The following is a 272,147-nucleotide window of genomic DNA, read 5'->3' as shown; positions in this document are numbered from 1 at the left end:
TGGGTACTGAGCTTATCTACTCCAAAGTCCTTTGGGGGCCTGACAAAATGAATCTATACAAAGCACCTGGCACGTGGTACATTGTTGGCATTGGTTGCTAAGACTAAGAGAAGTGGCTGCTTTTAAGTGATCTGAGAAAAAGAAATGTATGGATGAAGCAGAGAACCCCAGCATTCCTAAGGCTTGTCAAAGTCCTCTAGCCAGATACCATCAGGAACACATCTGGAGCTGAACAGATTGAGTTTACTACTTTTTGAAAGATTGAGACCCACTTCATGATGGTACTGTGAGACATCACGGTAAGAAAGTGTTAGAAAGGTTTGAAAACGTGGGGTGGATTTATTAGAAAGCATTTGGGCTTGAATTAGGTAATCTTGGATCTAAAAGTCAGTATGACTTCACTGTAGGTTGAAAATGGGGTTAATTGTGTGATTAGGTGACTTGATAAATCTTAATTTAGAGAAAGAAAATCTTGGTCATTTTACAATTTGTATAATGTTCCTGTTTTGATTATGTTGAGACATGATGGTGAAGCATTTCTAATATGTATCTCCAGTTCATCACAATCACCCAGATGACCTTGGCCAGGTGGTCTGGGAGATTCTTGTTTAAAAGGAAGCTAAAAACTTGGGTATGGTAGTCTCTGTCTATAATCACAGTTACTCAGGAGGATTGCCAGTCCAGAACTAGCTTGTAGAAAAAGTAGCAGGGAAACCCTATCTGTAGAAGGAAACAAAATATGAAGGCACGCATTGTGACTCAAGTGGTAGAATTCTTGTTTTGTATGTGCAAGGCTCTTGGCATAATCCCTAGCCTAACTGATGGTGCCATGAGGGCTAGTTGTCTGCTATCAGTATAGCTCTTCCTGTTCCTTTTAGGAAGGACTCTGTAGGAGAAGGGGTTACAAATGGAAAGGCCCATCTGACCTTTTTCAAAAAATCATTCTTTAAATGAGCCAGAAAAATAAGAAAAAAAATCATTATTATTTCCTGTTTTGAAGGATAGGTTCTGTTGCGCCTCTATCTCAAAAACAAAACTATCATTGAAGAGAATTTAAACGTTATTTCTTTTTAATTTTCTTCTAAACCATTTAAAAGGACTGGAGGCATTGGGAAATATCTTGAGACCTCCAATCTAATAGCCCAATAAAGTTTATAAAGAAAGAAGGGGGGAGCAATTAAAAAGAACAGTGTACTGTTCTTGAAAAGGCAATCTTAGCTGCACATATTCAATTCCCATGGCACAGGATGCCTCACATCAAAGCAGATCTGGGTTATCACATGGTCTCTGGTGATCAATAGTCACCAAAACACTCCTCCCTGCTGGATATAAACGACATCATTGCTTGTCAGGCTTCTCTTTGAATTAGCATGATTTGGGTTGCAAAAAAGGGACTTTCTCAAGCTAACTCAAGTAAAGGCAGATTATTATTTCCAAGGAAATGCATGGTCCAAAAATAGAAAAGGAATTCCTTAGAATCAGAACAGGAAGTATAATTACAGAGCCTTAGGCAACAAGAACTTAGAGGCCAGTATTGGACTTGAGTGGCACCAGGGATCATCATATGGCCTCTGTTAGTAAATCTTTGTGCAACAATTCTGACACTGTGGGCTTCCAGCCAAATTTCTTCACATTGAATTACAATCTCTGTGAAAAATAGTTTGATTTCTTCCTTTACCTGCCAGTACCAGGTTATTCTTGGATCTAGAACATCCTCCTAGAGGCTTTAGTGTTGAAGGCCTATGCTCAAGCTGGTAATATTATTAAGGACTCTGTCCTCTGTGATGAATTGATCCATTACACCAGGTCATACAGTGATGCATAGTAGATGTTTTCGATGACTGCAGTCCAGCCACTGGCAATCCCTATGCAAAGTGCAGCTTTCTTTGTTGTTGTTGTTGTTTTTCCAACCATCAACATGACATTCTAGACATAGCAGTTTGAACAGGGTAGAATGACAGCTGGCTGGCAGGTTGAACGTAGGTTAACATACACATAGCATACACCACCAGTGCCAAAGACATTCCTGACTAAAGTCATTTACACATCGGTATGTCTTCTAGCTAGAATGATAACCTCTTGGTTGTAATTCTTTGGTGTTTCTTTTTGTTTAGTTTTGCACTAGCGTTGGTGATGAAACTTAGGCCTTGTGAATGTGAGGTAAGTCTGAACAACATCACAACGTCATTTTGGTATTTTTTAAGTGTTTAGGATTGTGAGGAATTTTTTATCATGAAATTCTTATCATTTGATTATGCTTAGACTTTTTTTCCTATGCTCTTTCTAGCACAGTAATCTTGTGTCATTGTTTAGTTGATTCTTTATTAGTTGTTATTTTTGGATAGTTTCTTCTCTTTTGTTTTTGCTATTCCCTCAAATGCTTTATCATTTTCACTTTTGTCATTTTCATCCATGTTCCAAGTAATATTTCTGATATTTATCTGCTAGATGTCCAACTGAGTCTTTAGATTATTTTATTATTAAGGTCCATTAATGATTTTTTGGTCAACTTATTTTGTAACAAGCCTCAGTTATTAACGAATATGTCATTTTTCACAGTAGCTTATTCTGGTTTGATTGGTGATAATATCTTTTAAAAACAGTTTGAATAATATTACTTATCCTCTTGAATCATTTGTCTTTATGTTGTTGTTCAGCTAATTCAATTCCATTCTTGAAACAATTTCCTGACACTTTTACTCCAATCACATTTGAAAATCAGATCTAGACTGACTCCATATGTATGTATGTAAGTGCTCTGAGCTATTGTTTGCCCACTGAATGGGCAGTGATCCTGTATATTTGTCTGGAAAGACTTGTCAGGTTGGTTTCCTTTTGTAGCTTAGTGAAAAGGAGTGGGCAGGAAAGTTAGATAAGGAAAGTTTCTCTGAGCACCAATGCTCACTTAGTACATTTGATTCAGTCCTTAGCGGAGCAGAATTGACATGTCTTTTGCCCTATACACCAGCTCTAGTTGTGAATATCCATATCTAGTCACAATAGTGCTCCCTTTATGTCTGCATCCTCAACTGGGTACCTCAATCCCTACCTCTACCTCTTTCCTGGTACTGGGAATTGATTGAACTCAAAGCCTCATTTATGCAAGACAAGTTGTCTACTACATCATCTGTGCTTTTAAGATGTTTATTTGTACTGAGAGAGGGGAGAGAGAGAGAGAGAGAGAGAGAGAGAGAGAGAGAGAGAGAGAGAGAGAGAGAGAGAGAGAGAGAGAGAGAGAGAGAGAGAATCTCTAGCTTTTCCTGGGCTGGTCTTCAACTATGATCATTCTGTCTTTTCCACCTGATTATCTGAGATTATAGGTGAAGTGTTTGCCAACATATCTAGCTAATCCTTTTCTTCAAAGATCAACTCTCAGGCTTTAATTTGAGGGGAAGTATTGACAACGAACTCTGAATAAGGAAGCAGAAAAGATCTCCAGCCATTTCTATTGTTATCAGTATAATTATTGACAAGACCATGAGCACTGCTGTTCTTAATACTTTCTGGTTATAGCACCCGCTTCTTGGCAACTCTCACAGAAGGAAATGTGCTCACTTCTCTATCTTTGATTCCACTCTGGTGTCTCCACTGGCCCAGAATCAGTGTTCAATCTTGTTGGAATTCCTCTAGATTACATCCTGGCTCCTCAGGATTTCTAGCACTGCTTTAGTTTTCTTGGTATTGAAAATATTCATTTTAGCTCCTAGTTCACAAATTAGAAACAGAATTGTTTTATATTTCTTGGTGGTTCTTTAATATGTGTGTGAAGTAGAAAATGTAACTCCAACTATTTTATATAATATTTTCAGTGGATTAAAAACAACTTTACAAAGTTAGCAATATCTGTAATGATTGTTGTTCTACAAAAAACAAAACCACTAAAGGTTAGTAATGATTATACGTATTCAGACACTTCAAAAACAACCAAGGAAGAGAAAAACTCTAGGTAAAACTCGCTTTTCCAATTCTCTTTCTTCAAGAATTGGCTGTACTTCTTAAGTGACTGTTGGCAAGTTGTCTAATCCCTTTGAGGTTTGGTTTCTCACCTATTCAAAAAAAAAAAAGATAGTACCTTCATGCTTATCGCTATGATTAAAACTAGTTGATATTTTTAAAGCGCTTAGAAAAAATGTTTGGAATGTAGCAGGCACTCAACAAATATTTGCCAAATAAATAAATAAAGATATAAGCAAGGGTTGAATAAACATCACAAAACAAAAATGAGTTATTTCCCATCTGGTACCATCACTGACTATTCTTCTAAGGCCAGCTGCTTGTGAATGATGAGATAAAGAATAAAGTTAGCAAATTTCATGAGTAAAAGCTCAATGCCTTATTCTCTTATGTGAAGGGAGATCATTGAGCAGCAAAAGCCCTGATTCATCTTCCATGTTAAAAAAAAAGGGGGGTAAAAAAGACTAAGCATGCTGATGTTCTTCCCACTCTGAATAATGTGAGACTCATCTCCCAGGAGAACAAAGCAGTTATAATTTTGGCTTTAAAGTCATGTGACTTGATATGAATCACAGCTCCTGATATAGGTTGATTATGCTCCTGTCCATACATGTGTGGAAGTGCTAACCCCCAGTATCTCAGAATGTAGCTGTATTTGAAGATATGTCTTTTCTTCCTCTTTTTTGCTTATATTAATTGTAGTAAATATGGTTGTGACACATTCAGACATGTGGTCTGTGTGTTTTGTCATTGCAAACCTGCATGCTACACATGCCTGCATGCTGTACATGTGGGCTGCATACACTCCAAGCTTTAGTTTCCTCATTTAAAGTGTGAAGGTAGCAGTAAGATTTAATATATTATGTGAGCATTTTGTTGATTTATTTTGTTTATGCTAGTCACTATTGGGGTTTTGAACTCAGAACCTAGCATTCTTCCTTAGCTTTTTGTGCTCAAAACTGACACTTTACCACTTGAGCCATGTCTCCATGTCTGGCTTTTTGCTGGCTAACTGAAGTAAGAAATGCTGAATTTTGTCTGCTTGTACTTGCTTTGAACCATCATCCTCAGATCTCAGCCCACTGAGCAGTTAGAATTACAAACATGAGGCAACAGGGTAAAATTAGGATTTAACAGTGTAAAATTATCATTTAGAATAAACCTTGCTTTATAGTAAGGGCTAAGTATACTATCTATTAGTATTTTTAATGCTAATTTTATCGTAACAACTTATACTTGTGTTTGTAATATGTAATTATACAACAAGTGTGTTACTGTTTTGTTTCCAGAGATAGTCATCTTCAAGCTTCTCCCTATCTGACTGAGATATGACTAACATAGCAACAAACCCAAGATATTTGTGTTTATATTCATAAGCTTACTCCCTCCATAACAAAATAACCTTTTAAATGACTCTTAATCTTTTGGGGTCAGGTTAAAAAAAGGCTGAATCTAAAAGAAAGTATGACTAACACAAAATAACCAGTCTTTATTTTAAAATTCACTTTCAGCATAATTTAAATATGATATTGTGTTTGCATAGGCTGTCATATGTTATTTGATTGGTTGATTGGCCAATTTGATCTAAATTTGTGCTAAAAAGCCTATGATTATAGCAACAGTATAAAGATAACGTGTACCATTAAAACATAAACAGTGCTATCCCACAAAAATAGGATTATCCTGAAGGCATTATATGATTTTGCTTCTTATAAACACTGATTTTCTATTTAATATAGAGGAGATCAACCAGGAACTGTAAGAGCTCAATGAGGTAATAGTCACAGCACCTTATCCTCAGACTCAATATCCTCTATAGCAAAATGGAGGATGTCAACCTTATCCATCTCATGATCATGAAAAGAATCACATGACACAATAGACATGCAATTTCTCTATACATGGAGAGTTGGTTAATATGACCAGGGATAAGTCATATGGATAGATTATGCTCCCACTATATGAGCTGTTACTGGTACTCTGCCTTTTCAAATTCCTCAATATTAGTCTCTCCATAAGAAAAAAAAACAAGAAACAAAAACCATGAGCCAGAAAAGCTCATATTGCAGGACATTTTGCAGCATATCATATCAATATTTTGCAATACTGCCAAGGTGGTGAAGAACCAAAACTGAGAAACCCTTATGAAGCTATGAAAACTGAGGAGGCCTGGTAAGTATGTGTTAATGCAGTACTTAGGGTGGAATCCTAGAACACTGAAAGGTATAAAGACATTTGTAGATATGTAAATGAAAATCAAATATGGGGTGGAGTTGGGTTGGTAAAGTAAAAAATCATAACTAACGTAAGTTCCATATTTGTTACAAATCTAACAGGATGATGCCAAAACATTAGCAAAAGGGAAAAATGCATGAGAATATAGAGAAACAGTATACTGTTTTCACAGGTTTTATGTATATCTAAATCTATTATAAAAGTTAAGAGTTTACCATTTTCCTATAATCTTAGCTACTTGGGAGGCAGATATTGGCAAGATTGAAGTTTAAGGCCAGCATGAACAAAATGTTATCAAAACTCAATGAAACATATGAGGTATAGTGGTTTACTCCTAAAATCCCAGCTACACAGAAGACATACGTAGGAGCATCACAATTTAAGTCCAGACCCAGACAAAACAAAGACCTGCTCTAAAAAGTAACTGAAACAATAATACCTGGGGGGTGTGGCTCGAGTAGTATAGTGACTGCTTAGCAATCACAAATGACCTTAGTTCAAAGCCCTGCCCAACCAGAAAATACTGAGGTATATCTTTAAAATGTAACTAATTTATAAATACAGTTGTCCCTTGGTATCTGCAAGGAATTACTTCTAGGATCAGGATACTAACATTCATGAACGGTCAAGTTCTTTTTAGTAAAATACTGCAATATTTCCATATATGCTATTGTACCTTGTCCAGGACAATTTTAAGTTGGCTATAGATTATGTATAATACAATGACGTTATACTGAATGCTGAGAAGGCAAAATGTTTGCACCTGCTCAGTGCTGATGGATCTATACTATTGTGGGCCAAATACATAGTCCAAAAATATGATGTGAGGCAAGGAATGTCCTAGCATGTGCTGGACGGACTGGAAGGCCCATGAAATAATGAGAGATAACAGCAGGCTGTGCTACTCAGCACTTCATTCCTGAGGATTTAGTGATTAGAAAACACAAGTTTTGCTTATTGGAACTTTCTGGAATTTAAAAAAAAATATTTTTGATCCTAGGTCGTAGAATCCACTAATGAGGAACCACATGAAGTGCTAACTACCTAAGATTTTATTTGGTCATTTTAGTTTATTTGAAAGTAGCTCATAGAACAAAAATTTGACTTAAGAAAGGTCAAGCAAAGCAATTATTATGCACTGTTTCAGAGTGCTTTTGGACTAGCATCATCTTTCTTCTGTTTTCCATGTGCCTAGTCTCTGTTTTATTTATCATCACCATCATCATCATCATCACTTAATCATTTAATCATATCCGAATCATTGTTTTGATGCTGCAGTGTCTACATTGATCTAGCCTTCTTAATTTACAAGCTGAAGTTCAGTGTTCTGAAGTTCTCAATCTATTTGTTTTTTGGAAACTTTAAGAATGTGAAATAAAGATGGTCTGGGGAGAAAAAAAAGTGAAACAAACCAGGCATTGTGGATCACCCCTGCAATCCTAGCTATTTGGAAGGCTGGAGGATCAAGTTTCAAGGTCAGCTCAGGAATACATGTAAGACCCCTTTCAACCAATATCTAAGCAAGGTTGTGTATATCTCACATCCCAACTACATGAGGATGCTAAAATTAGGAACATGATGGTTCCCAGAACAAATGATCAGAAAAGTCTGAGGTTTCATCTCAGCAGTTAGATAGGTGCTTGTGGTGGTACATACCTGTTACCTCAGTTATGATAGGACGTCTAAAAGCTGTGGACATCAGCCATGCATACACTTGGACAGGAAGTAAGATCCTATCTCACAAACATCTAGTGCAAAATAGGCTAGAGGCATGGATCACATGCACAGTGCCTGCCCACCAAGGCCTGAGTTCAAGTCCCCACTGCCAAACTAAATTAGGCTGTAGAACAAGAGATTGTTTTATTGAACGAAACATGTTATAAAATATGCATGCATACATGTGTATACATTAGCATGCATATGTTTTAATACAAATAACATGTAAACTCATATTTTCTTTTATGGATTTCTTTGCCTAAATTTGTTGTAGTTTGTTTATTTGTTTTTACGCTCCAGTGTGAAGGCCAAGACCAGAGCCTTGTTGTTTGCTAGGCAAATATCCTACCACTGGGTTTGCACCCAATTTGTGTGGTCTTCCTGTTTTGTTGTTTATATTGTTGGTTAATATTTGTGTTCATGAAATATGCCTAGATTCAGTAATGAAAGAAAGTTTGACAACACATCAAATAGGTAAAACTATCTCTTTTATATGACAGACCTGCTCTAGGCATTGTGGATTATAGGTGAGTAAGCTTTGGGCATTTACCTGGAAGATCTCAAAACCCACATCAAATCAGCTCTATATCATAATATCAGGCATGTGTGCTGAGAAAGCTCTAAGGAGAATTGCCCAAATCCGCTAAGGGATGGCCCTTAAAGATCCCTTCTTGAAAGAGCAACCACTTAAGATATCTTAAAAGATGAATGAGGGGTTAGGCAAATGGTGCAAAAAGGAGAAGAGATTCTGGGCAGAAGGGACATCTTGTTCACCGACTCACCCGGAAGGAAGGGTGTAAGTTTAGATAAGACAAGAACTGAAGGACACAGGAAATTGGCATGAGTCAGACCTGTTGACCTGAGTCATCACAGCAGAGTAGATAGGAGGCCATTTGCTGATAGTGAGGGTGGAGGTTGGGTGGGAAATTTGAGAAGAGTGGTAAGGATTTTATCTCTGAGCGGAGAGAGAATAGAAGCTACACAACGGGTTAATCAGCAGTTCTGAGCACGAACATACAAGAACATGTCATTTCCACCATCTGCCTTCAGAAGTCCAAATGTATAGAAAGTACGGAGAAAGCATAGTAAAGCATTTCTCTAGGATTCCATCTTCTCAGCCAGGGGTGGCAGAGAGCTCAGGGATCCATAGAGGCTGATATCAGTTCTTCTCCTCTTTGTTGTCAATTCCAGTGCTGGTAGGGCAAAAGAGGAAGTAGAGAAATCCAACACATGGAAAGAAAATGGTGACTCCAGGAATTCTGGTGCCTCCCCATAAGGTTCAAGAAACTTAAAATCTCTTGAAATTAAATGTGGTAGGAAAGGATATAAATCCTGAGCAAAGTGTTAGCATAACTGAAAGGAGAATCTTGAGTGATAAGAGAGGCAGAGGACATTAAAACCAGATGCCATTGCCTTCCAAAGTGGATGTCACTTAGAAAAGGACTGAGTCTCAATTTGGATGCCAGAATACATCCTTGCATATTAGAGGTGTTTCAAAATTGCAAAGTCAAAAAGATTAAAAACAGGCCAAGGAGAGTGAAGTTGGATAAGGATACCATTTGTTTGGTGACCATGGATTGCAAAGTGAGAAAAATGATTGAATGAGATTGCCTCTAAGATGGCTGTTTACAGCAACAGCCAGAAAGGTCCTCCTATTTTAGGTCCTAAGCCTCCCTTCCAAATATTTTAGAGTATTTCTCTAACAGATTACCATACACTAAAGAAAGTAAAATCTCTGCATAGAGTGGTAGGTTTACAAGCGCATACACTGGGCAGAAGTTTAATGGTACCTTTGTGCCCAGTGAGCAAGGCATCAATGGGGGTTTGGTACAGTGAAGGGTTTCCATGAAATCTGAGGTATCAGAAAATCTAATATATCCAGGCCTACACTGGAAACGCTAAATGATGAAGATCAACACTTGAAATCACAAGCTGTTATCCCTACAAATATATGTTCTAAAAACAACTCCCTTTTGGCTTTAATGGTTCCTTAAAGAGCCAATCTATTGCCTGTGGGCAATACATGAGGCAAATACGTGATAGAAAATAAGGAGAGAAGAAAGAAATTGGAATGAGTAAGGGACAGAGGAGGAGAGGTGAAGGGAATCAGGATAAAGGCAAAAATATATCAAGTGAATTCCATGGCCCATGGCTTGTAGTGAGTTTATGAAGGACCATTTGTGTCTTTAGCTCTCATTATGTCTAACATGTTGGTTATATTTATAAAATAGTATCATAACTACATCTGGATTTTTTACACCAAAATGAATGTTGACTTCCATGCCAGATTGATTTATATTCCTTGATAAGATGGTAAAGATTTATTTTGATTTGCACTCTTACAGCTTAGATTATTATTCAGACTTTATTTGGCAAATTGGTGCTAACCCAAAGGCAGTCAAATCAAGAGTTCACATGCCAAGTTTTGGTCTGAACAAATTTTGCATCCAATATAAAGTTGGCCACAAAAATGAAGAGATAGAATAATAGAAGAGAAAATAAAGTGTTTTATGCATTTTGAGGGCAAAAACTGATATGAGTACAGTCCTTGTGAAGTGTGGCTAGTTAATATCTGATAATCCCTGATGTATTTCCCTATCCATTTGTAAGTTTCCTCTCCTGTTTAATATCAACAGCTATTCAGCAACACTGTGAGTTGCACGAAGAATAAAATTTATAGATTTCAAAGACAAAGCCAGAAAATTACTCTGTTCTTGGCATCCATCCTTCCTGGGCAAGAACTACATATTTTCTTTCAGTTGATACTATGTTTAATACAGCTCTGTGATTGGTTAGATTTCGATTGAGCTGAATGTGTTTTGGTTTGTTTCTTTTTTATGACTCAGTGACAAAAGGAAACATGAAACCTTCTGCTTAACTTTAATCTGAGAACTTTAGTTTCTTCTGTGTGATTTGAACAAAACTTGTGAAAGTATCTTCAGAAGACTACAGCTCAAAGTGGTGGAAGAAAGGTGAGAAAAGGGTATATGGAAGGTAGTTCATTCAGCCCACTTTCGTCTCTGGTCTTATTATATGATTTTTTCATTCCCTTTTAAACCTTTATTGTGAAGGCAACTCTCATGGTCTAGAGTCCTTGGAAATTGGCAGAGCAGAAAAGAAATGACCACAAAGATTTCAAATTCTGAGGGGCAGGGTGGAAATAATGCGGAGAAACTTAGGATTCCTATTGTTTATAGAAAACAATTTGATTACCCCTATGTTCCCCACCCCACATCCACATCTACATAGTATTATATAAATTAATAGTAATCTAGACATCACTTTGAAATGATAGGGTGGTGTACAAAAATGATCTGTTAGTAAGTAATTTAGAGATGAAATCATTGTATCCATTTGTGTTGACTCAGGTCTACTGGGATTGGTTACAGGAATACCCAAAGTCCTTTACTTATCAGTGCCACCTTGTCTCCCTTGTGGATTTCAAGGTTCATCAGGGAAGTGGGAAAGTAAAGCAGCTGACTGGGTAGTCTAAGTTGCCATTCCAGATTTAACCCAAGGACTATGTCTTCAAGTCTGTTCCTTAAGGTGTGGAGACTTTTAATACCAGATAAACCTGTAGTAGCAAATGTCTGTACACATCATATATTAATAGTACTAAATTCAATCACATAATGACAGCTTGTACTTTTTTTTTTTTGCAGTCTTGGGGCTTGAACTTAGGACCTGGGCACTATCCTTGAGCTTCTTTTGCTCAAGGCTAGTGCTCTCCCACTCGATCCACAGCACCACTTCCACTTTTTTCTGTTTATGTGGCACTAAGGAATCAAACCCAGGGCTTTGTGCATGCTAGGCAAGCACTCTAACACTAAGCCACATTCCCAGCCCAACAGCTTGTACTTTTAAAGGAACATTTATATGTAATATTATCAGACACTAAAGTGACTGAGGGATTAAAAAGAGATGCATTTTTATTCCTATTTTATAAATGAGGAACTGGATTTCGGAACAGATAATGATTTACCAGAGGTTATATAGCTGAAACCTTAGAGAATTCAGGAACCATTTTATAGTCATTTAAATATGTTGTAATCACTCAAGCGTGTGACTCACACGAGGAGTCAGAAAACTGTAGAAAATATCACTGAGATTTTTCTAATTCCTAAATTTTGCAACAAGAAAATATTAACATGACTAAAGAGGAAACATTTACAATGCACATGATTAAGTGACAAGTGGGAGATAACCAGCCTTTGAAAAACATGTCTGAAATTAGTCAGAATTCTCCAGAGCAATAGTTAGAATCAACACGATTCTGCAAAAATCCACAGTCTGAATCTCTTTGAATATGAAGGCTGGGCGGCCAGGAAGAACTTCTATGCCTCAGTTCAAAGACAATCAGACGAAAAGAGCCTAAGTTAGTGTTAAGACTGCCAGCCTGGAGAAATCTTTATTTGGAGCAAAGTCAGCCTCTTGTTCTATTTAGGTTTTCAGTTTACTGGATTAAGCCTACCTTCCTTATGAAGGACACATTGTTTTTTTCATTCTAATAGTCTCATGTTGATCTCAAAGTGAAACATTCTCAAAGAAACATCTAGAATGATGTTTGACCACACATCTAGGTACTACATTGCTTAGTCAGATAAAATTAAATAAAATCGACATGAATTAATAATAATAATAATATTTAACAATAAATTAATAATAATTCCATCCTTGTCAATGTGGCAGTTTCCATAAAAAATGTCTAATCTCCATTTTAAAAATCATTGTATCCAATAACAAAAACTATCCTGTGTACAAGTAAAATCTACTCTTTCCTGAGAAGAGGATCAAAGTCATTAAATGCTATTTAGTTTTTTCCTTGATACCTCATGACTCAAATACTATGAGGACAGAATGTTATAAGGTGTCCTCTGCCCCAAATTTACATGTTGAACCTCTGCCCTTTAATGTGACTGTATTGGGTAATGGAGCTTCTAAGGAAGTAATGGCAGTCTGAAGAAGTCATAGCATGAAGCCCTAGGGCTTTCCAATAAGGAGAGAAACCTTTACAAACTAGAGAGAGGTGCCTCCTCAGAAATCAATCTTGTTGTATTTTTGATCTTTTGAAATCCAGCCAACAGAACTGTGGGAATATGGATGTTGGTTAAGCCTCCAAGTCTGTGGCATATTTTCATGGCAGCTAAGTGACTACTACAGTGGTAAAGTCCCACCTCAGGGGTTTCTCATTATTACAGAATAGGAACATTAGTCCAAGGATTGCATGTTCTCCTCTTTCCTGTTAAATGATTTGACTGGACAGAGACCTCAAATAGGCTCCTTTCAAAACACCAGGAAAGCTAGATCATAAATTCATCAAAGTATTAGTGGAATTTTTTTTGTCATGCTGCTTCTAACTAGCATGGTCATACAGGTTCTGCTGGTCACATCTGTAATCCTTACTACTCAGAAGGCTGGGATCCAGAGCAAGCCAGCCCTGGAAGAGTAGTCCAGAAAACTCCATCTCCAAAAATAACCAGCAAAATATTGGGCTAGAGGGATGGTTCAAGTGGGAGAGCACCAGCAGAATAAACAGGCTGAGCATGTATAAGGCCCTGAGTTCAAGTACCAGTGTGATAGCAGATGGGGGAAAAATCATAGCAAGTTACCAAAAGTAGTAGAATGGCCAATAAAGAGAACAAGCAACTAATGTCTTCTATACTTAGCCCTAGAGACTCAATGGGGAAAATGCATGTTTCGTAGTTATCCTAAGGCCTACTTGCTTCCAAAGTTACCACTTACCTCCTTCTAGTGAAGGATCTAGGTTCCAGGCTGGGGGTAGAAAGGATAGACTAAGTCTTTCAGGTTGCTGTAGAAGGAAATTGATTTTTAAAGAGCTTACCTGAAGATTCTAGCAGAAAACACAAATTTACCTTTTATCCTTAACTAGGAGATAGTACTCTCTCAAGAAAATATACCCCTGTGCCTAGCCTTTGGTTACCATAATGTGGGGTTATCAGATAGTGTGGCCTGGCTATTCACCCATCATGGTTTAGTGTCAACTGGGTGGTAAAAGACTTTGTTTTTATCTGAAAGGTTTGCAATCAATGCATGATGAAAAGTTAAATCACACTAGCAGTGTCATTAGTGGATGTGTGGATGTGTATCTGTGCATAAGTGTTTTCTATCATGCTATGTAATCAACTTTTAGAATTTGTTTCTTGCACATAAGTGACTTATTTTTTAAATAACACTATTTTTTAAAAAGTTAAAGAAAGCTTTTGAAATATTTTTATTGTTAATAAAACACCTTCATGCCCTGATTCTATAAAAAAAGAAGCAAAGGGTAGTTTGTAGCAACACTAAGGTGTTTCAATTTTTCACTGTACAGCCTTCATAGATTTGGGAGATGACCTATGAAACTGTAAATAAAAGCAATGCAATTGTTCTGTGAAACAATTTCTAAACTCTCCAAAGGTGCAATGTTAGATTCATTTAATAGATTGCTACAGACTTTCCTTGGGGATACGAAGGGTGTGTTTCTCTCTCTTTCTGAATCAAAAGTTGATAATGCAGAAATATTGCACACACATCATGACCACAGAATCTTTGCTTTTTATTGACCAGTAGCTGTAGTTTGAAGAGTAACTTTCTTCAGAAAATTGTGGAACTTCACAGCAATGATCGAAGCTCTTTAGACTCTCCAAATTACCTAATGGAACAGGTAAGCTTTATGCTTTTCAAATGAACTATATATGTTTTTTCCTTTTATATTATTTCATTTGAAGCCTCTGGTATAGAACTTTCCAGCTTGTAATATTTTGTATTGAGCATGAAATTGACTGCAGTTCTTACAACTTCATACTTTCATAACTTCCAATGTAGGAGAAAAATTGGATTTTTCAACAAGCCCCAAATCCAAGAATTACACCAATGTTACCTTTGTTTCCCACAGAGCATTAGAAATAAATCACATGCCAACATGGCCTCTGCTCTATTACTAACTTCTGACAAACCAATGCCCTTCTAACAACAGCAGCAACCAACTCCCAAAGTAGTGGAGTCAAAATAAATTGTGATTGGTGAATGAAAACAGTAGGGAGTGGATTAATAAACAGTGAGTGGTAGTTTTAATAACAGACTTAAGAAGCTTACCAAGTCATTCTTCATGAATCAATCCAATCCCATTCTGAGGCAGGGATACTGATGACAAATTTCTATCATTCTGTAAGTCGACCAAGTAGTGAATGTTTAGGCACAGAGTTATACTAAATGGAATTAATTCAAACTTTGTTATAACCACTGGAAGTCTTGGTATGGCTACTCATATAAGCCTACTAGGAATATCATGTTCAAAATTGAGGCTTACACATGCTACATGGAAAGCAGATGACAATTTTCTTCAAGCTTTCAACTCTTCACACAGACTCACTCCAGTCTTATCCTTTACTGAGTTACTTATACTTCTGCCTTCAGAGAAAAATAGGCTGATTTTTGTTCCTTCAGACCTCCTTTCTGCACATTCCATAAGATACTGTCGGCTTCTTAAACCTCAAGGAGACTGAATCCCACCACAGAAGGATCAGAGACAACTGAAAATGGGAGAGGGTGAGGTTTAAATGGGAGACAGAGGGACAGACTGTGACACACATCACCATGGCACCAGTCTGAGGGCACTTCGGGATAGTCATCTGGGAATCTACAGTCCAGGCACTTCAGGACTCTGGAAATCAATTCCCAGAAGCCATCTTCTAGGAACTGGCAGGCCAGGTATTTCTAGACATGATCATTTCAAAATCTGGAATCCAAATACTTCTGGATGTGTCTACCTAGGAATCCATCACCCCGTTGGCAGTCCATAGTCTCCTGAAAATGATCATCCATGGGAAAGTCAGTGAATGTTAACCAGGGCATAGGCAGTCACTGTAAGCCACCATACTTATGTATTTATTAGATATGGTTGAACAAACACAATGGAAAGAGAGTGAACACAAGAAATTCCAAAAGGATAGCATATCGACATGGAGATGTAGAGAAACTCTCTCAGTCCCACATTATCATCCAGTGTGTTTAAATCATCACTTGACATGTTGAGTCATGTCTAAAATGCTTGACTTATCTAAATTACAAATGTAATTTAAGCCCTGGACTGCAAACTTGATGAACACTTCGTGGGCAATTTTTCTGTTTTCGTTTATTTGTATGATATGCTTCATTGTTAATCAAAAAAAGCAAAGTGGACTTCTTTAATTTTTAATCTCACATTTTTTTGTAGCAATAGAGAGACCTCTTTTTTAACTCATTATATGCTGTCTCAATGAATTATTTTTTTGTGCCTGAGGTGAGTCTCCACAGAAATACTTGAATTTGTGGAATATAATATTAGAAGAAAAAGCAGACTGTTGAGGGCCTAGTCACGTGGGAGGTGCATAGTTAGACAATAGGAGAGACCCTAGAAGAACAAGAGCTTAATGTCACTTGGCTCATGTTAAGATCAACCATTCCAAGAGTCTATATGAGCCAATCAAAAAAAATGATTCTTATGTTTACTTTAAATATAAAGTTTACATATATATGTATATGTCTGCATGTATCACACATAAACATATATATATACTCATATATATAAATATATGTGAATGAGAAATCTCTCTCTACTTTCTTTCTCAATGTCTCCTCTCAAACATGTCCATCCTATGATCTAAAATAATCTTCATCACATCTTACTGAAAGAAAGCATAGTCTGAAGAAAAGATTCAATGTTAATCTGTTTCCTTATAGCTGCAGAATACAACCTAATGAGTACGTACCATAAGTTTTCTGCTCCAGTTGGGCCTTAAATTGTGATTTTCCTTATCTCAGTGTCTAGTAGCTAGGATTACAAACATAAATCATTGGCATTTGGCTATTTAAATCTTCTTAAGTTTACCCCTCCATAAGTTATTACAGTCTTAGTTCAATAATATATTTATTGAGCTCCTGTCATCTGCCAAACAATATAGAACTTCTAAGGACAAATCAGAACCAGTCTTCCTTAGGAACCTGACATCACTAATAAATTGCAAAATTTAGAAATTTTATGGCCACTCGTTATTTCCAGGCCTCTCACAAAACTTTTTAATTCTACGCATTTTCCTAACCCAACCTTAACATTTTGCATAATAAATGGGAAGAAGTCTCTACTTTTGAAAAAGCTTTAAGATTAAAAATGAACATAGGGTGGAAGACAGAATATTTTAACAGAACAGGTTTAATTGGGAAAAAAGCCAGAGTGGAGATCAGTGTGATGTTCAGGCCTCTGAATGGTAGCAGGCAATTTTTAATCAGTATGGTTTTCCTAGTTTTAGTCTAATCATCATTAAAGTATAATTATTTTCTTTTCAGTGAATCAAAAAGAAAAGATATATTAGAATACTTCAAGATTATTATTAAGCTATTAATATCACAATGAGTAGGCCAACAAAAATACTTTGAAAAACAATAGCAAATAACTCATAAATGACAGAGATGTGACTGCTAATATTTAAACTACATTGCAGAGTTCACCAAAGTTGCATTTTCTTTTACTAACACATTCCTTCCAGTAGCAAATCCTACTTTCAAATCCTAAGAATTTAAAACATTCTATTGTTACCTCTCCAATCTATGTGTTATCTAGACTATAGTCACAACCCACTAACTGGTGCTTCTGCTTATGAACTAATCCCTGCTCCAGAATTCAGAAATCAACTTCTTGTCTACGATCTATACAATAATGATATGAATGATTAAAAAATGTAACACAACTTTTGAGATTCTGATACTTCAGCTCTCTTTTGGCTCACCATCACACTTGACTTGACCATTATCAAGAATTTTACATGAATGACTAGTCTCCTACCTGCTCTCCAGTTTGCCTTCTACTCAGTTTCCTCATGGTGTATTCTGCCTGACTAGATGACGTCTCCACTTCATAGTTCAATCCTGCATCAGAACCCAAGACTTCTTCCTCCTCTTCCTGGAAAACATGGCTCACGACAACCTGCCATTTTCATCAAGACTCTGCTCAAACATCTCTTTAATAAGAACTACTGACTAATGTAGCAGCTCTGAAGAAAGGGGAGAGATTGATCAAGAGGCATTGTACTCACAACCTGACATGTTGAATTGAACCTCCTTATGCAACTACTTAAGGATGATAAAAAATAAATAAAATAAAACAGCATCTCTGTCGCTCCGCAATTACTTCTCTGATTTATTTTTTCTTCATAATACAACTTCTTGTATTTAGCATATTTTGTACCTATTTGTTTTTCTCCTCCTATAAGAATAGAAAACTCCATTAGAGTAGAGACTTTGTTTTGTTCACTGTTAGCTCTGAAAGGCTTAGAATTGTGAACAGTTATCACAGTGGCTTCATCCCAAGAGACTGGTAGGAAATAAAGTGGGATATTTTCTTATTGGCAGATGTTTGTATTGTGAAAATGGCTTGCAATCACCATGTTAAAAAGTCTCTTCCTCATTACCATGGGAAAATAGGTTGGAGAGATGGGCAGGGAAAAGAAAGGAATAGAGTTAGGGCATTCCTAACATGGACTAAGGGCACTTTGGGTGGCACTGTAATAGATAGTGTTTGGTAATGGTTTAAATGTGTGGAATGAGAAGAAAAGGAAAGAATAATTGTTTTTTTTTTTGCGTGAGCATGTGATTGCATAGTGATGTCTTTAGTAAAAAAAAATGAGGAATGAGTGGGATGTGTGTGTTTATTGGGGGGATAGGTTATCCCCCCCCCCACTCCACCCCCATGATATCAACAGGAGGCAGGAAAAACATAGGAGATTTTCTCCTTTTTACCCCCTGACTTCTGCTAGTTAAAGCATTCTGGAATTACTCCTGAAGTCTGATGAATTCTGTATTGCCAGGAATTTCGTTGGCTCCAATCGCTGGTTGCTTCAGGAATAAAGGGGGGTAGGAGATTTCCAATGTTGTAAGCAGGAACTCACTATTGGATGCTTTGATTCTTTGCACTCCTGAGTAGATTGTTCTTCATTGAACTTTCAGGTAACTGCTTTGAGTGTACCAGCTGCTACTTGGTGAGATCCTGACTATGACAAGGGGTGAATCCACCCTGATTTGCCTCTCAGATATACAAGGGAAGATAATACAGGTAAAACAGAAATGAGTCTAGAGAGCCCCTATGGAGGGGAAAATCAATAATAACAATGGAGATTTTCATACAGATTCTCAATTGCCAGAAAGTAAGCAGTTTTACTCTGCCAGGTCTTTCTGCCACAAAGTTTTCCCTTCCCACAGAGAAAAAAAAGAAAGAAAGCAGATGTCAAAAGTTTTGACACTATGAGTCATATTATCTCTCCACTCCTTTAGTTGTTTATCTGATCATAGGGAAGAAAAGTTTAGCAAACACTTTCTCCTGGGTTCTCAAAGCTTGCCTTACATTCATCTGTGTCATAGGAACGTTTACATTCTTGGCCATATATTATTTAGTCATATATCATTTAGTCTATATTATACGCTTCACAAAAGAGTTAACATTTGTCCACGAAGAGCATAAACATTAATTTATTTAAGCCATTTGTTCCTAATTACAATAGCTGTAATGCACTACATCACAGAACAAATTCAATGATCAACATTTGTCTAGAGGGACAATGAACCAAATTATACTGCTCAGGTTTTTTTTTAAACTATTTTGGAGTTGGCCTACATGACATAGATGGCCATAAATAGACCATTGGATCTATAAATACTTCCAGTTAAGTTTAATTAGTTCTTTGTGCAGAATCTCAAGTGGCAATAACTTTAATGATAACTCTGGATAAAAACAAAAATAAAATTCCACAAGCAGTTTATTTTTTAATGACCTAAAATGTTCCCTGAAAAGAAACAAAGGGAAAAAAAGAAATTGGATAAAAGAGTAAGAAATCAGAATATAAAAAGATTAGTTGCTTTGTAAAAAGCCAATATGACTGTGGAAATATTTTAAAATATCCCTGTAGGAGATTTGCATAGAAGTTTGCCCTGGATTAGAACTTGATATCAAATAACTTAACTGAAGTCATGCAATTTCTGTGCCATTTGTAGTTGAGTTAATAGCATATGCTCCTGGAGGATTACAGCCAATGATTAAGGAAATTAGGTTTTGTTTGAATTTAATTTAGTTATATAGAGCTGCTACTATAATTTACAGCTTTGATATTTAATATTTAATAACCCAGATCTTAGAAGAATACTAGATATAGCAGTGTCATTATGCCTTGAAATATTATTCCCATAAGTCATTTATATTTGCTAGCTGATAAGAATGTTCATCAACTAGATGGACTCAGCACGAGCCCACTGATAAAGCCAAAGCCTTTATACAGTTTCCTGAGTCCCTTGTACGTTTCCACTCCATTTCCCACACCTGTAACTTACTGAATCATAATTTATCTGCTGGTCAATTGTCATAATAAAGACACATGGCAGTCTTTCCTTTAGCAGTCAGCTGTTAGGAATAACTCAACTTCTATTTTGCTTTTGTTTTTTATATCTTTGGCTTCTAATCACTGAAAATGATAGGAATATTTTTGCAAGTATTGCCCCATTGATATTTTTTGTCTTCTTTTTATTCTTTCCTATCCATATTCTTGACTTTCTTTATTCCCTGGTTCATTTTTCTGAGACACTCTAGTAATGATACCAGGTTTTTTTCTAAATATATCTCTCTAGATGTTTACATTATTTTTCATGGATTCACAGAAATTGATTCAAATGATCTGATCTGTTGGATTGGCTTTTCCCTCCGTTCTGGTACTCTATCCCAGGACCTGGTACATGCTGGGCAGGTGTTCCATTACTGAGCTGCATCCCCAGCACTTTTTTGCTTTCTGAACAAATGTATTAATAGATCACCAGGAAAAGTTCCCTTGGCATTTTTCTTGCTCATTCTCTAAAATTCAACTGGGAAAATATTTTAATAATAAAGACAATAATAATAATAATAATAATAATAATAATAATAATTAGAGTATAGCGATAAACTATGTGCCTGTGTGTAAATACTGACTTCCTAACTTTGGCTATATGACTTTGTCTGATTTACTTCTCTGTGACTCAATTGCAATTTTGTAAGATAGGTATAACACAATATTCTTTAAAATGGTGTGAATAGATATAAAATGACCTGAATCATGCTTGAAATATGGAGAGCATAGTGACAATGAGATGTTACTATTATCCACATCGTGAACTTTGTTACAAATGCTACATCAGTTAGAAGGAAATAACAGGTCAAAGTAAACACTAAAGAAACACAAAAGCATAATGTAGTAATCATAATCATTCATATAAACTGCATGTTCAGACATCTTTTTATGTACTTTTGAAGTTGAAACTTCTTTAGAATTCTTTAGTGCAGTCCCACATAATACACATTGAAACCGTTAATGCAGTATTAAAAAATCACCCTTCCTAGCTCAAAAATAACCCATCTGAGGAGTCAGAGGAAACATTGCATCAAGCATATTTGATGTGCAAAATCCTTCTGTGTGTCTGAAGATAATGAGCTTCCCTATTCATGCAATGCTTATACCTCTGGTGGCTGCTAAAAATTCCATCTCCAGAACTAGAGAAATTGTGTACGTTTGTACCACCAGAAAGCATGTCTAGAATTAGATGAAGGTATTCCCCATCTCAATTAGTTCCCTATTTGGCTTGAAGAGAAATCCAATGAGTGCTAACTACATAAAAGTCATAGACTTCCATCCTGTAAGAATGTTAAGCACAGAAAAGAAGATGACTGGAACAGCAATCTTTATCTTCATGAATGAAGGAAGTGGTTTATTATGACCTGATGAATCATGAAACAAACTTGAACAAACCATGAAATAGAAAAAAGGAATTCAAACTGAATGTTCTTCCTTTATTTATAAACTGTGTAGCATCAAATACCAGAAAGAGGTGGAAAGTGACTGACACCAAACAAAACCCTTTCCACTAGAAGGAAATGCATGCAGAATCAGCAGGATATAAAAATATCGCAGCAGGGATAATAAGAAATGTAGGGTTGCTTTTGGAGGGAGCACAGTAGTGTGTGCTTGCAGTCCAAGATACTAAGGCAGGAGAATCATTGAAGCCCAGGAGTTCAGGTCCAACATGATAAAACTGTCTCAGAAATGAATAAGAAGTGGGAGGAAAAGAAAGAGGAGGAGAAGAAACAGGAGGAGAAAGAAGGGAAAGGGAGGAAGAGGAAGAGGAAGAAGAAGAGGGAGGAAGATGGAAATGTTGTTTGGTAGTAATCAAGAGGAGAAAGGAATTAAAGTGGTCCAACCTTGTTATTCCTGGGAATGAGATTGCTAGTATTATTAGTTTTCTTATGAAATAAAGCAATACAACAATAATCAAATCCTGGTATATTACAAAATTATTTTCAATTATATGAAACATTTTAAATATCCATAGTTTTAAAGGCTTAGAGATTATCAGTATTTAGGGATCAAAAATCTGAGCGAGTACTGCATTTATGCCATTTATTAGCTCTATGCTGGTGAGTTACATTAAGCTTGCTTATTTCCCTAAGGAAAATGGTGATAATAGCATCTGTATCCTGTATCTTATGGGGGTTTTAAGGATGGTAAAATGAAATAATGCTTTCAAACATAAAACAGTATTAGAATGTAAATTGTGATATAATTCAGCTTTTACTTGATTTTCCATTCATGAAGATTGTACTATTTTATCATACTATTTATGAGCTGCTGTATTTATTAAAGAAAAATTTCTGTCCAATACATACTTCAGTGTGTGTGTGTGTGTGTGTGTGTGTGTGTGTGTGTGTGTGTGTGTAGCTTTCACACTAGTCCTAGTTAAAGCTCTAGTAAATTATAAATTAAATTTAATCTACTGTGCAATTGTATTTCTCACATATGTAATAATCACATCACAATGCTCTTTGCATTTCTTCTTCTGTATAGTAGGAAAGAAAATCCAATGGTGCATTATTTCTGCTCCTTAAAGCAAGAGGTAGGACCACAGCTGGGTCTTGAAGATGGACAATATCTTTATGGAGGGGCAGAGGGAAAACCACATTACTAACAGAAAAGAGACATAAAAATACAAATCACAATGACAAACCACAGACCAACATTCCAGGCAAGTTAGAGAATGTGCAGAGCTTTCGCTTCCATATGAGCAATCTGGAATTTGATTCTTCTGTGAGCCATCCAAGTTTGAGCTTGAGTGTGGATGACCATCCCAGTGTTGTTAGTACGTAACTGGTTTGATCAAAGAATGATTAGAATTGTAAATTTACAGTATTAACCTGAAATCCTCACAGGTAATTGTAACAGATTGTGACCACTGACTGAAATTAGGCTATGGGAGAGAAAGGTTGGAGATGATCCAAAAATAACTATGTTTTGACATAGAGAGGGATAAGAAAATTGAGAGGAAAGAGATAGCCAGAAGATATTGAGACCTGAAAAAACTGGTACATTTAGTCTTCTATATCAGAAGATGTAAAAGAATTTTTGCTTTTTTTTTTTTGTAGTCTTGGGATTAAATCCAGGGTCTTAAGCATCCTAGAGGAGAGTTCTACCACTAAGCTATAGCCCAACTCAGTGAAAGAATTTGTTACCAGGCAATGGATGAGGGTTTTCCTGTTTCCTCATAAAGCCACAAACCTTTGAGAACCATATGCTAGTAAATAAATAAATAAATAAATAAATAAATAAATAAATTCAGGGTGTCTTCTATAAAAGGAGAATCTCACAAGGGAAAAATGTAGCAAAGATTTATTTTAGCATAATAAAAAGTAGGAAGAAATAGAGGTAAGAGAAAAACATTTCCTGTTCCTATGCAGAAAATTGAAGTTAAAGACTTCAAATGATTCTCATCTACAGTTGAGCTGGGAAAATACAAATGGTCATATGTGACATCTAGCAGCCCCCAAGATGAGTGTCGATTAGTACTCTAAGTTATGAAGATGAATCTAGGCCTACATAAGCACAAAGTGGGTTTTAGTGCAACCTTTCCCATAGATGCTCATTTTTTCTGTCTTTATCCATTATAAAGCGTTGGCAGCTTTTTACCATTTCAAAGGAGAGGGAAGATTAAGAAAGCCCTTGTATGCCACTCATTCTTATAACCTAACATCCAGAAGCAGTTATAGTGGAAGGAAATCTTAACTGCCTTTCCTCAGTTTACTTCCTGGTTGTAACTTCTCAGCCTGACTCTGGCATTTGTTAATTTGTCTCCTCACCATTGTATCTTGCTGCAGGCGGGTTAACAAGAAGAAAAGGGGATCTTAAAGTTTACTTGTATCTCAAGAAGAAAGAAGGGGTTTCGAAAATGTTAAATGATATAAAGGACTAAATTTAAAACTTTTCTATAGACAGTATTATGCTTTCAGGTAATACTGAGCAAAAGATTGTCATTTCTTCTTATCAAATTCTGCTGTTGATTTGGGTTTCATGACAGTTCTACACCTTCAGTGCTGCTATCCCAGTGCATTCTCAGATGAACTTCCTACATGCAAAATTCTATCTCAGAGTCTGTTTACCTAAGCAGCACAACCTGAAAGAGTCTACAAATCAAAATCAAAATGGGCATTTTTTTTTAGCATAACTGAACCATTTTGTCATCAGTAAAACATCACAATTCCTTTTCCATTTGAAAAAGATTAATGGAGATGACTTTTTAAAAGTTCTATTAATTTAATCAGCTTGGCACTGGTGCAATAATAAAGAGACAAATGAATAGATTAGACTAGATGTCTCTGAAACAGAGCCTACTATATACAAGAATTTATTATATTATCAATGCTATTGAAATCACAAAATATGATAAAGATTAATGGCATAACAAATCAAAGAGGAAGGGAAAGATTATTCAACAAATGGTGCTAGGACAATAGGATGGAAAAATAAATTTAATCTGTATATCGTGTGCTGAAATAAATCCCAGATAGCTTAGAAATGTTAGTGCGATTTCACTAACAATCAAGGCAACAAATGTAGACATCACTGAGGGATTTTCACTTGTCATCTTGGTGCAATGATTTCCTGTATTGGTAAAAGAAATCGAAGTTGTTACAGCTTTTGAAAGACAATCTCATTGTTAAATTGATTGTTAAAACATGAAATTCATATATCTTTATTTGAAGAACATTTTATGTGTGCATATAGAAAGAGGTATGCATATAGATTCTACACTTTAAATCTTATTAGTGATTTTGTAGAAATGTGTGCATGTGTACATGTAAAAATTTAGATGTACATTTGTATACATGTAAAATGTAGTGAGGGGGCTGGGAAAGTGGCTCAGTGGTAGAGCGCTTGCCTTGCATGCCTGAGGCCCTGGGTTCAATTCCTCAGTACCACATAAGCAAAAAGAAAAAGGTCGGAAGTGGCGCTGTGGCTCAAGTGGTAGAGTGCTAGCCTCGAGCTGAAGAGCTGAGGGACAGTGCCCAGGCCCAGAGTTCAGGCCCCATGACCGGACAGTAGTGAGAAGGGGCATCTACATGGTCAACCATTGTGAATATGACAGCAGTACAGTCTTGTACATAGATCATTCCATGCTCATATCTTTTGACTTTGACTTTAACCTAAAGAAATCTATTCTGAAGTAACAAACAAATGTAATCAAATATTTATCCCTTTTTCTAATTGTATAGAACTATAAAGTCCCTATGAAGGAAGTGGGGCTTCAAGTAATTGCCTAATACATGGTATACAACTAACAAATGAAAAGTCCAATAAAAATAATTCCATTATTTGATGCCTAGAACAGTTTCAATTTCTCACTTTTCTAGGGATATTTAATTATTTCAAGTTAAGATATGGAACAAATGGGAACCAAATATTGGGACTAATAATAAGTTATTAGTTCAAATATGTTTTACTTCTCATTATTAAAAACAAGCTTGTAGCTTTAGTATAGTCTGGTTTGTGATCATTTGGGTAAATGTCCATAAGTGGGATTGCTGGGTCATAGGGGAGCGCTATGTGGAGTTTTTTTTGTGTGTGAAAATACTGTACAGAGGGATTACAATTATATGGACAAGATAACTAGTGCATTTCTTATCAAGCATTGTTGCCTCCTCTTTTGTTTCCGTTTCCCATCCCTTCCCAGCCCACCCCCCTCCACCCCCTACCCAATCTCCCCCCCCACCAAATTTGTAAAGTTCATTTTTTGATATAACAACTTGTACATTTCATTGTTGCAATGGATTCACCTGTATCCCTATTTAAATGATTTTTTCCCTTCCCCTCCACAAATTATACCAACATCAAATACAGTGAAAGCAGGGGTTATACCGGGGGGGGGGGAACATACAAAGCAACAACAAAATAATCTTATAAATATGTTAGAAACAATCGCATGAAAGAAAAAAACATTTCAATACTTATCTTGGGGTTCATTTCCCTAATATCAACTCATCTGACCTTTCTGCTTGACTCAGGCATATACTAATTATTGCAAATAAGGGAAACCATGGAACCTATGTTTCTTTGGGCCTTAATATAATTTTTTCCAAGTCTTTCCATTTCCTAACAAATGGGGCAATGTCATTCTTTCTGATGGAGGCATAGAATTCCATTGTGTATATATACCAATTTTCTTTATATATATACCAATATTCTTGATCCATTCATCTACTGAAGGGCATCTGTGTTGGTTCCATATCTTAGCTACGGTAAATAATGCTGCAATAAATATAGTTGGACTGGTAGCTTTAATGTGATCTTCTTTGTGAGCATTTTGGCAAATGCCTAAAAGTGGGATTTCTGGGTCATAGGGGAGCTCTACGTGGAGTCTTTTGAGGAACCTCCATACTGCTTTCCAAAGTGTTGAACAAGTTTACACTCCCACCAATAATACAGTAGGGTTCCCTTCTGTCCACATCCCCTCCAGCATCTGTTGTTATTAGAGTTCTTGATTATAACCATTCTAACTGGGGTGAGGTGGAATCTCAATGTTTTGATTTCCATATCTTTTATGGCTAGAGAAGTTGAGCATTTCTTCATGTGTCTATTGGCCATTCTTATTTCCTCTTCAGAGAAGTTTCTCTTTAAGTCTTTAGCCCACTTATTTATCAGGAAGTTGTTTCTTTGAGGATTTATTGTTGGGGGATTTAATTTTTTGAGTTCCAAAGCTACCAGCACAACTATGTTTATTGCAGCATTATTTACCACAGCTAAGATATGGAATCCAGATGCCCCTCAGTAGATGAATGAATAAAGAAAATGTGATATATATATATATATATATATATACACACATATATATATATATATATATATACACATACACACACACACACACACACACACACACACACACACACACACACACAATGGAATTTTATACCTGCATCAGAAAGAATGACACCGCCCCATTTGTTAGGAAATGGAAAGACTTGGAGAACATTATATTAAGTGAAGTAAGCCAGGCCAAAGAAACATAGGTCCCATGGTTTCCCTTATTTGCAATAACTAGTATATGTCTGGTACAAACAGAAAAGGTCAGAAAAGATGATGTTAAGCAAAATGAACTAGGGACACAAGTGGTTTTTCCTTCCTTTCTATTGTTTCTAATGTATTTATAAGGTACCTTGTGATTTTTTTGTTGCTTTGTATGTCCCTCCCCCATTGCATAACCCCTGTTTTTACTGTATTTATTGTTGGTATAATTTGGGGAGCAGAACGGAAAAAACAAAATGTTTAAATAGGAATACAGATTGACCCATTGTAACAATGAGATGTACAAGACGCTATGTCAAAAAACGAACTTTACAATTTAGGGGGGAGTGGTGTCGGGGAGGGTGTAGTTGAGGAGGTGGGAGGGATGGGATGATAGGGGAAAAACAAAGGAGGAGGCAACAATCCTGGATAAGAAATGTACTCATTACCTTGCTCATGTAACTGTAACCCCTCTGTACAGTATTTTCACAATAAAAAACTTATTTTAAAAAAAAAGCCGGTGGCTCGCACCTGAAATCCTAGCTACTCAGGAGGCTGAGATCTGAGGATCCTGGTTCAAAGACAGCCTGGGCAGAAAAGTCTGTGAGACTCTTATCTACAACAAACCACCAGAAAACCGGAAGTGGCGCTGAGCTCAAAAGGTAGAGTGCTTGCCTTGAGCTGAAGAGCACAGGGACAGTGCCCAAGCCCAGAGTTCAAGCCCCATTACCGACAAAAACAAAAACAAAACAAAACAAAAAAATCCATGGAATCTAACAATGTCACTAGAATAGCTTCTGTTTTGATTTTGACCTTTTATTTTACCCAAAGTAAATAAAACTGGAAAGTTATTTTTTAAAAAAACACCTCGTTGTATTCTGTGTTGGAAATGACCTAACACAGTGACTGAAAGTAGAAGTTGTTTTTCAAGTTCACCTGGATTTTTAAAATTGTTCTAATGAATCTTGAACTTAATATAAACTGTAGGTGAAATATAACTTCATCATAACTTGTGATGACGGATGGCATCTCTAAATAGCATCATTTGATGACCATTACAAAGCTTTATAAAAGTCCTGTTCATGATCAACTTACTTCTTGCATTTTGAAACTTCACATATATGTAGGATGTGGCCATTTTGGAATTGAGTTTTAGCATCCACAAAATATGCTAATTGATTATTTTGTGTTGCTGAGAATCACTTTTGAACTGTCACTTCAACTTATCTTTCCTATTACAACTAAGACATTACTATTGTCTGATACTGCAGTACTTCACTCTTCCTCCAGCTCACATTCTAGAAAGTTTCACTTTCCTGTAAAAGAGACCACCCTCCTTCATGAGTCTCAATTATTCTATTCTTCTCTGAAGTACTTCAATATTTCAGTACTTGTACATTTTGTGCAATATTTGTACAACATTTTAATATTTGTACATTCATATTTTGCATTAATTGGCAAAGTATATCTATGTTCAACAAAAGGATACTACTGCTGGTCTTGAAACCCTAACATTGTGTAGTATTTTACAGGTACTAAATATTTGTACTATGGATTTCATTTGAGCAGAAAGATGAGAAAGTAAACTATCAGGACAGAATACAGTGAACAAGAACTTTTTGACTTTATAAATATTTTCTAGCATTTGCTTTCTGAAGCAAAAAGATGAGACAAGAAAGTCATAATTTTCTTTTACTTATTCATTTGACACAGTGCTCTATATTTGGGATATTTCATTTTCTTCTTAGTCTGGCGTCTTGAAGGGATTCATTATATACAATATCTTCAAGCATTTCATATCACCATTTCATGCAAAAATCACAATAACATTGAAGGTAAATATGATTATGTTTACTTTCTAGATTAGAAAACAAAGTCATAGAGAATGTAATCACTTATCTAAATCAAACAGCTAGTAATCACCTTCCTCTAGACAAATTCTGTACCTTTCAGTCAAGTTTGGAAAATAGTTTTACTAGATTCAATAAATCTAAATTCTAACTTGGCTAAGATCAATATAAATTACTTAGGGACATATCTCAAGGGAAAATTTAGTTATTTCATTTATTAAATATATCTAAGGCACTCATTGCATATTGAGTACAATATGGGTGTTGTTATTAAAAGTTCCAGCATTCTGTATAATACAGGAAAAGGAAATTATTTAAGATAAAATGAAATGTATTTAAATTTCGTGTTATAGGACAAGAATTGGAGTATATACACAGCTATAGTGGAAACAGAACAGGGTTTTCAGCTGAATGCAAGCTAAATATCAGTTAGAAATACAATGCTGTTTGAAAATAGCACAAAGGCATAACACAAGTTACGATCAATAATATTCCTTTTGTGTTTAGTGTTGACTAAGCTTTTATAAGAACAAGTTGTTCAAGTGTGACCACATTATAACTATGATGTGAGAAACTTGGAGGGGGTCCAGAGGCCAAGAGGGAAAATAATTTACGAGTAAGAAGAAAAGAAATCCTTGAGGAAATATTTAAGGATTTGGGAGCAAAAATGTGGATAAGAAGAACTGTATTAACTTTTTCAATGAACCAAAATTTCAGAGGATGTGAAATAGTTTGTTCTCTTGTTAAAGGGCAACAAAACAATGCATGTCCTTAGAAAATAATAAACATGGCTTTTAAAAAGGTCATTCTTCTATCTACCATGAGGCACCTTAATTCTGTTCTTTAAGGATTAAGCCCCACATCTATGGTTCTTTAATCCTAGCTACTCAGGAAAATGAGATCTGAGGATCCCAGTTTGAAGCAAGTCCAGGTAGGAAAGTCTATGAGACTCTTATCTCCAATTAACCACCAAAAAGCCAAAAGTGGAGCTGTATCTCAAGAGGTAGAGCACTAGCCTTGAGCTAAAAGCTAAGGGATAGCACCCAGGCTCTGAGTTCAGGACTCTCTCTCTCTCTCTCTCTCTCTCTCTCTCTCTCTCTCTCACACACACACACACACACACACACACACACACACACACACACACACACACACACACACACACACACACTAACAGGATGATCTAAGGGCAAATGTTTCTTCTGCTCAAACTCCCTTGACACACTATCCATCAAAATAACTATTTATTAACTTAATGCACATAATTATGTAACATGTAACATTTATCTTTTTTCTGGAAAATTACACAGCATAGAGGTCTGAGATTCTTTCGGTTGGGCATATATTTTATACAAATGAATTATGTGCCAAAATGAAAATTTTATTTTAGGTTACTTAACCAAAGTTTCTTGTTTTTTTCCATTTTAATTTAAAAAGAAAATATCACAGAATTTGTAGTAACCTGTCCCCATTCTTAGTGGGCTGAAAGCGTATGCTCCATGCCAAATTGAGTAGCGCATGCGCCATCCAGCGAACCTGAGTGGCTAACATTTGCTTCAGTTTGAATCCCTTGGCCTAATTTCATTCATTCATGTCACCTTTTAGTCCCTCTAGTCTTTTGACTTCTGGCGTAAGTCAAAAGGAAAAATGAAAGAAGAACCATTAGGTGACTTTGACAAACGTAATTATCTTACAGAGTTGCCCTTGGAACACTCCTACTCACATTTCATTTAGAGCTTTATAACCAAATTAATGCCAGTATATCATCCTTGCATAATAATGCACAAGCAAGAGACACGGAGAGTAGTTAATCCTTCACAGGCTCTGCAAAGTGTTCTGGGGATCTGACTTCTACACTGTTGGAACAGTGTAGCCTAGCTCCATTTCAAATCACACACAAAAAATTATAGCAACAGCATCTTCTTGGAAGATCATTTTGATTCAAGGATGAGTAATCAAAACAATTTTCACATTAAAATGCAGTGTAATAGCATGAAGAATTCAAGAACATTTATAAGCGAAAGCATAAAATTTCAAAGCTATTTGTCATCTGTCACAGAGAAACCCAGGTCCACATACTTGCACTGCAGGTCAGCACTTTGCTTGCAAAATTGGATGAGCACTACTAAGTTTTCACTAATTCCAGATCATTGCAACTTTAAATCCCTGTGGCCCCAGCTTCTCCTCAAACACTTTTCTGAAGACTTTTAAGAACAAGGGTATACATCCAGGACACAATTGGATGAAACACTCTTCATTTGGAATGTTAGCTTTTAGATGATGTTCAGCTGAAGCACTGCTGGCATAATGTCCTCATTAAGGACACATCTCCTATCAGATTGCCCAGACAACTCCAGTACTCAACAACTAGGTGACCTCGAGGGAGTGTAGCTTAACCTCTGTGGTCTCTAATTTCCTTGTAAGTCCTTCATAATATTATTAAAAGATTGAAAAGTGTCCCCATTTATAAGGTATATGAGATGGTATCTGGAATATAATAACTGAACAGTAAAGTTTTATTTTTAGAAGTTTGTTCTTTAGGTAGAACGAGTATAATTATTCATTTAGGGAGCTTCATAACCTCATCTTGAGATAATAACCCTCTAGTGACTCAACCTTTGGTTTAGCATTGAAAGCAAAGTACCAAAAATAAAATGAGAATCATTATTCAAGTGTGACTTGACATGTCAAAAAGCAATAGAAAAACTAGGACAAATGGAAGCCCTGCCAAATAGCATTTATTTTAGAAATGTGAGAGACTTATCTCTATGTTTTACTTGAAGATCACATTCTAAATGAAAGTACAAATGCTCAATGCCCTATTGAATTCATGACATTTACACCAAACCAATCATATGTATTTACACATGAGTTTTTCTATTTTCTATTTTTGTGAGATTTTTTTGTCTGAATAATTTCTAAGGCATATATTCTGTTCCAGATGCCATAGCAAAAAGATTAACCGTGTGCAATTAGATGTCAGAAGCCTATTTCTAAGAATAAAGAACATGGCGCAGCTGTATTATAATGTAATTCGTCAGTAAGTAAAAGGCAGTAGAAACATAGCAATCTCAGATTTCTCTCATTAGCCTTGCCCAGTGGTTTACAAACTTTTTAAATATTAAATATTTTAATTGGACTTGTTTTGAGATTCTAAAAGTATGTCATTTCTTCAAATTGAGTAAACAGTTCCTCACATAGTTTGGTTTTTGGGTCACATGCAGTTTTCAAAACTATTAAGAACCTCAAAGAGATTTTACTCATCTGGATTGTACAGGTAGATATTTATCAAATTTCAAAAATTCAAAAGTAAATTAAAATGTTTCCACTTCACTAGCATAAGGAGACAAACACATACTAAATGAAAGAATAACTACATTTCCCAAGGTTCAATCATTAATGACAAGAGTGGCATCACCACACATTTTTGATGAGACCCCCAGTGTCTCATTTTAGAGAATCCAGTCAATTTCGCACATCGGTTTTTGTGTTCAATCTGTTGCAATGCATGTGTAGGATGAAGTGTGTGAAGACAATCTGGCCCTCAAAGATATGTATTTTGAAGTGGAAGGAGTACTTTTATATGCTTTTTAGACAATTACAGACAGCCCTTGCTCCTACACTCATATGTGAGTAGTGGAATTTTCTTAATTTAGTTGGGCATGAAATCAGGAACGATATAATGGAGCCTTTTATTCGTGCTATGGTGATATGTATTTATCTGCATTGTACTTCCTGTGGCTCTTTCACTCATAAATGATTCTGTAAATCCGTGCTTTAGTAATTAGGATATTTTGACTCACTAAATTATATAAGCCATTCAAAAAAGAACAAGTGATATTAAAATGGCATCAATGAATGTACCATTGATTTTAGCAGAAAATCCTTTAAGTTGGGTGTGATATTGGTGATATTGGATGCCTACAATCTCAACGGTTGGAAGACTGAGAGAACAGGATTGCAAGTATGAGGCTAGCCCAGGGTACATACTGAGAACTTATCATAAATAAACAATGTGGACAGAACTTTAAGAGCTAAGATTTTAGAAAATGATACATTTTCTAAATTTATAATTTTTGCTGAGAGCCCAAGTGTAGTATCAAGAATAAAAGCTATCATTTGCAGGAGGTTCACTAGTTTCTTTAAGAAAGTGATGAAATAGCTAAGTCAGAAAAACCATAGTCTGCCAGTCATTTTCACAAGGAAAAAAATGTTTGCCATGAGCTGATCATGGTAGCACACACCTGTAATCTCATCTTACCTACGCCTTGTGCATGCTTTCTTTACATCTCAGACACCTAACACCCGACACTCAAAACCAGTTCCTGAGTCTGAAAAGTCATTTCAAAGATCAGTTCCTCTGGGACATCTTCTCTCACACAAGCTTTTACAAACTATAATAAAATATTTAAATATTTGTATGCAAGATTTTAAACCTCAAATTCAGAAATACCTTTCATTGCTATATTCCCAAACTTAACACAGAGTCTGACACTTATGTGCCCTTTAATTGTTTTGTAAGTCAAAGAAAAACCGAGAAATAGCAAAAGGATTTTAGTCATTAACCTTAGCTTTGTCATTTATTTGCCTTGCGACCTGGGTTAAAGCATTCATATTACTGTCATCCTGTATTTCTTCATGTATAAAATTGGAATAAGAACATCTGCTTTGCCAGGGCATGATAATCCATAGAATGATAGGCATAAAAAAATCCTGCCGAAGAAGTGTGTGCTATAATCTCTGCAACATATCAATATGTTATACTACACAGAAAAAGGAGCATGCAGACATTAATGAAGTTTATATAGATCTTGATATGGGAGATTGCTCTGGATTAACTGTACAAACCCAATCTAATCACATGAGCAATTAAAAGAGGTGATTTTTCATAGGTGGGAAGCAGAAGGGAGATGAATCCGACAGCTTGCAAGCTTGAGAAATCCTTAATCCACCATTGCTGGCTTTGTCAATGGAGAAAGGAAGCCATTAGTCAAGGAATACAGGCAGCCTAGAAACTTTGAGAATAACTTTCAGCCTATACCCAGCAGGAAAACCAAGCCCGCAGCTCTACAACCACATGGAATTGAATTCTGCCAGCACTGAAAATGCTCAGAAGTGAGTATGGCCCCAGAAACTCCTGAAAGAAATAAAAGGCTCTGCCCAATCTTGAATTCAGCCCACAGACAGGGAGTCAGCTGAACCAATATGTGCTCACACTTCAGACATACAGAACTATTAATATAAAATGGCTATTATTTTAAACCACTGACCTTCTAGTGATTAGTTATGACAGCATAAGAAAACTAATACATATATCATATAGCATTTTATAAACTAAAAATGTCAGGCAAATATGGGCTCTTATAATTTGATACTGTGATCTATAGAGATTTTGGATTAAAGAATGTACTGAACCAGTGTTGTATCTATTATAAGGAAGATAAGGGTAGAAGAAGAAAGGAAATGATGTTTCACTCATGAATTTAGTTTGCTTTTTAAATGTTTAACTTTGAGGTTGTCTCTTTCCCAGATCCCTGGAGATTTGGCCTCTGCATACAGAGAGGTTTCATTAAAGCTCAAGTCCCTTGTAAAAGCTTTTAATAGCTTTCTTTCTCTTTTTTAAAAAAATCATCCTAGCTCTCTCTTCTGTGCTATTTCCCCTAAATGCAAGAAAGCATAAAGATACTGAAGAAATATAGAAGACAAAATTAAATCAGGAGCCCTCCTAGCTCTTCCATTATTCAAAGCACTTAGTGGACTATAAATGATTTAAGAGTTATACAACCAGACTTCTCAGAGTAAATAGTTTTCATTTTCCTGATTGGTAAGCAGGAGAAGAAAGATTCCATGTTCCCATTAGCAAACATTTTGAATTAATCTTTTGTCAAAAATAAGAGGGCATCGTTCTTCCTGTCTAGCCTCTTTAAAAAAAAGATGGAGACAAATCAAAAGGAGGAAGGGAAGTTACAACTTTATTGCTGCTTTTATTGCACAGTTATGATATGCCAGAAGGGTCTCAGGCACTGCACAGAATATAGAAGTGAGGCCCTGAGTGTACTGTCATGTAAATGAAGCCAATGAGAATCTAATATTACCATAAGGTTCAAACTCAAGCCATGGTGTTTCTCATAACTACACATTGCACATAGAGTAGTTGAGAATCACAACATGCTTCATAAACACTAATTAATTATGTGGGGCCTAAATTTAATTCCTCTAGTGCATAGAATTTGTGTATAGAAGGCAGCAGAGTCAACTGGAACCCATTGCTCATTCTAATTCAGGATTGTAGGATCAGGGAATCATAATCACAATAATAGCTGACATTTGTAATCTTTAAAACACGCTTGCAGTATTTATTAATCAACTACTCTGACACCCTATGGGAAACATAAATATTACCCTTCTTTTAAATTTCCTAAGAAGTTTTGGTTTCAATAGAAAAATTTTGGTCAGGAATCCACCATAAAATTTCAGCTATGTACTCAGCACTGATAGCACATGCCTATAATCCTAGCTATTCAGGAGGCTGAGATCTGAGGATCATGGCTTGAAGCCAGCCCTAGAAGAAAAGTCTGTAAGATTCCTGTGTTTAATTAACTACCACAACCCAGAAATAGAGTTGTGGCTCAAGTGGTAGAGCACTAACCTTGAGTTCAGGGACAACGACTAGACCCTGAGTTCAAGCCCCAGGGTCATCACACACACACACACACACACACACACACACACACACACACACACACACACACACACACACACACACACACACACACACACACACACACACACACACACACACACACACACACACACACACACACACACACACTTCCAAATAGTCCTGTACAGACCAGAAGGTTCCCAACAGCACTACAAAATTTTGTAGTGGGATACCTAGAGAGTCTGATAGAGAAGTACTGATGTTCATCTAGGAAAGAAGACAGCTAATAAGTTGGAAAGAAAAGTAAGATAAAGTTTCGTGCATAAGGAATTTCTAATGATCACAGTGCATATTTTTTGATTGCCTTCAGAATTTTCTGTCCTGGAGCATTCACAAAATGCTTTTAAATTTCAATAAAAGACTACAGGGTGCCTGCCCATAATTTGTCTGGCTCATACAGTGGTTTTATTTTTGATAAATATATTCAAAGTACATCCACACTTGTCAGTACTTCTCTGGATATGTGACCATATATTGGACATGTATTAATTACTTGGAGAATATTTAATTGTTCTATGCACCAGAAAACACCACCTGCTCTAGACATGGGGGCTTTCTCTCTTGACACTGTCCTCAGAAAGGACAATTGCATGAGGATGGGAAACTATTCCCAACTTATGACATCATTACTTTTTTTTTTCTGGCATTCTTTCCACCCTCCATTTTGTTTCCCATCTCGACTTGGTCTTTCTTTCTGACTCTGTATCTGCCATTTTGCTCCTAATTCACAACATTCTTTCTGACTTTCCCTCTGCTGGAAATATGTTCATCCCTATCTCTTAAGAACTTTTGAGCCTCAGAATGGTACAAGGTTCTAATGTGTCAAAGACATATTTAAGAATCATCTCTACCTCAACTCTTTTCATCTCTTTTACATTTCTTTCCAGAAGTTGTCAACTTCTGAAATTGCATTTTATTTGGTTAGTTTTTTTAATCTCCCACTAAAATGTGGGAGATAGGTTTGTTTGATTTCTGATGAGGTCTCTCATGAAAAACTTGGCACGTAATAGATATGCAACAATATTCGTGTGTCAATAACTAAATCAGTTGTGGATAATCCTGCATGCATTACTTACATCTTGGTTATCAATAAACTGTGTAATATTTCACTTGCATCCAAATCTATTTTAAAAATTTGTTGGGAGAATTGAGGTTGCTTCTACTGATGTTATTGTTTTTTATTTTTTGCCGGTCCTGGGGCTTGAACTCATGGCCTGGGCACTGTCCCTTAGCTTCTTGGTGCTCAAGGCTAGCACTCTACCACTTGAGCCACAGGGCCACTTCTGGCTTTTTCTGTTTATGTGGTTTAGAGGCCTCAAACCCATGCCTTTATGCATGGGTGGCAAGCACTCTACCACTAAGCCACATTCCCAGCCCCTACTGATGTTTTGGTTAAGAGCATATAGCATGAAGGTCATGTTGGGGAGAGTTGTGTCGAATGGAAGGTAAATTCAGGGTATATATAATGCACTTGGTATATTAGAAGTCTAGAAATCCCACTCAGATTCCTACAATACTGGCTCTTTTCTATTGACTACATCCCTTTTAAGTCTAGGTTCCACAACTACACTTCCACTATTCGGTTCCCAAGTCAACCTGTGTAGGTTGCAGTTCCTACTTAAAGATGAAATACAGAAGTAAATATGTAAAGTATATTCTCTATAAATGTTAAACCCGTTCCTACCCCTTTCATCTAAGAAAAGTCACTTTGATTGTGCTTTCTTCACCCTTTGATTTTATCCTGTGTTTTATCTATTTGGACACATATCACTAACTTCAGTTAGTTAGACAAAGTTTTTGATGACCAAACAGACCTGTTGAATTTGGAGCCCTAATGGGAGGTTCACTAGCCTTGTGATTTCTCAGACACAACACTGGAGTGATCTGAAGAAGTTCTGAGGACTTCATTATTACCTTCAAAAGAGTCAAGTTTCTGGTAAATACAAACTGCTGAGTTTAAAGAGCAATTGAGTGTGCTGTTCTTCCATTACTTCCTTACTTAAAATACATACACTAGACCATAGGAATATTGCAGTTCTCTTCTAAATTCTCTCCTAAATTTACAGATGATAACTCAGCACAGAAGTAACTGTTAGAAGATTCATGATTAGACTGTGTATAAACTTGTCTAAGAATAAATTTTTGGTATTACATTGCTAAGGGACCTGCCATTCCACAATGCATACTAAAACATAATTCTGACTTTCCTGTAATTATAAAATGCAAGATTGCTAGGTCTATTTCCTAGAGGCAACCAGTATTAATCTGCATGCCTAAAATGCTGTTTCAATCTGTGTTTTGTAAAAGCATTCATAGGTTTTCATAAGCACATACTGTTTAAGGAAACTAAATTAATTACATGCACTTTAATATTGCAAGTACGAAATAGTAAACCTTACCTAGAATGCATATTTTACTGTCTTGCTGAGAGAAAACACAGATGAAAGAGAAATGTATACTTAAGTATTCATTTAATAATGTGATGGTAAGGAGAAAATATGTGTGGATGAAAAATGAATGCTAATTTTTTTAAATTAATGAAGCAAACATTTTTGGCTAAAATACAAGTAAAAAATCTAAGCAACTACTGAAACAAATATCATCAACTAATAAGATATTTCTAGAGGCTGCTGAAAATATAATCAATTTTTCAGTTCATAAAATTTCAAAAAATTGAATTTACATTTGCTAAACCAATTAACAAATTCTAATTTACACAGTGTTGATGCTTCTAATTGGCAGCCTGTGCATTTTTATGAGTCCTCTTGTTAATCTCTTATGGTAATCAAACTCACAAATTTAAAATTCATTGGTGTTCTTGATACATGTAACTAGTTAAAATTCTTAATTAAATTAGGGTGTCTAAAAGAAAAGTCATTTTAAAAGTAAAATCATAAAGTGTTATGACTAATGCTATACAAATTAGCATAAAGTAGGTTCGGGGAGAATCATCCTGAAGACTTTGCAATTAAAAGCACCTGCTATTAGTGCACTTGTTAAACTTTTATCAATTAATCATTACTCTCTCAAATAGCAAGAAAAATTGAATGTTGTGAATATGAAAAGAGTGATTAATTGCAAGTGGCACGTTGCTGACTGGTTCCATTATTACCTGCGCTTTAAGAATTTTTAGAAATAAATGTCTATTATCAGTTTTATGAATACATAATTTATACTAATGGGTTCAGCACTGGTTGGTTTTCCATCTTGCTTATTCTGTAATAATTGTTTTTCCAAGTCATAAAAATGACTTGGAGAACATGGATTCTGTAAAAGATATTGTTATGGCTTCATCTGAAACATTTAACGATTGCATTATTCAATCTTATTCTCTAAATATTCACTATCCATATTTTATATTAAATGGGAAATGGGAAGAGAGAACAGTTATTTTGCTATGGTGTAGAAACCAATTCTTGTTTGAAGTACAATTTAGCATTAAACAATGTAGCACTGTGGCTTTGAAATGTTAATCAATTCTCAATTTGGCCTCCTGTCTCCAATCTAAGCATTTAGATGGTAAAGGGCACTTTGGTTAAGACTCATTTTATTACAACTTAAAATTGCAAAAAAATGATTAGAAATGTGTTTCTTAATCAATGCAGTAATAGCAGAGTACCTAAAATCTTCGGTGGAGTGTACTTTTCATTATTCCAAGATTCACTCAGGGATTTCTAATGGTCCCTGAAAATCCAGAGATTAACAAAACAAAATGTGGCTTAAAGTACCATGAAATTACTGTAACTATTTATCTTGGGTTTTCACAGACAAAGCCATATAACTGTTAGGTGGAAAGTGCTTCAAATTTTGGAAAGATTTCTGCTATATTTTATATTTTAAAACAGTAGAGGATATGGGTCTACATTAACAACTGCTGTTGAGGATGGTTGTGAAGAGCCTACCTCTAAACTACACCTTCTTAGATTTCAAATGCAGCCAGAAAGTAACATAAAGAAGAGACTCTTCTGACTTCTGGAAAACAATATCATCTATGACACTAACTTTGGAGATACTCTGGGATCACAGCCAGCCTACCATGCTTGCCTGATCTTGCATTTGTCTTTTGGGCTATGTATATTTTTAACTGCCTGAGCCATAAGAAGAAGATAAAAACACTAACCAAAAACTGAACACACACACACACACACACACACACACACACACACACACACACACACACACACACACACACACACACACACACACACACACACACACACACACACACACACTAGATCAGGAACTGTCTCTGAATATTTGAAGGAGGATTGCTCAATATTCAGTATTGGAAGGAGCTCTTCATAGTGCAAAATATCAAGCATCATCTCTGGCCTCTGTCCACGAGATTTTGTAGCATCTTTATAGTTACAACACCCACAAGTGTTTTCTAATATGACCTTGCTTTCTTAGATGCCAAAGTCATTCCTCATCAAAAACCTCTAGTCTAAAATGCTCTAAAACTCTAGATAATATTTATTCTGTAAATCACCTAGAATTAATATTCAGCAATGGTAAAGTACCTGCTTTCCAGATATCTGGATCCATCAGCCAGTTCTACCACTCTAAAATATTTTTTATCATCTCCAAACCCTTTACCTTTTGATGTATGAAATGGAAATAAATCCTAGCTAAACGGGATTGTGGCATGTGGATAAGATAACAAATATGAACATTTAACACAATATCTTACACATTGTTAGTCCTCTAGGAAAGTTGCTTCGTTCTGTTTGTATTAGCAATTTTGCTCTGTGTGGATTCTGAATTATTTCTCTTTGTGAGATGATATTCAATATCTAACCATCTCAAGTTACAAAATTGAAGTCTCAACCATAAATAAGAACTTCCATTAGTGGCTAGATATGGCAGTACCTGCTTGTAATCCCAGGTATTCAGGAGGTGGAGGCAGAAGAATGTTGAATTTTGAGATTTGCCTAGGAAAGCATTAATGAGGCTCTGTCTCAAAATCAGACTACAAAACAGACCGACTGGGATGTAGCTCAAGTGATAGAGCACTTATATATATTAGGCCTTTAGTTCAAGGAGGTTCCTCAGAAGACTCCACATAGAGCTCCCCTATGACCCAGAAATCCCACTTTTGGGCATTTACTCAAATGTTTACAAACAAGACCACACTAAAGCTACCAGCACAACTATGTTTATTGCAACATTATTTACTTTAGCTAAGATATGGAACCAACCCAGATGCCCCTCAGTAAATGAATGGATCAAGAAAATGTGGCATAGATACACAGTGGAATTCTATGCCTCCATCAGAAAGAATGACATTGCCCCACATGTTAGGAAATGGAAAGGCTTGGAAAAAGTTATATTAAGTGAAGTAAGCCAAGCCCAAAGAAACATAGGTCCCATGGTTTCCCTTATTTGCAATATCTAGTATATGTCTTAGTCAAGCAGAAAAGGTCAGATAAGGTGATGTTAGGGAAATGAACCCTAAGATATGTATTCAAATGTTTTTTTCTTTCATGCAATTGTTTCTAACGCTTTTATAAGATTATTTCTTTGTTGCTTTGTATGTCCCTCCCCCACAGTATAGCCCCTGCTTTCACTGTATTTGATGTCGGTATAATTTGTGGAGGGGAAGGGGAAAAACAAGTTGTTTAAATAAGGATACAGGTGGACCCATTGCAACAATGAGAAGTACAAGTCATTATGAACTTTACAACTTTGGTGGGGGGGGAGCAGGGAGAATTGGGTGGGGGGGCTGGGGGAGGAGGGGAAGGGATGGGAAGGGGAAACAAAGGAGGAGGCTACAATGCTTGATAAGAAATGTATTCATTATCTTGCCCATGTAATTGTAACCCCTCTGTACAGTATTTCCACAATAAAAAATGAATAAAAATTAAAAAATATGCAGAACAGCACAATATAAGTGAAATAAATGAAATACAAATAAAATTAACAAATCAAGAATAGCTTTTATTTGCATAGTTCTTTAGAGGGTTTAAACCCTATCACCGGATTTTTCTTTTAGTTTTCTATCAAATAGTTATTGTCCTAGGATCAATATGCCTGTTAGTGTTTTTGAACACGAGGAACTTCAAAAGAAATTAAAAGTCTAGTTTGAACCCCCTTGAACTTGGAACCTATTCAGAGAAAATGGTACACAGACCTTTTTATAAATGGATGATACTATTACAGATATTTACAAGATAGCAACCTCACTGAGGATAGTGGTAGTCTGAGATACCTCTTTCATTCTCCTTGTGGTAGTTTACCAGTGAAAAGAATTCCCCAAATGAATGGAGAAATGGAAGAATATCAGATTAAGAAATAGATTCTCTTCCAAACTGTCCCCTTGTTATGACATAGCTTTGTTGAAGTCAGTTCTATTTGTTAGATCCTCAGTAACTAGCGAAGGTTATAATTAATAATGCCCAATATCTGGTATGCATAGCCCCAAATAGTTCACAAAGCCTTTTGATTTACATTATCCTATCTAAGGAAAGTATATCATAAGTTCCATTCTCCTCTGTCAGCTCAGTAATTTAATTCCTGAATCTCTATCACAAGTCTTGGCCCTGTACTGTCCTCAGCCAAGGATATACTTCTGTCATTAAATGAACTTGACCCTAGAAGAATCTGGTTTAATAACCCCATCATTTTTATTATATGTAAGACTGTCACAAATACAAAAAACCCTCAGAGATTATTCATCGGGAGTTACATACTCAAGAGCCCCAAGGCTTTGTTTATTCTAATCCTTAAAGATGAAGATATGCAGTCCAGTGGGTTTTGAAAATTTCCAACAAGTTACCACTTGGTGAGTCACTGGCCATGTCAGAATGAGAAGCTAATTACTCTTTTGTTGTCTGGTGGTATTAATCATCACAAAGGCAGAGGATTCAGATCTAACAGAACTATTCAGACTTCCTTTGCCTCTGTAAAAATATTTCACTTGTAAGAGCATGTATAATTTTAGCCTCTCATTTATTAACCTGATTAACTAATGAGCACATAGCTATTGGCCATTATTGAAAGAAAAAATAAATGTGATGAACCCCTGACGTCTCTCCACCAGTCATTTGGTTATGAAGTCTGAATATAACTTTTTTCTTTAATTTCGATTTCAGCATCTAATATGCATTGAGATGATCCTCATAATCATAAGAAAAATTATCCACCACAAAAGTGCATTGAATATTTTCAAGCACTATATACACTTATCACGAACTTTATTTTTAATATATTTGGAGAAGTACTAAGTTGTATATGCCCAGTGTGTGATGCATCTCTTCATAAATGTACACAGTGACACTCACTTGCCTGTTGATGGACATGCAAAAAATCGCAGCTACATATTGAGAATATTGGTGACAGCTTGCTAAGACTTTAAAGAGCTATGGACTATAATTTATGCACTGGGTCAAGTTATCTATCGTTATATGATTTGAGTGTTTGTAGAGACCTTTATATAGAAATGCTCTAGTAATAAATATTTAAAATGAAAGATGAATAAGTCAACCATCAGTAATGATATTCAAGGTTAGACTTAAGGACCTCAGTACTCATGGGTGAAGTATGAAGCCGAACGTCAACTTTCTTTGAACATTTTTTGAAACTAGGAACATTTCTCAGGGTAAAGTTTGGACAAAAATAGAAAAATTGAAGTCATTGATAAACTTCTAAAGGATAAAAGCTATATTTTATCCATTTCTGTGTGTGTTAGCATGCCGTGGGCACTCAACAACGTTGTGTAAGGCTGAGACAACACTGTTTCTAGAGGAATAAACTACTCCTATTGCTGTAAACTCGAGGGAGGCCAAACACCCAAGAATTATTCTGCTTTCCCTACATGTACAACTTGCTCTAACCACTTAAGTTACTTTCTGTGATTGCTAACTAGTGCTTAAGTTTGACTCTTAAGCTTTCTAGAGGCCATATGAGTGGTTCATTTTCATGCCACTGTTGACCCTCTCCTACTATATTTGTTAAGCGAAGGAGGAAAATTGCTTATTTAAATTAAAATTTCTGGATCTTGAACCAATGTTAACTTGAAGTTTTAAGTTCTGAACCAAGAGACATATGGTCCTCAGACATATTTGGGAGCCAGAACTACTTGCTACAAGTGAGAAGTATCAAGAATTATAGAGAAGATGAGTGGAATAAAACCATCAGAGAATTTTATATGTACGATTGATTGTGATGATCCTTTAAATTTGTCACAGCCTATGATAGGCCACTCAAGGAACCAGGACTGTCACTATTAAGGGAACATTTCAGTACAGTCCATGGGTTTGACCCTTTTAGAAAGGGGATGGTTTGGGCTGACATGCTCCGATCATTTTTCCATATCCCCAATAGAAACTGATTGCCCCAAAGTTAACTTAGGATGCCTCTCTTCTAATAGTACTCATTTAGTCCAGGACACTTCTGTTATGTCTCCTTGTAAGAATCCACAGACACAGAGGCTTGCTGTTTTCTGTGAAAGTCCTGACACATTCTTATATAACCTGTGGGAATTCCCCCAACTTCAGCAATGCACAGCTAGCCTGTTCCAGTGGAAGGGACTAAATACTCTTGCTGCCATGTCTCTCACAATCTGACATGACTGGTACTACCCTGGATCAAAGTCCTTCAACATTATCCAGATGTAGATAATTAGCTATTAGAGACAGAACCATCCCAGAAGCTCTGAAGTTTTTTTCTTGAGATACTTCTTTTTTATTTTTTCTCAAGGTTAGCGCTCTACTACTTGAGCAACAGTACCACACCCAGCTTTTTCCAAGTAGTTTATTGGAGTTAAAGAGACTCATTCCTGCCTCAGCTGGCTTTGTACCAGGATTCTCAGATCTCAGCCTTCCTGAGTGGGTGGGATTACAAGCATGAGCCTGAAAGCTGCTGTTTAGGCATTGTGTATATGAACCAGAGATGAGTGCTGAGGTATTGAGTGAGGTCTAGGCTGAGCTTTCCGCCAGGCAAGGGCAAGTTCTGGGTTGCGTGCTCCCTGCACAGAGCCCCACAGTGCCCAGGGCTTTGCACCTGGTAGTCTCACTGGTACATAGGTTGCAAAGTAAAGGATTCTGTTTTGTAAGTCAGCAGATGGGCTGAACATGATGGTTAATACAAAATTTCTGCATCAGAAGCCCTCATCTTTAGCATATTCATGTTATTTATTTAATAGTATTAATATTATTTAATCCATTGGGGAATGCAGTTCCAGGTCATTGTAGAGACTTCTGGTTTAACAGGACATTCCTGTGGCAACATAAATCACCAGAAAATGTAGGAGGAGTCTTAAAGGGACTTCATTTCAGTTGTCTATGTCAAGTCACCAGCATATTTCCTTTTAAGTTCTGGGGTTTTATCTGGTATGATAGAGGTAGTTTGTTATAGCACATAAATTCCTTCATCATGGAAATCAACACCCATTTATATGGGGTATTTCAACCTTGGCAACACATTAGAATCATTTTGAGAGTTTTAAAAAATATCCATATCCAGGTCCTACTTAAGATATTCTTATGTAAATGCCCTGGGGCACTGTAAACTTATTAGTATTAATATTTTCTAATTCTCTAGATGGTTCTAATAGATGCTCAGAATCATTAACTTAATGTTAGATTTATTATAATCTCTCTCTCTTCCTCCCATAATCTTTAAAATTTATTTAGGCTTATCCCATTTTTACAACGATAATCTTCCCTGAAGGAAAGAAAGGTAAGATTGATGATGAGTTCTATATTTGCTCACCTGAAGCCATTGGGGACTAGCCTGGCCATCACGTCTCCTATTTTAGTTATAGAAAAATTAACTTAAAAGGGATATTTATCATTAAATGTGTTCATGAACCAAACTTGGTGGTGTTAAATGGTGGATATAAATTTAGAGGAAATGTTATACTTGTCCTTAGACCAAATATTCTCACTTACCATTTATCATCTACAGACATATTAAACATTTCTGCTTTAGTGACTCAGGGAAAAGGATTCTTATCCCCCTTCACCTTGTTTAAACAGATTAATGGTGACTTAAGTCTGATTTGTTCTTACTCTTCTAAGGTCTAATTTTGCCATAATCATTGGGGTAATTAAATAATGCTTGATCAGATTAATATGCAACATGTAAAATGAACAATAAAAGCCAATTATGTTTTTCATAGACATTGAAACTTTTCTACAATAAACAATTCTGGTTCTGCCAAGATGAAACAGTTCCATCCTACAGGTCTATCTCTTCACCAAACAACACCAGCATACACCTGGATATTGTATTCCAAGTATAGGGATCTTCAGAAAGCAGTCTACAAATAGACCTCACCAGGATTTATTTGATGGTCAACATCAGTTCCCTGTATCTCCATTTTTGCCACATGTGGAAAGCAGACTAATAATGCAGATGCTTTCACCCCAATAGTGCCAATAGGAACAGCCAAAAAAAAGCTTTAAGAAAATGCTTGCCTGTTCAAACCAAAGGAAACATGTGAGCTAAGATGAATAAGAATTCATGGCCTTATTTGCCTCACTTTAGCAAGCTCCTAGGAGGTGAAAAAATAACACAGCTTGTACTTCTGCACACTGTAGTTTTAACCATGGAGTTAGGGAAGTTGATTTTCCCCTCCAGTCTCCCATAGAGGTGGAAATATTCTTGGCTTATGTAATCTGACTAATAAAGGGTGAACATTATTCAAGTTGATATAAAAGTTACATATTATAAACATATTTAATTTTAATGGAAATACTGATGGTTCTGTGAATATAAAAGTTGCATTCTTAGAATTCATGAACATATGGATAAGGAAATTGGAGAAGACTAAGGTAAAGCATCCTAAACTACATAATAAGGACAATAATCAAACAGTGTGCTATTACAAGACCACAGGGAGGGAAAACAATGAAAGAGAATAAAAAGTGCAAAATTTTTTTTAAAGTTCTAAATTGGATGCATGCTAATAGTGACATCTCCAATGAAAGGAAGAGATGAATTCTTAATATCATGCAACAATTGGATAATAAGGTATATTTAATGTTTAATATCTCACTAGGTAGCCATAAAAATTCTCTACTGGAGAATCAAGAATCAAAAAAAAGAGAATATTACATATCTTAGAAAAAATGTAAATCAGTTTATTTTAGAATGTGAAAGTAGGCAAAAATTTCCAGTTATGTTTCAAATGCCAAAATAAAAAATAGTCAATAAATTCAGTGATAAAGGAAGTATGTAGCAAGATGAAGATGCAGAAGAAATACAAAGTCAAAGTACAACTTTATGTGTCAGTTTGTTCATATGTTTATGACAAATACTCCCTAACCCCCAATGGGGAGCAAGATAATTTTTTCCCATGTGCTTGGCATGAAAATTGGAGGTGACCCTGGTACTGTTTCACATCCCCTTTCCTTCAAGGAGTAGTGAAGATCTACTAATCTTCCCATTTAGAACACCACATTTGTGCTCCCATTCGTTTCTAATTTTAGATTTTTCTGGTAAGTTGCAGTATTTGGTTATTGTGGTTTTTTCATTTATCTACTAACCAATGCTATTGGCCAAATTCTTATGGCTTGTTGATAACTGGCAAATTATTTATCCAGGGTTTTTTTTAAATTTTCATTGGTTGTCTTTGTTTATCAAGTTATTAGATTTTCTTCACATATCCGAGAGCTGTCTTTTATAGTATGTATTTGTTCAACTATCTTTCTCCATTTTTTGCTTGCCTTTGGATTTTCTTTTTGTTTGCTTGTTGTTGGTCATGGGGCTTGAATTCTGGGCCTGTGTTTCAGTGTTTCAGCTCAAGGCTAGTGCTCTACCACTTGAGCCACAGCTCCACTTCCAGCTTTTTCTATTTATGTGGTACTGAAGAATTGAACCCAGGGCCCTCATGCATGCAAGGCAAGTACTCTACCACTGAACTCCCTTCCCAGCCCCCTGTGGATTTTCATGCCAAAGTTGTTTTTTTTTATTTTGATAATTGTGACCCCCTATTTTTTATGAATCATATATTTTATGACCTAGCAAATCAACTTTTGCTTACTAAAAGTCATAAAAATGTTCACATATATGTCATCTAGAGGTCTTGGGATTTTAATCCTTTTGGATTAATTTGGGTTCTAAATCCAAGTGAACTCTGATCCATTTGGAATCAATTGTTTTGGTTTAGAACCAACATTCCTTCTTTTCCTCTAGATATCCAGTTGTGACAACATATCCCACTGAAAAGACAAGAGCCTTTACATAATTATCTGGAAAATTTGACAAGAAATGATCACATGATCATTATTTACATAATTCAGAACCCTCAGTTCTAAATCACCAATCTAAGTGTAAATATTCACACCAATATCATACAATCTTATTTGTTCTAGATAAATAGCAAGTCTTGATGGAATTTTCATTGGCTTGTGTTCAAAGTATAAATATTTGATAAAAAATGTTACCATAACAACACTCAACCTTCTGATTGTAGACATGTAGTCTTACAAATTAATTACATCTGCTTTAATTTTACTCAGATTTTTTTCAAAACTATCAATATATAGTTACTGTAAATATTGTTAAAACAATCTCTAATCACTTTATGATTTTTCCTTGTCGTCAGTTGATACTTACAAGTATTTAGAAATACAGATAACTTTCCTATGCCAGTATTACTTTATGTGATGATGTTATAATAACTTTCCAGTTGGAGTAGCTTTATTTGTAGAATGTGAATATGGAGTAATATCCAAACAAAAAATCTTTTATACATAAAAATGGTTTTCTGAATGGGGGAAGATGTGACACTGTTCAAAAAGAAATGTGCTCAATACCTGACTTTTATAACTGTAACCCCTTTGCACATCACCTTTAAATTAAACATTAAAATGAAAAAATAGTTTCTCTCTTCCTTTTCATACACACGTGTTTTATTTCTTTTATTCCACAAGCTAGGACTTCAAATAATGTAGAAAATACGATTTAGGAGCAATTATTCTTGCTTTTTCTTCTATATTAAAAGAATAATATTCAATTTTTACCTTAAGCATATAATGAATTGAAGAACAATTCATTTTCCAAATTGAATTTATTGTGCTTATTAAGGGATTGTCTGATTTTCCCTCTTAGTTCCCACAAGAGAAACTATAATCATTGAGTTTTCAGTATTAACCTAACCTTGTAATCCTGAGCTCATATGACTTGGTTCTCATGTATTATCTATTTTATAGTGCTTGATTTAATTTTTCAATATTTACAGAGGTATTTTTGCATTTAGTTTATGAAGGACATTGTTTTCTTTTACTATCTTTCTTTAGACATGCCATAAGGCTAATGCTAGACTCAAAGTACTCTGGAATATACTGCCTCCTTGTTTATTTATGAAAAAGTTTATGTAGGACTGTTATTTTTCCTTCCATATTCAATATGATGCCATCTGGAGTTTTCTTTTGGGAGAAATCTTAGGTAATGAATTCAATTTTTTTAATGGATAAAGAACTATTCAGCTGTCTGTTTCTCTGTGAGTCAGTTTTGTAAATTGAACCTTTCAAGTAATTTTTCCAATTCATTTAAGTTTTCACACTTATTAAAATAAAGTTCCACAGAATGTTCCTTTATTATCTTCTCAATGACTACCTATTCAAAAGTGACATCGCTTATTTCATTCCTGATGATGATAATTTGTATCTTCTCTCCTTTTGTTAGCTCCATCTCCTGGAAGGTTTTCAGATTATTTTTAACTGTCTCAAAGATCCAATTCCTATTTTCACTGATTTCTTACTTTTGCCCCCATTTTATTTTTTCTTATATTTGCAATGATTTTGTCATGTACAGTTTTAACTGGCACATTATTATTATTATTATTATTATTATTATTATTATTATTATTATTATTATTATTATTATTATTTTGATGGTTGTGGGACCTGAACTCAGTGCCTAGGAGCTCTCCTTAAGCCTCTCGGGCTCAAGACTAGCACTCTACCACTTAAGCCTCAACGCCACTTCTTACTGGCTTGTATTTTATTAGTTCTACTTTTTAGATTCATATGATGAAAGCTTAGTTCATTGTCTATCCTTCTACACTGTGATAACATTCAAAGTTACTAAGTTTCTCTAAGTACCCTAATGATAGCCCACAAATTTTGAAATATAGTTACTTTCTTTCCATTTAATATCAAATATTTTCTAATTTCCCTGTGATTTCTTCTTTGACTTAAGTGTAATTTAAAAGAAGTCTGGCTATTTTCTAAATATTTGAAAGTTTTTACCAGTTATCTCTGGTTAATTTTCTTGGCTTACTTCTCACACAATGAGGGAAAGTGTTAAATTTGCAGGTAAGTACATCTGCCTCTTCTTTGATGCTTTGAGATAGAATGAAAATATTCCTTCCTCCATGATATCCTTATCTTCATCCTCAGTATCTGTAACCATATCGCCTTATATGGCAAACGGAATTTTTAGCATAGTTAATAATCTTGAAATGGAGATTTTCCAATATTCTTGCTCAAATGATTACATGTACACATTTTCTAGGTATTGTCTATTTCTGTCCATAAAGAATTACACTACTTACATAGTCACAAGCAAATGCCATTATCTCAACCCCTACAGTCTTGCCGATAGAGTTTATTCTCAAACTTGGATTCTTGCCAGCATAAGTCAAAATTCCTATATTGCTACAGTTTTAATTCACATTTCACTTATTGTGTCCAAATAAAGCCTATTTTTATATGTTCAAAGTCATTTGCATTTTTCTCTATAAACTATTTATATCTCAACCATATTTTTGTTCTATTTTAATATATTCTGTTTCTAGTAGCTCTTTTTATGTTTGGGATATTAATCCTTTGCCTGAGATTACAAACTATAAACAGTTTCCCCACTTATCATTTGTTTCCTTGTTTAATGATTTGGATTGTTTCTTGGTAGTTTTTGTTTTTTTGTTGTTGTTAGTGTTGTTGTCACTTATTTGTTTATTTGTGTGGATCAAGTCAATGCTTAAATATATTTTGTCTGTACTCTTTCTGTAAAACATATTGTAGAGAGGAAGAAGTAACTAAAGTAAATTTTTAAGCCTTACTCAAAATTGATATGATCCTATAGCTTAGAATTCAATATTTAAGTTATCAGTTCCTACTAAAGGAAATCAGAAATACTTGAAATAATGGTACAATTCAAATCAAGACCAAAAGAAAAACATAAGGTAAAAGCATAGACTATTAATATTCCATAAAGCAAAGATTTAAAGACCATGAAGGTTGAGAAAGTCACACAAAGGCATTTTAAAGAACTTTCCTCAGTTTTGAGACCTGAGTACTGAGATTGCAGTATGCAAGGCCTTAATGTTTTTAAGTAAATACACAAATGTGAGGGCCAAGTTGAGAAGAGAGGGATGGGAATGTAGTAGAGGGAGGAGCTGTGTTAAGGGACACTGTGTATATGATTGGAAATATACGATGAGACCCTCTTATGTTACAAATATATGTTAACTCAAAAATAACAAAATTAAATTAAAAGTAAAAAATAGCCATCGAAGAACCTAATTATTTGTGCAGCACAGAATAAGTGAATTTAGTCATCCATAGTGATTCTCAAAGTGAAGGGAGGGGGAGCTGGGGTGAGCAAAGCATAAGATGGTTTTAGAATTTACCAATCTGATCATTTTTTGAGTAAATAGAGGCTCAAAAAATGTTAACTCTGGGGAAAAGAGACATAACCAGGCAGTTTTGGACAAGTTAGAAATATAGAGTTATCTTGCTGTTATGCCAAGTCTTTAACAGCTAGTAATTAAAAGGAAGGAACTAAACAAAACTGCAAAAGAAAACCACGTTTTTCCACAAAAGAATATCAGTTAATAAAAATTAAGAAAGCCGGGCGCTGGTGGCCTCACGCCTGTAATCCTAGCTAGCTACTCGGGAGGCTGAGATCTGAGGATCGCGGTTCAAAGCCAGCCCGGGCAGGAGAGACCGTGAGACTCTTATCTCCAATAAACTACCAGAAAGCCGGAAGTGGCGCTGTAGCTCAAGTGGTAGAGTGCTCACCTTGAGCTGAAGAGCTGAGGGACAGCGCCCAGGCCCAGGGTTCAAGCCCCATGACCGACAAAAAAAAAAAAAAAAAATTAAGAAAGACAACTAATGCTCAATAACATTACAAATGCATAGTTTGCTGACATGCTTCCTCAAACATACATGTTGAAATAAGTAATGCAGGCCACGATAATTTAAAGAGATTAAAGCAGTTTGGTGAAAAGGTGATAGTACGTATCAAATTCACACTGCTGTGGGGAAACACACCCTTCAATAGAGAAGTCTGCTAGTCATCTAATCAAGACATCAAACTCACCATCACTGATGCTGGGGTTTCCTTCCATTACACAACTGTGGATATGATGTATAATGGAATGAGAGCAACACTCTTGTTGCTCCATATGATAACTTTGTATCTACTCAAGCATTTAGACCCACCTTCTGTCCCCCAGCTTGCAGAAGTGGGGAATCAAGGGGAAAAAAAAGTGTGTGTGTGGGGGGGGAATATCAATACTCAACAGTCAGATATATTTAGAATGTGGTTAAAAATTGAAATAAAGACTGGGTTATTGGAAAAATAATTCTCATTGGAAGTCAATATACAAGACTGGAGAATGAATTAGTGATTGTTTATCAAAGGGTCAGTAGGGAGCAGAAATATAATAGGAAGTTGATGTGACTATAAGAGGACAATAAAAAGGGTACTAGAACATGGAACTGTTTTGTATTATGACCATGCCAATGTCTGTATCAACATCAAGACCAATCTCAACATGAATGTCTATATCCTATGATGGTATTGTACTGTCACTCTAAACCACTTTATGATAAGGAGGTCTGGGAGCAGAGAGGATCTATATCAATATCAATTACTTTTTTTTTTTTTTGGTTGGTCATGGGGGCTTGGACACTGTCTCTCTGCTCTTCAGCTCAAGGCGAGCACTCAATCACCTGAGCCACAGAGCTACTTCTGGTTTTCTAATGGTTTATTGGAGATAAGATTCTCATGACTTTCGTGCCCAGGCTGGCTTTGAACTGCGATCCTCAGATCTCAGCCTCCTGAGTCAGCTGAGCCACCGATGCCGGCTTTCGATTACCTCTCTTACATCTTCATGTGAATCAACAATATTCTCAAAATAAAAAGTTTAATTTAAAACTTAAAAAAAAAGCCGGCACCAAATGGCTCACACCTGTAATCCTAGCTACACAGGAGGAGGAGATCTAAGGATCATAGTTTGAAACCAGCCTAAGCAGGAAAGTCCATGAAACTCTTAACTACCAAAAAGCCAGGATGGAGCTGTTGTTCAAGTGGTAGCGTGCCAGCCTTGAGCCAAAAAAGCTGACAGTTTTCAGGTCCTGAATTTAAGCCCCAGTACCAACACTGAAAGAGAGAGAGACAGACAGACACAGACAGACAGACAGAGACAGAGAGACAGACAGAGAGAGAAATTGTACATAAATTAAAAGCTTGAGACTATTCTGTGCATTTAAACAATAATGTTTGTGTTTAACATACCAAGGGATGAACAAATCTTCCATCATGAGGTTTCAGATTGCTCACAAATTTTGGCTATTTTAACAAATATTTATGATAGGTATTTCTGCACTTGTTTCATTATGTTTGAAAAATAAATTTCTAGAGAAAAGTAATTTCAGTGTTAAAGGTTATGAAAATGTCATGGATTCTAATAAATGTCAAACTGTCCTAAGAGAGGTTGGTTGATATGTACTTCTTCCAATAGGACAGTGCCAGAATCCCTCATACCACATGCCTACCAGTCAAACTCTTTGGAAAATATTTATATTGTAAAGATACTATACAAAAGGGTTAGACTTACATGAGTAAGGTAAATAGTACATTTTCTATCAAGCATTGTTCCCCCTCCTTTGTTTTTCCCTACATTACCTTCCTGCCCTACTTCTCCAACTTTTCCTCTCCCCCTTCCCCGGAAGTTGCAAAGTTCGTTTTCAACATAGTGTATTATACCTCTCATTGTTACAGTGGGTCAATCTGTATCCTTGTTTCAGCATTTTGTTATTTCCCTTCCCCTCCCCAAATTAGAAAGATGTATATACAAGATTCAGGGCACCAGAATCAATTGCAGTGACAACAGGGGTTATACCATGGGGGAAGAACATACAAAAAGAAACAAAAAATCATATAGTACATTAAAAATAACAGCAACAAAGAAAAAACCTGTTGTGTCCCTATCTTGGGATCATTTCACTTAGCATCATCTTATATGGTCATTCACCATAGCTAAGAGAGGGAACCAACCCAGATGCCCCTCAGTAGATCAATGGATCAAGAAAATGTTGTGTCTATATAGAGAGAGATTTCTATGCCTCCATCAGAAAGAATGACACTGCCCCATTTGTTAGGAAATGGAAAGACTTGGAAAAATTATATTAAGTGACATAAGCCAGACCCAAATAAACATAGGTCCTGTGGTTTCCCTTATTTGCAATAACTAGTATAAATCTGGATAATCTTACCAGCCAACCAGAAAAGCTCAAACTCTTGATCTTTGCTGCTGTGATACATGATAGATTTACTTTAGTACTAGTAAACATACAAGAACTTGTTTCCACATGAGAACTGGTGATGTGTATTTATTGGTGTATCATTTATTGATTTCCTCAGCCTATTTCACTTCTCAAGTTTTTTTTCTCCCATTTATAGACAAATGCCTTTTCTATGTTAGGAATGTTAACCCGTAGTTACATAGATCTTAAGCCATTTGATCACTAAAGGGAAAGAAGAGTGTCTTTGTGATATTTTAGTCAAATTTTGATATGTCCAAAATTTTTCATGTATCTTCAGCTTTGACATCACAAGAGAAAGTCATTCCTCAGTGTTGGTTATTGCTATACCTTGAATGTTCTCACCCAAATTTCAGTTGGTGTTTAAGCTCTAATATGAAGTATTAAGAAAGTCAAAACATAATCTATTTGGAACTAGGACTCTCAGGAGGTAATTATGGTTAATTGAGCACATATGGTTTGGGCTCTAACCCAGTGTGATTGTGTCTTTATGCAAGGAGAAGAGATACAAGTAGGATGCTAAGCTTTTCTCCATGTTGCGCTGCACTACAGCCTTGAGAGGCTCCATAATTCTACTAGCAAGAAAGCCCTCACCAGGTATGCTGGCTCATCTTGAACTTCCCAGCATTCAGAATTGTGAAATAAACCTTTATTTTTCTTGTAAATGACACAGTCTGTGCTATTCAATTACAACATCACAAAATAGTCAGGCAGTCATATAAACAGTTATCAATAATTTATGTTACTTTTATGATTTCATTATATTACCACTTAAATATAAAATCAATATGGAATTAATTTAGATAAGTCTGAAATCAGAATACAATTTATTTTCTCACTTGGTTAGCCAGCTAGAACAATATTCCAATTGATTCTTGGTATACTGAGAGGATTTCCAACTTGGTTATATAGTAAAACTTTCTACTCAAAGGAGTAATATAGGATTAAGCATAAGAGAAAGATACCATAACAAAGAGGTAATAAAGATTTCTAAATATACATGCCTAGTTGCTCTAAAACTTTGAATGTTTGACAATGTATATGTAATTATCAAAAGCCTAGATTAAATATGAAATAAACCATAAAAATTTCAAAGTTATTTCTTATCTCTCAGTTCTAGTTTCTAGTTCTCTGCACTTTCTTGAAATGATTTTTATGAGGCAGAGGAAATTGATTGGGGAAAAAATTTGCCAGCATTAAACTTGAGCAGGTAATTGAGTTTCTGGCTTAAATCATGTTTTATTAACTTCCTGGAAATATTAATCAAGAAAAGTTGAACATCAAAAATCTCTTGATAAAAGAATTCTCATTGTTCCTCTTAGTAGTTACAAATTTAAATAAATGAAAAGGGTTTTTTTGCTTTTTATTACAAAAATGTAAAACAGTAATAGAATAAAAGGATAACCTCAAAACTTGCTGCACCTCCTCATCCAGTTTCAGCTATATTTAAACTACCAGCTAGAATTGTGTGCTTATCACAAAACACAAAACATTGTCACCTAAAAGTATTGTAAAATATTTTTTTAAATCCCTTGAATATTGATCAGTTTTTATGGGTCCCCAGTTGTCTTTTATCTCTTAAAAAATTTGTTTACTTGATTTGTGATTCAATAAAGTGCACACATTGTGTTTCACTGATATATGTTTGTATATTTATATATTTTCCTTCAATAACTTGGGTTTTTATCTCTGCACATGGATTAAGCTATATAGAATTCTCCCACAGTTAGAGTTTGATTGCTTCTCCTGGTGAGAGGCAGTAAAATGATAAGATTTTCGTTATTATTTTTAGCATGAGTGTTTCATAGATGTTTTTTCATATTTCTATCAGGAGATGAATGATATCTATTATCTCTAGCATTGATAATCATTACTGAGTAGCATTAAGTCAGTTCTAGAAATATCTTAATTCTACCTTTTCTTCTCTATTCATTAACTGAAATAAATTCATAAGGAGAAACTTCGCTCCATCAAATACTTGAATATTGTAAAATTCGGGTCACATAGGGAAACCAGAATAAATATATAGATCTTTTCCCTGGTTTATTAGCTTTTAAATAGAAACTTCTGCAGCATCTAGAAATCATCATAAATTCTGAGGTTTTGCATATTTCATATTTTAAAATACTTGCCCAGTGGGAACTAAGTTAAGTATTTATTTAGTCCTTTTGGACAGAGCCTTTTATCAGGTGCAAGGGAATCCAGACTTTTTTTGATGTTTCTTACTCCAGATTCAAATCCAGTCATTTCTCTAAAACTTGGGTTACTTTTCACAAAAATTGTCATTCCAAAACCTCAGCATGTGGTATTGGTGAGGAACAGTAGGGAATTATTGTTTATTTTTTCAAAGAAATGATTAAGAAAAATGCCTGTTTTGGTGGGGAGGGGGGGAGGATTGGGTGGGGAGCAGGGTGAGGATGGAAAAGGATGGTAAGGGGAAACAAAGGAGGAGGCTACAATGCTTGATAAGAAATGTACTCATCATCTTGCCCATGTAATTGCAATCCCTCTGTACAGTATTTTCACAATAAAAATAATAATAACAAAGAAAAATGTCTATTTTATTAAAGATATTTTAACAGATATTGATGGTCCATTTAAAGTTCAGGAGTATATATTTACCTCTGTATAACTTTTCTCTCCTGCTGGAAAGCTTGTTTTTTTCAATAATAGCATAATTACTTTTTTACACATATAACATATAAAATTATCTCAGAATAATTATAGCATCATTGCCACCAACAATGTGATTATTGGAAATAGCTCTAACTTTTTTCACTGCTTTCCTGAGGTTATACTACTGGTGCACATTACTAACTACATCTAATCCAACTTACTAGTTTTTAAAGCAACTTGGGATAATTCTTAATATGAGGTTAGGTCAACTGGACATAGTGTTATGTTCATTTGTTCTATTTTGTTTTAGATGACTACTTGTTAATTTAATTTTCTTTCAAAATAATGCAATCAAAAATTTAATATCTCAGGGCCAAATCTTTGCAATGGTAAATTTAAAATAAAAGAATCTAGCTGTCTCTCCTGTCCCATCTCTCTTGCTTACTATGAGTAAGGTTTCCCCCACCTTTATGATATTATTTCATTATTTTGTTAAATCCATGCTCTACTTTAGATGAACATTAGCATACATTCATCAACTTATTGTTTCCCTTTTCAAGATTGTTCCATAAGAGTATAGAGAGCTATTCTTCCTTGCATTTTACAATATTTAATCATGGGGGTGTACAATGGCATATTCAACATTATCCATTCAACTAATTTCTTACTGATGTACATTGAGATTGTTTCTAGTCTTTTTCTATTACTCCCAATGCTGTAATAGTCTTATGTGTCCTTTGAAATATCTGCCAGTTTCCATAGAAAAGAGTTCCACAGCTATAATGCTTGGGTCCAAGGGCAAATGCATATATAATTTTACTAGATATTGAAAACTCTCCCTCCAAAGAAACTGAACCTTTTTGAAGTGCCTATTTACCCATTGTCTTTTGAACCAAATGTACTATTAGACTGGATTTCTAGCCATCTGATAACAGAAAAACGCTCCTAACAATACTTACAGTTTACATTTTCCTTGTTAGCAATGAGGTTAAGCATCTCTTCAGATGGCTAAGAGCCATTTGAATTTCTATTTTTGTAAACTATCTGTTCATAATGCTAGCATATTTTTCCACAGGTATTTTTTCTCTATTTCAGAAGTCCTTTTTATGATGAAGGGCAAATATTTTCCCATTGTTGAACTTTCCTTTAAATGTGTTTAATTACTCATGCAAATATTTTAGTTTATAGATTTGAATTTGTTATCCTTTTTATTTATTTATTCTGAATCTTGAGGATAATTGAGGGTTATTTTCCAACTTTTCTCATATTTTCTTTTAGTATATGTAGTCTAGGAAATTTCTCTGTCTTCCCTTTTCCACATTTATTTCTTTGTTTCTTTCATTTATAGAGCAATTAAAGTGATTGATATACAGTAGAACATTAGAATAATGACATATATGAAAAATATAAAAGTAAAAATATTTTTGTACTTAATCCATATGTTAAATTTTTTCTTTGCTTTCTTTTCTTTCTACTACAATTTTTCTTTTCTGAGAAAGAAAATAGTAGCCCTTGTTACGATGTAATTTGATTTATAACCTTTAATTTGGTATTAACAACTGACAAAGTTATACTCCATAAAACATGCTCTAGAAAATAGAAATTCATTTCACCTATCTGGTCATTTCAGCATGGATAGTTGCAGAAAAATAGTGTTCAGGACAATAGTGTACAATGTTCCCTAGTAAAAGCAGAGACCTGAATTTTTATCTTTCATGAGTCAAAATTTAAAAAATAAAATAAAACACAAAGGCTTGTTTTCCCTGAGCTATTGACATTGACTATTTTCCTTACACATTTGTGTCTGGCTTTGGCTATACAGACAATTTCAAGGCTGAAACCTAGCCTTGGACCATAAGTAAAACTATGTATATTCCGTTTTTCACACTGATTTCCTCTCATCTCAGATTGCTCACTGAGGCTTATTCTTTCATAATGATATAGCACTGTGGGTCTCTATGACACCTGTGGCTGTGTGGCTTTCTTCCCTGCACCTTAGCATTTTCAGCTATGCCTAACCTTCAGGCAGGCATCCGTATGAATTCTCTATGAGTTTCATGCCGTGTTGAATCATTGTAGGTGGTGATGTCACTACATTCTATAGTGACTTCAACAAGATGAAATTGACAAGAAAATAGAGTGCATTGCTCATCATAACGGTAACTACTTTATATCGTATATCAAATGTATTTTTAAATACCATTTAGTAAGTATCTACCAAATAAATCATGAGGTAAATCGTGTTTCTGTCTGTAGAATTAAGTAAAAAGCACACAGTTTGAGAGCCTCTGTTATCTGCTAGATATCTCAAAATATGACTTTACAGACAGCTAAAGGATACAAGCTCTTCTTTAGAAAGAAAGTAAGTTGAAAACTACTAATCACATGAAGCACTATGAGGGCAGAGAAACTCAATATTCATTATAAATACATCCAAAGAAAGAAGGACACAAGTAGTGTTTCATACCACAAAGGAAAGAAGAACAGCTGAAAGATAGCATGCAAAGGTTCAATAAAGAACATCAAGGCATAAGGAAACTAATGAACTGAACTGTGAGTTTCCACCTTATGTAAGAATTCTCCCAAGGCATCAGGAATGGGAATGGGGGAACATAATATGAATAGGACTTGTGGAGATTAGACATCAAAGCCAACACACAGATAATAAAATGAACATTTTAAAAATTACATAGATGAGGAAATGGTTGGTTAAGAAAGGGAAGATTTCCCAAATGTCAATAAAACTGAAGAGAAGTCTAGATAGAACACAAAACTATAGATAAAACCCTGTCATCTAGATATCTTCAAATTTGGTACCATCAAAAACAAAGAATACTATGAGTGCATTAAAAAAAATAAGATTAGAGAAATGACTTAAATACTATCATGCCATGATGTCTATAAATCATCAACTAAGTGACAATCTACAGAATCTCTAATACAGCATTTGTCAACAACAGCAAATAAATAGAATTAATTGAAAGGAGAGAACATTTACAGAAAGAGAATTTCTAGGCTAAAGAGGAAGTTTTTTAAAGATAAATTTGTGACAGATCGATCCTATTTAGAGTCTAGTTCAAACAAAAATAAATTTGTAAAAATGAAATGTGGCATCTATTTTAAACTCAAGTAAATTTAATGCAATTAAGGAATCATGTTTATTTTTTTAAATATTATTTTATTTTATTTGAGAACATACTGTACAGAGGGGCTACAATTACATGGGCAGGATAATGCATACATTTCTTACCAAGCATTGCAGCCTCCTCCTTTGTTTACCCTTCACCTCCCTTCCCAGCCTCCCCCCTCCCTCCACCCAATTATACCCCCCTCCCCCCCCCCCCCGACATTGTAAAGCTGGTTTTGACATGACATTTTGTACTTCTCATTGTTGCAACAGGTCCACCTGAATCCTTAAACGACTTGTTTGCCCCCATCTCCTCCACATGTTATACTGACATCAAATATAGTGAAAGTGGGGGTTACACTGTGGGGGAGGGACATACAAAGCAACAAAGAAATAATCTTATAAATGCGTTAGAAACACATGCATGAAAGAAACGAAAACATTAAAATACATATTTAAGGGTTCATTTTCCTAACATCACATTATCTGACCTTTTCCGCTTGACTCATACCTATACTATATATTGCAAATAAGGGAAACCATGGGACCTATGCTTCTTTGGGCCTGGCTTACTTCACTTAATATAATTTTTTCCAAGCCTTTCCATTTCCTAACAAATGGGGAAATGTCATTCTTTCTGATGGAGGCATAGAATTCCATTGTGTATATATACCACATTTTCTTGATCCATTCATCTACTGAGGGGCATCTGGGTTGGTTCCATATCTTAGCTATGGTAAATAATGCTGCAATAAACATAGTTGTGCTGGTAGCTTTAGTGTGGTCTTGTTTGTAAACATTTGGGTAAATGCCCAAAAGTGGGATTGCTGGATCATAGGGGAGATCTATGTGAAGTCTTTTCAGGAACCTCCATACTGCTTTCCAAAGTGGTTGAACAAGTTTACATTCCCACCAACAATGAAGTAAGGTTCCTTTCTGTCCACATCCCCTCCAGCATCTGTTGTTGTTAGAGTTTATTTTATTTTATTTTATTTGTCTTTTAGAGATGGTTACTAACAATCCTATGGATAAAGCATTTTAATCTTTAGGAATTTGCTTCAAAACAATGCAAGAAAGAAATGAGTGTGATGGGGGAGAGAGTTGGGTTGAAAACAGGAAACATTAGCTGAGTATTTTAAGGTTGATGGTGGGTTTAAAGTGTTCCATAACTTTTTTTCTCTGTGTTCCTTTGTTGTGTTGTAGTGCTGGTACTAGGACTTGAACTTAGGGTCAGGACACTGTCCCTTAGTTTGAATCACTCAAAACTGGCACTCTACCACTTAAGCCACAACTTCACATCTGGCTTTTTGGTGATTAATTAGAAATAAGAGTCACGGGGCTGGGAAGGTGGCTCAGTGGTAGAGCGCTTGCCTTGCATGCTTGAGACCCTGGGTTTGATTCCTCAGCACCACATAAGTAAAAAGAAAAAAGCCGGAAGTGGCGCTGCAGCTCAAGTGGTAGAGCTCTAGCCTTGAGCTGAAGAGCTGAGGGACAGCGCCCAGGCCCAGAGTTCAGGTCCCACTACTGGACCCCCCCTCCCAAAAAAAAAAAAGAAAAGAAAAGAAATAAGAGTCACTCAGATTTTCCTGCCAAGGATGACTTTGAACCCAATCCTTAGATCTTAGCCCCTGAGTAACTAGGATTACATACATGAGCCACTGGCACCAGGTTCTTCTCTGCTCTTTTTAAGTGTTTAAAACTTTCCATCATTTCAGGTTTTTATTTATGTTACTAATGTATAGCAAAGAACAATTTTTGCTGAGCAAATTTTAAAGTAAATCAATAACATTTGTCCAGTGGTTTAAAAATGCATGTACTCATTAAAGGATAAAGGAAATATTGGAAAAGACAGTAATAGAAGCCAAACTTTTTTAACTTGTAGATTTAGCTTTGGAACCATAAAAATATTTTACATGGTTATAAAATAGAATTCAATCAAAAAGCAATCATTAACATCTAAAAGTGAAACAAATTAAGCTAATTCAAACTCTAGTTGGTGACATAATTACACAGGGAAGATGTATTTCAAATGACTTTAAAACACAGTAACTTGATTTTACATTGTCAGTGGTATCTAATCCAAAAAGTAAACCATTTTTATAATCAGATTTTGGGTGCTAGTAATGGTACTATCATTGTAATACTGATTTATTTGAATCTTTGATTGAATATATTAATAATTTATCACTGAGGACTGAGATTTCCAGCATGCAAAAAATTAGATATTTAATTAAATTTAATGATGTTAAGTAATTTTAGTACTTCTGAAGATGACTTAAAGTAATATTACAAATACATCATATATTTTGTAAAAATATATCCAGTACATATACTTCCATTCTATCTATAAAAATGTCCTAGGAACAATGACTAATATCAAAAGTGTATTGGACTCTTGTTGCTCCTATAACACTTTTGCAGTTGAAACACTCAAAGTAAAAGGAATGAAAAGAAATTAACATTTAAAACTTGAAAAGCTACCCAAAAGAATTATTGACAATAAGTTGTAATAAACACTTACATTGTATAGTGAAATCTTGGTATGTTGGTTAGAAAGGAACAGAATAAAACATACTCAGAAAATGTAGTCTCAAAATTATATAGTGTGACTCCTGACAGAAACTGAAGATTTTTAAACACATTTTTTCACAAATTAATAGGTGAAGCAGATCAAACTGACTAAGGGTACACATATATTTTCATGTTAATTTTATCTATTTTATTGAGTAATATATTGCATAGGGGTAAATTATTAGTTATACAGAAGTATGCATACTCGAGAGGGAATACTGTTCTCCATAACACCAGAGGGAACACTGACATTGCTTCCAGAAAATAAGCCTAATAAATTCTAAAAAAAATCAATATCATAAAAACTATGTTCTACAATCATACTGCAACAAAAATATAAAATATTAAAAATAATTACTAAGTCAAATTTAAAAAAACATTAATTGTAACCCTTTATCATTAAAAAATGATAAATAAAGCTGTAAAAAAGGACATAGTACATGTCAGAATAGACGAGATGATGCCAATACCAGGGGGGAAAAGGTAAATATTTAGAAAGTTAGAGGTAGAGAGAGGTAGAGAAATCTGTTTACCACATAATGTGCATAAATATGTATATATGTGTGTATTTCTATGCATATCTATGCATATCTATTAGAAAACAAAAGTTGAGATAAAATAAGCTGAGTATTTGTTTCAATAATTAAAGGAAGCCAAATAAAACAATAATGATAGTGACAGATTCACTTCTCAAGAATAAAGTGAAAGAAAAAAATGAGAAATAGTTACAAAAACTATACAGTGAGAGTAGGGAAACTTTAGAGTGTTATTTTAAAGTGAATTAAAAAGCTGCATAAAATTGGTAAAATTTTCTGCATACCTTAAAAACTGGTGTACACACTAGGACATGAATAGACAATCATTAAAGAAATGGATTTTCGGTGCTGGGAAGGTGGCTCAGTGGTAGAGTGCTTGCCTTGCATGCATGAGGCCCTGGGTTCGATTCCTCAGCACCACATAAACAGAAAAAGCTGGAAGTGGCGCTGTGGCTCAAGTGGTAGAGTGCTAGCCTTGAACTGAAGAGCTGAGGGACAGCGCCCAGGCCCAGAGTTCAAGCCTCACGACGGACAAAAAAATAAAAATAAAAAATAAATGGAATTTCTACTTGAGAATATCTCTGCCCTACATGCTCCAGATCCACACAGTTATGTGGACAAACTCGATCAAGTTTTCAGCGTGCTTGTAATTCTTGCATAAATTTTTCCAGTAACAGAAAAAGAAAATGTGCTTGCTTGGCTCACCTCTTTTTCTTTTTAAATTCTAATATGATTTTTTTCTTTCTGTTCTTGTTCTTCATAACTGAAGCAGTTTATTTTACCTTAGTTTACATTTTATTTTGCATTTTATTTTTCTTGTAGAGTTGATATAGAGAAGGGTTACAGTTACAAGAATCAAGTAATGACCACGATTCTTTTTGAAACGTTTCTCCCCATCCCTCTCTCCCAGGTTTTCCCTCCCGCCTCCACCCACAAGATGTATAGCTCATTTCCCAAATAGTGGCTGGTGAATACTATTGCTGTATTTGTTCACTCATTGGTCCACCTTTTCTGTGCCCTCTCCTTGCCCTCCCAAATACAAACAAAATAACAAGCAAAACAAAAGGAAAAGTAAACAATGACAGCAACTAAATCATATCATATAAACATACTTATTGAACCTTCATCAACCACTCCTATGCAATCCTCCTTTGGGGCCTCAGTGTGTGAATTTCTCAACTCTATATAATTTATTGTGTCCTGGTGAGTGTGCACATCTATCTATCTATCTATCTATCTATCTATCTATCTATCTATCTATCTATCTATCTATCTATCTATAGAATGGCCATTATGAAGGAAACTAACAAATCAGGTGGGAATACTGCCAAAAGGTAAACACTGTTAGTGAGAATGCAAACTTGTTCAACCACTTTGACCCACCTCCTGAGAGCAGAATAATCGTTTTATAAATGTAACTTAATTTTATTGTAAAGGTGACATACAGAAGGATTACAGTTACTTAAGTAAAGTAATAAGTAGCCGGGCTCTGGTGGCTCACGCCTGTCATCCTAGCTACTCAGGAGGCTGAGATCTGAGGATGGCAGTTCAAAGCCAGCCCAGGCAGGAAAGTCCGTGAAACTCTTACCTCCAAGAAACCACTAGGAAACCGGAAGTGGTGCTGTGGCTCAAGCGATAGAGTGCTCACCTTGAGCTGAAGAGCTGAGGGACAGCGCCCAAGCCCACAGTTCAAGCCCCAGGACTGACCAAATAAATAAAGTAATAACATTTCTTGTCCAACATTGTTAACCACTCCCTCATTTTCCCTCTTGACTCTCCTACCCCCAAATTCTAAAGTTCATTTCCAACATACTGATTATCACTGTGCATTGGTCCACCCTTTATCCTTTGTCTTGCCATTTTGTTATTTCCCTTCCCTCTCCAAGTCAGACAAATGTATATATAAGATCCAGGGTAACAAAATCAAAAGCAGTGACAATGAGATAGACCAAAGGGGAAAAAAATGAAAGAAAAAAAAAGAAGTAACTTCACACAGTACATTAAAATAAAAATAAAAACAGAAAACCCTCTTTGTTTTCATATCTTGGAGTTCATTTCAAATAGTATAATTTTATATGGTCCTATGTACATAGCTTTTGAGCTATTGTGATCCTAGATGTATACTAATTATGACAAATGAGGGAAACCGTGGAGCCTGTGTTTCTTTGGGCCTGGCATACTTCACTTCATATGATTTTTCCCATCTTTCCATTTCCTTATGAATGGCACGGAGCCATTCTTTCGGATGGAGGCATAGAATAATTTTGATTGCAATATTAGAGAAGGGAAGAGGGGGCAGAGAAAAGCAAGGAAAAGGAAAGGAATAGTTACAAATTATGTGCATGTTACATAAAACAGATCCCCTACATATACCGTTAGCTACACATGACACATACTTAACAAAAAGGAAAGGAAGAGTTAAAAAGTTATGTACATGTACATAACAAATCCCCTCCATATAACATATTTAAGGAAAGCAGCATGATCTCCAAGTACTTTTTAATGACAGGTGAGCATCCTAGCCTGTCCCAAACCAAAGACAAGGGCAAGAATTAATACTTTATCCAACACTGTTCTGAGTGCTTTTAGGTTTGCAAGCCACTTTACAGTTACAACATGTCCTTGAGAATGTGAAGTTTTTGTATTCAGGTATGCACATGCACACACACACACACACACACACACACACACACACACACACACACACGTGATCTATTAGGCTCTACTGCCACTGTTGATCATTAACATTGTTCCTCATAAGTGTTATAGAATTGTAATTATAACAATGATTGCTTTTTCAGTTTTCATTTTAAAACAATTCTATCTGCTAACTTTTTACAGCCTCCTGTGGTGAACAACAACAAAAAACAAACAAACAAAAAACCTAGGTAAGATTCCCTAAGCAAAGAACACCACAGGATGCTTTTTCTTTATAATGAGAACTCCCAAAATCCACTGTCTTAGATGAATCCAGGTATCTAAATTACTGATGCATTAAATTTACTTGCATATTACAGTAGTAAATACAATTGCCTTTACCACAAACAACTGGCAGTGTCTAGAAGTTTTTGTGAATTAAAATGCATCCTCATAACTGGATTCCTCTGGTTTGCCTTTATATTGCTTTCACCGCATACGCATTAATTAAGATTTAAGCCTTGTAGGTAATTTAATAAACATTTAATACAGAATGTTTGTCATTAGAAGAAATGTTTGGTATTATGCCATGATCCCTGTATTAATACAGAATGCTAGCCAGAAATATTGTTTTAATTTCTTCAAATGTTTAAAACTGAACAGGGCTGTAAGGATGAGTCTATTTCCATTGAAAGCTAGGAAGAAATGAAGGAAGGTGGTAAATAAAGAGGAAAGAGGAAAGAAATGGAGAAGGAATAAAGGAATTAAGGGAGGGAGAAGATTCCTCATGTTGATTGGACCACAATACTAAATCAGCACTTTACAACATTTTCAAATCCTCCACTGAGGGTTGCATCAGTAAAGGATAATTGCCATATTTAAGCCACTAAATCAATTTAAGTCACACTAATGATCTGTAAACTTTTAAACTGTTGGTTTTAGTGATTCTGTAACATTTCCGATTTCCCATGAACACATTTGTAATCATGAAAACGACTATCTTGGTGTGGAGGCCAAGGGAAATGGAGAACGGCAGTGGTCACACCACATTATTATCCAATTGTGCTTAATGGAGAGCTCAGGGTGGATGGGATGATAAGAACTCTTGTTCTAGCCTCAACCAATACTTCACTGTACTTAAAATGTCGCTGAAATAGCATTCCCCTTTAGTAGCTGACTTGTGAGAAATAATCGTGATCTACTGAAGTCAGCAAAATGAAACTAATCCTAGGCAATTTCATAATTATGTTTTTTGCTCTTTTTATGATTATTAAATAGTTGTACAAAGGAGTTTCAATTCCAGAAGTCAGGTTATGCGTACAATGCACTTGATCAACATCACCTTTCTATTGTTCTCTTCTGTCTTTCCCCATTCCATTTCTTCCCTTAAGTTACATACTCCATTTTTACTATAATGACTGGATTTTTATTTATTTTTATTTATTTATTTATTTATTTATTTTTGTCGGTCGTGGGGCTTGAACTCTGGGCCTGGGCCCTGTCCCTCAGCTCTTCAGCTCAAGGCGAGCGCTCTACCACTTGAGCTACAGCGCCACTTCCGGTTTTCTGGTGGTTTATTGGAGATAGGAGTCTCATGGTCTTTCTTGCCCGGGCTGGCTTTGAACCACGATCCTCAGATCTCAGCCTCCTGAGTAGCTAGGATTATAGGCGTGAGCCACCAGCGCCCGGCTTGGATTTTTATTTTTAACTTGCCTTTATGCCTAAAGATTTGATTTTGTAATAAGAACTGATTAATTGATGAATTATATTGTCATGATTGCCTTAGCCCCTCACAGCTCTTTTTTCTCTTTTTCTCCATCTATCTATAGATCAGATAGTCTCCAGTAATTATGGACAATAACACACTGATAAATGTCTGAATACAATAATATAGTAAGACAAAGGATAAAGGAAGAACCAACGCAACAGCGATACTCACAAGAAAATATGTTGGAAATGATCTGTACAACTGGGGGATGGAGGAAAATGGGAGAGAAAATGAGGTAGGGAGTAACAAGTTCTACAAAAAATATACTCACTACCTTACTTATGTAACAGTAACCCCTCTTGACAAAAAGTTTTAAAAATAAATGGTAGGGGAAAAACAAAGGAGAGGGTAACTGCTCAATAGGAAATGGACTCATTGCCTTGCTCATTTAACTGTAACCCCTCTGTACATATCTTTACAATAAAAATATATATTTAAAAAATTATGAGCAGCAATAATGAACTTTTCATTGATTGACAAACACAGTTCATGTTTTCAGAGTCAGCACATTGATCTATATCTTTCATTGAGAAGTCAGGTTGTGATGGAACCAATCCAGCTCCTGCCACATATAAGCAAGTCACAGGTCTAAGCTCAAAAGTCTCCTGTTGTATAGGGTAAAATGGTAATTCCTCCCATTACAAATGTGATAAGAGGATTAAAAGAAATGACAGGAATAAAGTCCTGAGTAAAGTATCTGACACTAAGGAAGTCCTTACCCTAAGTGAAAGGTTGGAATTATTGGTCATTTTTAAGTACAACTAGGTATGCTCTATCAATAAGCATAATCTGAAATCTGATCCTCATCATCATTCTGATTCTCTACTCAAGCTTCTTTCAGGAGACTATGTTCCTCCTGCCCTGTAAACTTGTCACATGAACTGAACACTGCTACAAGCCTGATTCTTCAGTAAAGATCAGTAATTGCCCCACGAATAAAAGACAGCACCTCCATAGAAAAGCTGAGGGCTTAGAATCCCCACTAAGGACAATTTCCTGTTTCTACTAGTGGTTTCTGTAGAACAAGAGAATAGAAGCTCTTGATTTTTTAAAAAGCTTCTGTATGAAGAAATTACCAAGTCCTTCCAAACTACAAGGTGCATATTTTATGCCCAGAATTCCATGGTAGTGACTACTAAGAGATCTCAAGGAAGAAGGAAACTCTGGCTTCTCAAGCAATTTATAATCTAGCCAATGAGACTGAGGGTAACTTCAAAAAATTTGAGAGATCTAGAAGATAGTATATACCCACATGATCACTCAGGGGTCAATCAGCTCTGAGAGAAGGGGAATGCAAGAGGACCAGAATCTTCAAAAGATTCCATGGCACATATGGACCTCAGCCTGACTTACCATTGGTCATGGCCAGAGAAACCAAAAGACAACATGTGAATTAGGACTCAGATGTCAATGAGAAAGGGCTGGTGTGTCCCATGGCCTCGTGAAGCAATACAGAGACACAGAGATGGGGCTAATTGTTGCTGAGACCAGCAGCCCTGAGTTTGGTTAAAATACTCTATTGCCTACACAAAAGCAAAAGAAATTTAGGTTTCACAAAATAAAATCTTCAGAAAACCCAAATGCATTCCCTTAGGGCAAAACAAAGCATGGAGAATTTCAACTCCAAAAACAGAATTTTTTTTTTGAGTTAAAGATAATAAGGGGGAACAGAATTGGAAGCCAGTCCATAGCCCTAGGTGGAAGCTTGCCACTCCATGCAGCAGCTACATATTTTCTCCTTTTCTTTGTACTAACATTCCATATGCACTAATATTTATTTCCTTGGGGATGAAAACCTGTTTCTCATTAGAGCTCCTACATTATCTTCCTTTTTGGTATCCTTTCTCAATTATTAAATTTGATGCCAATTAATCTTATTAGTAAAATACTTCAAATTCAAGTAACCTTTTTCTGTTGAATTTGAAATAGCGTTTAGGACTAGAATAAAATCAGCTGCTATCGTTCATGTTGTAGAGACCCTAATATTGCAATTTTCAGAGATGTGTTTTTCTTACTTTCCTTGTTCTTCAGTCTCAGTGGCTGATGAATGTGTTTAGCACAGAATTTTTTAGCCATGTATCCAATCACACTGGCCTATTTACAGGGAGCCAGAAACTTGGTTGGAAGGAGAAAAATGATCAGTTCTAAATTGGACACATCCAAATATTCATATGTTTAAATATGTGTAGACAAAAGATCTGGAGTTTGAAGCAACATTTACCCATATTATTTGCTATTTTTCTTGTTTAATTTGGCCAGTTGTAGGAAAATAAAGGTTCTTATTATTTAGCCTGTAATTTATTATTTGAATTTATCCCAATGAATGAAAATGGTGGTTGAGTTTTGAGAATTAGTGTTAGCATTGTTTTGTGATCCAAATTTTAAAAAGCTTTTCTTAAACAAGTTATCTAATTTTGTCTTCTCCTTATTGCATGGTAAAACTATCCCAAATAATTCTCACCTAGATGAATAGTCTGAAAGCTTCCTCAAATATATACATAGGGCCACTGTATGAATGCTTTCAATCCTGATAATCATGACACAGACCTTGACATATGTCTATGACATACATTCCCTTTCCATTAAAAAGAAATGCGCTCTGACCCTGTCAATTTCAAAATAAAAATACAGACTCTCTCAATAAGCTTGTGCAAGTAATACAGTTCCAAGAAAATATATATATGCATGTAATGATTTTAGACTAGATTGAGAATGGGCTTCTAGAGAGATGAAGCAAAGGAAAATAGGTCCATTTATTATTGTTGCCTTTTAGAAAATACCCCAAACTCTTTGCACCACAACATAACAACATATTTGATAAGTGATTTTGTTTCTGTGTCATGATGCTTGGAAGGAGAGTTTCTAGCATACGGAACTCACTCTGAGCAATAGTCTAGGGAATTGGTTTTCCTCTTGAGGAAGCCACAAATCTTACGACTGTTTATCATGACCTAACAGGACCTGTGTCTGTAGAAATGGCAGTCTATTCTGACTCTAATCTCTGACATCTGCCTGGCAAGCTGGAAACATGTGTTAGCAGAGAGCTGTCCAAAAGCTGTGGCATGTGATGGGTGTCATGGCTCTGCTTTCCTTGGGCAGCCTAATTGACTATTGCTACCTGATAAATAAGGAAAATCTGGCTGGATAGGGAAAATACAGAAAGAAGGCATTCTTTAAGGTGAAATATGAAGTTAAAGGCACACAAATGCATTTGAAGAGAGTTTTCAATGCTGACAATCAATAAATTAGTTAAAACTTTAAAATCTTATGGATTCTATTCCAACAGAATCCTTAAACAATAAATATGACAATAGAAGATAGCTATGAGCAAGACTGATATAAAAACTGTACAGGGGATTTAGGCTACAATCAGACCAGAAGATGGTTTGTCTCAGAAGAAGAGCACTCAGGAGGTAGAAACAGAGATAGGACTTGGAGGTAGAGTGAAGCTTCCAGAACCAACTGTAGAAGTGTGTGACAAGGCCTGCCAACAGCAACATTAGACAAAGTGGCTGGAAAATCAATATGAAAAGAGGGAGGGGGAAAGTAAAAAGAAATCTTGAGAAAAATGAAAAAAAAGAGCCTCATTAAAACATTTGGAAGTGATTACAAAACCACCTTGAAATAATCAATGTTAAACATAGCCTCAGAAAAGTGTCATGGGATCAGGCTCAGTTAACTCTTTTGATCCCACAGTCCTGCCAGCTTTCACAGGGACCATTTCCTACTGAAATCATCCTCCTTCCCACTGTTTCCATTTCAATAGGGACCAGCAGTGCAAAGAAGTGACTCAAAGGAAACTGAAACAGATAGGATTGAAATAAACCATGCAAATCACCTCTGTTTGTCTTTTCCTTCAAATTATAGAAACAAAAAACAACTTCAAACAATATCAAGAATCAGCTTAAAATAAACTATTTGTAATCAACCAATGAAGATACTAAATGACTTGGATTGGGCTTTTAAAATTTGTTAAATGATGCCATCTTCTCAGCTTAAAGGAGTTTATGATGGCCAGCCAAAAAGGGATGTGATGGGAACCTCTCGGACTCAGTAGCCTTCCAAGATCAGAGCTTTAATGAGTATAGGAACTGCAAGGACCCCCTGTGAGTTGACATCTCTGTGCATGCATGTGTGTGTGTGTGTGTGTGTGTGTGTGTGTTGTTGTTGTTGTGCATTGTTTTCTAAGATATTTCTATCACAATCACAATGCAAGTTAACACAGAAAGAAACCTTAGGCCAGGAGGTTAAGTCTGAATAGAGAGCGTATGATTATTGTTGCTACATTATTCTTTTCATTTTTCTGTAATTTTTCAAATTAGTCAGGGCAAATAAATTCATGTGTTTGTCAGAAGTGGGAAGCAGATGACTCACTAGGCTATGAGGTTTCACCTTTGTACTGTGGTTTTGAAAATCAGCTTGGCAGTTCCATATTTCTTAGCACCACCTCCCCTCAAATGATTTAAATAAATTAAGGTGTTTGTTCTTTTCAGTGAATAAGAAGTCTAAAGGTAATAAATCCATGGTACTGTGACCGTCTGTCACAATATCACTTAGATCCAGGCTCTCTCTTAGCTCTCTGCACTACCATCCTTCAGCTGTAACATTCCTTGTGAATTCAACATGGCTGCTTGACATCCAGCATAGCATGATCATTCCACAGAACTCAGCTTTTGTCTTAGCCTTAATAACTTTTGTGGAAGCCCAGTCGTGATTTAGATTTATCTCTCTGACCTGGTTTAAGTCACAGGGCTTCTTGCAAAGGAAGCTGGGAAATGTCTTTTATTGAACCATGCGTATTGCCAGATCAAATGAAATCAGAGACCGTTTAGTTGCTCAAAAGTCAAACAAGCAAGCAAAAAGCAACAAAACCAAGAGCAAAAAGATGTTGTAACCACTTACAGCATTGTCATGTCCTAAGGTTTAGTATACTGTTGGCATAACAGAAAGAAAGAAAGAAAGAAAGAAAGAAAGAAAGAAAGAAAGAAAGAAAGAAAGAAAGAAAGAAAGAAAGAAAGAAAGAGAAAGAGAGAGAGAGAGAAAGAGAGAGAGAGAAAGAGAGAGAGAAAGAAAGAAAGAAAGAAAGAAAGAAAGAAAGAAAGAAAGAAAGAAAGAAAGAAAGAAAGAAAGAAAGAAAGAAAGAAAGAAAGAAGGGAGGACGGGAGGGAGGGAAGGAGGGAGGGAGGGAGGAAGGAAGGAAGGAAGGAAGGAAGAAAGAAAGAAGGAAAGAAAGAAATATAGCTAACACACTTCTTTAGATAAAAATCATAGGGATTATTTCCTTTATTATAGCCTTCAATCATTAAACACAAATGCCAAGAACATTTTCTTTTTTTTATTATCTCAATAATCTTTCACTTAGGTGAATCAACTTCAAAAGATTCATTTAAACCATGTCAGAGTTTAAATATCAGAACTCCTTTATATAAGAAAACTAAGTGATTAGGTAAACAAGCTATTGACTGCAATTATTCTCCAGATCATTCATTTGTCACTTAATTAAATGTGCCCTCAATCACATTCTCCTCAGCATAACTGTAGGCTTCTCCAAGGACCGCAAACCAATCCTGTAATTCTTTGAACTCTCCATGCCCTACAGTACATCCATGCTTAAGGATGGCTTGTTGAGGATTCTGGAGAGGAAGGTATGGCCTAAAATTTCTGTTTCAAGTGCTGAGAAAATATCTTGTTAACATATTAAACTGAAAAGCAACTACAATTTTGTAAGAGCTTAGGGCCCAAAGGGAAGCCATATAAATGAGGTTAATCTTAGACAAGAGCAGTTGTGTAATCAGGATTAAAACTTATTAGCTTATATCACTTTATTTATTCTTTACACACTTCAAAGACAACAGAGATGTCTGTTTTAAAGGAATTTGCTAGAACTCAATGGAACTTTGGCAGTAAATGAATCCAAACCATTTCGTTACAGATGAAGAAACAATACTAAGACAAGTCAACAAACAAAATCTTTTTAAAATCTTCAGCAGCCCATGTTTCTTAGCTACTGGGGCTTTTGGCTAGAAAATTAGTATTGGAGCTAGATATTCTCTCTCTGAACAAATGCGAAACTTGTCAGAGCTTCATTTTGTTCTACATTGCTCAGTTGTCTTATAACAAGAAGCTTCATCCACACATGAGAAATACCTTTTATAAATGGTGATAGAGGTAGAAATAGACCCGTCTTTCTCTGATAACTTAGCAACAGGTCCCCAGCTGTGAGGGAAGGTGCTAAGACCAGTCACCAAAATGCATGAGCATCCTGTGTCTGTAGAAGGGCCCTGGGCTGGCAGAACTGTAGAAAGCAGTTGGGCCACTGTTAATTGCACTTGTGGACAAAATTGTTACACCATCGTATGTGTGACATGGCTATGGTCAATTGAGAGGACAGAAATGCTTGCTATATACTAACACCAATGTTTAGTTCAAGGAAAGGAACTCTGGAGCAATAGCAGCCATGTGAGCTAGAAGCACCCCCAAGAGAAGGCAAGAGATGCTATAACATGAAAGGGTTTTCAGTTAGCCTCTCTACCTCGCCAGTACCTGCCTGATCCTTGGCAGAGCACACTGTCTGAGCCTGAGTCCCAATGTTCTTAAAATTAAATCACTCCCTATATATGTCTATAACACCCCTGCCCTGCCCCATCTAGTTTTTTAAAGCCACTTAGGGAGAAGAACTACATTTCGCTGTCAAAGAGTTCACTTTATTAACGTTTCTTTCCTCATGGCTAATTTTATAAAAAAAAAAAAAAAAAGGCTTAATATCAACTTACTTTCCTCTTGATGGGACTTTTTTTTTTTTTTTTTTTTTTTGCTTATGTGGTGCTGGGGAATCAAACCCAGGGCCTCATGCATTGCAAAGCAAGCACTCTGCCACTGAGCCATCTTCCCAGCCCCTTGATGGGACTTTTATACATTGTTGTTGCTCTTGTTTTTTAACTCCTCAAGAAGAATGCTGTCTTTTACCAAATCTTGTGATTCTAATTCCAAACATAAGGCATGATTATGTAGACCTATTTAGTCCATTGAATGATTCCCTGAATTATCATAAAAGTGACTTGGTTCCTATTTTGGTCTGTTCCTTTACACATTATTTTTCTTCTCTCACATTTTATTTGCACAGCCAAGACACAGGCAAGAACTGACCCACAAACCCTTTAATCTGTGAGGCCCTAGTGTTTCTACCCACCATATCAGAAATATAGGATTTGGGGTTATGGTATTGAAAGGAAAACAGGGTAATTTCTCAGGTTTGTTAAAAATACTATGATGATCGACACTACCAAATCCAAGGATCTCAATTTTAAAGTATTGAGTCATTATTATACAAGTGAAACAAATCAATGTTGTTCTTGCCAATTTTGGTTCCTCTTTTTTCCAATCCATTGCTCAGACTATGAATCAGAACTCCCAGAATAACCAGACTGGGGGTAAATTCAACACCTTTTAGTTTTAATTTTCTCCAATTCAAATACAACTTGCACATTGAGGTGAGCTCCTAACAATTCAAAGGAACAAACCATTAAATTAAAATTCCTAACTTGATTGTTTGAATCACACTGGGCTAAATTTACATTCTCCATAACACTGTGGGAATTCACTCTGTGGGGGATTTTTCTAGCTACATTTTTTAAAGCAAACCTTTTCTTCTCCTTTTCTTTCTTTCTTCCTTTTTTAAAAAAAATAGTGAATTGCTTGTCCCTGTACCTTTAACGATAAGAAGAAAGAAATAAAACTAGGCTCCAGGAGAAAACAACGAAGCAATAATTTTGAAATTAAAATACAGCACATGATATATCAATATAATTGTCCTGCGTATGTGAAGATAACTCTGCTTTGATGGTGTTATTTCCCGTGCACGCGAAACCTAATAAAATCTAGAGGGCTGAATTGATGAGAAATTCAGCACTAGAGATTATGAAAAACACACACTAAAATAGCCAAACAAAATTACTGGAAAACAATTTTCGTGGCAAATTATTTATCTAAGTATTGTGGGAAGATTTATAGACATCTCTCAACATTAAAATAAATTAGTTACTTAAAACACTTAACTTCTCTGAGAAAGGAAAATATGATTATAAAACTAGCTCTTTGACCTTCAGAAAGTTAACTGATGTTTCTATGATGCAGATTTCATGTTTTATTGTTCATCTTCACAGGAACTTCAGTTTTAAAACAGCTCTGATTTTTGTGTTAGCACTGACAGTTTATTTTTCCTTGTCTTTTATACACCTTCTTTCTTCAAAGTGAAATTGTTAATTATAATACAGAAAAAAATGTGTTTGGATGAAATCAGCTTACCAATTGCAGTAAAATCGACTACAGAAGTAGCTAGGCAACAATAAAACATCCAAAGGAGGGTGGCATCATCAAATCATCAAGATGCTAACAGATGCCAGACTTCCCTGCACAAACGTAATTTGGCACACATCCATTTGCTTGATATGACCTTGGGTATGTCATTTAACTTTATTTTGCATGTGTACTGATACTGAGGATGGGCATTTACTTTATTTTGTTCAAGGCTGGCATTCTCCCACTTGAGCCATGTCTAGCTCCTGGACAATTTATTGTAGATAAGAGTCTCATGGACTTTCCTGCCCAAGCTGGTTTAAACCCAAATCCTCAGATCTCAGCCTCCTGAGTAGCTAGGATTGAAGGCATGAGCCACCAGTGCCCAACATCATGTAACATCTTGAGTCAAGATTCTGTTCCTCAAATATAGAATAGAGATAACAACAACAACAGAAATAATCCTGCCACATTAGGTTACTGGAAGATTAAAATGAGAACATGCATTTGTCATTTATTAGCCCCCTTTGTACACACACACATACACAGAAAATCAATACATATTTCTATGATTAACATTTTAATAATTATTTCAGACAATCTCTCAATTATGATCAGTATTTAAGGAATAAATTTGAAGAAGATTAACATTCCACTTTCAACATAAGTAGTGTAATTCATCACTATGTAGAAGGAATTCTTCAATTTCCTTACAAATAATAAAGCATTCACTCAAATAAATAAGGACTAATTGTCATATAAGAAAGCATTGCACCTTGATTTCATGGTAATAATGAAGGAATTTGCAGTTTTCTATCTTTTTTTCCTACACCTCTCTCTAGATGTTGAATTATTTTTCCAGCTAATTAATCCTTTCCACTTATAAATTCACAAATGAGACTTTACAAACCTCTGAATTTTTCAGAGCCTTTTCTATTTCTGATAACTGCAACATCTTCGCATCTATCTAACCTCTCTTCCTCATTTATACACATACGGGGTTTTTACCAACATGCTAGGAAATATGTAGTTCTTTCTGTGTCTTTCAAATGTGGCCACATTATCCAAGAATTCCCTTAGCCCCAACCTGTAGTGATAATCCCTGACCCCAAATTATTTGAAGAGGGGGAGCAAATTTGCTAGTTTCACATGAATAATAGAGATAGTTTGTAAGGTATGAGGAGGTACAAAATAAAACAATGAATTTTTAGCAGATAATGTAAAAGACATTGGTCAAAGTAGAGGGGAAAAGACTAATAAGAAACAGGCAATGATGACAGAAGGAAAAATGCCAGTAAGAATTCTTGGGAAATTTTTAGTGGACTTGTTGAATGCTGTTTTTCTGTGCTACACATATTTATCATCAAGGAAAGGCAATATGAACTGCTTCTTATTACATGTACCTGCCACAGTTCTGTATCCAAGCTCAACTTTGGTGCAAATTTTACACTTTTTATTTTTGTATCACTCATCTTTTAAAAAGATATCGTTATTAGAAAGGTACAGACTGATTATAGTTACATATGTCAGAAAAGGAGTACATTTCCTTTTTTTGGACACTATCACCCCTTTCCTTGCTCTTTCCCAGTTTTTCCCTTCCATCTCCACCCACAAATCATATATTTCATTTTGAACATAGTGACTAGTGAATATTACAAAGAGTGTTACTCTTTGTCCCTCCATTTGTGTCTCCTGCTTGCCCTCCCAAAGACAGATAAATGGACAAACAGGACAAGAAGAAAACAAAAACAACAAAACAAAACAAAAAACTCTTGCTTCCATTTCCTGGAGTTCATTTCCATAAATATTTTTATATGATCAGATGCACATAGGCATTGCACCTCTGTGTGCCTCTCCTAAGAGTTTCTTCCTTTGGTCTCACTGTGGGCAAATGTGTAGAGACCTGGCCTAGTACATTTCACATCTAACTGCCACATATGAAAGCATGCATTGTTTGTGTCTCTGAACTTACCTCACTTAACACGACTTGTTCTAGGTTCCATCCATTTCCCTCAAATGATATAATATTATTTTTTCTGATGTCTGTGAAATTCCATTGTGTATATAGGTACCACATGTTTTGGATCCACTCATGTATTGTAGGGTATATGGGCTGTTTCCATTACTTGGCAATTGTGCATAGTACAACATGGATGTGCAAGGGTTTTTATACTATTGTGGTTTGTATCACTGGTCTTTTGAAGGATGAGAGAAGAAAGAATAATCTTAATATCAATGATAAGTTTAGAAATAGACATTTAAAACCAAACTAAACCAACTTAGTTAAAGGAAACAAAGCCAGAGAAACCAAAGTCCCCCATCCCAAGAATTTCTGGAGGAAAAAAAGAGGGAGCTCCTTGAATTTGAGGCCCCCAGGTAAAGTGAGAGGTAGGATGGGTTACATATAAATATCAAAAGATGCAGACACTCTGAAAACATTACAGGATGGAATAGGAGAAACCCTAGGTCTCCTTGGCTCAGGCCGAAATTTTCTGAATAGAGACCCAGAAGCACAACAAATCAAAGAAAGGTTGGACAAATGGGATTGCATAAGATTGCAGAGCTTCTGCAGGGCAAATGACATAGCTGGCAAGATCAATAGAAAGTCCACCGATTGGGAGAAGATCTTTACTAGCCATACAACGGACAAGGGTCTCATATCTAAAATATACTTGGAACTCAAAAAATTAAACCACCCAACAACAAATCCTCAAAGAAACAACTGCCCAATAAATAAGTGGGCGAAAGACTTAAAGAGAAGCTTCTCTGAAGAAGAAAGAAGGATGGCCAATAGACACATGAAGAAATGTTCAACATCCCTAGCCACAAAAGAAATGCAAATCAAAACAACATTGAGATATCACCTCACTCCAGTTAGAACAGCAAAAATCAAGAACTCTAACAACAACAGATGCTGGAGGGGATGTGGACAGAAAGGAACCTTACTTCATTGTTGGTGGGAATGTAAACTTGTTCAACCACTTTGGAAAGCAGTATGGAGGTTCCTCAAAAGACTTCACATAGATCTCCCCTATGATCCAGCAATCCCACTTTTGGGCATTTACCCAAATGTTTACAAACAAGACCACACTAAAGCTACCAGCACAACTATGTTTATTGCAGCATTATTTACCATAGCTAAGATATGGAACCAACCCAGATGCCCCTCAGTAGATGAATGGATCAAGAAAATGTGGTATATACACAATGGAATTCTATGCCTCCATCAGAAAGAATGACATTTCCCCATTTGTTAGGAAATGGAAAGGTTTGGAAAAAATTATATTAAGTGAAGTAAGCCAGGCCCAAAGAAGCATAGGTCCCATGGTTTCCCTTATTTGCAATATATAGTATAGGTATGAGTCAAGCAGAAAAGGTCAGATAATGTGATGTTAGGAAAATGAACCCTTAAATATGTATTTTAATGTTTTCGTTTCTTTCATGCATGTGTTTCTAACGCATTTATAAGATTATTTCTTTGTTGCTTTGTATGTCCCTCCCCCACATTGTAACCCCCGCTTTCACTATATTTGATGTCAGTATAACATGTGGAGGAGATGGGGACAAACAAGTCGTTTAAGGATTCAGGTGGACCTGTTGCAACAATGAGAAGTACAAAATGTCATGTCAAAACCAGCTTTACAATGTCGGTGTGGGGGGGGAGGGGGGTATAATTGGGTGGGGGGAGGGGGGAGGCGGGGAAGGGAGGTGAAGGGTAAACAAAGGAGGAGGCTGCAATGCTTGGTAAGAAATGTATGCATTATCCTGCCCATGTAATTGTAGCCCCTCTGTACAGTATGTTCTCAAATAAAATAAAATAAAATTTAAAAAATAAATAAATAAATAAATAAATATCAAAAGGCAAGATTCTTGGGTACACTGCTAAGTAACTGGGTAATGAATCAGCTATTAGTTATCACATTGTTTTTTGAGTGATATTCTCGCTATTTACTTTAATATTTGCATATGATAATGTCCTCTTTAGAACTTACTGACATTTGTAAGCATCTATTTATTTTTATAGTCCAATTGACTGTCCTTGTTTAATCTAGTTGTGATTTTTCACATACTACAGCTCTTGTATTATTTCTTACATATTAACAAACGGAACTACTCATTTCTCCTTTTTACCAGGCATATAACATATCACTTCCAAAAGGGAACCCTACTGCATTGTTAGTGGGAGTGTAAATTTGTTCAACCACTCCAGAAAGCAGTATGGAGATTACTCAAAAAAACTACACATAGAGCTCACCTATGACCCAGCAATCCCACTTTTGGGGCATTTACCCAAATGATCACAAACAAGGCCACACAAAAGCTACTAGCACAACTATGTTTATTGAAACATTATTCACCATAGCTAAGATATGGAACCAACCCAGATGTCCCTTATTGGATGAATGGATCAAGAAAATGTTTTATATATATATATATATATATATATATATATATATATATATATATGAAAATGTTTTATATATATATATATATATACATACATACACACACAATGGACTTCTATGCCTTCATCAGAAAAAATGACATTGCTCTATTTGTTAGGAAATGGAAATGGAAAGACTTGGAAAAAATTATATTAAATGAAGTAACCCAAGCCCAAAGAAACATAGGTCCCATGGTTTCCCTTATTTGCAATAACGAGTATATGTCTAGGACAAGCAGAAAAGGTCAAAAGCTATAGACATATGACCATATAAGATGATGCTAAGCAAAATGAACTCCAACATAGGGACATAAGGGGTTTTATCTTTCTTGTTGTTGTTTTTAATGTACTTATAATGAACTATGTGAATTTTGTTTCTTTTGCATGTTCTTCCCCCATGGTATAACCCCTGTTTTCACTGTATTTGAATCTGGTGCCCTGCATCTTGTATATACATTTTTCTAAAATTTGGGGAGGGGAAGGGAAATAACAAAATGCTGAAATAAGGATACAGATTGACCCATTGTAGTAATAAGATATACAAGAACTATGTTGAAAACAAACCTTACAACTTGGGAAGGGAGGGAGGAGTTGGGGAGGAGGGGAGAAAAGGGATAGTAGGGAAAAAACAAAGGAGGATGTAACAATGTTTGATAGAAAATGGACTCATTACCTTGCTCATGTAACTGTAACCCCTCTGTATGTATTTAATAAAAAACATACCACATACCTATAAGCAAATCAACTTTTGGTTTTCTTTACCTTATCATTTCTTCCTGATGATATTCTGCTCACCTCAGGTAGATTCACGAAATAACCTAGTCCTAGGGTGGGAAAAAATAACACTCACAGACTTTTACCCAAAACAGAAGCTTATAGAAATGCTGATAAAATGTCATAAGACATCTTAGATGGAGAAAGAAAGATAGGAACAAAGATTCTCGAATAATCTCTTAATTATTAAAAATTCATCATGAGCAGTATTTTTTTTTTGATTAATATTATCTTTCTTTTTTTTGTTTTTGGTCGGTCGTGGGGCTTGAACTCTGGGCTTGGACGCTGTCCCTGCGCTTTTCAGCTCAAGGCGAGCGCTCTACCGCTTGAGTCACAGAGCCACTTGCAGTTTTCTAGTGGTTTATTGGAGATAAGAGTCTCACGGAGTTTCCTGCTGGGGCTGGCTTTGAACCGCAATCCTCAGATCTCAGCCTCCTGAGTAGCTAGGATTACAGGCGTGAGCCACCAGCGCCCGGCTTGATTAATGTTATCTTTCTAACAAACCCATTCCCATTTTAAGGATGGCAAGACTGATACTGAGAAAAGGTAAGGCATTCTTGAGGTCCCACAGCTAGTTCAGTCTGGAATTAGAGTTCTTCTGTACCTACTACATGTTTTCCCCAACATGGTTCTCCATTGTGCCTCTTTAACCAGGTGCTCACAAAAGAGATTATAGTATGCCCAAGCTTTTATATACTTGGTTTTCAGATAGAGCTTCTCGTTATCAAGGTCCAAAAAAAAATCTATGTTCAGAATTTAAATTTTAAAATTTAAGATTTCTGAAGCATGCAATAGTAGGAAGAAGGCATTTTTTTTATTTTCCTACCACAAGGTTGGAAAAAGTAAGTAAAACAGGAATTCATCAATAGAGAAGAAGTAGAGAGTAATCTGTTACTATGTGGGTAGGTGAGTGAAAGGCTGCATCTGATGAGTTCCAAAGGCAAGCAGTCTTTATTGAAAATAATTTGTCCTCCTTTAAGTCTCTTAAATTCAAATCTGGAATCTATCAAGGGTGTTCAAATGTGCTCAGTGAATCAACTCCAATAAAGACAATGAATGGGTTCCAGAACTTTCTATTACTCAACTCATTGTGAAAAATCTTAAGCTTTTGTTTCTGTATTAGATTACTTGTCAACTGAATCAAAAGTTCAAGACTAACCGTAAGGAATAAATCAGTAGAGAATGAATGCCTTTCTCCTCAAAGACTCCAATAATGTAAAATTACTAAAGCTAGCTAAGTTAGAATATACTGAATAACTGAATATATTTATACATTACAGATGGTGTGGAAAGCTGCCAGTGATACCTTAGGGATAACTTAAAGTCTAGCTTTCTGAGGGTAGAGAGAAAATAGCCAAAATAGAATCGTTTCAAACCTGAATCAAAGAAATGGAATGAAAAAGTAAACTCATTTAAAAACTCTAAGGACTTATCTACCTTAATACAAACCAAGGGAATAACCCAATATCTTTGAAAAAATACTGGTTCTTATCATATCATCATAGTAAAAGGTCTTTGGAAATATGAATAGGCTCACAATACTACTCACCATACAGACTAGAATCTGAGACTGTATGTTCAAAGCCAAAGTAGAGTGGAAAAGAGATGAATTAATTTTTTTTAATTCACATAAACTATTCTCCATTTTAAAGAGGCTGGAGGCTCAGACTTAAACAGATTAGCAATATTGATTTAGATTACAGAGCAATTTAGAATTTCATTTTTATTAGAACCAAAAGGACACTTAAAACTCTGGTCCAACTAACTCATTGAATACTTAAGGTAAGCCAGGTTGTGGAGGGATTCATCTGGGTGTCCAAGGTCACAGTAGGAGTTTAACTGTACAGAAAGATGCTGACTTCACACTTAACAATTTTCTGCAACACTCTCAGTTTGATTAGATTCACAAGAAACCACAAAAATCCAATCAAATTTAGTACAGTGTCTAGTATATTTTCTCTGGGCAGCATGTTCATGAAGAAGGATCTAATATAACAAAAAATATAATTTTAGGGAGCTGAATTTACTTGCAAAAGTAAATGAAAAATGAACTGCTTTAAAATTAATTAAGTCATATTTTATCATCATTTCATCAAAATATCCCTGGACCTCTGGGAAGCTCACAGAATAATCTACGTATTTTACTTTGATCCCATTCAGAAAAATTTGTAACTAATGTTTGTCTGATATTAATTTTATATATCTATTTGACAACATCATTGATCCATTAATTTAGTATGGCAAAGATTCTAACACACATGTATACATATACAAATGGTTAAGCACATACATATATATTATATTTTATATGTGCATATATTCCCCTTGATGAGATCATGTTTGTCCTGCATTCTATTTCTGACCTTACTGTTATTACAGGGTTTCTGACATGTTTGGAATATAATCATTATACATGTTCAATTTCACAAAGATTATACTTTAGTAAGAAGTATATTTTATTCTTCCTTTCACTGGTATAAAGCTTAACTATTCTTTTCGTAAGTCTGACTCCCTGTCATCAGATAATCTATTTTAAATGAATTTTCCTTCTCTTGGTTCCAAAATGCAAATTGAGGTAGGAATTCAAGAAAAATTGTTCCGTTGTTTTTAGACTGCTTCTACAAATAATAAGCAGACCTATCTTGCCACCCATAGGGGCTATTAAGATGTGTTATTCACTTGCCCTATCAGTATAAATACAGGCACAAGTGCCTAAGTGCCAACTCGTAAAAGCTTCTCTATGGTTTGGATCAGATCCAGATTTTTGTAATTTCCAATTACTTGTAATTTCCAATTACAAGTTCTTTGAGGATAGTGCTACATATTATGGGACTCTTGACCACTTGTAGAATTGCTTTATCCAGAAGTTGGACCTAGTGTGCACAATGAATACTGACAAAAGGCAAAGAGATTGAGTTCATGTATACATTCAAAGTTCATTTGAAAATCCAGCCATCTTGAGATATTATAGATAGATGCTCTCTATCTTCTATGTTTAAGAGTATTAAGTTTTAAATTGGGGACAGATAAAATTCCCTTCTTCCTAATGAGTGAAGAGACTATTAATAAAAGATTGTATAAATGGCCACAATCTAGAAGGAATTACAAGCTCCAGAGTTTGGCTTAATCAGTGTCATGCTTTTCCCTTTCTCGGCATTTTTTAACAAAACTGATTAGAGTCTGTCATAGACACACATAATACACAGGCAATATTTCCTCTATGTACCACCAATTAAATTCACCACTCACTCTAATACAGGACAAAGTGCATATTCCCCAAAAGCTATGAACTAAATGTTTAGTAGGAAAGGTAGGAAAAAGCAATTCTTTCTTTTTATAGACTACACAAACACAAGTTTTTATGTGTCAAAAAGAAATCTAGGGGCTTTTAAGTGTTATTTTAAAGCCTTAGTATTTCAATGAAAAATAGTACAATTTTTCTCCAGAGACAGAAAAAAGAAAAAGACAACATACATATGGATGGATAACATCAGTGAGTCTCAGACACTGTGTCTGAAAAGACAAGTTATAGCTTCCTGGATTTTTTACTTATATCAATTTCTCCTTAGCCATGACCCTCCTTCCACTTCCATAGATGTAGCTCTGATTTAGACTACAATATATGACCTAGACACACGGGATTCTGGACTATGGATCATCATTCCTAGAGTAGATCAATATCACAATGCTCCAGTTTATGGAGTCTTGGGCCCAATACCTCTCTTCCAAATTTTATAGTATTAGTTCTATTGGTATCTCTGAGGTTTCTAAGTTTCTGGACATGGAAAACTAAGGTTAGACATTTAGGGGACCCGGGATTGACAGATTCTACAGATTCCTCTTACCCAGGAAATATTTCATGACTAGAAATTCCAAAGAAAGAAGAATTTTCTTTAAGCATATCAAATGATCCCATATATGAATCAATTTTACTATCAACAAGGCAAATCAAAGCTAATATATGGCAGCAAACATCTTGCTTAATGTTCAGATGCAAATGAATCTTATTCTTGGTCCAATTAAAGAACTATTGTTTATTTCTTGGATGTGGCAGTATTGGAACATTTTTAAAAATCTTACAATCATTTGCAAATGATATTTGGAGGTTTATAGATAAAATAGCCTCAGATTTACTTAAAATCACCGGGTAAGTCAGGGGCAAACAATGTGGAATCTATGAGATACAACGCGAAGATTTGTATATTTGCACATTTGAGGTGTTTCAAGATTAAAAGTGCTTTAATACAATAATGAAATCATGAGAGAGTGAAAACAACACAGATATCAGGCCAATGGATAAACAATTTTTATGTCTATGCAAAACGATGGATTTGGGCTAGGAAAAGAAATGAAGTGTTCATACTTGATACCACACAGATGAAACTTGAAAATGTGCTGAATGAAAAGAAGCCAGACACAAAGGAACACATAATGTATGTGGCAAATTGAGATGTCCAAAATAAGCAAATCCCTAAAAGTATAGAGAAAATTAGGGATTGAATAATGCTGAAGATACTGTGAGTCTCTGGGGTTGATGGCTAAAGTTGGGAACTGGGCTCCTTTTAAGGCTCATGAAAATATCCTAAAACTCAGCATGGTGATGCGTGTACAACTCTTAGAGTATACTGAATGCCATTGAAATACATACCTGAAAAAGAAGACTATGGAAAACAACTTAGAAAATACGAATGCCAAATATGTGTTAGACACCATTACAGACATATTGTTAATTTTGTTAAAGGGGATTATGTTATGGTGGATTTATAATGATTTTTTGTTTGGATAATATCAAAGTATATGAAGATAAACTTTTCTCTTGAGATTTGTTTTGAAGATATTAAAAAATAGATGAAGTAATATGACAAAATATAAATGGTGGCTATCAGTGGTAGGAACATGGGATTCAATATATTTTTCTTCCTAAGAATGTGTCAGATTTAGACAAAAAATATAAAGCAACAAGAAATCAATGGCATATAGAGAAAGGTTTTACATCAAAATGGTTTTCCAAAGTCAATATTATCACCTTCTGCAGAGTTTTGGTTTCGTGTTAATACTAATAGCATTAGAGTAAAATAGGACTGAGTTAAAAATGATTATAAGACTTCTTAGGAATTTTTTAGGTGAGGATATATAGCATCATATTTCCTCAATGAAATATGGTTCCAATATTCAAGAAATATAATGCTATTATGATTTTTCTATATTTATGCTGTTTATTAGATGGTATAAAGAGCAAGGCAACATTGCCTAGTATAAATATAACTAAATGTGTATGCAAGCAACCTGGCCTCATATTTATATAAATATTTCAATTTAGGGGCAAGAACTCATAACAGACTAGTTCAATTTCTTTCACATTTCTCAGACTGTCATATGCTTGAAAGTACATCTGGACTCTAAATCACATTGGACAGTGAGAATTTTGAACCTTCCCAATTTCTGAAGTGTTGCTTCATATGTTTAATGAGTTTTGGGATCTTAGAAGGGTGCGTGGTTTTGGTTAGCCAAAAAAATTGAACCAAAGATTCATGCTTCACAGCACTCAAAATCACTTAGTCCTTCTGAGCACCTTGCATTCACATGGTACAGATATGTGGATCAAGTTCAACACATACACTGCCTAGAAATTTCTCCATGACCTTCCTCACTATCTTCTGTATCATGAATTGAAAAACCTGAAATACAATTCTCTTAAGCTTCCTAGACAACCTTGGTATTCTGTGATACTTCTGTGAAAAGATTACCGAAGTTGATTTGCAAATGAGTGACCACAGTTAGCTCAGGAGTAATGCAATATGGTACAGCTAAAAGATGTCAAGACTTGGATACTTAAAAATGTGCTTCAAAGCCATATGTGGATGACTCGCTAGCTTTAATCCTAGCTAGTTAGAAGACTGAGATCTGAGGATCATGGTTTAAAGCCAACCTGGACAAGAAGGTATGTGAGACACTTATCTCCAATGAACCACCAGAAAATTGGAAGTGGTGCTGTGACTGAAGTGGTAGAGCTCTAGCCTTGAGCAGAAAGAGGCTCAGGGGCAGTGCCCAGGCCTTCAGTTCAAGCCCCATGATGACAAAATAATAATAATAATAATAATAATAATAATAATAATAATAATAATAATAACATAAAATGACATGTGCTTCAAGGCAGTTCTAACAATGGATATAAATAATTCAACACTAACATTAATACTTAGTATCAACTAAACCTGCTTGTCCTAGGAAATAAGGCCCTCTAGGGATACCATTTGGTTACAGAGTGAAGTGTCAGGTCTGAAAGATCATGCTTCAAGTTCAGCATCATAGCGTGTTAGCTATGGAATAGGGTGCTTAACTTTTCAAATCCTCAATAACTTCCTGAAGAATGCACAACAATACTGCTCTAAGTCATAAAAAATGAGTGAGGATGAAATGAAATTATATAGGTAATTTAAATAGGTATTCCATATATTGTTTGTATGTCACATATCTAAATGGTAGCTCTTATTTTTCATATTTGTATATTTGCACATCTATTTTATTTTTCTCAAAATATAGTGTCATATCAATACATTTGAAAATAAATCAATTTAAACATATATAACTTCTGATCTTCAGGGTCAAGCACTGTACTTCTTATATGGTAGTGATCATTAAAGATGAAGAAATGAATAAATAAATCAAAATTCTAAGCCTACAGATGCATCTCGTCAGGGAATAAAACAGAATAGGAATAGAATAGGAACACATTTCTCCAAATAAAATCTAATATGTTCCTGAAAAGAGCATCGTGACCAAATTCTATGTTACACTGGCATCAGGGTTTCTTTGAATCTGATTATTATATTAAGTCACATTCCAGTGAGCCCAAGTGTCCTGTGGGGAAAAATAATTACTCCATTGCTAGTAGTTGGCAGATCGCCCGTTTTTTTTTTTTTTAAGGATTTTAAGCTCATTTTTACATTCCTCACTTCAACACCAGTTAAATCAAAAGTGGGTTGTGATTAAAATGAAGGCATTTTTATGCACTAGCATTTACAGTATACATTTTCTAAATTATGTTCTTTTTGGTCTTGTATAATAAAAGGTTTATTTCTTCTTTGGTTTTTCCTTTCCATATGAGTTAGATTTTAAACTTGTCTTTTTCTAGTGAGGAGAAATATTGAAGTTTTACATATGCCCCTAAGCCCCTAAGTGACATATGATCTACTGATGACTTCATTGCTCTTCATTTTCAGATGTTATATTTGGAAATGTTGTAAAATGGAGAAGACGTATTGCTTAGAAACTGACCTCTTGTTTAACATGTTTTTCTTTAAGTGCAGAATAAAGACATAAAATTTGTTTCATATTTAGAGGCACAAAAGGAATGATTTGTTTTGAAAGTTATATGCTTGCCAGGCACTGTGACATATGCCTATAATCTTACTTACTCTGGAGGCAAAGATCAAAAGGCCTGAGGTTCAAGGCCACCCCAGGCAACAAGTTATTAGTAATACTTCACCTTAACAAATAATAAGTTGGGTACAATGGTATATCATCCCAATTACACAAGAAACTTATATATAGGACGATCATGGTTCAGGCTGGCTCCAGGATAAGAACAGGATAAGAAAAATAAGTAAAGCAGAAAAGGCTGGTAGCATGGCTTGATTGTGAGAGTACATGTCTACCAATCTAATCCCAGTGAAAAAGCCAAAATGAAACATTTGTAATAGGCTGTCAATCTTAGGGATTCCTAAACATGCTTCAGAGTTGAGTTGAATTTAGTATACAGGAGACAAATGCAAGAATTTTTAAGGTAAACATATTTTAGTGGTCAACCATGTAGTTTTCAAATGGAGCTAAAGGAAACGAGGGCATAGAAATTTTGCAATTTCTACAGTTGTCAAGTATTTCTTATGTTACTAACATTGGTCATAAAGTTTCTTCATCTCTAACAAGAGGATTGAACTAAATAATTACTAAAATCCCTGTTAATCCTATGGTCCTATGTTAAAAACAATAGCAAAAAGAAATATATGGGCATATATAAACTATTACATAAAAAGGCATGTGAAGAGTTACTGTCTAGCATCAGAAACTTGAGATAAGAACAATTTGTAGGAGAAAATACAGAAACTGCCCATTTGAAAAGAATGATTGTTATAAACCTAGGTATATTTAACACAGAGGAAATGAAGAGTTAATAAATGAAGTCAAGGAAACTGACAGAAACAGAAAAGTGAAATATTCCATTAATACAACTGCTTAACTGGCCTACTTGACTCTAAAATGTTCTATCCTAACTACAAGACAGATGTGTGTCTCATGGAAGTCTAAACCATGGGCATTGCTCAGTCAACAATTCTGTTTTAAAATGTTAAATTAGATTTACAGTTTTATTTGTCAGCCTGCTATACATACACTCTTTTCAGTAAAAACATTTTTTGTAGTTATGGCTACTAAATGTTCCCAAGTTGAGAACATTTTCTCTAGTGAAGCCTAAATATTTGTTAAATTTTTCTTTTCTCTAATTTGACAATATTGAAACCTCCCTGAGGCTATTTTTATCTCTAGATCACTTCAAATTCCACAACAGTAAAATCATGTTAGGCTCATAAACAAGTCAAAACCTCAGGGCTATATGAAAACCTAGGAAGTGAGAAAAATAACTACTCCTTCTGTCACTAATTGGAAACCCAATACATATCCCTGCCACATAATAAGATGTATTAGGTGGGTGTTACCTTTTTATTAGAATTTACAAACTAACCTAGAGTTCAAAGATAAATACCCAACCAAAGTCATGCAGCTTAGCAGAGTTAGAAGCCTAGCTTAGATTCAGGACTTTATAGAATCCTTGTTTACTCCACTATGCCTTACTGGGATTGGCAAATGCTAGGCATGACATTTTACATGCACTCAAAACACGAGGGTGCAAGTGCACCCGGGCATCTTGCAAGTCAAGACTTCATTACTTGCATCAGCTTCTCATAGAAGTTTAGAACCCAAAAAAGACTGAAAATTCCATCAGGGAATCCAGCAGATCTGCATGAATACTTTGCTTGAGAAACCAAAAAGTAAAAAAGATAATGTGAGTAGAAAATTTCCCCTAATCACATCCTGTATGTTCCCATCTACATGCTTTGTGGCTATACAGTGCTTCAAATTTTCCTGGGTCTTTAATGGTGTTCATTATAGCTCTGCTAGAACATTCGCTTTTGCACAGGAGGTATTAGAGGTTCAGAGAAAGCCAGATAGGCCTAGAGAGTACACAACATGGATGTTGGTCACAAAATTTCTCCCTACAAGCAAAGATTGAACTTCTTCCTAGCCCACATCTCAAATCTGAAACTCCTTGCCTGACACCCCACATCTCTGAGTGTTGGACTAACTCCCTCTTCCTTATGCTGATCTCTCAAATTCCCTTTAGTTCTAACACTCATTCTAACATGCTGAACTGAATATGGCCACTACTATATTCTTTAGAAAATATTGCAGAGTCAAGGGGGGGGAAAGAAACCAAGCCTTTCTTCTACCCAACAAATAAGAAAAGAACTTGTTTCCAACATAGGGTCTTTTTTGTTTCTTCTTGATTCTGGTTTTAATGAAAGTGAACTCAATCTCATTACTCCCAGTGGGGTGCAGAGTAATTCTGAAGTTAACTGCAAGATGCTGACCCATCCCCCACCCACAAAAATGATCATTTCCTTTCCCAGACTGCTAAAAGGTTCATCAATTCAAAGAATTCTTCTTCTCTCAAGAAGTCACCCAAACTAAATTGCAGGATTAGTAAACAGCCAATTGATGAATCTATTTAACCTTGAATTTTCCTATTTCCAAAGATATGTGTGTATGTGTGTGTAGAGAGAGTTATAAATAAAAATGTGGCATTCTTATTTTCACATTTCCTAATGCAAATGTAAAACCAAAGTTTTTGCATTATTTTACCTTTACAAATTCTTCCTTTGATAGGAAGGGGGAACAAATCTTCCATGTCATGCTTTTGGAGAACTCAAGAATAACCGTGCCATAACTTCACCCAGAGGTGAAGCAGAATAACTGATATAAACATGATATAAAGGTTCTCCTCTTCTCTGTTAGAGTCATTTCTGGATGCATAGACACCATCCTAGAACAAGCAGGAGATCTCATCACTGGAGCTCCAGGCATCATTGGCATGTGGCCTTCTGTGATCAGCCCCAAGCCAGGAGCAGTCCCACAAACATCATCCCAGGAGGAGGAAGCCCCATCATTGGCATAATGGGAAGGCCTACCATATGGCCATCTGGCATTATACTCTGGCAAGGAGGACTCGGGAGACTGGGTTAGGAGGGAGGTAGGACACATACTCCCCTGCCGGAAGAGGACCAGAGAATGGAGAAATGCAGCCTTTGTCTACCAGGCCCTGAAGCTGTTCTGCCATCCATTCTAGTCTTTCATAATCTCTTTTTGTTTCCTCCCCTCACTGCAGTGTATCTTTCTCACAGATGGAGAGTCATGGCTGAAGTATGTATCACAGTCATGTCAATAACACTTGGGCCTGGTGCTCTGCACGCTGTTGGCCACCCTGTGTATCTACATATCTTGTTGCTCGAGTTCCAAAAATAGTTAATATTGTACTGTAAGATTAGACATGCCAAATGTAAAAAAAAAAATCCTATCAGCTGCTAATTCAAAAATAGGGAGTGAGAAAAAGGCAAATGAGAAGAAATGGTTGGGGAAAGGGGATATATAAATGTCTTTTGATGTCTTTAATGCCCAGATAAATTATCTAGAGTGGGCAAGGAGGGGAGGGAATGAGACTGGGGAGGGAGAGGAAAGAGAGAAAAACATATTATTCTAGAGTCTGCAGGAGATCTCAGCTATCAGGGAAGTAAAGCAGTCCCTTTCTGAGACTTTCTCCTTGGAATTTCTATCCACCTTTTCTTCCCATGGTTCTGAGTGATGGGTCTGTGCCTTGCAGCAAATGTTCAGGTTTGTGGTCTGATGCAGCTATGACCATCTGCCTACATTTTCTATTTGTTCTCTGGCCAATTTTAGCAATTAAATCTCTACAGCCTTGCTTAGATGATTTGGAAACCGGCGATCAAAAGATATTGCCTCTTTTCTTATTATGTTCATTCCAATAAATCAAAATCCTCCAAAAGCTGCCATTCCAGATTTCCATCTTGGAAAGAAGAAGACATTGGCTCTTGTGTGGCAAACCCATGCCAGGGGGTTCCCCTTATCTCAGGATGGCAAAAACATGATGTGAAATATCTTTTTTGGCAGAGAACCTACCAATCCCCCCTATATTTTTTTCAATGGGAAGATTTTTAGCTCCTAGATTCATATATTCTTTTTCATTGATTCTGGGCTATGCCATTAACTGGGACTCTTTCAATAAATTAAAAGAGCAAAGCAAACTAATTTAAATCTTAAACGAATTCTGATCATTATCCTTTAAAAGGAAGACTCTTTCTTTAAGGGTCTGTCTCTAATCTTTTTCCTTCCAACCCTCAGTTTTAGCACCCTTTCTGCCATAAAACATTTTCCTGTAGGAACTTCCCTAGATCCAAGCTCATGTTCCTGGACTGTTTATAGAAACAGATAAAGGAAATGACTCCACACTTTGTTCTTTTACACATATGGCATAGATGTGTCTAAGAATGGAAGTCTCCAGTCTCATAGGCAGAGAACAGAGGAGGCAAGCAAGAGATTTTTGATGGTCAAAGTGTGGGTAGGCACAGGAAGATAAGAGAATAAAGCAATCTTTTGCGTGAGTCTTGTTCTTAAGGATGATTAAAAATAAACAGTTAATCTTTCTTTCTACTTAAGTAAAAGACTTGTACTGACATGTGGGTGTTGAGAGCGAGACCACAGCGTTTTGTAAGCACTCTGGATTGAAACTTAAACCTGTCAAAACAAAATTTTATCAAATATTTACTACATTATGAAGCTCTATTAATAATTCACTTTCTATATTTGAACTAGTTCATCTTTGGCTGATTTTTGCTTCTCTTTTCTGGTCCTTCTGGAGGATCAATCCAGAACCTTGCTTAGATCATTTCTACATTCGATTCTAACTTAATAGAGCAGAACATTTAACATCTATTAGTCATAGAAAGTTTTTCCTATGGACTTATCCATTGGATAGTTTGGGGGGCAACTATTTACCAATCTATACACTATTTCCTTTTAAATTCCTTGTACCAACAAGCTGACTTAATGTGTAAGTCAAGAGCTTCATATAAACTCCAAAGGACCTGTGAATGACCTTCCCAAAAGGCTTTTTCTCAAGAATACAGGTATCTTCACAACTTTAAAAGTTGTGAACCTCTTAATGGTAAGACTGGATCTTGAATTTCTCTTCTTTTCTTCAACACATGGATATATGTGCATTAACAGATGTGCATTAAATAGACTTTATCCCTTCTTTTTCTAGATGTTATAAGAGTAATGTCTGGGAGCTTATTCTGTTCCATTTTTAGCTGGAATATGTAAGTCACCTTAATTCAGGCTAGCGCTGCTATTATTAGGTGATTGGTCCAAAGGTATAGCCTAGCTTTACAAAAGAAATAATGAACCCTATTTGGGTTAGTATGTATGTATCAAATGCAATATATCATGTGGACTATTAAACTGACATGCATAATCCTGATCCAACAATTAAAGAAACTGAAAAATAACAATTTGTTATGGAGGAGGGGAAGAAGATGCTGAAGTAGTTGACAGAGGAGCTGCAAACCATGGAATGAAGGAAGCAGTCATGGGGAAAAGAGCCCACACACTAGACATAATTATTCTTTCCTGAGTCTAATATCAAACCTTCACACACACACACACACACACACACACACACACACACACACACACACACACACACACACACACACACACACAGTGTCATGGTAAGAAGTAAGTCAATGTAGGTAAAATATTTGTAATAGCAGGTAGAATACCATTCTTACTATTATTGAGTTTGTATATTCAATATACAAGAATTCTTGGGTTGATAACAATGAATAAGGCAGACAAGGGACCAGCATTCATGCAGCAAATCAAAGGTCAAACAAACACAAATGCAAATGAAAGATTAAACCCTGACATGTTTTATGGTAAAAACAAAAACAAAAAAAATGAGAGACAAAAACGGTATGTATGTGTTTCTTTCCTCAGCCTGGTCTGGGAAGTTCACTGGCTTGGGTACTAAGAAGATACCTTCCACCTTAACTTCTTTCATTCCTCCCTAAAGGCAAAGAACACATGCTCTTTTTCCTTTTTCATTATATTATCCAAGTAACTCATGAGCTGTACCTTCCACCACTTCCAATTACCACTGTAAGGAATTAGAATTTAAAAGTAACATCTGGAAGTGGTGATATGGCTCATGTGGTAGAGCTTTCAGCTCAAGGACAGTGCCCAGACCCAGAGATCAAGCCCCATGACTGGCAAAACAAAAAACAAAAACTCATAAAAAATTAACATCCATAGTTTGCCATATTTGATCACAGTAAGCGTAAGGCCAATTGCTCCTTTTTACAATCCACATTAGTTTACTCCTAAGAAGTTCCAGAGTGTTCCAAATTGTCCGTAATAAATGAACTTTTGAAATATAATAAGAATCCTGCTTCATTGTTATCAGCTTTCCAACCCCACATACACATAGGAAGTGAATATAAAAATTAGAAGACCACTAAATATTTAAACAGCACCCCTCACATGCACTCCTGCAACAGACCCAGTATTTAGCTCTCTGAACTTATCGGGGCTCTCGGGTTTTTCTTACTCAATCTTCTCAGTTCTGTGGAGTATGACAGCTGTTATTGTCCCTATCCACAGATGGAAAAAAATCATAGAGATTTAAAGAATTTCCAAAAAGCTATGATCAATAATATCTGCTTTCAAATTTATTTGCAACTTGTAATTTAATATTATTAGTAGGTCATTTGAAAGCATTTATACTAGAAAGGTCCCTTCATTTTGACACAATAAGTAGCAAATATTTTCAAGCAATATTCAGCTAGAATAAGCATGCAAGAGTGCAAAAAAGCAGATACTGTACAAAGCAGTGTAATCCTCAAAATCACTGGTTTGCATGGATTGGATGCCTCATCTCATTAAAGCATGAAGATAAAGAAGCTTAGTTTGTAAGTGAAATCCTCTCACAGGTGAGTTACATTCTCCAAGTACAAAAACTGGTTTCATTCTAGAAAGTTCCACCCCTTGTGCCCAGTTAACTATTTCATAAATCCATGTTTCTGGTCACAGAAGAAACTAAGTATGGCAATAATAATATCTCAAAGCAAGTTTATCACCTCCACTGGAAGTTTAGTCTTAAGCCCTTTAACCTCTTGGCAGTAACAAGAAGCATCTAACTTTTCAACTGTAACACTAGAGAGTATAAGTTTGTTGTTTAAAGAGATCTTATGTGATTGACAAAAATGAAACTTGTAGTTCTTGTACATCACTCTGAGGAGTGGACATACTTTACATACAAGTATATGCAAACCACAGCCTGTCTTCCCTTATTATGAATAAACTTAATTTCAACAGCCACATCCATTTTGTTTATCTTTTGCTCATAGTTTCCACACAATCATGGTACATACAGTATAATCTGTAAAATTTTAAATATTCACTATCTAGCTAATATTTGACTACTACTACACAAAACTGAGAAGACTGAGAAAACACGCCAAAAACCTTGATAAATTTGAAAAACTGAATACCAAGCCTTGTTGGGAAAGCATTGTTTAAATTCTTTAATTATATTCACTGCGTATCTGTGTGTGAGGGGGTATTTACTGTCTATTTTTAAAAACGGAGAAAACTTGAGCACTCCTGTTACATATGTAGTCCCAACATTTGAGGCAGAAAAACATCCTGGTTTAAACTACACTCCCTAAAGTCAGGATTTTGTATGTAAACCCTGGTTCTGCCACCCAGTAAATGAAACCTTGATCAAATTATTCAATTTCTTGGTCTTGGTCTTGGTGTCCTCATCTGCAAAAACAGGAAGATTAACAGCATCTGTGCTAGAGAAGTGTTGTAAAGACTAATTGAGCTAATACCTACAAAGAGTTCAGAGTCTTTTCTACCACGAAACATCATAATTAGCATCACATTGGCAACAGCTGTATAAACTGAGCTCAAACAGAAAAGCTTTCACTGAACTTCAGAGGGCACTTACCCATACATGTAAGAATTTCCAAGATTCATCTCTGTATTATACAAAGGAGCTTCTGAGCTTATTCCCAGTGACAGGCAATCAGCTGACATAAATGACAGCTTAAGAACACAGTCATTTAATATCCTTCCTTCACTCTAGCCCAAACCATTGCTTTTGATTTCAATAGCTTTTGTCTACATATGTCATACATTAGTCTGTACTCAGACATTCAGACTTCAAATTATTTGATCTTCTAACTTGTCATTCTTCATGTTTTCCTTCCTTATCTCAGCTCCTTAAAAAAACTTGCATTTATTCCTTTATACTGATTTTACAGCACTCACAAATTTTGGAGGGTTATGTAGGGTACCTGAGAACAGAGCCCTCACACATACAAGCCAATCAATGATCTGCTAATATTAATTCACTAAAATTACTGATGAACAAAGTTCAAGTGCAGCCAACCTCTCCTGAATCTGACTGAATCGCGGGACTGGGATAGATCTAGAAAACTGGTAGACGGAAACAATTATAGCTGTTTCTGACACAGCTCATACATGGAAGATCACTTTGAAAATCACTTCTGGTTTATTTCCCTTCCCTATATTAATCAAAACAGTGGCTTTCTGAGGTCAGTACATGCTTCTTTTCTGCATGAAAACAAAAACCTAGCTTATATGCATTAAGGATTGGGGAGTGGGGTTAATATTTTCATGAACTTATATTGGTCCCAAATGTGTTGCATCAATGGACTTAGTAAAAAGCAGACAGATTTTTATGTTAGCATGTAGAAACAGTATAGATTTTCTGAGATGCATAATGATGCATGCCATGTACCAGAGGGTAAAATTAAGTGTGTGAGACTGTTCGCTGCAGTTGATACTTTGGAACATAAGGGTCCTTATAGATCAATGTAAACTATCTGGTTGAACTATCTGCTTTAGTAATTACAGGATTTTTTCCCCCTCTGACTTTGCCCAATTCGATTTGTAACTCCAAGCTTGAGAAAAACCATCTCAAGTTAAAGGCTGGTTTTGAAAATTATTCTGTTCACCACCCCCTTCTCAGCAATATAACAAATTGTTAGTAATAAGCTCAGGGTACACAGCTCTGCCAAGATTTACTTCCTGTTTCTGCTTGGGCTGGTTTAGTATTATTTTCCAATGTTCCAAAATTGCATGTCAGAATTTATTTGAAAACATAATAATTTGGAAATGGATATCGTGCTAATTAGAGCATCTGTCTCTAGCTACAGCTCTTTTCTTCTCTCTATAGCATCCTGATTTATAATGATCATCTCACCTTTGCAGATCTTGCAGTGTTTGTACTGATCCCCTTTCTGTCTCTAGAATAAGATAAAGTCATCTAGGTTTTTGTTACCATTCTGCCACATAAGAATTATCTCTAGCTTGGTTCCCTATTGGTTTGTTTTGTTGCCAATGTGATGATTTATGCTTGCTTACTTCTAGGTTATATTAATGTGATACTTTCATATACAGACTGATTATGTTTTGCACACGAAGAACTGAATACAGTTCATTTAATCATGTGTGTCACACATAATTCTGTGTTTCTTCAGCCTTCTCATGGCTTTCTTTCCCGAAGTGGGATATAGAAGCCTCGCTACCAAATAAAAATTCTGACAAAGTCCCATTGATAACTTTAACATTAGCAAATCCTATGCTTTTTAAAATTAAAAGTAGTCCTAATATCTGGCATAACAAGATGTCTAATAGGATTTTAATTGGAAATTTTAACCAAAAAGATAGATAAGCAAAACTGGCTTTGTTTCTGCTCATGTTATCTCTGGAGATGCCATTTAGGTTTCAAGTCATGTACACAAATGTCTTATTTTTGTGGAGTTGGGCTCTATGGGATAACTATGGCATTTCAAAGATATAATACTGCAAAAGAAGAGGGTTTCTCAATTAGTTTTCTGCTGCTAACCAATTGATGTTATTCTGAGGATATTACTCTACTAGTCTCTAACTTGCATAGAACTGAACCCTCTAACTTGAAAACTCTAGATTCAAGTAAGTGCCCAGAAACTCACTGTAGGGCAAATCTTAACGGGCACTCTAGACAACTACATGAGAAAAATGATGTGTGTATGTGTATGTGTGTGTAACAGTGATTAATGACTCAAATTTCCTACTTATTTCCTTAAAGAATAGGCACATCATATTATTTGAAAGGATAGAACTTAACTGATAAGAGTACTTATTCTGATGGAAAGAGTATTTCACAATTTTTGATTATTTGAAATGTCTAACTTCTTCTAACTTGAGCTAACATTGTTACTGCAATTTTTCTTCTTTTTTTAATGTTTGTTATTGTAAAAATACTGTTAGAGGGGTTACAGTAACATGAGCAAGGTAATGAGTACATTTCCTATTGTTACCTGCTCCTTATTTTCCCCCTTATTTTCCACTCCCCCCCATCCCCACCCCTACCCCTATCCCCACCCCCACCCCGCCTAAACTGTAAAGTTCGTTTTTTCAACACAGTGTCTTGTACATCTCATTGTTACAATGGGTTAGCCTGTATCCCTATTTAAGCATTTTGATTTTCCCTTCCCCTCCCCAGGTTAGAGAAGTGTATATACAAGATGCAGGGCACCAACATAAAATACAGTGGAAACCGGTTATACCATGGGGAAGGAACATACAAAGAAACAACAAAAAAAATCACACGGTACATTATAAATATGTTAGGAACAATAGCAAAAAAAAAAAGAAAGAAAAGAAAAACACTTGTAAGCCAGGCGCCGGTGGCTCGCGCCTATAATCCTAGCTACTCAGGAGGCTGAGATCTGAGGATCGCGGTTCAAAGCCAGCCTCAGGCAAGAAAGTCCGTGAGACTCTGATCTCCAATAAACCACTATAAAACCGGAAGTGGTGCTGTAGCTCAAGCTGTAGAGCGCTTGCCTGAGCTGAAGAGCTCAGGGATAGTGTCTAAGCCCAGAGTTCAAGACCCATGACCCACAAAAACAAAAAAACAAAACAACAACAAAAAAAACACTTGTGTCCCTATCTTGGGGTTCATTTCACTTAACATCATCTTATCTGGTCATATATCTGGTCATATGTACATAGCTTTTGAGCTTTTCTGCTTGTCTATACTAGTTATTACAAATAAGGGAAACCATAAGACCTATGTTTCTTTGGGCCTGGCTTAATTTCTTAAGGCAAGATCCATGAAGATCTTGATTAAATAGTCAATTCATAATTGAAGTATGAAAACTTTTAGGTATTTAGACACTATGCATGAAGAAAGCTTGCAAACAATATTTTAAATCCTGTTTGCCCAAAACAATTATAATCTTATAACTGAGACAGAATTATGAGAATTATCTATCACAGTAATGTATATAGGTAAGGCTTTTGAACAAAAAACAAATCATCCTCTGGACCCTTCAGGAAAAGCACTATATTTTAAATTCTTTTTTAAAAAATTGAAATGTAGAGGTCACATATACTGTGGTGTTAGCCTATGGTAACACACAACAGAAAATGTATTATTTAACTTGGAATACTTAGAAGAATCCTGGAACAAAAATGCCAAAGTAGTTGCTTGAATGGAGACATTTGGAAAATGAAGGCATTATGTATTGACCTAGGATAATTTGCTATGATGCTGGTGATTTTCTATTCATTTTCTCTAGTTCTTTTCAAAAGACTATTGTATTTAAAAACCAAAATGACTGGTCCTATGCAATTTGAAAGAAAAAAAACATCAAGTACACAAATTACTGGAGAAAAATGCTGCTTAGAGTTTCTAACCAAGTTAAATCCACAGAAAATGTCCTATCAAAATCCTACAGGGTCATCCTTTATACATTTGTGGACAAACTTATAACCTTATTATGCTGACTAGCCTCATTACCAAGCAAAAGTTCCCTGTGAAATGGAAGCTTATGTAAACATTGATGTATTGTGGTTAGCTTCCCAATGTCTCCAGATTGTTCTCCTTCGCTCTCTCAGCTTATCTCTTCACCCAGCCACAGACAAGCCAGTTAAAATCCAGTGTGTGTCTGAGTGTGTGTGTGTGTGTGTGTGTGAGAGAGAGAGAGAGAGAGAGAGAGAGAGAGAGAGAGAGAGAGAGAGAGAGAAAGAGAGAGAGAGAGAGAGAGAGAAAGAGAGAGAGAGAGAGAGAGAGAGAGAGAGAGAGAGAGAGAGAGAGAGAGAGAGAGAGAGAGAGAGAGTCCATTTCCATTGACACAATGCACAGGCTATCAATTGGTATTAATTCCAGAAGAATAAGGGCAGGGCAGAGGGCAAGCAAAGAGAAATTTCAACAAAACAGTAAAAAGAATATGCACTGCTGGAACTCTCTTTGTGGAACTGTTCTGTTGTATTTCACTGATCTTTTCAGGTCTGTGTTTGTGCTACCTTCAATTCCTTGCTGAAAGCAGCACCGATTGCCTCGTCCATGTCATTGTTTGCTCGGCTCAGAAACATGAATTAAATCTGTCACTCTTTTGATCTTCATGCCAAGTCAACAGTGTACTCATTGTAAGTACTTATCAAAAAGAAATAAACTGTTCTAACATACAGAAGAGAAGCAACAACTTTTCCCTTTTGCTTAATTTTATCACTCATCTTGCAATAGTCTTTCTTTACATTGGCGTTTATTTGTCAATAGAAAATATCTGGACAGAGGCAGTTTTTAATTATAGATCTGGAAATCTTGGAAGGTGCTTATGTCTTCTCATTCAATACAAAACCAGATGAGCAACCTAGAAATGTAAAAACTAACACATGGAAATATTGTTTTGTACTCATCCTGTGTGAAGTTCCTTTTCTGTGAACAATTTTATTTAAAAAAAAATATTCTGCAAAGACAGAACATGAGCTGCTGTCATTTAGGAAGAAAATGGAAAGAACACTAAAGTCCACTTAAGCTGAAACTCAAAATGTAAAAATCAGCATTTGCTGAGAAAATGAAGTTAGTACTTTGTCATTGTACATTTTATTTAAGCACCAAAAATAAACATCTTTCTCATGTACAATTTTTCAAGAAATAAGAAGTTTTTTGCCAAATCATACCTTAGAGCAGGTCTGAATATATGTGAAGATAAGAACTAAAAATTTTCAGAATTCTTTAAGTCATATTATAGTGCAGTTAATATTTTTTTAAAGATGCAAAAAATGCATCTCAAGGTTTACTAAACTTAGCTGGGCACCGGTGGCTCATGCCTGTAATCCTAGCTACTCAGGAAGCTGAGATTTGAGGATTGCAGTTTAAAGCCAGCCCTGGCAGAAAAGTCTGTGAGACTCATTATGAATAAACCACCAGAAAACTGGAAGTGGCACTGTGGCCCAAGTGGTAGAACACTTTCCTTGAGCTGAAGAGCTGAGGGACAGTACCCAGGTCCAGAGTTCAAGTCCCACAAGTGACCAAAAAAAAAAGAGTTACAAAAATTAGAGATGGATAGCACTGATAGGCAAATAATTCTCAAACCTTCTTTATTAAGAATTTAATGGGTACCTAATAATACAAGATCATTCCAACCCAGCCATTTAATAGAAAAAAATCAGGGTGGGGGAGGGGAGTGGGAAGATTCCAAAGTGAGATAGTGCAATGTAAAGAATCTCAATAAGAGATTTGTAGCATCAAAGGAGAAGGATTGGGATTGGGGGGGGGGGGGAGGGGGGAGGCTGGGAATGGATGTGAAGGGTAAACCAAAGGAGGAGGCTGCAATGCTTGGTAAGAAATGTACGCATTATCCTGCCCATGTAATTGTAACCCCTCTGTACAGTATGTTCACAAATAAAATAAAATTAAATTTAAAAAAAGAGATTTGTAGCATCAAACCCTGATTAAGAGAATAGGCCTTTTAAGGCTGAAAATCATTTTGAATTAATAACTAATCCTGTTCCTACAAAACAAATAGAAGGTAACCCATCAGGTCCGAGCATGAAGGAATTGAATTATCTCTGGAAAATGGGGGTTAACACTTTAGTGGAAGTTACATTTATTTTAGGAGCCAGAGAAATCGCCACCCCAAATATGATTCACAATTAATCCAAACCAATGATGTGCTGTAAATCACTATGACCATAATTGGAAGTCACTACAAGAAATTGCTTCTTTTAGGCTGAGTTGAGAACAAAGATGCTACTGACTGTGTTGTCTTGGGTCTTTTTGTCTGGCTGACCTTCCTGTAGATGAAAAATCAGTGACAGCTGTAGCTGCAAATGACACAAAGCTCGCTCTCAGTATTCTGTATAACACACTCTCCAGCTCACACTGCTTTGTTTCCAGAGGCATTTTATTCTCAAGTTTCAAAGCTGAAAAGAAAGAAAAAGTGCCAACTGGAAGTTAAAAACAAAATAGCCAAGAGAGATATACTTTAATAGACTCATCTGCGTTGCTTTGTTAGAAATCTGTGAATCAGAATTCCATTTTTTCATCAGCCCAATAATGTATATCAGAATCACATAACGGCATATCATCTCTGAATAGTAAATCACCATAAGAGAGGGTGAATAGTTTGGGGTTCCAAGTTCTGGCAAATTAAACTTCACAAGGAACAATGGAAGAGTTGAAGGTTTTGTTTGGACCTGTTCTAGTGCCAGCTTGCAATGTTAGATTGTGTAAATTATCCAAGTATTTCATACCTTCAGAATGGAGTAGAAATCTCTGTTTTGGAGATTTCCAAACATATCTCCAGTACTTTAAGTAGGCAAGAAACACTGCTGAATACCTTCTCTTTTCCCTCCCCTCTTTCCTCCTGTTGCCTTTCTCTTTTCGCAATAAAGAAATGTCAATCTGAAAAAAAGTTTTTTAAGATTTATCATCACTGTGTCCCATTGAATTTACTTGCTTGGTATCCCATGTTGGAACTTCCTCAGGAAAAGATAGAACGCATAAACTAGTCAGTCTGGCTGATATTTTAGACAGAAAAGTTTCATAGCTAATAATGTATTAATAATTATGCTAACAGACAGTTTTTAGTGAATTAGCACCAATAGGTTAAAGGTGTACTTAAAACAGGAAATATAGTGGTCAGCATGAAATCAGTCTAAAAGTGGAGGTTGATGCTCTTTTCCATGGCTAGCTGAGAGGTGAGAAATATAACTAACAGATCCATCCATGCAAATGGAAGAAGTTGTTTTGACTTTGGGCAGCAGCTGCCATAGCTGTGATTTTTTAAGGTCATGATCAACATCACAGCTGGTGATTTAATACCCAGTCATGATTCAGGATTCTCAGGCCGTAGCATCCCATACTCAAAGGCTCAGATGGATAGAGGCCCTATAGCTTCTTAGTTATAAATTGAGAATCTGGAGCCAGAGAGATCTGAGTTGATGCCACAATTTTGTCACTTACTGGCTGTGTGGCCTTGGGCAAATTACTTTACTCTCTGAGCCTGTGTACTCAACCATTAGAAGTAGAAAATAAAAGAGCTTTACAAGTTTGTACAAGAGAGCTTTTGAGTTTGCTGGAAGGATTAAGAGCGAATTCCTATAAAGCCCAACTCAAGTCAGTGGCTGTGTATTTTATTTTTATTGAATTAAAAGCTCTATTGGCTGTCAGCTGTCCCCTGGGGAATTTGGTTTATTGATTTATCACAGAGTCATTAGTCCTTCACACTGAGTGAAACTTCCAGTGATTTTTAAATGTGAAACACAAGCAAAGAGAAGCAGAAAGAACCCAGTAAGAAAAAGGCAGAGGAAGAGGGAAACTCTACTGATCAACGAACATGAGACTGACTTTGAATGAAGTGATAAAATGAAGCTTTGACTATTGGATTCTACACTGAGAGGAAACTATGAAGTGTTCTAAACATTTCCCACCTGCCACTGCTACTGCGAAGATGAGAATTTTCATTGCTTTATGAACAAAACAGCACGAATGAGGAAAGCATAGTTAGAGAACATCCCAGCTCCCTCTCTATGGATTATGCAGAGTGTAGGATGGTACAAGTATAATTAGCAAGGAGACACTGGAGCTCCATATGGAGAATGACTTCTGATCTCTTACCCTAGACTGTCTTTCATGGATGCACAGATCCTGAATTCTAGAACATGCCACACATACATATACATTCATGCTTACACACACACTCACACACACACACACACACACACACACACACACACACACACACACACACAAATGCTGTTCTGATTTCAGAAAACTTTCAGCACAACTTTTAATGACCTAATATAGAACTTAATATTTCGTATTAGTAGTTAGAAACCCCTCGTGATATAATGTTTTATATAGGCTAAATGGATTCTCAATAAAATTATTATAATATGATCAGTCTATATCAAGACTACCAATTGCAAGAATTTTCTTGATCAAGCCAAAAAGCAAAAGAAAATGAAAGAAAAATAATGACACTGTCCCTTGTCACATCTAAATTTTGGCCATCCTGTTTATTCTACTCCATATCTCAAGTCCAGCTACATTTCACCAGTTCTGTTCCTACCGCTTCAGTCCAAACAGCACTATTCCTACTTTGGTCTACCAAGAGCTTCTCTCTCTTCCAGAATCCATATTTTATACAGCAGCTTTTAAAAAAGGTACCATAATAGAAATTAAATTTTGTCATCACTTGCTTAATTTCCTCCATCATCTTTCTTTTGCAGTGGTGAGTTACCTGCTGTTAACTATCCAACATTCACCTCTTATACTCTCTTCGGCCTCTGTCCTCAGAACAGAACCTTGCTCTCAGCTTAAGTCCTTGGCACATTCTGTTGCCCTTTCTGAAACACCTGTCTGTAGATTTTTTCTCTTAGTTGTCTCCTTGACATTTTCTGGGTCTTGTTTGAAATGACACTTCCTTACAGTCTTTCTCAGGCCACTCAGAGAAACAGCCACCATCAGCGATTGTCACTGATGCCACAGCCCTTGCTGCTAGTTAACATTTCTGTGGCTATCTTTGCCTACTTGCTAACTATCTGGCTGCCCTGTCTAGAATAAAAGCCATGCAAAAGCAGAAACTTTATTGCAATTACGTCTGAGAATACTAGCATCTATCTCTGCCAAAGAGGTGTGAGTTTGTTGCTTACTGTGAACATATGTGATGCTGTACTCTTTATATGAATTATCTTAGGCAATACTTCCCAAAATGTTTGATGTTGGTACAGTTAGTGTCCCTTTAAATCTAGAAGAAATATGATAATTGCGATGAGGTAAGAAACTTGCCCAACCAGAGAGCAAGTAGATGATATTGCCTATAGTTTAAAAAACAAATTTAGTTAGGCGTATCAACAGTAAAATGTTCCAATTTTAAGTGTAGAGCTTAGTGGGTTTAACAAATGTATGCACATATGTAACTGCCATAATCATTAAGATAAAAAAGAATTCCATTACATCGAAGATTGTTGTGTATGTGCCCAATGCCCATTAGATGCCCTGGCATCTAATGATCTGCTTTTGTCAGTAGAGATTACATACCATATGACCTTCCTTGGGGAATCTGTACTTTAAACTCATATACGAAACCATACTTTAATACTTTGTTCCTAAAGCCTTTCTGAAGTTACCAATTTCACTGTTATGTAAATACATTTAAAATGTTAGAACAAATCTTATGTAGTTGAAAAGTTTAATAACATGGCCAGTTATACAACAGAAATATAAACAGAAACACACCAGCAACCATTTATTGGGTAAAAATTAAATTCCCAATGATGAGAAAAACGATTCAAATTTGGTTTTCCTTTTCCTTCTTGTTAGGTATTGTGTCTTTGGGTTAGATTTTACCAAGTCTAAGTTTCCTCATCAACATGAAAGAATAGGGATAATTGAGACTATCTACAAAGGCAGTAAAAAAGATCATAAGACGCCATATAACTAACATAAATTACAAGAGCCTACATATGATAGACTCTTGATAACCATTGTATGCCTTAATAATCATTTTTACAGAAGCTCAGTCATACTTCCTTAGAGTCTCAGAAGTGTTGGTTCTTACAAAGTATTACAATTGCCTATGGAGATTCAAGCATCTCTGAGAAGAAGGCAGAGAAATGATCACTCAGTTCATTCAAATGAAGAAACCAGAGCCAAGTGTTGTCAAAGTTACTTTGCCTAGGCTACAAAATGAATGGTTTATAGTGTGAAGTTAAGAACTCAAGATTTTTTCCAAAGACTCTTAAAGTAATTTGTGTGCATCCATCATTGCCACTGTATTCCTATTAAGCTGATAAGCATTGATAAGTAGGAGAGCTCAGATTTAAATAAATTAGGTGACCTACTAGAATTATTAATGTTAAATAATGACAGAACAATGAGCAAACATTTAGCCTCTGGCTTTTTCATATCCTTGATGCTGAGCTTTGCTTATCCCACAAATTTTCAAGATGGAGCTTTATAAAAATAAAATACTGCTCAACATACTCAAAGAAGAGAATAACAAGGCAGAAGGGAAATGCTCTTAAGAAATTTTACAGAATAAAGATAAACACTGAAAATGGTAGATGTTATGAATGTACCCATATGTTCTTCTGGAACCTGAAATTACCAGACAAATAGGTGGGAATCTCTGGCTTCTAGACAGAAAATACACCAAAAATATACATTTGAGGATAGAGTAATCAAAGTGTCATCAAGAAATATGTCTTTGGGATCATGCTATTCCCATGGTGACTCAGAAATATCAAAATTTCAGGTTTGTGGTTGCCTGGAATGAGTTATAAGCTTGAACTAGTAGAGAAGACAGACTTAAGGGGTGGGGGAGCTTTTAATTAATTCCTTGAAAAAAAAATATGCTATGATAGTTGGTGAAAAAGCAATTTCTAAAATAAGAATAACTGTTTTGGGTGCAGAATGGTTCTTAATAATTTCATGTTTTAAAAGCAGCCACTTCCATCACTGTTTAAAAATTAACAGAATATGACATTCCAGAATTCTTGTGACCTTTTCTGAGTAGAGAGGAGGTTTAGCTGTTATTAAGTCATGAGCTATATAAGGCCGGGCTAGAACATTCCCTGCCACTGACTCAATTCTACTTCCTACATGCTAACCTATTTTTTTGCTGTTTAAGAGTGATACCTTTATCTTTTTGATAGCCATCTAGAGCTTCTTTTCATGAGAACAATATTCTACATATTTCGAAGGATAGCTTATTCTCATGAGGCTTCATGAACACCACAGGTGTTCCTGGGTCAAGGGCATTTTAAGGACAGTCCTGACTAGAGGCAGAATGACAAATCTTAGGGGGAGGTGTTAGAATTCTGTTGGAATTCACTGCAGACTTTTACTTCAGTTGCTTCCTATTTCTAACTCTTAAGTAATTAAATAGCAAGACAATATTCTGTGTCTCCATGCTTGAAATCTGTAGATGTAACACCTGTGTGTATGTGTTGTTGTGTTGTAGAGACATTGAAAGGACTCTTTCACGTGTCAAACTCCCAAGTTGAATCTTAGCAATTACTCTAAACCAGAGCTGATCACCAGAAAAAGATAGACATTCAACAAAGGTGAAAAAAATCAACTAATCACCAAAATTGTTATGGGACCATAGCTATCCTGCCTTAGTGTGTGGCTAATATATCCCTTCAACATTCTCATAGGAAACATCAAAACCACACTCCCGTTCCCACCCCTCACAGGATATGATACTCTACCCAAGAGCCAGAATGTTCCTGAACTCATGGCAAATACTAAACCATACCTTCCCCCATCCAAGGCACAATTGCATGTACTTACAAATGTATTTAGTTTGACATGTATAACATCTTGTCAGCTGTGCTCCTATTTGTATTATTAAAAGCAAGAATGCTGAACTTGACACACACACACAAAAAAAAAAACAAAAAAAAAAAACTCAGTACAAATGTGCTAAAGGCTAAGCATGAACATAAAGCCCTGAGTTCAAGCCCCAGTACCAGCACAAAGTAAGGTAAAGAATGCTCACATTATAAGTTAAGTGTTGTACTTTGTGAAAATTAGAGAGTCTGGCAATACTGAGTTTGCCATTCTTCAAAGCATCAATCCATAAGAAGTTACCATTTTTTAATTTTTTTAAATTTTATTGTAAAGGTGAGGTACAGAGGGGTTACAGTCATGTAAGTAAGGTAATGAGGACATTTCTTGTCAAACACTGTTACCCCTCTCTTGTTTTTCTCCTACTTTCCCTCCCCCACACTCCTCCACACCCCAAGTTGTAAAGTTCATTTCCAATATAGTGTCTTATGAGTATTGCTGTTTCATTGGTTCACACTTTATCCTTTGTCTCACCATATTGTTATTCCCTTCCCTTCCCCAAATCTAATATATGTATATGCAAGACACAGGGTACCAAAATAAAAAACAATGACCACAAGGGATAAAACAAAGGGGGGAAAAGAAAGGAAAAAACCAGTAACTGCACACAGTACCTTAAACAACAACCCAACCCCTCTTCTACTTTCCATATCTTAGAGTTCATTTTGGTTAGCATCAAAATATACCTAAAGCTCAAAAAATTATAACCCTCAATAACAAACAAATCCTCAAAGAAATAGCTACCCCATCAATAAGTGGGCTAAAGAATTAAGAAGAGATTTCTCTGGAGAGGAAATAAGACTAGCTAATAGACATATGAAGAATTGTTCAACCGTTTGGCCATAAAAGAAATGCAAATTAAAACTACTTTGAGGTTCCATGTCACCCCAGTTAAAATGGCCATTATCAATAAATCTAATAAGAAAAGATGCTAGCAGGAATGTGGCCAAAAGGGAACACTATTACATTGTTGGTGGTATTGTAAACGGGTTCAACCACACTAGAAAGCCTATGGAGGTTCCTCCAAAGACTATGTATAGAGTTTCCCTAAGATCCAACAATCCCACTCCTGAGCATTTACCCAAATGACCACAAACAAGGCCACACTAAAGGTACCAGCATAACTATGTTCATTGCAGCATTATTTACCATAGCTAAGATATGGAACCAACCCAGATGAATAGATGAATGAATCCATTCAGTAGCTGAATGGATCGAAACACCTAACTTCTCCTCATAAACTGTGAAGTAAAGCATATGGGACAATGAGAAGGAAGTCTCCATCTCCAGAGGCCTGGGTAATATCTTTCTCCTCCTCTCCTTGGCTGCTTTTGTTTATTTTCCTTGCACAGAATCAGTCCATAAGTGGAGTGCAGGTGCTAGTACCTCTTTAGTACCTTCCTCCTAGTGACTTGGGAATAGATGTCCTTAAGTTGCTCTTAAGACCACTGGGACAGTGCTAGCTATGATGGACAGAAATCTAAACCTTCATACCAATTCTCTAGACTCTCAAGTATGTGAAAAAGCAAAAATTTGTGTCCTAGCTGTTCCAACAGACTTCATTTGGGGAATAACCCCAGTTCCTTCTGAGTATTACAACCTGGCTTTAATTTTCTTTTTTCTCTCTCTCTTTTTCTTTTTTTGTTGTTGTTGGTCATGGGCTTGAACTCTGAGCCTGAATGCTGTCCCTCAGCTCTTCAGCTCAAGGCTAGTGCTCTACCAATTGAGCTACTGTGCCACTTCCGATTTTCTGAGTGTTTTATTGGAAATAAGAGTCTTATGGACTTTCCTGCCTGGGCTGGCTTTGAACTGTAATCCTCAGATCTCAGCCTCCTAAATAGCTAGAATTACAGGTGTGAGCCACCAGCACCCAGCTATTAATTTTTTTTCACAGCAGTTGACATACATCTTTTTCCTGTTTAAAAGACAATAAAACCTTAAATAGCCAAGTGTCTTTAGTATTTCTATTTATTCAAGTTAAATTGGGTGGATATCCAATGATAGAAAAATATTTTAAGGAAAAATCATATCCACTGCCACAATTTGTCTCCTAAATATTAGTTATAGAAGAGCAATAGCCCCTTTTATCTGAAATTTCAGCTGTCTTAGTTTTCTCCTTAACACAAGGCCCAAGCCCTGCGTTATTGCATTAAGTTTGCAAAGCTATTGAGATGCCCTTGAGTAAGATTCATCATCTTGTCCTAAATTCTCCACACACTCCATGAAAAGCCTAGTGGCAGACTAAAGGGATTGTCAGAAAGCATAAAAGACAAAATAAAAATTTTATGCTCTTTTAGGCAAGTGAAGATTTGCCCTGTAGCAATTTCTGATATTAGCTCATTAATTCTCACAGCCTATCCAGAGGATGGATTTTAGGAAGGAGCAGCCTTTGTCATGCCATCAAAACTTATCTCAGAGAGTTGGCCCTGCCCCTAGGCTTGGCCTAAGTATCTTCTCAAAGTCTTAGAGAAGTGAAAGACAGGAATAGATGGGATTCAGAAGCATCTCTAAAGGGCAAAAATCACCAGGCCCAGTGTGTGGTAATCTCTGCAGTTGCCATTTTGAAATTGGTGAACAGGGTTGATCAAAGAGTCTTGAAGCTTTATTTTGCCAAGTCTACCTTTCATACACCCCAGCAAGGAAGATGTTTGTTAAATGCATTTGGATAAGATATGTTTCCTTGATTTCCACACTGATACCAGAAATACAATAGTAAAGTCCACATTTTTTATCTACTCCTCAAGACTCTGACTCCACTATACGTATACAAAAATAAACTAGGTTATGTGCTTACAATCTGATTAAAAAAAAACATGAAATTAGGTATCAGTTTCCCTTATTAACTCTGTCACATTTACTTCCTGTTTTCTTGGCATGCTATATTTAATTTACTTTATCATGTGTTTCATTGTTGCCATATAATCCTGTACCTTCTTTAAATGTGGCATCTCAGTGATGTGCAATATCTAATAGTCAGCATGAAATCATAACTTAGAAAAACATTGCTGAGCTAATTACAGGGACTATCAAAATAAATCCAAATCTTTTCTGGGCCACAGTCCATATCTGAATCATAATAAGTGTGAAAATGTTTACAAATCATTGCAAATTTTCCGCATAGTTTTGCTCAGTGTTAGAACCAATCATGTCATTGGAGTTGACACGTTGGATCATTTCCAGTAAGAACTCTGATTTTTAGAAGAACTCAGCTTATTAATGATTATAAAAAAAATCAAAAGAAAGAAGTAAATTGGCCTTTAAAATGCATAATGAATGAAAGGAATAGTCTTTATGAAACTGTTGGAATTCTCTTATAAATAGATCACTTACCCTAAAAACATGCCATGGAAGTTTCAAAGCCAAGAAATGGAAAGAAATTAGCCAGGAGCTTTAGCTCCTTTGCACATTCTAATAATTTGTATCTTGAAAAAATCTCGAGTCAAGACAAAATGGTATATGGTGGTCAAGTAATTTATGATAATATAAAGGAAAATTATTTCATGTATCTCCCTATTATTACTTTTAAAGCATTAGAATCAAACTGCTACCTCTGCATAAGTCTGGTTTTTTTTTAATTACTACAGCTACATTGTGCCTACTATGTGAGTGGCACTGAAAGAACACAATTGCTACTCAATTCTTACTCTTACCAATATTTTCATTTCTATTCTAGTGAACTACTATAAATACATTTTAGAAACTGACTTCACTTATTTCCAGTCCCTAAAGCTATGCTTGTAAGGCAGATATTATATTTTAAAATTCAAGGAAGAAGGGCTTCCTTTTGTATTCTGATAAAAATAAATGATGGTTTATATATACCTCCATAAATGTCTATAAAAAAGCATTAGGAATCCATAATATCCTAAAATTATGTGCGAAATTTTGGCAAGAAAGAACATTGTTCTGATTTGAGCATTTGAATTTCTCATCTGATTTTCAAAGAATCTGTTACTAACAATGACTGAAACAGTGTGTTCTAGCCTATTCAGTTACTATCATGGGACTCTTCTGTGTACTTAAAAGCCAGGATGTCCAAAATCAGTCAATTTTTTCTTGTTCTGCGAGTTCTGTGGGATTCTACCATTACATCATGTTGTTGTGCTTTGGTCTCTTTTGGTCCTGTGATTATTTTTCTTATGAGTAAGGTGAATATTCACAGGGATTTAAGCTACTTTGAACCCATTATTTTTAGCCTGCAGAAGCTTGGATACCTCTCACATCCTCAGACATCATTCGTCACTGTGATTCATATGTGGTTAGAGGTTGTCAAAAATGATGGCAACAGAAAATAATTTCCAACTGGGAGAGTTAGGAGGGAAGAGAAATAAAGATTACATGATGATAACAGTATAATTTTCTAAAAGCAGAAATTATATTTTTGGCCAAAATGGTTTGAGCCTCATTTTTGTCTTGATAAGATTTTTTTCAAAGAAAATTGAATTACAAAATAATACAAAATTGTGTCAATACTTTGTCTCTGGGTTCAAAGTTTCCATTACTACTCTCCAGATTCAGAATTCTGAAATGTGTTACAGTATTCAATATGATTCATTTGGGATCTTCTTTCTAACAATAGAAGCTCTCTTATCAGTTGCTACTTTGGGATAAGTCTGTGAAGAATAATATATGTAACCCTTTATAAATATTTCTATGTTGATGTACTATGTTCATGATGATTATTTTAATCTGCACAAAAGCAAGTAATGCAATAAAATAAAAGCTGTGGTCACATCTAATATTTGATCTCAAAATCGGGACATACCAGTAGCTTTGCAGAGATGTGGTGGATATTTTGGCCTAATCATTATTTCTTGTTTTACTCTGTTAAATGAGCATACTCAAATTTCCTCTTAAGTATCCTCCCACTCCCACCCCACCCCTACCCCACCCCCAACACAGCTCATTTAGCACAGAAGATGACTTTCTTTCATTACCTGTTTCTGATCTTGACTGACCAATCAATACATCTGATCTCTGGTCTAATGACCAGAGCCTAGTGAGAGCCAATGAAACCCGGGATCTTTGCTGACAGCTTCTGAAGAAATTAATTCCACCATGTTGAGAGCTACAAAAAGAGATTCCTTATATTGCTAAATATAAACTAGGAAATATTTACTTCCCCCAAACTGAGCCTTTCCTGGATGAAACAGACAGTTAGGGGACAAAGATGACAGTAGAAAGAAAATAGGATCTTTTGTAAAACAGTTCATTTGAGGTTCAAATTTTACCTGAAATCTGACTACTTCAGGCTGAGCAGTAAGTCAGTAAACGTCTATGTTTTTCTATATAACTTAAATAGTGAGAGGCTATTATAATAGATAGACTTAAGGTAGGTCATGAAGGTCTAGAAATATTTCTAACAAGAATATGTAGGACACATTCATAAAATTGACCTCTAACTGCCAGCCCTGTCAATTTACTACTACCCGTCACTTTACCACCACTATTTTTTTAAATAAGATATCTTTCAATGTAATAGCAAAGCCACAGAAATTCTTCCCACATTCAACTAACCAATGAATGTTTATATATGAACATTATATGAACATGCTATTTTTCAAGGCTTACATTAAACAACATGTCAAATATCACCAAAAAAGTGGGAGTGTCAGAGTTTGGCTCCATATCTATCAGACAGCAAAGTTCATGCTCTGAACATACCATGCATCCTAACCTCACTTGATGAAAAATATCTGATCGATATTGGAAAAGACTGATCAATAGTAGTATGCATTCACACAGAAATACATACCTCACTCACAAGTAAAAGAATTCAAAGAATTATGTGGTACCTAACACCAAAATGGTGAACTATAAACACATAAAGGACCTTCACTGTCCCATACGCTCATGCAAGTGGCTCAGAAAGAGTTATACTTGAGTTGCATTAGATTGAGTATACCAGCTACTTTCTGGGTCTATGTCTCCTTACCTGGAAATTAGCCTCCTTTTTATACAATTTTTAATTTTTCAACTGACACTTAAAAATTATGTTTGCAACAAGATATTTTGAAATATTTTGAAATAGTGAGGAATGGCCCACTTAAATTCACGAACATATATGTATGACCTCACATACTTATTATTGATTTGTGGTGATATCATTTTAAACCTTCTTTGTTAGAAATTTGCAATGTTATTAATAACTTCCAACTTCTTTGTTAGAAATTAACCATACATTGTTATTAGCTGTGGTCACCATCTTACAGACTAGATGCTTGAAATTATGCCTCCTATGTAACTGAAATTTTATATCCTTCAGACATCACCCCAATTCCTTCATTCACCATTCTACTCTGTATTTTTATAAAACTATTCAAAGAAAACTGATTCTCTTATGGAACACTGTTTGGTCTGGCTCTGACTTTTCTGATCACTTGCTTGCTGATTCTATTACATTATGTAGATCTTTAAAATATGTTACTTCTGACACTAGGAGTTTTCTTGCCAATGACTTCATGATTTTTTGAATTTGTAATAGCAAAATCAGGGGAGGAAAAGATGATTATTCACCATTTAATCTTATTATTTTAGTCTTGGCATGCTGTTTTCAAATGGACTCAGCAGTTGTAGGTCAAATTCAGATGTTAAAGCAAAGCTTCGCCCTGACTGATTGCTTTCAAGGATTAAAGTTGAACACACAGTAACCCAAGGTTGCTGACAGACCAGATGAAAAGGCAGAATCAAGTCCCTGAGTTAAGACCTGATTTAATGTTTTCAATCATAATAATATCCCATCTTCCTTAGAACATCCACTGGGTTGAATGCAAATCAGCAAATGCATTCTGCATACATTGTACTCCTAACCCCACCCCTACTCTCCGCTCTAATCACTACCTCTGCCACCCCAAAACATACGAATGGCTATACAAAGCCACATTAGAGAAACATAGACATTCAAAAGGGGAAATGAATCTGAAATATTTTGCCATATTACACAGAATGACCCAATTTGACAAATTGACTCTAGACATCACTAAAATGTTGCTGTGAAGCAATAAAGAAGCATAGTAAGTCTGTGACTGACTGGAACTCCCATTAATAATTTCAGGTCCCCTGAGTCCTTTCCAGTGAACAGAAGAGAAAATCTTATTAAATGGACCTTTGGTCATACAAATTCTTAAAGGTGGCTTTTCAATGGTAAGTTATATTCAGAAAAACTTGGGCTAATTGAGCTCTCTTAATCTTATTGTTATCAACTTAATGAACATTGCAAATTTAAAAATGACTAGCTATCTGTGAGATAACTAGCTATTTGAGTATAATCTAATTCCTCCCTAAATATGCCTTACTGAGTATCATACAACACAGATTTATTGAGATGGTAAATAGCAAAATAAAAAAAATAGGCTGACAAGAATAGCATTCACATATTCATTGAAATAACATTCTGAAAGCCAGCAACATTCAGCATTGTATGAGCATCACACATTTATTATTCATATAGTAAATGACAGGTACCAGATAATTCTTCATGCAGCAAATGATAGCTCCCCTAAAGGCCTGAAAAAGTTAATGTGATTGTCTAATTTACAGTAAAGTAAAACTGGCAACGATGAGAGCCAGGCTATTTAGCATTCATTTTTTGATGGGGCAGCGACTTGTCATTATTTTTGAAAGAGCAAATGTGTCATTATTTTTAAAAGAACTCAATTTCTAGAAATATATTTACTGAATAATGAAGTGCATACCAGCCGAGATTTTGGTGTTAACTTGTCCAATAAAAAAAAATCTTCCTGTTCAAAAAGAAATGTATTCATTACGTGACTTACGTAACTGCAACCCCTCTGTACATCACTTTTACAATAAAAATTAAAAATTAAAAAATTAAGTAGAAAAAATTTCACTTAGAAAAATAATTTACTTCCTAGACAAATAAGATTCTGACTACCAAATTTTGACGTTCTTCTTGGCTATTATGCAGCTATTCTAACCTTGACTTGTTACCTCAAAATCATTACTTTGGATCCAGACTTTAAACTCAACTCTTGATCATGTATTGATCACCAAACCCAAAAGTGTCCACTTTTCTGCCTCAGGAATCAACATCTTCGTATCCTAGTAAGGTCGTTTCAAATGAACTGTGGAGCTGTTTACCTGACTCTGTAACATTCTTCATTACTTGGACAGTCCCCCTTTCATTCTCAATTATTTTTATACATTGCAGAATCTTCTCTACAAGAAGTTCACATGCAACTTGCAGCCAGAAACCACACCTACCTTCTCTTGACAACCTCCACAGCATCTAAAACAATTTCTTAGAATCTACTTTCATGATTTAAGTGCTGGGAGACTGACTTAGACAGAATATTCTCTCTTTTTATTCTCCAATTAACTCTGAATTTGCAACTGATCTCCCTAGTGCTCACATGCCATGATAACTTTATATTCATGCGGCCATATTACTCATTGCTTTCAAAGTGTAGAGGGAGCTGAAACATGGCATCAAGGAGACAGCCCCTTTAAGAAGTTAGTTATGAAAAAAATGAATAAGCTGAAGTCAATTGCTTACAGAGAAGGTTGATCAAGGAGGAGTATTCTGTTTTATGAATAAGTCTTCGAAGGAAACAGGAAAGAATTTATAGGTGATAGAGGAAAGGACAGTGGTGCAGGCAGGGCAAATATGACTTCAGTTAAGATCCTTTTTGGTGGGTAAATCTAAGACACGGTGAAGAAGGGATAGCATAAAACAGAAGAGTTTTATGTATTTGGTGGATGCTCCATATTTATGTTCTGGTGAAAATGGTATAAATCTGTTTTCAAACAAGCCCATTTTAGGTGGTTCCCATTTGACACATAATATATGACGTCTGCATGGTTGGTAACACTGGGTGGCAATCACCATTGATCAGAGCCTATACCTGCGCACCTAGGTATGTTACTGGATTTGATCACCACTCTAGCAACTTTGTATGCTAATGCATGACATTATTAAATACAGCATGAAAGACCAGCAAAACTGAACCGAAAGGGTTATTTTGGTTTTGAACCAAGTAATGGTAGCAGCAGGTCCTGTTACCATCTACAGGAATTGAAGATATGGTGTTTACATAATGACTGCCTCCAGAATCCCTCTCTCCCAGTGAGTTCCCAAGAGGCAGCTACACAGACAAAGTGCTGTTCTGGAGTTGTAATAAAGCAAATGATTCAGTAAGTTCAGTCCTTCTATTGTGTGATTAACAAAGACACAGACCATTACACAGATCACCACACTGCAGAGCACTCAGAGTGAAGCAGCAACCTGAGAGTGGAGGGGCTGGATGTACACTGCTAGGCAGAGATAAAGCCCTGCTTTAGGTTAAAATGTTTAGTTAGACCGGAGTCCAGGAACAGGTGCAACCAAACAGAATAAGTCTGTACTTTAGCATGAAACAAGAGTGGAGAATGACTCATTATGTGCAGCAGCTAAGGACAGCATGGGAATTGTTTCCAAAACAAGGCTGTTCTCAAACAAAGGAAGTGTGGAGATTTGATTCACAGAGCCTGGATCTAGTCACACAGGAAAGTATATTTTACTAGAGGACACACCATTGCGCATGGTAAGTTCAAGGAAGGAAGATGGCAGGCATATTTTTGGCCAGACTCAGGCCAAGGTCATGTAGCCTATGTTCTATAGGTTAAAATGACACATAGAAACATTTTGGGGTGCCTTCTCAGATGGTCAACAAGAATGCCTCTTGGCATGCTCAACTTTCAACCCAAAGCACTAAGTGACAAAAAGAAAAGGACACTGGGAAAATGGGATAATAGTGGTATTTTCCCCCCGCATTGCTTAGAAGCTGTCATAAGGCTGTTTTGCTTTATTTTTTCTTTATTGCTTAGGTAGATACCATTTGAGACATTCTCTCTTTTTTTCCTGAATAAGACATAAACTTCTCAGGTAAGCAGTTGTATATTTCAACAGTATTATCCAGAAATACTTTCCCCAAATGTATGAACTAACTAACTGTTTTTCACGGCTGAGCCTCAGTCAGAAGTATTTACATTTTGAAATCATAAATTGGAACTGTTTTATTAATAGCTGTGATGAATTCATACGTGGAAGTGAAAAAATGGACAAGGCTTTAAAAAAATCTATATATCAGAGTACACAGAGGCAAGCAAAAATAAATTAAAATGTAAGCGACAGCCTTAAACCGAGAAGCCAGATGCATGTTGTCTCATCCAAATTTCTTTCCTCGTCGCTGTCAGTGTCCACACAAACACCTTATATTCTCCCAGTCATAAAAAACAAACCCTAAACTCCAGAGAGCAGTCTCACCTCATGCCTCAGCCTTCACCTCACCAATCTAGGCTCCAGGATCCTTGAAATGTAATCAAAACACAGAGACTGAAAGACAAAAGACAGAGAAGAAAATATTAGTCTCCATAATACCCATAGCATTCCAAAATCCAAAAGAAAATAATTACATTGGGATGGAACTGACAAAAAAACAAAACAATGTGTGTGTGTGTCTGTGTGTGTGCATGATATAGGTGCATGTGTTATTTTGCTTTAACTCATATAGTAGAAAGATTATATTACAGCCAGGTTTTATTAGTTTACTCAGCACACATAGATTATTGAGGCACTATGTCTACCTCATATCAATAAATAACATTAAATGAAGTAGGACTGATTCATGGCTAAAATAAATTTTTTCCTGTATTACTACTTTTCATGAACATTACTGCTTTAGTGTTCTCTCCCTGATATCAACACACAAACGCATGCGTGCATGCACACACACACACACACACACACACACACACACACACACACACACACAGCAATCATAACCGTAAACTAAATGACTACATACTTAGAATAGATGGCTGTTAGAAAATACTCACACTAATTGATAATGACATCATGCTGGTATGCACATTACAATGTAAATGAGGCTTCCAGACTCATTTATGGCTCCTTTATTCAAAGTTTAGTACTTACTACTTTTCTTTCATGGTTTAGAAGGTTCTTCTTAAGGCTGTGGGATTACTTATTCCTGCTGATTTTGCCCCTTGGAATTGGACCAAGAGTACCAATTTTTAACTGTATTTTAAAACAGATGCGTACCAGCAATGAAACAGAATTGAAAAGGATAATGGAAACCACATTACTGAAAGAAAATAAGAAAAGACTGATTAACAGACTTATCCAGTCAGTCATTTGGCTTTATTAAAAACTGAATTATTATTTGCATCAGGATATAATATTACTGTTTTCATGCTTTTGTCTGAGTGTGTATGAAAAGAAAGCACCCAAATGAACACCTTTTATTACTGATATATTTTTGAAAGGTGACTTAACATCCATCTCAAACACATCTGTAAGCTTAAGTAATCTCACAGGGTCATGCAAAAGATCTAGGAATCAAATTCAGAACTCTTAAACTTCCTCTGAAGTGTTTGCAAAACTCAGCCAGATTTAGCAAAACCTGGAAGGAAAATGGTGCTTGATACCATGCCCAATTTTTCTTTGGTTTGTATTTGTGATGATTCACAGCAAGACCTCATGGTTTCCCTATGTCTCAACTCTCTCCTCCCTCTTCTAAGAACACATATTTCTCAAAGACTCCATTATTCCCTTCAACTCTATAAAGTGTAGAGAGAAATTAGAGAATGGCCGAGTTGGGGTTTTGATGGAGGTGTAGAAAATGTTTTTTTCTTGTTCTAAATTTACACATGAAATTGTAGAAGTTTATCCAGTCATACAGAACTTCGTAATAATTTTTATGCTCAGAATTTAGTAGTAAATTTGTAATCTCAATGTGGCTTACTTAGCTAGATACCAGTGACTCATGTCTGTAATCTTAGCTGCTCAGGAGATGGAGATCTGAGGCTCATGGTTCAAAACCAGCCCAGGCAGACAAATCCCTGAGAATCTTTTCTCCAATTAACCAGCAAAAAGTCAGGAGTGGAGGTATGTCTCAAATGATAGAGCACCTGCTTTGAGCAAGAAAGCTAAGCAAGAGTGTGAGGCTTTGGGTTCAAGTCTCAGTATTAACACACACACACACACACACACACACACACACACACACACACACGGGCTTACTTTTGCTGAGTTTAACACATAAGAACACTATATGAATAGAAGAATTGTATGTTCTATGTATAAATCGAGCATGTAACTTTTTGCCTAGAAATTGGTCACTCTGCATATGGAATAAAAGAAACTACTAGTATTCTCATTCTCGAAAAGTTTAAAGAAATATATATTAATATATGTTCTATCAAAGTAAGGGAGGAGAAGACACTTCGTTATCCAAAATAAATTGCTGAGGTATAAAATCCAGATCAGAAATGATGGAATCATTAGGAGAAGTAGACTGTGATGATTTCACCAAGTGATATCACCGTAGCCATTTTTCAAGGCAGCAGTAATTTGGCAGAGGGATATGGTCTGACAGTAGCTGAGCTCTTAGCTGAGAGCTTCCCTCCGAACATAATACATCACAGAACTGAAAGCATTCAGCTCTGTTTTGCAATTCACAATTCAGCCCAGGTGGGCCACTATTACACAATAACCATGCAGCTGTTAGTATCATTGCCTAAATTGCCCTTCCCTTTAAAAATATACAGTATAATCTACTCAACCAATAGATACTAATGTCCAAAAATCTCAGCTCATATTTACCATTTACTCTCTGTAAAGGTCTAAAATAACTAACCAATCATTCTCAAAGGAATTCCAATTATGCTGCTGTTCCCTTAACGAGTATAAAGAAACAAAATGTCAGCATTGTGTGTAAGAAAGAGAGTAGTCACAACACCTGCTAACAATACATACTGTGGAAAGCACTTAGCCCCCAAATGCATTTCTGGAAATCGTTTCAGAAATTTACAAACGTAATTTTTGCCCTATCTTCCCACCATTGTATAGACCTTGCCACATACTACAGTTTCTCTCAGAATTGCCTGAGTCTCTATCCTTGATGTTAACGTGTCAGAGACATAGGTGGTGTCAAACACATAGATTTCTGTCAGCGTCAATGTTCATAAAAATTAATAGCCTCTGCTGAAACTTTCTGATCCTAGGGTAATCATTCACTTATTTAACTGATAGTGTTTGTCTTCATCTAAGAGCTGTGGAGGGCATCCAACAAGCTTTGTTCAGTATGACAAATGATAAGTCGAACATGTGTTTACTTGTGTGTTTTCAAGCCTTTGAAAGCTTTCTTTTCAAGGTTTTAAGGGCTTTCAAAATGAACAGTAAGCTAAATGAGTGAACTGAGAACAGAAAGCCAAGCCCAGGTATAATCTTTGTTTGATCAATAGACAGTAGCTACAATAATACAAAAATCATATTCTGGATAGTTTATGGGTTAGGCTGCTTCCCTGCAACAAAAAGAAGCTCTTAGCTAATATATTCCCACTTGTCTGGAAAAATTTCATGAGATTTTTCACCAGTTTTCATCAAATATCTGCAATATCATGTTCAAAAGTAGTTTAGAAAACAAGTAAATTATTTACCCTCTTCCCTCTCACAGTAGCTTCCCTCATCGTTGACCTCCTCTTCCCTCATCAAGCTTAGCATCTATTTTCTGACTGCAATGATAGTTGCCTCTGATGTGGTTATTTCTACATGACAATACCTGACTAACAAACATATGCATACAATCAGACATAGCTATGACTTTGAAGAATTCCCCAATATATTCTTTAAAAAGTTACCTGGTTCTGATTCTGCTGTTTTCTGCTTCTCTGAAATAGCCTTTGTTCATTATTTATTTATTTCATTTATATGAAATATATTCACTGCCCAATGACTCCTGGGCTTATGCATAAAATTTAAACTAAATCTAGCAGCTAAAATTCCTTTTAAACTATAATGAAATTACCAAGTTAATGGAGCAGTGTAATCAAACCAGAGTTAATAAATATGGTGTGGCCTTAATAGATGCCGTAAGAACAAATGTCAATAGATATTGACAATTTTCCATGTGAAAGCATGGCATTTATTATGTTTACACTCATGTTGTTGTGCATTTATTATTTTTGTGCTCCAGTTATAAAGATTGCCTTGGAACCACAATATCGGAACTTATGGAAATAAAAGAAATAAACAATTTTCCACTTTCCAAAAGTAAGTTATCCAGAATTTTTTAAAAATAGCACACATTAAAATTTGCCAGAGGGTTTAGTCCATCAATATGCACCAAGTCCCACTAATGCAGTGCAAAAAAAAAAAGTGCTTTTAAAGCTTAGTAGAAATATAGGAACCTAGAAGAAAGGATATAAGATATAAATACACAATGCATTGTTGCATCTCTCTGTCTTTTATTCTTCAGTGGAGAAATATTTAAACTCATGGGAGTCTATTTTGCACATAATCCTTTGAAGCACATATAGCGCTTAACTACTTCTAGAAGTTTGTTATAAACAGCTACTTGCATAGCAAGTCTGTCAAATTCAGAATTCAAGAAGAAGTGAAAGAGCTCTTCAAATTGATTGCAGGTTAAGTCCCTTTCACATAAATGTGCTTTGATAGTTCTGCCCAATATCTAAACTAGAGAAAGAGAGGAAATAAGGACCTTGTAAAGCTGAGTACATCACCTTTTGGCTTTAATTATGTGGAGCTTCTTTATGAATTCAGAGAAGTTATGACAAATGACCAGAAAACAGAGAGGTGTTTACTTCCATTTTGAAAGCATGAGAATAATTTTACTGACTTACCATGTTCATGAACAGTACTGAAATGCCTTTAATCTTTCCTTTCAAAATTTTTGATGACTAAGTCGGTATTTTTAAAAATAGTATTTAGGCTATGGAAACAAAATATTGTCCAAGTGGAGATGTAATAATTTGTTATAAAGAATCACAATTAGTAGCTTCCATAAATCTGAACACATTTTTTGGTGTAGAATTGAACTTATTTTAATATTTCTTTTTATAAAATGCAATCCCTGTATCTAATGATACCACTTCTAAGCAATTGCCCAAAAGATTACAAATCAGCATACAATAAAGGCACTTGCACAGCCATATATATTCATTGCTGCACTATTTACCATAGTCAATCTATTGAAACAGACCAGATGTGAAATACATAGATAGATAGATAGATCGATAGATAGATAGATAGATAGATAGATAGATAGATAGATAGATAGATAATGTGAAAGTTAGATATACATTTGATCTTAGCCAAAAGGCTGAGAAGTGATTGAAAGTTAGATCTAAAATATAAACATATATAAAAAATACAGAAAAGTGGCATTGTGGCTCCAGTGGTAGAACACTAGCCTTAAGCTGAAGAGCTCAGGGAACACCCAGGCCCAGAGTTCAAGCCCCACGACTGACAAAAACAAACAATACAGTACCATATGCATAAATACACAGTTGAAATGATTAAAATATGGTGTACATAGGTGCCCATGGTGTAATCTTTGAACATTAACAGAGAGTTTAGCAAAATTAATACTATTAAGATGAAATATGTTTTGTATGAGAAGGGTAGGGCTTATGATCATAAACAAGGAAATCTCTTAGGGATGTTATTTTTTAGAGGGAAACAGGGAGTCTAATAGGAATGAAATCAATTGGGATGCAATCTAAACCTGTTGAGAAGTAACAGTGACATCTACCCTGTATAATTGATGTAAGCAATTAAAAATAAACAAATATCGGTTTAAAAAGCATAAATAGCTAGGCACCAACAACTCACATCTGTACAGCTCACACCTGTAATCCTAGCTTACTCAGGAGGCTGAGATATGAGGATCACAGGTGGAAGCTTTGAAACTAGAGCAGACAAGAAAGTCCATGAAACTCTAATCTCCAACTAATCACAGAAAATTGGAAGTAGCGCTGTGACTCAAGTAGTAAAGCACAAGCCTTGAGCAAAAGGAGCTCAAGGACAGCACGCAGAGTATAAGCCCCAGGACCTGGACAGGGGTGGGGGGGGGTGAAATTAAGTAAATGAACACTTTTATAAATTATTTCTATAAAGATGTTGCCCATACCATTTTAACATGTATTTACTATTATTATATTTATGTAGTGATTACAACATATTTTTTATAACTACTATGAATTTCCAGAATTCATATTATTTAAGCATGTCAGGCTCCATCTCAATCTTATCAGTATTTTGATATGATTTCCAGTATTAAGAAATAAAAAGAGCCGGGCGCTGGTGGCTCACGCCTGTAATCCTAGCTACTCAGGAGGCTGAGATCTGAGGATCGCGGTTCAAAGCCAGCCCGGGCAGGAGAGACCGTGAGACTCCTATCTCCAATAAACCATCAGAAAACCGGAAGTGGCGCTGTAGCTCAAGTGGTAGAGCGCTCGCCTTGAGCTGAAGAGCTGAGGGACAGCGCCCAGGCCCAGAGTTCAAGCCCCACGACCGACCAAAAAAAAAAAAAAAAAAAAAAAAAAAAAGAAATAAAAAGAAGCATAGCCCATGTAAGAAGTTGCAAATGTAGGGTTTTTTTTTCTGTTTCATTTCAGGTATTCTTTGGTTACTCTTCAGTTGTGTAATTCAGAGCCTTACACAAAAATCAATATTTAGTCATTAATTATGTCTTAGCTATTTTCAAATATAAGCTAGGCAAAAAGAAAAAAACAGGAAAGAAAATCTAGCCCACAGTAATGGATGACTCTTAATATGACATTCTATAAACCTAACAGCTAGTACTAAGATGGCTTTTAATGTGACATGGTATAAACATGTTACAGCTTTTCTTGTTAACAAGTTGTCAGTGATTCCACTCTGATGCGAACATGTAACCGGCAGACATACCTGATTCTACTCTGCGCTGTCTTACATTTTTATGAGAACAGACATGCCAAGACCTGAATTTTTTTAATCATATAAAATGCAAGCATTCCTTACCAGTGAGATATTTATACATTGTTAAGAGCATAGGGAATTGGGAAGAAGGGTATAAAATGTACCTAATGCACAGTTAAACAGGTCAAGATCTTACAATAGATTAATATGTGGGTAATAATACATTTGAGTATATGCTTTTACAATGTTAAAATATGGCTAACAATAGACACTTTAAAAAATAATTCAAGTGTCAATGGAACCTCCAAATACTGCTCTGAGACACTGTAGAGGGCTCTTAAGTAGATAATCCTGAGTTTAAATTCTATCCCCTCTGCTAAATATCTCTGTAAAGCTGGGTAAATAATTAACTTCTTCGAACCTCAAGGACACATTTGTTGTAAAGTTTAGGGGTGATAATATACCTAAAACATTTAGCTAGAACAGCTAGTTATGATCATGACAACAATAAGCTCTATTAAATTGTCCTATTTTCTTTTAGGCCTATCCAGACTATCCTCAAACACTGCCCCCCAGTCTATTGTATTTCATTCCACAGTCCTTACCATTCTTTACATAAATAAACCAGCCAGTACAGTATGATTTACAATTTTTTTTAAAATTGCATTGACTATTACATTTTTCTTAGATCTTAACTTCTCTGACTCACTTAGGCAGCAAAGCTTTCCAAAATAACGATTAGTGAGTCCTTAATCTTGAAATCGATCTAGCCTTATGAACTCACAAGAATGGAATTTCTGGGAGAGGGTTTTTTTTTTGTCTCTTTGGTTGTCCAAGTGCTTAGAACAGTATCTGACAGTATATACATCGATCTATAATTGTTGGATGTATGAATCACAAATGAGAAAGTGTCTTCACACACACTGTCAGCAACTTTAGATGATCTTAAATAGTGGATAGAATTTCTTTCACACACACACACCCATTTTGGTCCTCATTCTCTGCATTTTAGTATAGGGACAGATTCCTAGGCCTAGAGGGAAAGTAATGTTTATTTTATCTATCCATGAGTAGCTTGATCATGCTGCTGCTTGAGATCAACAGGTAGAATTATTCAAAACACTTATGTGTCCATAAGAAAAACTGATCCTTTCTGATCCAGTTAAGAAAGGAAGGTAAGAAGAGGTCTACCACCTACAGAGTCATTGAGTTCTACGACTCTTCTTGGGCATAGAAGAGAAGACTGCCATATCAGATATGATCAAACATCAAGAATGAGCTCCCTGGGCAAGAGTAGCCCATACATCAATCAAAATTCTTCATCTCAATTATAGCTCCAACACCTTATTTACTGCTTAATTAGAACCAGTTTGCATGAGTCAGCTTTGCATCTATGGCCATCAATTATTTTAAGAAATTATAGTCAAGGAAAGGGGAAAATGTCTTTTTCTTTAAGAGTTTAGAAGATATAGGTCAAGAGGTATTCATTGTCTTAGGAACCCTACTACTAATTACCAGAATAATTTCAGAGCAAAGTTGAATCTGCTAGAATATCATGACCTAATCTCATGGGTAAAACTTTTTTTATTAATAAGTTTTTCTTATTGTGAAAATACCGTACAGAGGGGTTACAATTACATGAGCAAGGTAATGAGTACCTTTCTTATCAAACATTGTGTCTCCTCCTTTGTTTCTCCTTACCATCCTTGCCTTCCCATCTCCTCCAACTCTCCCCTACCCCCCAGGGAAAACTCTTAATGACAGAAGGGGTTTCTAATGTCATCGTGGTTTTGATCTGGTCCTTCAACTGGACTCTGTTTCTTCTCTCAAAAGCCTGAATACCACTTCTGTTCTATCATCTACCTAGTCTTCATTTCTTTTATTTCCTTCAGTCTTCTACTTTTCAAACATTCTAAGTACATGTAGTTAGTACTTTAGCATTAAGAATTAAAGAGGGGATAAGCAAATGGAGAGAATAAAGGAGGGCAAATATGGTCAAAATGCTTTATGTGTGTGTGTGTGTGTGTGTGTGTGTGTGTGTGTGAGAAAATGGAACAATAAAACTTGTTCAGATTGGCTTGTGAAGGACATGACAAATGTTATGCATAAAAAAGCATGAAAATATGAATCTTCCTGGTACAACTAAGAATTTTTATGGGTTTTCTAAAAATAGCTATGTGTACTAAAAGGAATTAAGGATATTTTTCAATAGAAGAAGCAATCCAAAAATTCATATGGAACAATAAAAGACCCTGAACAGCAAAAATAATCCTTAGCAGAAAGAACACTGCTGGAGGAATAGCAATACCAAACTTCAAACTCTACTACAAAGCCATAGTAATCAAAACAGCTTGGTACTAGCACAAGAGCAGACTTGAGGACCAATAGAATAGAACTGAAGCTCCAGAAATTAATCCACAGACCTATAGCCACCTAATCTTCAGTAAGGGAGCTAAAAAAAAAAATAGAGCGGAAGAAAGACAGCCTCTTCAGTAAATGGTGCTGGCAAAATTAGTTAGCCATCTGTAGAAAACTAAAGCTAGATCCCCATATATCATATCATCCTGCACCAGAATCAACTCCAAATGGATCAAAGACCTTGAAGTCAAAGCAGACACCCCAAAAACATTATAGGAAGGAATAGGCGAAACAAGAACTCCTTGGCACAGGCAGAAACTTTTTAAATAAAGACCCAGAAACACAACAAATCAAAGAAAGATTGGACAAATGGGATTGCATGAAACTGTAGTACTTCTGCATGGCAAAGGACATAGCAAGCAAGATCAATTGAAAGTCCATGGATTGGGAGAAGATCTTCACTAGCCGTACAACAGACAAGGATCTCATATCTGGAATATACTTAGAACTCAAAAAGTTAACTCCCCGAACAACAAATCCTCAAAGAAACAACCGCCCGATTAATAAGCAGGCTAAAGACTTAACGAGAGACTTCTCTGAAGAGGAAATAAGAATGGTCAATAGACACATGAAGAAATGCTCAACTTCTCTAGCCTTAAAAGAAACGCAAATCAAAACAACATTGAGATTTTCTCTCACCCCAGTTAGAATGGCTATAATCAAGAACTCTAATAACAACAGATGCTGGAGGGGATGTGGACAGAAGGGAACCCTACTGCATTGTTGGTGGGAGTGTAAACTTGTTCAACCACTTTGGAAAGCAGTATGGAGGTTCCTCAAAAGACTCCACATAGAGCTCCCCTATGACCCAGCAATCACACTTTTATGCATTTACCCAAATGATCACAAACAAGACCATACTAAAGCTACCAGCACAACTATGCTTATCGTAGCATTATTCACCATAGCTAAGATATGGAACCAGCCCAGCTGCCCCACAATAGATAAATGGATCAAGAAAATGTGGTGTATATACATAATGGAATTCTATGCTTCCATCAGAAAAAATGACACCGCCCCATTTGTTAGGAAACAGAAAGACTTGGAAAAAATTATATTAAGTGAAGTAAGCCAGACTCAAAGAAACATAGGTCCCGTAGTTTCCCTTATCTGCAATAACTAGTATATATCTAGGACAAGCAGAAGAGGTCAAAAGCTATGTACAAAATATGTCATAGGACCATATAACCTATGCTAAGTGAAATGAACCCCAAGAGAGGGACACAAGATTTTATCTTTCTTGTTACTTTTAATGTACTTAGAATGCACTATGTGATTTTTTTTGTTTCTTTGTAAGTTCTTCCCCCAGAGTACAACCCCTGTTGTCACTGTATTTTATTTTGGTGCCCTTCATCTTGTATACACACTTTTCTAATTTGGGGAGGGGAAAGGAAATAACAAAATGCTGAAATAAGGATACAGGATGACCCATTGTAACAATGAGATGTACAAGACACTATGTCGAAAACGAACTTTACAACTTTGAGGGGGGTGGGCATAGGAGAGGGAGGAGTGGCAAGTAGGGAGGTGGAGAGGAAAGAGATGGTAGGGGAAAAATAAAGGAGGGGTAACAATGCTTGATAGCAAATGGACTCATTACTTTGCTCATGTAACTGTAACCCCTCTGTACAGTATCTTTACAATAAAAAATATTTTTAAAACAAAGTTATTTTTCCTAAGGCTAGTTAGCTTGCAAAAGAAAAGAAAAAGAAGAAAAAGAAAACCTCACTGTACTAATACTCAAGCAATGTCTATGTAGATCCCCTGGTGGCCGTGAAATGGTACTATAATGTACACAGTAGGACTTGAATCAAAATAACAAGTTGAAACCCACCATGAATAGGTTTTGATTTTGAGAAATATCATATATAGCAACTTCAGGTCCTTTACAGACCTAGCCTCTCAGAACACAAATCACGCCTTCAAATTAGTGATTGCTATTATCACAAAAATAAAAATGGAATTATAAATCCTAGACTAGATCTGCTCTCCCAAGAGCAGCAGGATGTTCTCATGCTTCTGTTGTGTAGATGTGGTGCCCAGGTTTGAGGAATTTGAAAATGCATTTCACTTGAAAAGGCTATATATTAACCTTTTATATAAAAATATTTAGTCGATCATTTATGATGCTAGCATTTGGAATAACCAGAGCTACAAAAATATTTTCATGATTTATGTTCTTTTCTGTCATTATGTTTTACTTATGTATTGGATGTTTATCAAAGCATCGAGGAATTGTTTCTGACACTAGTGAGAGGAGTAGGGCTGTCTAAAAGGTGAGATCTAAGCAGATACTCGAAAAGCTTTCCTGTTTCCAAGATTGAAACTGCACAAGATGCCACTCCTATATTAAAGTCTCATTCAAGTCAGGTGCAAAAGAATTGCTCATCTTCCAAAGTTTCCTAGTAAAATTCAAATGCCCCCTGATAGGTAACATTTAACTCAACCTTCAGGTATTACTATGCATGTTATTCTTATGTATGTGGGTTGATAATCTGCCAAGAATAAAGTGCTAACTAAGTTAGCAAATAGTGCAAAAGGATCTGGGGAAGTGGGAAGGGAACGAGAGAAGAGTTATGAAAGAAGAGATATAAATTCCCTCTACTTCCACCCAGGCTCTAGAGTGTACCAGATAGCTGAAGTGATGTGATGCAGCAGGCAGAGTTGAGTAAGCCAGAGTCAAAGGAATTCCTTCATACCTGATGTAACCATGGGTCCTTAGATGGAATCCCTCAGTTCTCTGGGACTCAGTCTCCTCATGTGCAAAATAAAACTCCTACTGTCTTCTTATTAATGTGGTGCTGATGAGTGAGTGAGATACACTCACCTCCATGGAATCATAAACATGCATGTACCCCAAAACGTTTAACAACAGCAACCCTGTAGGTTTGCCAAAGGATATGTCTCAGTCCAGCAATGAACGCTTTGGGAAATTATACCGTAATAGAATTTTTAGAGAAGAGGCTTCCTGAGAGATTATGTAAGGGTTTTCAAACTTTTTAAAGCTCAAATCCTTCTAATGAAATTTGTACAAATTATTATGTAAAACAGGGAAAATAGGAAGTTCTCACTATGAAAGTGAGGTTGGAATAAGAGGTAAGACAGATAAGGGGAATATTCTTGCTCAACAAAGCACAGAACCCCTCAGGGGAGAGCTGCTCAAAAATACATTCAAAAAGCAAAAGGGGGTCCTGCCAGGAGTTAGCTGGAACCCAGTCACCTTCAGAAAATTTTAGGAGAAAAATAGATGAAATGTACACGTGTTGATCATTCAAAGCTTACAAAATTAAATTGTAGGGTGAATTTTGATTCTCATAAAACTTTTCCTAATAGTTAAAATCATGAACTTAAAGATTCTGCTTGTTCTGTAAGAATTTGTATCATGCAATTTGTTTTTCTCTTGCTGTATCATTTTATCAGCCATTACTTGTGTTTGTTAACTTGTCTTTTTTTGTACTAGATTAGCAGTTCACAAATATGTATCGATGACTCAAAAATGGTTCAACAAAGGTTTTGTGACGCTTCTAAAGAAAAGACCACAGTAATGAACAATATGAAGTCATGTGCCAGTGTTCATGCCAGTAATCCTAGCTACTTAGCAGTCTGAGATCTAGAGGACATCCTTTAAAAGAAAAATTGTAATTTTTTTTCTAACCTGATCTTTTAGAAAATTTCATTAGATCATTTAATTGACTAGAGTTTTCAAGAGTCTAAATAGTTTAGATAATATATATATGTATATATATCATTACTCTCATTACTGACATTATTGTGTTTATTGTTGAAGAATCTGATCAATATTTAAAACAAACATCACTTTAACAGTGATGTTAAAATATAAACAGAGAAATTGTAATGTTTGTTAAAATTTCACTCCAATATAAGAAGACAGGTGAAATCACATCAACACAACTCCTGACCATACAGTGCTGTGCTAAATCATCGGTAGCTACCATAAAGTTACCAAGATCTTTCTTATATATTCCTTTGGTATTTAAAATTATGCTTTAAACACCCATCCAATACTTGAATTGTCATAAATACAAAAATATTCCTTTTCAAGAAAACCTACTTCGATTTCTAATATGTTGTACATCTCAAAAGGCTGTAAGTATATGAACTCGAGCACTTTTACAAAAATAGTGGCCAATCTAATTGATTAAATAATCATATCAACTCACACCACATTTTAATGATGTGGTAAAAGTCAGAGGTCCTTTAAAAAATAATCATAAATTACAAGACCTACATAAATTACAACTCCTTTTCTCTTCCAATCATAAAACAATAAACTAAGATAACAAGTGCATTTTTCTTCAGACTTTGGTTAGAAGCCTTTATCTTCAAAAGAGACAGGAGAAAGAAGACTTAGCTGACCTTTCCATGTTAGAAAGCAGAGCACCTACTGAGATTTGTCTTCCTTGTTGGCATTTCTCTACAAAAGAAGTGTGAGACTAAAGTCAGCTTCAACTTGTGCAAATTAAAAATAACCTTCAGGCTAATGGGTTTTCTACACTACTCCTTATTGAGGAAAAAATAAACTCTACCCCATAAAATTAAATTACTTTCTCAAAACTGAATCTTCTATAAATTGCAACTTTAAGTATATTAAACTGAAATGGAAATTCCTACAAAACAATTCCTGCTTCCTGAAGTAAAGCTCCTGTTACAGATTTCATATTTAGTAAAACACCCCAACTAGATCTGGGATCTAAAACCAGAAAGAAATGGAGAAAATCTAGAATTTATTTTAAAAAATGGCAAACAACTAAATTCTGGAAACAGAAATGAGATCTTTGAGTAAACAAGCACTATATGTAAAAAATAAATAAATATTTTAGTATTTTAGCTAACATTAAATTTGGAACCATTTTGAGACATTCTAACGTTTCAGAAGGTGACCAGCAACTCTAAATTTTGTTGGAGTAAAGATCAAAAGGAAATAATGAAAAAAAAATAAACTCTGTAATAAGTTTGTAAGATGGTGGCTCTTGCTAAATCTGGAAATCAATCTACATTGACTATATTTTCAGTAATTGAAGAAATTCTAATATCATCCTTTTTAAATGGAGTTGAAATCACAGATACATTGAGTAAATACTTCGTACTGAAAACTGACCTGGTTCCTTTAGGAGTAAAAATTTCAAGAAGGAAAGAAAACATATAACCCACTTGAAGAGAGGGGAACATACGAACAGATGACAAGACTAAACTTACAAACAAGTTAAAAGTACAAATGGCTTATGTTATTTGAAAGAAAGTCACACTTATGAGGCTGTGTAAAGCCAAGATTGTATCTTTGGTTTAAGGTCAATGGACTGATCCATTAGAGAGTTCAATGATGAAATAGTAGATAGGCAGCTGTGTACAGGATGAACTAAATAAAGTCAGGAGGAATATAATGTGAATACTAAACCTTTCAAACACAAGCTACTATTAAGTGCAGGGATTAACCCAAACATTTCCATATATAAGACCCAGTTGGAAGCCAGCCTGGGTAGAAAAGTCACCAAAAGACTCTTCCAATTAAATACTCAAAAACCAGAAGTGGCACTGTGGCTCGAAATGGTAGAACATTAGCCTTGAGCAAAAAGAACTGAGGGACAGTGCCCAGACCCTGAGTTCAAGCCTCATGATTGGCCAAAAAAAGGAACCTGTTAAATCTGCATTATAATGCTTTGAGCTTAATAGGCTTATAACCTAATTTTAATTTTATATATAAAGGAATTGAAACACTTAATGCCTAGTTGTGATTTGCTTGTTGTTGTTACTTTTTTGGTGCTGGTCCTGGGGCTTGAACTCAGTGTCCTTGAGTTTTAATGAGCAAGACTAGTGTCCTGCCACTTGAGCCACAGCTACACTTTCGATTTTCTTTGTTTGTTTGGTGTTTAAATGGAGAGAAGAGACTCACAGACTTTCCTACCTGGACTGGCTTTGAACAGAGATCTTCTGATCTCAGCCTCGGAAGAAGCTACCATTACAGGCATGAGCCACCAGTGCCCAGCTTAATATCTGATTTTTAACAGTTAGCATTTTTTTTCATAGCAACCTCCACAAATACAAGCCAAAGCATATTCCATTTTTAAAGGAAATACTGATCATCCAGAGAAGTGAACAGTATTCTTACTCTCAAAGACGGATGTCTTCTTTTTAAATGTTTTGTTACAGAAAATTCCAGACGTGCAAAAGTTGAAATAATATATTGACCCCACTTCTGTTCCCAGGGTTGAGGTACCTTTCCCACACCCCTCCCTCCTTCATTACTTTGTAGTAGATCTCCGATTTCACATCATTTTCTTATACTGAACACTTGGATATATTTCTGCAAAAGATAAGACCATTTCCCCCTCCTCTACACATGACCACAATACTGTCCTAAGACTGTTCCAAAAGAAAAACAAATAAGATCAAGTTTCTATCGATGGCAGGTTCAAGTTGATCTCACGTTCTATAAAATTGAATCTGTCATACATGATCAAAAAATGCGCAGGCCTAATTAATGCCTATGAACATTCGCATACTGCCCAGTCCGAGGCCCTCTGAACATACACTGGCTCATCAAAACGGAAATGTCTGCCTCTTTTCTAATCGGATGCCACGATCTCTCCCCAGGCTCAGAGACTCCGCCGTGTTCCCCGCCAGGCCCCTGGCCCGGCGGAGGCGGTGGGCCTGGGAACCCCGGGACCTGGGATGCAGGCCCCACCCCGGTTGCCTAGGCGACGAGGGCTGGCTTCACTCCCGAGGCAGCATGGCGGCCACTTCGGTGGGGACGACTCCAGCGGGGACGACCCCCACGGGCCCGACCCCGGGAGGAAGCACGCCAGAGGTACGCCGCCCCTTTCCCGGGCAGGTCCCAGTCTCTCCGCCTCCCAAAGCCTGGCCACTGCCGCGAGGGCCGCCGCTCAGACCAAGGCCTGTCCCGGTGTTGGGAGCTTGGCCTGGCCTGGCAGGTGCTCTGCCTGGTGGGAGGTGGGGCTCGGGGCGGGGCAGGAACGGTATAGGGGGGGACCAGGGGGGTCCTGAGCCCCGTCTATAACTCAGCCCCCGTCCCCCCCAAGTCAGCCCTGGCTCCTGGGGCTTCCAACAGTGATTGTAAACTGTAACTTTGGAGACATTTGCGTTGGGCTGTGGCAAACCCAACCCACCTCACAACCGGGCACTTTCCCCTCAATTATTTTTTTAAATAAACATGAAAAAGCGAACTCAGGTTTTAAAATAGCCCTGTCCCTTTTGGAAATCGCTACCAATTGTTCTGTAATGATCAGGGTACTAGTTGCTCAAAAGGTGACAATGAATAATAGCTACGCCCTGCTACTAGACTGAATGCTGCTAGAAACACCAGACCTTGGTGTTTCTGTTATTTTGACATTTCTCTAAATAAATAAATACAGGGTAGGAGACAGGACACAGGACAGGGTCTGCAAAATCTGTCTTCTGGCTGTGGCTTCCTTGTTCTTCATAAACTTGTCTTTGGGTAAAATCACCCCTTAACCTCCATGATCTCCAGGAGCTTCCTCCCGTAAGGCAGATGCCCCCTTTCAGGAATAGACTAGTGAGAACCCACTTTACTCAAACTTAATATCCTGAGATTTTTAACAAAGAGCACATCTGTCATCCCAGATAATTTTTTTAAGTTTAAATTTCCACAGTCTATCATATATTTTTTTCTAGGAATTTCTTTTTTCAGTTTTTTTAAGATGCTAAAGGATGAATAATAATGTGTTAATTAACATTGCTTTGCTTAGCCTCCTTATTAGTCTAAACAACATGGGCAGAAGATAAGTATATTAGCTGCAATTGTATAAATGAGAAAATGCAAAAAGCCAATAATTTCATGCCTTGCTCTCAGACATGCAAACCCTTCCCAATACAGATCTCTCCCAGTTCCATATGCAGACTGCTAAGCCAAGCCAACTCTCATATGAGCCTTTTGAATAAAATTAGCATACATTAAATGCACATTTTAATGTGATAAACTGGCTTCTAAGCCAGTTACTCCCTTGTGATCGCTAATGTAAGTAATACAATTTCAAAAGTTGCATAGGAAATTTCCCAATTAAATTGCGTTATTTAAACATACATAAAAATTTATGAGCATATACAATTGTCAGTGTACCCATACAAATACTTACCTAAGTAGACAATGACCTTTCTAAGAAGATTCTGGTCATTTAAGATCTAATAAGTCTGTGCTTACATTTAGGATACATGTGTGATGACGTAAAGAAGTATGCTCTAGGAAAAATCACATTTTTTTTAAATAAGGGATGAGTTAGGTGAATGAGCTACTTATACTTTAGGTAATTATCATTTTATGACTGTCAGTTTGCCTAGTTGTTAAATTCTTAGAGGAGCAGGGATTCCTCATAAGGTACAATTCCCAGACAGGACAGTTGACCCATAGAGTTGTGCATTGACTTAAATTGCAAGTTCTGTCTAACATGCATTGGTTCTGAATTGGGGTTTTCAGGGTTTAGATGGAAAAGATGGTTATGAATTTCTTGTAGTCCATTCTTTTGATTTTTTTCTTGTGTCTCTCTCTTTTTTACATTTTTTATTATCTTTAAGTAGTTGTACAAAGAAGCTCCCATTCTACAAAACAGTATATGAGTACAAAGTGTCTGACAACATTGTCACCCATCTCTCTTAACCCATCCCTTCCCTCACTTTTTTTTTTAAAGTGAGATTGGGTGATCACATAAATTTCACATATTTCACAGTATTGTTGAATAGTGATACTTAGAGTCACAAACACATTTTAACTTTCACAGGCAAATTGACATTATCATGGTCTATACAGTTTGTGAATTCCATGAGCTTTGATATTACAAGTTATTTTTTCCACATCAGGTGATGTTTACATTTCTTTCCTTTTGCTTAGTGTGGGCTGTTCCCACTTATTCTGTTCCTCCTCCTGGCTTCCCTCTGTTGTGTGCATATATCTACCATATGTATGGTCCAGAACATGGAGTCATTTAGCAATGATATGACAAAATGGGTGGCTGTCCTTTGTTTCTTGAGTCCTGCATTCCTTTGATTTTTACTTGAATATGAAATTCTTTCCAGATCTCCCTTCACCAAGAAATACGTTCTTATGGTGTCTTTTCTAATAAATTCCATATCTAAATTGATGTAGTAATAGACCATCTAGTCAACTGAGTCAGGCAATAGTGCAGTATTTCTTAACCTGCCAAATCTACCAGAAATAAACATAAGCTTCTAATCATCTGAGGTTTCCCATTTGTTGGTGATGGCCAACACCTAGAATAAAAACAATTATCCTAATCACATAGAAGGCACTCAATAAATTGTTATAGCTAATTAAAGTCATAGGTGGTCTAAAAAATGCCAAGAGAAGTAGTTATTGTAGACTAAAATCTTTTCTGTGTGATACTGTGAACATGCAAACATGAGACACAGATCCAGAGAAGTATTTTTTTCAGTGACATTGCATCATAAATTTGCTTGCCAACTTTTTGAATTTTGCATTTCAGTATCTTTAGTAATGTTGGACAAAATGCTTCCCCTTAAAATATAAGACTAAACCTTTGGCACTTATCTGTACGAATACATAAGAACAGAGAAAATGAAAGCAAATGTTTGTTGTATATTAGCCTACAAGTGAAACGTTTCTAAATATGTACTTAGAATTCAGTGATCAGTGTTCTAGTTTGTTTATAAACTTTCTTAAAAGCTATAGAAATACTATGTGGTAAGTAGAATCATTTAGAGACTCTGCTGTATGTTTCAACTAAGAAGAAAATACAAATGATTATTTCCCATTTACTTCTGAATAATGCCTCTTCAAGAGCCATCGTATTCCAAATACCCATAGTTGATAGATTTTTATTGCATTTGGGTCCTTATCAGGACAACGATGAGTGATGTCACTTGTCTTAGGGGTCATCAGCGTGTCTAGAAGAAATCCACAGAACATTTTCTCCTCATTAAGTGTTAGAAAGTAGGCTGTTCTCTGCTACTGGTAAGTTAGAGAAATATCTTAGGGTCAATTTGAACTGTAAAAGGGTTTGGCACTTTCATTATCATTCAAGAAGTACCTATTGAAATGATGAATACCTCATCATTTCAATGTGTGGAAGTGTTATAGTTGCATAGTTTACATCATTCTATATAGTACTGATATAACAGAATGTTAGGATATAGTGCTGACATTTATCAGACATCCAAGACCTCTAGCAAATACCAGCTGTAGTTATGAAGACATTGACAACCGTTAGCTGGTCTGTCACTGGTCTTTGTTACTCTTTCTAAAAATGTCCTGCTCTTATGCTTTCTGTCTTTCCCTCAAGTGATATCAAATAATCTTGCATTTCTTTCTAATATTTAAAATTTTCAATTAATAATTATTATAAAGGCGATGTACAGTGGTGTTACAGTTACATGAGTAACTTTTGAACAGTGTCACCCCTCCTTCATTCTATTTCTCCTCTCTACTTTCCGCCCCCAAAAGTTGCATAGTTCATTTCCAATATAGTGTCTAGTGCCTTTCACTGCTGAATTGGTTCACTCTCGTTCCTACCATTTCTGTGATTCCCCTTCCTCTCCCTAAATCGGATAAATTTACATACACGACAAAGGGTACAATTTTTAAAGAACCAGTATAAAGTATCAATATGGAATCTGGCACACAAATACAAATATTGCCATCCTTTAACCAAATCCTCATAAATTCAAGAAACTTTAGAGCATTTACATGACACTCATACATATTTTAAACTTGTGTGCAATTGATAAAGGTCTTACCATGTCATTCTCTTTTGCTCAACTTGCAACTTCACCCTCTGTGAACCAGGTGGACACTTGTTTTTGAGATGACTTTGTTGGGAGTTTAGGCTTGAAGCAAACTAATTTTTTTTCCCATTTCCCTTTGCCTTTCATCAGATATTATGTATTCAGTTGGACTGCTTCTATTGTTAGTGTATATAGTTATACCCAATTGTTTCACTGATATTTCTATCACTTTTATAATATATTATGATCAAATCCATCCTTTTAGTTCTCTTTCTTCCCCTCTTTTCTCTCCATTTTCAACAATTTCATAACATTTCATTATTCTAATATCATGCATACAATATGAAATACATCAATCATATGCACCCGTTCTTCAAAGTCTGACTGGAAATAATAATGAAACTCTTTGTTATTTTAAGTTTTATTTTTGTTTAAACTAAGAGTTTGACAAGACTTAATTTTTGATAAATGTATTTTGTATATTTGAAATGAAGATCAAATTTTGTTTCCTCCTAGCAGTAAATCATAATTGTCAGGCTTATTTGATGAATAAACCATCACTTCTCTTTTCCATTGAAAATGCATTGACTATTGCTATTACATTGTTCACATATATAAAAATAAGCACAAAGATGGATAAACTTGGATGAGAGTAAAGAATTCAGGATGTACATATGTTTAAATACATATTACAAATGTAAAAACACATGAATGTATATAACTTATGTGTATATAATTAATTTTGGGATCCTCTATTCTTTCCCACTGCCTATTGATCCACTCTTGTATCAATATTATACCACATTTATGTTAGCTTTAATATCTAACTTGGATAGGCCCATATGTTTATTTATCTTTTTTCCAAATGTATTTATCCTCCCATAAGGACCTAAAAGCTTTCTTGTATAGTTTTAGAACAATCTTATTTAGATTTGAGATTGTCAAATTGTATTGTATTTATAATATAATTGTATTGTCATTGTATTATATTTACAATATGGTAGAATATTTCATTTTTAAATGTGAAGGTTTCTAATAAATTTATCAATTCTTGAAATTTGGATAAAGATTTATGATTTTATATAGGTTTTAAACTTTCTTTATATTTAAAATCAAATGTAATTTAATCAAATTTTTACTACTATTTTTAATTGGTTTGTTAGAGTGAGAAAAGCAATGGGCATTTATACACTTGTGTTATATGTAACTATTTTAATAAATGCATTATTAATTCAAATCATTTAACACAATATTAGCTTTCATAAGTATATAATCATATGTTAATCTTCAGAAAAGCTTTTTCTTATTGCCTTATTTCTAATATTTAAGCCACAGACTTAATTTTCTTAATCATAGTCTTTTTTTAGTTCTTAGTTTTTATAAGAATGACTATTGCTTCATGTAATGTAATATTTGCTGTTGATTCTGGCAAATGGTCTCTTTTAAATTTAACACATTTTCTATTTATATTTTCCAAGAATTTGCTGCATAATTTACACAGTGCTGTCTCAGCATTTATTTATGTAATCAAAAATTTGTATAATTTAAATTGACATAAAATGATGTTAAGGCTCTTAATGATGAGCCATCCTTTATTTCTAGATTAATCTTATTTCTGTGAATTAGTCCTATTTTGACATAATGATAATGAATTATTCTTTAATATACTACTATATCTAACTTTCCAAAATACATTTTAATTATACTTTTTGCATCTAATTCACTAGTTCTTTGAGTTTATAGTATCTTCCTGTTGTTGTTTGCTAGTAGTTTAGGGTTTCATTTGCTAGCTCTTCTGGGTTCTTAGTGATGAACTTTCCACAAAATATGACACTAATAGAGAACTGTGTGCTTTTAATTCCACAGTACTTCAAATATAATACCATCTTGACGAATGATGTTAAAAAAGCTAACTCCCATTTAGTTCATGTTTAGTCAGGTCATTTGGTAACTTACTAAGAAGTCTTGCATTTCAGTGAAATTTTAAAAAGTATTGACAGTGTGACATATATATATATATACATATATGTATATATATATATATAACAAATGTGGTTAAAGAAAATGCAAGCATATATATGTATATATGTATATACATGTATGTATACATATATATATACATATATACATATATATGCTTGCATTTTCTTTAACCACATTTGCCAAAGACCTGATTGTTTCATTTATATATATTGAGTATTACTGATTCTTCTCTGACCTCAGGTGCCAATATGGCATATTCAGGCATTGTGCTGTAGTTTATTTGTTTTTAGACTAGAAAACAAAAGCCACTCAAAACTTGGCATTTGTACACAAGCCTATGTTCCTGGGGCTAGGAGACCCTTCTTTACTATCAAATGATATCCATTCTCATTCTTTTCTGATAAGCATTTATTAAGATTTTTTCTGTCCTAAAACATGACTAGTGGTGGATGCAAACATACTCCCTGAAGCTTATATATTAGGAAGAAAACTGACACAGAAACGTGGAATGTTTAGATATTGAAGGGAAGAGAAATCAGAGAAAAGATTATCAGGTAAGTAATACCAGGCTTAAAATTTTATTGCTCTTGGAATAGCTGCTCCAGTCCACCTGGTGATGGATTAAGATGAAATGATGATGTCATTTAGCTTACATAGTTATCTATTGGAGATGCAATTTCACAGAGAAAGCATCAATTACACATCCGAGGTTATTTTAGCTTCTTTGTGAATTTTCTATTTATCTTTAGTTTTTACAAAGCAGAATGTGTGCAATGAAAGATCAGAGAGTTTTTTTAGCCACCTAATATTCTTTCTAATGTGAAGCAGAATAGAAACACACCAAAAAAGAAGCATGATTTTAAAATAGACCCAGGAATATAATTGAAAACAAAAACCCAGAGGAAAACTCTACTAAAAGATGATTATCTTAATCCTGCAAGTTTTAGTAAAAAAAAAAAAAAAGTAGAACTAATATTAGACAACTTAACTAGAATTATTATTGTCCAAAAAGTTAAGATTCTTATGTTCTCTTTTATATAGTTCCTGTGTGACCTACTTTCTTTCTATCTGGAGAGTTTTCAAATCAAATCAATTGTGCCAAATGTCTGTATAATTCACTTTTCAGGTGTATATTTATTTATTATTAGTAATGACAATTTTATTTGCACTAACGCGTATAAAATGATTTTTATATGACTCCAAACCTCCAAATCACTTGGCATACATTATAAAATTAATTAGTAGTCAGTCTATCGTGAGATTCTGGGTTTCTCTAAGTCCTGAGGTTTTCCTCAGACCCGTCCAGGTAATAGTGTCATCCGGTGATGAAGATGAGTCTAGGCAGTCACTTAGCAATGGATGTTGACATGCCAGGATCTGCAGAATTCTAAAAAGAAGTGAAAGACAGTCTGCCTCAGGAATTTACAATCTAATGGGATTGACAGCATAGCAATAATTACTTTTCATTGTTAATAAAAAAATGTGTGTTATCAAAACACATTTAAACAAACACACTGCCATATATTAGGAAACAAAATACGGTTACATAAAAACTGAGTGATATAGATAAGTATTCAAATGTTTTTTTTTGTTTTTTTTTTCCTTTCATGCAATTGTTTCTATCATATTTATAAGATGATTTCTATGTTGCTTTGTATGTCCCTCCCCCACAGTATAACCCATACTTTCACTGTTTTTGATGTTGGTATAATTTGTGGAGAGGAAGGGAAAAAAACAAATCGTTTAACTAGGGATACAGGTGGACCTATTGCAACAATGAAATGTACAAGTCGTTATATTGAAAAACGAACTTAACAACTTTGGTGGGGGTGGGGGGAGGGTCAGGTTGGGGGAGGGGAGGAGTATGAGAAGGGACGGGAAGGGGAAACAAAGAGAAGGCAACAATGCTTGATAAGAAATGTACTCGTTATCTTGCCCATGTAATTGTAACTCCTTTGTACAGTATAATCACAATTAAGAGAGAGAGAGAGAGAGAGAGAGAGAGAGAGAGAGAGAGAGAGAGACAGAGACAGAGACAGAGAGAGAGAGAGAAAAGAGAAAAAACTGAGTGATATGATTCAATTTATATCGGAGTGCCCAACTGGTGCAAAGTACTACAATAAGAACTAAAATATTTTCCCTAAGGAGTTAATCTAACCCTATGACCTTGTTTAGTTTAATTTGTCCATCATAGATCACAAAAAGGATGTTTTATAATAAGATAGCATATTTTATTTTTACACTAAGACTTTTTAAATAAAAAATGCAATAACTGAATACTAACTTGCAAAGATTATAATTCCTATACTCTCTAAGCTACTAACCATTACTAATAAATGTTAGCTTTGAGATTTTTTTTTTCTACTGAAATTAGAAAAGTTTAGTGTGTTATCTGGCAAATGGTAGCAAAGCATATTTTTACTGCTCTCATTTATTGGAGTCCATTTACTGGACTCCAATAATTATTATTATTTGGTGAATTAAAATATTTTCCCCTTTTGCATGCCAGATCTCGCTATCCTTGATTTTTGTGCAGCTGCTATTGTCGCCCGCTTATTTCATAGCCTCCCCTTCTGCCTCCTATTCACATCTCTTCTCCTCCTGCTCTGGCTTTGGGCAATATCACCCTTTCCCACACTTACATTTGACTCCTAAGCCAAGATGTTTCAAACTGACTTGACTCCAGCATTTCTAATTAACTTCTAAATATTTCATGCTTACTATGCATGTTCCAACCTAAAATCTAACATTGAAATTAAACTCAACATTTTGCCTTTGTAAAACCATCATCCTCTCCTAACTTCATTTCTACTGATGGAACAAGGGTGCCATGTATAATTATGGAGGATGAGCTCTGAAAAGGAGCACTGGGCTGCAGGGTTAGTAGGAGCTGAAATTAGTTGTTTCGGGCATGGGAGAAGACTTTTTACTACTTCCTTCAACCTGAACAGCTTCTGTCTAACCCTCAGAGGTGGAATAGGTGTCATGAGTGAGAAACACCAATATTTCTTCAAGTTACCTACATCAAAAACGCAGAATCTGCATTCACCCCTTTTTTAATCCCTCACTGATATCAAATGCTATATACACCTCCTTTCTTCCCATCCAAACAGCCAGGAGGACAGTGCCATGGATTGTTTCATCTCTTGCTATTATAATGAACTCTCCTCATTTTAACTCATTTAACTCTTCCTGTTTTTTTTTTCTCTGCTCCTACTTTTCTTTACCCTGCAACATATTACCTTTCCCTAAAGCATATTTTCATCTTGTCATTTCACTGCTCAGAAACTTCATGGGTTCCTTATTACTTGTTTTATTAAGAAAAAAAATCCCTAGCTTGTCATTCTTCAACTAGTCAAAGCTTAAAAATATTTATGGTCCCTTGCACAATATCTTGCAGTTTTTAAGCACACAATACATATTTTTTGGCTCATTAAATTTAAGATCTCCCAGAATGTTCCTGGTCCTCATTGTCTACCAAGTACAACTGATCCCAAACCCCTGTCCTCAGCACCTCACTGAACTGTTTGATATTTCTTCAAACAATCTTTTACTGTTTTGTCCATTGATTCATTCACTTAGACCATTATCCACACCCACTGCTAAAAAAAAATCATCCATGGACCTCCTCTCTATAAACCTTACCTGGCCTGCCCTGTCCTTGTCTCTTTTGGACTGAACACTCCATTAACCATGAGTCATTTACTTTTTTTTTAACTTGGTCACCCTCACTATGTTCCTCTCACTAAAGTGTTTGAGGTCAGTATGTTTTTCTTATTTGTCTTTTCTTCCTCTTGGGCCACTGAGTTCAAAGAGGAATGTTGAATAATAAACATACGTTGAATTGTAAGACATCACCCAGTTTTATATTTGGTCAAAGGACAGACTGGTTATCTGATTTTTTTCCAGTGGAGATGTACCAATAAATAATACTGGAAAAACAAAATGTCTAAAGAGCCTTATATATAAAATATACTTAGAACTCAAGCAATTAAACTTCCCCAAAACAAAAATCCTCAAAGAAACAACAACCCAATCAATAAATAGCTAAACACTTAAAGAGAGACTTCTCAGAAGAAGAAATAAGAATGGACAATAGACACAAAAAAAAGATGTTCAAAATCTCTGGCCATAAAATAAATGCAAATCAAAACAGCACTGAGATTCTACTTCACCCTAGTTAGAATGGCCATTATCAAGAAAACTAACAGTAACCGATGCTGATGGGGATGTGGCCAAAAGGGAATGATGCTACACTCTTGGTGGGAACATAAACTTGTTCAACCACTCTGAAAAAGCAATATGGTGATTCCTCAAAAGACTACACATAGAGCTTCCCTATGACCCAGCAATCCCACTCCTGGGCATTTATTCAAATGACCACAAACCAGGCCACACTCAAGCCACCAGCACAACCATTTTCACTGCAGTAGTGTTTACCATAGCCAAGATATGGAATCAACTCAAATGCCCCTCAGTGGATGAATGGATTAAGAAAATGTGGTATATATACACAATGGAATTTTATGCTTCCATCAGAAAGAATGGCATAGCCCCATTTATAAGGAAATGGAAAGACCTGGAAAAAATTATACTAAGTGAAGTAAGCCAGTCCCAAAATACATAGGCTCCATGGTTTCCTTCATTTTTAATAATTAAAATGTACCTGTAAATCTACAAGTAAACCTAATGGATAGTAAAAGACAAATAATTACACTTCAACTTGATTAATTAAACAGCACTCTAAATATTCACATAGTGAGAACAGAGGATATTCTTAGGAATGGATCACAAGGGCTCAATAGCTGTATGCATATAATCATATAAAATGATGATTATCAAAATGAACTGCAAGAAATGGAATCAAGAGATTTCTATCATAGTTGGTATTTCCTTGTTTTCCTTTTTACTTTGGTATATTCCATTCTGTTTCTGTTTTTTTTTTTTTATTTATTTCTGTACCCTTTCTGTATAGTTTATCTGATTTGGGGAAGAAAAGGGAATGGCGGAACAAAGGGTGAACTAATTCAGGAGTGAAACTCACTAGGCATTATGTTGGAAATGAACCATTCAACTTGGAGGGTGGTAGTGGTGGGGAGTTAAGAGGGGAAAAACTGTGAGAGAATGAGAGAAGGGGTGAGACTGTTCAAAGAAAATATACTTATTACCTGACTTGGGAAACTGTAACCCCTCTGTATATCACCTTAAGTCTTGAAATGAATTCCAAAAAGTGGGGGAAAAAACTATCTAATAACTTGTTTTAAAATATTTTTCTGACAGCAACTAACCCATAGAAAGATGCATTTTTATATAATCAGGTTTCATATGTAAAACATATGATTGAATAATTCATTCTATTTTTTGTAGAAAGACGCTTCATCTGAGGAGGAAGGAGAATTTTTGTCTTCAGATTTTCTTTCAATTGAGCAGATCACAAATTTGCTAGCTGAGGACATTGGAGCAGATGGAATTCAAGAGTAAGCACTTTATTATCTCAGACACACATAGATCAGTTCTAGATTTTTATCTATAAAGGACCACAGTGGATAATTTTACCTATTAAAGCTTTTTTTCAAAACGTGTATTATGATATTGTGCACTGAAATATATTCAGATTCTGGAATACCAGAATTAAAAAAATACTTGATTTCTTTTTTTACTGCTTGGCAGTTTTCTTTATGAGAGAAATACATGACAAATCAACCTGTTACTATTAACCAAGAATAAGGTTTATTGTTAAAAGCAGCCATTAGCATATTCTGCTTCTTTGTTTTTCCTTTTTTTTCTTTCCTTCATGAGAAATTCAATATTTGCAAGAATCAAGGGATATCTTCAATATTGTTAGTCAATGCATTTTATGATTTGGTGAATCCCAAATGTTAGCTAGCTACCTGTGATTTTTTTCAGAAATGAAACTATAAATATTCTGGTTGCATATATGTTGCTTAAAATGTAAATATGACCACATGTATAGGCAATGATTCTAACATATATACCCCTCACTCTTTAGACCAATTATTTTTCCAGCAAGTCACTTATATATAAAATATTAGCCAAATATATTAAACAAGACAATTTTTAAAAGATGTTTTAAGTTATTGCCTATTGTTAAAATTATTACCCTTGAAAATGGAAGCTGGTCGGCCATACTCTGTGGAAAGGGAGGTTGTTGCAATGTGCTAAACCACAGTGCCTGTGTCTAGTCTCTCAGCTACTGCTCAAGACACAGGAAGATGTCTTGTCCCATAATGGACTAATAGAAAATGACTCTGTCAGTGGTTATCACTGGCAAATCTTACAAATTTCATGGAATACAGGTGATTTACTATCGAGAAGGAACTATGACAGATTTCTTGGTAGAACAAAAAAAATCTAAGAAAAGACTTATCAAGAGCAGGTAAATAACCCTGACAGCCCTTCTTCCAAGATGCTCTTTACCTCCACAGCTCTTAGACTCTGCTAAGAATTAAAGATCTGTAATTTGGCCATCCTGCCTATTGTCTGCATTTTTACAAGCCTTAGTTGCCAAATTAAAATTTCCCCAGATCTCAAACAAATAGCTTGTGACAAATTTACCATTTATTTAGGAATGAATGTTTATTGGGAATTCTGATTCTTAATGTAAGAGCTGATTTTTAAAAATGAGTTAATTGTGCTGGTATCATTGGTTATGTTTTTTTATTAATTTTTCCATTTCTAGGCTATCTCAAATGTCACTGATCATTGCAATGGGAAAGAGTAATAACAATTTTGCAAGGCAAAATAATTTTAACCTAATACTAGGCAAATACAATGCAAATTACAGATATTGATACAGTTTATGATAATTATTTTATCGGATATTAAATACAAAATATTATATTAAACACAATTAGTATTAAATGAAAGAGGTTGCTTTCAAGAATCATGCGTGTACTGCTGCATATCCCACCTTGGGTAACTTTTTTAAAAATTCTTTTCTTTCTTCTTCTTGTATTTTTTGGTTTGGGGATTTTTTTGTTTTTGTTCTTTTTTGGGCTTGGTTTGTTTTTGTTTTTGTTCTTTTTTGGTCATTGCTCTGTGTTGTTAAATATCTAAATTCTGGAAATCTTTATGGGGGAGGCCTTGTACAAATAAATACTACCTAAGGAAATGCAGCAGTGAGTAATATAAAAATAGTTGGGTTTAAGAGCAGGCTGACTTTTTCAACTGTCTTGATGTAAAATCACCTAAAGCAATTTGGAATTATAGAATATCCTTGAATAAATTGCATCACTAAAAATGATGAATATTATGAGCCACTTCTTTGTGATTTTTTTGTGTTTTTTATGATTTTTGTAATAGCAATCCTGAAATATTTTCAATCAGTAACTTCCAAATTAATGTGGCAATATTGTAGATAGGAATTATGTAATTTTTAAAATGACAAATACCAATTATTCTGTCATCAAGTGATAGAAGTACACCAAAGCTGTACTATATACAAAGCATAATCTTATCTAAATAAATCATCAGAAATCAGCTCATTACCTCTTAAAACTAAGAATTATTCTCCCTGAAAGGAGCCAATCAAATGAATCATTAAAGTATCATTTGCACGTTTTTGGAATACACTTTAAACAAAGTTAGATGTTTAAGTATGCTTCTTATGATCTCTTAGCTGCTTGCTATCAATCATAATTTCTTCAATTAGAATTTTTCCAGATCCTTAAAAAAATATGGGGAATAAATTAAAAATAAACTAACTACATTAAAAACAAAAACTAACCCAGAATCATCTTTTAACAATCTTTCTATGGCTGAGAGCCTCTATTCCCTTTGTAGCATTTAAAAGGCTTATTTCTGCAAGTCATCAGACTCAGGAAGTCAAGTGTACTCCAACTTCAGAAACACATGCAAGAATAATGTGAATGTTTTATGTAAAATCTTGAAGGGAAAGGTAGCTAGGCCGATCCCCTATCTCAATCATTGCCTGTCCCAGTTCAGCCTTAGACATTCTTCTTGCCATCCCTCATACTGCAGCTTTGGCCATCTCTCTCCCTCTCCCTTGTCCCATTTCTCTTATGTCTGGGAAAAAAAAGTTTTCACATTTTTCTGGTAAATGCAAAGAAACTTTGCTTTCAAGTAATAGCAGTATCTTGCTCCAAATGACTCCCTGCCTGATATCCTTTGTAGCAAAATGACTGGGCAAAGGCTGGAGATATTGTTAAATTCTGTGGTTCAGATTAAAGGGGAAAATTCAAATGATACTAGGGAAAATGGTGGAGAGGGTGCCAAGGGGACCAGAAGTAGTGGAAGGTCAAAAAGATTCATTTAAGCATCATTAAACACAAATATCAAAAGTAAAGAGCAAAGAACATACACAAATAGTCAGGACAGATATTTAATTAGCAAAATATAGCATGCAGAGAACAGATGAAGAGAAACTTAAAAGGAAAACTAACTGCTAGAAACAGGAGAAAATGTTACACAAAGACTGGTAATTAAAGAAGGCTCTGATACCACAAAACATATCAAGATGATAAAATATGTAAATAAGAAACTTTTAGAAAGAAACAGGCTACTAACATAAAGAATAAAACTAATGAAATTCTTATCTTGGTGAAACTTGAGTCAGTAACAAGAGACATACAATTAAGCGAAATTAGAAGTTGTTAGAATATACATTTGATGTAATTATTCAGATAAAATTAAATTTCCTAAAATAAGAGCTGTTTTAGTCCAACAAAACTTCAGATATCTTCTTATAGCTAGAAGAAACTCACCCAAAAAGGAACATCCTAAGAAAGACTTCCATCTTTTTTTCCTTAGCAATGTTAGACAGCAGAAATAAAAGGAATGAAAAGTCGTCAAAATTTAGGGAGACAAAAATAAGATGATTCCATGCTGATTGCCAGCGGCTTATGTTGAAAGCCAGCCCAATAAGAAATGTCTGCAAGACTCTGTGTCAAAGCAAAAACAAAACAAACCAAACAATAATGCCAAAAGCAGGACTTGAGGTGTGTTTCAAATGATAAAATACCAGCAGAGCAACCAAACACACACACACACACACACACACACACACACACACACACACACACACACACACACACACACACACACACACACACACACACACACACACACACACACACACACACACACACACAGAGTAGATCATTTGGTAATTCCAGAATAAAATAACAGTGTGAGCCGGGTGCCAGTGGCTCATGCCTGTAATCCTAGCTACTCAGGAGGCTGAGATCTGAGGATCTCAGTTTAAGGCCAGCCCAGGCAGGAAAGTCTGTGAGACTCTTATCTCCAATAAACCACTAGAAAACCGGAAGTGGTGCTGTGACTCAAGCAGTAGAGCATTAGTCTTGAGCTGAAGAGCGCAGGGACAGTGCCCAAGCCCAGAGTTCAAGCCACACAACCGACCAAAATAATAATAATAATAATAATAATAATAATAATAATAATAATAATAATAATAATAATAATAATAGTGTGGATTTTTTATTATGATGACAAGGAGCCATATTATAAGTAATAGCTCAGAAAAGACAGCTTTCATCTGGTTTATCTTACTGAAAAATCTACCTATTAATCCAGCTGAAAGACTAATGAATTCATGGGTGAATTATAAATAATAATAATGGTAAAATTGCCAATACAAAACTGTGATATAAAAGTCTTGCCATGAAACTCATTTAAAATTAAAATGAAGTCTAGTATGATAATGACAACTAGAAACAACTATTCTAGAACTGTTCTGTTAAAGTGGGTGTGCACATGAGGAAAAAAGTAATCTAATTTACTCCTCTCACCAAAATAAAACTGAATTTCAAAATGCTTTTTAAAAATTGTACCACAAACATAAAAGGGTTGGCCTGGCACCAGTTAACTTATGCCTTTAATCCTAGCTCTTCAGGAGGCTGAGAACCTGGGAACACAGCTTCAACCCAGCCTGGGCAGGAAAGATTCTTATCTTCAATTAACCACACCAGAAAGCTAGAAGTAGAACTGTGGTTCAAGTGATAGAACACCAGCCATAAGCAAAAATGCTAAGGGACTGTGCTGAGGCCTTGATTTTAAGCCTTAGTTCCAGCACATTTAATTAATTAACTAATTTATTAATTAAAGTTAATGTAAAGAGATAGTATTCCCAATTATACAGAAGCTCTAAGAAGTTATTTTAAATTCATTTGTGGGACAGTGCTGAGGTTTGAACTTAAGGACTTGTTCTCTCAGTTTTCTTGTTTAGGGCTGGTACTCAACCATTTTAGCCTTCATTCTAGCAAAATGCTAGACTGATACTGTTTCTCAGATGTTTCTTCCCAGGTTGGATTTGAACTGTCATCCTCCATATCTTGGCCTTCTGAATAGTTCAGATTGTGTAAGTGCCTGGCTAGAAATTTATCTTTAAAAGTAACAAAACACACAAAAAAGTCCATTGTAATGAATATGCCAAAATTGCATAAGATCATTATTTTTACAGTAAATTAATAAATATTAAACTTATGGACAAAATCCAAACTATACTGGAATGTGAAAAAATGGAGCTTTTGTGTAATATTAAAAGGACATTTATTTGGCACCACCTTTCTGGAGGGAACTTTAGAAATACATTTTATATGCCAAATATAACCTAGCAATCCCAATTTTAAAAATTTATTGCAGAAGATCACTGGAGTTTTGGAAAGATCTTAATCATTTTTTCCTTACTCTAGCTTCTTAACCAATGGAGAATATTGAAACTCATTTGGGAATATGTAGTCCTAATATATATTTAGCATTATTTAGAGCTCTCTTTCTAACTGGAAAGACTAGAGAGTATGTGAGGGTTTTCAATTTCTACCTCCCTCCTACAATTTGAATATTTTTCTCCTTTATATTTATGGCAAACTTCTTTCTAGTTTTGTTTTCTCAATTTATTCTTTTGTATGTTTTTTATTGTAAAAAATACTGTACAGAGGGGTTACAGTTACATGAGCAAGGTAATGAGTACATTCGCTATCGAGCATTGTTGGCTCCTCCTTTGTAATGTTGTTGTTGGTCATGCCGCAGTTTGTTTTTTATTGTCTGTTTAATAGATTAATTTATTGGTCTTTTTCTTTTTGATTTGAATTTAGGGGAATGTACTTAAGAAATTGTGTCCAAATGTGACAATATATGTTTCTATTTTTTTAATCATACTGTTGAATATTAGTCGTTCAGTCTTAGTGCAGTTGGATTTTATTTCAGTGTATTGGGTAGATAGAAATTTTTCCCATATAGATAAAGAGTCCTCACAGCACTGTTGATTTCACATTCCCCTTACTGATGTGAAATACCATCTCTCTTGTATAGCAAGCTCTCATGAATATTGAGCCAGTTTCCTACCTGTTCCATGGCCTACTTATTTATTCCATAACAAGGCCGCAAATGGTTATCCACTTTTTTTACTTTCTTTTAAGACTAAATAATACAGTACATGAAATACTAAAAAATGATGCTTAAAGTTAACCTTTGAAAAAAATCACTTTTGCTAAATAATGTCCAATGTAAATTAAAGATGCTGGGCTGGTAGAGTAAACAGAGTAGAGTAAACTCTACCACTAATAGACTAAACCTACCACTGTGACTATAAGGGACTGAATCTACCAATTTTGTTGTCTATTTGAAAAAATATATTAAAAGGTATAGTTACAGATAACAGTAAAAAAAATTGTATTAATTTAAAAAACAAATCCTGCACACAACCATGAACACATGCACAAACACACACACACACACACACACACACACACACACACACACACACACACACACACACACACTGATACTGATGATGATACTATCCAAGCCTCCTTAACTCAAACAACTTTGATATCAGCTTAGTTCTGAATTCCCTAATATGTGACATAATTTCTCTAACTGATATATAAGCGTTATAAGATGGCTTCTTATTTAGTTTGTCTTATTTTTGTTCACCAAAAGGAATTAAGCCACATATTTAGTTGTAAATTAATTTTAAAATCCAGAAATGGGCCTATCACTGAAAAATAATTCTTACAGATAATACTTGCATACTGAATGGTACCATTGGGTATTATTGTAAAGGGATTAGATTATAGAGATTGCACAGGAAAACCACACCTCAGTTTTGACTTTGAAATTGACTCTGTTATCAGTGATAGGGGTATTGGAAAGTTGGCTAACCACATACCAATATAAGCTTTATTTGTTCCCAAACATGTTTGATTCTGCTGGACATAGTGCTTTGATCCTGTAACTTGGTTTAATTTTATGACTAAGGAGGACTATCTTTAGGGAGATCATGATGCGTGTAGTCACACACATCTTCCTCCCTTCCTTTCCCTCAGAAGGGACAAGGAAATACCAATTGTACATTTGTCAAAATAGGGAGAATGCTGAAAACCAAAACCAGGAAATTTGAAGATGATTTCCACACTCATAGACCATGCAGAAGTGTAGGAGGAAATATAAAAAAGGTATATACACTTGCAGATCTTTGAATGAGCTAAAATTATACTTGTTCTCCTAGGAAGAAACCTCTAAAATGACAGACTAAGTACCCCTAGTAGCATTTGCAAGACCAAAGTATATAGACTGGTAGCAGATACATTTTGTACCTCAGGAAGTAGACAGTTTATGTAATAGCAAAACAGAACCCACCTATAATTTTCTTCATTTTTCCCCAGTAATAAAATAATAATAATAAATGCTATAATAATGGACAGAAAAGTCCTGCAAACAGAAAATGACTACTAGTTTGTAACATAAGCAGGTCTTCACCTCCAAAGGATTACTTGAAAGTAGCTGCCTAAGAACAAACATGATTTTTTTCCAAAGATACGTAAAATGCAAAGAATATGCATTTAAAAAAACCCAGTGTAAGCTGGGGTGGCACATTCCTGTAATCCTAGCTACTCGGGAGGCTGATATTTGAGAACCATAGTTCAAACAGGAAGGAGACTCCACTAAACTATTCAGACAAAAACTGCAAGTGGTGCTGTGGTTTAAGTTGTAGAGGGCTAGCATTGCTCAGGAACAGCACCCAGGCACCAAGTTCAAGCCCCAGCACTAGCTAAAGGGAAAAAAAAAATCAGTGCAAGGATATAAAACATGAGAGGATGAATGGGAAAGAGAAATAGCAAATCAAGAAAATTCACCAGAAAGAACCATGAGCTGACAAAAACCATTACAAAATACTTTATACTGAATTTTAAAACCTTATGAAGCAATCATAAGAACATAAAACAGATATAAAAGCTCAAGAAGAAATAACAGAGAAATAAAAAGTTATAAAACATTAAATTGAAAGATCTTTCATATGGAATTTGAGGTGAAATATATATCAACCCAAGGGAGGGATAGCTAGCTGTGCTAAGGGACAGAAAGGATTATTACAAAAATACACAAAATGGAAGTAAATTATTTTAAGATATCTAATAATGATTTTTTAAATAGTGACATTAAAGTTAATATAACATACATACCTGGAATGCTTAAAGAAAAAAAAACTGCAATTAGATATATAATAATCTAGTTTCAGAAAAATTTCAAAATTAAAAGGACATAATAAACAGAAAAAATATTGAACTTCAGAGGCAACAAAACACTGTTCTGAAAACAGAAGGAAGAAGAAAAGAACAGAATAGAATTTATAACGTTACTCTCTTTGTCTCATCAGTTTGAGCTTATGGCTTCTGATATAAATGAATATTTTTAGATTCTGGGTATTACATAGTTTTCATTCAAAATTTTTTTTCAAAAGATAGGAATTATTCTGATTTAGTATATAGGAATTAATCTAGATTTTTCTTTTTGTTACAGAAAACTGCGAACATTCTTGAATTTCAAAAATATTCATACTCACTTAAAGGATGCAATTCTACTAGATTATTATGTGTCTGGATTCTTGTGGGCTAAAGAAATGGATTTCTCTATTCTTCAAAATTCAAAATTTATGAATTTACTAAATATGGTGCTTCATAATCTCAGTAGTGAGTACACTAGTTTTCTCTTTTTTCAAGAAAAGAAAATTATACTAGTTTTCTTTTTTTTTAAGAGAAGGAAATTATATTCTATAGTTCTAATTAATGTTCTTAAGCAAAAGATCGTGGGTTAATTATAATTCCTTCAATGAAAATTATGGTTTTTATCTCATTATATCAGGGATATAACTCATATCTTCAGTGAATTGTAAATACTCAAATAATACTTAGCAAGATTAATGGTCTCTTAAAAATCAATTTGTCAAAGATATGCTAATTTCATTAAAAAGTTTTATCAGTGCTACTCACCTTCCAAATATGTGAAGACTGTGATATTTTTGGCAACTTTTCTGTGTATCTAAATTCCTCTGAAATCAGTAGTTTTTCAGTTGGTATTTATGCTATCCTAACATGGAATACTATACAGCTCAATAAGTAAAAGAAGGAGGAAGTTTTCTAAGTATTATGTAGAAGATTGTGTGTTGTTATTATTAAGGTGAGCAAATAGAAGAATTCTGTGATTTATAAAAGAGACAAAAATGTGAATTTTTGTTTTATTTATATCTCACAAGAGGAAAGCTGGAAGATTAGAGAAAGAAACTAATAATCAAAACTTCCTTTGGAGAATTATAGTGAGAACTAGACACATGGACAAGAGAGTTCATGGAGTATTTCCTGAAATATCTGTATTTGTATTTTTTAGAAGCTTAAAACTATCACCAACGCAAAAATTAAATTAAAAATATTATATGGAAGTCCTAAGATGTGTAACTTCTTCTATTTTTAAACTAGAAAGAGACTAAAGGAAAACAAATTTTATGAATCTCACATTCCAATACTGAGAAAATATTTCCATTTTCAACTTTCCCTATCTTAAAAATGGACTCAAGAATATACCTTTTAGGTAATTCTTTATATTATTGGTATTAGTTCCAAAGTGAAACTTGAGCAAATGAAAATACACATGTAAAACAAAAATACCTTTCTTTCTTTTCTTGTTTCTGGTAGGAAAAAGAAATTTCCAGCCTTTAAACTTAATAAGATTATTGACACCATCAGTAAAGAATATATTTGGGGTTCTCACCTGCCAACGCCAGTTAAGCACAGTGTAAGCGTAATGGTGCCACTAAGTACGTCTAGTATTTCTTCCATTGCCCTAGATTTCATTCAGGTAACCTGAGTAGTTAAGTGATGTAATCTTTTTATATTTTAATCATGTCAGTGAGTGCAGTTTTTAAAAAAGGAGATATTTCAGTTGGATAAGTGAGGTGATAACTTTCCTAATTTTTAAAGCAATTAGCAATTGAAAGGCATTAGGCAGAGAGAAACAGTTTTCAAGAGTCAGTTATTTTTCAACATAAGGAAAGAGTCTTATAAATGAAATTTGGATTTGAGAAGTAAAATTTCACCTAGAATTAAAATCAATTGTCTAAGAATTCCTTTTTCTCTCTATCTTCAATTAATACAAGTCTGTTTATAAAACAACACAGATTTTCCATTCATTTAAGAATTTCACTTACTCAACAGATTTTTTTTCATCTCTAAAGTTACTTGCAACTATCAAAAATAAAGTTTATTGAGGGAGATGCACAATTAAATTCCATATGGGGTGATGTAGAAAAGCACAGTTATTGTGCAACATTCCAATGCCATACATACAAATTCTGCGCAGGGAAAATATAAGTAGAAGGAAATCTCAGCTGAACAAACTACAAATTGTAGTTTGTGTTCATTGTATCTTTCTGAACATTTTACTTACTATCATTTAATGAGTCTTTGGCATTCAGGACAAGGAATGTACATCCTAGAGAAAAAGAGCAGAATACAGAAGTGGCTGGGTCAAACAATCAAGGTATAGTCTCATAGCTTATTTTCTTTCTATTTCTCTATTCCCATTCAACCTGTTCCCTTACAGGAAGTCGAAAGTTTACTAATGGTTTCCTAATAGGATTGACACAGAGCAGAAAGTTCTTCAGAGCCCTTACCCAGTTCCCCAGCGGGTAGTCACCTCTCTAAACAACCAGTCTAGTCTTGGTTTTTGTTATAAAAGGACCCTCTGGACACCCCATTTACTTGAATTCATTTTCAGAGAGTGTAAGTGTGGATTACAAATAATATTTTTTTCCTGCCACTAGTGAAAACAAGTGTAATATAACAAAATAAAAAGACAATATAAGTTAATACTTTTATGATTGGCAATATATTTTTATCTATTTCTTTTCTAGCAGGACTGTTGCCACAGAAGGTAGTTTGGAATGTTTGGTGGTGTTTGCTTGGAGCTGTCAGGGAATAGATTACAGAGCTGTTGGTTTTGCATCATGATGGTGAAGCTACCTTCTCATACACTCAGCTCTTGCATGCCTGAGTAGGCACACACTTTTTGTTTTTACAATTTGCGATTGAACATGTTGCATTTTTCACGTGTCTGTTTATGTGTACAGTACATCTTGTTCTGAGTCATCTCTTCCATCATTCCTCTCCCTCTTGCCTACCTGTCCTCCCACCAGTCATATCAAGTTTCCCATTACCTTCTTTACATATATACTTTGAGTATTGTGATTATAGTTAGCCATTGTTCCCTTTTCCATGCATCATCCCTCCTTCCAGTAACCCCACCTAGTCAAAACACATTTCAGTTACTTGATACTCATTTTGTTAAACTGTCTGCTAATTGTTCAGAGCTTTACACCATGGAGTTTCACTCATTCATATACTATACTTTAGTCAACTTGATCATGTATATATGCAGATACCCTGTGTGTTTTTCTGAAAGCTGTATTTTGGGTCTGTGATCCAGGTCTGAGAGAGAACATGGATGTGGCTTAATTCAATTAACATGATTTGTTTTCCCAGATCCATCCATTTCTACACAAATAATATAGTCATCCCTCCTCCTCCTCCTCCTCCTCCTCCTCCTCCTCCTCCTCCTCCTCCTCCTCCTCCTCCTCCTCCTCCTCCTCCTCCTCCCTCTTCTTCTTCTTCATCATCTTCTTCTTCTTCTTCTTCTTCTTCTTTTTTGTTGTTGGTTGTGGGTCCTGAACTGTGGGCCTGGGCACTGCTCCTCAGCTCTTAAGCTCAAGGTGAACACTCTACCACTTGAGCCAAAGCACCACTTCCAGCTTTTTCTGCTTATGTAGTACTGAGGAATCGAACCCAGGGCCTCATGCTTGCAGGCAAGCACTCTACCTCACTGAGCCACCTTCCCAGCCCAGTTTTCTTCTTTTTGATGGCTGAATAAAATTCCACTCTGTGTGTGTGTGTGTGTGTGTGTGTGTGTGTGTGTGTGTGTGTGTGTGTGTGTGTGTGACATCTTCTATATTCATTTGGCCATTGTAGGGCATGACATCTGGGCTGTTTCCATAACTTGACTCCTGTAAATAGTGATATAAGGAAGATAGGTGTGTGGGTAACATTATTGCATCCTGTCTGGCAATTTTTGGATAATAAAAAAACAAGAGTAATATTGATGGATCATAGTGTAGTTCTATTTTTTTGATAAATCTCACACTGATTGCACTAATTTAATACCCACAAATAGACTATTAGAGTCCTTTCCCTGAGTCCTCACCAGCATTTCTTATTGTTTGTATTCTGATGATGGCCATTCTGACTGAAGTTAGATATATTTTTATATATCTTTATTGTAAAGGTGATGAACTGGGGGGTTACAGTTACATAAGTAAGGTAATGAGTACATTTCTTTTTAAACACTGTTACCCCATCCCTCATATTCCCCACTTACACCCCCATTCCCTTCTTCCCCAAGTTTTATAGTTCATTTCCAATATAGTATCAAGTGACACTATGTTACTTCATCATTTGTCCTGCTATTTCTGTGATTTCCCTTCCATGAATCAGATAAACTTTTATACAAGACAAAGGGTACAGAAAACTAACACAGAAAAAAAATAGAAATAACTGTATATAGGACATAATAAGAAGCTCTTATTTCCAATTCTTGGAGTTCATGTTGATATATTTCATTATATACAGTTCTATATACTTAGCAATTGCGCTATTGTGATCTCCTGTTAAGACTATCATAGATGTATTCTGTTTATAACAAATGAGGGAACCCCTGCACCCTATTTTTCTTTGGGCCTGGCTTACTTCGCTTAATATATTTTTTCCAGGTCTTTCCTGGAAATGAGGTGATGTCATTCTTTCTGCTGGAAGCATAGAATTCCATTGTGTATATATACCACATCTTTTTGATCCATTCATCTACTGAGGACCATCTGGATTAGTTGCATATCTTAGTTGTGGTAAATAATGCTGCAATGAACCTGATTGTGCTGGTAGCTTTAGTATGGCCTTGTTTGTGATCATTTGGGAAAATGCCCAGGAATGGGATTGCTGGGGAATAGAGAAGCTCTATTTTTAGTCTTTTGAGGAACCTTCATACTGCTTTCAGAATCAATTCCAAATAGATCAAAGACCTTGAGGTAAAAACAGATACCCTGAAGGTATTACAAAAAGGAATAGGGCAGAGGGGGGACCAAGATGGTGACGGGGCAGTAGGGAAACGCCACATCTCTCTCCAACCAAAAAGAGAGTTCGAGTTCCAACACTTAATCTCCCCAAGAGACCAACAACAACAAAAAGACGAACACTCAGAGAAAAACCAGAGGCGGAGAATAACAAAAAAAGAAAGAGAGGAAAAGAAGAATTTCAGAACAGAGAAAAGCTAAGACCCCTCCCCCAACCTTTTCTGGCCAAGTGGCAGTGCGCCAAGCCGCCGGCCAGCCGGCCCGGCGGGGGCTGCGGGAGCCCCAGAGACACAGGGGGCCGCTTTCAGATCACCAGGTACTGGTTTGCAGAACAGCAGATCGCCAGGAACAGAGAAACCTACCAGCCGGGAGTCTCCACGAGGATCCCACCCCCACCCCTCACTCTCCACCCGAGCAGAGAGGCTCCATCCCGCCAAAGCCCCTCGGCACAGCACAACAAAGGGACCTGTCGGCCCGACCACCCGCCCGATCGCAATCACAACGACCCGGCGGGGCGCCCGGGCCCCAGAGGCACCGCGAAGAAGCTGCCTGAGCATGGACACTTTTGACCCGACAGCTTCGACAGAGGCAGAGACAGAAAAGAATCACACAGAGCCACCACCGCCCAACCCAGCCCGGATTGCAACAACAACTGACGACCTACAACACACAGAAACAACCAGCTCCAGGGTGAGTACCCCACAGGGGAAGTGTATCCCTCAAGGGAGACCAGAGCTGGAGGGAATCCCCAGACCCTGACCTAGACTCCCTACCCCAACACCCGGACCACAGGACCCACTAAAACTGGGAACTGTTTGAGAGCTCCACCAGCCCGTGGAGCACACTCAGCTGGCCAGGCTAGAGCAAGAGCGCCCCTGGAAGGGAGCTTAAATGCCCAAGCCAGGAACAGCGCCCCTGGGTCAAGACTACCAACAGTAGAAGAAAATTTGAACTGTGTCCCCCAGGCTGTATAACCTAGGTGGTATACACATCAGCACAGGCCTAACGAGTGCGCTCCAGGCTGCATAACCTAGGTGGTATACACATCAGCACAGGCCTAACAAGCGCGCTCCAGGCTGGGGCCGGAGCCAGGCCCCGGGATCCGGCGCCTGAACAACACAACCAACTCCTCCCAACTGAAGTAAAAAGCTGAGCATACACCTCAACAAAGGGGAGAAAACCAGGAAACAACACTCCCCGGGAAGCACGCCTGTGACAACAAAGGATCTGGAGGCCCAGGACAAGAGAAGCCCAAACCCCACCAAAACTCCACCCATATACCCTAGACTGGGAATTGGGCAACAGAGGCTGCCAGCACCTGATAGTAAGCAGGAGCTCAGACTGTTAAGGCGGCTCAGCAATAGAGTGATAGTCTTGGATGTATGAGGCCCTGGATCTGATTCCTCAGCATCACAAAAGCAAAAAGGGTCAGAAGTGGTGCTGTGGCTCAAATGGTAGGGTGCCAGTCTTGAGCTGAAAAGCTGAGGGACAGCACCCAAACCTAGAGTCCAAGCCCACAACCACCCAAAACAAACAAACAAAAACACATCAGGAGCCCATAGCAGACTCCAGTATTTGGGAGAGTGCATCCAGAGCATCTGTTCTTCACAAGAGCACCCTTGGAGCAAACACAAGCAGTCTAGGCCGCTCAACCCTTCCAAAGGCGGGAACTGCCAGCAATCTACAGCAGAGAGCTGAGAATCCTAAGTAAGTCAGAATAGCAGCTGGAAATAGGCTCCCAACAGAACCCAGATCAGGCACAGACTCTCTACCAATACAGAATCAGCAACCAAGCAAAGACAGACACACCAAAACAAAATTGAAGAGCAGTCTCCTGAACCTCCATGCGAAAATCACAGAGAAAAATCACAAGGTTTACCACCACCCAGGACAGCAAGCTCACCTCAAAAGCCAGCAGCCACGCAGGGGAGAGCCCCAGTGGGAGCAAAGCAGGAATGGAAGACAAAAGCTACATCCAAGGGTTGCTGGAGGCAATGACTCAAGAAATAAAGCGAGAAATTGATCAGAAATTGAAAGAGCACAAGGATGAACTATCCAAAGAGATACAGGTTATCAAGCAAGAGATGCATGCAAAAATAGAAGCTGCACAAACCTCAGTAAGAAGTGAGATAAACGCCAAAGTAGAGGTAATGCATACCTCATTGAGAGGTGAGATCAGTACTCTGAGAACCAACATTGAATCCATAAAGGGATCCATTTCCTCCATGCAAACCACAATAGAAGCCACTGTCAACAGAGTGAATGAAATGGAAGGTAGAGTGTCAGATACAGAAGACAGAATACACCAACTGGACCAAAAAGTGACAGATATGGAAAAATCACTCAAATTAAACCAAAGGGATATTCAAGAGCAAGCAGATAATGCTAAAAAATTTAACCTTCACATAATTGGAGTGGACGAAGGTGAGGAATTCCAGAGCAAGGGAATGCAACACCTATTTAACAATATAATCAATGAAAATTTTCCCCACCTCAAAAACGCTTATCAAAAAAGCTTATCAAACACCCAACAAGCAAGACCCCAGGAGAAACACTTCTAGACACATTATAGTAAAAATGATAGATCTGAATAATAAGGAAACAATCCTGCATGCAGCAAAAATGAAGAAGGAGCTATACTACAACGGGAAAAAAATAAGAATCACTGCAGATCTCTCCACACAAACAATGAATGCAAGAAAAGCCTGGGAAAGCACCATACGAGCCCTGAGAGCCAATAACTGCCAACCCAGACTGATCTACCCGGCAAAGCTAGCATTCACATTCGATGGAGAACTGAAAACTTTTAATAGCAAAGAAAAACTAAATGAATACATAAACATTAAGCCAGCATTACAAAGAATTCTAAGAGGGGGGACACAACCTGAAGAAAGCAACCAGGAACTGGGGCCTGCCCCAAACAGGCGTTACTCAAAGTCTAACTGAGCAAGCACAGGAGGAAAGGAAAGAAGAAAAACTTAAGAAAACGGAATGGCAGGGACCACAATGCATCTCTCTATACTTTCTCTTAATATAAATGGGCTGAATTCACCAATTAAAAGAAAACGAACTGAGGACTGGATCAGAAAACAAGACCCATCCATCTGTTGCCTTCAGGAGACCCACCTCTCAGCCAAACATACAAACAAACTCAGAGTGAAGGGGTGGAAAAGGATCTACCAATCAAACACCCCCAGTAAGAAAGCAGGTGTAGCTATCCTGATATCTGACAAAATAAACTTTTCATTAAAATCAGTACAGAAAGACAAGGACGGACACTACATATTAATAAAGGGAACAATCCAAGAGGAGGATATAACCATCATCAACTTATATGCCCCAAATATTGGTGCACCCAGATATGTCAAACAAATGCTCTCAAACTTACAGAATAAAATAGATCCCAATACGATAATACTAGGAGACTTTAACACACCACTCTCACCAAAGGACAGGTCTACCAACCAGAGGATTGGCAAAGAAGCTACCGAATTAAGAGAGGCCATACTTCAAGCGGAATTAACTGACATCTACCGAGTATTTCACCCTAAAACAACACAGTACACATTCTTCTCAGCAGCTCACGGAACTTTCTCCAAAATAGACCATATCATAGTTCATGCAAGGAACTTAAGCAAATACAAAGGGATCGACATAATCCCCTGTATCCTATCTGACCACAGTGGAATCAAGCTAGCTCTCAATAACAAAGCATACCGCAGAAATTTCTCTAATACATGGAAATTGAACAGCACACTCCTTAACAATGCCTGGATAACAGAAGAGATCAGAGAAGAAATAAAGCATTTCCTACAACTCAATGAAAATGAAAACACCTCACAAAGAAACTTGTGGGACACAGCAAAAGCAGTCCTGAGGGGCAAATTTATTGCCCTCAGTGCCCACATCAAGAGAATGGAGACAGACCAAGTAAATAATCTCATGTTGCAATTAAAACAGCTAGAAAAACAAGAAAAAATGGGACCTAAAGCTACTAGACGAAGCCAGATAACCAAATTAAAAGCAGAGATTAACCAATTAGAAAATCAGAAAACCATAACCAAAATAAACCAAACAAAAAGCTGGTTCTTTGAAAAAATAAACAAAATTGATGGCCCATTGGCCAGATTAATTTAAAAAAAAAGAGAGGAAACCCATATTAATAGGATTAGGGATGCCACGGGAAACATCACAACACGTACCCAAGATATCCAAACAATTCTAACAGACTACTTTCAAAAGCTATACTCTCTAAAGGAAGAAAATTGGGCAGAAATGGATGCATTTTTAGAGAAATACAAGTTGCCCAAACTGAGCAAAGAAGAAGTTAACCAATTAAATAAGCCAATATCCTATAATGAGATACAGGAAGCTATCAAAAGTCTTCCAACAAAAAAAAGCCCAGGACCAGATGGATTCACAGCAGAATTCTATAAGACCTTTAAACAAGAACTAATACCCATATTCCTCAAGCTCTTCAGAGAAACAGAGAAGGAGGGAGCTATCCCAAACTCATTCTACAAAGCCAATATCACACTCATCCCCAAACCAGGCAAAGACCCAACCAACAAGGAGAATTACAGGCCAATCTCCTTGATGAACACAGATGCAAAGATCCTTAACAAGATTCTAGCTAACAGAATCCAGAAACACATAAAAAAATAATTCACTATGACCAGGTAGGCTTCATCCCAGAGACACAGGGATGATTTAACATACGTAAGTCAATAAATGTAATCCAACATATCAACAGAGCCAAGGTCAAGAATCACATGATTATCGCCACAGATGCAGAAAAGGCCTTTGACAAAATTCAACATTCATTCATGCTAAAAGCTCTGGAGAAAATAGGAATAGAAGGAACATTTCTAAAAACAATAAAAACCATTTATGACAGACCAATAGCCAATATTATACTTAATGGGGAAAAGCTACAACCAATTCTCCTAAAATCAGGAACAAGGCAAGGATGCCCACTGTCTCCACTCCTCTTCAATATAGTCCTAGAACCCTTAGCCAGGGCAATAAGGCAAGAAAAAGACATTAAAGGGATCCGCATAGGGAAAGAAGAAGTTAAACTATCCCTTTTTGCAGACGACTATATATATACTATATCTCCACGATCCCAAAAACTCCATCCCCAAACTCTTAGAAATCATAAATCACTTCGGCAAAATAGCAGGATACAAAATAAACCCACAAAAATCAGTTGCCTTCCTATACACTGATAATGTACAGGAAGAGAGGGAAATAAAGGGAGCAACCCCATTCACAATAACCTCCCGAAAAATAAAATATTTAGGAATTAACCTAACCAAAGATGTAAAAGAACTATTTAATGAGAACTATAAAAAGTTAAAGAAAAAAATTGCAGAAGACACTAGGAAATGGAAAGACCTCCCATGCTCCTGGATAGGCCGACTTAATATAGTAAATATGGTAATACTTCCAAAACTAATATACAAATTCAACTCAATTCCTATTAAAATCCCAATGACGTACATCACTGAAATACAGAAAACAGTCCAAAAATTCATATGGAACAACAAAAGACCTAGAATAGCCAAAACAATTCTAGGGGATAAAGACAATATGGGAGGGCTATCCATGCCGAACTTCAAACTCTACTACAGAGCTATAATAACAAAGACAGCATGGTACTGGCACAAAAACAGACCCGAAGACCAATGGAACAGAATAGAAGATCCAGAAATAAATCCACAGGCCTACAGCCAGCTGATATTCGACAAAGGAGCCAAAGACATACAATGGAAGAAACACAGCCTCTTCAACCGCTGGTGCTGGGAAAACTGGGCAGCCACATGCAGAAAACTAAAAGTGGACCCCAGCCTATCACCATGCACCAACATCAACTCAAAATGGATTAAAGACCTTAATATTAAACCTGAATCTCTGAAACTACTGCAGGATAGAGTAGGAGAGACACTTGAACTAATAGGCACAGGAAGGAACTTCCTGAACAGAGTCCCAGGGTCACAACAAGTTGGAGAGAGACTCGACAAATGGGACTACCTTAAAATAAAAAGCTTCTGCACAGATAAAGCTATCGCAACCAAGCTAGAAAGACAACCAACTAATTGGGAAAAAATATTTACCAGCAATATATCAGACAAGGGGTTAACATCCTGTATATACAGGGAACTCAAGAAACTAATCCCAAACCTAACAAACCAATTACTAAATGGGCAAGGGAACTAAAGAGGGACTTCTCAAATGAAGAAATAAAAATGGCAAAGAAACACATGAGGAAATGTTCATCATCCCTGGTGGTGAAGGAAATGCAAATAAAGACAACCCTGAGATACCACCTTACCCCAGTCAGAATGTCCCACATCCACAAATCAGCCAATGACACATGCTGGAGGGGATGTGGAGAACGAGGAACCCTATTACACTGCTGGTGGGAATGTACACTTATACAACCACTTTGGAAAGCAGTCTGGAGGGTCCTTAGAAAGCTAAAGATTGACCTCCCTTACGACCCAGTCATACCACTTCTAGGCATCTACCCTGAACAACAGGAACCAATATACAAGGACACGTGTACCTCCATGTTTATTGCAGCACTGTTCACAATAGCTAGGATGTGGAAACAACCTAGATGCCCCACCACAGATGAATGGATCCAAAAATTGTGGTATCTATACACAATGGAATATTATGCAGCCATTAGAAATGACAAAATAATGGCATTTGCAGGGAAATGGATGGAGCTAGAAGGAATCATGTTGAGCGAGGTAAGCCAAGAACGAAGAGGCAAACAGTACATGGTCTCCCTGATAAGTGGATGATAAATCCAAAATGTTAGGTGATAGGACAAAACTAACAGGACTTAAGAAACAAAGAACTCCCACTCATCTGGTTGAACCACTACCAAATATCCCCATGCTGCTGATCACATATATGGTATATAACATGTGAGCACGGTTATATATTACAGACTGTGATAGACAATTTGCTCCAGGAAAGTTAGAATGAACTTGTGACTTTAAATGAGCATCATTATTCCACAATACTGTGAACTTCCGGAAATTAAGTAATCACTTAATCACAATCAAAAAAAAAAAAAAAAAAAGAACCTTGGGGAAGGGAGGGAGGGAGGGGATGGTAGGGGGAAAACAATGGAGGGGGTAACAATGTTCAAGAGGAAGTGTACTCATTACCTCACTCATGTAACTGTAACCCTCTGTATAGTATCTTTACAATAAAAAAAAATTAAAAAAAAAAAAGGAATAGGGCAAACACTAGGGCTTGTTGGCTCAGGTTGAAACTTTCTTAATAAAGCCCTAGAAACACAACAAATCAAAGAAAGGTTGCATAAATGGGATTGCATTAAACTGCAGAGCTTCTGCATGGCAAAGGACATAGCTAGCAAGATAAATATAAAGCCCACTAGCTTTCTTCAGATCTTCACTAACCATACAACAGACAAGGGCCTCATACCTAAAATGTACTTAGAGCTCAAAAAATTAAATCCCCCAAAACATATCAGTAAAGAAACAACCACCCCATGAGCAAGTGGCCTTAAAACTTAAAGAGAGACTTCTCTGAAGTGGAAAGAAGAATGGCCAATAGATACATAAAAAAATGCTCAACATCTTTGGCCATAAAAATGCAAATCAAAACAACATTGAGATTCTATCTCACCCCAGTTAGAATGGCCATTATCAAGAACTCTAATAACAGATGCTGGTGAGGATGTGGCCAAAAGGGAACACTACTACACTATTGGTGCTAGTGTAAATTTGTTCAGCCACTCTTGAGTGAGGTATATTCTCAATATTATTTTGATTTACATTTCCTGTATAGCCATGGATATTGTTCATATTTTCATGTAGTAGCTGACTATTTGAATTTCTTTTGTGAAATCTATTTAACTTATTTGCTCATTTATTGACTGGGTTATTGATTCTTTGGAGTTAGTCTTTAAGCTCCTTTTGTATATTCTAGTTATTAGACACTTGACAGATGTTCTTCTGACAGAGATCTTCTCTCATCCGGTCAGCTGTCCTTTTCGCTTAGTGACAATATCTTTCATTGTGCAGAAACTCTATAATTAAAGGACCTCTGTATTTAAAACTATAAAACCTTGAATAAAAAAATCAAAGAAGACATGAGAATATGGAAAATCCTCCATGTTCTTGCACGGGTAGAGTCAATATCATGAACATGTCAATACTGCCGAAAGCAGTCTACAAATTTAATGTGATACTCATCAAAACTCCAATATCATCCCTCACAAAGTTAAAAAAGACAATCTTAAAATTCATACGGAGGATGGGAAGGGGAAACAATGAGGAGGCAACAATGCTTGATAAGAAATGTATTTGTTATCTTGCCCATGTAATTGTAACTCCTCTGTATGGTTTTCTCACAATAAAAAAAATTCATATGCAAACACAAAAAGGCTCAAATAGTCAAAGAAATACTGAAGGGGAATAAACGCTGGTGGTTTTATAACACTATACCCCAATTTATATTATAAAGCCATAATAACAGAAACAGCTTGGAAAGGGTCCTGGGGGGTAAAAAACAGAAAACAAAAACCCTTAAGACCAATAGGACAACTAGAAGACCTAGAAATAAACCTGGCTTTTGCCAAAGGAGCCCCAAATGTACATTGGAAAAAGGATAGCCTCTTCAATAAATGGTGCTGGAGAAACAGACCTCCAAACTCACAAAATGAAACTGGACTCCTGTTTCTAGCCCTGTACCAATATCAATGCAAAGTGGATCAAAGACATTAATGTAAAACCTGAAACCTTGAAACTACAAGAAGAGTAAGTGAAACAAACACTAACACTCACTGGCATAGGCAGAAATTTCCTGAATAGAATTCTAGAGGCTCAGCAAATAGAGTTGGCAAACCGTATTTCATTAGGCACACATCTAAGAAACATCATGAATTCTAGGTCTGTAGTTGTGAAAAGGAAAAGATACCTTGATGCTTTACATAGAAAGCCTTATTTCTATTGAAAAATCTGATGGTCCAAATTCCCACATTAATGAGAAGCCACAACCAGTTGTTAGTGACAGAACCACTTTCTATATATTCTCTTTTCTAGGATCATTTTTAAAAATCTTTAGTTTTAGCATCATCTTATATGGTCAAATGTGCATAGCTTTTGACCTGTTCTGCTTTTCCTAGACATATACTAGTTATTGCAAATAAGGGAAACCATGGGACCTGTGTTTCTTTAGGCCTGGCTTAGTTCACTTAATATAAGTGAAATTTAATGTAAGTGAACCCCAAGATAGGGACACAAGAAATTTTGTCTTTCTTGCTGGTTTTTTTTAAATGTACTTATAATGTACTATGTGATTTTTTTGTCTCTTTTGTATGTTCTTCACCCATGATATAACCCCTATTTTCACTGTACTTCATTTTGGTTCCCTGCATCTTGTGCATACATTTTTTCTAATTTGGGGAGAGGAAGGGAAATAACAGAATGCTGAAATACAGGTTGACCCATTGTAACAATGAGATGTACAATGCACTATGTTGAAAACGAATTTTTTACAACTTCGATGGTGGGGGGAGAGGGTGGGAGGAGTTGGGGAGGTAGGGAGGGAAGGAATGGTAGGGGAAAAACAAAGGAGGGGGTAACAATGGTCAATAGGAAATGTACCTTATTCATGTAACTGTAACGCCTCTGTACAGTATCTTTACAATAAAAAGTATATATTAAAAATCTTTCAATTTTAAAGTTAGTTCTAGATAAATTTTGTGTTGCTTTTTGCCTCTTAAAATAAAAACATATATTCTTCACATGGTCAAATAGCATTATGATAATTTCCAGTTGTTGGGTGGGTATGTCTGATGGTACTGTATTCTTTTATACAGAATATAATTATTAATTTATTATCAAGAAAAACAAGATTTGTTTACCATCTGTCTTCAAAAAATGCTAACTAAACAAAATAAATTTTGTCACATTTAGTATGTCTTGGATTATTTTACTCCCAAAACATTGATTGAAATAATACTTAGGATTTTCCTGTGTTTGTATTTTAGCACTACGTATGTCCTTAAAGGAAAACATAAAGTGGCTTGGGGAAGTTATGGCTGAACTTGGACCACACCCTTCTGTTTCAGAAAATGAGCAGTGGAATACTTTTGATGTGAAACAAGCCAAAGCTATTATTGATTATTTCAAAAGCAGGTATGGACTTTTTTCCAGTAGCCTTCCTTTCATGTCTTCTAGAAAATGCATATAAGATAAAAATAATTTTTTCTTATCAAAGTCAGATTTTAAAAAGTTTATGTGGTCATTAATTCAAATATAAAGGTCATATTCAAATCTTCCATTGTTTTGGATAATGTATTCTTAGAAATTTTTTGTGCTTCCTTAACTAGCCACTAAAATGACACCTTAAACTTTATACAACCAAATTTAACTATCTTCTATTTGTTTCTACCTTTCTAGTCAATTAATACCTATTCATGGATATACCTCTTCCAGTGTTTCTGTGCATAAGATACACATAAATAGAACCAGGTATATTTGTGTCTTCTTTGTCTCATCAGAGTCAGGAATTGGAAACTTGCTGACTGAAATGAAAACTGCTATAGCTATAGTCAATGGCTATATTTTTACTATTTACCACTATTATTTATTTTAAAATTCTGAATATTGAAAACTAATTATTTTCTTATATTGACAGAAGTGATGTTCAAAAATGTATGATTATATACTTAAAATTCTATTCTACAATGTACATTTGAATTATTGAGAGAAAACATAGGATTGTCCCCCTCTTTCTTACCCTCAAGTTATATAGTTCAAACTTTATATAATGTACAGTGACCACATTTGCTAAGAGAGTCATGATGAAAATGTTTTATTGATACTCATTAGTTAATATGAATGGTCAGTCTCATGCTCATTAAGCATTAACAGTTATAACTTTTAATTTAGTAATAAAATACTGTCTTCCAAAAAATTAAGTAAAGTAAAAATGTCTTATTTTGATGAACATAATTTCATCTAAAATTGTAATAAACTCCCATACTTTCTGTTTTATCTATAATTAATGATACCTCATTAATAAAATTACTCTTTCTGATTAAGCTGATGTAATTAGGTTTGGTCTTTCCAATGACCAAACTTCACATCTTGAAGGGCAGCATTCATTTCCACTTAAACGTTTTATTTAAGTGCTTTGTATCAGAAATTGAAGAGATTTATATATTTTCTCAAGTTTTATTGCCTAGCTTAAAATATTTTGTACTTTTGACCGTTAAATCCATTATAAGTCCCTCTTTCTACTTAGAAAATGATGGTGGAGAGAGGGAAAGTTTTATTACAGTGATTCTTCATTGAACTAAGGAATTTGTCTTTCTATATAGTCTGTCACCAAGTCCTCATTAGGGTCGTGTCTCTCTACAATAGGACATTTTTTACAGTTTTCAAAAATAGGTAAAAATCTTTTGCCTAACTAAAAATTTCTGCACAGTATTTTCTTTCTTCTTTCACTGTATATTTCAGTTTTTTCCAATGTTACAAATTAACATTCTAAACTAAACACTGTCAAATAATCTCTTAGACATTCCCTTGATTTGTTTGGCAATGATCCCATTTTCAATCTGGAAAGCTTTCTAAATATTAGTGTGTGAAATATGATAAAGCTTTTATGCTAGTTTCAGGCATGAATTAATAATGATGTGTGATTATGTTGTATATTGGCATTTGACATAATGTGATTTTTTAATTTAAAAACATAGTCCTAATGAATGACTCACTAAAAGTCACAGGAGTTTTTATATCAATTAGAGCGAAGCAGGGTCTTTGAAGGTGGAGGGGAGAAATGGAGAACTGAGTGAGGACCTTTGACCTTCAAGTTTTTCTGCCCTTTGGAGTTTGAGACTCACTGGACAAGAGAGTTCTGTGCCCTATTCATTTGTATTACCATCCTTCTTTCCCTTGTCCCTCTATTTAAGCACACAAGCTTGCTATTGCTGAACACATTTTTATAGCGGACCTAGTAGTAAACCACATCAGCACCATAGTGATGGCATCCTGACTAAAGTATGGCCTTGCTTTCCTCTGTCCCCTATCCTCTTCTCTCTAGGCAAAGATTCATCAATGTATTTCTTCACAGTTTGTCTCAAAACATGGTTAAGTGAAGAGGAGAGTCAGTCTTAGTGACATTTAAATCCTAGCTAGGGTATCCTCATACACCAACAAGCTATAATCCTGCATAATTCCCCCCAAAAGAAATATTTAAGAGATTAGCCTAAAACATAAACCACAGCCAATTCAACATTGCTAAGTCTTCATTTTGTGATTTCAAAGAAATTATGCATACTGCTAATACAAAAAGAAAAACTCAGTGAGGTGACAGGAAATGAACTTTTCTACATACCTCTTCAGGGTCTCTCATAGGTCCACAAAAGTAAGCTTAGTAAATTATATAATACATTCATTTTGAAGAGTATACAGGGCAGTTGTTTTCTGTTATGGTTTTTGGACTTTTTGGGGGGGGGTCTGGTGCTAGAGTGTGAACTCATGAACTTGGGGCCTTGGACTTGCACTAAAATAAATTATGCTTAAAGCTGGTGTTCTTCCATTTGAGCCTTGTCTCCAGTTCTAGCATTTTTGTGGTTAATTGGAAAAAAAGAATCACTTGAATTTCTCTTCCTTTCTGGCTCCAAACCTGGAGTCTCAGATCTCAGCTTCCTTGAGTAACTAGGATTAAAAGCATGAATCACCAGTGCCTGGCTATACAGCAGTTTTATAGAAATGAATGGACCTTGGATATCAAAAATATGTTTCCCTTTAACCTGATATTATCTTCTGCCAGCCACTGAAAGCCTTATTGAATTTAAAGAAAGCATTTTCTAGAATATGTTACCATAGCACATGAAATGTTACAATAAAATTACAATGGATGCTTTTAATAGTCTAAATTGTATGTTCTAGGATTTTTCTGTGATTTGAAAAACTAATGTCACAACTTTCTTCCTTGTATTACTATAAGTATTGCTATAGATGATTTGTGCAATATATATATTTGTACATACTCTACAATGCATTCAATTGTAAAGACCAGATGTTAGAACTAGATATTATGTTGTTTTGTAATATAAACACATCACATATACACATTGGTCCGTGCACTTTCATTGTGTACTATTCTATGGCCTGGCAATCAGGCATGCGCCCAATATGAAGAAATCAACCCTGCCCCTCTGCATGTATATGTATATGTATATGTATATGTATATATATCCATATATACAATATATACATATATGTATACGTATATATATATATACGTATACACATATATATATATACTTCATGAAGTCAGATTTTGTCATCCATTTCTGTTACATCTCCTTCAGTTTACAACTAGTATTACTTACTTGACAAAATAATCTAGAAGCATGAGTCAGCCAGAAGGCTACAGAGAGTTTAAGTGTACTTGCACAGATGAAATGTTACTTTGTTTTCATGTAAGACTACCCAACACCTCCTTAGGAAACGCGGAGGGTGAAACAGGAAAGGGGAAGCTGTTTGACCTGCCCTTGGGAAAGTGCCCCCTCAGGTTCCTCCCCTGGTACACCCACCCAGTCCTGCCTACTCTAACCACCATATCCAAGTCCTGGATGTTATTTTTTATTGTGTAATATCACCCTAGTAGAAGAGATCCTAACTCCTATATGCAATGAGGGAAATAAGGTTGAAAGATTATGACACTGCATTCAAAAATGTACAAATTAAGCTCTTTGTGTGTCTCAGCATGGCGAAAGGGAAATATTCTTGTTTTTGAAAATGACAAGCCATTTTCAAAAAATAGTCTTTAATATTTTTTTTCTTTTTTGACGGTGCTGGGATTTGAACTCAGGGACTCACACTTGCTAGGGAGCTGATCTACATTGGACCATTCCCCCCAGCCATTTTCTGCTTTAGTTATTTTTCAGATTAGGTCTTACCTTTCTGCCTAGGGCTAGCTCCAAGACAGTGCTCCCCCTGTTTAACTGGGATTATAGATGTGCACCACTAAGTCCAGTTTATTGAGACAGGGGTTTTCTTTTTTTTTAATATGTTTTTATTGTAAAAATGCTGTACAGAGGGGTTATAGTTAGATGAGCAAAGTAATGAGGACATTTCCTATCAAGCATTGTTACCTCCTCCTTTGTTTTTCCCCTACCATCCCTTTCCTTTTGCCCAGGTTGGACTTAAACCCTGCTCTTCCCAATATTTGCCTCTTAAATCACTGGCTCTACAGGTATGAGCCACCATACCTAGCCCTAGTCTATAATTTTTCTACTGAAAATTGGTTATTGCCAGTGTAATATCATGACAATGTAATGTCATGACGTCTGAATTAGTTTTGCTTCAATGAAGTATCAACTTCATTAATTTTAATGTATCTTTCTATCCATCAAATCAAAGTGATAAAAAAGCTGTTACTTTCATGAATGTTAATAATTCAAGTGTATAGGGTTAAAGAAAAACATGACTGAGTCCACACACCCTTCACTTTTAATGGGTTGTGTTAGTAGTGAGATCAACTGCTAATATAACTCAGAGGGACACAGCTGCCTGAGGATTTTTTCATTGATTTCAAATGAATTGAAACTTTGATCCATTACAGCATTCAGGAGAAGCCATTATTATACATGCTCTGTAGCTACATTTTGCAAATGTTAATTTCTCAGTTATATTAAAATCAATTTTCTTAAATAGCAAAAGCCACCAGAGTGAAAGAGAAACCACTAAGACAATTTTTTTTGTTCTTGGGTGTTTTGCTATATTATGAGTCTATTAATTTTCCCAACCAGCAGGAAGAGAATTAGAAAAATTCAAATATTATCACAAACAGGATATTAGCAGTCAGCCCTTCAGTGAAATTTTAACTTTCAGTGATACATTGCTGAGCTTTTAAACTTACTGGAAGTATTTATTTTCAGGAATTCCTATCCTTTGGTTCTCAGTAGTTTGTATTCATTGGCCACCTGATTTTCAGGAAGTCAGGAAAGGAGCCATCTTAAATCTATTCCACTCCGTGTGTGACAGAATATTCTCCAGGATAATCGGACATCTTCTAAATGAGTTCCAGTTCATATTGCATCATTTTTGTTATTTGAAATTAACCTTATCCTAAAACAATTTGGATACTTAAGGAGAAGTAATTGATGCAGAATTAGATTATAGAATTCAATGCCATTCATACCAGAAGAAACTATTCCAGTTTGGAGGGGGAAAAATCTAGCAAATAATGTGAAATTTTATGCCATAGGGATGATGTATTATAGGTCTTAGGCCAGAAAATTTTAAGTTGTTATCTACTTGCTTCTTTATTTCAGAACTATCTGAGCATCACAAATGGGTGATTATTCCAGGTACCAGGTTATATATTATCAATGTCTCCTAAGTTCTGAATTAATTATTGGAGGAATAAAGAAGTTGGTTAATTATGTATTCCTATTTATAATGTCTATAGCTTGGTCAGTATGACCTTTAATAAATGCCTTTATGCCTTTTCTTTTTTTCCTGAAATAAATGCATGATGATTTGCATGTTTATTTTGTTTTTCAGTTTATTTCAACACTACAAGCTCTATGAGTTTTTGTTTTTCTCTCCAAGAGAAGAAATCGTGATTGGAACCGAGGTAAGTAATTTATCTAGACGAAACCAATTAAGCCGAATCACTTAATGCACGCCGATCAGCATCTGGGTATTTTAACTGCTCAAAGCAACTTCTTGTGGAGATTACTCAAGTGTTAATGTAACCAACTAGTCGTTTGCAAAAGAATGATTATATAAAGTGAGCTTTGGATTAAGAAAATAAGCTGTCTTTTGGCATTAGAAGCATTGTTAATCACGTGTACTTTAAGAATTTATGGATTATTTGACAAAGCGCAGTAGAATGGGGTTTGTATGTCTTCATATAAATAAAATCAGGGAAAATGAGATAAATTAATTCAGTTAAATATCTTCTCATTTCCCATTTATTTTCAGCCTACTCATTTTTAAGAGCTAATCAAATCCCGCTTCTTTACAGAAGCAAATCTACCTTAATTGCAACCGTATCTCAAACAAAAGGGTGGGACAAACCCTGAAATCACAGCCTATGATTTTATTTCAGTTAGTTTCTTCTTGCTGAAATGTGGCTACTGTAAAGGTGCCAGCAAAGATGTTATACAATATGCACTGTTATATAATTTTCTAATTGCTTCTCATGGCCCAATTGAGTCTGTGCAACAGTAATTTTCCTGAAGACAGGGATCAGCTGTTGTCCTTCTTTGATGTGTGACAGCCTAACGCATCAAACAGGACACAATAAACCCCTCATACTAAATAACGTATTAATTGGCAGTTCACAGAACAGAAGTCCTGCAATAAATGGGCTACCTCTAGAGATACTTTTAAACACTTCCCGGATAATCACGTATTTGTAATTACTGGGGATGAATCCTGAGTAGAACAACACATTAAGGAGACTTAAAAGGTCCTGTGGGTTCTCAGTCACTGTGAGAGGCATCATTGCCTCTTCAAAGTGTCAGGACAGCAGCCATCACCATCAGAAACGATGGAGTGGGAGGTTACTCACATTGACTTCAGATCTTTCTTGGTATTAAGCAGGAGTGGCATGTTACATGGAATGTGACAGCTATTCTATCTTCCTAAATGTGCTGTTATTCTGGAACATATAAATTGCTTACTTTAAGAAAAACAACCCTGATGGGGCTGGGAAGGTGGCTCAGTGGTAGAGCACTTGCCTTGCATGCCTGAGGCCCTGGGTTCGATTCCTCAGCACCCCATAAGAAAGAAGAAAAAAGCCGGAAGTGGTGCTATGGCTCAAGTGGTAGAGCACTAGCCTTGAGCTGAAGAGCTGAGGGACAGTGCCCAGGCCCAGAGTTCAGGCCGCACGACCGGACCCCCCCCCAAAAAAAAGAAACCCTGAGTTCTCTTATCCTACCTCCCAATCCCAAGTACTTGCAAAAATTCAGACATCTTACACTTGAGTTCCAGGAAAATGCTTAACCTTTCTGCTTTTGACTTTGCTCATTTTTTTTTTATAATCCCCCCATGACATAGTTAAATTAGACATCGCTTGAGAAAGTTTCACCACAAAAAATTTTTATTTCAGAATTACATTACAGTAATGTATGGAAATAATTATTAGTTTGGAATATAAGTTCATCTCATGTGTTCATGTAACTCTGGGGAAGGATAGTGGCTTGAACAGAAGCATAAGTGTTGTAGTCATGGAGAAAAAATTTCTACACTACTGCTTTGTTAATGAAACAAGCATGGCTTTCTTCTATATTATAAGGGCATTGGGTGGCATTTATGCTTGTGAGAAGATAAATTGATGAACTAAACATATTGGCTTCTCTATTTTCTGTTGCTTCCTGTGTCTTCCCTAAGTTGACCAGAGTTATAAAAAAAATTGAAGGAAAGGATACTGGGTCTACAAGAGTTAGGTCTCTTACAGAATTTTAATGGATTATAACCACATTTATTGTATAACAGTATTTTTATGGCATTTTTGGATCTGTCTGAAATATTTTCCTAGTGCAAAAATCTGTTTTGTAAGTTAACAGTCTATCGTAGAGAAAGACTGAGCTCAACCCTCTAATGTGTGATGATTCATGCTGATCTCAGTGTCTGGGTCCAAATAAGGGCCACATGGCAACCATATGAATACTTCTGAATTGAGAATCATTCAGACAAGCATTCGATTTAGATAACATCAATGAGATTTAGTATCTTTCTTAATTGTAGAGGGATCATTGGAACAAAAGAAATAAGGTAAGCCCTCTATAGGAGCATTAGTTCATAAATCAAAACAGAATGATGACGTGGAAGGTCACTGTTTGTCAACCCTTTATAAACCAGTGGAACTAACAGAACTCAACATTGGTGTTCAATGTCTGAGGAATACAAGAAGACAGAAACAAAGCAGTATTTGCATCTTAATACAATTATACAAAACCATTTATTGCCCTTGCTCAACATTTGGACTGGTGAATCTCCTGAAAATATGGAAGACAGGAAAATGTTAATGATATCACAGAAGTGTAATTAGCAACTGAGGAATCATAATAGAAGATGTGGAATCTTAGCTGGTGCCGGTGGCTCACACCTGTAATCCTAGCTACTCAGGAGACTGAGATCTGAGTATCACGGTTCAAAGCCAGCCTGGGCAGGAAAGTCCGTGAAGACTCTTATCTCTAATAAACCATTAGAAAACAGGAAATGGCGCTGTGGCTCTAGCGGTAAAGTGCTCGCCTTGAGCTGAAGAGCTGAGGGACAGTGCCCAGGTCCAGAGTTCACACCCCATGACTGTCCAAAAAAAAAGATGTGGAATCTTCAACAAATAAATTGCAAGGAAATCTTTAAAAAAAATGTAAGAGAGGAACTCATAGATTAAAATATATTGAATCCAGTTTTAACAAAGGTATCATTTTTGGAACATAGTTTGGACAGGGACTGGGTACATAGTCTGAAGTTTCATGATCTCCAGTATTATGATGTGAGAGCTTAAGGGATCCTTTAAAAGGTGGGTTAGGGCGTTAAAAGGTTTGTAGAAAGCTAGTCTCTCTCTGGCTTCTGGCTTCTGGATATGACCTCATTCTTTCACATATACTCCAGCCATTAGAATGCAATCCACAATCTTCTTTGAGGTCCTCATCATAGCAGGAACCTTGCCCTGAAATCTACAAAACCATGTGCTAAATACAGGTCTTTATAAAGTTAGCCTTCTTTAGAATTTTTTTGTAGTAAAGAAAAGCAGACAAATATACCATACTTCAAATAGCCAAATAAAGCACCCTACAAACACAAAAGAGAAATGTTATGGCCAGGCACATATGAATACTACCTGTAGATTTGACCATGAACCTATATCAATTCTAGAAACTTGTGAATATGTTATCTTACATAGCAAAATGACCTTTGAAGATTTGATTGGCAAGGAATCTTGCCAACAAATCTCCTGGATGGTCCAGGACTTTTCCAGTATTTGATTTTTAGTGTTGATTCTTCTTAAACATGACGTTTAGAATTAAACTAAATGCTCATGGGGTTTTTAAAATCCATGGCATACACAATTCCACAAGATATCTAACAAGTTAGATATCTACCTTATACCAAATCTTATTATGATCCATTTGCTCTAATAGTGGACATATCCCATCATGGGATATGTTTGGTCCAACCCTTAAAATAAGAACACTTTTTAGGGTATTAAAAATCTTCACTACTTGAGAGTTTAGCTGCCAAGGCTCAAAAACATTATGAATCCAAGAGGTAGGTCCCACATTTGGAAATGCATTCTTAAATTCAGCCATAGCAGCTTAATAAGATTTGGTAGACTGTAGAGAGCTGCGAGAGGCCGCACCTGGAAGATGGCGCCGGCTTCCGCCCTCCGCCTTCCCGATGGCGAGTGCTCTCTGTGGTAAACAACTCCTTATATGGCTAAGGCAAAGAATCTGGCTTGCTTCCGCGCACCTGAACTTATTGGTGGTTCCCACGTGGCGTATCAGGGTTGGCTACCCAGTGGGTACTTAAGGCTGTGGGGAATTCTCCCCGGGGTTGGGGTCAGAAGATTACTCAAAGGTCCTGAATAAACTGCAGAGAGAAGAGTTCGGTGTCGCGTCTTCCTTGCTGGTCGAGGCGGTAGTGACAGTAGACTTGTGGAGAAACTGAAAAGGGAGAAGATGTAGTTAATCCCAAAAGTTGAGTACTACCCTATAAGGAACCCTATTTTATAAATTCAGCCCTTATATAGACTAGATTTCAGCTTCAAATTGTCTGGGTTCCTGCTTTATTTACATTAGCTGTGTGTAGTCTTAACCTCCATTAAAGTAAAACAAAATTGTTCTGCACGCCAGATTATATCAACATTTTTTCATAACCAGTTCCTGTCACACACAAAAATCACCATGCACACTCCCAAGCATGGTGATGGCTAGAGTTGGTAAGAGCAACATTATCTAGATTTTTAAGAAGACAAAGACTGAACAGATTAAAAAGAAAAAAAGGTGAACTCTCAGTACATGAAGTTACTTTCCAAATATATTGCTGCCATATTTAAATTTTAACTGTAAGTGAGGTTTAGCTGAAAGTCATTTATGAAGTAAAAGTTTGATGTTGTGTGGTAACATCTCAAATTTTCCCTAGGAAAATAAAATTGATATCATGAATTATGCATCTAGATATCACATTTTAAAATATTGACTGAGTTTAATTTCACTAAAGTGACATCAAATCTTAGATCATGTACACTTTTAAAGGTTATATTATTATTAGCCTGTAATCCTAGCTACTCAGGAGGCTGAGATATGAGGATCACGGTTCAAAGATAGCCCAGGCAGAAAAGTCCATGAGACTCTTATCTTCAATAAACCACTAGAAAACCAGAAGTGGCGCTGTGGCTCAAGCAGTAGAGCGCTCGCCTTGAGCTGGAGCACAGGGACAGCGCCCAAGCCTAGAGTTCAAGCCCCATGACCGACCAAAAAAAAAAAAAGATTATATTATTATACAAATGTATCTAAGCACAGGCACACACACATGTATATTTGCATTCAGAAATTTGATATCTCATAAAACAGTCTATTTTAATACAGTGATTTCTTTTCACTACAAAATGTTATAGATAGGTGTAGTTTTATTTCTAGTCACTCAAGCCAGTATGCTGAATGTGCTGCAGAACTTCATTCAATAGATGAACTCCCTTGCACACCTCCAGGAGGCAGTCTTCATGGTGTTGTCTGGATCACTATGGCGCTAGTCATTGTGTAGACTGAGAAGATTTGGCTGAAAGATCTGTTTTCACAAGAAGTACAGTACCAGGGTCTAATTATTATTAACATGACAGACTTAGAAAGATACTTAAAGAGAATCATAAATATACCTAAGTGGTTACTTCGCTTAGAGTCATACTTTTGGCAACCTTTCATAACCCAAAATAATACCACTTAAAGTCAGCAAGTACAGGAAATTCAGACCTTTCTAAAAACCAGTGGATGTCAACTGTGTAACATTTCACATTCTGAAAACACACAAAATAAAGAAAACCATTTTTCCCCTTTCATTTCAAAACCCACACGGATCATGGGCGTTAATGACTCCACACTTAAAAAATTATAAGCTCTCAAAGGAAAAATAACCAGATAGAAACATCACTTTTTTTCTTTAAATGATAAAGTTATGGCTTTCTGACTAAACAAAATATGAATGTTATACAAACAAGCCTTTTAAAGAAAAACAGACAGGGGGAAAAAAAAGCACAGCATGTCTGATCAAATTTTGGAAAGTAAGAAGTGAGTGAAGTACAGCTGCATAGATGCCCTCTTCCTCTTCACGTCACCCTTGAGATGTTCTTATCAAAATAAGCTAAAGTTATCCAGATAATGCTTTTAATCTTGCAAAAGGCTTTCGTCTTGTTGGATGATCCTATTAGCAAACTGCTGGAAGGGGAAAATCCTAGAGCACATAATTTGTAGTTTGACCTGCTCACATTGGGTGTTGCTAAAGGAAATCAATCAGAAGTTGTTGTGTTAAAATAACTCTATCATCTCTACCTGGCATGTGTGACTAACTGATGTTAGAATCTATCATTTGAAGAAAATGGTTGAAGCTTCAGTATACAATTTATCAAACTTCACTCTAGTCCTTTCTCTCCAAAGCAGAAAAAAAATAATCATGTTTTCCTAAATATAAATCTTTTAAGAGAAATCCAAGGGATCTGTCTCCAGCAAAACAATTGACAAATGGTAGGAGCATGATTTAAAGATAGCTTCCACCACCGATCACATGACACCTCAGCCCACCTTGTCAGTCAAGTGTTTTTGTCTGTGTTCACTAGTTTCAATCTCAACTCCTCAGTGACCCATTCCTTGCTGAACTAAGTTGTTCTTTTTACAAGTACAGCTTTCCTACTGACTTTTGCCTGGAAGTAAAAATTCTTTCCTACTTCCTCAAATGCTCCCTTTGCCAACCCCAAGCCAATATTTTTTCAAAGCTCAGTCGGACCCTTCTTGAAGAGGAAAAAAAAGGGAGAGAAGAATACAGGGGGTGAAATTCCACTTAGGTTACTTTTCATGCTTTCAGCATAAAATACCCTTCTCAAGAGTATTGTCATCATTTCCTCTCTTAGAAATTTCTTTCCAGTTACAGATCTACATTTCATGAAACTAATTATACTGATCCACGATATCAGAGTAGCTACTGTTTCTCTTGTTTTTCTCAACATGGGAACTATTTACACTCAATTAGTGTTCAATAATTTTCTACTAGATTAAGTAATATAAGAGAAGGAAAGTTTTATGTTAGTTCTAATTGTAGAACATTGTGTTTGCAAAATATTATTGGGATGTAGATTGAAATCCTAAGTCAGTCTTTCAAGTTCTCAATTATTAAGTCTATTACCAAGAAATTAAAAGCTGCCACTAGATGAAAATGTGTTTTTTCTACTTGTTTTTAATTATGAAAAATTTGTTTTATGTACCTTGGGAAATGTCTAAATATAATTCATTATAACTGCAGGCTCTAATATTAATTAATATTTACTATGTATTTCAAAATCACACTCTAAAAATTAGTATAATTGTCAGAGAAATAATATGTCCTAATAATCTATATAATATTATCTTAAAAATTAATATGATAGCGGGCACCAATGGCTCATGTGTAAAATCCTAGCTACACACACAGGATGCTGAGATCTGAGGATTGTGGTTCGAAGCCAGCCCAGGCAGAAAAGTCCCCGTGAGACTCTTTTCTCCAATTAACCACTCAAAAACATGGAAAGTGGCACTGTGGCTCACAGTGTTATAGCCTTGAGCCCAAAGAGGCTCAGGGACAGCACCCAGGCCCTGAGTTCAAGCCCCACAACCAACAGAAAAAAGTCAATATGCTATAGGTTATTATGCTAAAGGAAAAACTAATAAAGCATATTTATAAGTGAACATATGTAAACAGCCAATAAACACATGCAAAGTGTTTATTGAATGAAAATTAAATTGAGATGACCAAATTCTCTAGAGCTTATATGATAGATACTATCTTGTGAGGCTCTGGTGACTTGGCATTCTTTTCTGGGAGCATATAAATTGTTAATGTTTCCAGAAAACAAATTTTTCAAAATACATAGAATTGTAGAATGTGTTTATCATTGGAAATATATATTAAAATACTAGGCAGAGATGTGAGTGAATATGTTTGCTTATAATAGCAAAAGAACACTGGATAGTGCCTAAACGTCTGTCATTAGAAAGAAGTTTAAAATTTGTGGTACCGTTGTATAATTGTCATCAATAAAAAATAAAATTACCCAAACCCAGTGGCAGTGGCTCACACTTGGAACCATAGTTGCTGAGTGTCTGACAACGGGAAGATCAAGGTCAACGGCTAACCCAGAGAAGTTTGGGAGACTTCTGCTCAGCCAATAGCTGGGTATGGCATGCATCTGTCATCCCAAACTATGCAGGAGGCTGAGATTCGTTCGCTTGTGACTCCAGGAAAACCTGGGCAGTAAAGTACATGAGACTCCATTTCAATGGAGGAAAGCTGGGGGTGATAGTTTGTGCCTGTCAGCACACCAACTCTCAGCACAAGTCCCTGAAGCAGGAAGTCTAAGATAGAGGGATCATGGTCTAGGCACACTCATAGGAAGGAAGTGAAATCCTATCTTAAACATGACCAACAAAAAACAGCCGGAAGCATGGCTCAACACTAGAGTGATTGCCTAGCAAGCGCAAGGCAGTGAGTTCAAAACTCCAGTAGAATCAAAAAGAAACACTCATGTAGTGCTGTATTTAAAGTGGGATATGGACTGTTATTCATAGCGTAATGATTATGTGAATTACAACAGGCTAATAAATGTCCAATTGTGACTGAAGTATGTAGTTCTGTATTACACTTAGGCACATATACATAGAGAGTCAATCCTGAAGGACAGACATTGAAGTGTCAGTAGTAGTTATGGATGTTGATATTTGATCAGAGAAGCTTTGATTTTTTTCTTTGCAATTGTCTATATGTCCTTAAATTATTTTAAACAGTTATCATGTAGCTATTCATTAAGAGTACATGCTTAAACTATCAAAATCTTCCCTTTCCTTTCATTATTCACCATTATTTTTAAATAAGTTTTTTATTGTGAAAATACTGTACAGAGGGGTTACAGTTACATGAGCAAGGTAATGAGTACATCACCATTATTTATTTTTCTTTTTTCCTATTTAACTTTACAAGATTGCATAACATTATGAATGTCTGCTTTATTTTGAAGACACGCAGTTCATGTTTATGTGATTAGGCACATGGTTTTTCCTTACAACTAAAAAGGTTCTATTGCAAATGAAGATTTAATAGGTACTTGAGGATAAACATCTTATTGTCTGTAAGTCATATAAATCACTAAACATTGTCCAGGTGACAATAATTACACCTAGAAAACAAAGTCCTCAGCCATAGGGACTCACAGTCAATACATGGCAGGATGTAGAGGTTATGCACGCACTTTTTCAAAAGCCAACATGTCTCCATTCTATGAATAAACACCCACAAAAACCAATTAATAATCCAAGCTCAAATTTAAAGAGAAAGCAATCTTCTTAGCCTTTTCTAGGATGTCCAGACATGCCTAAGGTAGAATGTGTCATGCTTACCAGCCCACATTTTAAAAGAGACAGTTAAATGTTTAGAGAAAAGTAAACTGAATTCTCCAGGACCAGATGCCTTTAAAGAAGAAAAGATTCAGAGTCAATATAATAACTGTCTTCTAATCTAAAGAACTGGCAAGACAAAAAAGAGATTTGTCTTATCTGAAAAACTCCCACATGGCAGACCAGAGACAAGTGGATCATGTACTGAAGGATCTTGACTAAATAAATGCAGTCACTTTCTAAATAATGAAGTAGTACACAGACATAGAGGGGTACAATGTAGAAGACATATGAAGCAGACGGTCAAGCTTCGCTCTTTCTCTCTTCCCTACCACCACCTCTCAGCACACATCTTGACAAACAGAAATTACTTAAATGAAGTAGTGGTAATATATTCTATTTCCATTAAACATGGAACTATTTAATATGATTCTTGTTGAAAATATTTTATTTTACCATTGAAAACACTGAATGGAAATCTGGTTAGATGATCTATAAATATGTGACCATCGATCCCACATTTTCTTAGGATTTTTCTTGGATTTTCAAAACCTCCAATTTAAACAATCTTGTCTTCATCTCCTGAGTACACATCCAAATGTCCTTCATATTAGTAAAATCCAAATTTCTTGAGGAGCCAGTGTTCCTCTGGGCAGAACTAATAGAAAAAAAAAGTGGATTCCTTCCTACCAGCTGGAAATCATGTTGGACTGCTAGAGTTGGAAGGGCAAGAGAAAAGCACATTTATAACTAGGAAGCCATCTACCATGAATATGTAGCTGGATCTAACTCTTGGTGAATGCATGTTAACAAATATAATCAAATGTAATTTGACCAAGACTCTAGGGTGGCATATTTCTATTGATTACTTTCTTTAGAGAGACTGCTGTCACCGTTGTGTTTTGCTGGACTCATGTACCAGTTTCCATAGTGTTCAAGTTTGATTAGTAAGCCACCCTTAAGGCTGGGTGAGTGTTTGACAGATGGGCTGAGAATTCTCAAATAAGTATGCATTGTGCAGAAAGCATGCAAGTGAAGAGTCAATCAAGAGAGAATAAACATGCTTAGAAAGAGGCCACCTTATTGGTATTCTGAGTAGAGATTTGGGTAACTTTCTATGCAAATTATGCAGCTGTATGGACACTATTGACTGTATAGGAGTGAAGCAGGGCCCGGGGGTGGGGGGCACCAACAAAGTTCTCTGTAGCAAGATATCTGTGTGATCCATCAAGACAAATACAAGTGTAGCTGAAATACAGAGGCTTCGGGGGTTTTGGTTCCGGGTATTTGACAGTTCATTCTGTTTGCCTTGAAGTGCTAAGGACCACAGCAGAAATGGCAAGTTTAAACCAGGAATATGGAGCATCATAGTTCCCAGAGCACAACTTTGGGACTAATAAGATTTAACTAAGAGTCACAACATATTTTCCTTTTCTTCAAGATTTGCAGGCCTGGCACATGCAACATCCTATAAATGTGCTAGGTAGGACTTGAGGAGAAACTCCTTTCCCCCTCTCCTCTCTCCTTTCTCCTCTCTGCTCTCCTCTCTTTTCTTTCCTCTCTCCTCTTTCCCCTCCTCTCCTCTTCGTTCTGCTCCTCCTCCTCCTTCTTTCTCCTTTTCTATATCATATACAGGAAGAACATACAAGGAAAGTTTTCAAGGAAGTTTTTCCTGTATTCATTCAACATATAGTAATTTCAGCAATTAGGGACACTAAAGCTACCAGTACGACTATGTTTATTGCAGCCTTATTTACCATAGCTAAGATATGGAACCAACCCGGATGCCCCTCAGTAGATGAATGGATCAAGAAAATGTGGTATATATACACAATGGAATTCTATGCCTCCATCAGAAAAAAATGACATCGCTCCATTTGTTAGGAAATGGAAAGACTTGGAAAAAATTATATTAAATGAAGTAAGCCAGGCCCAAAGAAACATAGGTGCCATGGTTTCCCTTATTTGCAATAACTAGTATATGTCTGAGTCAAGCAGAAAAGGTCAGATAAGTTGATGTTAGGGAAATGAACCCTAAGATATGTATTCAAATGTTTTTTTTTCTTTCATGAGATTGTTTCTAACACATTTATAAGATTATTTCTTTGTTGCTTTTTATGTCCCTCCCCCACGGTATAACTCCTGCTTTCACTGTATTTGATGTTGTTATAATTTGTGGAGGGGAAGGGAAAAAACAAATTGTTTAAATAGGGATACAGGTGGACCCATTGCAACAATGAGAAGTACAAGTTGTTATGTCGAAAACAAACTTTACAACTTTGGTAAAGGGGGCGGGGAGGAGGAGGGATGGGTGGAAGGATGGGGGGAGGAAGGGATGGGAAGTGGAAACAAAGGAGGAGGCTACAATGCTTGATAAGAAATGTACTCATTGGGGCTGGGAAGGTGGCTCAGTGGTAGAGTGCCTTCCTTGCATGCCTGAGGCCCTGGGTTCGATTCCTCAGCACCACATAAGCAAAAACAAAAAAGCCGGAACTGGCGCTGTGGCTCAAGTGGTAGAGCGCTAGTCTTGAGCTGATGAGCTGAGGGACAGTGCCCAAGCTCACAGTTCAGGCCCCATGACTGGACCCCCAAAAAAAAAAAAAAAAGAAATGTACTCATTATCTTGCCCATGTAATTGTAATCCCTCTGTACAGTATTTTCACAAAAAAAAAAAAAGAATTAGGGACTTTCAACTAAGAGATCAAATGAGTGCAGATATTTTGCTTCATTTAAAGAGTGAAGATCTGAGATGAATTACCTTTTCCTCAACATAAGTCAAAATATACTAAATAAATATCGTGCATGGGTATTTATCATCGGGAGAGACTCCTGTGTTCTTGGAAGTCTTTCTGACTCTCGTAGAACATGCTGACAGAGACAATGCCCCTTCCTCAAAACCACTGCTCTAACTTAACTAAAGGTCTTATGCTTCACAATGTTAGTTTATGTGTAATTTGACATTAGCTAAATTGCCTTGAGGTTCACCTTGGCTTTTACACACACACATACACACACACACACACACACACACACACACACACACACACACAGAGTGTTGGTTCCTAGAAACTTGAGGGAATCGTAATTCCTTACTTTGTGTTAGACTTATTATTATTATTATTATTAGCTTATTATTAGACTTTGGTGTAACACAGAGCTCTGTATATTCTCTTATTTGACTTTACTTGGTTGTTTTTTAATGTAGGTTTGCAAATTGTGCCATACTTCTCTCCTCCAAAGGGAACATTCCTCCTGAAAATGGCTTGCCTTGCTTCTAGTGGGTAGAGTGTGGCAGAGATCTGTCTTCTAGATACACTGGAAGAAACCTCTCTCAAGATTAGGATATACAAAAGCACCCTGTCTATTGCTCTCTTGTCTGTGCCATTTGCACTGAGGGACACCAGCAGCTGTGTTGTGAGCATGCACAAGAGCCTCTGGAGTGGTCGACATGGCCAAGGGCCAAAGTTAGCACACAATGCTGCACACACCGGTTTGCAAGAAGATGACCCCAGCTGAGCCATGGGAGAGCTACAGGCCTGCTAGATCACTGGGACAATAACCTTGGGACCCTGAAGCAGCAACACCCATCAGACCTATACCACTGTAGAATTCTAAACGTCTGTTGATTTAAACTGCCCAGGTTTAGGTGATTTGTCACTTTAATGACTAATACATCTTATTTACATAACAGTAACAAAACTTTCTCCTATAGGCTTGTATTTCAGGCAAACCCTTCTCCTTCCCTGCCACCCACCCCCCTCCCCCCCACCCCTGCTTTTTGTACTCTCATTTTCTGCTCCGCTATGGCTGGCCATCTCCTGTACAGACTGCTGGCTGTTCTGCTGATTTTCATTCACAGAGAAGCCTAGGGATTTTAGTTTAAAGAAATCCAATTCTCCACCACAAGTGGTTCCTATCTCAAGCCATTGCACATAATAGGTGCTCAGTAAATACCCATGCATAGCATGAGCAAATATCAATTTCCTTTGACTTGTGCAAAGGAAAATCATCCACTTGAAAAATATTTCTTAACAACTCAGTCTAAAGTTATAGGGGAAAGTGCTTAAGTGTTTGAAGCTAATCCTTGTATAAGCAAGACTGGCTCCTACTAACTCTTACGTTTCCCAGGTCGCTGAGGCTGGCCGATACCACAACCCAAGTGCCGCTTTGCTTCTGGAGTAGGTACAGCCATACATTTCAATACGACATGGCAAAACTGCAGTGCAGTTAGAGCTCAACAAATATGCACCCTGAGGATCAATACCAGGTTCAAGATCACTGTTGTCTAAGTGCATATCTGGGTATATGTTGCTTGTAAGTGTTAGGTGAGTGTTTATTGGCAGCTGATTTTCAAGACATTTATTGAGCAAATATGGTTATGCCAACCAGCCATTTGAGTGCTCTGGGGACATAATGCCAGTCAGCGAGTATGTTCATGCACAAATGTTATTTGTGTGTTCATGTGTGCACGTGTGTGTGTGCGCACGTGCATGCATGCACCCCACACCAGTATTGGAGTTTGAACTCAGTATCTGAAGAACTCCCTCAGCTACTTCGCTCAAGCCTGATGCTCTATACTTGAGCCACATCTCCAGTTTTGGCTTTTATCTGATTAATTGGAGTCAATTTCGTAGATTTGTCTTCCTGAGCTGGCTTCAAATCCTGATACTCACATCTCATCCTCTTGAATAGCTAGGGTTATAAGAGTGAGCCATGGATCAAATATTACTTTTAACTATCATGTGACTAGTGGCCCCACCAGAGAAACAGACATCAGTTTAGTAAACTCACAGGCAAATATTTACAAATCAAGTACTATAAAAAGAAAAGTACCAGATACTCATGATACTAGAAGGAAATATATTAGAGAGCTTTCTTTAAACTGGGGAGCAGTAGATCTCAGGTGGGCTCTTCTGAGCCAGTTATCTTCTGATAGAGATGAAAGGATAACATATTAACTAGGCAAAAGGATAAGGCAAAGAAAATTAAGTTAGTTGACTATTAATTAAATGCTAGTCATTGTCTTCGCGTAACCCTCACAGGAACAGGAGGTAGGTAGCAAATGGCCATGTGTTTAAGATATCTAATACAGAACTGATTAACTACATGCCTAACTACTGAACCAAATTTCTCTGCAAAAGCTTTGATTTAATCCTCAAGGGAACCAAAGGCAGCCTTGAATGAAAGATCGTGTTTAGAACCCTTTTAAGTAGAACAACATGTCCTTATATCGATTGACCTCCAAAAATTTCAAGTTAAAATGCAAGCTAGTTTAACTTTATTACCTCCCAAACATGCAGTCTATAAATAAATAAATAAAGTAAGTGCATGTTAAATAATACTGTAGCAACATTATCTTAAATATTCATCACTTTTACAGCCCTTTCAATTTCTTCATACTTTTTCTTTTCTATATTAAATATTGCTAACCTAATATATATGTTTCAATTTATATATAACATACAAAAATGGACACTTATACATATATTAACTTATAAAGCTAAAATTGAAAAAAAGGATAAGGGTAAGTTGTTCGTTATTCCTTGTTAAATAATGCATGTATTTGAAATAATGTGATCATTAAATGCAAATGAGCATAACTCTGCTATAAATGTAAATTTTTTCAAAACTTGAAATGTTCCTTAAGATTAACTCTTTGGACAAAGTACTGAATATTTACTTGTTCTGTCTGCACAAAAATAAAAGCAATCCCTACTCAATATAATTCATTTCATAGGTAAAAGCTATAATTGAAGCACAACTGTTTCCAGGTGCATTTTACATAACAAAAATAACCTTACATTAAGTATTTGGCCTATGGGCTACAATAGTGGCTTGTATTTACTCCTCTAGACTCATTTCTATCCTCTCTTTCCTATTTCTGCTTTAGAAGGTCAAGGATGGGGAAGCCATCCAAAACTGGCTCCTTTGCCCCGTAGTCTTCAGCTGGACCACTGGGGCTGTAAATGGAAAGCGTATTATTGTTCTCCCAGCTTCCTTCCTTCCTGTTACCCCACTGCGTATGGAAGGTCTTCTACAGAAAGTTAGAATTCTTGTCTTGTCTACATTCTCTTCTCTATGTAGTCTCCTAGTTTCTCAGAAGGGAGCAAAGATGGAGCGTTGCATTGTCTCCGTTACTTTCCTCCAAAACCAGTCTACATCTTAACAAATGGTCCCTTTACTAAACCCTTCTTAACCACTCAGTTTTCAGAATATCTTCACTTAAAACTTTGACAAAGAGTCATATATGTCAGGAATGGCCTTGGGGAACTGGCCTTCACAATGAGACCCTGAACTGAGTTGTGCTATCCAGATAACTTACAAGGAAGGACGGAAAACAGGTAAATGACTTGGGTAGGCAGAATGCATTTGCGTGGATTCATTCACTCAAGATTCAGTACTTGAGAATGTGGCTTAAGCACCCAGGAGTGAAATAATTATTAATTAACTGAAGTCCATACTCCGCAGGATCCTACAGCCAATTAGGCTGATGTGCCGGGATTTCCCTAGCATCATGTAGAGAATTCTGGTGAAAAGATGAAATAATGGATAGTCTGTTCAATCCTTTCCTATTACTCTAGGGAAAGGAAGGACATGTGTCTAAAGGACATACTTTTCTCGTCAGGACATTGAAATGTGTTGATGGGAGGATTGCTACCATTGCTGGTGAATGAGCTCCAGGCTGACTTCTGAGCAGGGCCTGGGATGGCTGGAGCCATATGTCTGCATTGGAAACCATGTGGGAGTTAACAATCCATACTCACCTTCCACGGACTGTTTTACCCTTCCTTCAGCACTAGGTAACTTTACAATATTATGAGTCAGGGGAAAACAGAAACTAGGATGAGTTTTTTTTTTCAGAAGAAATGTCCACTAAAATCTGACTGTACACCCAAGTGCAAACAAAATCAGGAGTGTTCCTTTGCATCTGGCACAAGGTAAACACAGAAGCTGACACAGAAGCTGAGCCTGGTTGAAAGGAACGGGCTCCTCGCTGAGTCATTGGATTATGGTTGACAGTTTCTTAATCTCTGTGAAGCCCTACATCTTCATCAACAAAATGAAAGGAATAATATCTGCCTCCTACTCCTGCAAATATAAACACAAAAGGGCCTGATGTGAGACAGCGGTTCAATTAACAAGGAGAACTGAGTTTGTTTTGGCCATTCCTTACTCAGATCCTGCAACCTAGTACTGCATGCTCTATTGCAGACTTAAGGGAGCACTCACCGCTACTTTGTGCATCTCCAGAGCCTAACACAGACAGGCACCTACTGGATGCTAATTGAGTGAGTGATTATAATGAGGATGAAATGGAAGTGGTCACTCTATGATTTGTTTTCTTTTCTTTTTCTCTATCTGTGTTTAAATTCCACCTCTGCATGTGCTGCCTTTATAAAGGACAACTTAACTCAACCTCACTAAACTCGAGGCTCCTCCTCTTTAAAACTAAGATACTCCTGTCTCAGTCCATTTGTACTGTAAGGATAAGAACTGTTACAGATGCGAGTACTCACACCTCTGACTCTAGCTACCCTAGCTACTGAAAGGGCAGAGAGTGGGGAGACTCATAATCCAGCCAAGTGTTTGTGAAATCCTCTCTCCAGCAATCTAAGCTCTATGAGTCATGCCTATTTGACAAGCTAAAGTGGGAAACATAAAAAGGATTGCCATCTTATTTGTGACCCCCACAATGAGACCTTATCTCAAAAATAACTAGAGAAAAATGAACTGGAGGTATGATTCAAGTGGTAGAATGTCTGGCATTACACTAAGTTTAAACCCCAGTACCACTAAAGAGTGAGAGAGGAAAAGAAACTATTGTAAACTGGGTATATTATTAAGTATCCGAAACTTATTTCCTGTAGTTATAAAGTCTGGGAAGTCCAAGGTCAAGTCATCAGTAGACAAAGCATCTAATAAGGGCTCTCTCTGATCTTCACCGTAGATGGTGTGTTTGCTACGTCCTCACATGGTAAATGCTGCAGACTCCCTTAGGCTTCTTTTATAAATGCACTGATTTCACTCAGAAGAGCTCTGCTTGCAGAACTTACACCTCCCAAATGCACTATTTCACAACCACACATCAGGACCCATAACCTTCAACAAACAAATTTGGGGAGGAATACAAACATTTGAAGTTATATAGCATCATTCTCTCCTCATAAGAGATTGTAAGAAATAAGCCAGATAAAATTCAAGCATTTAGAAAACAGGGAGTATACTATAATTTTCTTTTCTTTTCCTCTTGTCCCATTTGTATTTCAAAATAATCAACAGATTATAGGAACTGAAATAAATGTTGCTCCTGATGGACCATGCATGAAGTTCTAATTTTGAAAGCTCATACTTTATTCATTTCTATATTCTTACAAATATATAAAACTCTTAAATATCATATTACTGCCCTGGGGATTGCAAAATATTTTTATGCCTTTTATGGTAAAAATGCTCTCAGAATTTGGAAGAGATCCCACCTCTGAAAGTTACTGCAATAAATCCAAAATGAAAAGATGTGGAAAATAGTTAACATTCAACAGTGAAATTTTGAATAGGAGAGATATATAGTTAATTTTATCCTTTTATTTCTACAAATCATAAGAGACAGTTTAGATTGCTTACCCAAAAGAGGCTCCCTAATTATTTCTAATGGGATACATCAACTCAAGTGGCACCCAAAGATTATTCTGAACAAATGCACATATTGTTTGACTTTACTTGGGATAAACAAAAGGCTTAAAATTAGATTATTGCTTAGACACAGAACCATTAAATTAAAATAAGGCCAGACATTTTGAATTAAGTCAGTTTAAGATAGTCACCTTTCATTAAATCATGGCTACAATATTTGGATTGGTTTTTTTTTCCAGTTTTATGCAGCAACCATAAAACACAGTAAAATTTTCACAGGAACTGTACAGTGCTTTTGTATAATGTCACAAGATCAATGCCTTCAAATGAATTTCTTTTCATACAAAGAGAAACTCCAGTAACCACTAAATCACAAAGAACAGTACAAAAATATTTTTAAAGTCATTGAAATCATTATTTCCCTGGTTTTCCCTCTTCCCTTCAAATAGAAAAAGTTGTGTGTGTGCCTGTGTGTGTGTACAACTTTGTGCAGTTTCCTCTAATTCCTTTTATTTTCTAAGGGCTCCCACACTACATCGCTATTTAAAATGTAACAAATTTAAACTTATGTGAGAAAAAAAAACTAAGAAGTTTTATTTATAGCCTTATTTGTATTGAGCAGCTTTTGCAAAAACACGTTTTTTGGATTAAAGGAAATGTTTGTGGTAACATAAGCTCTATTTGCCATTTCAAAAATTATAAATTAAGAAGGGAAAGGACATGAATTAAAGCATGAGTGACTTCATAAAAAATGTTTTACAGAATTTATGAATTTAAATTTGTGTTACCCCACAAGTAGACAAAATTATTTAAGGACATAAAGTATTCATTGGACGAAATTTAAAAAAAAGAAATTTTCCTAGCTATTATGTTTCCATTGAACTTTTTGTAAATATATCCAATGGAAACTTTAGTTGTTTACCACAGGATTCAAATTCCAATATGATTTTGTGATTGGAGACAAGATGTTGAATTTGTGTGTGTGTGTGTGTGTGTGTGGAGGGAGAGAGAAAGAGGAGAGAGAGAGAGGAGAGAGAGAAGAGAGAGAGAGAAGAGAGAGAGAGAGGAGAGAGAGAGAGACAGAGAGAGAGAGGAGAGAGAGAGAGAGAGGAGAGAGAGAGACAGAGAGAGAGAGGAGAGAGAGAGGAGAGAGAGAGAGAGAGAGAGAGAGAGAGAGAGAGAGAGAGAGAGAGAGAGAGGAGAAAAGAGAGACACTGATAGAGAAATAGTGACTTCATAATAGGAGCAGCTTGAAGGGGCTTAGAGTGTCAGTTGAACACAGTTTAGATTCTAAAGCAGTTGTGAGGCTATTTATACTCCCTACAGTAAACACACAACATTTCACTTTTCAAAACAGTGGAAATATGTTAACAATAAAGCATAAAATTTACAAATAATTTCATATTTTTCAAATGTGAAGAATGCTTCATTCAAAAAATAATCATTCGGGCCCATCTGTTTCCAGTTCTCATGGCATATCTCATAACAGAGCATGCTCTAATCAAGAAAAAAAAGAGAAAACTGAAAGCTATTTTAAAAATCCATGTGAAAGTTTTGTAGGTTGCCTGAGGCTTCTTGGACTTTAGAGCCTGCCATCTCAGAAATGTGAAAACTTTGTTGTTGTTTTTTTAATTTTATTGTCAACATGATGTACAGAGGGTATATAGTTGCATACATCGGTATTGAATACATTTCTTGTCCAACTTGTTACCCCTTCCCTCATTTTTCTCCCACTTTCCCTCCCACCTAGCTCCCCAAGTTATACAGTTCATTCCCAACATATTATCCTGTATGTATCACTGTTGCATCGGTTTGCCCTTTGTTCTTTGTCTGAAAACTTTGGAGGAAGCCTACTATTGGTGTGTTGTTTTACCTATTGGGAGCATTTGTTTGTTGAGTTTGAGAAACACAAACGTTTACCCCTTTCACAGCAGAGAAGCCAGGAGAACTTCTGGTAATTTACTGAGACTACAAAATTAGAATATTGATATGCCAAAGCAGCCGAGACCCAGAGGAAGATATCAGGGAATTATCTGTACACAGAACTAAGCCCAGCACTCACAATTTCCTTTCCAGGCATTGGACTCCCAAGAGAGAAAAGGAGTGGGGGGATAAAAGTACATGGAGAAATGGTAAACAAGTCTCATCCAGGTCTATGAAAATTATTAACTCACAGATCCAAGAGGCCTACTCCCAAATTTGACACCCAAATAAAATGAAACCATCATACAGCCTTGTCAAGTTGCCACAAGCCAGTCATAAAGACATACCTTAACAGCAATCAGGATCTAAAAGCATAGCATCTGTACTCCACACAAATGAACAAAGATGAGATGAGAGATGTGTTCTTGTTGTAAGCCGGCACACTGGGGAACAATGAAAGGAAGTAAACAGCAACCTACAATTCTATATGCATTGAAGATTTCTTTTGAAATTCAGCTGACAAGAATACTTTTCTAGATGCACAAAGTTTAAAAGTTTGTCAGCAGCAGACCCACACTGTAAGACATGTTAAAAGGAACAAATCAAGTAGAGAAAAATGATACCAGATAGAAGTTTGTTTCTACACTAAGGAATGAGAACACCTGAAACTTGTAAGGCAATATAAAATAAATGTTAAATAATAACATAATTATAGAGATAAAGCCAATGTACTGTTGAATTTATAATCTGAGTAAAAAACTAAAATATAAAACAATTCAGTACAAATACCCAAAGGAAGAGCAAGGATTATCCTAAGTATCTGTTCATGAAGTAGTATAGCATCATGTAGACAAGAATGAGTTAAGAATGAATCATCAAAACCTTACAGTTAATAAGCAAGTAAAAAGATGAAATAACAATATACTTAAATCAATAGAAGACAGAAAAGAAAACCAAGGATACATGGTACACAATAACAAAGAGCAAGACTATAAATTTAAACCCAACCACCTAAATTATCACATTAAATAGAAATGTAAGCCTAACCATACCAATTACCCGATCAGGCAAAACAACCAACATAAAAGGCAAAGGTCATTAGATTGTCAGCTGTATGATTAAACTAAACGATACTCACAAGAAACATAATTTAATTAAAATGACACAAATACAAACTAAACATATGGGAAAATATATGTGTTAATGGCAATCAAAGTGGTAGTGCTTTTATATATATTAGACAAATATTGCAGTGCTAAGAAAATAACCACTGAGAGAAAAGTTCATTTCATAATAACAAAAGGTCATCTGAGATTTATTTTATGTTTTGTACTAAATATGAAACAATCTGGGCTTGGAAATTTTCTTGTGGAAAATATTTCAAAATATTAAGTTAATTTTAAATTAAAATTTTTACTTTCCTGTCACTTGTTTTTAGTATATATTAATTGCACCAAAGTTTCATCACGCGATTTCAGACATGAATATATAATATATTTTATTGTCAAGGTGATATACAGAGGGGTTTCAGTTAGGTAAGTAAGGTATTGAGTACATTTCTTGTGAACCTTGCTACCCTTTCCCTCAATTTTCTACTTTCCCTCCCCCAACCTCCCCTCAAATTGTACAGATAGTTTCCAACATATTGTCTGTTGCATTGGTTCCCCTCTTGTCCTTTGTCTCGCCAGTGAATATATAATATTTTGATTAGAATAACTCCATTGTTTTCTCCCCTACCCATTGATCAACAGTTTTCACTGAGGTTTTTCATGTTATCTTCACACATAGTGACAATATATTTCAAAATTATTCATGGCCTATCTTTCTCTGCTCTCTCCCTACCTCTCATTCCCATAAACAGTTATTTAGCTAGGCTCAGGTTCTCACCCTCCTCAAAATTATGTATATATAATTTATTTCATATATATGAAAAATACAAAATAAATTTTATTTCACCTTCACAATAGAGAAAATGATCAACATATCTGTAATGGCAAAGCCAGAGAAGGACATAAGTGTGATATTAACAGCTCAAATCCAATAGTATTTAAATAGTTAACACACTATGAACAAATTTAAGTTTATTTCAAGGCAAGCCTTGCTTAATATTTGAGAGTCAATCAATGCAACTTACCACACTACTAGAATAATGATGAGAAATCATATAATTTTCTCATTAGAAGCAGAACAATCATTTCATAAATCTAACACCCAGTCATTAAAAAATCCATTAGTAAATCTGGAATCGAAAGAAAATTCCTTAATATGATTAAAAATTAATAGTATCTACAAACACCTACATCAAACATTAAGTCACTGGTCAAATATTAGAGTCTTTCCTCTGCAGAATTCCCAGAATGAGGATGTCTGCTGCTGGTATTTCTATTTAATAGACACCGGCCAGACTTACCCAAGTCTATTAAAGTGACACAAAACATACTGGGAGCATAAAAAGGGAAAAGTAAGACTTACAACTCTCACTTTTCACATTTGACACGAATATATATGTAGAATGGGAAGGATGTGTAGAAACATTATTAATACTTAGAAAAGAATTTTACAAGATCATTGAACAAGTAGATAATAGGCAAAAATGATTTGTTTGCATACTAGCCAGAAGCCATTAGAAAGTAAAACAAAAGGGCAGCATTTACAATAGCATCAGAAACAAAAAATGTCCATTTGCAAATGTATAAGGTATGTGTGTATATGTGTGTGTGTGTGTGTGTGTGTGTGAAAGGCTGTAAACAGTATTGAACAAAATTAAACATTCTTGACAACCTAATTTTTAAATGTATAAAGAATTTGCATAAAATAAAGTATAGCTAATCTTGAAGAGTAAAATTAGAGGGTTTATATTATGATGCTTCAAGACTTCTGTGATTAATTACAGTGCAATAAACACTAGGTCACTGAAGAGACTAGAAGTGAGCAGAAACATATTCATACTTACACAGATACCCAGCTCATGGTAAATATGACAATGTATCTCAAAAGGAAAAAGTGATCTTTCTTGGTGATTAACAGTGAACAGACTATTCCATAGTGAAAATAATTAATCCAGACACTCAACTCACATACAAGCAATGATGAATCCTAGAGGAGTCATAGATCTGAACATGAAGGTAAACTAAGATTGTAGAAAATAATTCTTTTTTTTTCTTTTTGTTTATTGTGAAAATACTGAGAAAATAATTCTTAAAAAAAAAGTCAGGTACCAGGCTCAATCCTATAATCCTAGCTAATGAGAAGTCTGAGATCTAAGAATCTCAGTTTGAAGCCAGCTCAGGAAAAAAAACCCTAGAGAGGTTTGTTGTTTTTTTTTTTCCCAATTAACCAGCAAAAAGCCAGAAGTGGAGCTATAGATGGCTCAATTGGTAGAGTATTGGTTGTAAGTGAGAAAGTCAAGCAAGTACATGATGAGAAGGAAAAGAGAGAGAAAGAAAGAGAGAGAGGGAGGGAGGGATGGGGGAAAGAAGGAAGGAAGGAAGGAAGGAAGGAAGGAAGGAAGGAAGGAAGGAAGGAAGGAAGGAAGGAAGGAAGGAAGGAAGGAAGGAAAGAAAGAAAGGGAGGGAGGGAGAGAGGGAGGGAGAGAGGGAGGGAGGGAGGGAGGGAGGGAGGGAAAGGAGAAGGGGATGGGAAAGAAAGGGGCTCTTCCCAAGAGAGAATTTCTCATTATTTTCCTACGCAGAGCTGTTTCTATCATTTTTAGTTGATAGTTCATTTTAAATTCAAAAGGATTCTTAACTTTTTATGAAGAATTCTTGAGATTAATGCACACATGAAAAATGAAATAAATAAAACTATATGTAAAATTAGAAACTACTCTGGCCTTTACAGTTCACATTATGCTTGGTTTTGTTTTTTCTTCTCTCAAACTATATGTATCACTCAAACTATATGTCTTACCTCTTCTATATTTTAAATAACATTAACTTAGAGTCACTGAAATAAGGAATCCATATTATAGAAATTAGCAGAATTCCTTTTTGTGCCCACTCTCTCCACAGATGATTAGTAAACATTTATGCAGTAAAGCTTGGAATAAAATCCAAACTTTCTAGCAGGTCAAAATGAGATTTCTTTTTCCTAGTTTTATTTGGCATTCTACTTCTTTCCTTATACTCAACCAGAATTTTATATACAGATAGCCCAAATAATATAGGATATTTTTAAGCTCGTATTGTAGGGAAAAGGTCATTATTGTTTAAAAAAAAATAAAGAGCACAATGGGTAATAGTTACTGAGCTCTTAACTATGACCTGACAACAGCTTTTAACACTTCATTTTCCTTACTAACCCCCTACAAAATTTCAAGAAAAAGAAAAAAAACCAGAAATAAAAGCCAATAAGAACACAAGAGCCAGAAAATATTTTTTTTTCTGCCCTACAGACCCCACAACAAGTTTCAAGACATTTTGGATTCTAACATCGTGTCTATATGGGGAGAGAAGCCCGACCTTTAAGTCCATGCACAAAATGGAACACCTTGCCTCTGAACTAGATACAATTTCATATTTTTATATTCATATAGCTCACTAATTCTTAATGGTTGAAACAAATACAGCATTTCTCTGTCTATTGGAACGTCAATGCTTTGAAACTACTTTAGTGGGGTTTTTTTGTTTTTGTTTTTGGTTTTTGGTTTTTGTCAGTTGTGGGACTTGAACTCAGAGCCTGGGTTCTATCTCTGAGTTCTTTTTGCTCAAGGCAAGTTCTCTACCACTTTGAGCCACAGCACCACTTCCATTTTTCTGGTGGTTAATTGAGATAAGGGTCTCAAAGACTTTCCTACTGGAGTTGGCTTCAAACTGTGATCCTCAGATTTCAGCCTCCAAAGTAGCTAGGATTACAGGTGAGAATCACCAGCACCCAGCTTATTTTAATTTTTAATATAATTTGAATATTTAACGGCCTATACAAGAAAATAAAGATCAGCAATGATTTAACTTTACAAATCAAGTTTTATTAGAGGCAGTAATATAGTGTCATAGAGAAAATTAAGCAAAATTTTTGTACTTTTGTTTAGCAACCTAAAATTATTAGCTGTGCAGTATTATGCTTCATGACTGTTGAGAAGCATGAGAGGAGTATAATGTGTTACCTAATACCAACGTATTTGAAAAGATAAAATTAAATACTCAGGGAATCAGTAATGAAGCTTAAGCTAAAAAGAAAACATGAGGAATCACTGTGGAATATAAAAGCAAAAAGTAAAATTGGTTCTCAGAGTTGAGGATTGAGGCAAATCTTTAAAACTGTTTGGAGCCAGGTACTAGTGTCTCATACCTAAAATCCTAGCTATTCAGAAGACTGACATTTTAGGATATGGTTCAAAACCAGCCCCAGAAGGAAAGTTTGTGAGACTCTGATCTCCAAGTAACCATCAAAAAGCCAAAAGAAAAGCTGTGACTCAAGTGGTAGAGTGCCAGGCTTGAGTGAGAAAGCCAAGAGACAGAGGCCAGACCTTGAGTTCAAGCCCCAGTGCTAGAAAAAGTGGAACAAACAAGCGAAAACATGGAATTTAGACGAGTTACCACCACATATCTAGATTCAGACTGAGACAGTGGTGAGGACCGAAAGGCAGACATGATTCTAGCATCAGAACCTAATATACCAGGGAAGAGGCTAATTATTTTGAGCAAAACTACACATTGGGGATCATAAGAGAATACAGTGTCATGAGTAACGCAGGCTCAACTGTGGTGACCCAGGAGGAGATTCCAGTCAGTGTGGTTCGATGTGGTACTATAAACAACCAAAGCCATTTTCATAACTTGCCTATGAGACTATCCAATGCACTGAAGGGAATTTTACTTAGTTTGAGCATAGGAAAGTTCTTCCTAAAGTGGAATTGGAATGAAATCTGTCTACTTGTTTGCAATAAAAATCGTCATGACTTTCCATAAGAGATTATTATTTTTGACATGAAGCAAAGGTCAGAATTTGGGTGTGTATTTGTGTCCCTGAATATGATGATTTGTGTAGGTGTTTTAATTTCCAAAGTCAGGGTCAGGAGGCAGGTTAAGGCTACACAGAGTTATGGCAACCAATCAAGCTGTCTTTTTTTTTTCCGTCCCCAAAGTAGACAATTCTCTGGAAAACCATCAATCAGCTAAGTTTAAATTAGAAGAGTTCTAAATTAGCTGTGAAAAGCAACCACCATTCATTTTTAAAAAGTATAAAAGTAAAAGCATTTTTTGTTAAAGATATTGTTCTTTAAACATGAAACAAAGGTCAGGATTTGGGTGTGTATGTATCCACATATGTATGTACACATTTCTGTGTGTATAATTGCCAACGAGGTCAGAAAGCAGGCTACCAGTATATCAAGTCTAGCTGACCAATCAAACTGTCAAAATGTCCACAAAGTAGACACTGAGCTGAAAAAGTTTCAAACAACTAAGTTTAAAATAAATTTGGTTTTATCCATTCAATGTGAAAAGTCACAGAAAGTTTACCTAATGAAAAGTATTAATGCATGTATTTGCTTTAAATTTCTAACAACTTGTCACTGTTTTGTAGAAACAAATTTGATTAAACTTTTCGGACACACACAAAAAAAGCTCATTTCTACCCTAGGTCTTTTTTTTTTCTAAGTGCTTGGAAATTGATTTCCAATTCATAATAAAAAGTTCAGCAAAATTGCCAAATGAAAAACTCATCAATTACTTTTCATTTTATAAATAGACTTTTAAAAACACTTTGCTAATTTTACAGAAAGTCATTAGGTTAAATAAATCACCTTTTGGTTACAGTTACTAATGGAGAAAAATAATTCCAATATATAATTTATTTCTAAATGCCTCAATGTTTTAGGAAGTATTAATAAGGTCCTGATTTCCTGTATCTTAAGCCAACCATTAAGTTTGATCATTGCTTTCCCAAGTCTTAGGAAAACGAATTATGAAACATATAATGGCCTTCTTGGAAAGGTAGTGACATATGGGCCTGTTTACAAAACTACTTTCTTTGACTTCCAAGTTAAATTAAGGAAGGTTGGGCCTATGCTGTAAACTCCAAAGAGCAACCATTGCATATAAATCTATTTTGATTGAAAGAGTATGTGGAGAACCAAGCTCACCATCTAATATCAAGCAGCAGGTTATACATGAGAGAAAAATCTAAAGATTTTTCCCTCCTGTTTTTGGTCAGCTTTGGGGAATAGAAAAGCCAGAAGATACTTGGCATAGGACTGGCTCTCTCACCGCTGATACAAGACCAATAAATTGATGAGAAATGGCTTCTCCAAATGGCACCTGTTATTTCTGACCTGTTCTTTTCCAGTAGGGCAGGAGTCATCTGGGAACAAAGATTAAATGGCAGGGTTTGAGAGACTTCCATCTGTATTTGTCACAAAACCTTTTTTTAAAAAAATAAGTTTTTTTATTGTGAAAATACTGTACAGAGGGGTTACAATCACACGAGCAAGGTAATGAGTACATTTCTTATCAAGCATTGTTGCCTCCTCCTTTGTTTTTCCCCTACCATCCCTTCCTTCCCATCTCCACAACTACATCCCACCCCTCACCCCCACCCCTGCCTAAATTGTAAAGTTGTTTTTTAGACATAGTGTCTTGTACATCTCATTGTTGCAATGGGTCAATCTGTATCTCTAAACAATTTGTTTTTCCCCTTCTGCTCCCCAAATTATACAAACATCAAATACAGTAAAAACAGGGGTTATACTGTGGGGGAGGGACATACAGAGCAACCAGGAAAATCACGTGGTACCTTATAAATAGGTTAGAAATAATAGCAAGAAAGAAAAAAAACACTGTATCCCTATCTTGGGGTTCAATTCGCTTAACATCACCTTATCTGGACATATGTACATAGCTTTTGACCTTTTCTACTTGTCCCAGGCATATACTAGTTCTTGCAAATAAGGGAAACCATGGGACCTGTGTTTCTTTGGGCCTGGCTTACTTAATATAATTTTTTCCAAGTGTTTCCATTTCCTAACAAATGGGGCAATGTCATGCTTTCTGATGGAAGCATAGAATTCCATTGGTATATATACCACATTTTCTTGATCCATTCATCTACTGAGGGGCATCTGGGTTGGTTCCATATCTTAGCGATGGTAAATAATGCTGCAGTAAACATAGTTGTGCTGGTAGCTTTACTATGGTGGGATTGCTGGGTCATAGGGAGCTCTATGTGGAGTCTTTTGAGGAACCTCCATACTACTTTGTTGCAAAATCTTTTAAAACTTCTGAGTGAGAAGATGCTTCCTGTTTTGTGGCCTATACCAAAACTAGAAAAAAAAACAAAACTAAATTAAAAATAAGAAAAAGAAACAGAGAGGAATACAGAAGAACAATGAGAGAAAAGAAAGAACAAGGAAGGAGTCATTAAGAGAGGGAGTGTCAAAGGAGAGGAAAGGAAGGGGAAAAAAAGAAAGGAAAGGAAGGGGAAAAGGAAAAAGGAAGGGAAGGCAAAAGGAATGGGAAGGGAAGGAAAAGGGAAGCAGGAGGGAGGCATTCAGGAAGGGAGGAAAGAAGAATAAAATAATGACTAGATTCACTAAAAACAAATATTTAAAGAAAGAATTTTAAAGTATATATGCTTTGAACATGCAAGGAAATTAAAGAGGACACTGACATATAAACATAAAAAAATAGAAAAAAATGAAAATAGAACTGATTTTCTAAAGAAAAATGATGACTTAAAGGACTGTAAAATAGTAGAGTGGAAAATGACACTGCAGGAAAAATCAAGCTGTGCCACAAAGAAACAAGCCTCAGGAAACCACACAAGAAGTGTAATGAAAAAGATGGAGAGACTAAGATCATCCCAAATGCATGATTGGATGGAAAGATTTTGATCCATAATGCAAACAATTATCTATGTAGCCTTTCTTGTAAAGCCAGTCCAATGAGCATTGCTGGAGTAGCAGTTACCTATCAGAGCATTGTCTCAAATGGCCAGTCATGTGTCAATCACATCACGTGAGTTCTGAGAGAGTTGATAGCAATAGCTAGTTATTGTCAACTCTCTCACTCACACACACAAACACACACACACACACACACACACACACACACACACACACACACACACACACACACACACAGATTTTCATTCATGCTCACATAGAGCATCTTTCCAATCAAGAAAACTAGAAATGTCTATCTGTATTTACAACTCTCCTCAGATAGCATAAGTCATGATTTTTGCATGCATGTAGTACAAAAGAAGAGTAAAAATGTTTGCGATCATGTTCATCCTAGTTCTTTATTCTTTTCACAAGAGCATGCATGTAAATTAATTGAAAACATTTTATAATTTTTCAAAGGACCAACATGACTTAACAAAAATAATAACAATTTTGAACACCTACTTGGAAACATTGAATATTCTTTGGGCTTAAACAATTAGATGTTTGAATCCCTTACTCTGAATGCTAATGTATGATTACTTTTCTCCTGTTCCACATTCATCTCTATATATAAACTATTTAAGTCACAGTATAATTATGGAATCTGCTAGTAGAAGGAAGACAAAATGTTTTATCAATGCATGTAAGCATCATTTACATTAGCATCTTTTACAAAATTGGTTTACAATTTTATTTCTAGAGGCTTACAAACTGTGGGTCACAAGCATTAGTATTTTTAGACCCTAATTTTATGGGACTAAGTCCATTTTTAATCTTAGTTTTTTTCAGCATACATTTGAATGCATCTTAAAGATATGCAAAATATGTCTTCCTATTAAAAAAATCTTTCTGATCTCTTTAGATCCCTTTTGCAAACTGAGCTAGAAGACAGACAGCTGATAGATAGATAGATAGATAGTTAGATAGATAGATAGATAGATAGATAGATAGATAGATAGATAGATAGATAGATAGATAGATAGATAGACAGATAGACAGATAGATAGATAGATGTAATGGAGTACTTTGTCTTCTGAGAAGGCAGTTATATATCAGAACCGTGAGCTCTACTTTGGAAGTCCTAATTGACCACTTACAGCACTGGACCACAGCCTATTTCAGTCAATTACTGGTAATTGTGATGCTTTTGTAGCAACAGAAGTCTAATCCAAGCTATTTTTCTAAAGATGTCATACAAATAAGTACATAAAAAAGTGCTCAAGCTCACTAATTATTAGGAAATGCAAATCAAATCCATGAGGAAAATTATATGGAAGTAGCTGGAAAATTAAAAATGCATCTCCTGGGGCTGGGGGTTTAGCCCAGCGGAAGGGCGCCCACTTGGCGTGCGCAAGGCCCTGGGTTCGGTCCTCAGCCCTGGGGGAAAAAAAAGCTACAAAAATGCATCTACTATCTATCCAAGTTCTGGATATCCAGCCAAAATAATTTAAATCAGAAACGCAAAGATGCATAAGCACACCTATGTTTATTGTAGCATAATGCACAACAGTCGAGATGTGGAAATAACAGATGAATGGGTAAGAAGTATGTGGTGCATACACATAGTGGAAGAGTATTTTTTCCAGTAAAAAGAAAGAAGTTCTTGTGATGCATATGGTGTCGCATGCCTATAATCTCAGCTATTTTTAGCAGAGATCGGGAGAATCTTGGTTCAAAGACAGGTGAAAAAAGTAAGCAAAACTCCACCTCAACAAACAAGCTAGGCATGGAGGTAGACACCTCTAATTTCAGGTACAGACATAGATTGGAATCAATTGAAGAATTATAGTCTGAGACCAACCAAAGAAAGAATGCAAGAGCCTATTTATAAAAATAACTAAATAAAAAAATAAAAGAATGACTCAAGTGGCAGAATGTTTGCCTGGCAAGAGCAAGGCACTGAGTTCAAACCTTAGCATCACCAAATAATTACAACAACAAAAATAATACTATTAAAATTAATAGGAGAAAGTTTTATACTCTGCACAACATGAGGATGTTGTGTTAAGGGGAATGTGCTGATTATATAAGACAAATCCTGCACGAACTTGCATATGTGAGTAATCTAAAATAGTAACATTCATGGAATCACAGAGGAGAAAGGCTGAATCAGAGGATAATATCAACTTGACATAAGGTGGACCCTAAAGTTTCAGTCCAGCAAGATATATAAGCTGTTGCGATCTTTTCTGCGTAGCATATACAAAAAACTATGCACACTTAAACATTTGTCAAGAGAGCAGATCTAATATTAAGTGCTCTTGCCAGAATAAAGTAAAATAAAATAGTAAGTGTCATCCAATGTAATGAATATACTTACCACCTCGCTCTTGTTTTTAAAAATTCCATTGTACAATACAAGAAACTATGGCTCCTTAAGATATGAATAACTTTGGGTTTGGGGAAGAAAACTAATTAGATGGGTGTGGAATATGTTGTGTCAGAAAGGAGAGTAATGCAAAGAATGATCAAGTCTTGTCCAAAAGGCACCGGATCCAACTTGAAAGTTCTCTTATTTGCAAATTTGAATATCAAAATACATCATAACAGTAAAAGATTGTAACATTTAAGTAATATATGTGCATGTGGAACTACTCATAAATACATGAGCTAAAAAATATAAACATATGGAGGGGAAGGAGGATACGTCAGTAGAATTATAATTAACAGAATCACAGTAATAAACTTCAAATATTATGATTTAGTTATTATCACAATAATTGACTTAAGAAGGGAAGAACAAAGAATGTTAAACTTGTATCTTTGGTAAGGATCTGAGTATTTACATAGTCATCACATGTATGCCCATGAAATTATTAACAGCTTATTAGTAAATGGAGAAATTTGGCAGATATCATCTTATCCAAGGAATAAACATTAATAGTACAAGCAATTGTGCAAATGATCACTGGCTCCTCCTAATACACTGCAATAAGAAGAACACAGCATTGTTACTGTGGTATATGTGTCAAAAATGCATAAATCATGAAAAACATCAGACAAACTCAAAGATGAATATTCTACAAATTAACTTCCAGGTTAAGGTCCATAAAAACAAGACTGCATAACTCTAGTTTTAATTTTGCTTTTATTTAAGAAGTTGTCCAAAGTGGTTTCAGTTCCACACATTAGTTTATGAATACAGTACATTTTGATCCATGTCACCTCCTCCATTGATTTACCCATCTCTTCCAAACCTACCCATGCCCTAAAGTTACCTGCTTCCATTTTTACAGATGCACATTGAGTATTCTGACTGCATTCAACTATCCTTCCTCTCTCCATTCATCTGCTCCCCACCAACCTCCTGACAACATGTTTTGGCTTCAAGACTGAGATGATCTTGTAAACTGAAAGGGACTAAAGGAAAACTCAAATATAACACATGCCTCTGAATTGTATCCTAGACTTATAAATGACCTTGTTGGACTAAACAGTGAAATATCTTATAGGCCGGTGATCATATAGAAATATTAGTTTAAGTTTGTTGCCAAAATAATACCTAGTGCTTCTAAACATTACTGATAATAAGTTGAGCATAAGCATTGTGAACAAATTTTAGGTGAATGCCACATTCTTTGTCATTCTTACATGTGCATTTTTAAATACAATGAAATTCTCCACTATGATCTCCGAATCTCTATGAAAAATAACGAAAGTGTAATATTAATAGATGTTCCAGAGTTCCCTACAGCCCAGGCTGGCTTTGACGTTTGATCTTCCAGTTCTTAACCTCGTGAGTAACTAGGAGTAAAGGCATGAGCCAGAAGAATGTGACAAAATTGACCCATTGTTAACACAGATGTCTGAAGTTTTGCTTTTTAAATGGATAGCAAATCACTTGATTACAACTTTTCTAAAAATTTTAAACAATCTCATAATTTAAAAGTTTTAGTTAGATAGATTGTGCACAAAGAACTGTAATCTATTGGTCTATTTAGAGCATGTACATAGCACATGCAAGGCTTTGGGTCCAATCCCCATATCACAAAAGAAAAGAAAAGAAAAGAAAATAGATACTAGATGAAAATGCAGAAGAAAATATTGATATAGTATGATTGTGTTGTTTCTGTATCTGGTTGTTTAAAACTAGTCAATTTTGCATGACAGTATTTAATTTTGTAATGTTGAAGCAAATTACACAATTTTTATTTTTTATTTTTAAATCTAGTTTTTAAATTACTGACACACAATTTGTAAATGTGAGCTCAAAAGATATTCAAATTAAAACAGTCAGTCTTGATTCTCCCAGGAGAGTAATGAATTGGCATTTTAATTACTAACAAGTTTAATGATTCTATCCAGGTGTAAACCATCAGAAAATTTAGCACACTTCTCTAAGCCAGTGCTTTGCATTTGTATGAAATTTTGATGCCATTGATTTTCTAATATAAAATACAGGTTGAGAAAATGTCAGATTTGCACTCTAGTTACATTATTTTGTTTCAACTATAAATTACTAAACTATTAAAACTACCGATACTGGATGAAACGATAGTATGTACCATCTAGAGAGGTTTGACCTAAATGACATTGTTGGCAAAACTATAATGAGCTGAAGAGGTGCTTTATGGGAAATAGATTTGTTACATAAACAGTCACTGGAATCGTATATTCTATAAGTACTATTCCTGTTATTTTTCAATTTTAATGAAACTGTCTATTCAGTGTAGCTCTCTTGGATTTTCAAGCTCTGTTAGTTTTCAAAATAACAAGGCAAGTCTCACAAAGACACATAGCAACTGCCAAGACTGTAATTACTTTTATATTGATTTAAATCTGCTAAAATATTAAAATATTTTATCTCCAAAAATGACCTGAAAATATACTAGTGAGATTGAAATTTAAGACAAGGGATTTTTAAAAAATATAAATTGGTGCCAAATCTCCTTCTTTGTCTTTAGAGTATCCCTTTGGAAAGCACTTTTTTAAAAAAAAAGTTTTATGAGGATAAGGAAAATGAGTTTTAAACTGCTGTACAATTTAAATTTTGGTTCTATTTCTATATTTAATAAGATTTATTTCTTTATCTACTGTCTAGTTAGCTAGCTATAGTACCATAAATAATAGATAACATGTGATGTGATACCATTTAAATATGTGATTTATAAATACGTTTCATTATGAAAACGATACGTAAGTTCATTTATTATTTTATGTTGGGATTTTGATTGCTTAACTTAGTAGTTCTGGAATATTGCTGTTTTCTAAGCCTTCTATAATTCTCTGCATATAAGCCTTCTATAATTCTGACCTATTTAGCTTTCCTCAGATTCTGCATCCTACCAATTTTCCTGTCATTTGAGATAAAACTTTTGTGTGGAACCTAAGTCTCAAATGAAAGACTGAATGGCCTATACTCATTTTTAGTCAAAGAGAAAATATTTACCATACACGATATTCACATATCTTGAGTTTTACAAAGTAGCAATTTTTAATTCAGGAAAAGGACTCCTAATCTGAGACATTGAATCCAGGGCTGAATGTGGAAAGAATGGGTGCTGGAGTCATCTGGCGTCGCGTCACAGTGCCCTCTGGTGGAGGTTTTCTTAAAACTCCACCTCTGTGCCCAAGGAAAATGATTTTCCATGCTGAGTAGTTAAATCATAGTGTTCTGAATTACTGAAATTCTCTATCACTCGGTCATTTGAAAATGTTTAACTAGACATGAAATTGTTTTTAAGGACATAACAGGCATTCATAGTCTGGAAGATGTGAAGTTGCAAATACAAATTAAATGCAAATTGAGGGATGTCTGTTTCTCATCTACATTTCTTAGTTATTTTATTAAAATAAATTTCCCTTTTTTTACTTAAAATCAATATTCAAAGAAGAAAGAGTGTAATCAAAACCTTAACTAGTAAGGTAAATTCCTTAGCAAACACATTTCAGATTTAGGTCATGAAAACTATTTCTTGTTGAAGCACAAAGATTGTAATTTTTTTAATCACAGGAGATAAAAATAACACTGAAAGTTTGGTTTATAATATGTACTTATTTTCATTGTGATTTTTTTTCAAACTGTTAAATTTTTATTCCCCAGTTTAAGAATTAACTTTTTCCCCAATGATAAATTAATGTTGCTTATTAAGTGTTATTTGAAAATAATGTGGTTCATTTATTTTTCCTCTCAGCCTTTAACCATACTTCTCTGTTTAGTTTCATGACTAAGGAAATGTGAACTTTATTGTATGTCACACAAACACCTTCTTTCTTTCTCTTTCTCTCTCCCTCTCCCTCCCTCTCTCTCTCTCTCTCTCACACACACACACACATACACATGACTTCCTTATTCTTCATGCTTATTTCTAATTAAATTTTATTTTTACAAAAATCTCAGATTGGTTGGCTTCAGTTTCTGATCTTTCTCTTTTCTTGCCCAAACTTACCCCACCTTTTCTAATTGGTTAATGCTAGAGATACTCACTAACTACTTAAAACCTTGTTTTACCCTACTTAATTGGGAAATTAAACAAGTATCAAGAATTTCAGGGCTGTAGTTAAGACTTTCTTCACAGAGTTGGAGGAGGAAAACTAAAGAGAGTTAAGCAAAAAGCTATCTGTAGCATTTTATTTCCATAGAAAATAAAAGAGATTTTTGTCCCTCTACATAAATCTCTTTTAGTTTGTCTCCTGCAAATGGGAAAGGGGGGGGGGGGACACTGTTTTTTCACATTTAAATGTCTGTAATTACAGACGATTAAGTAACTGGCAACGTTTATAACTAGGGAAGTAATCGGAGCTCTTTCTGAAACTATAACCATGATCAAACGATTATGAGTAAGCTCATCCAAGCTACAAGTGTTGGACAAAAATCTTAAAATAAAAACAAAATTAGAATGAGAAAATGTGAAACAGAGTGGAACTTGGTGTTAGTTTCCTTTTGGAAAAATGGCCTAATTAGTGAGACCAGATTGGATTAAAAACATAATTGAGAAATTCAACCTAACCTAAAAGTAACTTGAAATTTTAGATAAAGTAAGCTTACTGTGGCGAATCCTTGTTTTTCTGGACAATAAAGAAAATCAAGAAGAATGAAATTCTCTACAGCTGGTAATACATGGAGTCCCATTGACAAGGAAAGGTAAATTTAAAGTTCCTCCTGTAGAGTACGTACAAGTACAGTGAAATTGAAGACCCCACTAGAAATTGAACTGCAAAGGGATGTCGGATGCACTGCCCATGGTTACAACATGAGCATCCCGGCCGGCCCTGGATCCACAGGAAACGTGGCTAGTCTTGAAACAAGGCCCTCTCCAGAAATGTAATTCAATGTGGCCAAGAACTTGATCTGCTCCTCTCCCCCCCAGACTCCAAGCAGACCCTGAAGTTATATTTATTGATACAATAAAATAAAGTCATCAAAGAAAAAAATATCTGAGACCAGGTCATTGTGACACTTTCTTCATGTGTGTATGTGTGTGGGAGAGATTGTTTGGTTTTTGTTTTTTGGGGTTTTTTTTGTTTTTGTTTTTTGGTTTTTTTGTCAGTCGTGGGGCTTGAACTCTGGGCTTGAACTCTGTCCCTCAGCAATTCAGCTCAAGGCTAGCACTCTACCACTTGAGCTACAGCGCCACTTGCGGCTTTCTGGTGGTTTATTGGAGATAAGAGTTTCACGGACTTTCCTGCGGATCTCAGCCACCTAAGTAGCTAGGATTACATGCGTGAGCCACCACCAGCGCCTGGCTATTGTTTGGTTTTTTAACTGCATTTTTTTCTTTTGGCTCTTCTCTTTTTGGTACTGAGGATTGAACCGAGGACATTGTACTTGTAATCACTTTGCCACTGAGTTATATCCCAGCCCTCACTGTAAATTCTTTTTTTTTTTTTTTTGTCGGTCGTGGGGCTTGAACTCTGGGCCTGGGCGCTGTCCCTCAGCTCTTCAGCTCAAGGCGAGCGCTCTACCACTTGAGCTACAGCGCCACTTCCTGTAAATTCTTTTAAGTCCTGGGTCCTAGTTTCCCACCCAGAATACCAGGGACAGCCAAATTTAGGAAGATTCAGTCGGTTTTTCTCCACCAGCCCTTTGGGAGCTCTTTGTCCCAAAGAGTCTCTCATGAAAAGATGAGGCTCTGGCATTCTAGGGGTTCAGATGGTGGCTATAATGCATTGTATCTACAACCAAAGTTCCCTTCAGGAAATCTTCCTGTATCTAATTTAATTCTAAACTACCTTTTCCTTCTGGCTGCTTCCTCTGTCATGTGAGCTGTAGCAGATCACACACACACACACACACACACACACACACACACACACACACACACACAGGCACATACACACCCAGTCATACGTGCATACTTACATATTCTCCTGTTGGAATTTGTCATCATTCTCCTTTAGATTTACATGGCATTTCTGATTGTGAATAAGATTTATTGTCTTGTTCCATTTCATTTTTGTAGTCATTAAGATAGACTTACAAGTTTCTACTTGGCTGGGTGCCAGTATCTCATGCCTATAATCCTAGCTACTCAGGAGGCTGAGATCTGAGGATTGGGATTCAAAACCAGCCCAGGCAGGAAAATCCATGAGACTTTTTATCACCTATTAATCACCAAAAAAATGTCAGGGTGGCACTGGGGCTCAAATGGTAGACCATTAACCTGGAGCAAAAAGAAGCTCAGGGTCAGCAGTGCCCAGGACCAGAGTTCAGGCCCCAGGACTTGCAAAACAAGAAAAATCCCCACTTGAAGCATTTTTGGTTTATTTATTTATTTTTGTTGGTAAGGGGGCTTGAACTCAGGGCCTGGTTGCTGGCGCTGACTTTTTCTACTCTCAGCTAGTGCTCTACCATTTTGAGCCACTACTCCACTTCCAGGTTTCTGATGGTTAATTGGAAATAAGACTATCATGGACCTTCCTGCCAGGGCTGGCTTAAAATTTCCTCAAATCTCAACCTCCTTAGTAGCTAGGATTATTGTTGTGTGCCACCAATGTCTATTTTAATTGGGTATTTTCTTAATTTTCTCGAGAGTATATAGCTAGGTAGACTTCATAGAAGCCTAGAAGTTAATTCATTACAAATGATGGGGACCGTGGGCATGATGGTTCAATTTTCCACAATCTTGCTTAACAGGTTGAGAATTGAAGATGTGATCTATTTAGAAAATATTTTATAGCTGGGCACTGGTGGCTCATGCCTGTAATCCTAGCTCCTCAGGAGGCTGAGATTTGAGGATCAAGGTTCAAAGCTAGCCCAGGCAGGAAAGTCCGTGAGACTCTTATCTCCAATAAACCACTAGAAAATTGGAAGTGGCTCTGTGGCTCAAGCGGTAGAGTGCTAGCCTTGAGCTGAAGAGCTCAGGGACAGTGCCCAAGCCCAGAATTCAAGCTCTATGACTGACTATATATATATATATATATATATATGTATATATATATATATATATACATATATATATACATGTATATATATATGTATATATATATCATCCTGTTATCATATTCAGACTGGCTTTCCAACCAATTCCACTAATTAATCATGATTGATATGGAAGGAGCTTTAGTTCTGAAGCAATTTTAGCTCAATTTTACATACTGTATTTGGTAGGAGTTCTCATGAAAATGTTTCTGATAGCAATAAGGCTTGCAGGTTTTGGGCATGAGACTGTTGTGATAAAAACAGTATTTTGGACAAAGTAACTTGGCAGTATTACAAACAACATTTTGAAATGAAAGTCATTAGGAATAGAGAGATTAATTAGGAAGTTGGGAAATTGAGAAATCATTTAAAATGACTACGAAATAACAGTGGAACAATTGAAAGGAAGGAGCATAAAAGTTCTTGAATATTTGGATATGGAAGACTAGGAAGTGAAGATAAGCAGAAATTGGCACAAATTGGGCAAGAATATGAAAGTTATTATGTAAAAGAGGAATTGTGCCATTAACCTAATTAGAAAAGCCACTTCTCATAATAACATAAAGGACTATGATGACAAATTTAGTGTTGAATACTTTGATAGGCGAATGACAATAGCTGATCAGTTTATCCTACAAGTATTTGGAGACAGGAGGATAAATAAGTACTTCAGAAAGAATATTGATTCAAAGGGGAGAGAGAACACTTACCACAAGATCTTAATCTAGCCATCTTTCTGAAGGCTCCTTCTGTCCTCCACATCATTCTACAAAGGTTGGCAGATTCAAGGTCATATTGCATAGTGACTGTTATCTTTGGGGCCAGGATCTGGAAATATGTAAGCAATGGAGAAGAAAACAGGTTTGATATGTATGCAACTAGAAGCTAGTCTATGGAAAATTCTTCTAAACATCAGCTGTGTAAAATGCTCCTCAAATCTTGCCATGAGTTAAATGACATTTTAAGAACTCTAAAATATACTTTTGAAGACTTAGAATAAAAAACCAAAGTGCAAATGAAATGCAAACATTTTACTCAATCAATTCTGAATATACCATTTTAACTATAATTTGGGCAGACTTTTAGAATGTTTTAGTTCAACAAGTGAGAAATTATGACTTCTGGTTTGAATTTAGACATAGGGTACCTTCTCTGGTCATCAAAACTTTAAGTTATTAAAAAATAAAAATATGAGGAAAGTGGCAACATTAGTTCTATAATTGAATGATGAAATCAACAAAAATTACTATGCTGTCAAGAAGTAAATTACTGGGAGTGTGACTTCTTGATAGAGTGCTTACCCTAGCATGAAGCCCTGGGTTCAATTCCTCAGTACCACATAAACAGAAAAAGCTGGAATTAGCACTGTGACTCAAGAGATAGAGTGCTGGCCTTGAGCAAAAGAAGTTCAGGGACAGTGCCCAGACCCTGAGTTCAAACCCCAGGATTCAGCAGAAGAAGAAGAGGAGGAAGAAGGAAGAGGAAGAAGAAGGAGGAGGAGGAGGAGGAGGAAGAAGGAGGAGGAGGAGGAGGAGAAGGAGGAGGAGGAGGAGGAGGAGGAGGAGGAGGAGGAGGAGGAGGAGGAGGAAGAGGAGATTGCAGCTCACTAAATTCAGATCATAGAAAGTGGTTAAACAATAAGAAGTGATATGTATTAAGTAGAACAAAGATCAAGCTAATCATATAGTAAAATGAAAAATAATATTTATATAGAATAAGAGCACATCATAAAAATAAGACAAGAAGCTGGGTGCCGGTGGCTCACACCTATAATCCTAGCTACTCGGGAGGCTGAGATCTGAGGATCATGGTTCAAAGCCATCCCCGGCAGGAAAGTCCGTGAGACTCTTTTTTTTTTTTTTGTGAAAATACCATACGGATGGGTTACAATTACATGGGCAAGGTAATGAGTACATTTCTTATCAAGTATTGTTGTCTCCTCCTTTGTTTCCCCTTACCATCCCTTCCCATCTCCTCCCCACCCCTGTCCGTGAGACTCTTTTTTTTTTAATTTAATTTAATTTTATTTGTGAACATACTGTACAGAGGAGTTACAATTACATGGGCAGGATAATGCGTACATTTCTTACCAAGCATTGCAGCCTCCTCCTTTTGTTTACCCTTCACATCCCTTCCCAGCCTCCCCCCTCCCCCCCAATCCCAGTCCTTCTCCTTCCCCCCCTTCCCCCCCCCCCCCCACCGAAGTTGTAAAGCTCGTTTTGGACATGACAACTTGTACTTCTCATTGTTGCAACAGGTCCACCTGTGTCCTTAAACAACTGGTTTTTCCCCATCTCCTCCACAAGTTATATTGACATCAAATATAGTGAAAGCAGGGGTTATACTGTGGGGGAGGGACATACAAAGCAACAAAGAGATAATCTTATAAATGCGTTAGAAACACATGCATGAAAGAAAAAAACATTAAAATACATATCTAAGGGTTCATTTTCCTGACATCACATTATCTGACCTTTTCCGTTTGACTCATACATATACTAGATATTGCAAATAAGGGAAACCATGGGACCTATGTTTCTTTGGGCCTGGCTTACTTCACTTAATATAATTTTTTCCAAGTTTTTCCATTTCCTAACAAATGGGGCAATGTCATTCTTTCTGATGGAGGCATAGAATTCCATTGTGTATATATACCACATTTTCTTGATCCATTTATCTACTGAAGGACATCTGGGTTGGTTCCAGATCTTCCCATTAAACTAACCTGGGAGGGGGATCTCAAAATCTGTGAGACTCTTATCTCCAATAAACCACTAGAAAACCAGAAGGGCTGCTGTGGCTTAAGCAGTAGAGCACTCACCTTGAGCTGAAGAGTGCAAGGACAACGTCCAAGCCCAGAGTTCAAGCCCCAAAACCAACAAAAAAAAAAAAAAGCATGGTTTAAATTTCTTGTACGTTAATAAAAATGCTACTTTCAATTAATGTAACAACAATATGTAATATGCCTCAATAATGAGAGTCATTCATTCAAGGAGTAAAGAATTTTTAAATTATTGCCTTCCTGAAAGCATCTGAACAGAACCTTAAATCTTGCCATTTGTATGTGAAGGAAATTTGCTAAAGATTTTCTGAAATTTGACACCAATCTAAAGATGTATGTGATATTACCAATGATAAGCAATTTATAAAAAAGAAAGAAAAAAATTTCATCAGGCAAGCTAGAGGAAAAGCTAATCCTTCTGTTTTTCTCTGGGACATATCACAATGTTATTGTATCTGTAAAGCTGATTAGAGTATAAAGACCCCGAAAACTAGGGTAAAAATATAATATAAACAGATTATCAGTAAATAATTTCAAATGTAATGTTGTGCTATTCTCAGAATTTATTAACTTTGTAGCAAATGTAACATTCTGTGTACTCACTTCCATGAATTCTCTATGCTGTGGATTGGGTTAGTCCTCCACATGTCTGTGACTCAGGATTATCATTAAGATGACACTATTGAGAGATGATAAAGCCATTTAGGAGGGATCCTTGTGAAAGGTCCTTGAGTTATTGAATACATGGCCTGAAAAGCATTGTGCTAGCCTTGTATTTTCTCTCTTGTCTCCCTAGCCATGAGGTGAACAGCTTTTTCCATCATGCATTCCCACCATCATACCTTCCTTCTCAACAGGCCCCAGATTGGAGCCTAGCTATCATAGAACCTTGAACACTGTAATCCAAAAGAAATTGTTTTTTTTTTCCTTATCAATTAATTATCTCAGTTATTTTGTTGGAGTAACCCAAAGCTGACTAAAACACTATTCACTTTTGCCCATAATCTTGAAACATGATTTAGCTTTAAGCATCACAGCGTTTGTTTTGTCTGCTCTTTGCACATGGCTTTTGTTGAAGAAAGGAAGGAGGCAATGGGAGCCAAGTGGTAACTGTGGTCTAGGTGGCCTGGAACAGAGCAATACAGAGAAGGTAGGAAGGAATAGTGTCTAGATATATGTGGAGAAGATCTGAGTAGACTTACTGAAGAATTGGATGGCAAGTATGAAGAGGGAAAAACAGGAGGAATCAAGGACACCTCCCCTCCCCCAAAAAAGGACACCTCTCAGATTTACATGGATAGCTGGCTGGATGTTTCAAACAACAGGGAAGAGTCAGAGAAGCATTCCTCTGTTAGGACAAATGTTTTTCCATGCTGCTAATGCTGGGGCACTCTACAACCCCACTCTCATGAGATGATACCTCAAAAAGGCCAAAAGAACTGTCTACTTTTTGTCTCATGAACAAAAGACACCCATTCAACTAAAGTTAACCTCGATTGCAACAACTATATGCAAGATGTTCTACCAAATTACATTCAAATCTCTTCAAGCTCCAACTCCCCCAAAATGTGATAAGATCCTATATTTGCAATGAGATAACAAAGCATTTGCGGAGGGGCTCATTAGCATAACCCCTTAGAACCCTTTCTTCCTCATCCGAAAACAAGAGTGATTCTACTCATTTAACCATCATACTTATCAATTAATTACAAAGTAAAAATAAAACACATTGTATGCAAAATTCTCATTACAAGTGCACAGCATACATTAGCACTCAATAAACAGTAGGATGCACTTGCATTTGATTTCCTTGCCAAGGCAGACAACACCTATAGTACAAATATCACAAAACCAGTGTTCTAGAAAAAGCTAAGAGAGACAAGTCATATTTTCAGCATAAGAAAATATCTTCAATAATTTCAAGAGGAGATAATAGGTTTCTTTCACTCTTACCATTCTGAAGGGGGTAAGGGAGATTAAAAGGCACTGTGAACAAAAATAGAATGAATTTACCCGATTCTTTACTGCACTGTTTAACCTCTGCTTTCTTAATCATATGCACAGCGGGGGAAAGGATGTGCTAAAACAATTCATGTGCCATGAACAAAGCAGCCGCAGATTTTAGCTCAAAAATCACACTAGGAAAACCACCAGTTGGAAGTAAAGTAATAAGGCCAAATTTATTTTTTTAATTGAGTCTTGAGTTACATGCAACCCTTTAATTACATTAATCAAGCAGGCTTCCTCTCAGCAAATGATGAGGGGAAAATACATTGTGCTAAATTTGCTTCTAATGATTACTGGATATTATTTGGACATATGGAAAAGCAACCCTCTTGATTTATTTTTTTTCTTCTATGATTTCAATGTAGCCATAGCAAAAGACAAACATATACTTAGTTCTAGACAGGACTTACTTTGAGACTGTAAGTCATATGCAAGATTTAAAACATTCACAACATTTTAATATTTGAAAACATTCACATTCCTCACCTGAATTTTACTTTGTTGTTGTTAAACTTCACTATAGATTCATTTCCATTGTTCCAATTTTTGAATTTTTGATGTATGTTCCCTAGGAAATTGGCTCTACTTATTGGAAGATTGTCAAGTTGGCAGATTACTTTCCCATTTAATGGATTTAAAAAAAAACAACCTAAGACTTATTGGAAGATTAGACAATTGCCAAAAATTCATGTGGTTATTAAATACCAGGTCTTGGACTGGACCCAGGTCTATCCAAAGGACTGGACCCCACAACTTTGTCAGCACCTTGGGCAGCTTTTGCTCTGGGATGCTCTTCCTCTTACAATTTTTTTTGATGCATGTTACTACCTCTGCCTGCTTGTCTGTGTGTATCACTAAGATGTTCTTTTCCAATCCAACACCATCTGCTTGACTCTAATTTATCCTTATTCAACTTGGAGACTGTCTCTCAAAGCTTTCACTGAATTCTATTCTACCTTCCTTCTCTTAAGAATGAATTGACTGTCCCACCCTCATTTTTATGTTTTTAGGATACTGTCCATTTATTTCTTTAAAAAAATTAATATCTATTTATTGGGGGCAAGCCTGGGGTTTAAACTCGGGGTCGCACTTGCTTTCTAGGCTGGTGTTCCACCAGTTGAGCAATGCCTCCACCCCTGCTTTTTGCTGGTTATTTGGTAATGGAATCTGGTAGACTTTTCTGCCTAAGTCTACTTCAAGCTATGATCCTCTCAATTTCAGTTGCCTGAGTACATAAAATTACTGTGAGTTACCAGCACCCAGCTCCTAACTATACTTCCAATAATTATTTCAATCTGAATTTTCCTCATAGGTCAACACTACAAAGTTCACCACCCATAGACTAAATGTGGTCCCTAAAGGTCAGCATTGTGTGCTATTCATCTCCAAATCCTCAAAAATCCTCAGATAATATTTGGCATGTTGTGGATGTTAACATGATCAGAAAAGAGGACATAAATGAGGATATTAAACAAATAGAGCTGCTTGTTTTCTGAAAAAAGTATGGAAGCTTTTAGGAGTTTCTGAGAGATAGATTAACTTCAATGCCAAAGACTATGATATAGAGAGAAAGGCAGAGAGAATGTTAAATTTTAAAACAAGTTACTTAGAATAAATCTAGAATTAATCTGTCCAACTTTTATCATCATTACAGGAAATGTAAAGAACCTTGATTTATATTTCTGTCATTCTCAGTTATGGTTTGAGAATGCAATAAAATAATTAATATTTTACAGGAAAGGCCTTCTGTGTATACATTAAACATTTCACATTTTCTAGCCTTTAAAAATGATCGTCACCATGTAATTTACACTTTGTCTAACCAAGTATGACAAACATACCCTCCTTTTAATCAATATCGTCTAGCAGTCCAACAAAAACTTGTTTGATCAAATATTTCAGTAATGACACTGATTTGAGACAGATGGTGTTTCTCAGATAACTGAGAACATTCTTGGTTCAAGATGAATTGACATAGAACAAGTCTTCGATGGCACTGTTGTGTTGTACTGGCATATCAGCCCTTCTCACACTAGGAGGCACTAAGAGCCAGAACGCCTGCTTTCAGAAAGGAAATGCCATCAGCCCTGGATTTTTGTTCATCTCCCACCCTGCCCCTGACTTAAACCATTAACTACTTCATCTAAGAAAAAATAAACAAACATAGTAGGTGTCTTAGGAGGAGAACGGAGATAAATGAGACAATTCAATAAAACTGAAGTGAATTATGAGAGTCACTTTGAGAGTGAAATGACATAGCCTGGATTATTATTTCTAAATGCACACTTGTATTCTGCAGACCAGTATTTTGCATAAATCATCCATTTGCTCTTCTTTTCTTGGGTTAACATCTAATCCTTTGAAAATGTAGCCACATTTTAGTGTTATTCCTGTGTATATACAATCAGAGATGTTTGTCAAGAGCTTTAAGAGCAAAGGACTGTACAAATGTCAGTAGTTATTAATATTTGGATTTTATATTTAGCTATCAAATGTGTTTTCCATAATCTAGCACCAAAGGTTTATTTCTATCCATGTAACTACCAACATTTTAAGTAAAAATAACCCTTGGCCAATAAAAATATTCCATATATATATATATATATATATATATATATATATATATATAATCAAAGTGATATTTGTCAGAAACTAAAAATTATTCTCAAATTCTCCAAGAGCCAAATTTATTTTCCCATGCTTTTGTAGTCAAGACATTTCTTGCTGAGTCTTCCTCTGGTTTGGGGTAATTGTGTGAGAAGCAGCTGGCTGACAATGGGATTCACCAGGCCCTTTTCTTCTTGTTCTTTTCTTTGGTAAATTCATGGCTGATATATTCTGTTGTTGGATAAATACAAAGCGACTAACCCAACAGCCCTCTACCACAGCAACTCAATTGTAACCATTTTCAATTATATTTTAATTGATTGTAAATATATTTGTGTCCCCAGCCTTCTAACAGCACCTCCAGACCGTAACCCTCCACGGATGTAAATGTTTCCTATAACATAGGGCAGCTAACATATGAAATCTGTCCAGATCAATTGAATTGAAGCAAAGATTAAATCTTACAGGAAAGGCAAACACATGTGTCTAGTGTAGTACAGAACCTACTAACCAAATCATAGCAAATCTAGCAAGATGGTTTTCACTTTATTTAAATGGTATTTCAATTTTTTTTTTTTTGGAGGGGAAGGCAATTGAACTCAGGGCCTTGTGGACTCTACCATTTGGTCGCCTCCCTTTGTTGCTTTTAGTTGTTTTACTTTGGTCTCAGCTGACTTTGCAGCGTACTCCTACCCGCACCTCCTCTGTGTGTGGAACCCCAGGCATCTGTCATCATGTCTAGCTTGTTTTAGAGACAAGATCTCCTTAACTTTTGCCTGGACTTCTCTCAAACCAGGATCTTCCTGTCTCTGCCTCCCAAGTAATAAGGCTAGCCACCACACCTAGTATAAAGGGCATTGGAATTACCTTTCCTTTGAAAGATCCAAAGTGTGTGTGTGTGTGTGTGTGTGTGTGTGTGTGTGTGTGTGTGTGTGTGTGTGTGTGTGTGTGTGTGTGTGTGTGTGTGTGTGTGTCTTAAAGATATAATGAGCCAGGCACTAGTGGTTCACACCTGTAATCTTAGCTATGCTGGAGCTAAGATATGAGATTGTGGTTCAAAACCACCTAGGTTGGCAGGTCCATTACATTCTTTTTTTATTTTTAATTAATAAAGGTTTTTATTATTGTGAAAATACCATACAGAGGGGTTACAATTACATGAGCAAGGTAATGAGTACATTTCTTATCAAACATTATTGCCTCTTCCTTAGTTTCCCCTTACCATCCCTGCCTTCCCCCCACACTTCCCTACCCCTCCCCCCCAAAGTTGTAAAGTTCGTTTTTCGACATAATATCGTGTACATCTCATTGTTGCAATGGGTCCACCTGTATCCCTATCTAAACAATTTGTTTTTTCCCTTCCCCTCCACAAATTATACCAACATCAAATACAGTGAAAACAGGGGTTATACAGTGGGGGAGGTACATACAAAGCAACAAAGAAATATTTTGTAAATATGTGAGAAACAATAGCAAGAAAGAAAAACCATTTGAGTCCTTATCTTGGGGTTCATTTCGCCTAACATCAACTTATCTGACCATTTCTGCTTGTCTCAGACATAACACTCTTTTCTCTGATTAAGCACCAAAAACTCTGGAAGTAGAGCTGTGGCTCAAATGGTAGAGCACTAGTCTTGGGAAGTGGGGGGCAGGGGATGCTAGAATTGAAATCATGTTGACCTACAACTGCTTCCTTATGCCCAGAGTTCTAACATTAGTTTGGGTTCAAATCTAAGATAGAACCCCTTGCCATATAGCCTATCCATTGATGCATGTTTTGTAGACCACACCAATTCCCATGTTTGGCACTGACTTACATGAACAGGAATAGGTCAAAATATGTTAGCAGAGCTACATAAAAAAGCCTACAAAATTCAGTCCCCTGCTCTTTCTGGCTCAAGCCTGCAACATTAGCCCTTCACTTTTATGAGTACTAAATTTTACTCTCGTTTTAATAATAATAACAATAAATATAATAATAAAATCATGTTTATATAAGAGGTTCATCTTGTTAAAATGCATTGAGACTCGCGGAGCTTTATAGGACTCAGTTTATGCGCTCTTCGTTGATTTAAAGGTGATAACTTCATGTGATTCATTGCCACCTAGTTTTGAATCTTAATAATATAATGACTTGTGATTTTTTTTACATTTCTTAGAGAACCATCTTGGTTAAAACCTTTTCAGTTGTTTTTACTGGGGTCATCTAAACTACATTTCCCAGAATGTTCATGAAAGAGACATGCTTTATGTCTCCTGAACGGCTGTAATCTATCACGGCTGGTGCTAGGTCGACAAATTATGAGTTTACAGTGTCAGCCCAGTGAATTAAAGCTTTGTTGTATACCAGCTCGCTCTGCAATTATTTCCAGTTCATGTCTTATAAAACAGCCTCGTCATGTGGCAATCAGAAATTTCCATCTAGCATGTTTAAGCATCTATGTTTTTGTCCTAATTGTTCTGTATGATTCTGGGCCTAGAACAAGGTGATATGATTGCTATCAAAAGCTTAGAAAATAAATTTATTCTCAATATAACCTTTTTAAAGAAGAGTCTAGGTTCTTCCCCCTTTTTTTATATGTGGAAGTGTTGGGTATTTATGTTGAAATAATAGGAAATGAATTTAAATAGAAACATTGCTCATGTCTTATTCCTGTAAACAAAAAAACATAATTTACAATAAATTAGCACAGCAGTTGTTAGTGTAGCTCAGCTTTATTTTACAATTCTCACACCTAAGCTCACAAGATGACACTTTTTCTGATAAGGTAATCTTTATCAGGTAGTTCTGTAGGTGATTAAATCTGACAGATGCTAGAGAGTTCCGAGATACAACAGCAAAATGTTGTAAAAATTCTTGTAAAAAAAGAGAGTAAAGTGTCTTATGATGAACTAGTAGAAAAATAAATGACAAAGGAATAAATCAGCTATAGTAATTCTGTGTCTAAAACCAAAGTAAAATCGTTTCCCTAATAAGTAAATAAATGAATGAATCACAACAAATTAAACTATAAAGAAGCTGGTGGATAATTTTTAAATAAAGAGTATTATCTTCTCAGTCAGTTTTCAGTATTTACAGTATTTGTTGCAGAGCACAATGAGAATCAAAAGCTTCTAACACAAACAGAAGTGGAAGAAACAGAATGTTTCTTTCATAACATTTTGATAGTCTATCTGCCCTTCAAAACACATAGTGAACAACAGCTCCTTCAAAGGTAAATCCTGCATCGCCTCCTGGGGCAGTGATAGCAATCAGAGGTCTGATATTTCCAATGATACTAGCAATCTAAAATATGTGAAGGTTTAATTGCAGATTGTATAATTAGATGAACCAAATTAATGCTATACTTTCATTTGGCAATGCATCTTTATGATTTGAATGGTTTTTTTTTAGCCCTGGTTTCTTATTTCTACCAGAAAAAAATTCAAACAGTAGTTCTTTGTCCTTGCTTGGGTTTGCTTACTTAAATGATGTTAGCTTTGCTAGTCAGTTGATATTCCAATCCGTTGAAACAGTATATTACAGGATGTACTGTTTTCTGATATTCTTATCAAACTATAGGTTGCCTAACGTACAAAGTTCATGCACAAATATAGGGAAGTTCCCTGAACTGAGTAAATTAAAATGCTGGACCAGATTCCCTGGCTTCATTAGCAACCACTCATACCAAGGCCATGTTCATACAAGTGTAAAAGCCAGGACTAGCCTTCAAGAGTTTTCTCTCACCAAGGAGCAGTTTATACTCATAAATGAAACTTGAGGCTTCCATCTAGACCCTATTCATTTTACATAGGTCCTTCTAGCACAGACATCCTTTGGAAGAATCTAATCATGAGCACAAGAGGAATGTGAAAAGGTCAGTGTGCACCACTGGTTGCCCAAATGAGAAAGAGCTTAGATTACAGGTCATGTTCAGGGCTGGAGAAGAGAACTGGAAATGCACTCTAAACTTTGGTGTTTCACCATCTAGCAGGGGGAAAAAATTGTGTGATATGATGACTCGCTGACCATAGGAGACCATGCAATGATTTCCCACATTTGCATATTAAATAATGAGCTATTGCTTTTTAAAAAACTATTTATCAGTTACTTACCAGTGAGGAACAACACAGATCAGAGAGGGTTGTTTAGCATTAGTGAAACATTGTGTGATAAAGAAATTTTTGTTTGTTCTTTAAAAATCACACTTTTCAGCTCTTCCTAAATGCCAAATACTGGGCTAAGTTCTTTGTACAAGTTGGGTTTATCCTCACAAAAACCTCTGGTGGGGGGTGGAGGGTCCTATCGATGTCCCCAATTTATAGATGAGGAACAATGGTCCTTGTCGTGGGACCATGAACAGACATGCACCCCCAAGGTAGTTAGGCTTTTCGTTTGTGAGAATGGCAGTGTTTGGGAATGGTGGATGGCACAGTGCTATTTGAGTCGTAGAATCATACTCTGTTTTCCACACAAATAAATGAATGCCTCATACCATGAAAATAGGTTCCTCAAATCCATGGGCTGGAAACAGCACCACACTTTCCCAGTGGGACAGCAGTTGAGATAAAGCCAGTGTACTTGTGCATCTCTGCTAGAAAACCAGCTCAATACCACTGTGTAATTCCTTTGTGAAACTGATGGCTCTGATCAGAAATTAGAGCTACAGGGTGGACAAAGAAACTCATCCACAACAGCTCTAATATCTTAGTCACCCAGGTTTGACTTTAAAATTATATCAGCCGTGAAAATTATTTCACTGTTGTCTTCTGTCTTGAGCCACAAGGCCATATTTAATTTTAATTATTAATATGTAAAAAAATAATAAAAGCCACCAAAATAGTCTATAGGTAATTTTCTGATAAAGGAAATTTACTTTCTTCCCCATTTGGGATTTTAATGGTCTCCATAAAGTTTTTTTTTTTGAATGAAGTGTTAATTAAAAATGTGGAAATGGATTGAAAGTATATCACAGCACCAGGTGAGAGCCTTGGTCACATGGCCATACCCATTTCTCAATGCTTCTTAACTTGTTTGGTTATTGGTGGTTTTCCTGCATGCGTCTTCCTGGAGGAGACTGTGATTCCAATGAAAAGAGTAATTACAATTACAGCAAATAGGACCGATTGCTATTTGTGCAGTTTCAGACACCAAAAGCAAACTTATCATCTTATGCTTCTCTGTTTACACACATGAATTAAGCATGTCCTTAAATCTCTTCATAAACTCAATATTTTTTTATTGTGCCCTGTTTTTTAAAAAAAAGTTCAATACCCTAAGATTTATTGTTATTGATTTATTTGGGGGACAATGTTCTGGAGTCCCAGGGCTATGAGGAGTCAGTTGGCTTCCAGAAATTTCTGAAGAACTCGATTTTTTTTTTAATTCTTCGTGTGCACATATCATTCATCTTATTATTTTATTTTTCTTAACTTTCATCTCCTTACTCATAAACTAGAGATAACTATTTTGGAAGGTATTCAAAGAACCCAAGTTATGACTGTATTTGTCCCTAAGGATTGGATAATGTGAGATTTGGAGCCAAATGGATAGGGGTTCAAGTTGTGGCTAAAAATTCACCATGGTCTAGTTGTGTGGCCTTAACTGAGTTATTTTACCTCTTTGAGCTTTCGATTCTCCATCTAACTACCCCTCAAAAAAATGAGATCAATAAAACCTCCTCTTACAATGTGTTATGACCTGAGGATATACTTAACATGTGCTTTCCGACCAGTCCCATGCTGAGCACAGAGTAAGTGCGCAGCAAGTGAGAGCGGCTTCTTTTCCTCATCCTCAGCACTGTTTTCCTGGATGAGGGCCAGCAATATCCTTGTGGCTTCCCCATTACACAATTCCAGTGGCTGCCTTTTGCACGGAATTAAGAATGGGAGGGGCCCACTGGGGAGAAAAGAGAGTTGGAAATCAATGGGAAGACTGTCCATTGTGGCCTCAGGAGGAAGGATCTCAGCATCCCCCTCTGGAGATTGCTTGACATTACTACCGCCATCAGAAGTCAGGTGGATGAGTGATTATCTCCAGGGAACTCTTTAGAATTTGTCAGTACATCGTGTCTATGAAACAGCTATCAGTCAGTTCACTTATCAGTTTAATTACCGATTAAAAATAACCATCAATTCAGTCAAATTACTGGGAATCTGGTTATTTTGTAATGTGGTAACCAAACAGGGTGCCACTGATAACTGAAAAAGTACAGGTCCTCTTGCAGTGCAGCCATTAAGAGGGCTTTCGGGAGGCCTTGTTTTTCCATAACTCACGTTTTCAACTGAATTGTAACTAAGCAGCCCTGACAGTTTTTAAATGAATGGATACCCTCAGTGGCATACACAACATCAAACATTATTCTTTCTGTGAACAAACGCCTGATCTCTGTATCCTAAGGATGAATATTAAAACATCCACTTTGCCTTCAAGTTGTTTCTAGAAAGTGTGAGAGATCACTTAGACATGCTTGTAACTCAGGATCATTGTGAAGAGTACCATACAAAAGGAATAGGCAAAATGTTTCAAGAGCACAAGGAAGAAAGGAAATTTTCACTTTAGTGGACTAGCTGGTCCAGAAGACCAAATGTAATATTGACTGGTAGGGATGATAGAGAAAATCCTTCCCAGCAGAGGGAGCAACCCAGGCAATATGGGCTGCTCCTCTCCTTCCCCCTTATTCTTTCCCTTTCCCTCCCCCCTCTCCCTTCTTCCCTCTCTTCTTCCCACACTTCTTCCTCCTCCTGAAGTATTTATGGAACATTTCCTATGTTCCAGGCACTGTGTATATTGAAGGGGAAAAAAAGCTAGAAAGTGTTACTAGTTCATTACCATTAGAGCTCAAAATCTGTGAAGACAAGAACATGGCTCTGAAGGCTGGAAGATGAGCATTGTCATGAAAAATGAGGAGTACAGTGTAGAGACATGCTGGAAGCGTCGCAATGACTGCTGTGGCAGTCTGCTGTCAGAAGCAAGGGAGAGAGCATAAGGGAATAGCTGAAGACAACTGGAGGCTTTCCATCCAGTACCTAAGAAGCTGGTGATGCCACTGAAAGATAAAGAAAATGGGAGGAGGATGGGCTTGAGAAGTAATTAAGTAGAAACAAATGGACAAGCTTCAGCCTGTCTAGGATTCTCATAAGCATCGAGTGGGTAGGCCAAATATTCTACATCATGAAAGAGATCTACATAGGCAGATGACTTTGAATCTTGTGTAAATAGAGCAAAAGTTCCTTGAAATTTTGTAACAGCTGAAAAGGAACCAGAGATGATCTAATCCAATTCCTGAATCTCACAAAGAAAGTAAGCACTCCCAAACATACTCTCCACTGTGAGGTAGAGACAATTCCAGAGTCTCTATACACATTTAAGGGGAAAAAAATTAAAAAAAAAAAAGCCTAGGTTTCCAGAACATTTCAACCTCAGAAAAAGCACCTAAAGGTTCCAGAAGTATCATTTTGACTGAACTAGCATGATATACAGATTATAGGTGAAGGTCCTCAGTTATATACTCCATTGCCCACAAGTCAGGTTTTTTAAAGTTAATTTCCAGGATTTTAAATTCCATGAGAAGCCCTATATGGTACCTATCCCTATTATTTACAAAGGACTTCATGACTCTTCATGTCATCAACATAATGGCTTCCTCCATGTACAGAAGAAAAGACTGTCTTGAAGAAAGGAAGAGGTTGGGCTATTTCTGGAGTAGCCTGCTTTCAGAATGACAAGCACATGAGATCAGTCTGAAGTAGATTTCCCCAAAGCAACAAAATCCTTCCCTGATGACCAGGAAAGGGTGCCTAATACAGTTAAAGAATCACTTAGTGCAGATGTAAAAAGAAAAAGGAAATAAGTGGGGGCCAGAGGGAGCTAAGTAGAGAGGAAAATATTTGTAATTCTGACAGCATGTTTTCTAGTAATAATTTATGAACCTACTGGAGGGGAAAAAAAAGAAACACATAAACTATGAATAAAATAAAACATAACTTATGCCTTCTGCAAATTTTCTTGAGCTAAAAATTAAAGTTGAGGTTGACTTAGGTAAATGACTACATTTTCCTGTACTCCTATTTCCTTGATGCTGAGGGTTACCAATTGATTTACAACTTCCTGTGTTGTTTTTAAAAATCTATATTTGTCAGCACATTTTTAATGTCAGATTACTTAAAATAGCCATCTCAGACCTAAGAGGTCAGGAATAATAACATCACAATGACTTCTGTAAAGATTTCATAGCATCTTATAAACATTCTAATTTAGCCCTTCAAATTTTATATTTCTAAGTGAAATTAGTGTCAATATGGCTTTAAGGAGGTTTTTTTCCTCCACTTTCAACTGACGACACTGGGAACTGAAGTCCATTTAGTTCAATCACTGTGCTTTGAAGTAAATTACATGTACAGCTTTCTTCCTACAGTTTCAGCCTCCCTTTATTCAGGTGGTTTAAATTGTCAAAATAACAGAAAGTCCATGAGAAAAGAGAGAACTAGAACCAAGGACTTCCCGTTCTCCCATTATCGTTTCTGTTCTAGCCATTATAATTTATTGTCTCATGTAATTTCTGCAAATTACAGGTACTTGTTCACAGAGAACATTGTCAAATATGAAAACCATGAAATAGTTTCATCTGCATAGGAGCTATTATAAGGTACAATGAGAATGCAGCATTTGTAAAAATCAAATGTTTTAATTTGTATTTGATAACTCTAACAGGCTTTCCACAGAGATAATTACCTGCCTCGTCTGTATAATGGTAACTAATTGACTGATACAGATATTTAATTTCAAATCTTAACAAAAACATAAATAGAAATAGTTTTCAATTTTTAAATGTTAAAGTCCTCAGCTTTAAAATAAAACATCTTAGATAAAACCAAACAGAAAAGTTTGTATAACTACAATTGTTTCAAATATTTTATACTGACTTCAAGGTCATGGGTTTTAGAACATAACCACTAGGCTAAACAAATACACTCCAAGTAGCCTTGAAAAAATATTTTTGATGTCCATTACGTATTTTTAAGCTAGTTTTTAAAAAGGCTATAGCCAGAGAAAGTCACCAGTTAAGGCCAGCCTAAAAACCAAAAGTACAGTACCAAATTTAGTAGTTTCAAGAGGTCCAATATTCACTTCCACAACAAAGACTTGTTGAAGACCTATCTGGTAATGCCTTGACTCTTTTATTTTAGTCTGTTATGGGGCCTGAACTCAGGGTCTGGGCGGTGTCCCTGAGCTTTTCAGCTCAAGGCTATCTCTCAACTACTTTGAGCCACAGTGCCACTTCTGGTTTTTGGTGATTAATTGGAGGTAAGAATCTCTGAGACTTTCCTGCCCAGGATGGAACCATGATCCTCATATTTCAGCCTCCTGAGTAGCTAGTATTACAGGCATGGACTACCAGCACCCAGCTTAACTCTATTTTTGACAACGTTTATTAAAAGAAATCTTTGTGAAACGAATATGATCTGAGCTATTACATGCCACATACGTTGCTATAAAACAAAAGACAAAGGAAGTGGTACATTGGGCAAGGAATGAAGAGAATTGGGTTTTCTAGTTTGCAAAGTTGGGTCTACCCACTCCTTTCCTAATAAAAGATTTGCCTTATTCCTACCTAGGCTGCATAGCTACCTAATTATCTGCATCTATGAAGGGAAGTTGTTTGGGTCCAAGGAACTCTTCCAATAAAATGATATTGGAGAGATATTTGATATTTTAAAGAATGTCACTATATGGAAGCAATATGACAACATATCCTCATTAAGCAGTTCTCCTCAGTTAATTGGACCACCTGAGCACTGTTAACAAATATGCACTCCAAGTAGCTTGGACCAGTGTCCTCAAGCATGGCTATTCTAGCCTAGTTGGTCATATTAGAAACCTGATTCTTTCAATAATGACAGTAATTATAAATAATAATAATAATAATACACCTTGAAGTTTAATAATACCTTCTCTTTGAAGAACTCTCAGCATTTTCATACACATTATCTCATTTGTGCTTGACACAATTCGATGAAGGAGCCAGGTAGTAATTATCATTACTCTTTTTTTTTTTTTACAGGTAAATAAACTGAGGCCTAGGGATTTTCTTAGCATCACACAATTAGGAATAGAGCCAAGCCTAAAGCCTGTAATTCAGGGATCTATCTTCGAGATTATTGCATCTTTAGAAAAATATCAGGGTATGTGAAGAATGGTTCTATCCCTCAGGAAATGTTTGCACTAGAGTGAGATCAAAACATCTTTTCCTTTTTTATCTCATTTACACTACAAGAAGGTAGTCCTTTTCCAATTCATTAGGGAGGATTTTATTGTCTGAAGGCATTAGGATAGGTGTGCTCAGATTCCTTTTCACATTTCAGTATTGGCCTTACACAGAAGTAGACTTAGACATACTGCAAGTATCTAAAGGTGTCTAAAATCAGTTCTTTTAAGTATCCAACTTTTTTTTAAAAAGTGATTATTTCAAACCCAAGTTCAATGAGATCAAATCAAGATATATAAATAAAAATGAGCCCAAGGTGTTAACTGGAATATCCTCGCCAGATTGCAAATTGGTTTGCTGCAGCCTGCCAACTTCCATTCTTCCTTGTAGCTTCAGCTGGAATGGGTCAGCTTCATTTCCTGTCCGGACTTGTTGTGTTGTGTTACTGTTCCCTGTTTAGGTGATTAGCATGTGTGGATATGATGGTCTCAAAGCACTATTAAGTTATAAATGTTCAAGCTACCAGTATGCTGTTAAAAATAGAAATTGCTATTAGATGTCTATTCATACCCTGCAGAAGCCTGGCAACATTTTGAACCTTTTGAAAATGTAAATACTGCATATTAAGCACAGGAAAGAAAATTAATGTGCTGCATTTGCAAATTTATTTCCAAGTCAAAAATGCAAAGGAGGAGGAGGGCTTGTAGAAGAATTGATAGTCTACATTTACAGGTTTATTAAGAAGTTTGTAATGACCCTCCCACAAAGGAAAAATACTTTAGCGATGGATTAGCTAGCTCCTCTGATAATCTTTTGCTTTTGAGTTTCCTCTTTTTCATTTCAAATTTATGGCCTCAGTATGACATTCCCTATGTTTATTGCATTTTGCAGGTGGCATTCACATCTCGTTACTTTCTTTGTGGGCAATGAGTTACAATTTTTTGTTAAAAATTTCCAAATCCACACAAGTACTTCTTAATTAGACTTTCAGATGAGTAATGACTTTTCTTCAAGGGGGAAATATAGTTAAAACATTACAAGAATTTTTGTGCCTTTTTCCCTTAGTTAATAGTGGGGAAAGTTGGCGATAAAGTGTGCTTTTGAAACTTTGACATATTTTAGTAAGTTTTGATTTACATATGAAGTCATGGTATGACAATTCCAAACAAATGTCTTTTCAAAGCAAGCCCATTTTTTTTTTTCTTTTTGGTCTGTGTGCCTGTGGCTCAAAAAGGATTGAACAGATTTATCTTGCTTTCTGCCACTCAAAAGAAAGAAAAATTACAATCTCAATGGAATGATTAAAATCTTGCATAATTTAATAGCATATTTTAATGACTTAATATTTATTACCTTAGTTATAGATTTTATTGGCCCAAACACTATCCACAGATTATCTACACTTTCCTTAAAGAAACATTACTAAAAAAATGAATCTGAATTAATATTATCACAAAAAATAGTCTACAGAAAAAAAGCATAAATTCAAACAACATTGTGATTTTAAAAAAAATGTTATACTTCTCCAACATGCTGAGATCTGGAAGCAGAGATTAATTCCTATAAGCATGTTTTAAGTCTCACTCTGACCCTGTACTTAGTTCCAAAAGAGGTCAAAATTCTTAGCACTTATTCCCATGATAAATGTCCAATTCTTATTTCATATACAGATTTTTTGAAGATTTCTAATGATTTCCCTTGGCCCTTAAGGAAAGAATTTGCATTTTTAAGAATGTTTCTTTTAAGAAATGTTTGAGGATGAAATTTTGTAATTCTAAGTATTAAATTATGCCAAAAGCCACTTACTTGATAGTCTTTAAAAACCATAGCACAATTGAACGAAAGCACAGATTGTAAACCATCTTAAATAACACTAAGGCAATGTGCACATAATGAACAATGTAACTTAATTTTCATGTAACAGATAACATCTGGGGAAAATGTATATTGGTAAGTTATGCAAAACTAATTTTCTACTGACCACATCTGTAGACATTATTTATTGTATGTTCACTTAACAGTCCATTATTCTGTTTAGAAATCTATTCTCTTCTTTATTAGAGCTTTTAATGTACTCACCTTGGTTCAAATGGTCTGCTCATTATCAGAAAAAATATAAATGGCATTCACATGGAACAACATGATTGTTTTTTACTATATCCATTTGTGTGCAAGCATTCAAAAATGGCAAAAGAAACACGTTTATTGCTTTACATTCAAAGTAATATTTAGGGGATATTTGAAAGTCAGGAAAAACCAATCATTTGGCCAAATGGATGTATGTGCATAATCAGAAACTCCTGATTTTTAATCTCACCATTGAGCCACGGGCAAGTCACTTAAAGTCCTTCGCTTTGTTTCCTGATCTGAATATTATTGGTGCCTTTCTTATATGAAAAATGGGGGGAAGGGTGCTAAGTCATGGTACCAAATAGAAGTACTTTTTAAATAAACTTGATCCTTTTTTCTGTTTTTATTTTTCCAGCTATTAGAGGCAACATATTAGACTTTTGAGGAAAAAAATATGAGACAATTATGATCCTACAGGAATATATAAAAATAGTTATAAGGCTAGCTTTATTTAATTTGTTTCAACTATTCATAGACTTGAGGAAATTATAATGCTCTTTAAGAAATCTAACTTAATAAAGCTGACCATGTCTCTCTGTTTTAAATAGATTTTATTACAGAACTAGTGATGCTGTAAAACATGAGGTTTTGTTAAAAAATATAAAGACTTAATTGTATTTTTTAAAGTAAGTGTTGCATCAGCCGGTTTCATTGAAACATTCTTTCTGGCTCTGTGTTCTCACTACAATTATTGATTCTAATTTTTCTCAAACTTGTTTTTTTATTTTCTGTTTTGTTATTTAAGTGGATTGCCACTATGATAGTTCTGGGTAGTATGTTCATTTCAAACTATGTTTTTGAAACTGTCTTTTATTATGAACAAAAACCTCATTTCTATACCCATCTGAATCAGGGCGTTTCTTGTTCTTATAGTAACTCATAAATCAAGTTATGTGTAAAACATAGATATGGTTTGGTTCATTAATAGTATGCAGAGCATACAAAGAAAAGAAATTCTCACATCTAGTTTTTGTGCACAAATCAAATCAATTTAATAGCCATATGAACTATAGTCATAAAAGTCAAGGGAAAGAAAAGCTCTACTCTGCCAGAACTTCAGCTTCTTGGAATAAATAGGAGCTTCACTCTACCAAAGAAATAATGATGAGAATCCATAAAGTTTGTGCCCAGTAAATACACACACACACAACACACACACACACACACAAACACACACACACACACACACACACACACACACACACAGTGTCAAAGACAAACATACTGAGTATTTGGCAAATCAGGTGAGAGACCTAAACACAAATATCTGTTTACAATTAGTTAGAGCTGATGGCATAAGAAAATAGATGGAAAGAATGAATGACATTGCCCCATTTGTTAGGAAATGGAAGGATTTGGAAAAAAATTATATTAAGTGAAGTAAGCCAGGCCCAAAAAACATAGGTCCCATGGTTTCTCTTATTTGCAATAACTAGTATATGTTGGGGACAAGTGGAAAAGATCAAAAGCGGGCTGGGAAGATGGCTCAGTGGTAGAGTGCTTGCCTTGCATGCCTGAGGCCCTGGGTTCGATTCCTCAGCACCACATAAGCAAAAAGAAAAAAGCCGGAGGTGGCGCTGTGGCTCAAGTGGTAGAATGCTAGCCTTGAGCTGAAGAGCTGAGGGACAGCGCCCAGGCCCAGAGTTTAGGCCCCACTACCGGACCCAAAAAAAAAAAAAAAAAAAAAAAGAAAAGATCAAAAGCTATGTACATCTGACCAAATAAGATGATGTTAAGTGAAATGAACCACAAGATAGGGATACAAGTGGTTTTTTCTTTCTTGTTATTGTTTCTAACATATTTATAATGTACCACGTGATTTTTTGTTGCTTTATATGTTCCTCCTCCACAGTATAAACCCTCTTTTCACTGTATTTGATGTCAGTATAATTTGGGAAGGGGAAGGGTAAAAACAAAATGTTTAAATAGGGATACAGGTTGACCCATTGTAACAATGAGATGTACAAGGCACTATATTGAAAACGAATTTTACAATTTAGGGGGGGGGGGTTAGGGGTAGGGTGGGGAATAGAGGTGGGAGGGAAGGGATGGTAGGAGAAAACCAAAGGAGGAGGTAACAATGCTTGATAAGAAATGTACTCATTACCTTGCTCCTGTAACTGTAACCCCTCTATACAGTATTTTTACAATAAAAAAACTTATTAAGAAAAAAGAAAAGGAAAATAGATGGTAAAGTCTGCTATTATCAAAATGTAAAAGCTATCTACCAAGAACTTCATGGGGGTTGGGAGCAAATTAGCAGAAAGGCCTATGTATAAAAAGCATAACACTAGCACAAATACAGTGACAGCAGATAAGAGAAAATTCAACTTCATTAAAAGAAAACACTTTCATCTTACAGAAAAGCTCATGCCAATTTTCTCAATACCTTCAGTAAATTCAGCAAACTCCAGCCCACCTGCCCCCTCCTCTTCATCCTTTATTTCCTCCCTTCCTCCATTCCTTCCTTTCTTCCTCCTTTTTATTTTTAGACAACATCTCAGTATATAGCTCAAGATGGCCTTGAACTCAAGACCCTCCTGTCTCAAGCTCCCAACTGCTTGGGGTGACAAGCATGTTACCACCATGCCTGATCTTTCCTCTTCCTTGTCTCCCTCATTCTATACAAAGAGCATTCTGTTTCTCCCATACATTAAAGTCTAAACCACTAAGTCATACCTCATCATCTTCTCATGTGCAGCTTTTGTTTACATTTAATGTTTCAGAGACACAAAAGTATATTTGCCTATTTCTTTTTCCCAACTTGGGAAATAAAAACAACAAAAGATGTGTGATCATAAAAAGGGCGGGGGGAACACAAATAATTTTGTGAGAAGACAAAAGTGCTTCTAAACCCCACTTAGGAAAATGTAGTGGCTTTTGAATGTGATCAGAAACAACAACTGTTTAGATATGTTTTCTCAGTACTCTGTTTTGATGAATATTTAGAAGACCTAAGATAAACAATCCAGAATGATATCAACTAACAATGGAAATTAAGTGCTTAATAATATCAATAATTTCCAAGTATGGGCATTTGATGACGTTTTACAATGTACTGAAACGGTATAAGCTAAGGTCAGTACATCAGGGTTTAACTCCCAGACTTGGAACCAAGTAATTATTTGTCCTCAGGCCAGTCATTTAACCTCTTCTTTTCCAAATCTGTTTGCCTGTGAAATTAAGATACTTCTATATATTTACATTTAGCAGTAACTTCTTATCAAGTTAAAATTAGTGATTCAAATTTAGTTTAAAATGCATACACATTGATAAGAATGCCTTAGCTTCCAGTACCTTCCAAAACTTATCAAAATGAAAAAATGATATTTCTTTAAAGGATGAAAGTTTATTTGAAGCACTGTTAAGTTAGAAGTGAATGAATAACTATTTCACAATTTTCTCTAGTTGTCACAGAAAGGTGCATGTATGCATTTGCAGGGTTTTGTCATCAAACCTGTAAGTTCAAGTTGTGACTTTGCCAGCATAGAGTGAGTGACCCTATCTCAGAAGTGCAAAAACAACCTCATGAATTAATATACAGATTGGCACAATTTATTGATTTATTGTGAGGAATGGCATAAAACAGAACACTCAAAGTGGGCATGTCTTTACAGATCAACTGAGATGGGAAAGGAAATTATGGTCAAAACATTACTTGTTGAACATGGAATTAGAACAAAGGGAACTAATTAAATGACCCAGATGTTTAATGCTGTTGGTACCCTCATCTCCTCTTTCTCTCTCTGAAGTCATGGCAGATGGGCCCTGCCAAAATAGGCTTCCTTGACTCTTCTGTTCTATCCTTTCCAATGTTAACTTTCACTCTCCCTCTGACTGGCACACTGGCCAAAGAGTTGTTAAAGGCTCCTGGGGAAATCTTGTGTTCCCTTCTCCATTTTCATTGAGTCTCTCGGATCCATATATTAGCCTCTCGAGCTGTACAGTCCCCATCACTCTGAATGGCCACGTCACTGGTCCCTACAACCCTAGCTCCATTAGGCTGGCTATCATTTACATAATAAGTATCTAACTCTCTGCCAGAACTGGATTTGTACAGTGTCTAAAGCATGATTCTCTACATATAGAGAGCTTGTAGGCAGGAGTAAAGGACTGGGATTCAAACAAAGAACAAAGCATACAAAATGAAGACCTCAATCACAGAGGACAAAGAGTGAGATAAGGAAGGGTAGACAAGAAAATGCAAATTGTGATATATAGAGTTAAAAATTGAAAAGCACCAGATTAGAAAGAAGGCAATAAAATGGAACATTCAGAGGGTTGGCACTCAGACCATACCACACCTATAATAATGGCTGAATTGTTGTCGCTTAGCAAAGACCATCATAATTCTTTTCCTCTACAGCAAGTGATAGAGGTTGTCAGGCATACAGGCTACCAATTCCCAGATCCACTGGAAGAAGGAATCTCCTTTGACATTTATTCAACATTCATAGAGCCAGTATCAACACTGGATACAGATGTGAAGGTAAGCTTCCTCTTGTTTTATTTGACTCACCCAACTTCAGCCTTATAGAAGATGAAAGAAACAAACATATGGCCATTTTCTTTGCCTCAGACTTTCTCAAGCCAAATACAAATGCTGATGGTAGTTCAGCAGTGTTAATGCTCCTTAGTCTCCATCTATACTTTCCCAAAATTAGATGCTGCCTTGGCACCATGACTTGGCCTGACATAATCCCTATAAGAAATAAAGTAATGTCAAATCAAAATTTTTCTCTATATGGACATTGTACTTAGCCTAACAGTATCTGGTAGAAGTTTGAGATTGCATATTAATCCACACATGTTCCAGAAAGCATTTGAATGTTGTTCACTTTCAACATTCTAGGCTGAAGAACAAGAAATTCCAGAGGAGAGCCAGGCAGAAAGTGACACTGTAGAAATGGATCCCTTAGTCGGCTACACCATTGAAGATGTAAAATCAGCTCTGGCTCAAGTGACAGATAACATCTTACTGGGCATTCAGGTACTTAGTATTGGTAGTGTCTCCACTTTATTACTGGTTAATTAGCCAAGATCAGCCTTACCATCTAATACCTAAATACCTAACACTGTGCTACCTAAACATTGATTACACTGTGTCAGAAAGAGAGAGACAGCAGTCATTATATTCAATGTACATATGCTATGTAACTTGAGGGTAGGGACAGAAGGAGGACAATGGGAGAGAATGAAGAAGAGGGTGTGACATTGACCAAGAAGCATTGTTCTCATAATCTGACTTATGGACTTGTAACCTCTACAACTACTTAATAATAATATTTTTAATCAATTTCTGAGCCAGGCACTAGTGGCTCATGCTTGTAATCCTAGCTACTCAGGAGGCTGAAATCTGAGGATGGCAATTTAAAGCCAGCCCAGGCAGGAAAGTCTGTGAGACTCTTATCTCCAATAAACCACCAGAAAACCAGAAGTGGCACTGTCAATCAAGTAGTAGAGTGCTATCCTTGAGCTGAAGACCTGAGGAGCAGCTCCCAGACTCAGAGTTCAAGCCCCATGATTGACAAAAGGGAGAGAGAGAGAGAGAGAGAGAAAGAGAGAGAGAAAGAGAGAGAGAGAGAGAGAGAGAGAGAGAGACAGAGAGACAGAGAGACAGAGAGACAGAGAGACAGAGAGACAGAGAGAGAGAGAAATATTTCTGATAGAGTAGCTCTATCTAACACTACCAACAAACACCAAACAATTCTCAATTGAATCATCTGCGATTCAGTAAAGATCATAAACTAGATCTGCCAGCAGCATCTAGTGTAGTGTATGTTATCTGTTTACAAAATCATTCAACATTGAAATCCCAGAAAATAGCATGGTAATGACTTTGTACCTTGTTCCACTGTAAACAGTGCTTATGCAAGAATAATTGGTATGCATTCCTAAATTGGTGAGTAGTAAACACGAAAGATCAGATCATAATTCCTCAGTTTTCTCACCAAACTTCTTTAATTTCCAAAAAAAACAACAGTATTTAAAAATCTTCTCCAACATTTCTTTCCTTTTCCCATCTCTCTAAGATCTAAACAGTGGACACTAGTGGCTATAAACAAATAGAGATGGTACTCATCACCTCCACAGCAGCTACCAGTGCCTACCAACCAGATTGGCCTTGTGCTCTATTCTTTCTCATTCTGTTCAAAAGGCAAACAATCATTTCGTCTCAACACATTTAGAGGAATTCACATAGCCTTCCGGGTCAAATGACTACATAGGTGAATTGCATATTTTAAGTGAATTTGTAATTTCATAGAAATAACTGTATAGCAGTAAAACATACTAATGATTTGCCTATCAGATCATAAGATCATATATAAAAAGCACACTGTATTAACAACTAATTTAGAAAGAGCAAAAGATTAGCTTGGCATAAACATACCTTGTTACTTGTTTAATCATCAAGTGTTATTGCAGTATTTACATGAACATTTAATGATTTGGTGCCAACAGGCTTAGCCAAAATCCTCAGCTTAATAAGGGGTGGTAAGTGTTTACTAGGAATAGTGGAAGAACACGTTTTACACAAAGCTTTATTGTTAACAACCCCATGGATGTAATAACTGGGTAGTGTGTAGAAGGGCAGAGTGCAGTTGAATTAAGCTGACTTCAAAACATATCTCCGTCTTAGATTTGATAACATTTCATCTAAATATAGTTTATGTGTAATCATGGCTCTGGGATCTTTTGCAATCCTGTGGCTCTGAAATTATTGCTAAGGAACTACTAGACAGCAATAGAATAGTTTGCAGCTCCTCCCCGCAAATTGAAAACATCTTTTCCAAGGCCATGTTTCATGTAGTGAGCAATGAGTTTTTAACTATTCAATGATTAAAAAATATATTAGAGTATGCAGCATATATACCTCTACTTTGTAACAAAAAGAATATGATTGCTATGTATGCATGTATGCATGCTCTCTCCTCATTCACCTGAAGCCGTCCTGGAAATCCATTAGCTTGCTCACCTAAATGTAATTAGTTGCAGAGAAAATGTGAAGCAGAAGAGAGATGTGAATCCTGATTTCAGAATCCTGATTATTCCCATCTTAAATGGATCTGTGGACATCAGCCTGGACTAAATTACTGCAAATTTTTCAATGAAATGGCAAGGTGTGGGTTTACACAATGTTTCTAGATAGCAAACCCATTTATATGTTTATTCTCAATAATCCTTATAAACTCCATGCAGTTGAAGAGGGTGCTTCTCCTGATAAATTGAAAACTGAGATGGGAAGATTAAGTCATTTGTCTCAAGTTTCCAGGGTCAACAACTGATGAAAGACCCTGAATAGGAGCTGTGAACCAAGTCCCAGTTCTAATTCCAAAGTTATCTACAAAAGACACATAAGGTCTAACATCATAACCATGTTGCTTTGAATTTTAATCCACTTGTAGATTGATACTTTTTCAACATCCACCCTTATGTCTTGGTCAAATGCCAATTTGGGTAATTACTCTCTGTTTACCTCAGTTTCTCTTTCTGCACCAACCGGTGAATACTTTTTCACTTTTGAAACTTGACTTCCAGTGATCCTGGCTCTAAAATCTGCCACATTTCTATTCAGAGAGCGCCGCATGCCAGTGGTCATTGTACCTCAGCCTTGTGTACTATACCATGGAACACACATTTAATGAATTACTAGCTTCTTCATTTACTCTTCTTATTTAAAAAACAGACTCATAATTTTTTTGCAGGAAAAGCCATAGAAAACTCACGTGTTCAGGCTAATTTGGGTGGGGTTGGGAGAGATAGGGGAGAATGATGATTGGGGTGATATTGATTGAGAGGCAGTACTTACAAATTGACCTGCTAAATTGAAAGCCTTTTATAACAACGGCTTACAGGTAATTAAACAAAATAAAACCAGGATAATTTTTCTCAGTGCTCCTTCTCTGGTAGGGTTACAAACATACCATCTTTTATACTACAGAAATTTCTGAAAATGTCATGTGAATCCTTATAATTTTTATGTTAATCCACTTATTTTTCCATTGATTCACTTTGTAATTCTGGAGATTTATTAAGAATGAAGTTATCTTGGCCCTCAGATGTTAATTAAAAATTATACTGAATAGAGCAAACATTTTATGCCTACATAGTTTAGGGTTTTTAATTTTAAAGATACATTCAAAATGAAATTATTTTGGCTCTGAGTCACATAATAAAAATTACATCCAATGGAGCAAACCTTAATATATTTAAAGAATCACGTTTCAGAGAAATATGAATGCTAACACTAAATTCTTACATTGAATGTTGGCTGATGGCCCTGTCTTACAAATAGGGTAAAATAATGTGAAAACCTTGAGAATCCCAAGATGATGTACTTCGAATTTCCCAGCTTAAAGAGTTGAGTGAGATCTCCAGAAGGCAGTGGTCAACGAAAGGTTATTGAACAGAGGATATGGATTTGGCATTGGTTGCCAAAGGAACTGTCTCCCATGATTGGGTGATAGCTTGCTTATTCAAAAGCATCCTGAGGAGTCATAAGGAGAGATGACAGAAAAATCACAGCTTTTATTTGACCTGACACAGTCTTCTGACCCAGCTTCCACTAGTTGTTACTGAACTACAGTACTGTTCATCAAGTTCTGAAGAGCTGGAAGGTTCCTCTCCTCTCAGTATAGCACTCTTGTGAAGCACATCTCACCTTTGTGAATCTTTTTCCCACAGCACACACTTATTTCAATAAACCCTGTCTCTGTGGTATATCAGCATGGTGAGTGAAAATACCCCAGTGCAAGGGCGAAACAGAAGCTGATGGCTGGCTGGGAAGGTGGCTCAGTGGTAGAGCGCTCGCATTGCATGCATGAAGCCCTGGGTTCGATTCCTCAGCACCACATAAGCAGAAAAACCTGGAAGTGGTGCTGTGGCTCAAGTGGTAGAGTGCTAGCCTTGAGCTGAAGAGCTGAGGGACAGTGCCCAGGCCCAGAGTTCAGGCCCCACGACCAACAAAAAAGAAAAGAAGAAAGAAGAAGAAAGAAGGAGGAGGAGGAGGAGGAGGAAGCTAATGGCTGAAAGTCTATCAGTCCTCAGCTGGAAAGTATGAGATTATTGGCAGGCACAGACACATGATAATGAAAGCGAGAGAGTAAGTGTTGGAGGAGAACATTTCTTCCCAATTCTTTGGAACTGTGACAAAATGATTTCGTCAAATAATTGCAATCCCTATATGGTCTAAAAGCGTTGTCTGTACAAATTTTATTTTAACAAAACGAGAGTAACGTTTTTATATTCCATAGAAACATATCAATGATATGTCATTTGCAAAGTGTGAAATTGAGAGTTGGAATTACAAATTTAAAACTAGAGTATAATGTCAACAAAACCCTATGTTCCTACTTAAAACTTCAAACAAGAACTAACATCCGGAAGTAATCCTGATGCTACATAACCAAACTAAGTCAGAGGCTTCCTCACTGATAGGCAAGCCTTCCTTCCAACTTTACTAAAACCACTCACAAGGATATTCATGAAATCCTGAAGGATTGGAGGGTCATGTTATCTTTCCTTGTCTTCTCCACCCAGCCACTAAGAAAGGAGGAAAAAACAACAACAACAGAGGCTAAACTTGATCCCAGGACTTAAAAACACTTGAATCAAAGGAGATTAATATACACTTGAATGTTGAATGCAGAATTACTGACACCAATGTGATCATGTCAGACACAAAACAAAGTTGCATCAGATGAAGTAAGCAGGACAGACATTTCAGAATTCTCTATTATATTTACATACTTAAAATATTAGGCAACTTACATCCGGGCCTAAATCAATTTTTTTTAAATTTTCTTCTATTTAAATTAGATAATTAAAGTTTCTCAAAATATGAAGACATTGAAAAACCTCTCATTATGTTTTATGTACATATATATGGGTGTGTGTGTATTAGACTAGATACATATATGTCTATATTCTAATATATATATGTATATATTCTAAAGTTTAAATTTATGAACACCATTCAGTATAAATTACACTTCATGCACATGTAGATTTTTTCAAATTATTCAAACAATGGCAACAAAACAATTTTGCCAAGTCAACCTACACTGATTTGTCTCTATGCAATTTTATTATCCATCATGATACAAAGAAGACATTTCCAGGGCTGCTGTTAATGTTCAGATGATGTGTAAGTAGTTCTGAAATCGTGCAGGTAGCAATGTTAGTCCACAGAATATCACTGCCAGAGGCTAAATGCTATCGATCATGACTGCAGTAATCGCTAAAACCTGTCAGCAATTGCTTGCTTTTCTCTCCCCAAAATATCCCACAAAATGGCATCACTCCAAAAGTTGTAATGTATGATGAATGCTGTTAATTATGAGAATTGTTCGCATTGTGAGATTATTTGTGTTGTTATTTCACAACAGCAGCTCTCCGCAATCCCATTTAGAATGCATCACACAGAAGACAAAAACATCCACTGCAGAGGGGTGGGGCAACCCACAACACTGAAATAACTGAGCCCAAAGCAGTTATTCTGATTCTGTGCTTATTGGTAAAGTCTGTCTGAAAATACAGATAAATTATCCTATCTTCCAACACAAGGCTATGTGAAAAATGGCTGTCCAAATACCACTTCCTGTTCATAGTAGACATGCTATACATTGGGAATGTGCAGAGAAATATGATAAAGTGTTATCACATCACTACAGGCTGAAACACAGCTATGTCTGCTAAACAGGAAGGTGTGTGAGGGATAATGTCTGTCTTGAGGCACTATAGGATGTCAAAACCACAAAGACAATGTGCAGCAAAAGATAGCTCCATCATAACCACTCTTTTTATGATTGTCTTCACAGACTGAGATAAACGAAAAGCTGCAAATACAGGAAGAGGCCTTTAATGAACGAATTGAAAAATTGAAAAAAGCCTGAAGAATTGGGTAACAAGGAGAACGTTGTTGAACCTCAAGAAACAAACCAAAGTCATCAAAATAATGATTCTCTAGGGCACCAGATCTTCATCATTTAGCTGTAAAAGGAAAACCCAGCCCCACTTTTTATTATCCTAAGTAATTAGAAAAATAGTAGCCTCAACTTTGCCATCGCCTGCCCCATAACTGCCTCTCCATTTATTGCATCACATATAATGAGAATACTTTGGATACAAGAGTTTGGAGAATTATATGTAAAACTATAATTACTTTTATGATGGCTTTTTGACATTTGGGCTAATAAATGCTATTCATCTTCAGTGAGAATGGAGTCAGCTTTTTAAAATAACCAGAAGTAAAGGAAAATAATAATAATTTTATCCAGTAGTGACCTAAATAAACTTCCACATTTCTATGGGATGCCAAGAATTCGCTGCCAAGGCTAAAACTTGCTAAACAATGGAAATCCAAATGCATATTCTAGATATTTTTTCTTACTTAACTCATTTGGTTTTCTTATTTAAATGTTTCAGTGTGAAACCAATTTTCTGAAATTATATAATGCAGTTTGAAGCATTTTAATTTATTCTGCACTGTATTTGTTATTTCTAATCTTGTTACCCTCCCAGGAGAACTCATGACCTATATAAAGAAGCAGTGTATAAGTGGTTATTAAAGACCAACCTATATAGAGATTGTAAAAAAAAATCTTAAATACTAATCAAACTCAGAGTTCCAAAAATTAACCACTATATTGCAGTGGAATAATTGAAAAATAGCTCAAGTCTTTAAATATCCACATGAAAATATAATTTCAAAACAAAAATAGCTTATGTGTCAACTGATTGTCCCTAGTAAAAAAAAATAATTGCTACCTTAGCTCTTCTTAAGGGTCCTAGCCTTCAAAGTATTTCTGAAATAGGGTGGTTCTCTTAATAATATTCAAGACTGGGGCCAGAAATGGTGGTAGACACCTATAATCCTGGCTACTTGAGAGCAGGAATGGAAAAATTATGGTCTGAGATCAGCCAGGGCAAATGTGTGGGGTCCTATCAAAAGCAAACTAAAGCAAAAATGACTAGGAACTTGATTCAAGTAACAGAGCAAGCATAAGGCCCTGAGTTCAATCATCCTTTTCTTCATCCTTCAAAAAAAAATGCAAAAATATGAGGTGGTCCATGTTTGTATATAGTCTATCATCTTATCTTACCCATCAATATCAAAGGAACTTCCCTGAACAGGTTCATCTGGGACAGAGACAGAGCTGACAGATTTTGGTACTTTCTAACTACACTGCTCAGCAAAGTTAGAGTGGTCTTTAAGTTAAAACTGTGTTGTTGGGCTGGGAAGGTGGCTCAGTGATAGAGCACTTGCCTTGCATGCATGAGGCCCTGGGTTCAATTCCTTAGCACCACATAAGCAGGGAAAAAAAAGGCACAAGTGGCACTGTGGCTCAAGTGGTAGTGTGTTAGCCTTGAGCTGAAGAGCTGAGGGACAGCGCGCAGGCCCAGAGTTCAGGCCCCACAACCAGACCCCCCCCAAAAAAATGTGTTATTGTTGTTGTTGTTGTTTAAAAAAGAATGGTAAAACCATGTTTACTGTTTCATGTATGTGCTCCAAGGCAAGCAGCCCCAAACTTGCTTGCTTTCCTGCATGAAAACATGCATTACCATAGGAAACATAGGAGAGCTCCTACTTTGGATGCCCTCTGCATTTTTTATTTTTTATTTTCTGCTCGTGGGGTTTGAACTCTGGGCCTGGGCACTGTCCCTTAGCTCTTCAGCTCAAGGCTAGCAATCTACCACCTGAGCCATAGAGTCACTTCTGCTTTTCTGGTAGTTTTATTGGAGATAAGAGTCTCAAGGACTTTCCTGCATGGGCTGGCTTTGAATTGCAGTCCTCAGATCTCAGCCTCCTGAGTAGCTAAGATTGCAAGGTGTGAGCCACCGGTGCCCGGCAGGAGCGCACTCTGCATTCTTTACTTGAGTATGTGCATAGTGGTACCAGGGCTCTACCTCACAGCCTCACATTTGCTTGGCTTTTTCATTCATGGCTAAGGCTCCCCCACTTGAGTTGTGCATCCAGTTCCTTTATGCAGGTTCTTTCCAGGGAACATATGAAACTGAACTAACTAAAAACAAGTCACAAAGAAACTTCTAGAAATCACCAAACACCACTTCAATTGCAATCATTGGTATAGAGTGGACTGCACTTATAATAAAGTGTTCTTTTGGGGAAGGCTATCAGGAGTCCAAAAGTGAATGAAAATAGCACTCGAATCCATCAAACTACATGAAGACAATGGGCTATAAACATGCCTAAAATGAGATAATCAGGTCTGACATTGGACAGGCTATACAATCTCTTCTTTATTTTTTCATCTACTAAGTGAAGAAAATATTTACTTTTGTGTTGGTTTTTATTTTCCATGAGTTTTGTTGTCATTGTTGTTGTTACTCTTTGTGTTGCTGGAGACCAAACCCAGGGCCTTGCACATGCCATGCAAGCACTGCCACTGAGATCCATCCATATTCCTTAAGAGACAAGCATTGAAGCTGGGCACCGATGGCTCACACCTGTAATCCTAGCTACTCAGGAAGCTGAGATCTGAAGATCATGGTTCAAAGCAAAGCCAGCCCAGGAAAGTCCATGAGACTCTTATGTCTAATAAATCACCAGAAAACTGGCAATGGCACTGTGGCTCAAGTGGTAGAGCGTTTGCCTTGAGCAGAAGAGCTGAGGGACAGCACCCAGACCAGAGTTCAATCCCCACCACCGACAAAAATAAATAAATAACAGAGAGAGAGAGGCATTGGCTTTTTGTTTGTGTTTTGGATTCTTTAATAGTACTCATTTCTGAGGCGATTAGGAGGATTCAATAAAATCATATTAAAAGTCTTTCATCACAAGATTTGCTCCGGATTTACCTCTTAGGGTGCACAAATTATCACTGCCCATTTCAAAACCTACCTGAGTTTGGGGCACACCTGTCTTAAAAGAATTCCCAGCCTCCTGTTTCTACCAGTGTACCTGTGGGTGGGCGTGGCCTCCTACTCTTTTGAGATCATCTTTCTGTCATGGCTCTGCCTCTCTGTTGTCCTACATCTTTCCTGTTGAACCATCAGTGCCCTCTGTGGCAGCCTGACATTAAGATATAATAATATGAGCAAGAGCAATCATGGTAGCCATTGCTCAAAATTTTAATTCACATCCTGTATGCTTTTAACTTAACACTGAACTTGTAAAGGGATATTAATATTTTGCAAAAATAAAAAATTAAGTGCACATAATAGACACTGTAGAGATAAAGAAAAATAAATCTCTCTCTGGGTATTCACATTCCTCTTCCCATAGGCAACTATAGATTCCATTCGACCCTTAAAAATAGGTGGGTTGTAACAGTGTTTTTAAAAAAAACAAACCTAGATTGCTCTTTACTTTGTTTTCATCATATATGTGAGAGATGATTGTATCAGTACATTTTACTCACCATCTATTTCATCAAGTTTACCTATTTTTTTGACTAATTCTGTTTATCCCTTCACTTTCAAAACTTCTAAACTATTTAATTTATGGCACTTCATTATCACTAAGCTCAACAATCATCTTTGTGTGTACATGTCTGTAAATATTTATGATTTCTCCTTTAGGATAAAAATCTGAGAAACATTTTCTAGGTCAAATTAAGCATTATTTTGATTCTTCATAGATATAGTCAAAGAAGCTAATTTTGCACCCTTCCTAAATAGTGTGCGTGAATGTGTCTTTTTCTACCTTCTGATACTGGCCACATTTTTTTTATTTTTGTCATTCTGATAAATAGAAAATTTTCATTTTTTTTGCTGTCTCACTCAAATGGATTAAGCTCTTTTCCATATGCTCTTAAGCAAGCATATATATTCATTAAATATACACAATACATCTATTTAATGATTCAACAGTCATTAAAACTAGAGATTGAGACTCATTTTATAGTAATGAAGATTAAAACTTAGATTATCAATTTAAACAAAGTTTATACAACTGACAATTGGTAGATCAAGGCTTCAAATCCAGATCTGATTTATTTTACAGAAGATAGAGCTGTCATACAGAGACATTTTAGGTAGTTTTCCCAAGATCATGCATCCAGTAACTGGTAGAAGCAGGCTTTGAACCAGACCTTTATCATTATAAACCTATATACTTAACTTCTGTCTTTCTCTGTCCATTTAATAGTTAAAACAAAAAAATGGATCTGTTTTTCTCTTCCTAGGTATAATAGGGGAATAAACTTGCTTATGTCATTGGAATATTTAGGAAATGTACACATTTCCATGTTTATATACCAATGTATCAGTTATCATGGAGAATGCAGTTCCAACCATTCATTCTTGTTATGTGTTGAGAACTTCCTCTGTAACCTGGGCCTCTAATGAGAAGCCAAAGGGGCAGAATCTGTGCTGTACTTATCTGTCACAGTGAATGCTATGACAAAGATAAGCTTCAAGTAGTTATGAAAGTATAGGATAAAAGTGCTTGATTTTTGTCTGCAAGGTCAGGGAGGATTCCCACAGGTATTGGCATTTGTGCAGGGATCTGAGAGGTGGGTGGAGTTTAACCTGACCGATGAAGGCACAAGAAGATGTATTTCAGGCAGAGAGTAAGATAAGCAAAGCCTCTGAACGCAAATGAAGGCTGAACAATTGACAAGAGTCAGAGATCACTTACAGGGTCACAGACCATTACAGATTTTTATTTTTAACCTAAAAGTAAAAGAGAAATTGTTGACAAGTTTTAAATAGCAAGTGATATCAGATTATTTTTAAATATGTTTTTATTGTAAAAATACTATACAGAGGGGTTAGAGTTACACGAGCAAGGTAATGAGTACATTTCCTATCAAGCATTGTTACCTCCTCCTTTGTTTTACCCCTACCATCCCTTCCCTCCCATCTCAACAACTATACCCCACCCCCCCACCCCTGCCTAAATTGTAAAGTTCATTTTTCAACATAGTGCCTTGTGCATCTCATTGTTACAATGGGTCAACCTGTATCCCTATTATTTCTAAAAAGCTCATTCCTACAGTCCTAGAACTTCTCTGTGGAGACCTGGAAATGAGAATGTTGTCATGAAGAGACTTTAACTGCTAATAAATCTAGAGTACCACATTGTAGCAGTTTCTAGGAGTGGGAAAAATAAGGAAAATAAAGACATTGGGTCTCCCCATCTTAAGAAGATTTTGGGGGCAAAGCAGGAGTCTGAAGAGCCAATTATAAATTATTCCCCACCTACATCTGAGATGAGGAGCAGCCTTTCTCTTAAAATCGACAAGAAGACATGTTTCTTCCATCTAGACAAATAGTTCAGGGAGATATTTCCCCTGTCTCCATGATGTTTCAAAGAGCAAATCGATTCATTTTGTTATATAGGAAATATATTCATTTTGTTATATATTCATTTGTTATAATAGGACAAAGACTGCCACTATTTCAGATATTTACAGGCACTATGTCACCTAAATATAATGAGTCACTTTTCCAAAATCTGAATATAAAACCCTATTTCTGTCCCCCATTTGATTGGAACCATTCAACCATCCTGGTAGATAATAAGTTTGCATGTTCTTAGATTGCATTTCATTATGTGTCAGTTCTCCTAGAAAATAAATGTGCTCCTTTACCCAACAATTGCAAGGGAGAAATTCTTGTGTCAGCTCAAATTTCTGTCTCAGAAAGATGCCCATCTTGTAGATAGAAAGTCAGTTTTATTTTTCCTAGACCTTAATTTGTTAAATAAAAAAAGCCAAGGTTTCTTCAGGACAACCAAAAAAACTATTAATTTTAAGTTTTCTAAGCAAAAATGCATCTAGATCAAAAAACTCTTATCTTGTTTAGCATGTACAAATAAAAGAGAGAATGGTTAAAAATGGCAGTTGAGATCAGTTTATCATATTTTGCTAGTGGTTGAAGAGATTTTGTTTATTTAATTTTTAGCTTCAGAGAATGTACAATAAAGATGTTTTCAGTTGTCATCTTAATATCTATTTCTTTTCAAGCTTGCCTATTTTATCAGAGCACTTTTTAGGCACTGGGACAAAATAAGACAAATAAGGTTTTTGTTTTCATGGAATTAATGAAGTTCATAATTTAGAGGCAGATTATAAACACGTGAATAAACAGGGTGAATGTGTATAACAAATAATACACATGGCAAAAAGGCTAAGATATGGAGAGCTACATTACCTAAGATGCTCTGAGAACTATTTAGAAGGTGTGACTTTTGAGCTGAGATCAAAATACAACAGGGAGCCAGACAGAAGCTGTGTGAAGGAATGTTTACTGCAAACAGAAAAGATTGGGAGTCAAGTGGCCTCTGTGTTGTATTGCCAAGTCCAACCTCTGGTCACTCAAAGCAGCTCTCAGGAAAAAGGGAGTAGCCAGGGTCAGGCTCCAGGAAAGTTTGCAAACTCAAGCTGGTTTACAAACTCCTTAAACTCTGGCATCATTCCTAATTTCATGCTCTTTATACTCCATCGGGCTGGCATCGCCTTATTACTCTACTTCTTAAAAAGAACATACAGCATATGCCACAAAATGCCCATTCAGATAATCCCCAAACTTAACTAAGCTCATTTATTTAAAAGGATCTTGATTCAAATTTCCCTTGAAGAAGAATTCTAAATAAATTACATAGACACTCCACCAAAAGGTGAAGCACAACCCCCCCTTTTAGTGTCAGCTGTACATAGTGACTTCCTTTTAAAGAACAAAGCATGGAACAAATAAGAGTGGGCTGAGTATCTGCATAATTAAGAATGTGGGCAAACTACCCAAGCCAGGTGATCTTGACCACATCAGTAGTCGTTAATCATGTAACTATCAGAAGAAAACTGTACTTAATCTCTATAATCTTCCTTTCTACCATTCATAATTCCAGCTTAATAATGAAGGAAAATAATGAAGGAAAAATTCAGTAGAGGAAGATCTTAAAGTAATCCTGATTTATGGATGATTTTCATCACTGTGGAGGAGGATCAACAATAAAGAAAATATGATACATATCACTCTCCAACGGAGCTTCTGGGGAAATGAGATGACCACATGCAATGTGGCCTATTTGATGGGATTCTAGAATAGAAAAAGGAAATCTAAAGAGCCATGAATAAATACCGAACTCCAATTTAAAATATTTCCATACTGGCTCACTAACTCCACTAAATGTTACCTATTCATGTTAAATCAGTAATAAAAGTAATAATGATAACAATAATAATAATAGGGAAAGTGAGAAAGGGGATGGTACACGAGTGTGTAATACCCACCCAATTTATCTAGAAATCTAAAACTAGTCTAAAAACCGAAAGCCTGTTAAAAGAAGAAACTTTGGTCAAAACAAAACAAAATTAATTAGAAAGAAAGATGCCCAGAGTCATAGTTTGCATTAATGAAATGACCCTCCCTTCTAAATGTCACATGAAAACTTAGAAATAGTCACCTTGCAAACAAGAAGGGAAAAAAAATACCTTCATAGAAGAGACAGTGATAAATAAACCCCATTTAAAGAGGCAATTATAAACTTTACTGAGCCTGATCCTCTTCTTTTCTTAGTTGTTGGAGTAGAATTTGTAACTTTCTGATTGTATTCATACTTCATAAAAAAAAAAAAAAACAAAGTCAGTGGATTTCTTTTAGCACTCAACTCTAAGAATAACATGATAAAATGGTCTATCAGCTCTTAAATGAAGAGACCATCTTTTTATAGAATGGCTCAAGCTGCTTTCAATGAAGCCAATGCCCTCTGGATCTTGCTGCTCATTAAATGAACATTCTTTATATAACATGGAGAGTACAGTGAATCCCTAAATTCCAGCTAGCTATTTGAAATCAGGCTTGGCCATGATCATATCACCTGTCATTACTAACAACAAAAATAAAACACGCTGGATATTGATATCAAAATAAAAATAATCTAAAAGAATTCCCTTATTTTTACCAGTGTTATTTTGCATAAGTACCTTGTCAATACATAGGCATTCAAAAAAAAAAAAAAACAAACAAGCAAACAAAGCCTACTTTCAGCAAGAATAAAGTAACAGTATAGGTTGAGTAGCCCTTACCAAAAGTATTTTGGATTTTGGAAATATTTTAAATTTTAGATTGAGTGCATATATATATGATGAGATATCTTGGGAAAGTACTCAGTCTAGACACAAAATTCATTATATTTTATACATGTCATTTAGGTTGTATGTATATTTAGTCTGAAGATACTATCATGCAATATTTTTAGCATACTTGAATTTTTGACTGTGACTTACCACATAAAGTCAGGTTTATAGAATTTTTTACTTAAGGGCATGTTGGTGCTCAAAATGTGCAATTTTTTATTTCAGATTTTTGAATTAGCAACATTCAACTCATATTTCTCTTCCAGTCCCACACAGAAATTAATCTCCAATGGCCAGTAAGGCATAAGTTTACTTTTCTTTTCCTTTTCAGTATACTATTGAATGCTTTTCTTTCATAAAACCTTGTCAACCTCTTTTTCATCTACAATTAGTCTTTAGGATCCAGATAGAGTTCAAAGTTTGCAGTGAATTTATAGTTGCCAAAAAATTTAAAGAAAGAATATGATGGGCACCAGTGGCTCACGCCTGTAATCCTAGCTACTCAAAAGGCTGAGATCTGAGGATCATGGTTCAAAGCCAGCCCCAGCAGGAAAGTCTGTGAGACTCTTATTTCCAATAAACCACTAGAAAACAGGAAGTGGCAGTTAGCTCAAGCTGCTGAGTGCTCGCCTTGAGCTGAAGAGCTGAGGGACAGCCCCCAGGCCCAGAGTTCAAGCCCCACAACCGACAAAAAAAGAAAAAAGAAAAAGAAAAAGAATAAGATGTCACCTCACTCAATACTTGTTACATCTACTCAGGAAACATAACTAGGTGATTACACAATAGCAATGACTCACAGGATTCAATATGAGGCCAGAGAACCATAGTGTTGACAACCTTAAAAATCATCTCCTTAACCCTTCTGTAAAGAAGAAACTGATGTATGGAAGAGTTAAAAAAAAAAGAACTTTTACCGCACAGATAATTATGACTGTGTTCATTCAATAATTTCTTCTGATAATCAATACTGAATATTTCCTATGTGTGTCCAAATATGAAAACAGAGATAACTATTGCCTAGTGGGATTAGTCCAGGCAGAGATGAATTTTGATCAATTAACACAAATAATATTTTTGAACTACTGCTAAGGAAAGATGTATACCTGCCATGACAGATCATACGGACAAATTTGACCAAATCAAGGGAAGTTCTACTAGAAAGTCATACTTCAAGAGGAATAGACACTGCATAGGCAAAGAGGAGAAGAAAGTGAAAAGAGGTGTGGCTATTGGTGGGGCAACTGTCATTTCTACTGCACTTAGTCACTTCCCTTGGATGACCTAGCATTCTCAGCATTCTTGATTTCCAAATTTAAGTACAACCAGAAAGATAGATAGATAGATAGATAGATAGATAGATAGATAGATAGATAGATCGATAGATAGATAGATAGATAGATAGATAGATAGATAGATAGATAGATAGATAGATAGATAGATAGATAGATAGATAGATAGATAGATCATGTACACACATGCATAGTATAACTTTTCTTCTTTTTCAAAGATTATGCTACTGCTACTGATGGTTATCACTGTGTGGGGGTGTGGCTGAAAGATAATTTCTCTTAGAAGAAGCTAATGCATCCCAACATGCCTACGAAAAATAATTACAACATTTTTGGAGAAAAGTTACTGTACAGTTAGGGTGGTGGATTGGTCCCTTTATTTGTTAAAATGTTTTTGAAATGAATACCTCCATGAAATATCAGAAGTTACGGGCTGCGAATAAACTGAAGACACAAACAAAATAATGAGGCAATGATGCCTTTGCAAAATTGTTCTCTACCAAAAAAGGGAAAGTACATCATAGGATATGATACGTGCTTTGGGAAAGAAAATTGACAAATAGAAAATAAATTCTATGAATCTACACATCTGTTTCTGTGCCACCCATGCTATTTTGGTTTCCGTAGTTCTGTAGTATAAGTTGAAGTTGAGTATGCCAGTACTGCTAGCATTGCTCTTATTGCTTAGAGTCGCTTTGGCTCTTTACAGGTCTTTTATGTGCCCATATAAATCTTGGAATTATTTTTTTCTCTCTGTGTGAAGAATGACATCTACGGGTATGGCGTTGACCCTGAAGATGACTTTTGGAACTTCAGTCATATAGCAATTTGTGCTGGTTAATCTTGATTGTTGACTAAATCTGATTGAGAGATGTCTGGGAAATTAGTAAAACACAATTTTTGATGTGTCTGTGAAGGTGTCTCCAGAGTCTGTTGGCCTGTGGAAATGCTACTTCCCAGGAAAGCCCCACCCTGAATATGAGTAGCACCACCCAATAAGCAGGGGACTCTGATGAGCAAAAAGCAGAAGAAGTCGTCAAGGATAGGTATTCCTGGCCATGAAGAGGTAAACAACTTTGCTCCACCCACCCCTTTCTGCCATGATGTTTCTGCTATAATGCTTCATCAAGGACCAGGAACAATGGAGCCAGACCTCTATGGACAGAAACCTTGAAACAATAAGCCACAGACATCTTTTTACCTCTGAGTTGTTTGGGGCTATTTATTGCAACAGAAACTAATACAAATTTTGTTTTCATAAGAAAGAAATATAGATTGTTTTTAAATGGCTTCAATATTTTTATTCATTCATCAGCTTCCAAAACAACTCATAAGAATCTTTCCTGTCCTCTCTGGGCAGTTAGAGAGTCTTTACAACAGTAAACATAGTAGGTATCATTTCCATTTTGTAAAGCATAGAGAGTTTCTCTTCAATGATTCTCTTTCTGAAGAAATTTCTAATTTAAATTAGATACTCTGGCTGGATCATCCAGAATATAGACACATGATACTTGCAATACTGAGATGTCTTATAGAGCTGGATTCCAGAATGAAGATAAAACCAAGTCCATGAGATCAGCATGTCACATTAACCTATGGAGCTTCAGGTTCATTGATTAGAAGATATATGCAGATGACCTGAAACTTTATGAAAGGAAAGAATGTTGATAAGTTTTTTCTAGAGATGTTCATGACTTAAAAAAAAAACTAAAAAAAAACCTCCCTTACAAAAATGCATGTGAAAGAATATTTCAAATTGGCTTATAATTGAAGCATCAGGTGTGTTCCCCATCAAGAATAAGATAAGTGTGATTTGAGTCAATTGTATAATTACCTGCCTAGACAGACTCACTGGTGGTTGGCTATTTTAACTACTAGTGTTTTATTTTTCCTACAACTGCAAGAAGAAAAAAAAGTAGAAATTAGTAGTATAATTAACTCAAAACTGAAATTATTATTAGTTTAGATTATAAAATTACTTAACTGAAAACTCATAAGATCTTACTCTTAAAAAGTCAGTGAGAAATTCAATGAAAAAAATAGATTGTCTATAAATTAATGATTAGACAATATAATGGAAAAATTCCTATAAGAACAACAAACTTTCCAAATAGGTGAGATGACAATAATAAATGTGCAGTACCTGTCTAAAGAAAAGAATATATACAAAATTCTTCTAAAAATATTTTGCTAAATATGGGATTTAAATATAGCAAATGTGTCATTTTAGTATAATTCCATGGAAAATCCCAGGCAGTATTTTTGTATCTGCTGATGGTGATCTGAGGGTGAGCCCATGGGCGAACGAACAAGAAAGCTGAAGAAAAAGGACAAAGATTTTCCCATTTTAAAAAGTATGAAACTAAAATACTTAGAAATGTGATATTGCTGCAACATAGGAACCAGTCTAACAATGTTTAAATATGCAAACGTTTGTTTTATTGTTGTATTTATTTAGGGTTCTCACCCTAATAAAGTCTCTAGACTTTGGAGTCTTTCATGCTGAGTTTCCTCTCAGCTCTGCTTCTTAATAGGCAACTTACAAAACTATACAGCTTCACTTTGTTCAAATGAGGGTAAAGGTAATCACACTATAGTGTTGCTGAAAGGCTCAACTAAAATAACTACTAAGAACAATGAAAAATATTTAGTATTACCCCTAAATATATAATAAATAGTAATTATCATATAAACCAATGAGAAAGTAACCTGTAAGTTTCTTTTGTATGTTCTTCTCCCATGGTGTTACCCCTGTTTTCACTGTGTTTGATTCTGGTGCCCTGCATCTTGTATATACCTTTTTCTAATTTTTCTAATTTTTTCTAATTTTTTTTCTAATTTTGGGGAGGAGAAGGGAAATAACAAAATGCTAAAACAATGCTATAGAGCAATTATCTGAGGAAAATGTAAGTTATGGAATTATGTTTTATCTACCACATTTTTACAGAATATATCTAGAACCTTAAAATCTAAGATAATATGAGCAAATATTGTTCTTGTGACAGATCTAATGAACTAACATTACAGGAAAAATAAAAGAAAAAAACAAAACAGGCAAAAAATTAATTTTTCTATAGAAAACATTAAAAATTCTCTATGTAAAAAAAGTAACCATAAAAATAAGAGACAACAAGTACTTTCAGCAAGATAGAATTAATGATGTTATATATATAAACAAGTCTACAATCAGCACTAATGGCACCAACTCAACAGAAATATTGCAACTTACCTGAACAAATAATTCATTTATCAAAGAGCAAGTGCAAATTACCAACAACAATTTTTCATCGATTCCTGATTGATTTCATCATTTCTCAATTGGTTTTATCCATGCTTGACTGGTTTCATCAATTCTTGACTTTAAATGTATTGAAAATTAAATTTGGGTATACTTGAGTTCAAAGAAATCTAAAAAGAGAAATGTGGATATCATAGTATTTTGCACACTTATGCAGGAATTGCCTAATATTAAGTTCAATGTTGAACATATTATGCATCTTCTATTTAAACTCTCTGTGTTAAAGAGTACTTTGAATTTTCAGACAAGATGTCAGAAGTGATTTTTGGTGAAATGCAATATGCCACACACTCTTTCTGCCACCCCATGTTCTTCTTTTCCAACATGGCATATGTGGCTTTCACACAATTGATAATTTCCATGTCATAAATATCCATCCGGATGAGCATGAACTAAGAAAATGATGAAACATTCCCCTAGCAAAAATGGAGAGGGGTCTAGTTTTGGTTATTGGTCCTCTTACCACAGCTATGAAGAAGGCTCTGGATCAGATACAGCCTCTCTGCAAGTGCAAAAACAGCTACATCAAAATTGTTCCTAGGAAGGGCCGTGAAGCCAGCCTATTCTAATCAGAAGGTAGAAGTGACTGAGAACTAGAATTTTAATAAACACTCCAATTAATACTTCAGTGTGTGAAAACACACTATCATGGCAGACTACTGGGTTCTTTAGCAAACAATCTCTAATCATCAAAGTCTCTGAAGAAAAAAAATACTGAAAAGCAACCTTACTTTCCCTGTGAGAGTGACCACCCACCTCAACTGTCAAGACTGAGTTCTCAACTCCTCATCGTATTTGAGGTGATATCTCTGTAGATTTGTTCTTTCAATCCTGTGAATCAAATTATTCTCATCTAAGCTGCCAGTCTTCAAAAGTGCTTTCAGAAGGCATATAAATTCAGTCCAACATCCTTATGATTCAGGCATTTAATCATGCCATAAAGTTAATGGGATCCAATTTGAATGTAGACACCTCAACAACTACATAGCATTGAATTCACAGCATTCGTCAAATGTGAATTTTAAAATGAATCATCAGTCTAATGGAAAATTCAGACTAGAACGCTCCCTTCTCATTGGTTACTGTCCCAGTTCTTTGGCTGCCAGGAAAGGACCAGAGCTGTCAACACAACACTGTAACCTAGGCAACCAGCCACACCACTAGAAACTTTTCAGCACTTAAAAAATAAAAGTTATTATTGAAAACTCTTAGGTGTTTTTTTGGTTTGTTTAGACAGCTCGTCATTTCTAATAGTAATGATGCTTAGGGGTTAAACTCTGCCTGTCAATCTACAACTTAACTACCCTTAAACAGCTCACAAATAGGTTACTCTTTGGGTGCCCTAGACTCCATCTGAATGCTATAAAATGTCTTTTTCCATTGGTACCCCATCTTTGGGATAAGATAGATACAAATGTTTCCGTGATATCAATAACGATTATTAAACAGCAGGATCTAAACATGCTCTTGGGCATCTAAACATCCAGATACGGTCTCCACGTTGTTTGGCATCCACTAGTTAAGGACATATGCAGGACTGACTTTGAGCTTTCCTTCCAGATGTTCCCACCAAAGTGAGAACTGTAACTTTAAAACAAAGGAGTTTGTCATTAGTGCAGAGTTAACTATGATGCACTCCTTTGGTAATATCTTTACAAGCTAGTTTTTCTACCTTGAAGAGGGCAGCTTTGCCTGAAACAGATTAGGATCCAAAGAACTGCTGAGATCAACTATGCTTTCTTTTCTTCAAAAATCCATCATCATTGTTAAGTAAAGTAGAAAGTAGACCAAATCCTTTCTTAATTTTTTTCCTTAAAGACAGCTGCTAGAATCCACTCACCTTTAAAAACTTATTTACCTGAAGTAGGAACCATGCATACAAAAGAAGACAGAACTCTCAAAGTGTCTTGTATACTTTTTGAGTTTAATGTGCTGCACTGCAAATTTAATCCACTGAAGTGGTTTTGATGCAAAAGCTCCTCTCAAATTCCTTTTGCACAAAATCTTGATGCATAATGTATAGAGTCTGAAAATGGATTAAACTACATTTGGAGATGGTTTGAGTTGGTTTTCTTTTTTTTTAAGCAAGTAAAAATGAGCAGGTTTTTGTTGTTGCCTTTTTTAACCCTTCTAGCTCTCAAGCAATCACAAACGAATTGTCTCATCAAAGCTGCCTTCCACATGAAAGTTCTTTTCCGTTTCTGTCAGAAAACTTGAAATGTTACAAAGTTTTAATTAGAAATGAGAATGGTGAATTAAATACTTTTCTCTAAAATGTCCCAATGAAAGTAAGCAAATAGAATGGTAAAACTTTCTGATTTATTTATGGAAGATAATTCAGCAGCTGAAATCTTATTGAGCAAAATATTTCCTGCTCCTCCATCATTTTAATTACCATGTGGGCTATGACCATAAATTAAATGTCAATCTATGTGTTGAGAAAAACAAGTAGGTCCAATGATCAGAAGATATATTTCTAACAGTACCATCAGGACCAGAAAGTAAGAAAGGGATGATGGCCAAGAAGAATTACCAAATGCTTTCCCTGGGAATGGCAAGGACTTTCTTACAATCTTACACATATGTCAGTATGTTTGCAATGCTCTGTGATAACATTTGCTTATATTTACCTACCATTAGAATAGTTTCACTTGTAATGGAAGGAGAATGGCAGCTAGAATGAGATTTTTCTCAAGCTTTACGTCTGACCTTACCTAATTCTGTGATCTTGAACTGACTTGTCTCACTGGTTTCAGGTTCATTATCTGTTAGGTGGAAAACCTATGCTCTCTTTAGATAGTCCTATGAATCCTTGGGTAACTGGAAGGGACAATGAACAGGGGGAAAGGATGTGATAAAGTCTTAAGTATGCCCAATATTCCCCTGTTTGGGGTTTTTATTCCTGAGAAGAGATGCCATCCTTGGCTCTTCTCTTACATTCTTTATTCAGGTTTCCAAGAACCTTGGGTGAAAGTCCTAAAAGACTTCTAGTCACTAAATAGCTGACCACTTCCCATGGGTTTTACGTACAGACCTTAGCAAGAGCTTTTCAGCTGACAACTCCACTCCGTAACACTCAGAAACCTGATAAATCCAGAAACTAAATATCCCAACTCCCAATGTTCCCCATGGCCGTCTTCCAGAACCTCTCACCTTCACTCACCTAACTCTGTCATGGAAAGGGGCCTTTCTGTTTTTATTTGCCTTAAGCTTAAAAGGCTTGTTTCTGTTTGGGACCTTTTAGTTGTCATTACCACCATGATTCAAATGCTTCACTTCATCACACTCTACCTGTTTCAATTGGTCCTAACTTATACCACCACTTTGTGAATGGTACATGGAGAAAAAGAGTTATATGTGCTTTGCAAAATAGGTAATAGGAGGATTTTGTTACCAGCATCGTAGCCATTTTTCTCCTTTGGGGCTAAAGACTTGGAACAATTTGACAATTGTCACAGTCTATTGGACTGATCCTTTGGGAAGACTTACCCTTTCTTAAATGGTGCTGTACATCAGCACACACATAAAACACCAAAGAACCAAATCCAGTTTTCATGTAGACCTTGACTCTGTGGTTAGAAAATTGAATGGTGATAGAATTCAAGTTATAATTCATTTTCCATAATTTCCCAACAATACAGCTATTACCTAACATGTTCTTAAGGTTTCAGAGCAAACCCAATGCCTGTCTTATTTATTGGAATAGTTTTAGAATCTATCACAATGCTCGGCACATAGTCAGTGCTTTTAAATACCTGTTGCTTAAATAACTGCAGAAAAGAAAAAACAAAGAAGTATTTTTTTCTGAAGGATTTCTTATTATCTGATGCTGATAGAGTCAAGGTAATGATTTAGAGAACAAGTATCAAGCTGTACAAGTCTCTAATACCTTTTAAAACGTGTTGATGCTCATAAATCCAAAATAAACGACCTGTAAAATCACTTAAGAAGAAATAATACGCATTTAATCAGGCTTCCAGAGGAAAGTCTGAAGAAAAAGCAGAGAATTTCAAGAATTATTATTAAATCCCTTCGAATTCAATCACTGCCCAATCACAAACACGCCACATGTGCCTCTGCCCACAGGGCTGTCACTTTAGGCAATCTCGCTCATCCCTTCATTATGAAAACTCCTAAATTATGGCCACCTCCTGAAGCCACAGGGAAGGCTTTGGAACAGCTGAAAAAAGCAAGTTCTCTCACAGGTCTCCCCAGCTACCCTGTCCACATTCCACAGAGAGGTCTTAAATAAAGGGGGAGACATTCAACACATCACCCAGATACCGAAGCCAGCATGAGGCTTAGCTTCATGTCAAAAGGGCTCTTCCATTGGCAAAGAAATTCAAAACACTGTGAAATGCCCAACTTTGCCCCTGCTTTATAATCCTGTTGAAGTTTCTAAAAATTTAACAGTATTTTAGAACCTTCCATTCCATTCTGAATTGTTTAGCATTTAGTCTGCTAATGAGAGTTACTTTACCTTTCCTGGAGTTTGATTAAGGTCCTAAGGGTGGTAGTAAAATGGATCCCTGTTTTTGCTACAAACTCAATTAGCAGAAGTTGGAATTGCTCTCTTCCACAAAGTTAAATAAATTGTTAATGAGAAATTTACCTCCACTTGATTCGTTTGTTGCCTTATTAGCTTGGAGTCGACACTATTAAAGCAGAAAATGTTTATTAAAGCTTAAGGTGTTTTGCTGGATTGAATGTTAAAAAGATAATGACAGGATAACACCACTGACTTCCAGCTTCTAAACCTAGAGGGGGCTCCTATGAGCCATCAAAATCGAGGTATTGTGTCTCTTCATCAGGGAACTGACATTTTATTGCTTGATGAAAGTGTCACAAGTTCCTAAGTAGTGGCTTAAGCTTTTCTTCCCATCAATTGTCAGGGTTTTTTTCTAAATCCAGTAGACACTGGCCAGAAGAAAGACCACCCTATTGCAGGTAAGTCTCAAGAGAGTATAGGAGGAACCTGACCTTCCTTCCTCTGCTAACAAGGAGATAAAAATGCCACCAGTATCAATGCCAGCATCACGCGAGGCCATTTATTTATACAAGTTTACATGCAGCCCTCAAAACTGCCTCTCCAAAGAGAACAATAAGGTCTCTCCTGATGTGGCATTCCTAAAATGCCTCATCCCAACAACCAACTCTTGGTGAAGTTGTGAGGTCAGTCAAGGTTGTTTCCAGCTCCTTCTCCATTTGCTTCTCTCTCAGATACGTTTGAACTCCTAGCTCCTTATTGGGCAGCCCTTCTGGTAGATTCTTCAGACTGGTTCACTCTGTCTGATCCATGCCAGGCTCTTCAGAGCCACTGTATGGGCCACCAGAGGCTGAAAAAGGAGCAGCCTCATTTCCCAGAATCCCCTGAAAATTGTTCATCCAGGCAGACACTGACTCATTCAAGGCAGACTACAAAAGCAGAAACTGACCTAGAAGCTGTATCTTTTTCCTTCTCTTAGTAAGTACATGGTACAGAGATGTGGAACTATAACTTGAGAACCACTGGTCTAGCTCCTACTACCATGGCTATTGACAGACAAGTCAAGGAATCTGTTTTATTATTATTATGGTGACATTCAAAAACAGCCACATATAGTGATGACCTACTTATTCACCAATGTGATCATGACAAAGGAAGAAGCTGCCTCAGTGGGCCAGGCCTGGGGTAGTGATCTTAGGTATGAATGAATCTTGGAAGTTTTGCCTACAATTGAATCCTCCAGCCTTTCTAGTGATTGTTTTTTGGTAAGTTCCTTATTTGTTGTATGAAATCTATCTTATAAAATCAGTTCAAATGAATTCTGTTATCTAGACCAACTAAACTCTTCCTTTCCACATGGGCAAACAAATGCCTAATACTTAGCTATTCAACTTCTCAGATGCAACAGGTTGATAAACTAATCTACAGTAAGTAACAGCTGATAAAGTAACTTCTTAGGTGAGTGTTTGACTTACACAAAGCTACTCTTAATCAGTAGCAACTCTCCGATCTGATGAAAGACTCTCTTCCCATAATGCCTACTGGAAGACAAAAGTTTGCTAAACTTTTTTTTATGTCAGTAGAGGTTAACAATAGCCATAATGTGGGTGGTGATGTTTAAAAGAATGAGAGAGCTGACATGTATGTAAAGCTTGCTAAAATGACATCTCTAACTCTCCCATTCTACCCAAACCTGTATCTTTAGTTTTTTCCTGTGGAACTCTTCATAAAACCAGAAAAATCGTTCCAAGGAGATAATTGTCTCAGTATTATGGGGATGAACAACGGCTTCAGCATTTCCTTGAAAGTTAATAATGTATTCTCAGGAAGTAAGCTTTGGAACAAAGTGATTGGATGGAGTAATGATGATTGACAATGTCCATGTGCATATCCACAAGCATTCCTGATGCTGCTCCTCTGTAGAATCTCCCCCAGACTTCTAGAGTAGAGAGAAGGTCATCCTGGCTTCCAGGAGCTCCTGATAGAGGAATTAAGGGGAACTGACATTTCTGACTATAATCTGGGCATAATGAATTTCATTCATTCACAAACATATTGCTTGGGCTTTTGTTCAAGATACAGATAAATAAGTTGTTTTCCATTTATTTACTCATTCAAGTAATAGCTTGTGCCAAGACTGAGTTGGAAGGAAAGGAGTACATTCCAATAATATTCATATTATTATCCTGATTTTACACTTGAAGCCTATGGTAGCTAGGTAAATTCCTAACGTTACGTAGAATGTAAGGTACTGTGAACCCAAAGATAGTATCCTTTGTGTAAATCTGCCTCCCCTACATGTGGAAACCAAGATACAAATAAACCTTGAGAAACAACTCTTGGGAGTCCCTGTCTTCCTGGAAGGCCACCACAACTCCTACAGGTGCTCTTCTTACTCTATTGGACTCCAAGCTACATTGAATTAAAAGCCAATCATTTTAGAGCCCAAAGTCCTGGGTGCCTGGCTGAATGAAACTGTCTTCTCTCTTCGATAAGGCCTTTCATACCATTATGGTACAGTCCTGAGCTATCAATGATAGTGAAAAAAATGGGGCTTTACAGTAGAGGAAAGAAGCTATTCAAACTGCTCCTGATTTCTATAAAAGAAAGATCTTTTGATCTTTAAAACAGCCAAAAGAACAGTTTGATCTTCCTCAAACTCATTTATTTTAGATTCTTGCAAATTTCTTTTCTGTAGGTTTACTTCCTTAGAAAACTCAATACTCAATTGAACAGTGACTTTTATACATTGAAATGCAATATTGAATAGCTGAAGCCTAATAAATGCCATCCCAGCTATATAGGATATTTTAAAAATCATAAAAGGGCCGATTGAGCCTGATCCAGGCAAAGATGACAAAGCGAATTCAATGCTTCTTTTGAAAATGAGTCATGGTCAGAAATACTCACTTTGACCAAAAAGCATTTCTTTGAATGCCAGAGGTAAATTTGCTCACTTTCATTTTCTGCCTGAGTTTCAAATTGGCCCTGCAAAACTGAACAAAAATCAACTCCAAGAGGCTCTGACAGTTGTTCCAGATGTAAATGTGAAGGAAACTGAGGTTGGGCCTATTCATTTCGATGAGTTATTTCCAAATTATATAGATGATATTCAGATAAGCATTGATCAGATGTATATTTTTTCAGAGAAGAATAAATCATTGCCACTCCTCACTGGATTAACAGTCTGTGGGCCACCCTTCCTGTTTCTTAGAAAAGGGATGCTTTATTGTCATAAGATGCCAAATTACTCTGGCAGAGGGCTAATCTGACATATGTTCCCTGTCGAGAGGGGGTTTGGGGTAAGATGGGCATAACATATCCAATTGATTAGCCAAAAGAAACAGCCTTTGATGTCAGAGAGCCTTTCCAAATTTCATTTAAGACTCAATCTGTGGGAAATCAAAGTTCACCAGAACTTGCAGCTCACTCTTCTGGGTGCAGCCATGACCCAAGGAATTTCTATTTGAACAATTTGTAGATGACTCTCGGCTTGACAGTGTGCTCTTCTTATGGTCCTTTTAATATTAGGTCCTTTGATAAGACGGAAACTTTCATTATCTATTTTCTTCTTGCCCCATGAGCTTTTTCCCTTTTGTGTATATGTTTTAGCAAAATACAGATTAGCATTGTCAAAAAGCCAGTTGATTGGTAGCAACCTTATCTTTCATGTGCCCTCCTGAAAAAGGCTGATTCTTTATCCCTTTTTTTAAATTGTGTCATGGGAATATTCTGTTTTACCCACTCTCTATGTCAGTTGATGACTGAATTAAAATTGGGAAAACATTGGAAGAAGGTAGGGGAGAAAAAAGAGGCATCAGAGATGTGTATAAAATTTGGGTCTTACTTTAGAAACAGCATAGTCAAGAGGAGGAACTAACTAAAGTGTCAGATTAGAGAACATGGTTTCAATTTTAGAAATTTGACTCTGTATAGTTCTTTGGATGTCAAAGCAGAAATGTAATTTAAAAAACCTTAGTCATGCCCTATAAGCCTGGATCACTTCAATTTTTATAGGCAAATGCTTCCCCAATTAATAAGAACACGGGAAAGGTTCCAGAAAGGTTTCCTTTAGTGCCTATCTGCTTTGTGGTGGTTACACTATGTCTAGGGTACTGCACCATCTTCACAATGTCTTCAAACATAAACTGTATTTGTGGAGTCTACAGATAAAGGTGGTCAAAACGAGAACGCATCCCTGTAGCAGTGAATACTGATTGAATCTCACTAAATCTCTACCATGAGAAGAGACACTCTGTGGGAGTTCCAGGGGTGGGGGAGTAGTAATGAGAGAGGCAGATGTTTTCTTGAGTGGGGAAATTCACAAAACTGTAGGAACTTTAAATACTATACTTTGTTTGTGGAAGTAACTGGAGCCAAAATGGACTGTCTTGGAGGAAAAGGTGCTCTTACATGTCTGCATAATATTGGAACTGAATGAGACCTTCACTATCACATATTCTAAGTGTATTTGAGGCATAAGGATCCCTGATAATCCTCCTTAGAGTTGTAGTCAACACTCAAAGATATTCATTTTTCATATGCTGTCTGAATCCCATGAACATAGTGACAAATACTCCAGTATAGTTGGAGCCTTTTGATTAGCAAATCATCATTGCCATTTTGAGACCTCCAAAAATAACTCCAAAATAAGAAAATCTCTCTTTGGGTGGGTCATACATCTACAGCTTAAACAAGAGAGCTATGAATTTAAGTAAAGTGTCCAAGTAACTCAGGAATAAAATTCTGAGCAGAAGTGATGAAAGGCAAGTAGATAGCCCAGTCCTGTCTGCAGGCCCATTAGCTCTCCAATAGGCCTTTAGAGAAAGGAACTATTTTTCCTTAGAAACAAATAGAGGCTTCATTTTCTTTCCTTTAAAAACATTTTAAGGAAACTAGCAACCAAAAAAAAACCAGTATCTATATTTCTAGACACTCATAAACCTAATACTTACAGATATCTAATACTCCAAAACCTGAAATTTAAAGAAATACATCTCACCAGTAATACAAGATATGTAAGAGATAAAGTCATTCAAGGCATGGTAACAAAAGCAAAGACAAAGCAGCACCACATACATGGTAGAACAAGTACACACTTTACTTTCAGTCTAACATTCATTTGAATAACACCACTTTGACAAAATTACCTCAGTCACTCAATTAACATCTCTTGTCTCCTTTTATTCACATTATGGGGTTCTGTTTGCAATTTTATCAGGAGATTGAATCAAGGAATTAAGGAATATCACCCCAAGACACACACCCAAGAGGAGTACAGGTAAACTTTTCAGTAACAGGAATTTTTTTTTTAATGATGGAATGGAAAAAGAAGTCCAACCAAGTAGAGGTAGGGAATGGAAGAAAGAGGCTGCCCCACCTAAGTAGAGTGAGGAAAAAAAAACTTGAGGCAAGGTGCTCCACACCAAAAGGAAATGGAGGAATATGACTTCAAATAAGCAGGATTCCCCTACTCCACCACCATTCCCCACAAGACAGACCATCTGTCAAAGGTACTGGCAAAAAGTGTGTTGCCAAGCAGAATGGGTCTATCAACACAGCTGTTTGTTGTGCTCATTAATTCAGGGGGAAAATGTTAAAAAAAAATCCTCCAATGCAAAAGTCAACATTAATCTCAATGGCTACAACTCTTAACTATCCAGAGACCTTGTAGAGAAGCCAGAAATAAAGCAGCAATGAAATTCCGGGGCAATCATATAATTTTCCTGACTACTACTTGTAGCAAAAGCAGTAAGCATGCATAGAAAATACTGATAGTAAACAAAAAAACTCAATGTTTACCCCCTTAAACCTTCCCAAACTCCCTATCAGGAAAATGCTATCAAAACAAGCAAACAAAAATACATTCCTATTTCAATTTTTATTTCAGTACAAAATATAACTCTCAAAATGTCAGTTTCATATGCTTTGGCCTTTCCAAGAATGTGCATAGTTAAACGTCGATGAACTGTGGTGTTTGGAGACTGCCATTTAATTGAAGTTTCAAGTTAACTGGGAAATAGGCAGGAAACATTTTTTTTCTGTTTTGGTTCTGTTCGAAATCAACATAAAAGATATCAATGATTTTACTCTAGAGATCCAAAAACCTAGATCCTGGCAATTTCTTGAGAAGTTCTGACCAAAAAAAAACCAAAGGCCATCTCATTATCCCCACCTTTGTGATCTATGTCCATAAGCAGATCCCCCTGACAGGGTTGTATGGAGTCTATGTCTTGGCACGGCTTCTGTGTTTCTCTCTGCACACTCACCTAAAACCTACTATTAGGACATCATAGGAGAGAAGATGAAAGATAAAGACATTCACCATGAGAAGGGGGGGGACATAATCTAAATTAATATGCCACTGAACCTTGAAACATGGGAGTGTGTGTGTGTGTGTGTGTGTGTGTGTGTGTGTGTGTGTGTGTGTGTGTGTGTGTGTAGTATGGTCAGAGTTTAAAAATAATATGACAGTGTTTTTTAATGTTAATTGAGTGACAGACACTGTAACAACTTGTTTATATATATTTACAAATGTTGTAAAGCACAGAGAAAAAAATGCTTATCCAAACTTAGAGCAGAGAATGTTTCTACAGAAAATGAAAGCCAAGGTTGCAACAATGAGCAAGAGCTTTTAGCTTGTCGAAGGGGGAAGTTTAGGGATTCAAGCAGCAGAAAAAATGCATGCAAGATCCTCAAATCAAGAAACAGTAGAGCATTTTAGAGGAACAGGAAGACTTGTATAAATCCAAATCACTTATTAGAATAAATAACTCAAGGACAAATTCTTTTCTTCTTCAACTTCCCTTTGTAATCTTAAACGGGTCAGTTGAAGCCTCTGGGTCTCCCTCAAACGCCATTATAAAGATCAAATGTAACAATATATGTGAAATATTTAGTAAAATTTAAAATAGTCTATAACCAAGGCACATTCAGGGAACTAAAAAGGACACAGATTTTTTTAAAACCTGCATAATTAAAGAATGTGGGCCTCTTAGGGAATAGATACTTGAACTTCTTGTGTTTAGTCATGATACTCATTGGGAGGCTTGAGTTGTTGTCTTTAGGCTGTAGAAATAGGGGTTGTGTGTCCTTGGCATCAGTGATTAGAAACTCAGTAAGGACTGGGCAGTGTGGAGTAGCGAGCTCTCTAGGAAAACAATGGAAGTGTTCAAAGAATGTGCATGCATCCCTCTGCGCTGAAAGTATCCTCAGCGGGAGAGAGGGACCCTGGGATTTCAAAAGAAAAGGAAGTTGGAGTTTGTGTGCTCATGTTCTAAGAATAATGACATGCTTGGAAGAGACAAGGGAAGAGAAGGAACCCAGGGTGTGAAATGAGTATGGAAGATTACAAATTATGAATCTCTGGGAAGAAGTAGAGGAAATAGTTTGGGGGCTTGGTCCTCTTAAAACGTCAACCTAAGGTATGTTTAAATTGTAACTCGGGCCACAGAGTCACGAATAATCAGTTTATCTTGGAGAATTCTGGAATTATAAACAAAAGGATACAAAGCATTGTCCAAGGTAAATATTGACATGACTGAAGAGGAACTAGAAAAACTTTTAATGAAGCCAAAATACTGCATCTGGGAAAGATGTTTCACATTCTTATAATAAACACTCCACTATAAGAAATTTAAGGACTCTGGGTAAGTAAGAACTGTGTCCACTGGGTTGAAAAATTGACTTAGAACAAAGGCCTTCTCAAATGTAAAACAGAGCTACCATAAAAACATTAACTTTTAAGACCATATTATGTCTTAAAATAAAGGCAATTCTCCCTGTCAGACACTTATTTGCCCACAAATATGAAAGGATTACTATGCATATCCTGAAATGGCCATCCATTTTATACTGTAGCAGATACCCAGTGGTTTTGCCCCCAGTTTTGCATTTAGCAGCTAGTGGCCTTCTAGGCCTCAGCTTTCCTACCCTGTCAAAGACAAATGTTATTTGCTGAGACACACCCTAATTCAAGAAAAGCCGGGGAGGGACTTCACTAATTCCTTCAAGCTCACCCCCTGCTTCTACCCAGAAGGGCGCTCAGGTGGGTAACTTGAGAATTACAATAAACACAAGGCCATTATTGCTGCTTAGTGAGAGCAAGTGAGGGATCTTGTCAGCAGAACAGTGCCATGGCAACCAGTTCTTCAAAGCGGTTTTTAAAAATACAAGTCGAATTTCATCTGGAAACATCCCAATTACCCAATTAGACTAAGCTGCAAAGTCTTTTTAGAATAATCTCAGATCATAAGTGAGTGAATAGCTCAAACCCTTACTATGGTTTTCTGATACTCAGAAAAATACAAGTCTGTAAGTACTATATTCCCACAGAAAGACAAGGGTGGGGTGTGTGTGTGTGTGTATGTGTGTTTAATTTTTTAATTTTAATTTTAATTTTAATTTTTTTATTAGAAGAAGGAACGAAACCTGTCTGTGTTTGCACAAAAGCCTCAGTGCTAAAGTAACATATGACTGTATCCCATTGAGAGGCACGAGATCCTGGTTTTATTTTTCCCACTTAACAGATGGGAAAACTAAGGAGCTATAAGTAGACTCATCTCTGGGGACACAAAAAAGTGGGATAGATCTGGATTTCATGTGTGTGTGTGTGTGTGTGTGTGTGTGTGTGTGTAGCTCAAAGGAGCTGTGGGAAATCAGGCTCCAAGCCCTGCAGAGTCTACCTTGGCAATGTATTGGTCCTTACCCTATCTCTCCTTTGCCTACTTGGGGATGGGTGGTAAGATTTTGAGCATTTACCACTGGACAGTTCTAACAATCTTCTACTGTTGCACATGTCAGCCTGCAGATTCTTCCTATGCTGAAATGATCAAAATCTTACTGGTTTTTATGGATTAAATTCTGTCCCATCAAAATCTATTTGCTGAAATCCTAAACTCTCACCACATCGATTCCTGAGAATGTGATGGCATTTGGAGATGACGCCTTTATTTTATTTTTATTATTTTGTGAGAGGAGAGGGAGGAAGGGGAGCAGTAAGCATTTGCCTCACATTTTTAAAGTCATTAATACATTATGCAAATAGCTGTATTCTTAAAGACAAGAAATAATGTCCATAGAAAGAATCACACTGAAATAGATATATAGCCATTATATACATGTGTATATATATATATATATATATATATATATATAATATTTTGAAGAAGGGATGTGGCTCTTTTGGAACATATCTGGGCTGATCCTGACTCCAGCTATATAGCCATTATATACATGTGTATATATATATATATATATATATATATATAATATTTTGAAGAAGGGATGTGGCTCTTTTGGAACATATCTGGGCTGATCCTGACTCCAGCTATCCTGGCATTAGCAACCATTTCATCCTACAGAGCTTTGTCTCAATGATCTTTGTTCACTCAGTTTTCTGCTCCTGAGTCCTTCAGCTCTTTTGCAGGACATATGTCACTGAAGGACGTTCTCATTTCCAGAACGATTCCTTTAGAGGCCACATTGGAAGTTTGTGTTGGGAGCATACACAACATAACAACTCTCCAACAGAAAGCAAAAAGATGTAGGAGGTGAAGAGTGAGAAATTAATTGAAAACTTGAGACTGTCAAGCTATAAAGAAAGATCTTTCCCCCCAGTTCAAGATGGGGAACACAATCAAGGTAAGTGGCTTCTGTAAAAGCTTGATTGCTTGATCGAAATCTTCAGTCAACCCCAGAATAATTGCTTGGGGGGGGGTGTGGGGGGAGGTGGTGAGTGACCTATCAGCTTCAGAAGGAGCAGGAACACACATAGAGCAGAAATTACTCTGACCATTCCTTGCCCAGACCCCAACCGGACTAAATTTGTTTCCAGAAGGAGATTGCCTCATTATTTTCTGTTCTGGTGTGGATGTTAACTCTGAACCACAGAGGAAGTATTTGTTGTTCTTCATTTTCTGTAGCTTCTTCACATCTACTATGGGGACATAAACAATAGTCCGCCTGTGCTGCTCTAGGTGAAGCATGATGAATCATGAAGAAAACCATGGGCCTTGCTACAGGCAAAGTGATCCCCCATAGGGCTGTGTTGGACTGCCTTAGGTTCCCCAAAGTATATCTCCATACACACTACACTGGCCTATCCACAATGAAGATGTGTCCACCTCTCTCCTAAGCTGAACTCTTTACTGACACTAGAAAGTGAGACACTTCTCATGCCCCTTCCAAGCTGGTCAGACTCTCTTTATCCATTTAAAACCCTCGGTCTCCTCTACTCAGTCTCTTGTCTAGGTGGTCTTCACTACCTAAAAGGCTCCCCTGGGCCTCTGTTCACATCATTGACTACCTTGGAAATTCCTTTTTGACTATTCAGACCCTACTCCATGAAGCCTTCTTTCACTACACCCTGACTACACCCAGAGGCCCCAAGCCTCCTATCTGGGCTGAAACACAGCCCTTCAGCCTCCAGAACCAGCTCATGTTCATTCTACCTCCTGAAGGAAGTCTTCCCTAATGTTTTCTCCCACAGCCTACACAGAGCCACGATCCACATTCCTGGGATTTATATGTCATCTAAATTTGTGGCACATATATGAACACTTTCTATTCTTCTTCTTCTTTTTTTTTTTTGCACAGCACCAAAAATTTGAAACAATGCCAAAAGTTCTGACCAAGTCATCTTCTTCCAGGAATCTGTCCTGAGGAAATAACCGAAAAGCTCATCAAAGATTTATGGGCACAGACATCATTTTTTATAATCACCAAAAGCAGGAACAACCTAAGTGTGTACCAGTGGGAGTTGGTTATGTAAAATACATCCGTGGGACCATTAGACACATTTTATAAAGGCCATTTAAGGACATAAGGAAATGCTCATAAAATAATGTGACATTAAAAAACAAAATATGTAATTGTATATAAAGATGAGAAAGGGCTGGGAAGGTGGCTCAGTGGTAGAGCGCTTGCCTTGCATGCATGAAACCCTGGGTTCGATTCCTCAGCACCACATAAGCAAAAAGAAAAAAGCCGGAAGTGGCGCTGTGGCTCAAGTGGTAGAGTGCTAGCCTTGAGCTGAAGAGCTGAGGGACAGTGCCCAGACCTAGAGTTCAGGCATCACGACCGGAACCCCCCCCAAAAAAAAGATGAGGTATCACTACATATAGAGATTAGATAGCAAGATGAGATAGATTGAATAGAGATTTTTGTTTATGCTTGTATTTCTTTTTGTTTGTTTGTGGTATGGTCTGGCTATAACCCAGACTTACCATAAATCTCTTAATCTTCCCACCTATGCCTCTCAAAAACTGGGATTGCAAACATGCACTACCATGCTTCTGTGACCTTGAGATTACTTAGCCACTTACTTCAATAAGTGCATACTTATTTGTTTACCTTACTTTCCTCATCTTTAAAATTGAGAAAAATATTACCTTCCATGGAGAGTTACTGTTGTGATTAATTAATGTATAAAGTACACAGAATTATGTCTGGCACATATGAGTACTATAAAGGGTTAGTCCTTTTTCTTATTATACATGGGAAAATATTGCAAAGAACCCAAATACAGCACATTCTCTGTGGAATAACTATAAGTGAATTTTATGCTTATTTTTGCACTTTCCTGTCCTTTTTTAATTTGTCAAAGTGCCTACAACAAACACATATTATCCCTCTGAAAAACATGAAATATATTTGATTCTTGACTGTCAGCATGTAGATATGGATTTCTTTCTTTTTCTTTCTTGTTTTGGACCTCTGAGCCTCATGTTTGCTAGGCAGATGCTTTACCACTTGACCATACCTCCAAACCACTCTGCATTTTTGACAGAGAGAGAAATAGGGACAGGGGAACTAGGGAAGGGGACACAGGTAATCCAGCCTACACTGCCTAAATCTTTTTTCTCAAAAAAAAAAAAAAAACACAACAGAAACCCTTAGGCCCTGGGATGGAAAAGGAAGGCAAATTCTAGCCGCTAAAAGTCACCATTAAAGCTGAGCCCTGGTAGCTGATGTTTGTAATCCTAGCTACTCAAGGAGGCTGAAATCTGAGGAGTGCAGTTCAATGCCAGCCCAGAAAGACCATGAGACTCCTATCTCCAATTAACCACAAAAAAGCCAGAAGAGGAGCTATGGCTTAAATGGTAGAGCACTAACCTTGAGCATAAAAACTCAGGGACAGTGCTCAAGACATGAGGTCAAGTCCCCGGTCTGGCACACACACCAAATGTGAGCTTTGGAGCCCAGGCCTGATGGAGGTGGGGGGTGGGGGAGGCAGGGCTCAAGGCCAGCCTGGGCTACATAGAACTTATCTCAAAACCAACTAAGAGAAGAACAACAAAAATGAGCATGGGGCAAGAGAGAAAGCAGTACTGACTGTGTAACTTTGGCTGTTAGAAATTTCTCACAATAATCCATTTCCTCATTTACAAAATGAAAAGAATAATTTCTATCATTCCATAATGAACAAATACATAAAACTGCATAATTTTTTTGGAACTGTTAGCAAGTATATAATGATTAAAGCTCAGAACACATAGTAGAAGGAATAGCTTTGGGACAAGATTAAGTTGGATTTGGTCATGTCCCCTGTCCCTTGCAATGTACAC

At 36.1% G+C, this 272,147-nt stretch overlaps 1 protein-coding gene and 3 long non-coding RNA genes across 4 annotated transcripts; 2 read left to right on the top strand and 2 right to left on the bottom strand.

The window, feature by feature from the left end:
- The first annotated feature begins 10,770 nt into the window (after positions 1-10,770).
- On the top strand, positions 10,771-18,016 carry LOC138826066 (uncharacterized). The gene is made up of 3 exons (XR_011371555.1): positions 10,771-10,877; positions 14,473-14,569; positions 17,737-18,016. It is a non-coding gene; the product is annotated as an uncharacterized lncRNA (long non-coding RNA).
- An 84,444-nt stretch (positions 18,017-102,460) lies between these two features.
- LOC138826064 (uncharacterized) lies at positions 102,461-133,753 on the bottom strand. Its single transcript, XR_011371554.1, has 4 exons — positions 133,662-133,753; positions 118,908-119,076; positions 118,239-118,307; positions 102,461-102,540 (listed from the first exon to the last, which is right to left on the bottom strand). It is a non-coding gene; the product is annotated as an uncharacterized lncRNA (long non-coding RNA).
- On the top strand, positions 133,678-242,676 carry Cabcoco1 (ciliary associated calcium binding coiled-coil 1). Its single transcript, XM_070021030.1, has 8 exons — positions 133,678-133,938; positions 145,215-145,324; positions 153,648-153,817; positions 168,335-168,482; positions 173,868-173,940; positions 235,829-235,951; positions 236,315-236,452; positions 242,283-242,676. Exons 1-8 carry the CDS (start codon positions 133,705-133,707, stop codon positions 242,355-242,357), a joined length of 1,071 nt encoding a protein of 356 aa, XP_069877131.1. The 5' UTR covers positions 133,678-133,704; the 3' UTR covers positions 242,358-242,676.
- Positions 242,677-253,092: 10,416 nt separating this feature from the next.
- On the bottom strand, positions 253,093-256,157 carry LOC138825764 (uncharacterized). Its single transcript, XR_011371509.1, has 4 exons — positions 255,852-256,157; positions 255,027-255,205; positions 253,632-253,694; positions 253,093-253,441 (listed from the first exon to the last, which is right to left on the bottom strand). It is a non-coding gene; the product is annotated as an uncharacterized lncRNA (long non-coding RNA).
- Positions 256,158-272,147: the final 15,990 nt, after the last annotated feature.

The sequence above is a fragment of the Dipodomys merriami genome, unplaced genomic scaffold, assembly GCF_024711535.1.
Source record: "Dipodomys merriami isolate MVZ:Mamm:240054 unplaced genomic scaffold, mDipMer1.0.p SCAF_14, whole genome shotgun sequence".
Lineage (NCBI taxonomy): Eukaryota > Metazoa > Chordata > Mammalia > Rodentia > Heteromyidae > Dipodomys > Dipodomys merriami.
This window is presented reverse-complemented; position numbering and strand designations above follow the sequence as displayed.

Excerpts from the sequence above, each read along its gene's own strand:
- Cabcoco1 (XM_070021030.1), top strand. The coding sequence starts at position 133,705 with ATGCCACGATCTCTCCCCAGGCTCAGAGACTCCGCCGTGTTCCCCGCC. Across the intron at positions 133,939-145,214 it reads CGGGAGGAAGCACGCCAGAG|AAAGACGCTTCATCTGAGGA; the intron begins GTACGCCGCCCC and ends TATTTTTTGTAG. Across the intron at positions 153,818-168,334 it reads GGTGCTTCATAATCTCAGTA|CACTACGTATGTCCTTAAAG; the intron begins GTGAGTACACTA and ends TTTGTATTTTAG.